The 286,966-nt window shown below is 41.2% G+C and overlaps 18 protein-coding genes across 20 annotated transcripts in view; 10 read left to right on the forward strand and 8 right to left on the reverse strand.

The window, feature by feature from the left end:
• Positions 1–448, forward strand: part of tbata (thymus, brain and testes associated) — a 7,483-nt gene extending 7,035 nt beyond the window's left edge. Inside the window, exon 8 of the mRNA XM_073489161.1 lies at positions 357–448. Within this exon, the coding sequence (XP_073345262.1) occupies positions 357–448 (92 nt within the window). The remainder of the gene's footprint in view (positions 1–356) is intronic.
• A 13,244-nt stretch (positions 449–13,692) lies between these two features.
• star2 (steroidogenic acute regulatory protein 2) lies at positions 13,693–19,045 on the forward strand. The gene is made up of 7 exons (XM_073490089.1): positions 13,693–13,756; positions 13,853–13,960; positions 14,053–14,189; positions 14,320–14,478; positions 15,445–15,629; positions 17,205–17,298; positions 18,941–19,045. Exons 1-7 carry the CDS (start codon positions 13,693–13,695, stop codon positions 19,043–19,045), a joined length of 852 nt encoding a protein of 283 aa, XP_073346190.1.
• A 563-nt stretch (positions 19,046–19,608) lies between these two features.
• On the reverse strand, positions 19,609–64,785 carry adamts14 (ADAM metallopeptidase with thrombospondin type 1 motif, 14). The gene is made up of 22 exons (XM_073489695.1): positions 64,664–64,785; positions 63,768–64,222; positions 51,898–52,054; positions 46,804–47,000; positions 41,309–41,392; positions 38,731–38,887; positions 36,492–36,597; positions 32,651–32,794; positions 32,340–32,472; positions 31,144–31,257; positions 30,848–30,996; positions 29,398–29,570; positions 29,128–29,261; positions 27,287–27,410; positions 26,968–27,048; positions 25,772–25,935; positions 25,519–25,684; positions 24,554–24,686; positions 24,196–24,403; positions 23,855–23,984; positions 22,512–22,619; positions 19,609–22,417 (listed from the first exon to the last, which is right to left on the reverse strand). Exons 1-22 carry the CDS (start codon positions 64,740–64,742, stop codon positions 21,846–21,848), a joined length of 3,768 nt encoding a protein of 1,255 aa, XP_073345796.1. The 5' UTR covers positions 64,743–64,785; the 3' UTR covers positions 19,609–21,845.
• Positions 64,786–71,359: 6,574 nt separating this feature from the next.
• Positions 71,360–127,510, reverse strand: pald1a (phosphatase domain containing paladin 1a). 2 transcript variants are annotated; one of them, XM_073489693.1, is made up of 20 exons: positions 123,095–123,413; positions 114,700–114,897; positions 114,395–114,497; positions 112,767–112,946; positions 112,022–112,186; positions 111,748–111,908; positions 110,269–110,344; positions 108,475–108,629; positions 108,256–108,355; positions 107,727–107,831; positions 107,102–107,197; positions 106,890–107,024; positions 106,532–106,648; positions 106,046–106,225; positions 105,767–105,964; positions 105,278–105,418; positions 105,051–105,122; positions 101,408–101,548; positions 83,859–84,014; positions 71,360–73,673 (listed from the first exon to the last, which is right to left on the reverse strand). In XM_073489693.1, the coding sequence occupies exons 2-20, from the start codon at positions 114,882–114,884 to the stop codon at positions 73,524–73,526; spliced, it is 2,616 nt and encodes an 871-aa protein (XP_073345794.1). In that variant the 5' UTR covers positions 114,885–114,897; positions 123,095–123,413; the 3' UTR covers positions 71,360–73,523. The 2 variants fall into 2 exon arrangements, with proteins under 2 accessions (XP_073345794.1, XP_073345795.1); XM_073489694.1 differs by lacking the exon at positions 123,095–123,413 and adding an exon at positions 127,348–127,510 and having other exon boundaries at positions 71,658–73,673.
• Positions 127,511–129,586: 2,076 nt separating this feature from the next.
• On the forward strand, positions 129,587–133,389 carry ndr2 (nodal-related 2). The gene is made up of 3 exons (XM_073490222.1): positions 129,587–129,857; positions 131,529–132,307; positions 132,953–133,389. Exons 1-3 carry the CDS (start codon positions 129,587–129,589, stop codon positions 133,103–133,105), a joined length of 1,203 nt encoding a protein of 400 aa, XP_073346323.1. The 3' UTR covers positions 133,106–133,389.
• Positions 133,390–135,111: 1,722 nt separating this feature from the next.
• lrrc20 (leucine rich repeat containing 20) lies at positions 135,112–137,853 on the forward strand. Of its 2 annotated transcripts, none has more exons than XM_073489841.1 (5): positions 135,112–135,396; positions 136,570–136,658; positions 136,882–137,031; positions 137,136–137,303; positions 137,395–137,853. In XM_073489841.1, exons 2-5 carry the CDS (start codon positions 136,589–136,591, stop codon positions 137,529–137,531), a joined length of 525 nt encoding a protein of 174 aa, XP_073345942.1. In that variant the 5' UTR covers positions 135,112–135,396; positions 136,570–136,588; the 3' UTR covers positions 137,532–137,853. The 2 variants fall into 2 exon arrangements, with proteins under 2 accessions (XP_073345942.1, XP_073345941.1); XM_073489840.1 differs by having other exon boundaries at positions 135,112–135,263.
• Positions 137,854–142,753: 4,900 nt separating this feature from the next.
• On the forward strand, positions 142,754–147,636 carry ppa1a (inorganic pyrophosphatase 1a). The gene is made up of 11 exons (XM_073489957.1): positions 142,754–142,905; positions 143,106–143,170; positions 143,832–143,885; positions 144,690–144,809; positions 144,895–144,981; positions 145,059–145,185; positions 145,294–145,421; positions 146,034–146,119; positions 146,421–146,490; positions 147,211–147,250; positions 147,346–147,636. The coding sequence occupies exons 1-11, from the start codon at positions 142,845–142,847 to the stop codon at positions 147,372–147,374; spliced, it is 867 nt and encodes a 288-aa protein (XP_073346058.1). The 5' UTR covers positions 142,754–142,844; the 3' UTR covers positions 147,375–147,636.
• Positions 147,637–149,734: 2,098 nt separating this feature from the next.
• sar1aa (secretion associated, Ras related GTPase 1Aa) lies at positions 149,735–154,199 on the forward strand. Its single transcript, XM_073489671.1, has 6 exons — positions 149,735–149,802; positions 149,926–150,045; positions 150,197–150,262; positions 151,073–151,176; positions 151,280–151,411; positions 151,516–154,199. The coding sequence occupies exons 1-6, from the start codon at positions 149,745–149,747 to the stop codon at positions 151,630–151,632; spliced, it is 597 nt and encodes a 198-aa protein (XP_073345772.1). The 5' UTR covers positions 149,735–149,744; the 3' UTR covers positions 151,633–154,199.
• Positions 154,200–162,320: 8,121 nt separating this feature from the next.
• On the reverse strand, positions 162,321–182,937 carry LOC141015880 (testican-2-like). Its single transcript, XM_073490098.1, has 9 exons — positions 182,893–182,937; positions 174,109–174,223; positions 170,027–170,135; positions 169,422–169,530; positions 168,653–168,772; positions 168,309–168,527; positions 164,502–164,564; positions 163,472–163,609; positions 162,321–162,466 (listed from the first exon to the last, which is right to left on the reverse strand). The coding sequence occupies exons 1-9, from the start codon at positions 182,906–182,908 to the stop codon at positions 162,321–162,323; spliced, it is 1,035 nt and encodes a 344-aa protein (XP_073346199.1). The 5' UTR covers positions 182,909–182,937.
• Positions 182,938–210,229: 27,292 nt separating this feature from the next.
• On the reverse strand, positions 210,230–223,820 carry ascc1 (activating signal cointegrator 1 complex subunit 1). The gene is made up of 10 exons (XM_073489413.1): positions 223,496–223,820; positions 223,248–223,350; positions 223,053–223,150; positions 222,798–222,976; positions 222,568–222,701; positions 221,690–221,809; positions 221,459–221,583; positions 220,808–220,881; positions 218,326–218,470; positions 210,230–210,506 (listed from the first exon to the last, which is right to left on the reverse strand). The coding sequence occupies exons 1-9, from the start codon at positions 223,608–223,610 to the stop codon at positions 218,354–218,356; spliced, it is 1,065 nt and encodes a 354-aa protein (XP_073345514.1). The 5' UTR covers positions 223,611–223,820; the 3' UTR covers positions 210,230–210,506; positions 218,326–218,353.
• A 107-nt stretch (positions 223,821–223,927) lies between these two features.
• anapc16 (anaphase promoting complex subunit 16) lies at positions 223,928–228,042 on the forward strand. Its single transcript, XM_073489414.1, has 4 exons — positions 223,928–224,034; positions 224,322–224,475; positions 227,202–227,276; positions 227,372–228,042. Exons 2-4 carry the CDS (start codon positions 224,334–224,336, stop codon positions 227,479–227,481), a joined length of 327 nt encoding a protein of 108 aa, XP_073345515.1. The 5' UTR covers positions 223,928–224,034; positions 224,322–224,333; the 3' UTR covers positions 227,482–228,042.
• A 1,538-nt stretch (positions 228,043–229,580) lies between these two features.
• On the forward strand, positions 229,581–231,373 carry ddit4 (DNA-damage-inducible transcript 4). The gene is made up of 3 exons (XM_073489469.1): positions 229,581–229,691; positions 229,920–230,142; positions 230,235–231,373. Exons 2-3 carry the CDS (start codon positions 229,956–229,958, stop codon positions 230,732–230,734), a joined length of 687 nt encoding a protein of 228 aa, XP_073345570.1. The 5' UTR covers positions 229,581–229,691; positions 229,920–229,955; the 3' UTR covers positions 230,735–231,373.
• A 959-nt stretch (positions 231,374–232,332) lies between these two features.
• Positions 232,333–239,362, reverse strand: dnajb12b (DnaJ heat shock protein family (Hsp40) member B12b). Its single transcript, XM_073489698.1, has 9 exons — positions 239,175–239,362; positions 236,000–236,177; positions 235,769–235,914; positions 235,485–235,658; positions 235,311–235,381; positions 234,331–234,440; positions 233,682–233,854; positions 233,385–233,526; positions 232,333–233,281 (listed from the first exon to the last, which is right to left on the reverse strand). The coding sequence occupies exons 1-8, from the start codon at positions 239,305–239,307 to the stop codon at positions 233,405–233,407; spliced, it is 1,107 nt and encodes a 368-aa protein (XP_073345799.1). The 5' UTR covers positions 239,308–239,362; the 3' UTR covers positions 232,333–233,281; positions 233,385–233,404.
• Positions 239,363–241,284: 1,922 nt separating this feature from the next.
• On the forward strand, positions 241,285–249,397 carry scd (stearoyl-CoA desaturase (delta-9-desaturase)). The gene is made up of 6 exons (XM_073489981.1): positions 241,285–241,431; positions 241,722–241,982; positions 244,027–244,157; positions 244,277–244,482; positions 245,827–246,059; positions 247,021–249,397. The coding sequence occupies exons 2-6, from the start codon at positions 241,745–241,747 to the stop codon at positions 247,218–247,220; spliced, it is 1,008 nt and encodes a 335-aa protein (XP_073346082.1). The 5' UTR covers positions 241,285–241,431; positions 241,722–241,744; the 3' UTR covers positions 247,221–249,397.
• A 6,326-nt stretch (positions 249,398–255,723) lies between these two features.
• On the reverse strand, positions 255,724–268,840 carry sec31b (SEC31 homolog B, COPII coat complex component). The gene is made up of 25 exons (XM_073489121.1): positions 268,743–268,840; positions 267,776–268,016; positions 267,258–267,453; positions 267,076–267,171; positions 266,446–266,586; positions 265,244–265,386; positions 265,057–265,156; positions 264,811–264,972; positions 264,045–264,197; positions 263,728–263,958; positions 263,559–263,633; positions 263,383–263,475; positions 263,179–263,287; positions 262,907–263,085; positions 262,695–262,821; positions 262,360–262,505; positions 261,844–262,017; positions 261,251–261,397; positions 260,959–261,139; positions 260,470–260,868; positions 259,602–259,660; positions 258,750–258,875; positions 258,532–258,651; positions 258,335–258,406; positions 255,724–257,128 (listed from the first exon to the last, which is right to left on the reverse strand). Exons 2-25 carry the CDS (start codon positions 267,976–267,978, stop codon positions 256,949–256,951), a joined length of 3,612 nt encoding a protein of 1,203 aa, XP_073345222.1. The 5' UTR covers positions 267,979–268,016; positions 268,743–268,840; the 3' UTR covers positions 255,724–256,948.
• A 247-nt stretch (positions 268,841–269,087) lies between these two features.
• On the reverse strand, positions 269,088–272,628 carry ndufb8 (NADH:ubiquinone oxidoreductase subunit B8). Its single transcript, XM_073489122.1, has 5 exons — positions 272,496–272,628; positions 272,137–272,263; positions 271,870–271,969; positions 270,707–270,862; positions 269,088–269,247 (listed from the first exon to the last, which is right to left on the reverse strand). The coding sequence occupies exons 1-5, from the start codon at positions 272,626–272,628 to the stop codon at positions 269,155–269,157; spliced, it is 609 nt and encodes a 202-aa protein (XP_073345223.1). The 3' UTR covers positions 269,088–269,154.
• Positions 272,629–273,455: 827 nt separating this feature from the next.
• On the reverse strand, positions 273,456–276,012 carry gpx9 (glutathione peroxidase 9). The gene is made up of 5 exons (XM_073489881.1): positions 275,881–276,012; positions 275,663–275,756; positions 273,896–274,026; positions 273,646–273,776; positions 273,456–273,561 (listed from the first exon to the last, which is right to left on the reverse strand). The coding sequence occupies exons 1-5, from the start codon at positions 276,010–276,012 to the stop codon at positions 273,504–273,506; spliced, it is 546 nt and encodes a 181-aa protein (XP_073345982.1). The 3' UTR covers positions 273,456–273,503.
• Positions 276,013–277,078: 1,066 nt separating this feature from the next.
• fbxl15 (F-box and leucine-rich repeat protein 15) lies at positions 277,079–280,926 on the forward strand. The gene is made up of 5 exons (XM_073489546.1): positions 277,079–277,199; positions 277,522–277,681; positions 278,614–279,116; positions 279,225–279,451; positions 279,615–280,926. The coding sequence occupies exons 1-4, from the start codon at positions 277,174–277,176 to the stop codon at positions 279,412–279,414; spliced, it is 879 nt and encodes a 292-aa protein (XP_073345647.1). The 5' UTR covers positions 277,079–277,173; the 3' UTR covers positions 279,415–279,451; positions 279,615–280,926.
• Positions 280,927–286,966: the final 6,040 nt, after the last annotated feature.

Consider the following 286,966-nt stretch of genomic DNA (forward strand, 5'->3'; position numbering starts at 1 on the left):
AGGCGGCAGACTAATATGTGATAACAGCAGATAGAAAAAGGATTACAAAGAAAATACATAAAGGAAACTCTTTATGTATTACCTCTTTGGAAGAAATACTCATATAGTAGGAAAGTAGGAAATTTATCGATCTTCAAATTATCTGTAACAAGCAGGTGGCTGAAAAGAGCTGTTTTCACAACAGGTGACAGACAGAGCTAGCCAGTGCATTCAGAATGAACACTTCTGAAAACGTATGTAACAACTTTTATTGTCAGCTTATTCTATAGAACCGAACAGATGGACCTGTGGCAAATGTACAGTACAGTGATTACTGGCTTTGTACTGTTTGAGTCTGACTCTATATTCTTTTGCAGAGAGGATCGGAGATGCAGAGGTCCTTGAAGTCCACGTGGAAGCTCAGGATCATATGCAAGATCCTCCCCCTCGGCACACAGAGAGCGTGTAGAGTTCCCAAATTTTCATCATCATATTTGCTTAATAGATGTTTCTTAGTAACAAAATCCAAATGAATGAGAGCACTTCTCCAGATTTCATTTGCACTAGGGTTAGGGGTTACATAATTGTAGGCCTATATCACTTTTCTGGAGGATCATGTTTTCAGATTGAGTAAACCAGAGTGGTAAGTTTAACAAGTGTATCCTGTTGTTTGAAGGGACATTAAACTTCGATTATAACTATAAATGTTCATGTGGTTTACTGCATACAGTCGGCCTAATTAGGGTACTGATGTGTGCCAAATATAATTTTAAAACTAAAAAATGCTAATATTAATGTTTTTTCCATCATACTATGTGGTTCTGGGGGTGGCAGTGTTGATCTGTCCACCATTTCGGTCCAGATTGAAATATCTGTACAAACATTTATGGGATTAAGTTTTCTGACATTTTCTCAGTGCCAACATGAAGCTGACATTTGTGGTTTGCTGTGAAGGGTCTTGACAGCTATCGGACAGATTGCCATGAATTTTCCTTTTTCCCCGAACTTTTAATTCATCCAATACATACTTTGGTCAAACTGCAGAATGACTAACATCCTCTTCAGTCCTGGCTTTAGTGCTAACAAGCAAATGTCATCATGCTAACAAGCTAAACTAAGATCGCAATAAACATTATACCGGCTTAACATCAGCATTTTCATTGTTTCCATTAACTCTTCTCCAGTACAGCATGGTTTTTCATTGTTACTATGTTAGCAGGTAGCTAACAGCCTCAGTCTTGTTTTAAAACAATACATGGTGACTTTGTTTCCTCATATAAAGGCTTTTTATTTCTCAAATGATGCTAACAAGAAAGTAGGTGACTCTTGGGTGTAGTCTGACTCATCAGACTACACCCAAGAGTCACCTACTTTCTTGTTAGCATCAGCACCAGATGTGGACTGTTGATATAAGCCTGCCATTGGACACCTGGGATTTAGCGCATGGCACAATGAGAACTGGATGCAGTGTCAGAGGTGGCGCCCCATTCATATGAAAGCTGTGGTGCATGAAGTCAAAACAGTTCGACGTCCCGGGTATTAAATCAGAGTGTGCGCACTAGTGACCGCCATCTGGGCCAGCTTACTTCTGGTTTAGCCCCTGGCTAGCGTTAAAAGAGATAAAATGATGTGACTGTGCTGCTCTTCAATACTTTTCAAATGTTATCGGATCGAATGAATCAAATTATGACAGTGAAACAAGTCATTTTGCAGGTCTACACTATAAAAAAAAGGTATTCACCATTTTACAGCAGCTTCTTTTACAATGTAAGCTTATGGAAAAAATTGAGCCAGTGTAATGTTGTAATTACCTGGTTTGGCTTCTTTGTCATATTGGCTTCAAAGCCCTGCGCTTGCACCGACCTGGTCGCTAATTGTACAAATGTACACAAGCTAGCAGCTGTTACCTTTTCTATTGGAGGATTTAGTGGTGTCACTGCCAGGGCTTACCCAACGTGCAAAACAAGTCACCCACAACACTATTTACGAGGGTTGCTGCATCCTGGGTTTAGCGCCTCCCAAGATGATTTTGATTGGTTAAAAGAAATACAGACAAACCATTCTGAATGAATTAAGTCTCATCTCTGATGCCAACTGGTGTTCTGGTGGTATAGCAAACTTGCTAACTGCATAACTCACCAGCAGACCAGACAAGCCTCTTTCCCTTGAGAAGAGTTTATGACAAAAGTGATGAAAGGTATACTTACATGGATATAAGAACAGTGTCAACCAGAGGAATTCATAGAAAATGCAAGACCCATGTTAGCATCATCTTAGTTCTATTTCTTTCTCTCGTCACTATCCCCCTCTTTCTCTGTAAAGGTTAGAAACCTACATAACCTAACCTAGCCTAACCTAGGTACATACACACATTGCACATCAGGTTGGATTTGGCAAAATGTTATCATGATCAAGCTGACCTAATCGCACAGTAGCAGACTGAATGAAATGTCACAATATCACAGATCATTTGCAAAAATGGCTCAGACTGTCATGCAGTGTAAATGCCAACAAAAAACACTATCAGTCCAAACTGTCATAATATGAAACAATTTTAAATCCAGTGATTGTAGAAAATAATGAGTGTTGTGATGGGACTGACTTGAGAAAATGGATTTTGAAGATGGTGACATTCAACTTGGGCTGCTGACATTTTTCAAAAGTCAGGTGTGAAGGCAGATGAGTGCATGGCAGAGCAAACAGGTGAAGAGAAGTGAAGTCTGTGACACCAAGATGGGCAAGAAGGCTGGAGAGTTAAATCTTAATTTAATACTGATTCCTTAATATGATCAACATGTAACAAGCAAAGTTCATCCCCCAGGCATTCAACCAGCCTTTTTTCATCCACTTACCTCGATCCCCTTCCTGTCATTTTCAAACATTCGATCAATTCAAATAAAACTACCTTTAAGCTTTCTACCTTTATACGATGCCGTGGTCTTTGTTAATTATGTTACTGGCAGCATTAAAAACTCTCCTCTTCTCTGGGTGCCCTTTTTCCAATAATGTTTGAAAATAGGCCCTCAAGCTTCGTGTTATCTCTGGCTCAGAATTGCCCATTTATACTCAAGAGAATTACGTGGTCTTTATAATGACAGAATAATGTAACGTCTCTATAATGTCACTGGTGCAGTTCTAACCAAGATCACGTCATTCCTCTCCTCTGCAGAATTAGAAAAGGTCATTCATGCTTATCTCTTCCAGACTCTACTGTTTCAATGCAATTTATTCTGGAATTAGCAAATGTAATACCTAATATGATTTTAACACGTACATTGAGAAGTGATCACATTGTCACCCTGCCCTTTGCTGGTTACCTCAGAGATTTGGAATTGATTGAAAGATTTTGATGCTTGGATTCTTGAATGGAGCCATTCTTGAATGTCTGGGCCTTTGCCTACATCTTTGATTTACCAACCCCCTATGAGCCCGATGGCTGCTGGAGATCCTCAGACAGGGCACTAATGGTTCCAAAATCTTGACTCATGACCGTGGTTACCGAGGTTTACTCATGACACCGGATCTCAGTGTTATGAAAAGGCAGAGTAAATCATGTGGTTGTTCAAATAAAGTAGGTAGGCTTCGCTCCTCCCACATTCCTGGTGAATTTGACGCAAAACCGTAGCGTGTTCTCCATCGAGTGTCCGTTCACTCTTGTTTTACCTTGGTTTCTATCATTCTCCCTCTTCGCCTTCTTTGCCTCCTTCATTGGAGGGTCCTATTTCTTTTGCAGCGTAGTTTCCACAGTTATTACAGTTGTTCCACCGTTACCTGTGGACAGCGACAGGGAAAACAATGTCTCTTTCTGTTTTGGTTGCGCAATGAAAGATGTACTTCCTTTGTGCTATAATTCAGCCTGGTGGTTTATAGGGAACAAATCTATATGCGCATGGTGTCATCTTCCTACAGCCATTCTGTCGACAGCCTACTGACAGTTAATCTGACGGTATTTGTTATTTATATTTTTTTTTCCCTGTTCATATCTGAAGTTCTGGGCCTTGTTTGCTTTTACTTTATGTTTTAATTACAAGGCACTGACTTTGTTTTTGAAAGGTGCTGTATAAAATAAAGTTATTCTAATTATTGTTGACGAAGTTGTCAGTCATCCAGGTCATGGTAATTCTAAGTGCTGTATCGTAGGCAACTGGACTTGTTTTCCAATTATTATTCTAATTATTATGCTCTTTAGTGGGGCAGACAATTAAGTGCGATTTAAACCCTGAATTGGCTGCTTCCAAATAATAGCGGGAGTTTGAGGGGGGTCACAACGTCTGATTAGTTGTCAGCATGATCAAAAATCTGGCGTTGGACAGATGGATTAGATCGCTGGCTGTCTTATGGTTTTAGCATTTCCCACCTGGCTATCAAAATATTTGTGGTAAACTGTAGTGAGCTTGTTTAAATATTATTGAAGTATTATTTTACATATTAAGGCTTAGAGGTCTTGAATTAAACTGCTGTGGAATGAAGCTGAACAATCAGAACAAACGCTTTTTTATTTCTTTTTCAACATTTTTTAGGACACAGATGTCTTCATTTGATTTGTCAATGGACAAAACTGACCAGTGGTTCCTCAAGTTCAGTGTGAGTGCCCACGTCCTGGTCTGTCAATTGATCCATACAGTGTGAGCATAAATGTTGCAGGGGTCAGCCAGTGCAGAAAGGCTGAGACAGCAGCTTACACAGCATATAAGTTGTGTGCATTGTGTCAGTTCATGGCAGCCATTTGCTGCTATGGAGAGAGAAAAAAAAATCAGAGAACATGAAGAGACAGAAGCTACTTCGCAGCCTTTTCTATGACCACATGCACATTCACAGGGAGGAGATGAAAGTTTTCAAGGACACAGCCCTGAGCTGAAAGTTGTACAGACTGAAAGTACAACCCACTGAAATTCAGCTGGAGACTTCCTGTCACAAGGCTGCATCAAAAGAAAGTTGTCACGTTGTCACTGGCCTCCATGTTAGTACCTGGCAAGGTGACCCGCTTTCTTACCTGCTTTCATCATCATCCCCAGAAAAAAACAACATATCTAATTCAGGATATTATTCATTCTGACTTTTAAAAAAAAAGTTTCAAAGTTGTCTGGATGGAGTGTGATGACGTGACACCAGTTTAAAACAGAAAGGCAATGTTGTCTACTGGCATTAGGAAAATGAGTCAATTGCCTATTTCTAGGTGGTTTACCCACATTTAAAAAAACCTGCATATACAGGCTATTTTTTTTTTTTGGGTGAAAAATGTAAGTATTTAAAACTGCAATAGCTGATATTTTGGTTGTCAAGACACAAATAATTTACATATCACCATATAAGTTGATTTTAGTTGGTATTTACAGCTCCAGCTGTAACAGAGCAACATACTTCTTTCATTTGGAGTTGTGCTTCTGGCCACCTGGTTGAATGTCAGTCCACTATTGACTTTTGGCTCTGTTTTTGCTAAATCCTGAAGGGAATATTTGGTGGTCTAGCTGCTGTGCCACTGTGTTCGCTATCTGATCGCTAACCATCTGCTATTTGGTAATGGGCAAGTGTAACGTGGGTTTTTAGGAGCTTTTTTGCTGAAAACAGCTGCCTGGTGTGGCTGAAAATGATGCTATGAAAGTGGCAAGTTGACCAAAACAGTGAAATTGTAGGCTAATGGGCTAAACAATGAGCTGCAACTAGTTATAGAGCCACGTAAAGGCAAGGAGAACTGACGATTTCTCTGTAGGGTCATAACAACAAGCTGAAACCTCTCACCTTGTCTTCAAATTATTATTTGATACTTGGAGTTCTTCTGTCACTAAGTGCCCAAAAAAGCCAATTAATATTCTGCTTTTACAGTAGTGTTTTTTTTCAAATTAATTGGTTTTGGAGATTAAGCACCACCCCACACAAATTTAATGCTCACAGTCAAATGCCAAAGCACTCTCTTCTGCCCCTGGGCTGAAGAGAATTTGCGTATTTTATAAATACTTCAGACATAATCATCCTTTTACAGACCTGGAGCAAATAACATCAGCCCACACACAACCACTCTGAATAGTAACAGAATAATTGTGCCTTCACAATGAAATAAACAAACATGGGAGAATCGCTGTAAAGCTCTGCAAGCCAAGGGCAGCCAGGTGATAAATCACCTTTCATTGTTTCCTTGTTATGCAACCATTTATTATAGCTGCTACAATGTTTCCTCATCATATTTACAATATAATATCAGGAATAACTGCATTACGAGAACATGCTGTTTCTTTATTCCCATTTCTTCTATGTGGATGGTCTCTGAGCACAGCCATGAAATGCATTATTAAGACCCCTTTTACAAAAAAAGTCTACTGGGGGCTTTAAAGAGTCAGCCGACGCTGAGCTGCAGCTATGACATATCTTTGCATGCTAATCCTGAAGTTAGCATCACCGTGGTTCCCCTCGACAAAAAGCCGATGAGAGTTTGTTGGTACTTACACATTTCATGCATCATGATAAACTTCACTAATGAACACCACCTTCATGGTTTTTGAAGCGTAAATGAATCGCCAGGATTAAAAAGCTAACGTCAGGCTATAAAGGGAACTACATGGCGGTCGTATGATTTCAACATCGCTACCACTAAGCGTCTTACTACATTATCCTTTACATACTTATATAAACACTATAAGTTGATCAATATACAAGTTGGAAAGTTAGAGTCAGAAAAGTTTGCTGCTAAAGTTTGCCACGCTGTTATCGTCGCGACTTGACACATGTGGGGTGTCTTATGCTAGTGTAGAACAAAACATGAAAATCTTCTTAAGCTTGTGTTAACCACAGTTATTATTTCAGGCATCTAACTGACAACCCATTAAAAAAAAACACTGGAACGATAGACCCAGAAATACAAAAATGCTCATTTCTGGGTTTCCTGCAGCGTTCTGTTGTCATAATTCAGAAATTCTTTGATCACTGAAAAGACAAAAATAATTGCACAATGCAGGCTTGTTTGAAGGGGAGAAAGGGGTCGTTATGTTACCGTTGCATACATGTTAGGCACCCGAGCCCCAGAGAGCTCAACTCAGCAGGGTTAAACTGGTAATGGAAAAGCCAATCAGTGTGGCAACATGAGCTTGTGAAAATAGCCACAGATCATCACAACCCACTATTTTTCCATTGGACAGGCATAGAGCTAACAGCAAAACTTCAGGAACCATAAAGGAAAAAAGTTTTTGGTGCTGACAGCATATTGAGCAAAACTGGTAAAATACAGTCAAAGAAGTGCCAGTGAGCCATTTCATCCTCAATACAGGTTATTTCCCGAGAGCTGGAATGAAGGCATCATTATCTCCAGACACAGTCAAGAAGGGCTAATTCCCCAAAAATGACAGGAATATTTTTAAAATGGCCAAGCTCTACTGCTGCTTAATCAACTCATATCGGTTTTATTTATATTGGCTTAAATTACACTTTTGTCAAAGAGGACTTTATAGTCTCTGCACCCTCTACCGTACTCTCGGTTTAGAAAAGAAAAAAATATACATTTCCTAGAACTACCTGATATAGCAGGCTAGCAGCAGGCTAGCAGACTAAGGTCTGGACCCAGGCAATTCCTTGAAGATTTAAAACACCAAATGTAAATTAGGTTTATGCCTTAGCAATGACCATAAACGAACACAAAGTGATGCTGTTGGTAAAACCTATACTGACTGTGAAGTTTAAACATGACAGAAGTAACTTTAAAAGGATGTGCAGCGAAGCAAGGCTGTTATCTCAGCCCCCTGTAGTTCAGTAAAGAAACCTGCTCAGAAATTGGGAAAACATAACTAACCCTAAAGACAGCCGACATGTGAAGCCCGAACTTCTTACAAAAGCCTAAGCTGTTATCGTAAACCCAAAGCAAACAGATGTGCAGTATTTGCTACTATTATATAGTAGTCTAGACTGAGAAAAAACATGACAAGATCAAGTCTGTCAACACAGACAGACCTGCTGCCCAGAGAGGAAAGACTGTGTTCACTCTGGAGACATCGAAGCATTTCTTTCCACACCCAGACTGTGACTGGTGCCCAACTATAGCTGGTCAAACCCTCTCTGTGCCTTTAGTGTTTATAATTGCTGTTATTGAGGTTATTCTGCACTTATTTTTGTAAATGTATCAGAAGCTTTTTAAGCATTGGTTTTTCTTTGGATATTCGCAAGTAACACAAGAATTAATAGTACTTAAGTAATGGACATATACAGTATATGTAAATAAAAGTGTACAAGTAGAGGAACACAGAAAAAGGTCAAATGAGTGTCTTCTAGACCGCTTAAAAAAAAGAAGGGATGGCAAACTGCAGTCTGACTCTTAGCATTCATTCTCGTTTCTATTACATATCAGCCAGAATGCAGATTGATTGATCAGTGAACACTGTCGTCTGAAGTGACAATGATAAAACGGTGCAAAAAGCTTCAAAGCGTCACAAAATGAGTCCCAAATTGACCAGACCAATCACAAGGGGACACAAATCAACCACAAACAGATGCTAAATGAGCATAGATAAATGCAAAACCCCTAAGAGACTTCGAATGACCACAAAAAGATGCATACTGCCTACAAAGAATCAAATTGACCACGGAGAGTCGCAAAATGACTATAGAGGGACCAAAGCAACCACAAAGCAAATGAAAAATAGGAAATAGGGACACAAAACGACATTGAAAAGATGCTAAAGGACCCCAGCGAACCCAACCACAAAGAGGCAGCTAATGGCTGGAAACAGAATATGATTGCAAACAGAATAAAAAGGTATAAAGAGTAGAAAAAAACACCCACAAATAGACAGAAAATTACCACAAATAGACAGAAAATGTCTACAAAGAGACAAAATAACTACACTGAGACATTGACCTGTTTTCTTTCCCTGTTGTGTTTTTCCCTACCTCCCCCCCTCACCTGATCCTTCCTAGTGTGTGCTTGAGGGCTTGGTGTAATAATGATCCTCCCCTTTCTTCAGTGCCAGATTGTTCCGTGTCGTCCGGTGACTAGGCTACTGATTATTCCATGTTTTTTGAGTGTTTTTGCCTGGCTTACGTGCAGATACCTCATCCGCGTCTCTGCTCAGTAATCAGCTCAACTGCCTTCACCTACTCACCTGTGATTCCTGCTTCTCTCTGGAAACAAAGTGAAATCACTCCACTTTGGCTCAACCTGTTCATCTGCCTGCCCTCGTCAGGTTCCCTTTTGTGAAAATAAACCTTTTACCTAACACCTGTCTTCGTGTCAGGCAGAAAATGACTGCAGACAGAAAACTACACAAAAGAGACACAAAACAAATATAAAGTGGGAGTAAATTACCACAAACAGACAGAAAATGACCACCAAAAGATACAGAAAAACCACCTAGAGGAATTAAATGACCAGACAACAACTACAAGGGGAACCGAAAATGACTATAAATTAAATAGCCACAGCTTGCTTTATCTGCTGTTATTCAACACCGTGTTTAAATCCACATCAGGGTTGCTCCTCAATGGTCTTTTAAAACTGCCCACTTGACCTCTCAGGTCAGCACTGATCCATTGTAGCTCCCAGAATTAATTCAAAGCATGAAGAAGATTGGTTTGGATACTACGCTGCGGAAGATCTGTGATGTTTCTTTGCTCCTGTTCCTTTAAAATCAGTGTTATTTGCTTTTAATCACACGTTATGCTGTTTTTTTTGTCTTTGCCTTAACCTTTGTGTTGTTTATATTCAAGTCTGAAACTTAATTAATTTCCTGTATTTTATTCTGTCTTTTCCTTATGAGTGTGTTACAGTATGTAAATCACTTTGAACGACAAGTACAATACAAGACAAGCTTCCTCGAATAGTCACAGTTGGTGCATTCAAGTCATGTAACACTTGACCAGCACTTCATTTGCTTAATCGATTTTAATTTTCAACACAGTTTAATTCAACTTGATGGCCAGCACTTGATCACACTCATTTAGGGAATCATTAGCATGTTCATGCCAATGATGCAGCTTTAGAGGCCTCAGAGACGACTCCTTGCAATCCACAAGCGAGTCCTTGCTTTTGCCTCTTCCCTTGTGGCATGAATGCAGTTTGAGTTCAGCTGGCCCGGTCAGCAGGTGAAGTTCAGCATTCACGTCATGAATCCTTCTCACAAGGACACCTGTTTGCTCTGGGCGATAAGAGGCAGCTGTCTCCTGCTGCTCTATCAGCAACGCTTCTGCAAGGCAGCATTGAGAAGAGAAGGCAGCACTGGGCCCTCTACCAAGTATTTATTACAGATATGAGAGTACCCCCCCTTCACACACACAGTTCGCAGTAATGCCTCATATCACTGGAGGAGAACGACGTGGAGCTCCTCCAGAGCGAGAGGGTGGAGCTGAAAGCAGATCTGTTTTTTCCTTTCCTGCTATATCTATTTTGAAAAAGAAGTGTTGATGATGAATCGAGGAGTCTCTAAGCCTGGGGAATGAAGCTGCTCCGTAGTCGGGTGTTGAACACTAACATAGAGGAGGTTTGATTGACAATCCGAACTCTCTTGGGTCTGCTTGTGAGAAAGTCCAACATACAGTTGCAGATTGTTGTAGTCAAGCCTCAAGAGAGTGTTTTCCAATCAGCTTCATGGGTGAGGTTGTGTTGAATGCTGAGCTGAAGTCAACAAACAGCATTCTGATGTAGCTGTTCTTATTCTCCAGGTGCGTGAAGACTGAGTGAAGGGCAGTAGATATGGCATCCTCTGTGGATCTGTTAGTTAGTGGCTGGAATCGTATGTGACAAAGAAGTGGTAACTAAACTACCATTAAAGGAGTTGAATGAATGAACAAGTGAATTTGAATGAATCAAGTCATAAACTATTATTGTGTACTGAAGTTACCACTGCTCATCAGACCCAAGGGAATGTGTTCAGAAGTGGATCACATATGCTGAAGAGTCTCTTTTTATCGCTGATTTTGTAGGACCGACTTTGAATGAACTTGTGGTATATATATATATGTATATATATATATGTGTATGTGTATGTATATGTATATATGTATATATATGTATGTTTTATGACACCACTTACCACTTGGGTCCTCACCTTTTTACCACAAATTGTAACACATTGTTTTCTAATGATAAGCATTTGTTTCCTTTATTCGTACACAAATTGTTTAAAATCTGCATGTAGCTTAAAACAGAGGTGCATATGGAAGGCTAATGATTAGGTAGAATCCAAGTGTTTAAATGTGGAATTAAAGCAATCAACCTCACTACATTTCCTTTTGAAGATTGAACATTTGGATTGATGCTTACTGTTGTTGTCTTCAAATCCCAGTTGATTCTGGAGTATGCTGTCTGGATGTTTCCTGGCTGTGGTCAATCACTGTCCAGAGGAACGTCAGACTGGACCCCTGCAGAGAAAAACCTCTCCAGTGATATCCCCAGTGTGCTCATCCATGTCTGTTTTGACAGTTTCCTGGCTCCCCTCCCGTGGCAGTAATAGTATGCCTGGCATGCAGCAGTCATTTTATGGTGTCACTTTTTTCTTTTCTTTTCTTGAAATTTCACGTAGAGTTCTTTCTTCTGCACTTATAGCTTTAATTGCAGTGGTAGTGTCTTGCCATTCTTTGCTTTTCTGGATCAGTGATCCTACAGCTCGACCATGAAAGAGATTTTCATTCTGTAAAGTTTCTCTTTATGCTGAAAGGTTATTTTGTCTTTGCTGCCCTTAGGTGGCATTTCCTTCCCTTATTTCTTTTCTTCTTTTGTTGAGTTAAATATTGTTGTTTTCTGGCTTGCATGTGGCACTGAAGTCTGCTGCTTTTATGTTATAACTGGTGCGTTTCCTTAGCAATTTACCATGCACAGGCACCTGTTCAAGATCAAATGAAATTAATCAACTTAAGACTGGTGGCTAAGAACAGACTTGGCTGTCGGCGCACATTTCACAAATCCCACAGTGGATTTTCTAACTGTTTTGAGCACTGCAAGATCAAAACATTATTCCACAATGATTGTGGATTTACAGTATAAATCAGAATCAGGCAAAGCATTATAAATCTGCATACAAATAATGCAACTTTTGACTTTCAAATTGCAAGCAGAAGGTCTACACCGAACTCCCATTTTTTATGCAGGTGGTACTCTAATCCTTCCCAGTAAGTTCTGTGGAAAACAGACGTGTCCAAATAGGATGCATTGAACAAAAAGGTGACTTGGTACAAAGAGCGAGAAAGTCCAAGTAGGGTTTAGTTTGGGGTTGATGGATGGGGTAAACAATTACATGTCTTTGTCTTAAGATGTCTGAGGCACTCGAGAGGTTGATGAGTTGGAAAGCCTTTAATATCTCATGGCTGTTGAATAATACCAACAGTAAAAACATGGCATGGGCATGTTTTAACTCATCACTCTGCTGAGTGCATCAGACTTATCCAACACTTCTGAACTAGTAGGATCCCAAAGTCAGTGTTTGCTTGTTGAAATGTTAAAACGCTGATAATACAGCTGTTTGTTTTTTTCGAAAACCTAGATAAGTAGATTTGTTGCATAAACCTACACAAACTGCAACATGTGGTAACTGGCCAATGATTTCTCGGAGCCATTCATGCATATCACTGCTGACCAAACATTCCTGGTTGGCCCCGCGGGAGCAGGGAGAAGGATTTTGCACCTTACAGAAGGAAAGGGAAGCAATCCATGCAGCATTGCATAATTAACCTCCACCTGCTTTCCCCTTACCACCTTCTTATTCCCTCTCTGTATGATATATGTAGGCATAATGACCTAAGTCTGTAACACATCCGACAGTTGATTAGCATTCGTCCTACTTGATGTGCAGAGATTTCTTTTGCTCATGCAGAGAAACCCCATGATTATCATTCAGATGACGTCATGTCATAATGAGGATAATTACTGTAGATGATTTATAGAACCATATTGATGTTTTTTTCCCTGTTCATTTATCCACATCCAGTGTTTGATTACACCCATGTAAAGCAGTGAAGTGCATTTGCATCTTTTCACATTATCCACAGCTGGCTCATCAGTGTGACTGACAGTCGACCTTACAGAGCGGCTCGAGTCTTCGCCGTCTTTCAGGGTGACATGTCAGGGCTCTGTAGTAGTGGTCCCTGGCAACTGGAGCGAAGAGCTTGTAGTAAAGACTGACACGTCAAATTACATCCGCCAACAAGTTGTAACCTCTTTATTTTGCCCATTTTAAGTTTATTGACTATTTATTTTTGTATTCTTTTATGAATCGGTGCACATGATTTAGTATTTCAGGCTCTCGGACTGTCTTCCTGTGAAAAATTTGATTTTTTAAAAATTTGATTTTAAAAATGGTATTTTTCTTTTTTTTATTTGAAGGCACAAATGATTAATTGAGGTTTAATTAAGTAAATGTGCACCTTTTTTTATTTGAAAGCACAAATTATTAATTTGTGTCCAAGGTTGACATGTTTTAGTTAGCAGCATACCACTAAACCTGGAGCTTACATTACCCACAATGCAACTTGAGTGACATCACTGGAGGCAATTAATCAGATTACATGCAGTTTCCCAAATTTCTCAACAATTGGGATTAATTATCAAACATCTTGCAGTAAGATTTTCCCCTCTGTGTTGCATCCGATGCTGTGTCTTAGTCACATGTGGCCTTCAGGACTGAATTTAGAAGAGGCCCTATCTTCTTCTCTGCCCTTATCTCGGCGGGTTGTCCTTCACAGGCCGTATAAAGACCAGAGACGCGCTCTGGTACTTTGCTGTCACTGCTAGAGACAGACACCATGCTGCCTGCTGTTGTAAAGCTCTGCTGTGGAATCTCCTACCCCCATCTGAGGAGTGTGGCAGGTAAACACTCGAGAAGACGATTCTCTGTTCTATTTTCCCACAAATGCTGCGATCCTGGTAAGACTGAGCTTTTTCTCTCCTCTTTCAATCACGCAGGCCTTCAACGCACAGCTGTGGCAGTAATAGGCCAGGAGATAACACACCTGCAGAGATGGGGACTGATCCAACATCATATGAGAGCACATGCTGGATTAAAGTGTGATGGTAAAAAAAAAAAACATATTTTTTTTGGTTTCATGACATTTTTTTTTTATAAAGCATAGCTGTTGAAGATTACAAAGAAGAATCTTTTACAGAGGCCAAAACTGAAGATTTAAAGTCGGCACCATCGAAGGAAGACCAGCTGTTCTTTGTACAACAAGGCCGAGAGGCGATGAGGAAGGCTCTCAGTATGTTAGAGGACGAGGAAGGTTGGAAGGTCGAGGTCACAGAGGTAACATCCGCTTGATTTAAGTGCATCCATCCAGACTCTGCTGATTAGAGTGCCTTGTATCCTTACGATCTGCCTAAGTGACCATTATGATTATACACATCTGCCGATTTTTTTTTACTTGCCCTCTCAGAGTGACGGGGATGTTATCTGTAGCAAAGTGCTGCCGGGGGCCAGGAAGGTCTTCAGGCTGGAGGCGGTCCTGGATGCCAGCGTTGACGAGCTGTACGACATCCTGTTCGTCAGAGTGGAGGAGATGCACCAGTGGAACCCGAGCATACAGCATATCAAAGTGATAATTGCATATGTTGCTATTATGTTGCTCTTTTCAAAGCGCTGCGTCTGTGCTCCATTAGCTGTTAAATCCATTATGCTTGAGAGAGTGCCCAAATTAATGAAACTCAATACCACATTTTTTACTGCCATCTCGCACTGAGGCAGATTGAAACAAAAGTTAGCTAGTCATTGAGTGAAGGTGGAAAGACAGGGACAGGGAAGAGGAAAGGCAAATCAGACTTAAAGAGAGGGAGAAAGAAAGGGATGAAATGGAAACAAAAGTTGCTTTATTTATTACTTATATTATGTTTTTTTTCTATTTGAAATGTTAGAAAATGTGTATTTTTTAGCTTAAAAAAGTACAGTATCTCATGAGCCTTTGCCAAAAAGCTATGATAAATAAGTCATTGCATCAATTAACATACTTTTAGCTTTCTATCATCTCCAAACATGTGATCTGGAGAACTTCCTCTAGATGGAGGGTGCATTGATAATTACTGGAAGCGTGCATCTACGAGAGGCTGATCTTCTGACGTTACTGGGCTTTAATGTTAGCTAGCATCGGCCTCTCGTCCACGAGCACGTGATACAGTTGACAGGTGTGGGTCAGTAGAGAGAAAATAGTTCCTACATAAAACTGCTCACAATAAGGTCTGCGTATTAACCAGGTCATGATTTCTTGAAAGAAACATTGCTGTTGAGTTTTGAGCAACACAAGCCGAGTGCCATCTAGTTCTTTTATAACCAAGAGAAGGCAGACATCTCCACGGCTGATACCTCCAAAACTCAGCAACTCACATCAAAAACAAATAAAAAATCAAGATGGATAAAAAGCACTGCAGGTAAATGGAAAAATATGGATTTCTGATTTTGGGGTGAACTGTATCTTTTTTAAGGGTTCTTTTTACCTTCTGAGGATCTAGTTGCATTTCAGGAATCCACGTACAAACTAAATGTTATACTTGTGTCTCTTCTGTTTTAGGTTCTGAAGCAGGTCGGACCTGAAACAATGGTCACTCATGAGGCTTCAGCCGAGACAGCAGGAAATCTGATTGGCCAGAGGGATTTCCTGAGTGTCAGACACAGTTGCAAACAAAAGTCCAGGGTTTATCTCGGAGGAGCAGCGATTCAGCTGGAGTCCTTCCCACCTCAAACAGGCTTTGTGAGGTAGGATTGTAATTCAATCCAGCAGTAATAGTTATGTCTTTATACATATTCACATTTTTATCTAACTTTCTCACATATACAGCGCCTGAGTACATTCTCAGCCGTCTAGGTGATAAGATGCCAGAACAAAATGGAAAATAACATTGACTCTACAGTGATGAATTCAGGGCAGTGTAATGGTTTGACATTTTAATTTATTCTGACAGTCTGTGATTATATGCTCAGCAGCACCAGCTGATATCAGTGGCCTTAAAACATCTGCAGTCACAACTCGTTTGAAATAAAAATGTTTCCCTAGTCGGACTTCAAATGAAATTGAAGGATGCGAAGATGGACGAATAGCCATTACATTCAGAGTGCTACTTAGCTGAGTAAATGTTAATTCCAATAAACAAGACTACATCCATCCTAGCAGCTCTGTAAGGACGTATCACTGTAGAAACAGGCAAATGAAATGCACTCTGAATTAAAAGCTCTCAGGGACACTCTCACGTTGTTATCTGCATGGCCTCATCTTAATATGTGCCGATCAGAGGAGAGTTGGACAACACTGTCTAATAGGTGTGGTACAAAGCATATTCTATGAAAAAGGCAAAAATAACTAGAAAAGTCACGACAAGTATTAAACAGGCACATATTGAATCCAACACACCAGAAGTTGAGTCAAATAAATATTATAAATAACAGAAATCATCCAGAAAAAAGCTTCATATTAAGGTCATTTTAATAGGTGTAGGTTATAATGCACTTATTAGATAATGATTAATATGGATAGGTTGTAATAAAAGCATCATAAACACGTTTATTGTTAAGTTATGAGTTATAACAAACGTGTTTACAGTTTATAGACACCTTAAGGATGTCAATAAAAGCTTTATGAGTTTCTGATTTTTGTTTATAACAGCTTTGCAAACACATTTATTGAGTTTAACTAACATACCTATGTCAGTGTTGAACCTTTAATAAGCTTTTTTGTTGCTTTATTAAGATTATTATATTGTAGCAGTCAACTATTATAAACATTTAGCTGTTTTTTGCAGTTAACGGATCTGAATCTATAACAATGCCTTAATAACTAGGACTAATATATAATATATATAATGTACTGTCAATGTACCTTTGCTAAGGACCTCATGGTGAAAGGAAGGATTATGCAAAGAATTCAACACAAACTCTTGGAAACAAAAATTTCAAACTAAGAAAGCGTAGGTTGGGTCTGAGGTGAATAGCTGTGCCTTTCAATTGCAAACAAAGAAAAATCTTTGTACCGGAGTCCTTCAGTGAGGCTTTCTGAGACAGTTTCACTGGTTTGGATTTTACACTTTTATTTGGTCTATGTATCTGCAGTCTTGACTTTTGTGTGTGAGGTACAAATGTTTTATTAGAAGGTTGTTAAAGAAACTTGAAGAATGTGAGGACAGAGGAATGGCCATTATATTAAAAGTGATTCTTGGCTGAGTAAACCAATAAAGACAGAGCATACAGCTCCATCCAGTAGTTGTTGAGACCAACAGACAATCAGAGTCAAGCACACAATCCATAATACACCTTTGTAATGTGTTTGTATGCTTACAGAGCCGAGGACGGACCGACCTGCATCGTCATTCAGCCTCTGGACGAGGACACAAGCAAAAGCCGCTTCACATGGCTTCTCAATATGGACGTAAAGGTAAATCCATATGCGCTGTGTTTTCCATTCTGTAAAGGATAATAGTAAAAGCATCTGCACACTCCCTTTTGTACAATACTCAAATTAATATTGCACAAAAGGGAGCATGCAGATGCTTTTCCTATCACTGCACATTGTTGAGCTCCAGCATTTCCACAAGGTTTTTGATCCGATGACCTTCTCAGGATGGACATTTTCTGCTGCGTGCAATAGATAAACAACTCATACACAAAAACAGTACCGCAAACAACTCGTATATATTTCAGTAAAGCATTATGCAACAATGATGTGCAGGTTTCAGTCTGAGGTAAGCATTGGGGAATTGTTACTACAGAAATGCCTCCAAACATTTCAGCTCTGTATCTGCTGCTGTAAAAATCATATTCTCCCAGGATTAACAGAGCAGAAGCCAGCACACACAATTCAAAAAGTGGTAGCTACAAATAAAAAGATAAAGTTGAGCACGTTCACAGGCTGGGGTTGGCCGAGGGCAGCACAATCGATCGAGAGCAGCCTCGCAAGTGAGGAATGAAGGAAGGGCTGGTGGTTTACACTAGATAAACCTGCAGGTGTGTGGAGCCAGATACAGCCATTGTTTTGCCGATTCAAGTGGTAGTGATTGAATGTGCGAGCAGCACCATGTGGACGGAGCTAGATTTAATTACTTGATATACAGTTTATAATTTATTTGATTGGTTTCAACTTTCAGCCAAGAGTTGATCCTGTCAGAGTTGTCACGAGATGATTAATGAGGTATTGTGAAATCTTTGAAGCCTCAGTAAACAGTTATTTAAAGTTCACTCTCTGAAGGGTTAGAGGGGAAATGGCTTGTTTGAAAAGGCGTAGTGCAGGCCAATAACAAGGACTCACAGGCCAAGGAAGGGTAAGAACTGCTGGTTTGTTGTATCTAAAAGCTTGTCACATGTTGTCTGAGGTGAAATCTTCATCTGACAAGTAAGTGGTAACTCCAGCTGTGAGATAAATCTAAGAGCCATCTAAGAGAGATACCTCTCTGCCTCTGAATGAAAACGTGTGCCGTATAAGCTCCTTTAAGTTTGAAAAATTAAAAACTGATGATGTCATAGTGATGTCATCATAAATGTTTTAACAGAAATCCCTCATTACAAACTGAAGGTGTGGGGCTTGAAAGATGTGAGCTTGGTACTGTAGGCGGGGAGGTTCTAATGAAGGACTCTATCAAGCTGCATTATGGGAAATGTAGGATCCGGCATTTTTGAGACTTCTAGGAGATAAAAATCAGGATATCTCAGCTACTACTGCTTCGATTTTGACCATCTGGGTTTTGATCTGTCTTTTTTGAGTTCCCTAACTTTATAGAAGTTTAATGCAGAATTAATGGAGTACCACTCTTACTTAAACTCCATTTACTTGGCTGTGTTTGCCGCTTTCAACTGCAGCAACTGCATGGTCTCCCAGTTCACTCAGGTTTTTGTCATTGTTGTCATGCCAGTAAAGCCTTTTGAGTTGAATTAAACTGAATTGACAACTGAGAAAACGCCACCAGAAATGGTATAATTGATGAAAATAATAATGCAGACAAATCCTCTCATACTTACATGCATATTTTCTGGTTTACCAGGACTAACCAAAAGGTTTATCAAAGAGTTGTTGCTGTTTTCAGGGCTGGCTGCCAAAGTCCATTGTGAATCAGGCTTTTCCCCGAGCACAGCTGGATTTCACCAGACACCTCCGCAGACGTCTCACCGCGAGCGCCACCCTGGGCTGATTGAGCCTCTGTGGCACCCACATCCCAGCAGCACCCTGTCATCGCTCCCTGGGGAGAGACTGGGAGAAGGAGGCACGGTGACAGCCTGGCTACTCAAATGAACGCTGCCCTTTCAGCGAAGGCAGAAACGCGGACTGGAGGAGATGTCAGCAGCCCCAGTGCCAGCCTGGCAGAAGGAAGCTGGCTTATAATAGGAATATAATGTCAACCTGTGTCACTCAAACCTCATTAAGATTTCCTGATTAGGAGTCATCGCTTGTATGTTGACACACGATTGCGTATGACTGGACAAAATGAATAAAGAGCTTGTTAAAGTGCCTCGTTCGCCCGATTCTTTTTTCATCCATCACATTGTAAACATATTTTGAATTCCTCATGAGTAGCAACACTACATAACTGACTTAAGGACACTTGATTACAGCAGCGTTAACAAATCCCATACATGCCAAAAAATGGAAGTAAGATAAAGCTCAAATCTAAATGAACAAAAGCAAACAGAGGCTAGAGATGGAAGTGAAATGACAAAAATCTCAGTTCTTTCAAATGTGTTTTACTTTGTTCTCCATACCACTTAAAAATTCAATAAATATTAACATTTAAAGCTTTCATTCACGTACGTATATACAAGAACTATACAATAAACATAATGATGTTATGAACTGCAATGCAGGAATGGTGTAACAGCATGACCAACCACAGTCTGTAGACTTACAGCATCGCCTGTATTTTCCAATTGCAACATACTTTCCGTTCTACTCCTGGTTGTTAATTTCTTTCTCATAACTTGAAATTTACACTATATACATTATTATCTGAAAAATATATCAGTTACAAAAAAAAAATAACATAGTTGAGTTTTTTCTTCAATCGTTTTGTTTTTAAAGCATAAGTGACTGACTTCCACAAAGGCAGACGAAAGGAGTGCTACAGTGGGGTTGGCTTACAAACAGTCATGATTTTTTTTTTTTTTTTTTTACCAGCGAGGACGATCACCAGTACGTTGGGTTTGGGGAACAAGAAAACAAAAAAAAAGAGCACCGGGGACAGAGAAGCCGAGAAGCTCCCTGCCAGGAGTGATGGCTGTGGAGTCTGGAGTGTGCCACTGGAATAACTGTAGACTTCTAATCAATTAGATACATACGTTAACTAATCATATTGACTTTTAAATGACGAATAATAAAAACACTTGATTGGATTGATACCAGTTTCGTGCATTGATGATGTAAAAAGATGGATGGCAGCTCCCCAAAACTAAGGCCAAAAGATGTTGATCGCCCCCTGGTGGCTGGCTGCACTACCGGTCATAACCCGGCTCCATCCCTGTTATCAGATGGGACACGGGCCAAACTAAAGACTCAAAGTACATGTCAATAAAGTTTGTCCCAAAGATAGTTTTTGCCATCTTAGATAGTTCTTATGATGCTGATGTGTTTTAAAGAGTTAATTTTTCTGAGAAGTTTGGTTGTAATTAGTAATTTGACGCCAAATTAAAGGGGGCGTAACCTCGTGATTGACAGCTGTGCCCTTTTGTCGGGCAGTGACGACACTGTGATGAAAGATGGCTGCGCCCGTGTATGTGATATTTTGGCTTCATTTTAGGAGGAAGTGGAGACGCGTCGTCCATCTTTATAAGCAGTTAATACTCTCATGCCTGTATTCTAAACATGGCGCTAGAGTTACGAGGTGATTAGCTTAGCTTAGCATAAAGACGGGATGCAGTGGGAAACCTCGCCTGGCTCCATTCAAGGTAAATTAATAAGTCTATCAACACCTCTAAATACTGCAAAGAAAAAGTTTCTAACAGGTTGGCTTTTGTCACCGACTGTATATATGAATATGAAGCTGGATTTAGGAGGTGATTAGCTTAGCGTAACTGCAGGGGGAAACACTGCGGGGCTCTGTTAACACTGTTAATACTGAAAAGAAAAGTTTTTTTGGGGGGGGCTGTAGATATTTCTAGATTTACTTTTTTGTCCTGTAACGAAACCAAAAACTTGTTGTTTCTGTAGTATATTTGAATTAAACAAACAAAATACAACATGCTATAAGTGAACTTTTTAAGCGCTATTACTAGGCACATTTATAGCAGGGTTTCTAGTCTTTCTGCTAAGCTAAGAGCCTGCTAGCTGGCTCTAGCTCCGTAGTTGATGTACAGATATGAGAGTGGCATCAAACTAATTTCTGTTTTATATTCTATTAAATTGACTTTGTTATTCAATGCATCATTAAAACGTCTTATATAATTATATTCTTATATTAACGTAGCATTTCAATAAGTGATCATAAGTGAACACTGGCAGAGTCTATAACTATTCTGGTGGCACGCTCTAGTTTCCATAGCTGACACGTGCACCTCCAAAGCCATGGCCTTTGACCTCTCCTCACATGTTCACAATACAAGTTCAATAGTAGTTCTAATGCACTTGAAAAAAACAGGCTTACACAACTGTACACAGATAAAAACATGAATGTAGCAATGCAGTCATCACATTTTGAACACATCTTGTAGTCGTTTTTAGTTTACAGCACCTGACAACTTTTTTTTTTTTCTTCCGTTTCGTACTCGAAGCACAGAGGGCAGAGCGACGCTGCACACAGATCACTCCGGAGTTTTGATGAGGTAACCATCTCTGGTCTGGTCTAAGTTCACTGGCATGGAAACAAAAAACCTTTGTAAAAAAAAAAAAAAAAGAAAGAAAAACATCTGCAGCAAGACTGCGAGTCTCTCAGATGCTGCAAAAGGTGAGTTGATGTATGAGACCGTCTCACTGAGCAGCACGTTCACAACATCGCTCACTGTTCATTTCGGAGCTGACAGGGTTCTGTGACTCGAGTCCCTCTCGGATCCTAAATCGTCCCTTCTTGACCTGGCAGCGACTTGGCCTAAAGTGCTGTTTGGACTGTGCTCTTTAGAGGCACCTCCACTGGAGTCTGCTGTGGGCTGTGGCGGCCCTGGAGGTAGAAGAGGCCCCGGGTCTGAGTCTCCCTTCCCAGCTGTGAGGAAGGAGTCGCTGGTGGGACCCTGGGGCGGAGCAGCACCCGTTGATGGCGAGGCTTCAGCAGCAGCAGCAGCAGCCGTGGTTGGCACCGGGGCGGTGGAGCGCAGTCGTCTGCCGATGGCTTTAGTGGTTTGCTGCGGGCTCTGGGTCGTAGCGGGTAGATGAGGCTTGGGTGATGCGGGGTGAGAAGGAGCGGAGGGGTCTGGTTCAACAGAGGCCACAGGGGTGCTCTGGAGGTCGGGATCATGTGTGCCAAGGCTTTCCTTCTTGTTGCAAGACTCACAACAAAGCTTATTATATCCAGGGATGGAACAGTAACGGGCAAGGACCTCCATTTGACAGAAAATCGATTTATCCCCCAGACATGGTTCATCTGGAAATAACAGACAGGAATATATCAATAAGTGGAAGGTTTAAAAAACACTTCTGTGGATGATGTATTTCTGAAACAGACCATATTGACCTACTTGAAGAGATTTTGTGGACAGGGTTGTCAGCAGCCCTTTGGTGTATGGCGTCATCTTTTATCGTGGAGTTGTCCATCGTTTCAATGGTGAGAGAAGACACTGGCTGTCCTGCAGGGGAAGACAAAATTAGGCTGGAAAACAGACATTAAACAGCAGCCACAACACCCAAGAAAAGCTCTTGACAACCTCTTGCTACTGTAAGAAAACAGAGCCGAGTTGTTTGAAACCTGTAATAAAGCTCAGTGTTATTTACAGAAACGCGGGGCACAACCTGGGCTGTTTCTTCTAGTCTCTGACAGGAAGAAAAAGTCCAGACAGTGTTCTCTCACTGCCTGTGAAGCGTGACGGACAAAAATAGGAGGCTTTCGCCCCTTTGAAGAGGAAGCGAGAACAGAAAAGCTGCAAGAGAGCATCGGAGCAGAAATGTTTATGACAGAGAGGCTGAAATATCTTTGAGTTTAGATGTCGTCCTTTAGTTATTCAGAAGTTTCTGAATTAAAAGTCATATGGATAAACTTTTTTATTTTTAACTACAGTGCAAAATAAAAGTAGCTCTGTTTGTCGGGTCCAAAATGATTTTTTTGTTTATCTCCGTGTAAGAAATCTGACAGCAGTTTTTTTGCTCCAATACTATACAGTGTTGGTATCACGTGGTATCTTCACCGTGCACAGAGTGGCAGCCACTTGAGGGGGCAGGTGACTCGAACAACAGTGGTGTTGTGACGTGAATGCAATGGTAGGAGGGAGATGGGATGCTACATTTAGTGGCTGAATGTTATCAATAACACTTTTAAGGTTTTTATTTCGAGCAAACCAGTGTCGCTGATGTTGAAACAGACTAAACAAAGACAAGACTAAAGACAGTTTTGGTAAGAAGAGAAAAGTTTAGAGATAGAGTTTTAAAAGTAACGTTCCTGATGAAAAACCTCTCCAATTAGGGCCAGTTGCACCTGTTTTTCACATGAGACGTAAGCAAGTTGACTCTTTTCACTATGGACAAGACGGATTAATTTAGCATTTCCAGCTGCAGGTAATGTAACAGTCTGTTCATCTTACCGAGGCAATTATCGTGGAAAAAAATCACATGTGTGCTTCTGACTCAGAAAAACATCATGTACTATGTGAAGCATCCTTATTTAGCCGTGCCTATATCTGCAGAGGATTGAGAGTAATTAGCAGGATGCAGCTGACATTAACCGCCCACATGTTCTGCAAAAGAAACTGTTTGTGCCAGTTCTTTACAGTCAGTCTTACTGCATCATGAAAGAAAGGCAGTGAATGTATCTGTTAAGCTGTTGAATATTGTGAACATCGTTCCATTATAACATGCAGGCGGATCTCACCTGGACATGGACTCAGCTTGCAGATGAGGACCGTCTCCGGCTTCTCGCCCTCACATTCTCCGATGGTGTTGTCGCTGGCTTTGCAGACCACCTGTCTCTGCTGAATCCCTTCGTCACAGGTCACCGAACACTGAAATACACAGAAACACACACGTTAAAGCTACAGGAAACGTGATCACTTATTTATTTATGAAGTCACACCTCTTGACACCGTCAGGGTCGACCACATACAACAGTTCAATACTGATACATACGTCCAGACAGGTCATTTGTGTTTGAGAATAGTGCCCTGACAGGATACTTAAGAACAGCTGGTGCAGCTGGCCGTCCTCCTCGCTCACCTGAGACCACGCCCCTGTCCTCCACTGGGCGGGGCACACGGTGTGGTTACAGGCTCTCCTCATCTCGGGACGATCCTCGGTGCAGTGTTTGCTGTGGACGGGCCTGTTGGTGCCGTTGTGGAGCGCCTGCATGCACTGCACCACTCTGCTCTGGTAGCCAAGTTTTCCACAAGTCTTACTGCAGGGAGTCCACTCTTCCAACACCCACCTGTCAGCAGAGCACACTCTTTGAAAAGGTTTTCTTGTCACACAGCAAGACATTTGTTTTTCTCCACTGGAGGCAAAGCTATCACCACCACTTTTACTTATACTGCAGAAATATAAAAGTACAACTGTACCATAGTTTGAGTTCACTTACGTGGGCTGGCTGCACTCTTGAACGTTGCAACGTTTCCGGATGGGTTTGGGCTTTTTGCTGGTTTCACAAAAGTTACGATGGACCAAACGGCTGTCGCTCTTCCTCCTGCATCCATATTTTGTGTACTGTATGCCTGAAGGGTGGCAAAAAGTTCACATCATTAATCTTTCATCAAGGTTACACAGACATATAGCAAAGTAAAATACACAAATGTTTTCAACTTTAAATTTAATCACCAGGGTCATCTTTATTCAGTAATCAATTCATTGATTAGTTAACAATCAATGCGTTATTCCCTGAGAAATTAACAAAAATGTCAAAAGATTCTGGTATCCGTCCCTTTACCCGGATCTGCACGAAAAGTTAATAGGGTTTCTTTTGGGCCGAGACCCATCCTCCATCCAAATTTCGTGGAAATCCGTTCAGTAGTATTTGTGTAATCCAGCCCACAAACCAACAAACCAACAGACAGACAAGGGTGAAAACAGAACCACCTTGGTGGAGGTAAAAAAAAAAAAAAAAAAGCTAGTTTTCGGAAGCCCTGAGATCCAAATAAGTTTGAAAAGAAGTTATTTAAAAGTAACATAGCTGATAAGCTAAAAAGTTTTAGCAGGCACCCCATCTGAAGTCGGTGCACAAGCTCAACTGCGTATCTAGGGATGAAAATAACGAATTTTCAAATCTAGAGACTCGGATGACCCTGGATGAGCCGTATGGAGCCATTTTATTTTTCTCCTTCAGTTGTTTTTTTTATGTTTTAAAACAAGTCTGCATCTACTTTAATTGTTAACGACATGCTGCAACGCTGTTTTGCTGCGAAGCTCAGGAAATGTTTTATGGACTACAAAACTTGAACACTCTCCATCCCTCTTTCCATGAGGGTGACCGAATTGTCATTTTTGCGTGAGTTTATCCTTTAACTGAAGCTCTAAACTGCTTATTTATTTAAAAATACACTCACTGACCTCCCCCACAAGGTTTGGAGCACTGAGACCAGCTCTTCAGTGCCCACTCATAGGTGTCAAGTTCAGCCAGAAGGACATTGTTGTTGGTGATTAGCGGTAAAAGGTCTTCATGTATGATATACTTGTATGTCAAGCTGATCTTTGCATCTTCTTCCATGGGAATGACCTGCGACGAGGTGAAGAAAGCTTATTAGACAATAAAACTAAAAATAAATATAAAAACGTAAAAGATGAAGGATGTAGTCGCACTCACCAGCACGACGATGCCTTCATGTAGAGGGCCGCTTGTTTTTAGCGTCTCCTTCTCGCCATCTATTGAATACTCCCATTGTAAGCCATTTTCGATGAAGGTCTTTGATTCGGCGTCTTCGCTCTTCGCATTCAGTATGAAGTTTCCAGTAACTTGATTCTTCACAGCTGTCAGTGATGAGGACAAGAAAAAAAAAAAAAAAAAAGGTTTCTGAGCAAGTGTGGTGGGAAAGAATGTCATTCATTCATTAAAAATCTCGAAACTTGAACAGAAACTTCCCCGCTGCCAAACAACTCTGAGATTTTCCTTTAAGCGGAGAGCGTGTCAGTATGTATTTTGAGATGTTTGGTGCTGTGGTAAGCCAACAGTCATTTCTCCAAGTTGTGTGTCATCTCTTCTTCCCATGAGCTAATAAAAGCCAGAGAGGACAGGGAGGAAAGAGGAGAGGGAGGGTGAGCCTGTCTTATCCACGCCAGTCACAGCACAGAGAGACACTGCGGGCTGCAAGACGTGAGCATGTAACACCTCCCCACACCTGAAGACATTTCAGAGCTCTGGTCGCATTACTTCTCGCGAATGCGTCGCATTTAAGGATAAAGCCTTCATCAGCGCACCCACACAGTGACAAGTAGCTCAAATTGAAAAGTCATTAGCGCTCCAGTGTTGCTCAAATGAAAAACAACAAACTTCCTTTCACATCAGCACCTGTTATGTGACTCATCAGCTGCGCTGCAGAAATAATAAAGTCGAAAGTCATTTTAAATCTCAGTCTAAATCCGAAGTCAAGTTACTCAAAGATGCAGCAGTCTCGTGTCTTTATAAAGAAAAAGTAAAAGGTATCAGTGCCTGTCTTATTATGATATTATTGGCCGATTTGTCGAACTAACCTGTGAAGTCTGACCGTTAATCAAATTTGTAGGTTACACTTGGAAACGCTGCGAATACATTTTTTCAATCCTGGATGAAATGAAGCAAAAGCTGTTTTTGAGCTTGGTGACACTCTGCTCTGGTCTGTGCCAGTCAGTGCAGTTAAACAGCTGGTCTTACAAGGCAAACAACAGCAGGCACAAACAAGAAAGCTGTAACATTTGGAAAAACACTGCTCCTGTGTTTCGAATTAAATCCACAAACCAATTCTGTAACTGAGCATCTGTTGTATCGTGCGTTTCCGTAGGTGGGAAAGGATGTGAGACACTCACCAATTATATGAGGGGAAGTTTCGTTCTCCTCGATAACGATGTGTCGGGCTCCTATTGGGATGTCGAACATTTTCAGCAGTCCTAATGAGACAAGGAGACATGGCACGGTTCAGCTTGGTGCCTTGGACAGCAGGCATCTGTTCTGATCTGTGATAGCAGCTAATTATGTGCTAACATTGTAACAGAAAGTTTGGTCCAAGAGAAGATTGGGTCAGACAGATGATTGGGAACATGTGGTTAAGGTCTCTGGGTAAATGATTTTGAGCTTTATATAATAACTCATGTGAAGCAGAGCCGCTGAGCTGTGGTCGATATTTACCGTTCTTTTTGGGGGTCTTGGTGAGCGTCAGCTTCACGGTGCGACAGTGCGAGTTGTCCCCCTCGCACACTCCACATTTGTCCTCCTGTTTGTAAGAGCCGACTTCTTTGTCGCAGCCGACATGCTGCGAGGGGGAAAGAGCGAAGACAGTCAGTCAAATCAGCATGACTTTTACACAGACTCCGATGACTCCTCTGGGAAAATGATGCCATGAGAACACACTGCAGGCGTCTGGCTCAGAGCCTGATGGTGATGCATAATGGAAACACACCCAGACAAAACGGGAGAGCAGCCAAAACACTGAGCAGCTGGTCTGCAACAATAAAAGTCCCAACGTTTTACGTCCCAGGTGAGCATTGAGATGTCAGTAAGTGTTTGTGCTGTGCATGACATTTATTTACAGATTATTCATCAAATAACTGCGTAGCGAGGACACGGTTTACATCATCAAAATACACTCTAGTAAAGGTTAAAGCACCGTTGGAGTGAAATTGATGTAAAATCTGCAGTGAGATATTTAATATTCACCTCAAAATGTCTTTTGCGTGTTATGACTTCACTTGGATGTTTTGACCTTCACTGTGCAGAGTGATAAATGCGCAGAGTTTGACGCTCGAAGGCTGTTTTCATATCGAACTTACGTTCATTACATCCATTTTGCACGCCTAATGTTTACGTACATTTACATGAAACTCTCACGTTCGTACTTGTGCTTGTGATATTTTTGTCTTTTGCACCATTCTGTGTGGTTTATTCGTGTCCTGCTGCTGTGAGTTTTCCCCTCAGGATTAAAGTGTGTATTATAGGTAAAATATGCTGTGCAAATGTCCCCCATTGGTCATATATGTGAAAGGTGAGAGTGTATATAATCTTATCATCATCATTACTTACTACTATTGCTATTTTTGTCTTTGTCTCATTTCTATCGATCATTCGATCGCTGTTTTCCTTCTGCTTATGACTCTCGAGCTGTTGCAACAATAGAAAAATCTTATCTAATCCATTTTGCTCACACACTGTCTCGCTGTGCCCTTTAGGGAGCTCCAGTGTTTCATTTCCACAATCGTCAAGTGGTGGGAATTATTAAAGCGTGACACGTCAACGACTCTGATTGACAGCCAGTGTGAAGGAGGATAGCGAGGAGGGAGAACTGATCGCTTTATTGGCCAGAGAAGTTCAGTTTTTAAGTCTGTGACCTGCGTGTGTTGCTGCTTTTACGTGCACAAAGTTTGAAATGAATTCTTGAACCATTTAGTTCATAAATCCTTAATGAGTTACATTTATTTGGCATTATTAGATAAAAATAAACACATACAGAGTGATTAGATAATTAGTGTTATAACGGCAGTTTTGAACAGATATGAATCCTTAGGTGCGCCTTGACATTTAGGCTTGTTTTAAAAGTTTTAAAACCACTGCCTGCCTGCTCAATTTATATCTATTCAATTTATAAAATATTCTTTTTTTCTCTTTTAGCATGAAAGTTTAAAAAACATACATCAAAGTTACTAAATTACTAAATATTTGCCCAATTTACTTAAATAGAAATAAGCAATAATAAACTACATAACAGCAGCAACATAAAAAAGAAAGTAGACCATCCAAAAGTTTGTGTTTATGTGACTTTATGTGTGTTTGTGTGTGTAATACTAATGAGTTCAACTTTTGCAATTAAAAAATATTTGCTTATTTACAGATTCTGGGTTATTTAATGAAGGAGAAACGGTCGGTGTAATTTAAAGAAAGTTTTTCAGTGTCATCAGAGACAAGTAATTATTTTTAATGTCCCAAAACATGCCAAAGTTTGTGTTTGTGTGCATGTAGTCTTAGTAGAAACGTACCAGACACTCTCCACGAGCGCACACGCTGAAGGGCTCCGAGTAGCTGCAGCGGGTCCCATCATGCATCACTTGGTTCATAAACACCACCTCTCCTGTTTCCTTTGACTTGCAGCTCAGCTCGCACTTACGACCCTCTGCAAACGCAAAAAACACACACGCGCGTCTCGTATCTTCAGGATCCAATAAACAGATCAGCCTCCTGCAAATATCATCTTCCCACTTCAGAGCTTAACTTTGAGCCCACTTTGCTTTAGCTCTTCACAGACTTACCATCTGGGTGCTCGTACGGCAGCCAGGTGTGCTTGATGTTTTTGTGGTATTTGTTGCTCCTCTGGACGCACTGCTGAGCGCGGAAGTCCTCGTACGGGCCAGCGCACTCCTCTGTGTTGCACATCTGGTAGTCAAAAGTGGAGCCGGGGCAGTCTCGGCCCCCGTAGGCAGGCCTGAGGGGTGACAATAACAAAATGATGCTTTTCAAGACATCGTGATATTCACAAAGATCCAAAGGAAACATGAACCTCCTTCATTCAAAGTATTGATGGGAACAAATAATATGTGCACTAAACTCTGCACTAAACTTATTAGAGAAAGTCCTGTAATAACCTTTTAAGTACGATAAGATTTTTCAATAGACTATTTAATCCGTAAACATGTTACTAATCCCGATCGGATCCTTATAGACTAGATGGATCATTTCACTTAAGTTGTCTCAGTAAGGAGGCTTTTATTTTGAAGGTGTTTTAAGCAGCTGATTTTGTAGGTGTGGAGTTACTTCAGCAGTTACCTAACTTGGCACAGTGGGCCTTTGTCACAGCAGACGTTTTGAAGAAAAGCAGAGGTATAATTAATGAACTTAAAGAAGACTCTGTCCTTTTCGGGGCTGAAACTAGCGAAAGTTCAAAATGCGATGACGAATTGTGTCAAATTCAGCTTGACAAAGAGAAAAGCTCCATGTGTGTCAAAGACTCGACATTTGTTTTTAATGTTTTGCAGCCGTGTTGCAGCTCCTTTATTTCTCTGTCGCACTGTATCTGCTTCACAGTGTGCCCACAGACTTTTTAGAGTGTATTTAAGTTTGTCAGCTGTGTCCCAATTCCCAACCACAGGCTAACTGTATGCAGTAAGTATTTAGTTTACTGTTTGACGTACTTTTTTCTTTTCAAAAAATGTCCTACTTGTTTGTTGTACGTGCCGATGATAAAGACATTTCCAAACACAGTGCATCAGTGTTTCTATTGGTAAACTGTGCACATCTGCAGGGTCAGTGTTTATACTGAAACAGGAAACACGCGCTTAACATGACCGTATCTTAAGACAAGTCCAAGTGTCGGCTGAGAGGCCGCTTAAACAACCTGGTGCCTGCTGATCACAGTAGACTGAGAAAGCCAAACTGGATTACAACTATGTTTTGTATTTCTCTTCATTAACATTTAAAATGGACCGTTTGTGCCTGAATACTCCCAATACACAATAGCTCAGAATTCGGACGGGCCCTTAAATGAAGATAAATGCTTCATTATATCATGTTTGGGTAACATAGTAGCTCAGGCTCTTTACTCTTTAAAGCCAAGTTTTCATCAAACTTAATCAAAAACAGTGCTGGCCCTGCTCTCCAGCTCCGCACTCACACTTTGACAGTACGTCATCATCTGCTGGATGAACACACACAACATATAAACGGCCTGGCAGCTGAGAGTTTCCCCGCTGCTGCAGCACTCACGGAGGGTTGTTGCACTGTCTGTTGCGGGAGCGGACTCCACCTCCGCACGTTCTGGAGCAGGTGCCGAACTTCGACCAGGAGCCCCAACTCCCGTCGTGGCCCTGAGGCTGCTGGCTGGATCTCCAGATGCAGTGGCCCTTGAAGCACCACTAAAATCAGGACAAAGACAGGAAGAAATGTCAACGAAGCCCAGACTAAAGACAGTGACATTTGAAAACACCCTGATTATCTCTTACTTCCTATCATCAGAGAGCTCCACTTTGTTATTACCGCCCAGAGTTTGAGACATTTCCTACCTTTCCTGGTGCGCACTCCGTCCCGTCCACCGGAGGACCTTTTTTGGTTTTACAAAAGTACTGGTTGTCGGGATGGCTGCACCACAGTTGCTTGCAAGGGTCGTAGGTCCGAAACTAAATAAGGAAACAGCAATTAAGAAAATGAAGGCAAGTAAACAAATGCCTTCATTTAGCCTTTTTATACCGGAGGCAAAAAATCCACCCTCACAGTACACCACGTTCACACTCAACCAGTTGTGTTTTTTGTGTTATCATGTGTTTATTTATTCTGTATGTGTGCTGCATTGTCGTATCAAGGGGGCAACGTGTGAGATATGGCCAGAATTCAAAGGTAGCTCCAAAAATATAGGGGGAAGCATATCACAAGAGTAACTACCAACTGCTGCTCACTGCTGTACTCTTAGCTAGTTAGCTCAGTTAGCTGTGGAGCTAGTGTCTGGACACAAGACCAGGACTGAACACAGCCTCTAAAAGTGGTATAAAGAGACAGGTCAGGCCAGGCTAGCTGGTTAGCATGCTAATTTGAGTGGACATCCCTGCCATATGTGCCGACCTTGACATCTCCAAAATAAAACAGGAAGGATTGCAGTGAAATGCAACAGCATTTTTTAAATTTTTTACATTTTATTCTCATATAAGAGCGTAGAACAATTCGCCCTCTAGCATAAACTAAATCTGGGACATGAAGTAACACTAATCACTTTTCAGTCATTCATTGATTTTTTTGACCCTGCCCTTTAGAGAGTCTGTGCACATGTGCCAGCCCCTCGATGGGGATTGACGTGAGGCGACTCCTGTGACTCACAGAAAAATTGATGCGGCGGATTTTACAGCCCGTTTTCTCTAAAACTTTACATCAGAAAAAAGAATTCTTCTCTCCAGGGTGTCTAAAATGTGTTATTTGTTTAAATATTCTCTCTTCTCTGTATTTCTCTGTCTGTCTCTCACTGACTGAGGAGGACGAGGCGCAACAGTACAGCAGACTACACGCTGTACCGCGCCAGAAACAGGTAGTGATGACAATTCATTTTTTGGATGCTTTAAACTAAAGTTCTGGCCATATCTTACACTTTGCACCTTTGACAGCTTTTCCAATCATGTAAGAAACTATCAAGGAGGCCTCAGTATTACTGCTGACTCAAAGGGATGAATGAATCAATCAATACTTTGGCGATTAAATGGTGCAAGGGACTTACAGCAGTGCACATTTTATAACCGACACCAAAATCGAAGCGGCACTGCTCGTCCATTGAATAATTTATCCCAGGGAGCTCGGGAAGCTTGGGCCACTTGTGCTCAAAGGGATCATCCAGCAGGCAGTCATAGGAGCTAAAAATAAGACGAGAATGATAGAGTCATAAATGTGAAGATCTGGATAACAGACACGATAGGAGAACATTTAAAAAAAAAAAAGAAATCAATAACGCATTGAGCTGCTCCACACATAAGCTGCACAGCATCAAACCAATATGGTGCGAGCAGATGACCTGCGATAAACACAACATACTGGATGTATCGATTGAGCTCCTGCTTGCTGCAACGTGACCAGTGATAGCGATGGAAAGCTGCTTGGACGAGCGGCGCCATGATGCTGCCCATACTGGTCTCATCCGCACAGCGATTCCCCTGGCCGTCGTGCTCCATGCCGAGCCTGATGGGGAAAAATGTGGTTTACAAAAAAGGTGGTTTACTGGACAGGAAATGCAAATCATGGAGGAAAACGATGACCAGCAGAGTCACAGCATTTTTCCCTGTTAGGTTAAAGGAGTGCTGATTGAAATGTGTCCGTGGAGCTTCAGCTTCTTCAGCTGCTCGTGTTTAGACAGCAATAAATGCCGATGCATTGATACGTTTGGTATATTTCACAAGATACAGTTACTACACCAGATGTTTTCTTTCACGAAAAATACTTTTAGGCTCTTTGTGATGTTGATTTTCAAAGAAAAACGTAACTTAAATTCATAATAATAATAATAAATACATAATTCTTCCCATTGATGGGTAGATTGATACCTATGGTAAAACAGACTGCAGTCAAACATGAGACGAACATGAGACTGTAGATAGATGTGTGTGTGTTTTCTTTTTAATGCTCACAAAATAAATGTATCTTTTGAATTAAACCCAAAAGTAAACACCAGGAACACCTTTCAGAGAGGTGGATGAAATAAAATGTCACTGAGTTAGAGAGACAAGTGGAACGAGAGGATGAGGAGGGGGGGGCAGGATTCTGGTGTCCTAAGGAGCTTCATTTGCCATGTCTTTGTCCTGAAATAAAAAGAAATGTTGTCCGAAGGGGGATTAGGATGTGATGTGAGCTCTCTATTAGCGCTGAGGCTTCACCCACTGACAGCTCTGTCACCAGAACCACTCCAAACACAAAGACATTTCCATTCACATTCAGGTAGAGCTTGTATCACCACATCTCATCAGGCACTGGCAAAGCCTTGAATCTTACTAGCCATTACGGCGGTGGGTCGGTATTTGTGAATTGTTTGAATATTGAAAAGAAAAACCCGCAGGGACACATTTCAGCTGTTCACAGAGACTGATTAAATGCATCCTCGATAAGAAAGTGACATGAGCTAAAAGAAGAGGAGAGGAGGCAGGACTTGGGCCCTCTGTGGTGCCGCTGACGTCTTTCTTTTCTTTGTACTGACAGCGAACCGACACGCTGTCTGGAGGGGGAGACAGGAGGATATCTGGTAACACGCACCAATAGTCTCCCAGTGAGATCTGATAAGACGTAAAGTTTCTGGTTTTGATCTAATGAGCAGTTCAAGCCTATTAGAGATATTTAGTGATGGCTCAGAAATGAATCATTAGGATACAACCTGCCACTTGACAACCCAATCCATCTATTTTGTATTATTGGGAACAGTGAATTAAAACGACTCGAACATCTATACAGACAAGAGTGGAGACATTAACTGTGATAAGTGCTGATCTCCAATCAGTTCTTGAACCACGTGAAATAGCTGGCGCTTTAGTAAGCTCACATGCCAGTTTTTAGCTGTGTTTGCCTTTGACGCAAATGTCAGTATGAAAGAGGATCATTAAAGTCATTTAGAAGAAGAAGAAGAAAAGAAGAAGAAAAAGAAGAAGAGGAAGAAGAAGAAATGGAAACGAAGAAGAAGACTAAGAAGAAGAAAAAGAAGAAGAAGAAGAAGAAGAAGAAGAAGAAGAAGAAGAAGACAACAAAATTGCAAATTTGACTTTAGACTTTTTCCCTTTAGGTGTGAATAAACTACAGCATATTAACTTAAATTATAAAAATGTGAAATTCAGCCATGCAAAGCATGTCATCATCGATTGTCGTTGTCGGCTGAAAAAAATCAATTTTGTGGGTTCGAATCCTTGTTGAGCCAGACCCTCTTATCTTAAGTTTGTGCTGAGATTATGCAAAAGAAGAAGAAGACATTATTTGTATTCATTCATCGCATTTCACATATTTTTCCATTGAAGCAAGTCTGATCTCAAGTACTTTGATCTAAAAAAACAAGCATTTTCTAATTATTTCAAACCTTTGAACACCCAATGAAGCTTTTTATTATTATTTCCACACTCAATCAACTTCATTATCTTGCCGCATGGACAGATAATTGGACTAGTCAAGTCGTATCCAGTCTCTATCTTGGGGACAGCATAATAACTATAATATATCCATCTAACTCTTATTCTCCCTTTGCCTCTTTGTGGTCATGAAAGGTTTAAGCAAAAGGCTAAGAAGTGGTGATTGCCAGTCTATCACAGAGCTGAAACCTGTGAACATATTCACACCTACTGAAGATATACAGATCTTATTTCACCTGCCAGTGTTTGAACTGAAGAAACCAGAGGAAACCCACGCAGACACCAGGACACAGACTGGACCCAGCTGGTCACGGCTGGCTGTAACCACGGGTCTGAGTCAGTACGCTAATTAAAAGTTTCTGCTTTTTAGTTTTAGAAAAACTTGCAAAAGCTCTGGCAGATGATATTCTGGGAAGCTGGGCTGTGATTCTGTGAAAGGACAGTGAGGACATCATAGTTAGTATTCACTTTTTAAGAAGTTTTTCTGTTTCTTACTGCAAGAGGACGCTGTTTCACTGATGACAATGTGGAGTGAAGGAAGAAGGGGGCAAATATGAAGATGCAAAAAAGCTGCTGATTGTATTTCTTTCCCATTTTCACCTTTTAATCTGCTTTATTTGGGTTTTTTTATCAAATGGTGGAGAAACTGAAGGCAGCAAGAGGTCTAAAACGCTGAGCTGCTGTACAAGCACCATTACAGAGTTGGTGTCATCCAGTTCTGTGAATGTGACGCTTTCGATCAATGAGTCAGCCATGCTTATTGACCAGGTCTCTCAGCGTGACGATCGCAGCGTGGAGTCTGCCACATTTCCCCAGTGAGCAGATGAAGAGGTGACCTGTTCGTCTGTTCTTTTGTGTGATGTGACAGCCAGTCAAGCCTGTCTGAACAGTTTTTTTTTTTAAATGTTCATGCCAGAGTGGGGGCACAGGTCAAACACGTTTCTTCATGAACCTTTAAAAGGTCCATTAGAGAGAAAGCTGGTGTGAACTGGACCAGGAGTTATTGATGATAACTCTCTTTATGACCGAATGTTAAATGGAAGGTGGGTGCGAATTCACAGACGGAGTGGATACAAGCCACTAGAAAGTATCTTAATACTTTTACTTCACTTAAAGAAATTAAAGAAACTTAAAGAATTATTCTACATGATGCATGTATCAATTACATTATATAATGCAAAGGCAGAATTGTATGTCTCTCTCCCACCCAAAATTTTGCAGAAAGCGGAGCAGTATTCAAAATATTGTTTCAGTAATACTTTTTAAATAAAGCCCAATATATCGGTCAGTGATATAATTGGCTGATACTGGACTGTCGCAGATACATCACTATTGGTGTGTTTGTTGTTCCACATGTGACGACATGACTTTTTTAGTTTTTTGTTTAGTTTATTGTTACCTGTAAAATATCCTGCATCTTGTGTTTTGTCCTCACCATTTACATAAACAAGGGGGCACGGTGTACCTGATAAAGTGGACAGTGAGTATATATGCGTATATATGACACAGCATATACAATACATTGACAAACACATGTGGTATTTATATATATGGTATTGATCAGTGTATTTACTCAGTTGTTTTCCCCACAAAGAGCTGACTAAGCACGTGCTGATGCAACCAGATGCTTTGTTTTGTTAAGACAACAGACTGCCGTTAAAGCGCCCTGCCTTTAATTACAGGCTACAGTTACCGTGCAAAACTATCGGCCTAATTGGATGCGGTAAGATCCTGTGAGACTCTGCTGGTGCTTTCATCGTCATGCCATTACTCACACATGGCCGGTTTCATGAGCAACCACAAAGGCGGAGGAGAAGCCGTCCTCATGGTTCAGAGTGCAGCTCCTCAGTGGGTGGCACATCCCTGTCACTGGAGCGTAACCTGGGCAACAGAAAAGACCACACAGCCCTAATAATCAAGTACCAGGATGAAGGTCGGGGTATTCTCACAAAGCGCCGGTGATCAAGGTGGAAAATGAGCTCTTGATGTGACATCATTGAACTCTGAAGGCTATACTTACATACTACAATATGATGTGATTGCAGTGATTTGTGAATGCCTGCTTCTATTCTAGTGGTCGCCTTGGAGCTGTGACGAAACCCATGTGTCCATATGGATGTACTGGTTTTGATCTGATGCAGTAGGTTGTTTATATGCAGTAACACTCAATAATAAGAACAAAACATCAAGGTGAACTAGAAGGGCCTGACAATGCTTGTGCAATGCATGAAAATTAAAGGAACACTGAAGGTTAACGCAGTGTGAGCCATTCACACTGAAGCCTTTATCTCAAATGAAAAACACCTTTCAGACACCTCAATTAACGCTCACAGCAGATAAAACAGAAGCAAGTAGAGGCGATCTTAAGGGGCCAGAAGCTCCTTTGTGACAGATTGTATAGAACATCTCCTAAAGAAAGGTACCAAGGTAAACTGAAAGCCTGTGATCTTTACCCAGCAGCAACATTTCACACAGTTCATCAAACTTTTAAGCAAAGCACAAACATGAAACATGACTCGATCAAGAGGTGTGCAGCGATTCAGCTTAGCGCGTTTGATTTAGGTTCAGAAGCACGCTGGGTTTTTTTCCGGCCTTCTTTTTGGCGGCTTTTCAGACAAATTTTTCATGCTCTCTGACCGTCCGAAGACCTTTTTTTGGCATGCAGGTAAAAAGCAGAAAATGCAGCAGACAGACAGCCGGTGACGACAGGTTATTTTGGTGGTGTTGAAAAGGAGAAACATCTGCAGAAAGTTATTTCAGTCATAGCTAAAAAGTAATAATTTGAATTCAGTTTTTGATCCAGATGGTTGATGGTTTCGATTAATAGATGACAACAAAATGGACACATTTAGCGCTGCGAGTGAAACATGAAGCAGTTGTGGAGCACGACCCCTTTATCTGAGAGGCAGATAAAAGGGAATGCAGGCTACATTCCCATGAAGAGGTCATTGGGAGCTTTGCACATTGAAGCGAAAAGGTGCAGCAGCAGCAGCAGCAGCAGCAGCAGCAGCAGCTTGGGTCAAAAAAATCAGTTTCTGGAACTGCTGGTGTCACGAGAGAGGAGAGAGGGGGTCTCTGTCATCTGGTGGTGAACTCAAACATGGGAAATCAGCCAGGAGAGCAGATCAGAAACACTTACAGTGTAAACACGTGTGTGCACATCTGCAGCTACTCCAGAAAATGTGTGGATTATTCTTCTATTTATCCCACAGTCCAATATCTGTGTTTGGATACAGAATCTACCATCTCACAGCTAAACTTTGGCAAGGGAGTGCGATGTCTCCGTGTGACCCTGAGACACAGCACCCGGTCCAGCACAACACAGAGCAAGGTGCCTTAGAAACCAGGGCTTGTTTTGAACACAACAGAACGGCAGCTATGGCAACATCCGGAGGTGTGACAAGCAAACCAGGTAGCCTCGGGGTCGTCCTCTAAACATGACACTTGTGCTTTAAAAAGTTAAAAATACACACAGTGCAAAAGTTTTGAACTTGTGCACAGAGGATGTTTGTTCACTCTGGGTGCAGATTCTCTGGCGGTTAGGCTGCTCGCTTCAAATTTTGTTTTTGAAGGGCTGAAAAGAAGAAATACAGCGTGAGGCAAATGCTAGATAATTGCAAACATGTGTTATTAAGATTGAGGACTTCCTACTTATATTTGTGAGTGAAGTTAAAAAAAACACTGTTAAAAAACAAGTTAGTTTACATAAATGACAACCTCACAAACATTTCTGTTTTTTCTCTACATGCCAAAAACCTTCTTCAATCTCAATTTTTCATTTCCAGGGTGGCGTCAATGTCAAGTCAGCAAGGTTTCGGAAAGCTGCTCAGTAATTATTTCCCTGCTAGGTCGCTGTGGGGCACAACTGGGTTCGCGACCTCAGCTGCAGCCTCCGCTTTTAAAGTTTCCGTCGACCTTACCTGGGCGAGACTTGAAGCCAACCCCCTTTTTGTGAATGGAAGCAGATACCAGCACTCAGTCTGCACAGGCCTCGATCGAGAGAAAATACAGTACCTTGCATACCTGCGGGACCAAAATCTTGCCTTGTGAGGAAGATGGCGTGGTCGTGGTACTCGGCGTGGTCGGGGTCGCGCCGCTGCTGCGTGTTGGCCCACCGACACACCTGCTCCAGGCTGCGGGATGGGTTGCCACGCTCGATCAGGCTTATAGACTGCAGAAACACAACGACGGGGGAGGTTATGTCACTCAAACTGTGAACAGAAATGTAATTGCTCACCTTTTCAGTTTACTCCAGGGGGCGCCGCACTTGTTTAATACAATGAAAGACTTTATAGTGGTTTTGAAACGTTTAGATGAATTGTCTGAAACTGTCTGAGCGGTAGAAACCATATTTGACAAATCCAATGCCAGCCTTCTGGATTATAGGTATTAGTTTACTGAAGAAATGTAGTGAAAGCTTTTGAACAAATGCCTCTATAAATAGTAGTAGTAGTAGTAGTAGTAGAATAATTTTTTTTTATTGTAGTCCGTAATTGACATTGTACAGTTTGATAGCCATCATCACCTTAAAGTCAACTTTTTTTTTGCCAGAATTGATACTTAAGAATATTCAATATCAGATACTTCCAGGCATTTACTCAAGTACTATTCATATGGGTCACGCTCACTTTTACCAAAGTAAAATCTCATATCTTTACTTTTAATCCAGTATGACGTTTGGGTACTTTTTACAACACTGCAAATTTCAGTTTGAATCACACTTGATGGAAATTTGTGCGTGCATGAATCCAATTCCAAAAAGACTTAGAGAGCGGATTTCTTCCTCCTCTGCTTAATGTGTCGTCAGCAGGACCTGATTATCATTGTGAACATAAGAAAAAACAGCCCTGTGTGTGTTTTCTCAAGCTGGCACCGAGCGTCGCAAAATGATTTACCATCGATTTCCAATTGGAAACTGTTGTTGGAAACTGAAACAGCGTGACAAGTATAAAGAAGCAATTTCTCCTGTTTAGTCTCCCGTGTTATGAAAATCCATCCGGCTCAACAACAAAACTCAGTGACGGGTGAAACGGCGCCGTAATTGACAGCAATAAATGAAAAGACTCTCAGAGGAGCTGGTGAAACATGTCGTCTTTCATCTCTGACTGAACGGCCCGGTCACACATTCGACAAGTTCAAGCTCATCTAATTGGTACTGTGCAGACATACTCTCAAGTATTGTCAGTCGAACGGCAACATCAGTCAGGTATTTAAATTAACAGGCAGGAAAATAATTCTTGCGTCCGACGCCATGTGCCATTATGACCTCATACGTCACTACTACACGTTCTGCAGCCAAATCATAAAAGGTGACATCGCCTGAGTAACAACGTGTGAATAGAAAAACAAATTCATCATACATACAGAACAACAGAAATGCAAATAGTGTAGATTTAGTTTTTCTCCTCACACCTCACTCTCTACTGTATGTCCCTTATGTAAGTTCTCATGTAATATGGGTTATTTAAACAAGCATCTGCCTCTGAATGTTTAATTACGGTGATAAATGTCAGATGGCGTTATTTCTACTGCGTGCATATGATTTCCCCGATGCATGATCAGAATGTCGGCCCCTGCTGACAGAGCTAATGAGCAGCAGGCAGCACTGAGCAGTGTGATTATCAATCACTGTAATGATCTAACTTCATTTGGCTGAGTCAAGATTTTAATCAGAATCGTCTCTGGTATTAGACCTGATTTCATCTTTTGTTTGTTTTACAGTGTGCCCGTCAATCAAACAGTGAATGCAGCGCTGAGTGGACCCAAGTCATCGTCAAATCGCACGCTGCTGAGGGCCGCTCGACAGCCAGGGGAATGCCAGATGCATTAAAAAAGGTGATCTCTCCCTAATGAGATACATTATACTTCAAACTGTGGCACCCCACTTAGCACTCTGTCGTCAGTTTTGCACGTGAAGGGGTTTGTGGTCAAGTTTGGCAATAAAACAACTTGAAGCGTCTAGTAAGACTTTCAAAATAAAGCGTGCTGACATATTGTGACATATTATGACTTTTGGTTGCCAGGCGGTCCCGGTTTGGTTCGGCTTAGGCACTAAGACATCTTGGTTTGGTTGAGAAAAATATCCTGCTTTGTGTTAAAATGATGTTCAGGCACATCACTTGCGTAACTTAGATTAACTGACTGATGTAACCTAACTCAGACACAAATCCTCATCGACATTTGGTCACACGTGGGATGCCAACCGCAGTCTCCTTGGGAAAAATCCTGCGCATGACAGACCGAACCACCCTCTGACTCAGACCTTTCCTGCTCTTTATACTACTACTGCTTCCAGAGATGACGCTGGATGGGTAGCTCCAGCGTCACACTTAGAAAGCACATGGCAAAATGAATCTGCCTTTCTGTTATTTCTTTCTATTATTTTTTTATTCAGATGGTGGCAAACTCCGTCCTCGTTCTCCTTCCAAACATAATGTTATATATACTAAATCGCTTCCTGTAGGCAAGATGTATCATATACTGTTGCATTTTGAGCAATTTATATGAAAATATGTCTGTTTTCTAACATGTCTTTGAAAATATACTCCCATATATAGATATATAGACAATAACAATCTGTGACATAGCTCACCTGTCGGTACCCAACCATTATCATGCGAACGAGGACGATGTTGATGTTGGTTCCCAGAGATTCATCGTGGTAGATTTCATCAACCTGAAAGGAAGTTACAGAGCGGCACCTGTCATTGACATGAACGATGACATGAACGCAACGCATATGATGAAGGTGATTGAGAAGGTCTCACAATATTGAGGCTGCAGATCACGCACAGGCCAATAACACAAACAAGGGCATGGCTGAGCGTTTGTACGAACACACTGCAGTCAGTCTGAGGTGAGCGAATGCATGGCTTCAGATCAAGTCAAATACCGTACCTGAAGTAAGCGAGAGCAGATACAAAAGAAAATAAGAGATGTTCTTGCGTTCATCTCTAGTTCCCAGAGGTGGTGACTGGCATCAAAATGAAAGGAATTTAAAGTGCAGCTTGACTCTCAGAGGTCTATTATCTAACTTCACTTGTGTGAAGCTTTATACCGAGAGTATTCAAAGGCAAAGAGAAGAAGATGTAAGAGGTCTAACAGTTTATCTCGGGTTGGAGCTGTGCTGCTTGCATCTTTGAAGTGAAGGAAAGTGCTGTTTGTTTGTGCTGCTGAGAGGTGTATGAAGTCTTTACACTTTCAATCTGAAGCAAGTCGCAAACATTTGTTTAAAACCGTTTAAAGTGATCGGTACAAGATGACACGATCACGCTGGTGTGTTGCTGCTTCCTCAGATTCTGTTTCTGAGGTACAGCAGCAGGCCGTCGAAAAATGTGGGAGTTTTGTTTGTTTTTTCATCTCTTACAACAAGCCGGGAATCGTGATGAAATATGCTGTTAAGATGTTGGCAGACATCCAATCAAACCAACGCTGTTATGCAAAAAAAAAAGCCTGACCCAGAAATGTGTATCGACTGCTATTTGGCTTTATAATAATGCCTCGGTATGCGGATGCTTAACCCAGGGCCGAGCTAGGACCCCATTCAGTCCAATTTCCACTTTATTTTCACCGAACGGTCTCTAAACTCCTCCAGGGAGCCATAAAGTCAATCAGCTGCTTCACTTTGCAGGTGATAAATACAGCTCAGAGGAAAATAAGAGGGGAATATTCCTTTTCCCATAAATCAATAAGCCCTTAAGTTTGGACATGTTGGTTATGGGTTGTAATTAACGACGCACCAAACAAACAGGGCGACTCTGGATTGGTAAACATGGAGTCATTTCGCTTCACAAAGTGCCCTCACATTTCTCCACGTGACTTCTGGACTTGAGAGGAAACATGTGTTTTACAACACTTTTAAGGCACGTGGGTGCGACAGACTCATAAAACTTAACTTCAAGTTGTGTTACACAAGCTTAGGAAATAATTCACGAAACATCTGTGCTTAATTTATCGCCATCTACATCATTTGTTCTATTGAGATTGTTATGGAGAAGTAACACTCATCGGCTCAGCCACAATTTCAAACTAAATTAACAATCGCAGGGTCAATTAGAATTGCACAGTGGAAGAGCGACAGTGTGTCGGGTGGAGGTAAGCGCCATTCATTTCTCCTATAGACAACATTCAGTGGCTCACAGACAATCAGAGAGCTTCAGTTCAGCTTCGGGAAACTAATAATACAATATGGAGCTTAAATTATTCAATTTTAAGCTGCTGCTGCTGCCACAGTTTCTCTGTTCTGTGGCTCACGGTTAGCACTATTGAAACTGGATCACAGAATATCAGCTGAACATACTGTGAACTGAGAGATACCAGTTTACAGAAGTAATTTGTAAGATATGGCCAGATTTCAAAGGTAACTCCAGATCTATAGGAGGCAGCAGAACTGTTAAGTGCCGCTCACTATACTCTTTGCTGTAGCTATCTTTGGCTGTGGAGCTAGTTGCCTTTTTGGATGAATGGAGTTTGCCTGGACCGCGACCTTGGATCATGAAGTAGGAGTCACCACAGGCAACGGGGATCTTAGTTCAGTCATGGTGTATGATTGTATTTTTATGTTTAGTGAGGAAAATAGGTGGAAAAACATTCCTTTCTTGACATTTTGCGATTTTATTTTGCCTACGTATTAGACTAAGTAGCGAACTCGCCGCTCGCCCACATCTCTGAGCTGAAACTATGGGGGCTATCAGACTAAGTGGTACTAAGTGGTATCACGGGACAGGACGGGCCTGTGCTAGCTGGTTAGCATGTTTACTTCGGTAGACATCTCTGCAACACGGCACATAGACGTCTTTGACGTAACGTCAACACATTCAGCTTTACAAATAAAATTGAAAGCACTCAGCTTCACCAAGGCTGTGAGCAGCTTCATTTTCTTTCTCTCTTTGTGCTGAAGTTTCAAGAAAACTTTGTCTTTTGTTTTCTTGGTTTGAGATGAGACGTGAGAGCTAAAGCGCTAAGCATCCACATTCAGTTTTGAAAATGTGGAGCTTTCATATAGTGGAGAGTGATGTTTGTCCAATGCCAAAACCAGAGGCATCAGTATTTGTTCTTGTGCAGGCTCATAAAAGACAGAAATGCTCACAAGGTTTCAGATGTGGTAAACAGAAAAACAGAAGAGCTACTCTTTGCTAAAACACCAACAAGTGTGTGTCACTCAGCTTTCTCTGGGTACAAATTATGACCCGTGCACAACAAAAGCTCTGTCACTGAAGAAAGGTATCTTGGCTTAAGTCCAAATTTGCTCTGGGACGCAGGGTTACACCCAAGGCATTTAAGCAAATATTCCATTCACAGAAGCCTATTCAGGTCAATAAATGCTTTAAAGAACACTCAAGTGACCCCGAAGTTCTCCCAGATTTGTTACGAGCTCAAATTCCTAGACTGGTCCATACTGACCTATATACGTGTGTTTATGTTGGAACTGAAACAGAAAAGCTGCTGAAAATGAGGACAGAACCAAAAAATGGCATCATAGAAGTTCCATGACGACTTTTGTGAACACTGAAGTTGCATATTTTTTTTGACAGGTCAAAACATTTCGGCGAGTCCCGCTGAGGGATGGGCCAACCTCACGTTTACTGGGATAATGACAAAGCCAGGAGGAGGGGCTGGAGTCGTACTGTTGCGGCTGAAAATGAGAGTAGCAGCTGTGGTCTGCAGGCGCTAGGTGTCCCTGGCTTGTGTACAGCATCACATCGACGTGGACAAAACCTGGTCCGCGCTCAAACAACACAGCCATTGTGCGGCAGGCACCTCGGCAGTCACCTTGGCTTCGCGCAGACAGGATGTCCAGTAATCAATCCCTCAGGGAGAGTTTCTCCAGGTGGTACTACACATTCTGCAGCCACGGAGCAGGGATTCAGAGGGATTTGAGTGGGCAGAGCTCTTTCAGACACAGCAAGCCTATGGCTTACGAGTGGAACTAAAGACTTTAGACCCTCATTTGTTTAAACTGCACCTTTCTTTCTGGAAGTTGCACATTTTCTTATGTCAAATTTCACTTAGCATGACTGCGAATGTATGAATCTTAAGAAGAAAGAAAACTCATAACTCAGTCGATTTTGTCCCTTACAACTTCCACAAATTCTCTTCTCCTGCCAGTGACCTGAAATACTCATAAGTGCTTATCAAAGAGCAGTAGACACCGAGGACTGACAGTTACAGCGCGCACTCTTGTAGGCACTTCACAGTTTAATCAGCCGAGGTCATTAAAATTAGACATTTCGCTCTGCTGAAGACATTTGTGGACGGAATGTGAATATAATATCCTAATTAAATAAACACATCATCATGTAAGCACAGCTTGGCAGCGCGAGCGGACTTCTGGCGCTGCTTTCCACGGCTGCCCCGCTCAGCTCCCACTCAACTTTCTAATTGGTCTTGTGCAGCTAATCAGACCACCATGCAGGGTCCAAATGGTAACTGTTACAGAGTGAAACCAGCACCCTGTGAAAATCTGACTTGGGGGATTTGGGCCCAGTAAGCAGATTATGGTGGTAGGAGCTGGTGGAACCCGTAATGAATGAGCTGAGAGTTTCCTTTTTTTTCTCCCTCTCGCTCTCATCAGTAATCCATAAACAGCTAGAGAGAGGGGGGGAGGTCTGGGAAGAAGTGCGGCGAGGTCTGATATTAGAGAGGGCATGGAGGAAAAAATAACAGTTGGATAAAAGCAGAGAAAGATCATCAAACTCAGCAGTGTATTCTAGTCAACAAAGGATATTTGTGGAGCTGCAGCTATTACGTAATTATTTGGCAACTATTTTAATAATAAAGTGATATTCTTTGGTTTTGGGATGTGGGTCAAACAAACAGACACAAGCAATTTCAAGTTGTCATTTTTGACTTATTCCCAGTAAACAGAAATCTGCATGTGAATGCAGAAACTGTGGGCAAGAGATAAAGGGGACAAAATGTTGGTATCAAAGGCCTTCTGGTTTCCATTTGCAGAGAGAGTAGTATTGACTAATCACATTTTAGCAGGATTGCAGTCTCTGACAGCGATTAAGCTGCTATTTAGTGTTTTTTGGATTTATCTGCATTCATATGTAAATATCTGTTTGCAAAGATAAGCCGAAATGCTGTCTGGACATCTGAAGTCACTAATCTGACTGTAAACAATGATTTGCACACAGAAGATGAAGTCGAGGTCCAAATATCCGTTATCAGAGGCGGAAGAAGTACTAGTAATAGTAGTAGGACAGAACCACAGTGTAGAAATACTCTGTTAGAAGTAAATTCACACATTTTTACTTAAAGGTGCAGTATGTAAGAATTGGCCACCTGTTGAATTCATATTTTAAACAAAAAGGGGGCAGCATATCATAGAGCAACTTCTTACTGCTGCTGACTGTGGCTGCCATTAGCTAGTTAGCTCAGTTAGCCATGCAGCTAGCAGCCCAGACTGGGAGCTCGGAGCAGCGGGGAAGTGTTGCTGTTTACACCGCTAGGAAAAGGAGCTTTGGACCGAGACGGGCCGTGGCTAGCTGGTTAGCATGCTAACTTCGGCCCACATCTCTGCAACACAATACGCAGACATCATAACGTCAGGGCTGATAATTTTAGTTAAGTTATGAATGTTTTCCAGTAAAATTCGTCCTTATTGCACCTTTAAGTAAAAGTACAAAAGTATTAGCATCAAATTATACTAAAACTGAAAGTACAAATTTTGCAGAATGGTGCATTTCATTTATATATCCGTTGATATCCGTTGGCTACAGCGGAAACATTGGCCATTGCCTCTATAAGCCAAATCATCGTCAGACAATAGCCAGTGGGATCCAAGACTGCCTTCTATTCGTCACTATTTATTGATATCTAAAATACAACTTCATTACATTTTATTGACAAATATTTAATCTATAAATCAAGAAAATGATCAGTACATTAATCAAGAATTAAAATAATGGTTCAGTGCAGCTCTCTCTCTCTCTCTCTCTCTCTCTATATATATATATATATATATATATATATATATATATACATATATATATCATGTTGGGATAAACAAACAAACAAACAAACATAAACATAAACAAGCAGCAGGTGGCGAACATTTCACTGAAAAACCCAAACAGGACTTACTATGTTCATGAGCGTGAGAACATAATTCTGCACATGCTCTTTGCCGTGGAAGCGCACCACCGAGTCGTCCACAGCCAGCAGCACCTCGATGTTGTAGTCGTCTTTCTTGGCGTGCCTCCTCTTGCGCTCGGACTCAGACAGTTTATGTTCGACAAGATCCAGAGCCGCAGGGAGGTTCGCGATCCCGAAGTCTGCAACTGCAAAACACAGCCAGAACATTAACAAGTCAGTGAATGGACTGCTGGGAATCTGATGATACTTCTTCTCTTGTTTCAGCCGCTGTGAAGTGTAATTCAGTATGTCTGTGTCAAAACCGACAACAAAATATCTCAGGATGCTCAGGAGCAATCCTGAAAGGCCTGTGCACCCTAGTCAAAATATTCCTCTTAAATAAATGGTTGGCCCACTGAGTCCGGAGTGTATTTCCTCTCTGCTCCACATTCCACCAAACTATAATATGTGCATTCAGAGCACGAATCCTAGCTGAGTCATGCCAACTCCAAACAACATATGAAAGCACTCCAGCTATGTTCTGCCATATTCCTGTACGCTATGTTGTCTATCTATGGCTGTGTTTGTCAGAGCTGAAACACTTATTGAAAGATATAAATTGCGTGATATTCTATTCTATAGATTCAGGCAATGGCAGAGACTGTGAGATGGAAAAGGTCTCTTGAGAAAATAGAGTGTCGTCTGAGACATGCTCTTGATAAACTGGAAATTGAAATGCAATCATGTGTGAAAACAACACAGAGGCATGAATAGAAAGGTCTCAGAGAGTGTCATCGCTTTCAAGAGTGCACAACAATAGAAAATGTTTGTTTTTGGAGTCATTTCTAATCTACATCTGGATCTGCATTAAAAAAAGAGCACTGTAAGGACATTAGCCAATTATATTTAGCAGTCAGTTGAAAATGGCATGCAATCGATGACAAGATTCTGATGTTCTGCTATGTAAACGACCAACATACAAAAATACCTATACAGGAGGTTATAAAATGTCTGACTGAAATTGCCTTGCTCAAACATTCATGGCATGTTTTGCTTGAAGCTATGAATTATTGCAATCTTTTGTAGAGGCAGTGATTAAAGCCTGTCTGATATAAATGGAGACATGTAACATTTTCTCATGCATTCAAGAAAATCCCTTCGGCACAAAGCTGCAAAATGGAAATAAGGGATAAATACAGTGCTCTGTAAACATTCAAACAACAAGCTCCAGATCAATCTACTGATACGCAATTCATTTAAAATGCATAACAAACAGATAACAGATAAAGGCATGGAAGATGACAACTGCAAAAATCAAATTAACTGTTTGCAGTAGCTGTAAAACTTGGTGGTAAGGTTATTCTAGAGTCTACTGTTGATGTTGACTGATATATTCGGTGGCCGATAAAAGCCCATCACAGACATCGGTATTGGCTTATAGCAGGTTTGACACCGTAGTCTATTAGGTGGTTGGGCATACACCAGTTACATTACTTGTCCACCGCCCAACCGTTGTTTTGCCTTTTTAAAAATGAATTCTTAGTTGTAGAACCGGCGCTACGATCACAAACTGCAGCAGACGTCTACTCAGAGCAGCAGGAGTCACACTTTTACGAAACGAGAGTAAGAACTGTTGACTGACAAGACGACAGCGGAGGGTTTGTTGTCAAGGCGAAAAAGCAAAAGCATCTATTTGGCAATATTTTGGATTTAAACACAATGCTAACTAGAGAACCTGATAACGTCAATGAGGGAAAAGGAGTTGGGCACCTCACTGAGAAGTTGTAGGTGTGCAGACTGCAAACTGATCTGCTGTCAACAAATGTAGAAAATGACCACGGTTTGCTCTGAAGGCACATTTTCAATGAATGACAGCAGTGCAAATCTCACTGAACACATTGTATTTTCCTGCGACCAGCCAACTTCAAAATAAGAGTCAACTTGTTAACCGGTTAAATGCTTTTAATGTGGGAACATTTTGTCACCGCAGACACCCTAGCATACTTGTTGCCCGATATGCATCGATATGAAAACTTTCTCTTTGGGAGAATAAAATGCAGAAAAAGATGCAAAATATGTAAAATATCAATAACGACCTCTGTTACATATCTTTTGTGTTTGATAACCACATTTGAAGGATCATTTCCAAAAATGCGTGTATTTCTGGTGATATATTGATGATGGATCTTTTTCAGTCAGGCTCTAGTCTGTTCACTGTTGTGGAAAAAGCCTCATCACCTGTTGTAAGCCTTTATTGGGATGCTGGCTTTGGGCCGGAGGGAGATAAAGGCACAAAAACCAGAAGTAACACTGTTAGACCACAAATGCAGGACAGTAACGCTGCTCCCCTTCAAATAACATCTTTCCAATGCGAGTCGACAATTGAGGTATTACATCAGTAATGGAAAAAGGTTAACAACAACACGGCTACACCATTCTAATGCAAAGGTGATCCCACATCTTACATCACTACACAAAAGAAAGCATCCTGTTCAAAAATGAACAAAACCCATTTCACGAGGGCGGTGAAAACAAAAAATAAGAAGGCTTGGAAAATGTGAATGGACGACTTGATTAGAATTGTTGTGGAGGTTGTGGAGTAAAATGAAAAGACTCACTCAACAGTTTTACAGGCACTGGGAAATGGAGTGAATCAGTGGGTGATTCTTCCACCAGATGCTCAAGCTATTGTTGTAGCAAAGGAAGAAGGAATAGAAGAGGAATTCATGATGGAGGTGGGTCGGTTGACTCCGAAGGGAAGGTCACTCCTCTCTCCTCCTCCTCACCTACTCCCCCACCTTCCCCTGTCCCCAGTACTACCGCTTGAGCCCAGCATTCCTCACTTTACCAGCTGGTTTTAGGGAGCACTGCCTCTGCTGTTGAGCGTAATAAATACAGAGGAGTGATAGGAGTTTAAAAAGCTGCAGAGTCCTAGCACCATACAAAAAGCTACAGGGTGAAGTGAAGATATTTTGTGCGTATATACCCAAACAGCTGGTTTCCATTCATATCAGTTCAGTATGTAAATACATGAGCAGGCTCTGGTTGTGTTGAAATAGCAGCTACCTCTAAATTAGGGCTAATTATAAGTAACAGTCAAAATGTGTCTGTAGAAACTGTCAAGTCCTAAAAGCTGCTGTTGTTAATAATCTTGTTTACTTTTTCCTTGAATCGATAGTACCTACCTGAATTTTATGTTTATTTTTTTGCTAAATTTAGGCAAAGTTCACATACTGCTGCTTGTGTTGTGAAAACATTAAACATTTGTGTAGTTTGCCTTTTGTTTACGCTGCAAAAACTTGCATATTGCCACAACTCAGACACATAAAGCAACATCAGCATTCATTTGGAGTTACGTTTCTGGCCATCTGTTGGATTTAAGCCCAATATTAATTCTCCTTTTAGCTCTGTTTTTGGTCTCCACCAGCCCCCGAGAAAGATATCTAGTTCTTGAGCTGCTAAATACTCCACTATGTTCACCAGCTAGTTGCTAACTATATCTGTGTATAATATTGTTGTATGATGGCCGAGTAGCATACAGTAGGTTTATCAGCGCTTAGTGGAAAACAGTAAAGTTGTGGACCTGTAAAACCAAATCAAGGAGCTAAAAGACGTAAAAATGCCTTTTAGATTTCAGAGTTATAAGAGCGACCTCTTTCACATTAAACATCGTACTTCGATCCAATGAAAAATATTGATTAGTGCAGTTTTAAGTGCCAGTATTCCTCTGGTGCTGCCATTTTTCATTGACAGTTCAGAAAGACTTGTCTTATGGATGTTGCTGAGACCCTGAACATCTACCGAATGAATGAAGAAATGTTTAGTACAGATGTGTGTACATGCAAGGATTGTGACCGCTTTATAGCTTGCAAGAATGTTCTTGCCACATTGTGCTAGTATAATATTTTAAGGGTTGTTATGTTGTCCTCATAAAACAGTTTCATACAGTTGTAGTAAAACTATATTTAAAGTTATAGCCACCAAAGAAAATCCTGCCTATTTATTCATTTATTGTAGCTGTTTGTTTGTTTGGGATAGTGCACAGCTTCTTAGCTGTGCCGGAGTTAAATTTAAAATAAGTGGCGCTGCAACACTCTCTGATATATAAGTTGTCATTGAACTCCAAAGATTTGTCGCTCTAACAGAGAGGGCTGATTGGCCAAACTCAGAGAATTGGTGCTGTATTAAACACTCACCTCTGTAGGTCATCCAAAGCTGTCCTCGCTTTATCTGAGCACAGTGTTTTGAACTCTTCTCGGGGACAGGGTACAGATCATTGATCACTTTGTACAATAAATTAGCATCAGCAATTGGCATGGGACAATGTGCACAATTTCATGTCACGATTATCCTGTCCAACATGATTGCCATTTAGGATGTGATTTTAGTTTCAGTGTGTTTTCTAGTTTTTTTGTGGTGTGTTTTGCCCTTTTTCCAGTCTCCTGTTCAGTGACTGTTCAGTCATTGTTGAGTCATCTGCTTAGTGTCTCCGTTCCTGCTGTTGTTGCTCTTGCCATTCCTGCTATTGAGACTCTCAATTCACAGCAGACGCCATTATGTCTTTACACTGTATATGAGCTTCTATGCCCGCCCTAGAGCCTACAACAGCTAGTGAGTGATAGTGTAGATGAGAGACCCACGCTGTCTTCTTTCACCTCTCTCCTGAGCCACTCACACGCCAGCCTCCAGGTGACTGATGCATCATGTAGCCAATGAGATTTCAAATCCAGCAATATATAGTTTATTACATTTTTCTAAGGCCTAAACTTGGAAATATTGCATATTGCTCTGTTTTAGGATAATTGTATATACATTTCTAACTAAATACACACTAAATGCTGTGACATAAAGAAAATACATGCATGAGTTGTAATAAAAACAGCAGAACCACTTGTACTTTAAATACAGTTGAACCACTGCAGGTCTTACAGTACTGTATTCTACTTTACTATCATACAGTCCTTGCTGTTATGAACCTCCTGTGTGCACTTACTCACACGTGCACACCCACGCACCCACACACAGTCAAAACACACACACACACACAACCGCACACAGTGCTTTATGTTTCCACTGACATCACTGCTGCTGCTCCTCGCCTACCTTCATTGTGGAGGTCCTCCCTCCGCTGGCCCGTCTCCCGTTTGATGGCTGACCTGCGGTACACCACGTGGACACGCCCCTTCACTTCCACGTCCTGCTGGCCTTTCTCGAGGGGCTCGATGAAAAACTCCCCATTATCAGTCCGGATCAGACCTGCCTGGAAAAAAAGAGGGTTTCAAATTAGTGCATCCCTCCTACTTCAAAGGATTGGTAATTCAACTGGAGCCAGTAATTATAGTGTGCCGGATCAATTGGGAGATTTAGAGAAGGGCTGGATGTGGGGAATGACGCAGGTAGACACAACTTGGGATCCTTCACCAAGATGTTTTGAGTGCCAACACGATTTCACACTGAACGGGTAGCAATGTCTCAATTCAGCCGCACATTTCCATCTGCTTCATGTCTTCAAAGAAAACCTCTCTGCGGGATATAACCTCCAATACGGGGACGTAGAATTCAAAGCCTGTGGACTTTCTTAATTTACCTTCTTTCAACCTTTCTGGTGTGCGCCAGATACTGTAAGATAACATTAATCATTTTCATCAGTCGGTCATCTTCAAAAAGGTTGTTCATGCTTAAATCTGTTCTCAGCTTGATTATCATACTGCACAGACAGGGCTGCCTCCACCATCTCCAATCATACAAAATGCTGCTGCTTGACTCATCCGACAAATAGCTATGACCACATCCCCCCCGTGCTTGCCTTCCTGCGTTTGCGTCTCATTAGCTTTAAAATTGATTTAAAAATTGTATTACTTATACCTTTAAAGTCTACAATAGACTTGCTCTTGAATGCATTTATATTCACATTACTGACGTGATATCTACCCTTGTGACCACTGAGATCTGCAGATGGAGCCTGCTGGTTGTCCCAGGTCACAGGGACCTGGGTCCTGTTATTTATTCATATTCTTGTATTTTGTATTGTTCACTTTTTATACCTTGTATTTTCCTTGTTAGACAGGCGTTCAGAATGGAAGGCAAAGACAAAAGAATTTCATTGTGCAGGGTTATTGGTTTTAACTGAGCATAGGACAATGAACGCTTTCCAAGCCGCAATCTTGTTGCTTTCGTTTTAAGATAAAACAATTGAATGATATCGGGAGGAAATCAACAATCTTGCAGAGTGGTGCAAAGAGGACGATCGACTGCTCAACGTCAACAAAACCAAGGAGCTGATTGTAGATTTTAGCGAAATCTGAGGCAAAGACACCCCTCTCTACTTCAGTGGAGCTGAGGTGGAGCAGATGAACAGTTAAAGGTTCCTTACCATCACTGAGAACATATACTTTCTACTGCATCTATTTGATACTTCAGTTACTAGTTACTTTGCAGATTTCATGCTACATCAGAGCCAAAGTTGGCAATCAGAGCAGGTAACTGGACAGCTAGTACAGTTTTTACATGCTTTTCTGCTGTACTTTTGATACCTAAGTACATTAATTGCCGGATCATTACTTCAGTATATTCAATATCAGATACTTTGTACAATTCATGTGGGTGACTTTCACTTTTCCCCAAAGTAATATTTTATAGTTTCTCTCAGTGCTGGACTATTAAAACTATGTCAGGGCCACTCAGTTTCAAAATGTTCTCACAGACATTTTTGGCATTTGCTTTCTGTCTGCATATTTGCTGATAACTAAATGTCTGTGTAACATATTTGTGGCCCACACAGTTGATTACCTCAACACAACATCAGCCAAGTTTCCTTATAAACCTAATGAGTGATGTTGCCCTGCAAACCGACAGTACTGTTGGTCTTTGCTCAGTGAACCTACCAGAAAAAAGGGACACCTCAACCATGGGTTAGCTGTTGCTGCGGCAAGGCAATAAATCTGAGCTAAGATGAGCTATCAAACGCATATCGCCTAATCGCCATTCTTTCTTCGTCTGTCAAACAGCAGACAATCAAAGTTAGCGACTAGCTGGTGAATATAGTGGCACATTTAGCAGCTTAAGAGCCAGATATTTCCCCCAGGATTAGGTGGAGACCAAAAACAGAGCTAAAAACAATAGATTCACAAGGCTGTGGTTACTTCAATGTGTTTAAAGCTTGTTTCTGTTGCTCCGAGTTTGCCGAATAAAGTTGTAAGTGCATCAAACCTTGAATTTGAAGTCCGAGCACTGGACTCTATTGTTCACTGAGTCTTACAAACCTCTCTGCGTTGTCTGCTGTGTCAGTTAAAGGTCATGTACCCCACCGAGCTGTGAGTAAACAAAGGGGAGTTCTACGATGTGCAATCGATCAGTCAAAGGGCATTTCGTGCAAAGCTTCTACTTCCATCCATGATGCTTTGTTGGGTTATGGGAGGATAGCGAATATCTCAGCTCACGCTCGGCAAGAAGAATTCACATTCACACAAGCACAAAGAAAGTTTTTAAAAGTGTTTGTTAAAAATGTGGTTATGAGGCTTATTGGCGGACGAATGGTGTGACAGTGTTCAAATCCACCCAGAGAACATTGTCTCCTCATGTTTCCTGTCCCACTCTGCCATGAGCTGTGTCTAATAAAGCCAAAACAAAAACAAGAAACACACATTTCCTGTCATCACCGGTGGATCCAGAGGTGATAATTGAGTGGCTTTGAAAGTACCAACGTGTCATTTTTAATTAGGTGAGTAAATATCACAGCAATTTGACCTCAGTGAGGCAAAAGCAATGATCCATCCTGTAGTAATGAACAGGTTTGAAGTCGACGCATTGCTGTCTTGTTTCTATTAAACTTAATAAGCACAAAATGCTTTCTGAACACACTGCACAGTGCAAATGACATTTCTCATATTCCTACTCCCTACCAAGAAAAAAGAAATCCATCCAGCCTATCATTATACTCATGAAGAAGGCACACCAACAAGATTCTGGCAAGAATGTGTGTATTTACAGCTGCAAAAAGAAATCTAAATACAGTGCAGCAAAGAGAAAATTGTGCCTAAAAAAAAAAAAAAAAAACCCTCAGGACTCGGGAGTAACAACACAAACGCTGTGAACTGAAGGTTGGACATGTGACAGTAAGGGCAAAGAGGAGTGAAGGAATCTGTCCAGCCCCCTGACCAGGAAATGCCAAGTAAGACATGCTCGAATACTTCCTCTGTGGTCTCTTATTTCAGCAGTGGGTGGAAAGTGAAGCCGGGTCTGTGAGGGGAGAGAGCAGCAGCATCTGGAAGGGCCCAGAGAGGAACCAAATGTAAACATGTGTACGCTGCGTGGTGAAGTCTGGGGCTAAAAGGCTGTAGGTTTGCTGTCAAGTGAGGAGGGGATATTAGATTATTGGATTTTCATCGTTTCTGCCTTAATTTCTGTGTTATTAATGGCTTCATCCCAGTGAAATTTACATTTAGATTAAGTAGCTAATTAAGACCTGACAGCGATGATGTATCAGCTTCTATAACGTTAAAAATTAATTACTGTGTCAGGAACGCTGCCTTAGCGCTCATTTAGAGCTGAAACAATAGAGATTAACGGTAAATTAACAGAAAATGTTTCATTAATGTACATTAATCAAGGAAGGTGTCCAAATGCTGCCTTTATCTGTTTAACATCACTGTAAATTGAATATCCTTGGCTTTTAGACTGTTGGTTTGGCAACAAAAGCATTTTGACGATGTCACCTTAATTTCATAAATTAAATAATTTGTCCCCTGAGGCCCTTTTTTATCCATACTCATTAGCCGTAGCTGTAATGTAACCCTCGATTAGAAGTGGATGTATTAGCGAGAGTGGTGTCAAGAAAACGCTGCTTTAGCATAACAACGGTTTGCGTATCCGCAGTCCTGCATCTTCCAGAGTGAACGAGCTAGCTGTCCGTCAGCTGTAGCCTTTGTGGTGTGTTCAAGTGCAGAGACAAAGTCGGCCCGCGTCGCCACTAGTTCTTTCACTGTGGGCACGTTAGCATGCTAATGTCAACATCTAGCTCAGAGCGCCTCACAGAGCCGACAGCATGGCTACAGACTCGTGTTATAGAGCTTCTCTCATTTGGATAGTGACAGCCGGTCACTTGGAAGCACCCAAACCTAAACAATAACTGTAAAACAGTTCAACTTGGGGATAAACCTGGAGACATGTTACCTCGTCTCTGGAGGAAATTGCACCCTTGAGGTGGCTTGAATCTCCTCTCGGACTCAAAGCCAAAATCTCACTTTTGTTTTGGATCTTCTCATCACAATGACCTGAGTGTGTTCTCTGAGCCAAAGCCATTAGTGAGATTTTTTGCTTTTGCCGCATTTATAGTTCTCCAGATGTCACACTGTGATAATTAAAAACAGACAAATTAGCTTTTCTAAGCTAAGAGCAGTTGTGATCATGGTGGTTATCGGGTTAGTCCACATGATGTGACTGAAATCATAGCGAGAGCTGAAAAAGCTCAGTGGAGGCCACAAATTATATCGGCGTTTCCTGCCTCTGCACTTAACAGCGCCCTGAAGTCGAGGCAATGAGGCATCCAGCGGTGTCACACCTTAAAAGAAAAGGCAAATACAACTAAAGCTTAAGCTCACCAGTGCACTAAATTCCACACGTCGGTAAGAGCAACTTTGAAGGTGGACATTTACTGTATGTAATTTCAGGGAGACTTCTTTCTGCTCTCCAAACTAGCAGTTGGGAGTCTGTCACCTGCTTAGTGCAGCACAAGAACGGAGGCAGAGAACAAATGAGCTGAATTTGAGCTGAATTATAAATAGACTGATACTTGATGTCTGGGGCTGATGCCAACACCAAGATCAGGAAGTACAAAATCCTGATATCAATATATTGGCGGATATACACACATTTTTCTGCATTGACCCCACAAATTTGTTTATCAAACTTTTGTTTCAAAGATATGACTTGTTTGTATTATGACATCCATGCACTGAAACAGTAAACCTTACTGGGAATTTACTAATTTTGAATAACCTTAAGCATCTTTTCCTGGATTATAATTCCCCAAAAAGTTGTAATATTGAAAAACATATGCGCAAATACTAATATTTCTGTGATAGGAGACTATCGGCTGATAATATGTGCCAAGCGATATTGGTCCCGCTCTAATTATTACATTTATTATTTCAGATTTATGAGCAGGTATTTATTTCAAACTGCATACTGCCCCAGCAATCTCCATCAGTAATGTAGGGCAGCCTGTGTAGCCTGAGAGGCGAGACTCAGGGCAAATAAAGACTACAAACAACGCGCCTAACCTGCTTGTTGCTTTATGTGCATGGTATAGATTGAGGGCATCTCAGATAAATATCATTATGAAATCCGATGGCTGTAAAATTCAGAGAGACTTGAGCACGAAAACTAATGTGAGAAAACATGTCTTCTCCGGCACAGTGGAAATTACACCCTTGCTTTCAGAGATGACAGGTTCTTACAACACACTCCGCATGAATAGAGAAGTGGCAGACAGACAGTGTCACGATACACCACTGTTATTAAACTGTTGTGACACACATCAAACCTGACAGTCTTTTGAGGCAAGAGGCATCTCCTAACGTGCGCAACTCAAAAACACAATCTAAAAACGGAACGAGTGCCACGGGCGACGGATGCTCGTGCTGCAACGTGCAAGAAAATCAAAGTCCGGCTGTCACTCCGGGAGCGCAACCTGTAATTTGTGGTAGATTGATTAGAAACATGCCATTTCGCTCACAGGCACGCTCTTTTGTTGATCCACAAATGAGTGACAGAGACGGAGAGAGCAAAAAGGTAATCCAGTGTCGAGCACTGAGATCAAAGTGTGCACAGTTACCGTCGCAAGGTCATTTGGTTTACTGTGTGAATTTTACTCACAAAATCTATAACATATCTGATCTATATATCGAGGTAGAAATGACACTTCAGACTTAATATTCATAACCTACTGACAGAAACGGACATGTCAGTGATTTTTGCCTCTGAGGTTAAACCAGGAGGATCAATAAGCCGGAGAGTAAATCATGGCTGAGTGGTGCCGGTCTCAGCGGAGTCGCCGGGTTTGAGATGATCGTGTGAGACAGCTTGTGGGAGCAGAGGATTATACGTAATTCCTTTTTTATCAGCTTTCACATCTCACTGTGCAAAGGCCACAAAAGGCAAGCATAGCCGGTGATCAAGACAGGGATTTTAAAGAGAAAACTGGGCACATAATCACAGCACTCATCTGCATAGGACTGACATCAAAGAGGAGACAAATTATACTAATTTAACCATTAAGAGGAGCACTTCATTTAAGTGGGAGATTAGCTGCAATCAGCCGCTAATTGGTTTTCATAACATAGCTAGAATTAATAGCAGTAATCGTAGTTTGGTGGTAGAAGAAGAAGTGTTCGTAGCAATAGTAGTAACACTAGCAGCATCAAAGTGAGTAGTTGTAATAGTGGGAGTGGTACTAGTAACAGACTGTAGTAGTAGTCATAGCAGTTTTAGCAGTACTTTTAAGAGAAGAAAGAAGGACTGTAGTATTATTATTACTAGTAGTAGTGGAAAAAGAAGTAGTGTTAGTAGTGGCAGTAGCAGTATTATGGTAACAGGAGTAGAGGTCGTAGCGAGTGTAGTAGTAGTAAAGGATGAAGAAGTACTATATGTGTAGTAGTAGTAGAAATAGTAGTAGAAGAAGAGGTTGGTGTAGTAATGTAAGTCGTAGTACTACCTAAGGTAAGTCCTTACACTACCTAGCGGTAGTGTAAGTCTATTATGTAGTATCACAAGTATTAATAATAATTATTGCAGCAGTATTAGTAGTAGCAGAGGAGGTAGTTGTAGTAGTACCAAAGGTAAGAAGAAGAATCATGAAAATAATTACTTGAGAATTTTTCTATTCCGTTATGTATTGATGTGATTTTTTGTATCGATGTGATCACAAATCATGATGTGATTTGTGATGTGTGTGTGTGTGTGTGTTTGAATGTGCACACGTTTAGACAGCCATGCTGTAGCTTGCTGCAAATAGGCTGCAGATTAGACTGAGAGCAAATAAATCACATCATTGGCCGGGATGTCGAGCCTCTACTGATGGAGCTCTTAATTTAGTGCTGTTACCTCCGTGCCAGCGGAGTACTGGAACACAGGAGGATACTGGATCGGCCCTGTACAGAACTCCTGCAAACATTCATGAATAGAACAATTTATGCAAGCATTTTCCATCTCCAATGGATGGAAAACTGCACACCCTCCCCGACCCCACCCCCCCAAAAATGCCGGCTGACTGTTGCTAGGTGGCTCTCTCTCTTTTTAACTGATGGGACACAGAAATAGCGCTCTTCCGACTGCGGTTATCCGGCACTCGTGTTTCCATCACACATGTAATTCAATCAGCCCGTCATCTGCGCTAATTCCCGACACATGAGCAGCGCCGGTATAATCATAGCCATCACTCATCGCTCCACAACAATAGTTCATGCACGTCTGGAGCGCCCAGCTGTTGCCATCTCGCAAGAGTTACAGTCGGTGTGGGAGATAACTCAGACGCTGACATGTGGGTCAATCACACATAAATTATATTGAAATGAAACTGAAAGTGCAGGTCTGTTTTAGAACAGCATTTCATTCACTTTCTTCACAACCCTCAGCTGACCGTCTAGTAGTGCTGCGAAGCCAAATATATCCCAAAGATATCAGATTCATTTGCAGCTTTAGTGTATGCATGTCTTATCTGTCATGAGCTAGGAATGCCATAAATCCTGCGCCTCCGGGTTGATGGCAGGAGGACAAGTTAATGTAATCTGTAGCGGGTGATGTCACGCCACGCTGTTAGGGAGACCTCCCTGTGTGTGTGGCCTCACTGCAGAGGACACTCCGATAGCAAAGCTTATCTTGAGAATTCAGTCGTATTGAAGTGGTTAGAAGCTGTGACGACTGCTGGTGTGTTCTCAAGTCTTTCCAGGAATGCTATAGGAATAAAAAACAAAATATATCTCATATATATCTGCTCAAATACAGCATGTGTCTGTTCTCCCTTACACCTACACTTTAAGATGGAGTGCTGGTAGCATTTAAGGGCGTACGATGCAGTGCATCTCAGAGATATGGCCCACATGCGGTGACCCAAGTGCCTGATTCATGTTCTTACTCCTTTCAGACTGGATCCTTTCATCAGACATGATCTCGTCCGTGTACTTCGACATCAAGTAGACACTTTAGACTAAATAATTTGCCTCCGAGCGGTCGGCGCACTTTCAAACGCTTCCCGACGCCCCCTGCATGCACGGACAGGTCTTTGTTTATGTTGGCTTTGATGCAAGGAAACGCATGGACAATTATCCTGAGAGTCAACCAAAATTGACAGTGAAGGACAAGGCTTTCGGCTCTCTCTGGGTTTAAAAGCAGTTGCTTTACCATTCACGGATGCGACACAACCCATTATGTTGAGTTTTATGTTTACATGAACGCATGCAAGACATACACATAACAATCTTAACCATATATCTACCATCCATCCAACAAGAAGGGATCGAACGCCACTTTAAGACCAAATAAAGTCTCCTCTTCTTCCGCTGGTGTTTCTGACAAGCTGGAATATGACACTGAAGTCTCTGTACATATCATATGCTAAATTGTACTAGCTAGTAAAGCTGTCATCAAAGTTGACGAAGATGTCATCATTTTAAAAAAAAGTCACATTTCGATGTTGACATGTTGACGCTATTTACAGGTCGGAAACTGGTAATTACGGTAACTCTGACACGCCATAAACACGTATGCCCTTTTACCACAAAAGTGGCGTCAAAGCCTCATGGGAGCTGTAGTTGTTGAGTTATAACAAAATTACAGGTCTTATCATGTAGGCCAGGCCAATTATGAGTAACAAGGTGCTGAATGTTTACTGTCACATCTAAGCTTTTCATGATCAATATGAAAGAAACAGCAGAACAAAAGGACAGAAGACAACAGAACAGGCGAGAGGACAACAGAAGCTAGAAGAACGGAAGATAGCAAAACAAAACCTGGTAGAACGGAAGCAAAACAAACAGAAACCATACAAAAGCTACGAGAAGAGATGCAAACACTGCAGAAGATGGCAGAACAAAAAAACAGACAATAGAACGGAAGCTAGAAATCAGAAACGAGCACAACACGAGACACTCGTTAGATTTATGCTCTCTGCAGCTCTTCATAACTTTATTGCTTTGTTTAAAATCAAATAACACTGTGATAAAGACTGCCACCGTTGGCGTGCTCGGGCCCCGAAACAAACAATGCCTTTCATACCCAATGTGTAGCACTGTGCTGCATAGTGCCGCTGTGTCACTGTTAGCCTTGGGTCACTGAAGGGCACACACAGTCGCCTTTCAGGAAATTACTTTGTGATTAGGAGAACACAGCACGGCATTGTCCACACGCTTGCATCAAGAGAGAAGAAATAACTCTGCGACATCTTCAGCACGGTTTGTCGTATTAATACAGAAAAACTATGAGAACGAGAAAATGCATTGCGATGGTGACAATGTAGGAGTTAAGACACGTGGATTGTTTCTTTGTGTTGTGCTGATGCAACACAGAAAGATGAACTTTCCTAACAAACACATCGTGAAAAGCAGGGAGAATAAATTGCTGGCTTGTGAAAATTCAAGCCAAATCAGAGGTTTTCTCTGTTGAGGAGTCAGATTGTGATAATTTAGAAAAATGATTCACAACGGGGTGTGTGTGTGTGTGTTTGTGTCTCATTTAGAGGGTGTCAAAAGTTCAGCTCAGAAGGCTATCCTCTGACTAAGAACAGCTCGGGAGTAGCTTTGCTCTGGTCAACCAAATGTCAAATGAGTGTCTGAAAATTAACCCTAACTTGCTTGACCGCAAACACCCATTAGTGGCTCTGCTCACCTCCAGTCACTCTGTCGCATAACAATGCAGTTGATGACCCCAGATGACTGTGTCAGAGCAGAGAGATGAACAGATTGGTGGTACTGGAGGAGACAAACAGGTCTGCTGGGATTGTGGCCCTTGAGTAGATTTTTTTTACCTTGATAGACCTCAAATACCATCAGTGAAAGCACGCCAAGACTTGGGATGCTTAAAACAGCTGTCTAAAGAGATATTCCACCCCAAATGCGTCTCTTTAGATTCAAACACAACTCAGTAAGTGTAGATGGCTGTTAAATGTTTGTAGTTTGCTTGGATTTAACTCGTAAGTGGACAATCAGACTTTCTGTCCCCCCATTTCCAGGTGTTTTGGTTAGAAAATGTGATGTCTGAGCCAGGTACTACCGTCATAGAACGTTGCCAGTGATGTCCTAAGGCGGGCTTTGCGGCAGGTAGCGTAACAAATGTGTTGCACAGCAGGAACAACCGCGCATGTATTAATGAACTATATCAAATGATTGATCGCAGAATGTTTTGTTTTCTTTTGTGATTTTATTTTGCTTGCAACGGCAAAGAATGACCCGCAGACACCAATTTTTTTTATTCTATCTATGAACCATTCCTGCACCTTCAGGCTTATAAAGCGAAAATTATGCAAAAACAGCCCAAACTCTGTTGGAGTACGCGGAGTCTCCTCATGACCTCCACAAAAAAGTGTTTTCTGTTTAACCAGAGTCAGCACCACTGTGTCTATCTGTATGCTCATATGTTCCAATCACTCATATTTTGGCAAAATAAACTGCAACACAGGGTTTCCATTTTGGATCCAATTCCAGGTTGGCAAAACACTTTGAATGCTACACTCCAAGGTCCAACAGAGTTGTCTCCTCACAGCTGGTTCCTGATGCGCTAAATTTGTCAATTAGCTGTTGAAGATAGTGGAGCAGCTGGCAGCTAAAGAGCATAATTTTTTTCTTAAGTGTTGGTGCGGACAAAGAACAGAGTCAAAGAGAGAAAATTAATATTGAAACTGCTGTGGCACATATGCCAGGTGGGCAGGAGACGGGTCTCACTATAAACTTGGTCCCCCCCCCGATGGGTGTGTGTTTTTTCAGGACGTAGCAGTGCACGCTTCTTTCACAAGCTTCATGACCTTCTCTGAGGGCGTGTTGTTTTTCAATAATTTGTGTATTTTACCTCATTTATGTGCATGGAAGGTGATATTCTGCCTTGTCAAACAGTTTGGGCAGTTTTATGGAAAGTTTTCTGCCGAGAAGCCTCAAAGAAGTCAGGTGATAAGGTATGAAGATGGACCAAGACTACGTTCACATCAAGTTGTGTTCGTTGAATGTGTTTTTAGACTTTTTTAAACTATTCTTTTCAGGTATTTAAAAGAATATTTCAGTTTTCAGTTGCGGTTTGGTTAGGTTTAGGCAACAAAACTTCTTGGTTAAGTTTAGGAAAAGATCATGGTTTGGATTAAAGAAAATAAGTCAACACGCACTTTTGATTTCACGTGGGACACGGACAGCAATGATCACAAAAATAAAACTCATCTCTGAAGTTAGAAGCAATGAGACACCCAATGTGAGCCGACGAGAAGGCGCATCAGGCACGACACACTCAAGGCACCATCCCCAGGTGACATACCAAGTTTTGTGTGTGTTTTTTGTTGTGCTGGATTCAAATGTAGTATCCCAACCCTACTGCTCCATCCTCTATTCTCATGCTCAACCATTTGACCTTGGTCAGACCCGCTCGATTCTCGTCCAACTGGCTGCCTGACAAACCCCTGATCAACGGAAGAGCAGTATCCTGACACTCAAACTGCTGCATGTGCCTGCTCGGGATGAGAGGAATACTTTGGCAAAAATATGAGGGTTTGGAAGATACGGAGCATACAGATGGAAAGCGTAGAAATCGTGATGCAGAAGTGGTTGTTTCATCTATGTCTTATGTAAGAATTTGATGCACGTGCAAGTTCAGGCCAGAAAATGTGTGAAATGGCCATTGTAAAGGAAAAAACACATGCCAACCCATGAGCCTCCAAAATCTTTTCCCTCGGCTAAATCCCTCCATCACACTAATATTTCAAGCATGCATTGGCGACTTACCAGTCCGTCACAGTTGCTGATAGCCACAGAGGCCTCCGGCATGTCACTCACATCTCCAGTGAAAACACAGTCCCCGTGGATACGCTCCTTGGCCTTTTCCACAAAGTCCTCCTGCCATTCCACAAAAGCCCCCGGGGCCACCAGCCTCCTGTTGGCCCTCAGGCGGAGGTGCAGCTCTTTCCCAAACACGGTGACATTGAAAAACAAGTGCTGAGCCGAGGCAGGGGTGACCGAGGGCATCTCGGGGGCACCGCGGGCCACCCTTCTTCTGCTGCCAAAGGTTGAGGAGGCATCAGCAGCGGCGGAGGGACCAGCAGCAGGAGCAGCACCACCACCACCACCACCACCTTTACTTCCACTTCCAGCAGAGACCACGTGAGAAATGTACCGGCCATGGGAGTCTGTGCTGAATGGCACGATAAGACCATATTCACTTAACTTTCCAGAGAGTTTTTCTGATGGGACAGATAGTGTCAAGTGAGAATCACATTCACAGAGCTGTGGCAAGTTCCAGTGGAAAAAGATTATGAAGGAGAGTGAGCTGAACTATTGAAAAGACTGTATCAACTTCACTTTATTTCATGCATATTATTATATAAAGCATAAAGAGATGACTCAGAATGTCTTTAAGGCATTTATTTGTAAAGATACTGTGGACATGAAGGGAAATCCAGCAGCTCAACAGTCTGTATTGACTTTATCCTGGCTGTCAAGACACATTATTGATTATTTCAGGTCAACATACTGACATTATGTTGACTTATAAATAAAAACAGGCTATATTTTTTTTATTATTATTATCATTACTTCCCCACATTTGAGCTTTAAAGTGCATTTCTTTACACGTTGCAGAAGCAAAGAGAAGAAAAAAAAGGGAAAATAAATGGATAACTCACCATGTGTTTCTGCAGCGAAAATATGATCCAAAAATACTTGACTGAGTGAAAAGCACATCAATAAATACATACAATCCATAGCGAGGGCTTTTAGTGTGAGAGCTGCCACTTCAGCGCTGAGTTTTCCTTTCTGTTGTAAACTTTTGCACAGAGTCCTTCCTCCTGAAAAAAAAGAAGAAAGGAAAAAAAAGAAAAAGAAACGCACAAATGCAGGAGAAAAGTCCTCAGAGCTGAGCTCCAGCGAAGCAGCCGGGCATTTCTGAGCGTTTCCCCCTCTTAGACGCCAAACTGACGGATATTCACAAGTTGTTTCCAATCTTTTGGCCTGTGCTGAACTGCATAGACCAAGACTGCCCCATCCATTTAGGGAGCCAAGAGAGGGGGATATCTGGGGTGCTGATGACGACAACTCCCCCGGTAAAGAACCGGGACGGTTTGAAGAGGTAGCCCACTTTTTTTTTTCTTCTTCTTCTTCTTCTTCTTCCTTTCCTTCCTCAGATGACTTTTTTTAAAAAGGCAGGAGAGCGAGTTTACGCACGCCTACGCTGAGGGAAAAAAAAAAAAAAAGTCGGAAGAGTTCAGATAAAGTGTGCGGAGACAGAGTGTCCCGGTGGTGAAACATCTGCCGTCCAGTCGTGCACCATTACGCACCAATGGTTCGGCTGCGGGACTCTCAACTGCTCAACTTGAAGCCACTGCCAGCCAACAGTGGGAGCGCCTTCTCCCCACTAGACAACCACATATTTAGTCAAGCGATTTTTTTTTTCTTCTCAACTCAAAGAAGAAACTGTTATATCATCATATCCTGCAAAGAAAAATTTAAAAAAAATGAATGCCCACCTCCACTGTTAATATTCAGTCTTCAAATCCGTTTTTTTTTCTTTTCTTGCTCAAACAGGGTGAAAAACTCTTCCAGATGCGAGGTGAATAACGTGTACATGTTTACATAAGGTCACAAACACATGCCAGTGATAACATGGTGATAAATCAGGGAGGCAGGGGTCAGAAAGTCCCGATGCACATGTCAGAAGAAAAGGAGGGACTCAAAGGCATCACACACGCATTGTAGATTACAGAAACACACGGCAACGATTCTCAATCAAAACTTCAAATGAGTACAGAAATATGTGAATATTAAAGGTGCAGTATGTAAGAATTCATACTTAAAACAAATAGGGGGCAGGGGTTCATTCCTGTGAAAATGGCTCGACTTCCCGGCGATAAAAATACCTGGATCTTCCGTGTTGTGCGGCCCAAAGAGCGCACAGGAGACTTCCGCCGACCGAGCCGGCTAACTTCTGGTTAACTTGAATGAGGATAAAATAATGTAATCATGTGGCCCTTCTAGACTTTCCAAATTTTATTGGACCTAACGGCTCAAATTATGACAGTCAAGCGAGTCATTTCGCAGGGGTTGTGACGATCAAAAAAATGTATCCACCAGCCGCTTCTTTCACAATGTAAGCTTATGGGAAAAAGTATATTTGGGCCCCAGTGCATCAATGACGATGTAATTACATAGTTTGGCCAATATGAAAACTGTATTCAAAGCCTGGCGCTCTTCCTGGGGGCTTGACTGGGGCCCAAAAATACTTTTTCCCATAAGATTATGTTGTAAAAGAAGCGACTGTAAAACGTTGGATAGATTTTTTTGAGCCTCACAACCCCCACGAAATGACTGGTTTCAATATCATAATTTGAGGAATTCAAGCCAAAAAAAGTTTGGAAAGTCTATAAGAGACGCACAATTAAATCATTTAGGCTTTATTCAAGTCAACCGAGCTCTATAACGGAAGTTAGCCAGCTCAACGCTGAAGATCCAGGTAATTTTATAGCCGGGAAGTCGAGCCATTTTGGTTTTATGCGCCACTGAGCAACTTAATGCTGGCTCCGCCTCCAACACTGTATCCAGGTGCTAATGTAAACTCTTGGGCCTAGCTAGTTAGCATGCTAACTTCAGAGGATATCTCTGCAACACAATACGCAGACGTCTTCGACATAACGTCATTACTGTTATTTCTTAACATTCTGTTGATAATTTTAGTTAATTGTTGAATGTTTCTTACATAACGCACCTTTAAGAACTTAGAAACAGGAAACTAAAGAGAAAAGATAAAGAGACACGTCTACCATCCTGGATGAAAGTAAAAGATAATAGGAAAATTCAGCCAAAGCTAATATCAGTTTTCAGCAATTGAAAATAGATAAATGAAAGTTTATATCTGCCAAAGTTTCAGTGTTTTTGGTACAAACTGTCTTCTTTATGTTACTTACTGTCTGTGGAGACATTTCACACTAAAAACACTGACTTTAAATACCTCTGACGTTGAAATTATGCTTTCTATCTCCTCAGGACAGGAGGAACTCTTACAGCGACCAGAAACTGTGTCAATGAACTGTTGTTTTAAAGGTGCACTATGTAGTTTTGGAGAAGACATTTTCATCAGAAGAGGAAGATCTTCATTGACTTATCTCGTATGCCTAAACAGACTGAATAAACAAACTCTTTTTGTTTTCATGACTGAATAAACAAACTGACCTTAAAGGACAACACAGTTTCATACTGTATTACTTTGTTTATATGTGGCGGACCCTGCCACCTTTCCTTCAAACAGTGTTCTGGATCTTATTTTCCTCTGAGAACAGCTCGTTTATCCAGTTATGGAGAAGATAAATTTCCTCATTAATATTGTAAATTATTTAATATAAATATTAAAATTCTGAGTTTGAAGTGCTTCTCCAAAACTACGTAGTGCCCCTTTAAGACAGACTTGGAAACCTATCTATAAGGAGACAAATAAAGTGCATTTAAAGGTAATGTCAATGAAGCCTATCATCATGAAAGCATGTCTGCTACGTCCGTTGCATTCTAGCATCAACAAGGCACATCTTGCATTATCCAATTTGATGACCTCATGCCGTTTGTATCTCAGGTTTTCATAATCTGGCCTAATCCTGCAGATGTCACTGTGAGCATGTGTTCCCTTTGCAGCGGGGGGAACAAACCCAACACCATCGTGAGAGGCTTAGAAGGTGTGAAAACTGTACAGTAGATTTCATCAGTGGAATGACAGCCTGTTAAAACTCTGGGTGACTGCTCAAGCAACAAGGATTTTTTTCCTTTTTTCTTTTCTGGCCCCGGCTCACCCTGCACCCTGGAGTCCAGACTTTTAGTCAGACATGACCACGCAGAGACTGAACCAACAACTCTGGAATCCTTCTCAGAGGAAGAGAAGGGGGTTGGGTTTGATCTTCAGGTACTTTCTGAGGGGAAAAAAGGTGTCTAGACTGGACGTTCTTTTCCCTCCGCAGTTCCTCGAGTGTGTCTGGGCCGACCTCCCCCCACGATACTCGCGCTCTGTGGCTAATTGGCTCCATGCTCCCAGGATGGTCGATGTAGAGCAGGTGTGGGTTTTTACGTAGTCGTCCCCCAAGGGCGGCTGTGAGAGGATTGGATGGTGATGCAGAGTTTGTGCATTAATAAGCGATGGAAACTAACCACAGCATTAAGAGATGGAAACCATTAACTGCCTTGTAAGAAGTTTTATGCTCTTTTTCCATCCATACTGCTTCGAGTGTTTTCTCTTTTTTTTGTTTTTTCTCTCGTTTGTGTCTAAAAGCCAGGATGGCATTCCACAATATAGCATAGTATTCAATTAGAAACCTTGTTTTTTCCCCTTCTGAGATGAATAGCTCCACTCACAGTCTGTGGTTTAGTCCACACACCAGAACAATTTTCTACTACAGTGCTCGCATTAGAACACTCTGTCCTCCACTATAAACACTCGAAATGATTAAAGTCTCCGTTCTTTCTCCCTCTCGGAGACATGTTTCACAGTCGAACATCAAAATTTCTGTATACATACATTTGAAAAAGGACAAAACTCTGAGGGTGGAGCTGCAAAGAATCGTCGCGCTCCCCTTTGTGTTTCCACCAGAGACGTTACAGTACAGCGTGTGGAGCAAGCGGATGCCTCAGTGTGTGCTGTAATGTGGTCTAGCCATGCCAGCGTGCTGAGAAAATATGTGACTTTTCATCTCCGAGATGCAGCGAGATGCAAAGCAGCTGCTAGTCTGCCCGGCAGCTTGAGGGAAGAGCAGCGTCTGCTATTGCCAAGTTACAAACCAGCGACTTGGAGAAGTTGTTATTATGCTCCTCTAACCCTTGTGGATGGAGGGATTTGGGACTGAGAGGCTCGCAATGAACGCTGAGTTATGACCCGGGTCAGCCTCGATCAGTTTTTCACTTGACCTTTCTTAAGAAAATGTGATTAGCCTGTAATGAGTGTGGGAGTCTTTTCTGTAGCTGCAGCAGCACTCCGTCATGTTTCTATATTTGGGTAAAAGGTTACTTTCTCCAAAGAGGTTTATGTTTCATGGCCTGTTTGGTTTGTCGTATCTCAAAAAATACAGTTTCCAATTAAATTTAGTGGAAATTTTGGGGAAATAGTCGTTCGCTTTGTTGCAGACAGATTGAGATGATCTTTCCCGTCAGTCCTTGGTTTCAAGACCGATGCATCTGATTTTCTGCCATTGTGTTTTTTTCACTTTTCCGACACTTTTAGCCAATTTTCATCGAATTTTGTGCAGAGAAGCAACTTCTTGAGTTGGGGCTACAAAAATGACATGACTGTGTGTCTCTTATTGGCTACCAACCTCTGAAATAATCTGCCATTACTCAATTACAGATACATAGAGATTTAATTGAAGACATCCATGCGCCACGTAATCGCCAGAATAGATGTTTGGTACATTTCTGCAAAGCCGCATATAAAAAACAAGAGCCAGTTGGTTATGGTTGGGGAAACATCACAGTTTGGCTTATATGCCTCTTTCGGTCACCACAGACATGGACGGAGATAGCCCAGCTTGCTGTGAAAAAATATCCAGTTTGGGTCTTGAGTCTCATCCCCGACTCGTCAAATACTGCTGCTTTGGGATTGTAGGTCGGGTCGGATGCCATCTCAGAGCATCAGCATTTGACGAGTTGGGAATAAGACTAAAAAATCAACCATTTTACCAATTGGACACTGCCTCACTTTGAGCTCTGTGTTGGAAGTATTTCTACTTCTAAGATGCTGCCATCGGTCGCTCCGCTTTAGGACGTTGTCATCTTGTTATGTATTTTAGGTCCGGCCCGGCTCACGAGATAATAAACCACTTAAACATTAAATAAGAAAAACCCTAATCGATGGGATATATTTCAAAAGATCGAATGGAGGAAAGCAAAGAGCATTTAAGAGCTCTCCATCAAGTCAGTCAGTATTTTTTCATCCTGCCACGGGAGACTTTTCATTACCTTGCTCAGTGGAGTGTGTAATACCGGGCCTATCAGGGATTGTGTGTTATTGCCCAGAGTAAATAAGGGCCTGGACATTTATTTGCTGATACATATTTGAGAACATCCCTTTAAAGATTTTCATAGTGTTGTTATTGATCAAATCCCTGCGAGGGGCCAGGAACACGCGTCTCCGAGGTGTTTGTGATGCTGCCTTTATCCACACAAGAACAATCAAAGAGGAACGCCGGTGCACCCATGCACCCCTCGCGCCGGCACCGTGCCTCCTCTCCTGAACAGCTCTCTCATCTGCAGAGGGAAGCTTTTCACATGAAGTTCATTACATCCCCTCTCGCCGCTCACCTCTCAAAGCCGCTCTTTGTCCGCCGTAATCTCGGGATCCTTCAGAACCGCTAGCTTGAGTTTCACATTGGGGAGTATCTCAATGAGTCTGGAAGGGATTTCAAAGGCAAGGGGCCGCTATATCATCCAAGCATGGTCTTCATGTCCTGGGCTTATCTTGACCCGGAGTCAAGTTGGCCACATGCTGCAACTGAATAGCCCCTCTCCATATCCGAATGTTGTTTTAACCAATTTGTCCCTGTTGGTAGAGTCAAGAGAATTTTTACAAAACTGACACCGTGCTCTGTTAAAAGTGTGTTTATCTCCCAAACACGGGGATGATGCAGAAAAGGAAACAAAGTGTGACGAACTATAAAAGGAGCGTTTCAAATCTGAACCACTTGGTTTCCATTTACAATAATCCAGGATAGGCTGTGGTGTGATAAAATCCTAACAACTTCCGTGCTCCCAAAGATAAGCCTGCTATGCACTTACAAGACGGGAAGTGATCTGGGATATCAGCCTTTCAAAGCAGGCCAGCAAAGCCAAGTGAGCTTCACTGATGTGCCGGCCGGTGCCTTTTAATCCCCACACAGCCCTCCATTCTTGAGAGAGTGACCATATTTTTTTCTTTTAATTAAGACCTTACCTGTCCACATCAAAAGGCGACTCAGATTAGTCTTTTGATCTGCCTAAGCTCTTTATTACTGTATATGGAATATGTTAAGATTTCAGCCCAAACAATGAATCATCTGTTTTGTGTAAATGTATGCCGCCCGATGCTTCATAACCTCCTCTGCTCTCCGAGGCTGGCATTGACACAAGACAAAGAGGCCATCCGGATATACGAGCGGAGTCTTAGCGGTGCGTATCTGGAGCAAAAGATGATGCCGAGATAAGGAGGAAAAAAGACAGGAAGCCGAGGAGGGAAGAGACAATTATTTGGCTCCGCTGCGCAGCGTTGTTTTATTGAAAATCCTCCCACACTTTTAAAACCCAAATCCTTGACACAGATGGATCGGCTTGAGAAAAGTCCACAATAAAATGATACAAAAAGCAAAACACAGACAGTTAAATCTTTTTGAATTTTTTATTTTAGCCCCCAAAGAAGAAATAAGCGGCACACACAGTGGATAAAGGGTAATGCATCGCCTCTATGAAGAAAGGCTGTTTAAAAAACAAAAACGTTAAATTAAAATCATAGCTAAGACATTAGGGTGTTATTGTGCACATGTACTGGTGTTATCAAGTCACACGAAGATGGGTTTTTACAAATTATCATCAGAACCTTTTTGCTCAACTTGTCTGAATCGATTATATGCAGTACACAGACACTGAGAAAGACAAATGATTAAAAAAAAAAACATAATGACAGGCATCTGGAGGAGGGATTTTTTTTTCTGGCTTATCTTTCTGGTTTTAAGGCAGGATTCATGGTTTTTAAAGCACACTTCGAGTTACTGTACAACTGAAAGCATATTGGCAAATTAAAGATGAACAAAATAATCAAACAAAGAAGTGATAAGACGTTTAAAGAAATACTGTAGAGTAAAAAGCTATTCTGGATGTGTAGGTACACTAAACAATAATCCACCAAGTGGTTAAAAGGTACATTTATCCTTCACTTTACAGGTCTAAGCTAACCAGACCTCTGTAGCCCGCTCGTCGTCTCTGCTTTAGGCTAGTAAATCGAGGCTACATTAGCCGCTGCTAGCATAACACAGCTGAATCTCCAACCAAAACTGTCTGCTGCCAAGTTGCATTGTGGGGAATATAGGCGCCAGGGTTTAAAAGCTAACCATACCTCTGTAGCATTGCCCGTCATCTCTACTTGAGGCTAGCACATCGAGGCTACATTAGCCACTGCTAGCATAACACGCCCAAATCTCGAATCAAAATGTGTGTTGATGTGTATTTTAGAATTAATTTATTGCTTTCCTATCATATTGTGAAACACTATTAAACTGTTATGTTGGCTGGGAAGTGGTTGAATGCTAACGTTAGCTGTTGTCTAACAGAAGCTACTTTTAGCTTCCCACCCCGAATGTGATGTCAGAACAACATGGCCGCTGTGTTAGTAAGGTCAACTGGCTGACTATTTCAGTCTGTATTCTCTTTCAGTCTGCCGTTTCTACAGAAAACACAACAACGTCCGAGCTAGCATCCTACCCGCTGAAAATGGCAAGTCACCCTAACCTATTCGCTAACAAGACGAACGTAAACAAACTAGCAGCTTTTACCTTTTCTTTTGCCACTTTTAATGCAAGGGCTCGCCTCCCACGTGCAAAAACAATTTCCCGCTTTTTACCCCCTTTCGCAGTAGGATAATGGGCGCAGTCGGACCAGGATGTGATGTGACAATTTCGATTTTAAGAAGAAGAAAAAGTATGCAATATCGTTCAAACGTTAACAAATAAAAGGACACATTAACAGCTTTTAAAGTAAAACCAAACTAGCATAAAAACTGACATGCTGTACTGTTAGTACCTGTATCATGAGCCATGTAAATAAATGTAAAAAAGAAACGGGTACAACAGATTACTGCCGTTATACTGAAGCAAAAGAAAGCATCTCCTCTCCAAAACATCCTCTCTGACCAGCTTTAGAAAGACATTAACATTTAAATAAAAACAGCTTTCATATGTACACAAGGAATCTTCTTAAAAAAAAGTTTAAAAAAGCAAGTCGGATAAACGCAAAGCCACTGATGACAGCTGTGCCCGCAAGAGAAAGAAAAAAGGGCTCAAGGAAAATATCAGGTCACACGACAGCAAACAGTTGTGACATACAGCCATAATTGTTGGCTGACACCACAGTGGAATTTGCTTCTCTCCTCAACAACAACACTTAACTCCCATCTTATTCTAACAGAAGTTTTAAAAGCTTGTCTCGTCTTCAAAAAGTGAGAACGTAAGACAGTTGATTCTGAAAAAAGTAACATAAATATTAGTACATTGAAATTCTATGTTCTACAATTGATAAAAAAAAAAAATATGCAAAGGCACAAATATCAACTTCTAATATAGGAGCAACATTCTGCTAAGGCTCGACAATGAAACACAACAAAAGGCCAACATCGCCAGTGGGTTAGAAAAAAAAGAAGAAGAAGCAGTAACACAAACAATAGATGAAGTGATGCATAATACAGGGGTAAATATAGAAGGCGTAACAACGTTAATGTAAATGTCTTTTATTCTGAAAAGCACAGTACTGGTGTGGTGCGTTCACAGTGATCCTCTCTCAGATGAACTCCCCTCGGAAAGGAAGTGACTGAATGTTTTGCCGTTGCCAGCGGCAGCGCAGCCTGGCCAGCGGCGTGTCCCTCGGGTTTTCAAACTCGGAGAAGCCCAGCTGGTTGAGGATGTCATAAACTCCGGCTCTGGCAGCCACCTACCACAGAAACACACGAAATGTTAATGAAGAGGCAACACGGCGAGCCAGGCATTTTTTTATTTGTCCGTCATGACCACACAAACGCTTGACCGCCACTTTTTTAGAGTTCAAACATGTTATCCGACGGTTTTTCTTCATGTGCAGCTGTGACATTGGAATAAAAAGGTATCTACTGTGGGTTTGGAAACAACAGGAAGTGGTAGAAGAAGTATTCAGATCCTTCACTTGAGTAAAAACATAAACACCACAATGTAAAAATAATACATTACAAGCAAAATCCACAGAATATAAAGTTTAGTCAAAGGGCCACTTCACTGATTTTTGTTTAGTCTTCACAAAAGCTACTGCTCAGACTTTTCAATAATGTCTTCCCTAATGATGCCAGGGTGATTTCATCTGGGACGACAGGTAGTGTGCATTACAAACTGGAGCTGTTGAGTTTAGGAAGACAAGTAAAAGTCAGAATATGTCGGGCTCTGCCCCTTCGATTTGGATAATTCTTAAAAAGAAAATGTAAGGGTAGGAGTGCTTCCTGGACTCAAATTGACTTTGTTAGAGGTGGTCTTTGGATACGGATCCAAGTAGACATAAAAATTAAAAGAAAACTCCAAGAAAATGGCTTTTTTTGTCACAGCATGGTCATGCTAGACCTTATAAATGAGTTAAAGACGTGACAGTAAAGGCATTTTAATATTTAAAAATTTCCTAGTAATTTTGGGATAATCATTTCAATGTATCTTTTGTAAGTCCCCAAACTTGCAATTTGCTCACCATAAAAATGATTGACAGATTAATGCAGATAGAGGGGTAGTCTTCCCTTTATCTGCATTAATCCGTCAATCATTTTTAGGGTTAAAGAGTGAAAAATGCCCCACGCAAGATCTCAGTGCAAACACGTTGTGAATCCGAACCTTTTAGAAGCTGGGAGTCTGACCTTTATAAGTGACTTCATCGATTAGACTCTTGCTTAAATGGTCGCCAATTAATTTTCAGTCACGACTTTGTCTCGACGCTGCTCATTACGCAGAATTTGCCCTTTCAGAAAGGAATATTATGTATATTCAATTTTTCTCCCCAGGGTGGCGAAATCATGGTTCTGACTCCGGCTCTGAGGGTGAGAACAGCTAAAGTGGGTCATGCCTTTGTCATCCTGGGAAAAAAAAGCTATAGTGGGTTGAGTTGACGTTGTTTTTTATCTAAAAATGTAAAAAAGATGTAAATAAATGTTGCGTATGTGTGTGTGTAAAATGTTGAACAGCTGGACGGGTTGCAGAATGGGTCATCTACTAATCACAGGAGTGGCGATGGCGGATTGCTCTCTGGCTCTTGAGCAAACCTCAATTGTTCCAGATGGCCAGCCCGTGTCCTTGCATTGTCACTCGTTACATATGCGTGTGAATGAATGGGTGAATAATGATAAAGCATAATGAGTGCTTTGGATAAAAACACTTTTCCCACTGAGGAACATCTATAAAGAGCTTCCTCTAAAGTGTTTACAATGAATATGCAGTGGACTACGCATACACCGACGACTCGTCCTTAAGCATAGTAATGGGACAACGCCATGGCAACGGTATATGTTATTCAGTTTCTCTGAGTCATTACTGAATGAATGAGTGCAGCCAGGACCACTTTGACAATTCCCACGAGACAGAGTTCAATGTCCATGTTAGGTCACGCTGACTCATGATCTGCCGCGGCTGTCGAGCACCATAGGACTGATGGGAGGCACCACGGACAACCAGAAACATCTGGCCGTAAAGCCAAACAACACAAACAAATAGAAATAAACCCAGCGGACGACGACTTAAAGATTGAATACCCCATTAGAGGTGCCACAGCTTGGCCAGTTTACTCTGCGGGAGAAGCTCCAAGGAAGCGTCGAGTAACCAAAGTCTGATCTTAAAAAGGATTTCTGATCATTTTGGGCAGCTTTAAACTCTCAGTTTGCAATCTAAACACAGCACAGTTGACCCACAAGCTGTTTGCATGTTTCTAAGACACTGCAGGAGATCAAGGAAAAAACTCAATCGAGGCAACGTGGCCGCAAACATTTCACCTCTCCCTCCTAAGGCAGTCAAGAAGTCTGCAGATTCAGAGTGAAAGAACGCTGGAATGAAAAAAGGGCACCGATTGTGGATGCATACTTGAAATTATAAAAAAAAAAAAAATCAAAGAATGCGAGTGCGGTTATGTTCTCGAGGCTGTGAGGTAATCCTGTATGAGGTGCTGCTTAAAAATGCCCTGTCAGGTTGAGTGCTGAGGAGGACACAATGGAACAATGAACAGGAATAATAGTATCAAGATATCCCTTTCACTTACAATGATTATAGCTTTGCTGGCCAGCTTTGTGAAGAAATAAACACAAGGCACCGCAGAGTGTGGTCTAGATTACCAACTTGCTGACCGGGCAAAATCAAATCTCACAATAGATATCATGTAACGCTAAAACTTTTGCTTTTTTTTTTTGAGTCGACGCTGGTTCAAACCCTTTCCTCAGCCCTGCGAGCCGTCTCTCCAAGAACCCGTGACCGTGCGGCTTCCCATCTTAATCTCGCTTTTTATGGCGAACACAAGCAGTGATGGATCTTTCAGTACATTCATGTTTGTGTCTGATGCGTTCCTGGACGCCGGCCAGGCGGACTGCCAGTGTGTGAGCTCGTTGGTGGGAACAAATGAGTGGGTGCAGCTGAGCCGTTAGTCAGCGGATGGGACTCCCAAGAGAAACTGTGGGTTTGAGCTGTTAACCAGGACACTTAACCTGACTCATGTTCTCCACAGAGCAGCTGTCTAAATAGGCGATGAGTAGAAAATCTGAAACAGCAAAAAAGTTGTGTTTCGAAAGGCCCATCTCGAGGGTTTCAAGACCTCCTAAAAAGAGGATGATGGGTGACGGCATGCGGTGAACACTCCACCAAACATCTATCTTTTGTGTATCAAATCCTCGGAAAAGTCTGCTCCCTCACAACAGACGCCAGCTGCAGTCAGGTTGGATTTATTAGCAGTCACAGTCGAATGGGTTTTAATGCTGACACAGACGTGGCAGAGAAAGGGGCATCAAAACTTCCAAAGAAACCACTCCTGCAAGAAAATTCGCTTCTCGTGAATCCATCCATATATTCAGTATGTTCCCATCACAAAGATTCTCCACCACAGAGGTCAATGCACCACGTGCGTGACTTAGTGTTGCCACCTTGAAGCTCAGAAGCTCTGCTGAACGTTTTTCAGTGATTTTCTGGTTGAATGATATCACGTACTGACCATCTGGATCAACAGTATGTATGAATGCTCTGTTTCCAGATATAGGTGCCGGAAAATAACATGCACAATGTCGTCCGTTACCTTATGTGTCGTTTATCCTCCTCTGGTTCAGTTATAGTGCAAGGAGGCTGCAATGCTGAAGGTTCGAGTGCCAAAGAAACACCATTTTGTTACCATAAGCTATTCCCTTTTAGTCTACTGTGCTTGTTTCTTGCTCTGATTTGCTCTGATTTAAAAGAGCAACATATAGTTTTGACGATATGACTTCTTTGTATTGTGTTGCAGAGAAATCTACTGAAATTAGCATGTTAACCAGCTAGCCTGGTCCAGTCCCGTTCATAAGCTCCTGTGCTCGCGATGTAAACACAAACACTCCCCTGGGGGCTCCGAGCTCACAGTCGGGACAGCTAGATGCACGACTAACCGAGCTAACTAGCTGTTGGCAGGTATGGTTAGCTACAGTTAGCAGCTACTCTGGTGACACGCTGCCCTCTGTTTGTTTTCAGGTTTTAATTTCGACAGTTGGGCGAAACTTACTTAAAAAAGGAATGTAACACAACTCATTTAAATGCATCTTCACTTTTATAATGTGAAACTTCAATGAATATAAAGTTGTCATGGCTCTACAGGGTGCTGCTGATGTGGAAAGACCAGCTAAAGACAACAGCATGAGATGTACAACAGCATCAAAGTAAAGAAAAAAATAAATAAAATCAAAGCAGATCTGATCTTCGGTGGTAAATCGCTGCATCTTGCCCCACTGTGTTTGTATAATGTGCCCTTGAAGTTGTTTGTGCGTGGTGACGGACTTTCTGGGTGACACCATGCAAAGCTGGTCTTTCATGCCGCATTGAACAGATCTCAAACGCCAATACTCATTAGGCGCCTGGAGCGACTGGAGAGAAACGAGGGAGCGGGGAGGAGGCGCTGGTCTTTCCCACAGTCGGCTATCTCAAAGGGTGCACATACCGGGCCCGTGCAGGGGGACAGGGAGGCCTCTGTGCCACACATCAAAACAGCTGGAGTGACTGATAGGGTACCTCTCCTGCAGGCATCCGTGGTATGCACTGTACACAAGTCCTGCCATTGTGTGAAGGGCCGTGTTTTGGATTAGCAAACATGGATTTCAATTCCAATAACTCCTCTGATGTTTCTGCTCTGATCTCACTATACGACCACATGGCAACACGGGGTAATGAGGCTAGGGATAATATTTATCCAATATGCACACAATGTTGCAGTAATGTGGCATTTATTTCCTGCACTACGATAGATACACTGCTTTGAATGTGTCCCGCTGCCTCCTGCATCGTTACACGCTAGTCAGCATCTTTGATCCTGCAGTGAAACGAGACGAAACACATTTCTGTGTTCAAATTATCCGACTGAACAGAAGCATCGAGGCCAGACAAACCAGAGGCTAACTATCAGCTGGACGAGGCTGCTGCTCTGCACTACTGGGAACAGTGTGCTCCTGCTTTCAGTCGCTGTACAATATCAAATTAATCGACGCGCACACACACACACACACACATGCAGGACGGACTGTACCGCTCAGATCTGGCAGGTTGTGTAACCACAGCTTCAAATGCACAACCAGGGATGGCGATGACCCCCGACTGCCGCCCCCGGCCTTCGCAGTTTGTCATTAATGATCCTGCCACGGTCACTGGTGATAGGCTAATGATTGCGCCTCTGGGTTGGTTGGTCGGGTCAGACCGGTTGGGCTGCTGCCAGATTCTGATGCAAGTGGGCCACTAAACTCATCACAATACTGATGGTGGAGGGGGGGAACGTATTATATGTCACCAAGACTTTCCTGCACTATATTTGTGTTTGACTATTATTTTTAGAGATTCTTCTTATTTTCTCTTATACGTTATTTGGGAACACAGTCAAATCAGTATTAACTAGTTGAACTCTAAATTTTGCACATCTGAAAGGTTTCGTTATGCAGCGCCACAAGCTTTGCACTATTTTTCGAGGAACATTTTGTGTGCCGACTTTCTCGTCAGACTGCGTTAAGTGGATGTAGAAATGATTTGCATTCATCGATTTGTTTTATAAAATGTCAGAAAGTGTTGATAAATGTTGATCAGTACGTCCCACAACCCAAAGATGTTACGGCCACAGAGGAGTTTTATCTTTTACATTCAGTTGCATTTCGAAAACAACCGAGAAAGACGCCGCTCGCTGCAAAAACTGTGCTCCGTCTGACCAGAACTGTTGGCCTCACTGTACTCCAGATGTTTTCCTGGGCTGAAAACTAAACTGAAAAAGGTGGGGACACTGTCATTTTGTAGGCAGCAACATGAAGAAAAAAAACATACCCAACAACACCGGGCATGAATAAAAGAAAATATGGCTCCTGTCGAAAGAAGATATGTTTTTTGTTTGACGGACAGGACAATATTCAAATATTCACAAGCATTTACTTGGTTGAAAAACCCTCTCTGATTCTTTTGAAGAGCTTGCAGGGGAGTACATTAATGAAGAATAGACACAAATTAGGATTTTATGACCGCTCTAAAGGTAGGGAGTTGCCACCTTTTTCCCCAAATCTGAATGAATTATTCATTGGTTGTTATGGTTTCAGTTAAATGAACTGAACGACCGATCTAACCATGTGTAGCAAGTCCATAGTGCTGAAAGTTAAAACATTTATATCGTTAGGCTCCTCTTAACAAGCTTAAACAAGTTGCCAGTGGGACTTAATTTGGGGTGGTAATGCATTAATGGTGATTATATTACCGGAAATCCTTTTAGAAAGACATTTTATTACTGCTTAAACTAATGTATCACTGTTAAGCCTCACTTTTGACAAGTAATCGATTAATCATTGCAGCTCTCCATGAGATTAGGATAACAATTAAACACTGAAGGCAAATATGTGAAGAGAACAGCAAAGACAACACTCACATAATCCATGAGGACAGAAAACATTTGGATGTTTGAATATCTAAGTTCTTTCTGTCAGTCCTTCACTGGCGTAAAACATGAATCAGAATAACGATCTCTGTAAAATAACACCTAATCCAGACCACAGCGTGAGACAGACTGGTTGCCTCAGCAGCCGTCTCACCCTCACCGAGTCACGCTGGTTCAAATCAAATTCTAGCTGCTGCAGGTACGTGTTAACTTCCAGTTCACCTCGAATAAGTAGTTTAAATGCGTTTATAAAATCTTTTGTGCTCAACAGTTTTGCGTTCGTGCTCCGCACTTTGCAGACATTTTCTGTGATTTAAAGCTGTTCTTTCTATTCAATCCAAACAAACCACTGCTGCTCAAAATGAGTATACTTGTGAAGAATAAAACAGAAATGCACAGGAGAATTGAAGAGACATTAATGGATGACTTTCCTCTGACATTTTGGCAGTGTGCACTTCCATTATGTTCACCCTGACGCCTTCCTCTCTGTTTTATGTTCACAGCAGGTTTCTGCTTTTTCATTCGTGCCACGTAGCCGCGACATCGTAGGTCTGAATCAAAGCCAGGGACCCGCCACCTCACCTCTCTATCACACACACACACACACACTACGGTCACACTGTCAATGACGTGCTGTAAATGTTTGCAAAACAAATATGTAAGCAGGAGAGGAAAAAAAAGGAGGTTCAGTTTGTTAGCTACAGTCGGTGTTCATCTCCGACCAGAAGTAGGACAGTAATGTGACATTGATGAGCTCTTCACAGGAGTTTCAGCCAGCAGTGACGAAGCATCCCCAACACTGCACTCTGTGGCTGATGTTGGTGAGCATCTGTTAGCAACTGGTTGAGGGACATAGTGGAGCATTCAAGGGTGAAGAGTCAGAGTTGGTAGAGACCAAACCAGAGCTAAAAGAGTAGCTAGGAAACATGACTCCTTCATAGCTGCTACGTTCAAGATATCAACTGTAAAGATGATGATATGTCATCATCTTTCTACTGCAAAACCTCTGTTGCAAAAAAGTTATTGCTAGGGATGAACTGATGTCTCGGCCAAACATTGGTATCGGACACGCTCTGTCCAACCCCTGGAGACCACAGCCATCACGTTCTCCACGACTCTGGCAACGTGGTTTGGTTCCCAAAGAACAAAGACAACAAGTCGCAATTTGCAAGATATTCCAGTGGCATTTGCTCACCTGATTGCCTCGGTGAGAGCACTGAGACGTCTGTTGACCGCGGTGTTAAAACAACAAAGACCGCATGATTAGAGGCTGTAAGTTGCATGGCGACTTCGCTGGATCCCAGATATGAGGAGCGCGACTTTAAAGTGGATTTTTAACAACGCCGCGGGCAGCACTTCACGCACAACTGATCGCAACTGTCAGAGAGAGAGCTGATCACTCTGCATGACATGTTTGAGGTGATTCTGGAGGGAAACGAAATACAGGGCATCACAGCAACCTCAATACTTTCTTTTATATTTCATTGCTTTTCCGATCTTTTACAATTAATTCCATGAATTAAAGTTGCACAAAAACATTGATTTTGTTGGGCTTTGTACTGAAAATCTCTCCTCATTGAGTAGGTAGTTGCACAGAATGATGAAATGGCAGTTCTTTTTAAAAAAACAATCATTTTCATGGGAAAGAAGGTTATATTACAGGTTGTTTTAGAAATCTAAACGGCTGAAGGACTTTCAAACAGTTCAGTTATTCTTTATAAACAAGGTAAGAGCTGAATATTTATGATTTCTGATAAAGGTATGCGACTGGCTTCATAAATTGCACTATGTGACCTTGTTTTAGTTGCTATGAACACAGAGAAAGACAGAAAGGGACAAAGGGGCTACACCAAGACGATAAAGTACTGAAATATCCGATAGTGACAAGTGTATTCTGCTGCCTACTTCACCGTCGAGCGTTCCTGCTCCGTGTGTGCATGCCTGTATTTTCTCATGGCATAACTGGGCCATTAGAGTCACTCTGATGCACCACATATATTCGCTATTCATAACAGGAAGAATATGACCTGATTGACCGCGTTTATTTCTGTGACAATTGTTTGCACAGCTATTGTTCGAGTCTATTTTGGAATTCCGCGTTTTTTCTTTGCGTTTATCCCACCTCAATAAAGGACAAAGAAGGAAGAGATTTCAATTCAGTGATTTTTTTCAAACATTCCAGGCTTTCCAGGCCGGGTTTCTCCAGGACGCCTGCTCGCCAATAAGAATAGCAGGCCGAGGTCCAAATTATGACCAAAGCTTGTTTGTTAGCTTCGTAGCATAAGTTCTGGATACTCCAACAGAACCTTTAGATGTTGCTTTAAGAGGTTTTAACAGGTCTGGTTTAAGAGGTTTTGCTCAGTGCTAAAGTTGGGATAACACCTTTTAATTAAAAACAAATGCACTGGATGCAAATGAAACCATTTAATGCAGATTCATCATTTGTTTACTTACTCTGCGCACTGCGGCTTCAACTGATCACGCTGAATGTGGTTTGTCAACCTGCCAAACTGCTTATTTTTTACCACCATGTGAGTTTAACCTATTGCAACATACATTTTAATTGCAGTGTGTGTGTGTCTGTGTCAGTGCGTGTGTGTGTCGGGTACCACTTACAGACTACTCATTTGTTTGGAATGCACATAAATTCTCGACTTTACTGTAGAGGGCACAGCTGGCCAAACGATTAATGTACCAACAAAAACAAAGAGCCGAGACGTTATGAAGTTCCGTGTGTGAGGAACCAGGCCACAATAGAACCAGAACCAGCTTGTAAATTCCTTCAGGAAAACCCAGATGAAACTCTGGTAACCAGTTTACAATGTGCACAAACTGAGTGTAAAAAAAAAAGAAAAAAAGAAAAGTGGTCGACACTCGCAGCATCGTAGGAGATTTCAGATTCGTTCCCCAACCAGGATTTTAATGACAAGTGCACAGCAGCGAATGACAAAGTGCAAATTATTCTCAGAGGCCACCAGCAGCTACTCCTTGCCCTTTTCTAGTGCCTGATGGCAAAGCCTGACGTATTCAAAAGTCGGGACATTATTTTATCCCCGAGGAATTGTTCTGATTGATTAATACTCGCAGCAGTTTATTTCCACAACCATTTTCTGGAGTTTGAGAAGAAAGAATACGAAAGATGGAACAATCACCACTTCTTGAGACTTCGGCCCACTAAGAAAAGGGCAAATTTCGTTGAAAATTCATACAACCAACAGACAATCAACCACGATTAAATTAAGCAAGTGTAACATTTTTACACGTTTGTTCATAATTTATATGATTATACTGTATGTCAGCCCAGTAGCCACAAAACCAGTTGTCCCAAAACAAGAGAATAACATCTCATAACATAGAACATATTCCAGATGAAAGAGCAGAATGTAAAACATCTTTAAAACTAAAAGCAGAATGAATGAATATTACAACAGTATTTATTCTTATTTTGTGGTTAGTCAAAATGTGTCTCAAGTTTTTGTCAACACCGTTAGATATTTATGAAAAGGCAATAAAACCAGGTGGTTAACTATATTCCTGAGGACCCCTTTTCGTCCTCCATGTTTGTTAAATGCACACAAGGTCAAACAAAGTTACTGCCTGCAAAACATCTGTCGCCTTTTTCATAGGTCAACTGACTACTTTGCCTGATATTCATGGGTGTTTAGAGCGTGGGCAGAGGAGACTGTTGGAAAGTTGCAGTTACTCTGCACAGACCCAACCTGCAGAGGTGGTTTAGTTTGCACAGCTTGTCTGATATTTTCCTAAGGGCAGTTCAGTACCAACAGGAATAAAATAGCCAAGGAGCTTACACTATGTTTTCACCTGTGTTTGTTTTCTTTGTTTGTTGGTTTGTCAGCAGGATTACATTGCAAACTACTGAACGGATTTCCATGTAACTTGGATGGAGGATGGGTCTCGACCCAGAATAGACCCCTTTAACTTTTGCTGCGGATCCGGAAAAAGTGAGATAGACATGTGGCGGAGATCATGTACCTGTTCCATCCACAGAGTGAAGGAGCGCTGCCAGGAGTTTTTCTTCTCTAGATGCAGGTATGTGTTGAAGAGGATGAGGTACATGTAGCGCTCCAGGTACTGCAGGCTCCTCAGCAGCAGCTGCTGACACTCCTTCTCCGTCTTGCCACTTTTGATCTGTGAAAAGAGGAGCAACAACAACAGAGGTCAGTAGCTAATAGATTCACAAGCATCAAAAACCGAGGCAGTTTGTCTCTCTTGTACCGTAACCATTTAAATGTCCCTAATTGCCTCCTGCCTGTTAGCTCTGTTTGCATGATGTCGCACTCAGAGAGCAGACTTTCACCAAACATGATCAAGAGGGACCATTAGCCTATTTTTCTTCCATTCAATGTAAGTGTAGTAATTTGCAGGAAAATCACAAAAATGCTTTTCTAGGGTCCAAACCTCAAACAAATCTATTGTTCAGTGACCCACTCGCCACCAAATCTCACTGATATTTGTGGATACTGCTGATAAAATAGCATGCAAACTGGTCCTGAACAACCACACACCAAAGGAAAGTGACGGATAAAAATCCGCAAACAGCAAATTCACACAGAAAAGAGAAATAAAATGCGCCAACACCATTCATGTTGAGCGTACAGTGGTCGAGGACATGTGTGGCGAACTTGGACGATCAATGAGATTAGGCATGTGTCGAGCTTATGTAACATCCTCATTCCTGCGCTGTGTTTCTCCTATATCCCCTCGAACCTCCCACCCCTGCCTGCATGGACATTATTTCCGCTTAGCGCCAACATAATATTGTTTATCTTAGTCTCCCTCAGGCCACCAGCTCAACCAACAGAGGGTCTGTGTCCTCGTAAGTGCAGGCACAGCAGCAAACACATATTGTGAGTCCACATCAACAGCTATGAATAATAAATAGGCAATACACAGTAAAAAAAAAAAACAAGGCTGAGGAAGAGAAAGCTCTCAGCAACAAGTTCATGGTGTTACACTCTTTGCTTAGAAAGAGACATAATAAGATCATTAAAAAGGAGAAACCACAGTAATTTAGTCGATGAAACCTGTCGTAATACCATGCTCAGTATGAAAATGGGATAAGAGCTCATGTTTCAGCCTGAAGAGACGCTGGAGATTTATTTACGATTAACCCCAACTATTCTACACAAGAAATCAACTGTGTAGATTTCAAATATGGCCATTTATACGCAGCAGTATTAACAGATTACCGTATTTAACGTCCTCTTTTGACTTCGGTTTCCAAACTTCACATAACATCGCTGACTAAAGGACGATCCTTAGTGCAATATAGTGTTTTAATGGTGCAAATGTAGAAATTCATCGGCTATTTCAAGTCTGGCTGAAACCTGCAGGCCATTTCAAATTTGAGCGAAAAGATCGTAGTTTACATTTTGGATTGTGATTGCCATTATTTTCACCCACGCTTACTAAAAAGCTACATAAATAAGCAGAGATGGGTTATACTAAGTCACCTTGTACGAAGTGTATCCTGCTTTTTCATGCCTGTACTTACCTTGACACAGAAAACACAACCATCTGCCAGCCTAGGCTTGAAAGCCCTCCCGGTACCTTGTCATTTATACAGCGTGGGTGATCATAGTTATGTGACAGCAACGACAAAGCGAAGTAAGAAACTTTCTCCACAGGTAGACCATCCTCTCGTATCGTATACTTTTATCTTCTCTCCCCTTTTGTCTTTGAAGAAAAACCCCACGGGCAGAAAGCAGTTTTGACATTTGGAAGGAGCTCAGCTGGTAAGCCATGTACAAAAACGTCACCCACGCTTCACCCTAGCATTTGCGAGAGTTGTTTACTCCCTGTGCTTCCAAATACCCTTAACCTCTACTGCTTTATCAATAAACACCATAGTTACATGGTGGTGGCATGATAATTACAAAATGATTCGAATTTTCATGGCAAAGCCCTATGTTCAGAAGCAACAAAACAGTGCAATTATCCAAAGTATGAGATGCTCCTATAATTCCCTTGATTGTTATTCCAGAGGCAAGATAATAGTACTCTCACAGGACTATGCACCGTTCACAGAGGGGTGAGAGGTAAAAGTGCCAGTCGACCGTACACTGTAGAAAGTAACCTAGCAAAGCAGAAGTTAGCAAAGAAGCAACTCTGCAACAGCACCCTTACATGCCATGTCTGACAAAGTAAGGGTGATAATTGGGTTGCTCTTCAATTATAGGCTCTGAGGAGCTCAGTGCAAAAAGGCTTTCATAACTGTGACGAGTCGGTGTCATGATGTTTTTCCTCTTAATAACGTTCTTTTATTCTTTTTTCCTGGTAGCTAAGAGCCTTGAGGACTTCCAGGTGTCAAGTGAAAAGGTCTGCCAACCAGCTGTATGAGTGTGTCGCTAAGTGTGAGGTGCGTGCTGGACTGGATAATATGTCAATTGGTGTTAAGAGAAAGTAACAAGAAGGGACGAGGTGTAGTGTAGCTCCACGAACTGTCAGCAGTTCTTCAACCGCTAATGAGCGTTTGTATGCTTGTGGTCTGTGTGTCCTCACAAAAGCCGATATAGGTTATAAGAGGCTATAAAGTTTCTCATAACTCGACAACTCAAAAAATGGAGTGATTTTTCAATGGAGTCTGGGGACTTCCTCCACAGGCCTCACAGAAGTAGTCTATACTGGTTACGGTTTACTGTATTTTGTAAAATTTGACATGTTTACCGTCAATAAAATGTCTTTGTTCACAGATTTACCCTGAATGTGGTCCGAGTGATTGGATCTCAAATGCGTCCTCGATGAGTGTTGGGTGCATTCACATCTGTATTCAGAGCCGTATACCACTCAGGACTCAGCACTCATCTACTGTAGCTAAAGCCTCAAAAAACACTTGAATCAGAGCAGTCAAAACAGTCCTTTTTGATGGATTAAACAGAGAAAACAGCTTATCTGCACACAGCTAGCAGCATTTTAGGGAAGTATATTAAAGACATTGTGGGGGCTGCACAGAGAATAATGAAAGTTTACCATAGTGGTGGGCTAGCACTCAGGGTAATTTGAAAAATGTGCACTGTGCACCATAATACAGTCATTCCAGAGCTGAATGACGCAATAGAGAGAGAAGGGGAATGAGTAGGGTTTCCTGTTCATTCCCAAACAGCCGTGGTCGGATCCCAGTTTTCCAAGCATCTGCAGCAGAGCGGAGGAGAAACTACACCTAGGCAAACAGTAGATATGCTGTCTGTTGCTTATCAAGTCCCCCAGAACACAGAGGAAGAAAGAAAGCACACACAGATGTCACTTTCTCCAATCTCTCTCAGTCCACGCTGACCACAGTGGCAAGAGCAGGTGAACACTGGTGAACCCGATTACCCTGTGCGCCCTGCTACCCCAGGGGGCTTTTCAGCATTTCATCTCGTAGCCTGAAAATCCACAGTGCCAAAGCCTGCCAGCTATCTGCGCACAAGCCAGGGCCAAATACCGATCTCATAACACACACATATGTAGAAACACACATGTTCTCAGATCAGTTTGCAGAGATTACATAAATCACACCTCTACAATGTGCAGAACCTTAATTCTGTGGCTGCCATCTGTCTGTCTGTCTGCATCAACCGAGCCATGTGTGTGGTTGAGTGGACTCTGGTGCACTCTCAGAAATCCCTTCAGAAAACAATGTTGGGGAAGATGTGGTGAAGAACCAGTAAATGTCTTCCATTCCATGTAAAAGAGACAGCCTTGAAGGGCTTTGGGTTTGCATGGATTACATTTTTTAAGTTCTGGGAAAACCCTGTACTGTACTGATAATCATACTCAGCTATTTGCTGAGTCAAGTCAAGAATGTATTACTTGCTATACATGATAAAAAAAATATATATTTCTAATTCCAAAAGGTGAAGCAATTTCATAATCTTTCAAAGATAAAGGAGAAAATGTTCTGCTGAGATGGCGAAACAGAAAAGAGGGGGAAAAAAAGTTGGAAGTACAGTATCCTCTCATCCCGTCTGGTCAGACCAAAAGAATCGACCGGTCAGTCCTCGTTCGCTATCAAAGGTGAAGCCGTAAGTCAGCCGACCGCTGAGGTGTGATGATGAACGTCCTCGGCTCTGCTAGGTCCCGGGTGGGATGGGAGGCCGGCCAAACACAGACCGCATACCATTGTCGAGAGAGTCTAGGAATGCTGGTTGGCCGAGCAGAGCTTTAAGCGAGGACAATGTGGAAGTGAGCGGTTAGGAAGGTGAAGGCCGAGCTACCACTAATGAGAAGTGACAGCTTTCTGTTAAATGTATGACTGGGAAACCTTCATCTCCTACTCCTCAGTACAAGCAGCACAGATTAGAAACATGGGCCTGAGTGGAGGTATACGCTCTACTGAATGCCATTCTAGCTATTTTATTTCTTACCGACTTTGTGCTAACTTATGTAATCAAACTAGTTTTCTTGTTTGGAAGTAAGAAAAAGCAAAGAGAAAGAAAAAAAAGTGTAAAGAGAGGACAAGAGATGCTTTTCCTGACGCTAATGCACCTCACATAAAGACACTTTGCAGACATAGTGTACAACGATTCAGAAAATCAGTTCGAAACTGATGGAAATGTGCCTGCTGAGGAGCAGACGCTTTGTGTCCATAACACGGTTAAGTGGATGCAAGGACAATGCAGTCTCGAATAGTCATTTGAGACCATATGATTCACAGAGTGGTCTCCCTTGTCAACAAACAAAGGCAAAATTACCTCAGGCAATGAAAACTTTACTTCTATGTAACAATCTCTCTATCATCTCCCTTTACAAAGGGAATGTACTTGGGAGCAACAGCATAAATGCCCTCGATACCTGCGAGTGATTCAAGACCGCCCCGGGCAACCATTTCAGTCTGTCCTTTAATTCAAACACGTCAGAAAGTTCACAATAATCCCAGGATAAACGTCACAGCCTGCGGCCCGCAGGTGTAGGTGTATTAAAGATAAACACCACCAACTTATGAGACACACTGCCTGACCCGTGCCTGTGTCTTGTGTAAACAGGCGCGTCTCGAGGTTTTGGTATAAAAGGGTTCCACATGTTCGGCAGTCCAACATGTGGTCCTCGATGTAAAAGGGATAACGGGTCGATCTGAAAATCTCATGTCGTCAGAAAGCGCTCAGCATTCGTACAAAAAGTTTTACGGGCTGAAATCACAGCGACGATGTGACCCCCCCACCCCCACCCCAGCCCTCTCCTTCCACACACATACTAACAGAGATGTTAGTCAGTCCTTAGCTGGTGAGTGCTATTGATTTATCATCACAGTGTTTGAGGGCACTAGCAACTTTTGTCTAATTTCATCTCCCGCAGTGAATCACTCAGCAGTGTTGTCCATGTGTGTGAAAGGCATTGACAGCACTGACATCTCTCTCAGAGGCCAGTTTATCAATTCGACTTTGAGACTCTCGCACTAAAAGCTGTGATAAAAACATCAGACAGCACAGAAAAGCGAATAGACGTCCAAGAGTGGAGGATTGGGAAAGCAATTGCTGGGTATCAGCTGTTTTTTTGACCCCTGACATTTGCCTGGAAGGCCCAATTCAGCTGGTTTATTATGCGGTGAGTGCCCAGTTGGCAATAATCTTCTGTTGGGATGGCCTATTGCCTCAAGTTGTAGTGGTGTGTCAGGCAGCATTGGCACTGATCTGCTCTTACTGGCAGCCATTCAGCCAGCTGAGCATGTTGAATCAGCAGCAGAGGCAGCCACTAAAAGACAGCCCTCTTATTGGTCATTCAGTTAAGTAAATTAGGAGATGAAGTCGCCAAATGGTATGAAAACAGTCAGCGAGTTTGTGGTCTTTCCTCACAGCTGGGACTTGAAAGCTTGTTTTCTGTTTCTGGTTAAAGATACAGCCACCTCAAGAAACACTGAGAGTGTTGTTTACTCTGTTCACTCTTCGCTTGAGTTTCCTCCTCTTTACTTTCTAATATGGGAAGATTTCGCAGCTTCAAGAGGACACTGATGATTGACGTCAGGGGTTATTTTGTAGCAGGAAACAACGTGTGGGTGTATGAGAACATAAAATGTCAATGGAAATCATCTGAAGAGGATCTGGCTCGGTAAAAAAGAGAACATTGAGCTTTGTACTATAAACTTTATTCCCACAGTTTAATCCCTCAATGATGGCAGACAACCGTGTAAAGGTCTCCGGGCTCATGTGGGCGAGGACTGAACTGAGAAGTGCACATTATGGAGACGTCCGTCTGCTTGACATATGGGGCCAATTACCAGCTGATGGGGTTGCTGAGGTAAAAAGGCCAATCCATATTGGCCCTTCCCACCCAGGTTTGCACAAGCAGCCATTCATGAGATTCTGCGAGAACACCTCCCACCCAAATCCTAAACCAAACCCCAACCTGCCTGGAGTGGACAGGCAGCCTACACATGGCTCCGTGACTCAATCAACAGACAACTCAAAGTCAAGTATACGTGCTGATGTTCAGGTGGGTTCATTACAAACCAGCACCCAACTGCAAATCTTTAGACTTCTTTCCATTCAAGCCGACAGACGCCATATCTAAACTTTATGACATGAGTGACATTTAAAGATATATGTGAACATTTCTGCATTAAAATGACTAAAAACGTACAATTTAAAATCTCAAATGCTCACATGCATTTCTCTGGCCTTTGCTCTGACCTGACCACGTCGGCTCATAACTAAAAAGAGGTTAACGGTTATTACAATTCCCATTCTTGGACGGCTAAAACTCTACAATTTCAAACACGGCTAAACTTTAATCCGTCCGAGCTGCGATGTTAAAGCTAACTTACATCTGGGTGGTAACATTCATTACCCCTGCGCCCGCTTTACCAGTCTTTAAAACATCCATTGGTCTTGAAACGCACCAAAAGACACGTTGGGGTATCGACACAGCTGCTGAAGGGGTAAAACATATTTTTAAAAGCCTTTCATTTCAACTTCAGAGCTCATTTTCAGCATCAGGCTTTCACAGCAGGCAATTTTAATAACTTTACTGCTATTTTTGTGCTCTCTTGTGAATGCCATACAATACTGGTGCTAAATTATAGCATGTCAAAATGAAAAATATGATTGTGCTCTACATTAGGCATCCTCTCTATTGAAACTATTGGCACATTTTTTGAGCAGCACTATCCAGCAATGTGGTAAGGCAAAAAAAATAGTTTTCCCAATGTTTGGAATGGAGCCTCATCGAACCTTCACTCTGTTGGTTAACGCTCCATCTACGCTCTAAGTGAAAGCTCCTATCATCATTATTTCTTTTCTATCCTGTCTACTTTTTAAAAGCTATATGTATTTTAACTTATGTAGAAGTCTGTGTAAAGCAGTCTAACTTTCATTAGAAAGGTATAATATTATTATTAGTGGGTAATAAAGTTGCATGAAGCCAACGAGCTCATGTATGTGATGTTTTTGGGGTTTTTTCCCCTCAAAACCCGACCATCCACCCATCCAGTCTGCCGCCTGCCAGCTTGGCCAGTAGCAGAGCAATCCAAGTTATACATCATCTGGCTTCAAGCTGCAGAACTGATCTTTATGGATCAAGATGGTGCCCAAAACTCCTTCTTTAAAAAAAAAAAAAAAAAGGAGCGCAGAGGCCATGTAGCAGCCAGTCAGAGGAGGGGAAGGAGATGCCTTTATGTTAATGGTTTCTACAGATTCCAATCCTCTGTCTGTCTTTTTCCAGTCGCTCAGCCACACTACGCTGATTAAATCATGAAGTGGAGGTTGAGGTGGATTTTAGGGGCGAGCTGTGTCAATCTGTGTAAAGAGATCTGCCATCAAACAATCTATCCATCTAGCCAAGGGCATGAAAATTAATGCGAGGAGTTCAGATATTTTCTCATGACGTTACAAGAAAAGGTCTTGCGGGTTATGATCTCTATCAGAATAGATTCAACCTCACTTTAATATCCAAACTGAATACTTAACCGAACTGTCTAACACAGAAAAGTCTAAAAAAATAACCCTACTGAAGGAATGTACTGTAAAATCAATCGTCAATAAGCATTTGACGAGAAAGAGCCAATTTCTCAGAAGAAGAACAAGCCGAGATGCATCACGTGTCTGGAGAGCAGAGATTACAAAAGCCACAGGAGGAGACAGGGCTCATCAACTTAGCCTACACAGAGACTGGAATATCTGCCCACAGTAACCGCACGCATTATGGTACATTCTGTACGTGCACATGCCTGGCAAGGGAGCTCATGTCGACTCCCACTGTGAATCAATCATTTACGGGGCTATCAAAATATCTTGCGCATGCAAACCCAACACTGGGGCATTAAAAATGGTATGTCTGCGAGCTACAGCTCATCAGACATTCAATGCTCAAAACCCCACTGGAGTTCTTCGAATCAAATTTCTACCGAATGATGTTTGTGTCGCTGCTGGCGGTTAATAGAAAGCAAATGTATTGATGGTCGGCTTTTATCCTCTGAGGAGGCCGCAAAGCTGCTGCGAAGATGATGATGTTTGTTAGCCACAGTGCTGCCAAGAAAGCTGGAGCAGACATTTAGAGATCCCCGGTGGATACGACCTTAAGAATTGGATGGTTCCACTTAGCACCCACAAACAGGCAAACGTTTTCAATTAACACGAACACGTTAGCCTCTACGCTGATATCTGTATAGTGAGCTTACAACCGCACAGCTATGTTCACGTCACACGAGATGTGTTTGAATCACAAAACACAGACGGCAAAGAGTTGGCGGCAAATCAAAGGTCTGGAACCACGATGCTTTTGCGCCACCCTACAGTTTTTGCCCCGATTGCGATACAGATTTTGTCTCCATTTTTCAGGATAAAACATTCCTTTTCCAGTTGTCTAATGGTTATTATATACACGTGTGGCTGTTGCTGTGCCTAAAGGCTTGATTACTTTTTCTGTCCTCACTGAGGATGAGTCACACAAACAGCAACACCTGTTCACGTCAATCTCTGTACGTAATGCTTTCAAGCCGTTATTATATTCACAAAGAATGTATTTTTGACCTCAATTTACCGCCAGCACATATAAAATCTTTGCCATAATGATTACCTCGAGAAACAGAATGCAGGAAGAAAGCATTTTGCGTCCCACTCTGGGAAAGAAAAACATGTTGGACAAGGCAGATCTGAATGTTCCTCGCTGACTGTGTGAGCCGTTGGCACATCGGGAGTAGTTATGGCGTCGTTAACACGGGATTCATCTGTTGCTCAACTGTCCTCACGTATGAAACATGGCTTCCCTCGCTGGGGCCATCGCAAAAGTGCAATTCCTGGAGTGACTCCACCAAGTCACGACTTCTGCATTTCCCACATGGTTGGCATTTGAGTGACTTCCTCACTGGGATTGTGTTCCCAGTAGGTATTTGTTCAGTGACAGTAGCTAGCTAGTGTGAAAGCTTAGACAAAAAAAAAAAAAAAGAAGGTGGGCCTTTTCCTGGTGAAATGATTTGGGGCTTTGCAGGATCCGTCAGATACCATGACCACAGCTACTGGGGGCATGTTTAAACACTCATGCATGGTTTTGGAGGTAGTTATTCCTGGTCTGTGGGCCTGGGGCAATGACAGGTTTAGTGTGTGGGGGCAGGAAATGGCAACCCTTCTGTGCCGGGCTCAGCGAGGTCTGAAGCGCTGTCCTGGGGCCTTGTGGTTGAGACGGGGGTGGGGGACATGAGGGAGGTCAGGGCAAAGGGCAGGCCAGGGCAGTTCAGTTATTCAGGGGACAGACTGAGAAAAACATAACGATTTCTGAAGTGGTCAGCATGTAGGGAGTGAGGCAGAGCACGAGAGCTCGATCCCTCGCAGGGAACATCTGAAATAAAACACACAGTACTATGATGACTGCAGAGGCCTTTGGCAGTGGCTGCGGCATCACAAATCCAAAAGTAAAACAGAGATTTGAAGCAAAGGCCAGTGAGTGATTTTTGATTCATGCAGTCACATACAGTAGCTGCTTGTTACATTGCAACTTGGCAATAGAAATCCATGTGTGTGAGCCTCTACATAAGCATGTTTGAAAGGTTTCTTCAGGACACTGTTGTGCAGAAAGGCTACTTTTCAGAGTTGTATTGTGGACTGTAATTTAATGCAAAACGAAGGTCTCGCTCAATGTTTTTTTATGAAGGTATTTACTGAAATTCACAAGCGATGGACACCAGGACACATTTATTTAAGAATCAGGTTTGAGAGGCAGAGAAATACTCCTAGAATAAATAACTGTCATCGAAAAATTATCTAAGAAAACAATTGAATCGAGTGCTTGTTTCAGTTTTTCCTTGGCATTTCAATATCCATTTTCATTTATACATTTACATTGCAACAGCTTAGCGTTTTATAGTCAGTTTAGCTGCTTTTTAGCAAAAGTTAGTTTCACATTAAAGCAAGACTGTTGTCACCGTCGCTAAACAACTGTAACCACGAGTGAAACGGGGGAACAGTGAATGATGAAACCTGGTAGTGAAGTCAAGAAGGCAGCAAACTGAATCAGTAATGTATGTTACAAAGCAATATCTTTGTTAAGTTTGTGAACACGAGCTAGAATTAGCCACCATGAGCTAGCCTACGGGTCATTTGAGACAAAGTAAAGCTGTAGCTGCGAATGGCCTGACCAATCGGTAGGTCGGTTTCATGTCGAAGTATCCTTGGGCAAGATACTGAGCCCCAAATTGCCTCCATCGGTGTATGCGTGGGTACGTATGGTTATCGCTCCTGGTGAGCAGGTGGCGCCTTTCATGGTCACCTGCGTGTGAATGGGTGAATGCTGACTTGTGTTGTAAAGCGAGGTTGTGAGTGGTCGCTAAGACTCGAAAGGCGCCATGTAGGTACGTCCATTTACTATTTTCAACTGAGCAACAAAGATTTTTCCTTTTCATTTCTAGTGAATTGTTTCTGTTTTATCGAGTATGCTAACAAGGCAGTAATTGCAAAAAATGGCTCCCTAGAATCAAAAGACGACCTGCAGCTTTTTTTTTTCCGGCTCATTAGTTTTATTCGTAAACACAAGAAAAGCACTGGTTTAAATCTGGCTCATAATACTGCCCAGTGTGGAGTGGCAGCTGAATAAGAATTGGCTTTTCATAACAGAAGCATTTCTTTCTTTTCTAAAGGGATTGGTAGACCAAAGCAGGATAAAAACAATATTGAATTTTGACCGGAAAAACAACAAGTGGTGAGAGCTAGAAACCCAGCGGGCTTCCATGCAGCTTTATGCTGGATGTGAAACTCGGTAACCGAAACTCATGCAGCTTCACAACAACAGAGAAAATTACCTACATGAAACAAAGTATTGAGAATTAGATGCTGTTCCTGCAGCAAATAATAATTTTATTGAAAGAATACTTTGATCTATTTCTGGTTTATTGGGATTTCCAGTTATGACTAAGTCAGAGACCAAAAGTACGTAGTTCACAGGTGTCATTCTGTTGAGAATAACATTTTAAGTCAGGGTTAGTGACACAACACTTCAAATTTCAAACGAAAGTTGGTGGAAAAGGCTTGAACAGGTGGTCTGAACTCTGAATGTGATTAGAATTTATGGGTTTTTAAGTGATTTTCACTGATTAGCAGCTCGACATAAAGAAACGCGCCAATCAGTGAAATCACCTGGTGCGGCATCGAAAAACAGCCCACCCTGGAATCATTCCACGCAGGGAGTATGATTAGTCCGCTGACAGAAGAATAGAAACGGATCATTTAAATTTTTCTTTGCATAAACTCTCTGGTATCAGAAAGTCAGAAGAATCTGGTTACATTTAGTTTTTGTTTCGTGGTATCTGCTGCAAATGTTCAACAAGACACAAAGAGCATCGATGATGACACCGTTTTAAGTCAATTCTCACGGATCACGTCATATTAGACATCAGCGCGCGCATTAGGTGTATTAGAAAGATCATCTGAAGTCATTTACAGCTGTGGAAAGTACACTTAAAATAACTGAGCTCCTGAATAGCAGCTGACTCGTAGCAGCTGCCTGCAACAACCCCCCCGACATACAACTACTCTCTGCACTAAAAGGTGCACAGAGAGACGGTGTTATGCACGTCCAAATACCTCAGCTGGTTGCACCTGCTCAGATGGGTTCAGTCATTTTTGCAGACAGCCGCAGCAAACGTTGCTATTGGCATTGGCATGTGAGAGGCTGGAAATTGTGAATAAAAACAACAACCCCGGGCTCTCCCACTCTGCTCCCTCACACTCTGTGCTGGATCTAAATAAGAGGCTCTTTTCAGGAGCTGTGAGTCAACACACACTTCAGGCGAGGAGAAGAACAACCTGTCTCTGGTTCAGGTGGGGGATCGTTTTTCCTGCCAATATTTCCTTTGGCCGTCATCGACCCCACCTTGTAATTGGCCCACTTGTGTCAAGTGGTCGTCCTAATTGAGAAGAAAACAGTTGAAACAAAAGACCCTCCAGCCAGAGGAGTACTGAAGATAGCTGAGATTAACATACAAAGCTGCAAAAAAACGAGTCCCAAATAGGATAACGAGGTTCGTTAACCTTACAGCATGGCTGCCTGTAGCTTTCCCACCGCAACACTTTCTCATTTTCTTTCTTTTTAATCCCCTGCGCTTTTTTCTTAGTAAAATTAATCTGGCTGTCGGTGCTGCGGTGGTCCCCTCAACCACCCTAAACACGGAGCGCTTGGCCCCACTTCTTCCTCCCCCCCGTCTTCTCTCCGAAAGACGTCCACTACCTTTCCTTGAGGAAACCTGCTCGCAGCATTCTCCCCTTTCTGAAAATATTTTTCCACTGCCCCGTCCAAACCATGAGGGCCTTTCTTTGGACACACACACACACACACACTCACATGGTTTGCCGCTCATTCACTCTCACTCTGTGCGTTTCTCACCACCTGAGTGAAAAAGCTTTTAATTTTTAAAAATGAGATTGCCCAGCAAAAAGGATCAGAAGTAAGGTTTCTTAACTCTGCTCTCTTTGTTTTGAAAAGACTCTTGACACTCTAGGTGGAAGCCAGCGAGCTTCAATGATCATATTCTCTGTGCACTCAGTGTGAAGCCCTGGTCAAGGTAAATCTGACAAGGCTAGACAATCCCCAGCCTGGTGGTCCAAAGGGGAACACTACACATGCTAAAGCTAACAGATGTACTGGACAGACAGAGAAATATGATACAACCAGAGACATTATAAGAAAGAGACAGACTGGCTGCGTGACACAAATCCTGCCCCTTCCCCCCCAGAAGCAAATCATAGCAGCTGAACCAAGAAAGATATCAGCCAATGTCGTCGTTGCACTGGCACGCCGCGGCACGGCACTCTGTATTGAGCCATAAAAGAAGTCGTGAAACCATGCACATGCACAGTAGAAGTATAATCTGTGGGAAAACGCTACTTTATCCCTTATTTTGGGGAAAAGTCACCAAACTTTTTAAGTGTTTTTTTAATCAGATTTGACTGGTGATTCAATGCAGGCAGATTTTATGCCAAGTTGACCATTAAAAGTAAAGCTCTGGCTCTAATAATAGATATATGATGATATCGTGTAATTAATCCAGCGCCCCTTAAACAGTTTCTGTTTCTTTCTGTTCTCGTCTTGTTACAGTAGGTGGCGGTGATGCGCCTTAACACAACGGTTGTCGACCGCCATACAAAGGAAAAAGAAGAAGAAAAAGCTGCAGGAAATGTTAGCTAGGTGGTGTGTGGCATGGAGATATCTGATGACAGACATTGCCTCATTTGAATCGCTAATGGAAAGAATTAATAAATACCAAGGAGAAGTTTTATGACGTCTGGTCTAATTTTTGAAAGAAACATATGGAATGGAAAGATTTCTCCTGTCTTAGGAAAATGTGCTACTTTATCCTCTACTACTGTCCACGGCGTCCCAACTCTTAGTTTTGTTTTATTTTTATCGCATTAAAATATAAACTGTGGGAAATTAGATATCCCGGTAAGAAAAAAAGCCACGTTAATGACAAAACAAACAATCAGTTGTGTAGGAAGAGATGTTGGTGCGTCAGATCGTAAACATTAGATTTCCTGCTCAGCTCTAAATCATTTCATATCTAATAAATTCAGTCTGTGTGTCAGATGGTGAATCACACACCTGTAAACACACACAGCTCCACAAAGAGAGGGAGCAATATCAAAGTAAACAGCCGGTGTGCAGATCGCTCGAGGCAATTTTCTTCCCGACGGTGGAAAGAAAAACCCTTGTAGCTGATTCCTGAGGAGGAGGAGGAGGAGGAGGAGGAGGAGAGGAAGTAACCTCTCCACCACGGCGGACCTGATGTCGGAGGATGCATCTGCAATGCGAGGTCGCGCTCGGTCGACAGTCGGCATTTACAGGCCCTTTAAGAAGAACTCACCGCTGCAGCCTCCTCAAAAAAAAAAACCCACCAACCCCCTACCTCAATTCCACCCATTCCCAGGCCCCTCTGGGAGCTGGCGGACGGTTCGGGTCCCAGTGTAAATATATTTTTTCTCTATCAAAGACACATTTTCCGACCACTGTCAAAGGGGAGGAGGGTGCTTTAGAGGGCTACGAGAGGAGCGGGGGAGAGAGAGAGAGAAAGTGTGGGGGTGAAATTTTTCCCCTATTCTTTCCCCCCTTTTCTCCCCCCTCTCTCTCGTCTGCTGCTGCCTGCCGGGTTCTAGTAACATCTGGCACTGTTTATCACCTGGCCTGCTGGTTCAGGCAGGAAGGGAAAGGCTGAAAGGGGGACAGAGTGCCAACCTGAGGTCTGCTATAGCAGGGTTAAAAGATCATTTTGATTTCGTACAATCTGGGTCCTATTTCTGGAGTTTTAGGCATCATTTCTATTGGTTGTGATAGCATTTGATGACAACCAGGGGAATTGCGAGGAAGGGTTTTTATTTATTTATCTTTTTTTTCCACTTTTAAAGTGTGTTTACTACTGCATATGTTAAAAAAGTAGTATAAAGCCTTTTGTGGCTGCGTGTAATCCAGTGATGTCACTCAGTGGCTGATGTAGGCGCCAGGTTTTTCTAGCATTGCTCTCCTAAATATCAACCTTTTTTATTTCACACATTCTTCTTCCTTTTCAAACCCTGGCGCCTACATTACACACAATGCAATTTAGCCACTGAGTGACATCACTTGGAGGCAATTTATCAGAGTGCGTGCAGCTTCCTCTGGAGCCACAAAAGGCACAATCATTAAGTGTAAACACACTAAAATTGGTGGCGTTACCCTTTAGACAAACAGGTTCTGTTCACGGTTGGCGTTACTCACCTCGCATCCTTCTAATGTCTAACAAATGAAAAAAATATGCATTTCCTTCCACATAAAACATTTGCAAAACTGATTTTTAAGTGTCTTTACACTTGCGGTCTTCTTCACCATCTTTGTTGAAGCACTGCTGCGCTACCTTGCATCCGCCAAATGTCAATCAACAGCAAAGCTTGAAGCTGGCACCGGGAATGTGTGAATATGGCAGCCCACTGGTAAAAAACATTGTTGTAAAACACCACAGGGTCCAAAGTCATCACTACCAAGAGAGAAAAAGTCCAAAACTACCAAAGTTCGAGCCAAATTTATCCTTTTGAATTCTGGGTAAGTTTGAGGTCAGTGCAGTTTTACCTAATATACAAATATGTGAAAAATATATGTCTAAAACTTCAGTTTCTGCTTGTACAAATTACCTAATTGAAATTGAAAGTGAGCCTTTTCCTGGAGCCGGGCATCAGAAAGTGACAGACTGAGAGAGAATATAGGCGAAAGACAAGGTTCACGGGACAATGAGGCCCATTGATACGGTGGAGACAGGACCGGGTGCCTCCAGCGCGCTGACGGTGCACAGAGGCACAATGATTACAGTCTGCATTACAAATGGCTAAAACAGAGCCGAGCTGTGGCCCTGCAGAGGCCACAGCATCAGGAGAGACCTGGTCCAGAAACAGCACTAAAAGCTTGTTTTGTATTTTGTTCTCTTTTTGTATTGTTGAATGTAAAATTACTTTTATTTTTATCCTTTTTTCCACAATGCAAAGATTAGAAATACTACCTTGTATGTTTCTTCTTACCTGCATTTCCTCCCAGAATATTCAATATAGGGAATCAGGAAGAAAATGTAGCTCGTCAGTGGACTTGACATTAAAATACACCCAATGTATGTGTCAAACAAAGCAGCTGCTTTATATAACTGACGTTATAAGCTATTTCACACTACTCGGGCCATAGACAGCACAAGTGCGCCCTTGTGCATTGCACAGCAGGCCCACTAAATAAAACTTCAAGAGGTCAAGCCTGAAAAATCCCACCAGTAATCATTTATTTCCCTGCCTTTTCTCCTGCTCTGCTCTTTTCCCTCTTAGACCCGAAGGAATTCCATTGAGTTTTACAGATAAGTTATGTTGCACAACAATCGTTTTCCACGCTCTGCAGCTCGTGCTCACACAGAGCTCTGGATCGCTCTCATTCATGTCCGAGCCGCAGCTGTGGAGGACGTCTAAACAAGTGCTCGACGCCATCTATGGGGGCTCGTGCGAAACTGCACCCGAGTCCTTAATAACATGCTGATTGTGTCTCAGCATGAAGAGCACAGATTCATAAATAATTGGGTTTGATTTACCCTCGAGGAGAAGACGTTGCCAGGAACTTCAGAGGACGGTTTGATGATTCTTTGCTTTGGAACACAACTGTTTGTCCTTAATATGAAATATATAATCAACACAAAAGTGGAACACTCGTCTGGACTTTCAGTTCCCATTGATTGGGCACACTTGTATTTGTAGTCCTCAATGACATCATGCATTCCCTGACATGGCCTGACAAAGTAACAAAGTGCTTTAAAAGACTGAAATAGGATTAAAACAAATGGACAGGGTCTAATAAAGACAAGCAATTAAAGGTGCAGTGCGTAGGATTTAGGGGCATTTAAAGGGATCTATAGGAAGAAATTGAATATACTATCCACATCTATGTCTTCATCACTGTATAATCATCTGAAACTATGAATCTTGTGTATTTGTTACCTTAGAATGAGGGTTTTATACCTACAGAGGAAGCACATCCTCTTCCACAGAGTGGTTTTTCGCGTTTTTAGCGCCCACCATTCATATAGGTTGAGATGAAGGGCATTTTCTTCTTATTATTTCCTTTTTGGCTTTTTTCATGGTTTCATTTAACAGTAAAGCTGTAGAGAGACAGGAGACAGGGGGGATGACATGCAGCAAAGGGCCACAGGTCAGATTCGAACCCTACAGCGAGGACAAATCCTCTGTACGTGCGGTGCATGCTCCACCAACTGAGCTACCCGGTCGCCCCCGAAGGGTATTTTCTTTACTTAACACTACTATTTGCCACTAAATCTTTAACACTGCAGCCTTGAAAAATCGAAAAAAATGCTAAAACCACCAACAATTCTTGGCTAGTTGGCAATAATTCTACATTAACCGCCCAAAAAAGTCTTGATCCTCAAAACAAGCTCCTCATGAAGACCAGAATGTTCGAAAACGTTGCACTCAAAACTGATCCTCACAGAGATAGAAGTACAAGAACACACACACACACACACACACACACACACCTCCAACTATTTATGCTCTTCTTGGATTTCCTGTATTTTAAGCACCAGGTAATGAATACTACAGGGATGTGTGCTGTACCTGTCTGTACGTGGAGATGATGACCTCTCTCAGGTGGTAGTGCATGGGGGTCATGGTCTCGCTGACAGAGTCCAGGGCCATGTCCACCTCCCTCTTCATCCTGTGGCCGTCGGGGAGCAGACGCACCAGCTGCATGACGACCTGCGCACCGCAAAGCAACATCGACACTCGTTATCCGGGACAGCCCAAAGTTTCAAGAATGTTTCAAAAGTTGTTTCAAGGACACAACACCTCCCTCCTGACACAGCTTTATGTTATTTAGTGCCGCACCTGCAGTAGAAATAGACTCAAGTGCAGCAATGTAATTGAAGTAAAAGTTAAAAAACTCTGATTTTTTTTTTTAAACCTACAATTTCTGTTTGTTTTTCTTCTTCTGCCTAGTGGCTGAAAATAAAAAAATAACAAGTTATGGTTTGTTATGTGCAATGAATGTCCATCATCATAATGCCATACGTTATCTTATACTTTTCCACCATTATAAAAAAAATATATACACACAAATCCAATGAGACTGATTAAAACAAACCAGGCGAACTCATTCTTGTGAGGTCTGTCGATAAGAGAATTTGTGCGCGTGTGTCCTGACCTAATTTAAACATCGGCGCGAATGTGTGTCAGCATGTTCGTTTCCAGCGTCGGCCTCGCACAGACGGGGAATGTTTCCATCAGCATCTAGTTTAATAAACCTCACTGGTGACCCCCCGCAGATTGTTTACTTACAACACCAATGATGTCACCGATAGGAAGAAGAAGCAGGAGGCCGAGAGGGAGGAAGCCCAAAGAGCCGGATCAGAGGACAGAACAGGCCTGCAGGCAAAAAACCCTGTTTTCTCATTCACAGTGTGTGTGTCAGATCAGCAGCATCAGCATGCAGCCTGACCACTGACACACAATCTGTGTCAGGTTTCATAAAACCTTTACACTTTCCTGTGTTCTGCTGACAGCTGCAACGGACACGACTTCACGCATCAACTAAATCTGGTTGTTTTGGGGAAGAGATTGTAATCAGAAGAGAAAGATCGTATGCCATCGATCATGGCTGGATAAACTGAATAAAAAAACTGACATTATTTTCCTCTGGGAACAGCTTGTTTATTCATTCATTATTATTACCTCATTAATATTGTAAATATTCAAATTTGAGTTTCTTCTCCAAAACTACACAGTGCCCCTTTAAGAAAATCACAAAAAGCCAGTTTCACGGTTCAGGTCAGAGATCAAAATTCAAGCAATTTCTTGAAGCTTCAAGCATACGCAAAGAATGAAGGAAAAGAAATGTATTCAAGGCTTTTTTATGAGTTTAACTCAAGTTGATCAACTCCTGTTTTTGGCCACTTGAGGGCAGCAGAAACAAGTGTGACTATTTAGGAAAATGTTCAAGTTGGGGAATGTTTCTGGGACATGTAAAACCGAAGGAATGCAGAGTTATGTACCTTGTGTCTCTGGTAGTGATAGAAATTCAACCAAGATGTAACTGATAACAAGCAAAAAGGCAATGACAAGACTGCTCACCCTACTATTGATCAGTGACTGTAAGAGAGCTTTATATTAAGAAACCTATCAGCTCAGAGCGAGAGAAAATGTTTTTGCCGGTAAATGGAAGAAACGGATGATTTATGAGACTGTGGAAAACGGATGTATACATTTTAAGACAATGGAGTTGTACACTTCCTTTTCAGATAAGGGAAGCTTGTAACTGTTCTGTTTTTGTTCCTTGTTTATTTTATATTTGATCCGATCAGATTCTTTCCATCTCTCTGGTTGTAAAAATGATAATCTAACATACACAATGCTCTGTGCGCTCAAACAAAGGCTTAATTCATGTTAAAGCTTAAAAAAGATAAAGAAAAAGAAAAAAAAGTTCATTTTTTTGTCTGTTTTTCTGTCTCTACCTCTTCCTGAGGGAAATATCTGGCTCCTTAACGGCTAAATGCTCCAGTATGTTTACCAGCTCATCGCTAAGTTTGTCTTTATCTGCTGTTTGGGCTGAGCAGGTAGTGTACAGCAGGTTTTTAAGAGCTTTTTCACTGAAAACAACTGCCTGCTGTGGCAGAAAACAATGCTATATCGGTGAAAATGAACCCAAGACAGTGAAGTTGCAGGTCAGCTAAAGAACAAACTAGACTTTTAACCAGATCTATAAAACGCAAATATTTATCACAATGCTTCAAACACCTACGCACTGATAATCAGACACTACGTCACACCTCGAGTTTCTATATCACACCAGGAAACCGCACCAGTTGCTCCATCCCTCAATGCTTTGGACCTCACAGCCACAGCAAACGCCGCCTATTTTGGCAGATAAGCCAGCGGAGGTGGCGACATCACACATCCTTCACAGGCTGAATTGGAGGCAGACAAGGTTTCTGTGGCGACCACTCTGTGTATCCCAGAAACTGCCGCTGTGATTGGCACGCCGCATTGTGTGCCTGCGGAGTGCGGCCTCTCTCTGTGTGTCCATGTTTACTGTGCCGAGGACACGGCCAGCAGGTCCCAACCGCTGACTCATTGTCACAACTCTGAATCAAGAAAAACCACCCAGAGCAGAGGGAGAAAGGCTTTGGCTTCAAGTCTTTGTTTGGGTGAAGCTTTCAATCACAGGTGCAGACAGCGGGGGTTTAGAATAAAAAGCTATAAAAGGGCTGTTTTAAAATACAGTTTTTCTTCCCCTAATGAAATCTGTAAAAGCTGCTTGTCTAAGGAGAATGTGCACAAAAAGTTGCATTTCACGTTTGCAGCGGTGCCACCTACAGAAATTCAAGCTCACCAGAGAGGTCACAGTGTAAATGCAACACAGCCACACAACAGCAATGACAAGTCAAAACTAAAGGAGGTCATTAGCATCCACCCAAACCATTCCTTTTTCATAAGTTGGACTGCAGCGACAAGATGCAGCCTTGTTACATGCGTTTAGAGACTTTTTTCAAAAAACCCCCCACACACACACACACACACACACACACACACACACACACACACACACACACTGCTGACGCTCTTAATTATCTGCTGATGGGGAGCGACCACAGATTGTGTCTGATATGAACGCTGTGATGGAAACTGAACATAACACTGACAGAAGAGACAGAACTAAAAAAGGAAATCCGCCCAGTCCTGCAGCACAACAACTAATGATTACAATCAGTGTTGACTAATCATTTTATCTATAAAATGCCAGAAAACACTGAAAAAGGCTCCGTTTAATATCCCACAGTAAAAAAAGACATCTTAAAATGTCTGACCGACCCACCATAACCCAAATATATTCACTGCACTGTCATGTATGACAAAGAAAAGTATCAAATCTTCACTTCAATTCAAAGCAAACAGCAAATATTTGGCATTTTTTGCTTCAAACGCGACAATGAAGATGTTTCTGCTGCCAAAATAGCCAATAATCCTGTTAACTGACAGATATTTATCAACATTGCAGCTATAAACCCTTGTCAATAGTTATTTGTAAAGCGTACAGAGAGAATTTGTTATCACGTGTTAAAAAGCTGGAGAAGGCGTCTGTTTTTAAATGTAATAATAATAATAATACATTTTATTTGTACAGCGCTTTTAAAAACTCTCAAAGACACTTTACAAGAATAGAATACATACAAGAATACATAAAATCAAGTGCAAATGTACCCACCTCAAATTCTCCTTTTGTGTACTTGGCGTCCGGAACGCTCACGATCTCGTCGTCTGCAAACTCTGGGAAACCCTGCGGGTAAAGGACACCGGATTACGCGTTTATATTTTGGATGATGGAAACATTGCAGCCACATGCGATCGCTCTTAAATACACTCTTAATTTGAAGTGTATTAAAATACTGGGGGCCTTAATGAATGTGTAGGAAACTCGAGGAGGCGTCTTACGTTGAAGTGCCAGAGAGTCAGAATGGAGACAACCATGGCGGTCGTCGTCCTGCCTTTGCCGTTAGAGCAGTTGAAAACGAAGGCTGAGCGAGAGTCTTCGGCCAGGGCGCTCTTCATGGCCTCCAACAGCTTATCAAACTCCTGAGAGCAAACGCACACAAACTCAACCTTAAGATCTCTGTATTTGAGAAGTGTTTAAGTGTGTCATTAGGAAGTATAACAACATATAAGTCTGATATTTATTCACAAATTACGCAGAATCTGAGAAGAAAGTCAATAAATTCTCATGGGAATCCAGAAAATTAATGAATAAGAATGAAAAATGTGATCAAATATGAGTGGATGTGGATGTGGTTGTGGTGAATAGCTCGGTAGGACCACTGGAGGGAGCACAAGGCTCATTCATCGTCACCTCATCATCACAATGAGAAACCAAAAGCACCCTGTGAGCTCTTTCTGCACGTTTTGTGAGTACATCCACATCTTTACCTCCTCCCTGGGCGCACAGCAGTCAGACAGAGGGATGCGTTTGTAGACGAGGCCCTGGTGGGAGCTCTTGTGCTGGTTGAAGATCTCCTGCACGGTCAGGCAGCTTTTAAACATCTTCATCTGTTTCTCCTGCTCCAGCGTCACCTCCAGCCACTTCTGAGCTTGCAGGATCTCCTCCTTCAAAGACGTCTCCAGTTTCTGCAGAGACATCGGAGCAATTTCACTTCACCTGCGCGAAAGCTAGACCAAAAATCCTAAAGCTTCTGATGGTAAACCTACCTCTATTAGCTGCGGGTCAGACGATGGGACGGGAATGTGCTGGTCCAGGCACGACGGCTCCCTCGGCGTAAAAATCTGGCCGTTCCCTTCCAGCACCAGCTCCTCCTGCAAGTTGACCCACAACACGTGGCTGTGCTTCCTCTTCTCGTCTGTCAGGTGGGCTAAAACTGCACCGGTCGCCTGCACACAAGAAAGTTTACGATTAGACGGAAAGGAAGTGGAAGTCCGGCTCGAGCATCCTGAGGTGGGCGTGCGAGTGTCCGCCAAATCATCATGAGTCACTTCTCTGAGTCTATTTGTACTCTTGTGAATATTCATGAGTGCAAGGATGCACAATGTGCGAATGAAACGAGAATGAGATCTCCTGTTTCTAGTGTCTTTAGATAAAAGCAGGAGTAAGACAATAAATAATCCCCTTTTCAATCCTTCATGATGATGTTTAGGATTTAAAGTAAAGATGAGAGAATATGAGGGAATCTGCTGCACCTCTGACGTCGGCTGAGCCACTCCGTATATCGGCATCTTGGGCACTCGTCTGAAGTTGACCGCCTTCATCTCCTTCACTGTGCTGAGAACGTCCAGAGCCAAGCACTCGTCGGCAACCTGAGCAGACATGCACATTACGCAAAACATATAAAGAGCGCAGATGATTGCGTAACTGTGTGGGAAGACGATAAGAGATTTGAGATGTGGCGAGTTTATCAGTAATACAAAAACCATGTTTTGAAAACCATGCGTGAACACTGAGAATGCAACTATATCTTGCACGATGAGGGTTTGGTTTCACATTGCAGCCAAAGATCAGAATTGAGATGACGACAGCGACAATCTTCTGTTTCCTCACCAGGACGCGAGCTCCTCTGGTGACCAGCTCGGCCGGGGCCGACAGCTCCGACAGGTCCATGCGGGCCAGCAACCTGTACAGCCACGCGTGGCAGCACATCCACTGGCTGAAGTTGGACACGAAGGCAAGAGGATACTGCAAAAAAGCAACATATAGGTTACAAGATCATTATATATCAATAAAGAAATGTGTATTTAAGGAAGAAACGTTACCTGTTCGTGAAGGTATGCATTAAATACAATCAAGTAGAAGTAGCGCTCCAAGCTCTGCATGGTTCTGTTGAGAAAGTAGTCTTTGGTACTGCTTCCCTAAAAAACAAAGGAAAGCTTCACTATCTGCTCACAGCAGCAGCTCATACTGCTTAACTCGAACATTTACAGACTCTTGAAGCCTTTATCATCACGTCTAAACACTTTATTCATCTACCAGCTGTTCATGTTAACTTTTACTGTAAGTTTTGATCATGATTATTTTAATTTTTGCTCATTTCTACACCAGAAGACATGAAACAAATATGACGATGGGCTGCATGAGTGATTGTGAAATTAAAGAAAGTAACAGAGGAAGAGACGCAACGCCAGATCATGTTGAAAGTCAAGCGTTTGTCAAGGGGTTATTTTCCAGGATTATGACTGTCCAATGTTTCCCATTAGTCAAGCCCTCAATCAGCTCAAGGGCTCATCGCCATCCTTAGATTTCTATCTTACTCTCGCTTTATTTAGCCGAAACATAAACTGAGTAGCGGAGGCTGTTAGAAATCAAGCGTCATCAAGGAATCAGCTTTAAAAGAGGAATTACAGGTTGTCGTCAGCGCTGCCAAAAAGGGTCATCACTAACCTGAATTTGATAATCTTCTCCGATCCCTTCCAGCTTACTCTTGTTCTCGTATATTGCTTCTTTTATGTTGTGCATTTCTGAACACAGGGCGATCGCCTGGTCAACCTGTCAGGTAAAAAAAGACATTTTTACATGTTTTTAACGGCATCAAGTCCTTGAATTAAATAATATAAGTTGAAGAAATGTGTGAAGACACATAAAAATGCTAATTTCTTTCGAAGAATAATAAGAATGTAACTTATTTTCCCCCAAAACTCTTCTCCGTCTCTACACATCCAATACTTCCTGTTTCAAAAGTTAAATTTCCAGACACAAGATGTCTCCTAATTCACTGAGAAGTCCATTTTAAATTCATGTGCGTGTGGCTCAAGTTTCCACATCACTCTTGTGTAAGTTGCGCATTGAACCACAATTGGTTGCCACAGATGTTGTGATGTCACACATGTTGTGTCTTACATTAAGATTTAAGATAAAGGGGGACTTGCTGGTTAACTGGTTAACCTGGTAGGTTAGCGTGGCTCTGCTTTACCTCCTCCATGACCTGTGGCCCATTAGGCAGCTTGTTGATCAGAGACTGGATGACCTGGAACACAGGTTTGGGCTCAGGAGCTGCTGCTGCCTCCTCCACTCTGCAAAACAAGGCAAACCAGCTCAGGTTCCCTTTTATCTGGCATCAGAAAAAGGCTGGAAGAAACCAATTTCTGTGCTGCGTCATTGAACATGATGAAATTTTAAATTGAGTTCTTACTGAGGCTCTGGTTGGGAATCTCCCCTCAGACGATTCATGACCAGTGTGCCCAGGATCATGGCTAGGTTGGTGCGGCCGACGCCCACCTGGCAGCTGAAGAGGAGAGCAGGCAGCCGGCGGGACGCGTCGTGGCCCCGAGACAAGCTGGTGCTTTCCTGGAAAACAGGCAAAATACAGAGGAGACTCTCAGAGATGACCGGTGTTATGTCTGTAATGACATGTCGTTATCGTATCACCAGCGCTAAAGACGGAAATGTTCCCAGGCAAGTGTTGGTTTGTTCATGAAAAGTAAGTTTTTAAAAAATCTGGTTTCTAAAGTCATTTAGCAAAAGTATTCAGAGATATGGAAACTGTGTTTTTAAATGCTACTTGCTCCTCACTTCTCTTTACCGTAGCCGTCTACGACTGTAGCTACTAGCTGTTGTTATCGAGTTAGCTCAGTTAGCTGTGCAGGCAGTTGTCCTATCTAAGCTGACTCAACTTGAATTCAGAGGGAACACAGTTGTATTGTTCTGTTTGATAAGAAAAACCGGTGTAAGACTATTTCCTGTCTTGACATTATGTATGTTTATTTTGTTTATTTTTTAATAAGCTAATAGAGGATGCGAAACGTTGCAGACTAGCCATTCTCTTTATCAGGAGATGAGCTAACTGTGGTCTTAAAAGGAGTAATATGTAAGAATTGGCCACCTGTTGAAGGACGCTCATAAGATCGTAGGTAACCGCTGTAGCTGTAGCTACTAGCTGCGGTTAGCTAGTTAGCTGTGCTGCTAGTGGCATTATTAGCTGACACCAGTCTGAAATAAAAAAGGCAATTAAGCTTATCTGGGTTCAGTTAGGGAGAGAAACTTGAATTCAGAAGGTAAATGTTGTATTTTTCTGTTTAATAAGGAAAATAGGTAGAGGAATATTTCTTGTCTTGACATTTTGTGAGTTAATTTTCTTAATTTATCAGATGAAAAAAAGCTAAGAGAGCTTCTGAAATGACATCTCCCAGCTGAAACTATTCGACTAGGACCGAGCTAGCTGGTTAGCATGCTAACTTCACGAGATATCTCTGCAGCACAACACATATACTGTACATCTTTGACACAATGTCAAAAATGTTATTTCTTCACATTATGCTGATAATTAATTAAGTTTTGAATGTTTTTAACCAAAATTCTTTACATTTTTATGACATATTGCACCTTTAAATCATGTTTAAATCACAGAAGAGGGATGTAAGGGGAATATCCTGTAAGTTATTAATGCAATAAAAAATATGAAGATCTGCCATGCCTGAAAGAAAAGCTCAACAAGGACAATGCCTTAAGTGAGAATTAAAAAAGGAAAGATTGAAAGAGAGACTGCAGCTCCAATCCAAACACTGTTTAAAAAAAAAGCGAGCCACTTTCCAACCACAGGGAACTGGACCGGCTGCTGCAAGTCACTCCAAAAAAGGGCAAAACGAGACGAAAAAGAACATCCTGTGTGAGTGAAGGGCAGGACGGAAACCAGACAGAGCGGATGACCGAAGAGCGGACATAAAATAAGGAAAGACTGCAGGTTTTCTGCCATTTTTATAACCATCACACTTATTAGTGATGGATTAGACACATTCAAACTGCTGCATGTGGATGAGAAAAAGCAACCATGACCTTCTCACTACCTCAGTGAGACAGTCCAGACGCTCTCCAACATATTCCAGACATTAATAACTTTAATAACACATCAAAACAAGAGGAGCAAAACCAAAAAGGGCTATCTGATTGGTGGACTGTTCCCATGATTGACGTTTTCACGTGAGCTTACCCTGAGTATGTTAACAAACGCGTCAAAGTCTTCTTCCATTGGTGCTCCCTCCATTGGCAGTGGTAATCTGTAGTACCTGCAACACAACAGATCGTTACCCGGAGATGAACCCGCGCCTGTGTTGTGTCAATATTGCCCTTATGTAGGTCATAATAACACGCTGCACATACACATCTGACCTAAAGTAAGACTCTACAGCTGAGCTCCCTCACGTAGTGTTTACTAATCTCACAGAGATATTTCGCCTCCTTCAACAAGGGATGATGGTAGGGATGAAAATGTTGGGGTCATTAACCAGAGTTTCTGCAGGTTGCAAGCTAACTTTAGGACTTTTTAAGACCATAAGCCTAACCCTAACCTGAGTGGTGAGTGGGTCGCACCGGGGCCAGACCGCGATAATACTTCGGATGCAAATACAGAACATCTGCAGAAACAATTTTAACTTACTACTTCTGGAAGTTGCTATTTTTTGGATGAGCGGAGACACCACGTATGTCTCTGCAGCATTGCGGCCGCACTGGACAAAGGTCTGGCTGGGGGGCGGGGGGGGCAAAAAAACATTCTGGCTCGTTTGTATTTCTTTAAACAAATCATTATCATCTTTGCGGCGGCACTAAACCCAGGATACAGTTACAGGGGAGACTTGTTTAGCACATGTTGGGGCGAACCCCTGCCATTAAAATGGTTAAATCCCCACAAAAGAAAATCTACCAGCTGCTAGCTTGTTTAGTTTGTATTGTTAGCAACCAGCTGAGGGGAACTTGCCAATTTTCAGTGTGGTTGCTAGCACAGATAGTGTTGTTGTTGTTGTTTACCGTGGCGATGGGGAGTGAACACACAGGTAGAGGAAGGCAGAACCCACATCCCACCACAGTAGCTGGGTGTGCTCCACTAGATTAGTGGTTAGTGCTTCCATGCTGGCTTCATTTTAAGTTAATGCAACTTCATAAAAGTGCCATCAACTTCATAATGCAATCAATTTTTAAACGTGTTAAATATCCCAATATGACATTTTAAGGCCTAAAACTTGATTTATTGGATTTTCATGGACCTGCAGAAACCTTGATTAATGTTCCCCTTAATCCACCAACTGCAATTTTCATCATCATCATCATCGCATCACATACAAACTATGACTATAATAAAACATCCTGCTGCTTTATTTGGACTATAAAACTGCAGTAAAGTCAGAGAGGAGGCCACAGCGCTCTCCTCTGGGAATAATAAATTCTCTTGCCCTGGAAATGTTGTGAGCGGCTCACATCGTCTCATTAAAGCCGACTCTGTTGATCTGATTGCAAACAGGAAGCAGCGATCTGTAGTTTTTACGCCTCCCTCCCTTTCTTCCTTAAAAGCGGGGCAACCGGCCTTTGCGCAAACAAGCGCCACTATTTATAACTCGCCCTGTATATTCTTCTGCAGGCAGCCGCACGTGCGAGCTGAGGAGCTAAGGGCTAATAAAGGGACAATGTAAACAACCTGTAGGCCGGCATGGTGAACATGGGCCTCTTATAGACCTCTTCGGTCACATGGATGTCCTCCTCGCACGTGATGGAGATCTTCTGCGGCTCGTCTTTGAAGAACTCGATGTCGTTGTAGACGTAGAAGACGTTTTCGTTGAGCTTGGCGAAGTCGTGGAGCTGTGGAGGAAGGAAGAGGGGAGCCTTTTAATATGGCTGTGAAATACATATTGCGCCAAAAACCCTCCTTTGTCACACGCAGATGCTGACTAAGTGTTCAGTGTGTTCATCACCTCCTTCCTGACTGTGAGCTCCAGGCCCTCCACCAGCTCCTCCTTCTCCAGGCCGTGGAGGTTCTCATGGAGGTTTTCCTTCCTCCTCGGGGTGTACGGGACAAAGTCGTCATCCTTGTGCAGGAAAACCACCGGCTCCTCTCTCACACAGAAGAATATCACCTCCTGTTTGCAAGACAAGCGTCAAATAATAGCTTTTCTAAAGTACAGAATAACTTTGAGGATGTTTTACTTTTTTTAAAGGATGACGATGACAAGAGACATTCAAAGCTTCATTGGAAAACCTCACAAGGAGCTTGAAATGTACAAAACTGACATTCGATGCAGCCTTAAGTAAATGGCTGCTGCCTTCCAAGAGCAACTGGAAACAATCTGTTGTCATATAACATGCAGCACATGAGTAAGGAGTTTAGAGAGGCCTGATGTATAATTTTGTCAATTTCTTTTCAATTACGGTCAGTTTCTAGCTGCTGTAAGCACAGAGATTTATTTTCCACTGGTCCACACGACCACAACTTTCTGTTTGCTTAGTTCTACAATTCAGCCACAGCCTCCGCTGAGCACTTGACTCCTCAAATATTTACTGACAACACGGCTAGAAAGAGGCCAGGCAGAGCACACAGGCAGCGACACGGGGAGATTAAGGGCATAAAATCTACAGGTCAACATATACACAAGTTATGTGAGCTCATTGTGTGTAAATTCTGCCTGTATAAATGTGTAAATACAAGAAAATAACAGTGACCTCGTGTCCTTGCGCCTGGAGCCTCTGGAGGACCTGTCTGAAGCCGTTCAGGCTCGGCTGACCCATCCCGTACAGCGGGTAGGACCCCTTGACTTGGCGGAAGTTGGGCGCTCCATAGCTGCCCGTGGTATTGAGGACATCTGCCTTGCTGTACACATCCTGGACCATGAAGAACTCCCCCTGGAAAGCAATGCCACAAACTGATTTCATCCGAGAGCATGAACCGAACACATTTCTCCAGCTTCCACTCGAGCAGGCATTAGCATTTGCAAATTAAAGTATATTTTTCAAGTATTAAAGTTTTAAACACCAAAACAAATGGTTAACGAATTGAAAAATGTTTAAATCTCTACTTCTTCTTCCCGTTTCTGTTGGCAGTTAACAAAACTGACACAGTCTGGTTACTCTGTTGTCTCAACAGGTTAAATCTCTGCTCTGCCACCTGCAAATCTCCAAGATTACTTTGACTGCGTTTTAATAAACAGCATGTCAGAATTTATAAACATATTTCACAGTTTCCGTGTCAAGTATAAAGTAACGGCGGTGACAATCAATTCCTGCATCGCTGCATGTTAACTGTCAGATCACTGACAACTAGAACAGGGCTTCAGCTAACAGTTATTTATGTTATTGTTTAATCTGCCAATCATCTTCTCGATTAATTGGTTAGTTTTCTGGTTCAGAAAAAGCCAAAGATGACATCCTAAAATGTGAAAAATGTTCAGTTTTACAATCCAGTAACAATCGACTGATCTGGATCGATCAATCAATGATGAAAACATCCATCCATATCATCATTTTCAAGATGTGCCTTTATTCTTTAAATTCCCCAGACAAACGGAGCATCTCACCAGCAGTCCGCTAACTCGTTGCTCTCACTACGGCACCGCTAGCTGCTCTGTTTCAACAATGTTAGGCTGAAAAAGTTTAAATAGTGAATGCATTTTGTTAAGCTATGGGTAGAGGAAAAGTCTGCTAGCCTCTAGGCTAATTTATGCAATGGTGAAGGCCAGAAGCTCAAGCTAATAAGGGTGTCTTTGCTGCTTACAAGTTCTTCATGTTGGGATTTTTAAGTGGGCAAATGCAGAAAGATAAGTGGTGGCAGCATTTTCTGTAATCGATTGTGTTAAATGGGCAGATGATATCTTCTCATATCAATCGCAGGCGACTGAATTGAAATCGTATCGTAAAAGACATTGTAATATCTGCAAATATCACATCATTGTCCAAAGAAGTAATATAACGTATTGTGATACCCCCCGAGTTTGTCAGTTCCCACGCTCATTTCATCAACATTTCGCATCAACTTTTTTGAATGTTTCCGCTTTCACAAAACTACTGACCTATCTCTACATGTGAGCAGAGGCTGTGGGTTAAGACTGATAAAATACTGCGAGCCTGAACAGACACAGCAGAGGTGACAGAGCAGATCAAAGCCCTGATAGGAGGGTGACAACAATCCGGTTTCAATGGAGGCCTCAGATCATAAAACAGCGCATGACAATGTTCCTGTGCCACTCGGCAATTTGGACATGTGATGTGAAAAAAAAGAAAAGAAATCAGGCTTAAAGACAGGTGAGACCATTCAACGTCTTTCAACAGCGCAGCTTAAGAAGTTTGCCCCTAACCTGCACCAGGTAGTGCTCGGGCATGGTGTCCGATATCCGACCGACTTTGTAGTTCGTCTTGAGGATGTCATCGTGAATCTGAAATTCCTGTCTGCAATTATACCTGTAAAACAAGAGCACAACAGCAGGTCTGGGTGGTAAACAGAGGTCAATTCAATTATCAGCTACTATTTGCCCGGCCTGGATTGACAAATGAGATGATAACGGGGGCAAACACTTCGGCTGGGAGGGGGGGGGATGTCACCACAGTGATCAAAGAGGATTAACACCCAATTGTGAGAACGCGGATTCGGGGAGGGACTTACGTGATGACGACAGGTGCGACTTTGTTGGTGATAATGGACTTGGCCTTGTTGTTGTGGATGTTGACTGTCTGAAAGGGGCTCATGCTAAGAGACTGCCTGCTGTCGGCCATCCCGTTGACATGGACACTCTCAAGTGGCGACGCTACGGAAACAGGCTGTGGCGCGGCACTGGCAGTTGTACCCATGCTCCACAAGCAGCTGTGAATGACATCGCAGCGGACTCAGAAACAGGAAGCAAACACACTCACACACATAACACACACTGTGGTAACACAGGGAGTATATTTGAGGAGCGACAGCACCTACAGGCATACCAAACGTGTGAAAAGCTATTCAGTTGTCTCACACTTCCACACTGAAGTGAAAAATGTTGTTTTACTGATTTTATATAAAGAACACATGAATGCATTTTCAGGTAACATACAGATTTATGGCAATGTCAGTCTCTATCTCAGGCCCCCCCCCAAAGTGGCGTTATAAGGATTTAAAGTAACATAAAAAATGACTATAATGTTTTTGCTGTTTGATTTTTGTGGTAAAAATGATCTTTAAATGTGTAAGGTCACTAGTTATCAATTATTTTTTATAGTTGGAGCATGACAGGCAGAGTGACACTTTCCGCAGGAAGTTAAATAGTTAAAGGAACAGGGATAGTACCATTCTGCATCTGAACAATACAATACAATACAATACAATACAATACAATACAATAGGTGCTTGCTTTTATCCAGTGACCAACCATTGACCTCTTCATGCAAAACCCTCCTTAAGCACCACATGGGTCAAAATCGAATCGTATTAATTTCCTGTTATTTTAGGGTTAAAAAAAGTTCAATTATTTGTCATTTTACAACGACATGGTTGTAAAGTGAAACTGAGTAGGGATGCTAACTTTAACCTTATGTTTACATATCATGTACAGTTATATTTCACGAGATATTATACATTTTTTAAATGTAAAACTATTGTAAAACCAAAGAACGGCGGGAAGGAATAACAGCACAACATTCCCCCTAGCCAGCAGCCATTTAGCTTAGCTTAGCATAAAGAAAAAATAATTCAAATGATCAACAAAATATGAAGAATTAACAATTTTGACGTAATGCAAAAGACATCTGTGTATTCTGTTGCTAGGATATTTATTGAAGTTTGCATGCTAACCAGCTAGCCTATAGCCATTTTAAACCTGAAGAGTGTATAAAGCTCTCCCAGTCTGGGCAGAGCCATCAAATACAACCACTAGCTGCACGGTTAGCTGAGCTTACTAGCTAGCGACAGCTACAGTTAGCAGCAGTTAACGGCTATGTTTTGAGCATGATTTCGACAGGTGGCTAATTCTTACAAATGTACCTTTAAACCCGATATGAAGCATTAATCAGTGAGCTTATGGGGTGCTGTAAGATAGTTAGCTTTGGACAGAGCCAGGCTTGCTCTTTCCCCCCATTTCCAGTCTCTGTGCTAAGCTAAGCTAACTGGCTGCCGCTAACTGTTGCTTCATATTAAAACACACAGACAATAAACCGATGCCAATAAACTAATAAGTGCATTTCCCCAAACGTAAGAGTTGTATTTTTAATGTGGGTTCTTCAGAGCCTTATCATTCGTACAAATGTTTATTTTATCTAGCAGCTGAATCTAAAACCTGTAAATATGATTAACTATTGTGTCAAACTGCTCCAGCTGGTATTTCTGATATACTACATGAGATAAAACAGAACAGATGCAACCTGTTAGATGCCTCTGTATGTGCCAAACAAGCAGTTAAGGCTGTGTGATAAATCAGTTTTATTCAGTTTTGTGACTCTTCAGAACATGCAGAGGTTCAGCCAGTGACTCATGAAATCCCCCTTTACAAAACATTAATTACACATCTCAACGATTTAATCAGACAGTGTTTATATTTTAATCGTACCACTTGATACGGAGCACTCAGACCCCCACACGAGCCAGCCACAGGTTTCAACCAACCCTCCTCCGCTCTGAATAAACAGTGAGCTTTGCAGGGAGCTCTGCAGATAAACAAACGAGCCTTCCGACAAGCCACACTGCTTCTCGGCATCACTTCATAGCATGTAGCTGCTCAGGAAGCTACAGCGCCAGAGAAACACACATAAACCCTTAGACAATACACAGAAAAAGCGTAGTACGTCACCCGACACAAACTCATACTGTAACACCGGAGCAGCCGAGCGTAGACCAAAAGCAATCAATCCAACATCAAAAATCTACTTGATGGGACACAGCTGAGGGGTACGGCAGGGTTGACTCTTGCCGCCAGAGCTCAAAGCACCTCTGTGTGATCTCCAGCTCTGAACAGAGCCGACTCTCATTGTGCAGAGAGGATCTGTGGAGAGAGAAGTGCCGGTGAGTCACCCCCTTTCTCCTCTTTGTTGCATCTGGAGGTGAGTGGGCAGGTCAACCTTGTACTCCGAGACCTTTTGATTCAGTAGGGAGTCTCTCTTCACACAAGCACAACAGGGAAGACGACATATTGATTTTTTTCCTTTCTTTTTTTTATTACTTTGTCTGCTGGCATGGCTAAAAGAGATACACTCTGAAATGTTCTCCAGCTTGACTTGAATAACTGTACGGTTTTAGGAAATATGCTGTGAAGTAACTGCGGAGTAAAAAAGAGGCAGAATCTTTTCCTAAGTTCCATAAAAGGAAGCTAAGTTTTCAAGAATACTGCGCTCCCGCTGCCCAGATCTATTTGAGTCCTCACCACACACCAAAAGCATCTCTGTCACCATCATTTTGTGACTACCACAAGAAAAACAACAAAAAGCCTTCCACACTGCAAAAATCCACTAAAAATCTGGCATCTTACGTGTGAGATGAGGAGCGATCTGTGCCTCGAGATCCTTTTCTTTGCTGCTTGTTTTCCGCCATGGTCCAAAAGGAGTGTGAGAACTTGGCATCACATCCAAAAAGAAAATCTTCCCTCTTTTTAGATGCCCTTGCCCACCCCCAGTCGGTGGGAAACACCCCTCGCGGGAGCTCAAAGTGCCCGGCTGCTTGGCATCGGGCAAAGAAAAACTTGAGGAGTGTTCAAACGGCGTCCTCCTCGTACTATCTCCTGTGTGATGTGAGGGAGTAGCTTCATGCAGGAGACTCGAGTCTCTACGGAGGGGACCGGGGGAAGTAGTGGTACATCTGGCAGCCAGATGGCCAAAGTTCAGCTCCCTTTCACAGGGACAGGCTGCGCACAAAGACGACACAGTTGGCTCTCGTACTGTACAGCGAGCATACGAAGGAACATGCTGGAATGATAACCGAGTCGAAATGTATCGAAATCATTTATCGGGCAAAAAATGCCAAATATGTGTCGGTTACAGCTTCTCATATGTGAGGATGGTCTGCTTCTCTGTGTGTTAACCGATTATTTCATATTTTTGGTTTTGGGCCAGGAGTCGACCGATATGGCTTTTTCCAGGGCTGATACCAAAACCAATTATTAGAAATCAAGAAGTCTGAAAACCGATATCTGGGACCGATATTCATAAAAACTCTTCTTCCTCTCTTCCTACATATACATTTCAGGTACTTTACATGAGTATTTCCATTTTCTGCTACTTTATACTTCCTCTTCCTCTCACATTTGATACATTTAGTTACTAGTTACTTTGCATATTCAGATTATTAAGGCTATTAATTGTGACGTGTTACCAATCAGTTAGTCTTGGACGAGACATTGTGTGAGAGGATGCTGCATCAGAGCCAAATGAGGACATCATTTTATCAGCAATCTGATTAAAAATTACCGACACCAATAATCGGAAAATGCTGAATATCGGCCCAGATAATCGGTCTACCCCTATTTTGGACCGTTGGTCAGACATAAAGACGTCAACTTGAGCTCTGGGAACTTTTCTTGGTATTACACAGACTAAACAAAAGATACTATCTTTCTGTATCTCAATGTTGCACATTACTATTGGTATTGCTCAAGTTTCAAGATCAATATTTCATGTCAATATCAGGAGCTGAGTGCATCAGGACAAGGTTCCCACACCTTCTTAAACATCAAATTCAAGAACTTTTCAAAAGGTAGTTCAGTCCCTATTCCCCTCAAAATCAAGAACCCAACGCAGCATAGTTTGAGACACTGATCAAGGATAATTACTATGAGAACAGGATTTTTTAAATTGAAAAATAGCAGGATTAACAGAAGCTCACCGAAAATAAGAAAAAAAACAGAATGACACCTTGGACAATATCCTCAAAACTGGTGTTTCATTGATGTGCCATGGGCTTAATACTGCTGACAAACCAATCCACCAACCAACCAGCAGACACACGCAAATAAATAACCTCCTCGGCCGAGGCACAAAATGTATTCAGTCAAGCCCTTTCCATGTCCCATGTCTATTTCTGTCAGTTGGGTGCCATTAGACCAAACCAGCAGAAGAGGGTACGACGAGATGACAATGAAAAGCGCCAGTCAAATCTCAAAACCGTTCCCTTGAGTTCATCCATGATGAATGTGGAAAAACTGATGGAGATATTCAAATCTGTTCCGTGTATTAATACTCATCGTTCCATGCATTTTCCATCTCCCCAGTGGAGCAGGAACTTCAGTAGATTTATCGATACAATAACTTTTCCACCAAACTTTGTTGAGACATTCGAGTCCTTTTTCAGATTTCTAATGTTTCCACTCAGATATAAAACAGGTGAATGGAAAGGACCCAACTGTCTACTCCTTATTTAAGACATCTATGGCATGCCTGTTCTGGAAGAGGGATCCATCATCGTTGCTCTTCCTGAAGTTTCTTCTTTTTTCCCCATTAAATTAGTACGTTTAGGGACTTTTTACTGATCCAAACCACGGGTCTAATGATAGAGGGTGTTGTCTGCTGTACAGATTGTAAAGCCTCTTGAAGCCCTTTGAGACAAATTTAGACCCGACCTGAAATACTCTAACTATAAGGCCAGGAACCTGTCTGTCTGTTTGTTATTCACATATTTCGAGAACCATTCATCTGATATACATCACAGGTGGCAGGTTTGTGGTTGGATGCACGAGGAAGTGCAGTGTCAAATTTCATTCATGTTAATACATAAATACATAAACAGTGAATACACAGTGTGCAGCAGCAGCAGCAGCAGCAGCAGCAGCGGTGTGGCTTCACTGCTCCGCAGACTCAGGCTGGGCTGATCCCTCTCACGTGATCTCACGGGGAAGCAGCCGTAAACAAAAAGGAGATTAGCGAGGCGCAACAACTTGCAGCGAGAAAAGATTTTAAGTTTCTGTCAACACTAGCATGCCGGCTAACGTTAGCCTCAAGGGCTTGGATGTTAATCAGCTGCTCCTGGGTGCCTCTCCCATTGCTTGTTTTGGCCCCCGCTCAGAAAGAAACCATTCAATCATCCAGATTTGACATTGCAATTATCAAACATGTTTGATATTATCGGGGCGGCCCCGGTGAGTCTTGGAGCAGTTCAGGAGGCTTAAGACTGGATCTGTAAACCCCTCACATTACCAGATAATATGTGCCAGACTGCATGTAGCCCTGCAGTAGCAGCAGTAAAAAAATAAACAACTGCAGCCTGAGTGTCATGTCTTCTGCTTTAGTGAAAAAGCAACAATAAGTTTAGTACGAAACATAATAGATATGAGATGTCTTCTGCGTGTCCTTGACTTCCTATTTGGACTCAAAACAGAGCTTACAGTCTGTGCATTCCTCACAGTAAAGAGCATTTACGTAGCAAACCCTTTTCAATCTCTGCCACTTTAAGGACATTTAATCAGTAGGTTTCCTTTGCCCACCACCACAGTCATGCATGATAATATGCACGTCCCTCTACGAGGCTCAGTCGAAGGCTATAAAACACTCTGACAGCAGATTCTCCCCTTATCCTCACAAGAACTTCCTACATCTTAACCGATGTGATGTTGTTATTTGTGAAACGTGTTAAATGACCTAACTGACGCTTCCTGACTTCGGCCGCACAGTCCTGCAAAGGAAACGTGACATCATTAACGCTGCAGCTTGCTCCCTGAAACTAGACCATCATAAACCCTGCTCTGTCTTACCTTACAATCTGTCACCTCTGCTGCGAGACCATGGCGCGCACACACACACACACACACACATACACACTTTGATGACGGAAGTTCAAACTAGACACAACCTCAGCCACACTGATTTCAGCCTGGGCAGGCCTGGTGTAGCAGGCGGGCAGCTGGGGCGGAGGCCTGAGTAGAAATAGCCCTCAGTCATAAACATCCTCCTGGAGATCCAATCAAGGCAACTCATCAGAGAGGCTGTTTATCCCACATGTCAGCCAGAGCAGTGAGCGGCCAATAAAATGACAAGACAAACTCGGATGTCCTTTGCAGCAATACATAAAGACCAGACAAAGATGAGATGATCTTGAGTTCACCTTTTGTGTGTTTCTACACTGGCCAGCCAGGTCGTGAAGCAGCTGGTTGGGCACTAATATTTAAATCCACCGATTGCACAGTAAGAATAAGACCATGGAAACTGGAGCCTCCTGCCAGCCTACCAGCATTGCTCCATTCAGGGCCGCCCCATTTAAATTCAGCCGGTGTCCCAACTTTGCTGTAGCAACGTCTTCAGACAAAAGGGTCTGAGCGCAGACAGGAAGGAGCGTGCAGCTGCAGGATGCATCTGTTGGTGGCCCCGAGGAAGGATGCAGAGCGCTCTTCATTCACAAGAGATGCAAGGGGTTCAAGGGAGATGGGTATCACTTCGTAACGCTTTGGGAGATCTTTCAACACGGCTTCCCATATCAAGATGGAGAAGGGAGCCGCGAGCGTCGCGCAAAAAACACAAAACAAGTCAAAGTTCAATGCTACTTGCTTACTTGGCAGCGTCGCTCATCCTATTCAAGGATCCTGGGCATTTCTGGTCTCCAAGGAAGCCACTCGTTCAGTCTGCCAATGTTATGTTTGAAAGACTGCTGGCTGCACAAAACCACATAATGAAAGGCGGCGTAATATGAATGCATCACTTCAGAAGCAGCGCCACATATATGTGCCTCAGATTTCATTTAATTCGGTGTAATGAAATCAGAGCCGTATGTGTAACAATGCTACCCACGCTCTCCCAATCATCACAGGATACCGGACCACCAAACCATTCATCGCGACCCAGTCACACACACCCCCCCCCAGGCAGAGGAAGCGTGTGCACACCTTGACAGGAAACGCTTAGTTGTACTCTCTGAAACTTCCTCCCTGCAGCTGTACACATATTTCACCAATGAGGTGAAGGGTTACATACAGGCGTGATTCCACAGGACATTGCTAGTTCCTGAGCTAAATATCAGTGGTGCTCGGAAATGAGCTCAGCGCTTCCTCTGCAGAAAATCTTTTTTGTTTTTCCTCCTCCCCTGAACCGTTCCAAAGACCTCATTGTGTGAGTTTGTGTCAGCTTTACAGCTCCGATGTTTGTTTTCGTCCAAAACAAATCGCCCGGCAGCAGCCTGGACAGAAAGAGACTGTGGCAAAGAGGAAGCCATGCATCGATGCATTGTTCAAGGATGCAATTTTCCAAAATCTGATCGAACTATAGACAGATAGTGCAGATAAACAGACTGAGCGCACAGTTTTTTTTTCTTCCAGTTAAAGCAACGAATCTATGGGGACAAAACAAACCATGTTACAGCAATGAATAAGACATAAATCACATGAGTAACCTTTAGCCTTCCACATTCCTGCTTTCATCACAGCTTGACGCTGAGCTGCTAAAAAGGGTGTGCAAATCTATTTTTTGAACCCTGCCTGTAATTTATTTCACTTCAAGATGGCAATTTTATCCCCCTATGATTTCCAGGCTGCAGTAATTTGCCTTTCCTTTTTTTTTTTCTACAAACCCAAGCGTCTCACCACAATATTCTGTCGGCACCGTCAGGGTGGCTGACAGCAGTTTTTATTTGTCAAACCCCTGGGAGAACGTCTCCAACGGACCAATTTGTTAGCATGTTTGGTTTCGCTCGCCACTCAGACTGAAACGGTAAACTTGTGCGTCAGTATGCAAACACATCCTGACTGACTTTGCAGCTGCATTTTTCTAAGTTGGCGTGGGAAGCCAGAATCCTGTCAAACAGGCACTGGTCCTCCTGTTAATGGAATGAGAGCTGATAAACACTTCAGAGGAGAGAGCAGGCATCACATGCCAGGAAGAATGTAATCCATGTAGCTATGTGGACATCAGACATGACTGGTGTTGGAGAAGAATGTGTAGCTTTTATATTCCACGATAAATCAAGATCATTCTTAGTTTGAGACGTTTAGATAGTTTGGTTTTAAATCAGAAATAAAAAAAATCACACATATTTCCTTTTGGGTCACACCGATGACATTTTCTAGCGACCACAAGCTTGCAACAGGACGCAGGTATCATAACGCAAAGTACCACAACAATACCTGACATTCAGCTGATCAGTCCTCCATCCGAGAGGTGCTCAAGTCTCTAAGGAACGCAATGAAAAAAACAAAAAAACAGACAACAGGCGGTTAAAAATAACCAAAATGACAGCTCTCCCGACAGGCAGCGGCACCGGTCTCAGTCAGACATCCTCTCTGGCATCTCTCTCTCAATGATCTGTGAGGCAATCTGTCTCTGCCTGCTGATCACACTACTGCAGACGGCGGTGGCGGTCTTGCATCATTAAGGCGTCCTTATAAAGCGAGTCAATGAATGTGTCCTTTAGTGAGGACAGATCCCAGACAGGCACTCAGCAGGGCAGGCAGGCAGGAGGAGGGAGGAGGAGGCGGAGGAGGAGGGAGGTGAGGGACACAGCTCTACCGTCAGGGTGCTCCTTTTTGCTGTTACTTTTTTGCATGCATCCCCTGTACATGAGGTGCAGGGCTGCTCGCGCATGCTGGCGTTTGTGTGGATGTGTAAAGAGGATGTGGGGGCGGACCCAGAGAGGCTTACTCATCATTCGCTCCACTATCCAATCACTACCGGAGCCTCCTGGCAGCACGATGCCTCCCACACATGGCAGACCTTTTAACAAGTGTGTCAAAGGCAGAAAATAAACCTTCACTTATTAAACCAATCAAGCCGTTCACCCCTCACCAACGTGATGCAATGTAATGTGGACCTGCCAGGGAGGCTGGCGATCGGTGACAACTGCACACAGATGACATCACATAAGCCTAATTCACTACGATGCTGTAATCACTCTGCTCATTAGTGGTTAACACATGCCATGTTGAGGGCAAACAGGCTTACAGCTGGGCAAATACTTAGATTTAAGCTTCAGCTGCGAGGGGGTGTGTGCTCTGCCTCTTGTAGTCGTAACCCTGAGGTCAGACCATCTCGAGTGTCCTGTTTCGTGCTGCAGGCTGTATGAAGCAAGAACAAAAGCCAGCAGAATACCTGACTTCGACTGTGACTCCGACGACATCAAGCCTATCTTGCCCGTGAGAAAATTCTCTCACAGGAGAGTGTCACAAGATGTTGTCTAATTTCAGCTTATTTGCAAAAGTGGCGAGCAGGATTTCGAGATATGGATGTAAAATCTACTGCTGCCACACCTGTTCCTTCCTTCCTGCAGCAGCGCGAGCCGAGACTCTGATGTTTCTCACAACACAATGTGAAACAAGACCCTCCCGTGGCTTCGAAAAACCTCAGGACGGGAATGAATCAATCAAGAGAGTGAGCAATCACGAATCATATAAATCAGAGCCAAATATCGAGAAGCAAGTAGTTGTCCAGTAGCAGCGATGGAATGTAATAAAGTACATTTACTCAAGTACAATACGATTTTGAGGGACTATTTTCTGTTACATTAAACTTCCACTTCACAAGTTACTTTTGGTACTTAGGTACAGAGACTTTTACTCAAGTATTATTCGTATGAATGACTTTCACTTCGACCAAAGTAATACTTTAACACCCTATCTTTACTTTTACTCATGTATGACTCTTGGGTACACTTTACATCACTGTCTAGTAGAGGTAGGGCTGCAACTAATGTGTATTTCCATTGATGATTAATCTGTCGCTTATTTTCTCATTAATAGATAAGTTGTTTGGTCTATAAAATACTGGAAAATGGTGAAAAACGTCAAGATGACGTCCTCAAATGTCTTGTTTTGTCCACAACCCAAAGATATCCAGTTTACCGTTGTAAAGGAGTGAAGAAACCAGAAAATTTTCACATTTAAGAAGCTTTAACAATCAGAGAATTTTGACTTTTTTGATATAAAAGATTATCAAAATAGTTGAGAATGAATTTAAAAGTTGACTGATTAATCGTTGCAGCTCTACTAGTAGTCGTCACTGAAATTTAAGGGAAATAAGGCACCAAAAAAGCTGTTAAATGACACATTCGGTTTCTCTGACAAGTTAATTTCCGTCGATTTGAAGTGTGTGGTTGTTCCTTCCTCTCTCTCACATTCCTGATGGGAGGGAAGAAAAAAAAAAAAGGAGCGTACAGCTAATATCACCTGTCTTGTCCAAACACTTTCTCAGGTCTGGTGTCTGTCTTAGTCAGAGATAGTGGAGGGAAATATTTCACCTGGGACAAAGTTCAGCTCCTCGGAGTGTGAAGACATTATTGGAAAGTCAGTGTTTTTCCATTCAAGCTGTATCAAAAACAAATGACAGCAAGATGACCCAAAGGGGCACGTTTTAAGGGATATTAAATATTCTTGAGTTCTTTAATGTACTCGAGTCCAGTGATCAAATATGACACCTTGTGGTAAAAATAATCCATTGCACTGAGGCGTGTACACAAGGTTCCCAGGCACTGAGACACAGATGTTCATTATCTTACGACAGCTTTATCAAACAGGTGTTTATACAATAATCTGGCACAACGTTACGGATACCAGGGCGTAAGGAAAGAGGGGTGGTGTTCAGCGTACAGACTGTAAAGCCTCCTGTGTCACTGAATAATGATTCTGGGCTATATGAATAAACTTGACAACACTATTTTAAAGGCTGCGCCAATTAAATCAAAGCAAAAAGACTCAAATTTATAAAGAAAATCAACCATTTCTGCGTTTTTAGGGGGTTAAACATGCCTAAATAATCCCCAAACCTAACTGGACCCATGTTTTGAGTTCCTATAACTCATAAATACTTCATAATAAAGCAACATTTCACAAGTTAAGCCTGGGAGGAGCAACGTTTCTGATCTCTTATCAAGAATAAACAGCTCAATCATTTATGATCCGGGCGTCCATTGATGGAGGAGTTTCACGCTCTCGCTCTTGATTAATTGTGATGTCCGGCGGTTTGATCTGCGCTCTCGCTTGTCAGCAGCCAGTTTCTGTCTCACTTCTCCCCCCGGGGATGTAAAGGTAAAGTGATATGAGCGATATGAGGAGACTGATCCCAGCTGCACGGGTTAAAAAAAAAAATAAATCTAACAAAAGGGCCGGGACTGCAAAACATCAAAGCATAACATCATGTGCTTTGTCTTACTGACTCTGTGCACATAATTAACATTAGACCTAATGGGAAGAATGAACATGTCTCGGTACATTTCATGAAGGTTGATCACGACAAGATTAAGTGTTGTATGTTTTAGTAAGATATTTGCATTTTTTATATATATATGTTGGCTATAACATTGTATAATTCAGCATGGAAGGTCATTTTTTTGATTTTTGGAAACAATAAGTGTGACAAAAGAAGTTTAAGCCTCCACTAACTAGCTTTTCAGAGCTTTCAATCCCATCTCTCAGTCTTCTTTAGTGAGGAAGCGAGTCAATGGATCTCTAAGTTGAAATGATTTTGTGTTCACTAGGACAAATCTAACAGTATATGAAAAATACATTAAAGTCAGTGAACTGCTTGCAGAGTTGTGCACAAATGTTCTCCGAAAGTGCTGAAATGTGCCTTTGATAATGTCCTACATCAGTAGGCTTCCACACACCGAGGGGCACGCCAAAGTTTCAAGGTACACTTGTATTCATATCTCTATAACACGTGTTATCTTATCACTCTGTACATGTTCAAATGATCTATTAATGCCAGATAAAGTCTGCCAAACATGGGGCTCCCTGGAAGGCTTTTTAGGATAGTATTAATTAGGAAATTAAAGGGGCAGAAACACAGAAATATTAATTTTTCCATAACTGAAGCTGTTCTTAGAGATAAATAAGGTCCCGAGACTCACTGTTTGAAGCTAGGAAGGTGGCAGGGTCCGCCACATATAAACAAAGTAAAACTGTGTTGTCCTTCAAGGTCAGTTTGTTTATTCAGTCATGAAAACAAAGAGTGTTTGTTCCCCAAAACTACATACAGCACCTTTAATGCGTTCACAGCACTGATACAAGCCTCGTAAATCATAAACTCATTTGTTACTTGCCTTACAGTTGCATTTTCACAACTTTGGCTGATAATGAGCACAATCTGCAGGACAGGTCATAGTTGATCACTGACTAGATGCACAATACAGTGCAGGCATGGAGAGTGTGTGTGGGGGGGGGGGGTTGGGGGATGCCAAGCACATGTGTGCCCCATCAAGCACACAAATACCTCACATCATGATGAAAATATCTTTTCCTCGGCTGCAAATACTCACAATGCACAATCAATAAAGGGCATCAAATGCTGTTAAAGAGCGCTATCATCCAAACACGACACGCGACTGTGCACTTTTTTCAGTCTGCCGTGGCTCGTTCAACAACAGCCCGTAAACTTTAAAGCTACTCACCATTTCAGCACACGGCGGGTGAAGAAAACATGATTTCAACCCGAGAAAACATGTTTTCACAGCTCGGTGTGTCCTCTGCTGGGTGTGTGGGCTGAGGAGGAGGATGTGCGCCGCTTTCTCTTCACAGCGCTGGAAAAAACGTCCATTGATGTTTTTTTTTGTTTTTTTTGCTCCTTTCTCGGGAAATTTACGAGGAAAAGGATTTCGCTATGTGAATAAAGACGGAGAGCGCATGCGCAGTCTGCGGTCATCCTCGGATGCTCTGCGCTGGTCTCTCTCTCTCTCTCTCTCCAATTATTCTCATCTAAACCTGAATTAAAACATTCATTATTCAGCTTTGTGACACTGTGGGCCGATGTGTTTTATCTTAACATGCAAATATCAGTTGTCCAACACTTACAACTGTATAAATATTATAGGAATATTCGCATTATAGGAGTGATAATGCCATAAAAGTATGGTTAAGTTGCTTAAACTTCAGAAAATTGGCCATAAGAAGCTACAAAACTCTATATGATCAGTGTTTGCAGTGTTGTAAAATGTAGCCAGAAGTCCTGCTTGAGTAAAAGTAAAGATTTACTTTGGCAAAAGTGAAAAATAGTCAAATATTACTTGAGTAAAAGTCTTAAAGTATGCCAATCTGATGTTAAATGTAAAAGTGTAGGCAAAATATACACAGTGATGGATGTAACTAAGTACATTTACTCAAGTACTCTACTTAAGTACACTTTATTTATTTATTTATATTTCCATTTACTTTATACTTGTACTCTACATTTTACAGGCAGGTATTGTGCTCTCTTTACTAACTACATCTTTATTTGATAACTTTAGTTACTTGTTACTTTGCAGATTACATGAAGCTTCAGAGCCAGATTTATGTTTATTGATCTGACCTGGAATCAGATTAAAAAACACACACACATTGATTCTGATCATTAGAAAAATGCTAAATATCAGATCCAATAATCATCCAGGCTGATAATCAGTCGACATGTAGTAAGTAATATATGTAAATATATGTATAATTCATTTTTACTTGTACTTTTGATACTTAAGTACATTTAATATCATATATCTCAAGACTTTTACTCAAGCACTATTTGTATTAGTGGAAGTTTAAAGTGTCAAAAAAAAGCAGAATACTCAAATTAAGTACAAGAACTTCAAAATTGAACTTAAGTACTGTATTTGAGTAAATGTACTTAGTTACATTTAATCATTGGGTGAGTTAAAATATGAAAAAGAGAGATGAGATGTAATACTTGTAATGTAATACTCTGATGCCCAAAGCAACTTTCAACCTTCAAAGTAACTAGTAACTAAAGTCATTACATAAATACTCAAATAAAGTACAAGTACTTAAAAATGTAACTTAAGCACTGTATTTGAGTAAATGTACTTAGTTACATGTAATCACTGGGTGTATGCATATTATAAGTGAACCTTAGTGGAGTCAAAATATGAAAAAGAGAGATAAGATCACCGAGTTGAAGTTTAAAGTATCAAAAAGGGGAAATACTCCAAATTTAACCAACTGTACTTAAGTAAATGTACTTAGTTACATCCAGTGTGTGCATATTAAAGGAAGAGAACATTGGGAAAATAAAACATGATAAAGAGATAAGCTGACTGCTTCCTGTTTCTACATGTCTGAGCTCAATACTGACTTTTTATTGAGCTTATCTCATGTCGTGTTGCTCCTCTTGTTATCTCAGACTGCATCTTTTTATCTCAATATCCTTGTGCAAAGCCCTGAATGCAAACAAAGCTACACGACAGATGTTTAAAACAGAAGATGGACTGCACATGAGGGCCACACTGTGCTGTAAATGTTAGACAGCAGAACATGTCAGCCCCGTGTTGTGCTGTTAATGTTTGTGATGTTTCATTAGTCATAAGCACAGCAGCCCAATCGTCCAGACTGCATCACACTATGGGAAAGCCTAACAATTAGTGTAAGACAAATAGCTGGAACAATTAATCCAAGGATGGGAGGATGGGAGGGGGGGGGGGAATCAGGCTGCAAGGGAGAGAGAGAGAAAAAAAGCGCTCCTTGTAAACACGCACCCAGGCGCCTCATTACCACCTGAATGGATGATGAGCTGTCAGGTAACAAGTCTTGAGGACGCATGTCAATTTCCTTTAATGTTCTCAGCTACTTGTTAAACATGAAAGGGGGTGGGTGAGAGTATATAAGACACCCCTAATCTCCCGGTAGAGGAATTTGTCATTAAACATGCGCTCATTGGGACTGCTGGCCGTCGCGCTGCACGCATCCCTGCTCGCCCTGCTGCAGGCGCAGGGGATCCACAAGACCAGCAGGGATGGAGTGTACATGCGGTCGCTGCAGAGGTTCTCCCTGCTGGACCGAACCTCTTCGTACCACCTGCCCACCTACATGATGCATCTCTACAGGAACTTCAAGTCGAACTTTTCCAGGCCTTTGGATACTTTGGAGCGGGACGCAGCGAGGCAGGCGGACACGGTGAAGAGCGTGGTGGCCAAAGGTGAGATTTGGAGCAAAAGGGAGGAAATGAGTGTATTTTTTTTTTTGATAGCTACTCTATCTTTTAAAGGAGCCTCTGAAATGTTAAGCTGTTTTCCTGTCAAAAAAAAAACTGCGTCCCAGACGACCTCAGAGGGTCTGAATCCACATCCCCATCGCAAGGGGAGGCGAATAACCATGCAGGGATCAGCGTGTGAAAAGGGGCCGCAGGGTTTTTCTGTCTAATTCTCAAAGCAAACCTCTTTTTTTCTTCTTCTTCTTCTTTTCCTTAAATAGCTGATGTTGATTAGATACCTCGCCAGACGTCCCCCCCTCCCCTCCCCTCCCCTCCAACACTCCCCCCCCCCCTATACAAATCTCTTGTTAGTTCAAATCAACAACTTCCCTCAGTTCTTCCTTCACACTTGGCTTGATTAGATTAGAGCTCGGGATTTAATGGCACAAGCAATCCACGCAGAGAAAAACAGGCCTCCCTGCTGCTGCTGCTCCTGGAGCTGGAGCTGACTCCACATCGCTGCTAGGTGTTAGAGTTATTACCTATTTGTTTGACTGAGGATATGCAGAAGCCAGGAGAGGCAGGGACGTGTTAAATGATTGGTTTCGGGCCTCGGTGTTTGCTTTGAGTGGATTAATAGGTTTGCACTTTTGATCAACGGTCTGCACTTAATAGGCCAATGCACTGGACAATACAGAAGCTGAAATGTTTAAGATGCTTTAATCCTTTAAATGAATCTGAGCCACACCTGTTCATTGAATCACAATGAGCTGCCTCTTACAGCTGTGGGCGCAGCACATGTTGTCCTACTGGAACAATGACTGGATGGTTTTGTTTTTAATACATCTGTGATTAATACGAGCATTAATCACGAGGTCAGAGCAGAAGGAATTATATTTTGCATTTTATTTACGTCGACCTTCAAAGTAACTAGTGACTAAAGTCATTGCATGAATGTAGTGGGGTAAAAAGTACAATATTTGCATCTTAAATGAAGTTGAGTGTGGAAAAAAAGGAAATAAAGTACAAGTACTTCAAAATTGAACTTAAGTACTGTATTTGAGTACATGTACTTAGTTACATTTAATCCTTTAAATTAATTGGAGCCACACCTGTCCAATGAATCACAATGAGCTGCCTCTTACAGCTGTGGGCGCAGCACATGTTGTCCTACTGGAACAATGACTGGATTGTTTTTTTTTTAATACATCTGTGATTAATACGAGCATTAATCATGAGGTCAGAGCAGAAGTTATCAAAAGGAATTATATTTTGCATTTATTATTGCTCCTGCAGCCGACTTTGCAAAACAAAAGAGGCGGTAAGCCATACGAATAACATAAACCTTGATTGTAATTAATATACACAACTAAAAATAAGTTAGGGATATGTTTTATATGTGTTTGTAGTGCTATTATTAATACTTATATAGTCATATCAATAATAACATGCATATATTATACCTATTAACTAACACTTTTCATAACAAAACATGTTGCCTCTCACATTTTCTCTCAACAACAGGTGGGTTTTGTTTCCCTTGAAAAGCTCACTGGTGTCTTGTCATATCAGCTACACACAAGTTTGACATTTATCCTGATTTTAGCATAATGTCCACTAATGATAAGCTGTCTGACTCAATGTGTTTCGCTAATCTCTCTCTTGTCACTACATCAGGTTTGACGTACAGACACAGGCGCTGGATTGCGACCTTTGACCTCTACGCCCTGCTGGCCGACAAACGGATCCAGGCAGCGGAGCTGAGAATCAGGCTTCCTCGGACACGGAGTGCTTCCAACATCACCGTGGAGGTCTATCACCAGCACGGCCAGGCGTGCCATACGCACAAGAGCTGCCAGGAACAGCAGCTGGTGGGGCTGCTCACTGAATCATCACTGGTCACTTCATCGCTGAGCTGGAAAGTGTTCAACATGACAACTCCTCTCTTGAGCTGGCTCCGGCAAAAATCAACAGCGAGAAATCGACACAAAAGAGTGTCAAGAAGAAGGAAAGTGGTAAAGACAAAGAGGGGCCTGTCGCTTCCTGATCAGCCTGTCTATTTGGCGAGAAGAGAGCAGGACGCGAGTGACCGGGCCTTGTTGGTCGTCTTCTCACACACTGGCTCTGATGAAAACTCAAAGGCCAGAGCGAGCTTACTCCACACAGCTGAACAATCCAAGTTCTTGTCCCCCGCCGAAATCAAAAAGGCCCGCTGGCCCAAGAGGCGCAGGAGCAAACGGGGCCAGCGAGAACAAACAGTGAGAAGCCTGCAGGCGCCCAAGAGAGGGAGTGAAAAATCTCTCTGCCGCAGAGTCGACCTGCATGTGGACTTTAATCAAATCGGCTGGGGGTCCTGGATCGTCTTTCCTAAAAGATATAACGCCTACCGCTGTGAGGGTTCCTGCCCCGGCCCCCTGGGAGAAGACCTAAATCCAACAAATCATGCGTACATGCAGGTGAGTGGTGCAGATGATCTATCCCTCTATATATCGATGATGCTGTTATTGTGTATATCCGCCTTTTAGGACACAAAATGTTGGATAATGGACACACAAAAAACATCCTTACAATCACTACAGCATAGACTTCGAGATGAGGGAACTGGAAGTGCAAAAATGCTAACTCATTTCTGGGTTTAAGACTCATTTCTGCGGCACTCCATTAGTAATTTCACTGGTTTTGCTGTTTGGAAGGTCACATTTACAGTAATTCATACAGTAATTGAATGCAACACAACAGTTGACAGTCCAGGAAGAAGAAAATAATCTTTCAACAAAAGATATGCAACTGTAACTGTAACAATCGCTGGCTGCAACTTCACACATGAGGATTTGATGCTTTTCATCACCTTGGGCTGTGGGAAATGAAAGTTTTATTCAAATAATTTCAGAAAAAAGGATTAACTAAGAATAAAAAAGCAGGAAATATTGATGGGTGCAGCCACATAAAAGAGATTAGCTGCTTACCGAAAAACGACCAGCATAAAGGCCAATAAGTGAACTGAAAATAAGCATTTCTCTCTCTTCATTTACATAAAGTGAGTATTTTCAAACTGGAATTATTGATCTAAATCCTCTGCTCTGTTTTTCTTTCTTCTCCAGAGTTTACTGAAACATTACCACCCCGACCGAGTGGCGGCGCCCTGCTGTGCCCCGACCAAAATGAGCCCGCTGAGCATGCTGTACTACGAGAGCGGGGAGATGCTCCTCCGACATCACGAAGACATGATCGTGGATGAATGTGGCTGCCAGTGACGGCCCTGAAGCAACCGATTTCTGAAAAAACAAAAGAAAACACTTAGCCAGACGTTTAAAAAAAAAGCTCTTTGATATTTGTCAGTGTGCACTGTGAGATTGTAGCTGATCTATGTGCAGAGACAGGTTTGTAGTTCGTGATGTGAGCTTTGGTTTGTAGGGAGAACATTGTTGTTTTCAAGATGTGCTGAAATACAACAAGCATCCAGCCGATTCCAGCTGTTTGTACAACTTTATTCCCCTTATCAATTTCATCAATGTAAACATGAAGTGGCAATGTTGTTGAATATTCCAGCACTGTTTTTATTGTACGCCACCATTTTATGTAACTGAATTAATGTATATTTATTGTAAATATTAAAAAGAATTGTATTTATGTACATTTTACACATCGGTTGTATATTTTGTTATGTTTTATTGTGTGAATCTTAGTTTTTTGGCGTGTGAACATGAAGAAAAGGTACCGATCGGAAGCTGGCGTTGAAAGCTTGACTGCTGACCATTTGATTGAATATTTCCTGAGTATTTAATTTTGAACAGCTCTTGCTGGACTGTCAGAAAACAATAGAAACACAACATACTTGCACACATATCCACAAAACACAATACATGCCATGGCTCAGATCGCTGGCATGTGAGATACAAAAGTACCGACGCCCCAAAACAGGTGGACTTTTCTAGTTTTAGAGCATTTCAGTCATCCAGCGGTGAGTCATAGCCAAATTCCCCCCCCGCAATCAAAACGAAGCATAATAGTAGAGGGCATATCCAGCAAATACTGTAAACTGACAGTTAGTTTTAACAATGGTAAACTAAGTTCTATTCTTCTGAAGCCACAGAGCTCATTGTATTCAAATCCTTTGAAAATACACTGACTAACCAGGAATCTGCCAGAGTCATGACCGTTACACTGGTCAAACTGGGAATAGTTGACCGGCACTCAGAGGTAAGACAACATTTAACTTTCTCAGGTGATTATTTATATGGAAAAAGGTCTAAATTCAAAATATATTTAAGTTAGGGCTGGGCAATATATCAATATTATACTGTTACCATGATATGTATCATTTTAGATTTTTGTGATATGGCATAACTGTCTTCTCCTGGTTTTAAAGGCTGCTACAGTAAAGTTATGTGATTTTATTATCTTACCAGACTACTCTACTTTACCCACTTACTCATTACATCCACATTATAGGTTATTTGGCTATTTATTTAAAATCTCATGGTGTTAATATTTTGTTAAAACTATTGTGACATTTGATATTGTCGCCCAGTCCGAGCGTTTATGAAGTGCTTTTGAGGATATGTCAATATATCTGGAGATATATGTCATGTATATATAGCCTAACATTTAGCAATATAATTTTAAGGCTGAAATTTAAGCTAAAAGGAGGACAAGAATCGCCATGAAAACTGTCTAAATATTCTGATTAAATGTTAAAATATTTAAAAAAAGCAGGATTCACATATGAATTTTGAACGTGCTGACAAAATTAACATGATATTGAACATATCATTAACCAAATATCGGCTGAATTAAATTATTAATTTAGTAATAATTAGTATTACCACTACATGTCTGAAGCTACTTAAAGGGGCACTATGTAGTTTTTGGGAAGAAATGTTAATCAGAAGAGAAAGATTTTTTTTTTCATGCCTAAACAAACTAAATAAACAAACTCTCTTTGTTTTCATGACTGAATAAACCGAATAAACCAACTGACCTTAAAGGACAACACAATTTCACACTGTTTTACTTTGTTTATATGTGGCGGACCCTGCCACCTTGCCTTCAAACAGTGTTCTGGGGACCTTATTTTCCTCTGGGAACAGCTTGTTTATTCAGTTATGGAAAAAAATAAATATCTCTGACTTATTAACATTGTAAATATCAAAATTATGAGTTTGTATTTCCTCTCCAAAACTACATAGTGCCCCTTTAATTCGAGCTAACATCGTCTGCACGTTGAGCGCGCAGCACTGACGCTCCTGAGTCAGCTAGTTCATCTGAGAAGCTGTTTGCTAGCAGCCTAAGTTAGCATGTGCCTTAGTTACCAATAGTGGCTGAGCAACAACGACTTTTACAAAGTGTGTTTAACGTGACTGTGTGAGGTTTTACCAGTGGGTCTTTTGTAATGACTAGCGACACAGCCAGGTGAATTGCCCTCCGCGTGGCTAAAAATACACACTCACCAAATTTGACTGTGGTTGAGCCGCTGTTGCTAACGTTAGCCGACTGACAGCTGCCAGGCTGTGTAACAGTAGCTGTTAGCTAGCTTCTAGTTTGGGTAAGTGGCTTCTTAAGCGTGGTTTTAATTGAGTTTTAAAGTTGATAATGGCTCAACAGGCTGCGTTTGAATGAGAGTATTGTATTGTCTTGTATTGACATACCTCACAGTAGCTGCTCTTCTGTGTCTGTCTAACATTTAGTACAAGTGTCAACTAACACAGGCAAATATACAGCTGGTACACAAGTGTTTTCATGTTTGGGAGACTTTCTAACTTGCCTTTATTACATGCATGTCTGCATTGGCTGTCAGATTTACATTTTTCATTCATTTTTCAGATAATTAACTTGTATTAAAGTATTACAGACAGGCGAAAGAAGATCTATTCAAGTATGAGTAGCAAAACCACAGTGGAAAAATTAGGGATCGACCGATATATGGCTTTTTCAGGGCTGATATCGATTATCAGAAATCAAGGAGACTGAAAACTGATATTTGGGGCCGACAAAAAAAATCACAGACACCGGTAACTGGAAAATGCTGAATATCAGCCCTGATAATCCTACCCCTAATAAAAATACTATACCAGTAAAAGTCCTGCATCCTAAATCTTATTGAGGTCGAGTATTAGCATCGGCATTATAAGAGTGAGAGTAAAAGCACTCAATATGTGTAACACTTTATAATAACTAATAATAAAAGGTCAATTTATTGTTAATTAACCTTAGTTAGGAGCTTATCTTTTCTGATAACTATTAATTTTATGTTGTCAAGAAATGGAGTGATGGTATAAAGTCACATAAATGGATATACTCAAGTAAAGTTGACTTAATGCTCTTAATTACATTTCACCAGTAGAGTATATAATAATATGTTCATCTCATCTAGCACCTTTAAAAACTCATAAAGACACGTTTTATTCATTTCATCATCTCTAGCGTTATGTGTCACCCTTCAAAATGAGTACTGAGATGAAGGCATGTAATAGGGCATTTTATGAAATAACAGAAAATATTGACAGGGAATATGACTTGTTGCTTGTTGTTGTTAACAGGATCCTATTACCCTCACAGCTAGGTGAACAGAACCAGTGTTAAATGGACCAATTGCATGTAGCTGCACATTTTAATAATATAATCTCATTGTTAGTTACTGTAACTGTTTTTCTGCTGTTATACATTTAATGTAAAAATGAAAGTATATGTAAGTGTGATGTTGTACGACCTCCCTCAGGATCAGTGACCACAGAAAAATGGCTGAAGCAGTCGCAAATGTGGCCCGGAGGATTAATGCCACCGTAGAGGAGGAGAAGGACAGTTTGGGTAAGACTCCATTTTCGTTTTATCTCTCACTCGCTCCATCTGCAGTGTCCCAGCATGTGTTTGAAGGGCCCTGATTTAATATTCTGGTTGATGCTATTTCAGATGTCGCCAGCAGGTGGTGACAGAGGCTTAAATAACCATAACTTTGAATCTTAATTATCTATGATGGCTCCTGTTACAGTAATGCTTATTTATTTGATAATGATGTTCTTCTTCTTTGCAGATCTGTCCAACTGCAAGCTCATATCCTTCCCAGATGGTGTGTTCAAGGTCCTGCGGAGTGTCTCAGACAACATCCGCATTATCACGTTGGCTGACAATGAGATGAAGGCCCTTTCCAGCAAGTTCTTCTCAACCTTCACTCAGCTGAGAGGTAGTAAATTATGCACGTAATTCATGGACTCAGTCTTCAAGAGAACATTGTGTTGATACATGCTGTTGATCTGACTAACGTCGTGACTCCTCAATTTACTCCAGAACTGGACCTGCGAGGCAATGTCCTCACCAAACTGCCTAACACCGTGGCAGAAATGGAGCATCTGACCTGCATCAATCTGGCTAATAACAGCTTCTCCATCTTTCCTGATAAGCTGACTGAAATAGCCACACTGGAGAGGATTAACCTGGAGGGAAATAGCATCACCGGTAATCATAATTTATTTAAGCAAAGGGTTTTGTATTCTTACGTGGCTTGATTTGAGCTAACATTTGCTCCTTATTCTTATTTTTCTTATAGAAATACCAGTGGAGAAGCTGTCTGCAATGCCTGCTCTGAAGTGGATAAACGTGAAGTTAAACCCTCTGGACTCAAACACTCTGTCTGCTCTGCAATCGCCACACAATTTTGACATCGTGTCCAGCACAGAGTCCTAAAAATAAGTCACCCAGTGACCCACCTATAGACTGCATGCTGTGTGCCTTTCGGTTGGATGCTTCTGTGTGCCTGGGGAATGAGGAAACGTGATACTTGAAGATATTGAACTGATCATGATATCAGAGTGGGTTTACAAGAGACAAAAAAACAAAGGTGTGGAGATGGCGTCCTCCTTGATTGAATTACCAAAAGCTTAAAAATGATGTTTGGAGATTAAATCAGTCCGTTTTTAAGTGCCATTTTTAGAAACATGTTTTTTGGACTTATTTATTATTTTTGATAGAATAAAAAAGGTTTTTCAATTAAAAATTATACACTGGAGGCTGTGTAGTCTTGTGTCATGATTTTCATTGCTGAGTCGATGTTAAGAGAATTTTGTTTTGGTTTACAGAAATGTACCCTGAAGTAAGGTTCAGCTACACTGTTTTATTTAGTGCTTATTTTCATTTTCATTTAGTCTGAGGAGGATTTTCATGAATAGGTGATTATTCAGGGTGTCTGCAGGTAAGTAATTTCATTTGAACCAATATTTTTTCTAATGTCATAGCAAAATCTTTACACCTTGAACCTAATACTGCCTTTATACTTGATACTTACACAAAAAACCTACCTCTGCACAGTACCACATATATATATACCACATACCTTAATACTTACCTGCAATGCTGGAATAAGAAAAAGGTAATTTGTCCAAAAATCCGTCTTGAATTTGGTATAAAATAGCCTGATAGCCATAGGCATCCTGTTATTGTTGTTAATATAAAAATGTAATAGAATAGTCAATATTTGATTACGTTTTCTAAATATCTTGTTTTGTCTGACCAACAGTCCAGAAGCCCTGATCTATTTACAGTAGCATAAAACAGAAACTATTCACAATTGAGAAGCTTAAATCAGGGAATGTTTGTATTCTGGGACAGTTAATTGGCTTTTAAACACTGGGTGGTTAATTACTTCAGCCCTTGTTTCATTATAAAGTCACTAAGGTTCACTTTCTCAATCATTGAATACAATCATGGTTGTATAAATATAGATGGTAATAGTGTGAACTGGGATACAGATCATAGCCAGTAAAGGAACTGTGTGTAAAATAATTTAGTCCGGGACAGATACTGTAAACACCGCTCCAACCCTCCATCTGTAACAGAGGCTTCAGAGACTCTGCAGAGAGTATTTTGCTCGGGCTTTTCAAGAATTCTTTAAATAGCATCACTGCTGAGTCTGGATCAACCATAAGCTGATGTTTGGGCTCACTGTCTGGTATAGTTGTGGCATATCGACACAGAAGAGCAAGAGGAGGGAGGCGGCACTATGATATGTGTTTTTTATATCCATTTTCGGTGTAAAACGTTTTATATAATGCCTGGTGTACGCAAAGGTAGGATGCCAGACTCTTAAAATCAAAGTATTTAGCAAAGAGGCGGGCTTACAGCCTCATGACTCCTCTGCTGACCACTCTGTGACCTTTTATTCTGCGACTGCCCTCTTACTCACTGCGTATTGATTATATACAGTAGAGGGAAGCTTTTATTGTGTACAGTTGTAGATATTTGGCTCTCTGTAGGCAACAAGCATTTTAATTATGTTCACAGTTGGAGGCATTTTTCTTCCAAATTATCAGCTAGCTGTTAGTCATTTAGCAGGTGCTGTGTAAACATCTATTCAAGCGTCAATTTCAACTTAATTGCACCATGTTGTGAGGCCATTGTTGCGTTTCAATTACTTAATTATTAAATAACCCAGCAACATCATTAATAACTTATATATAAATACACCATATAATTTTATAAAAATGTGCAAAAGCATAAAAATGGTACGGTCAATTAATCACTACCATGATGTACTGTAGCTCTGGTAAATGTACCATTAAAACTACATCTCGCTATAATGATGTCAAAGCTAAATGAGCTTCTATATTAATTAATCATTCACATTTATACAAAGTGCAGAATCACCATGCAGCAGGGGCGGGCTGGGGTTGAAATTCAGCCCGGGAGCTTGGTTTGGAGAGGCCTTTTATCCGATCGCACGAAGGGCACAAGTAGAACCGTAATTTAATTTAAACACAAATACTTTATTTTCAACCAACAAAACTACTGTGTGTGTGTGTGAAAAAATACCTGTTCAATATACTGTACAAACTGCTGCTCCTCCTTTCTCTCTCTCTCCCTCCCTCCCTCTTCTCCTCCTCTTCTTTCTCCTCTCCCTGTTTAATCCTCCTTTTTCTACTCCTCTTCCTCTTCTTTCTCCTCCCCCTCTTCTTTCTCCTCCTCTTCATCTTCTTTCTCCTCTCCCTGTTAAATCATCCTCTTTCTCCCCCTCCTCTTCTTTCTCCTCCTCCTCCTCTTCTTTCTCCTCTCCCTGTTTAATCCTCCTTTTTCTCCTCCTCCTCTTCTTTCTCCTCTCTCTGTGTAATCCTCCTTTTTCTACTCCTCCTCTTCTTTCTCCTCTCCCTGTTTAATCCTCCTTTTTCTACTCCTTCTCCTCCTCTTCTTTCTCCTCCCCCTCTTCTTTCTCCTCCTCTTCATCTTCTTTCTCCTCTCCCTGTTAAATCATCCTCTTTCTCCCCCTCCTCTTCTTTCTCCTCCTCCTCCTCTTCTTTCTCCTCTCCCTGTTTAATCCTCCTTTTTCTCCTCCTCCTCTTCTTTCTCCTCTCTCTGTGTAATCCTCCTTTTTCTACTCCTCCTCTTCTTTCTCCTCTCCCTGTTTAATCCTCCTCTTTCTCCTCCTCCCCCTCTTCTTTCTCCTCCTCTTCATCTTCTTTCTCCTCTCCCTGTTAAATCCTCCTCTTTCTCCCCATCCTCTTCTTTCTCCTCCTCCTCCTCTTCTTTCTCCTCTCCCTGTTTAATCCTCCTTTTTCTCCTCCTCCTCTTCTTTCTCCTCTCCCTGTGTAATCCTCCTTTTTCTACTCCTCCTCCTCCTCTTCTTTCTCCTCTCCCTATTTAATCCTCCTCTTTCTCCTCCTCCTCCTCTTCGTCCTCTTCCTCCTTCTCCTCCTCCTCCTTCTCCTCCTCCTCCTTCTCCTGTCCCTCCTCATCTGTCCCTCTCTCCTCCTCACTCTCATGACTGGCATTATCTGTGTCTAACATTAACAGCAACAATGATAACATTTATAGTACTTTTGCAAATAATTCAGTGTTAGAACACAAACAAAATCTAAAATTCAATTTAAGAAAAGTGCTGCGCGCGCGCACACACACACACACACACACACATGCAGAAACGTAACAGGAAATATAGCCGTATTATATTATATATATATTTATAATTTTAAATTATATCTTTAAAACAGAATGTTATTTATTTATTTATTTAGTATTGCAATGAATTTTAGTGTTTTATGGTCAGTTGGTAGCCTATGGATTTTATTTTTAATTGACAAAGCAAATTAATGATTTATTTATTGTGTAACTTTACTGATAGCTCTGTCTGTGTCCTGAAACACAAACACTATATTGTCTGGGATGATGGCGCGGTGTAGACGGTGCTTGTTAACCTGCTGTGGCCGTGCTGCTCGGACCCGTGTCGTCATCACCGGCCTGGCCGACCTTGGTCCCACCACGACGGAACATATCAGTTAATTTCGCGCATTTTGCTGCGTCTTCTATCAACTTTCTTTTCTTTTTCATCCTCACTTTCTCTGCTCCACCCATCTCTTTCTCTGGCTTCTTTCTTTTCATCATCGCGATCCTGCCCCTCTTCCTTCCTTCCTTTTTTGTTTTTTTAACAGGAAAACAGCCGTTCTTCTGACTGAGCGGCTGAGCCAATCACATGTCAATAGGAACAAGGATCAGCTCAAATTGAGAGGGGGGGCCGCTCGTATCCCCCCTTAAAATGCAAGATATTAGAGTGACCCAGTCTGGCGTTCCAATCTGCCACCTACAAGGGCTGTAAGGGCAGGCTGCCTGTTTAATCGCGGGCCGCGGCCCCGTTTTACATTAAAAAAAAAAAAAAAAAAAAAAAAATCTGACCACCGGCCGGTTCGGCCCAGAACAGACCGGCCGTTCGGGAATCCTCCCGAACCTCCCTGTGGCCACCCCGCCCCTGCCATGCAGCATAGTCTCAATACAATTAAAAAGGACACATACAGTAGGACAAAACATAAATTTAGCAAATAAAACAGTTGAAATAAAACTACATAAGCTACACTGTGTCACCTTATTTGAAATGATTGCTTTCATTGCAGTTATACGCTTTACTTTAACATAAATAACTTAAAACATTGAAGGTTAACAGATAGGTTTAGAAAAGGTACTAGGTTACACTATTATTCAGCATTTGTACCACAGCAAGGGCCATAAAATGCCATCCATGACCCTCAAAATACAAGTGATGGATCTGAGACACAAAAGATAAGTCACTATTTTAGCAGTAGCAGTATTTTCATCATGTCGTCACACATAAAACAATAATTATAAACAGTATAGACATAAACAAAGTTAACAGTCTGTGTTTTTATGCCTTCAGATGTGTAACCCTCAAAAAATAGCTTTGTAGACCATTATTTTGAAAACCAAAAGTGGATTACTCAATTTTATATTTTGCTTTTTTAGCTTACAAACACCTCTCAGGTCATATTTGCTCTCCTTCATTTTAAAAAAAACTTCTGTACACTGTCTGGGCGTGATTTTATTCTGAATATTATTTCACAATAAAACATTACATTTCATAACATGTGGATTTAGAAACAGTGTTTTTTTTTTTGTGAGCATAACAATCAATCCTGTTAATAATGTTCAGAGATAATGTTGCTAAAAATAGGCCCATAAGTATGTTATCAAATAGTTAGAGTGAAACTCGAGAGGCAAGAAGTCACGACACCGGCACGCCACCTAATCCGTCTCGCTAATTGGTTTACAGCTAACACCAGTCAGCTCCATCTGTTTTTGTCTGAAAAGAGCTCTCCAGAGCCACAGCTTACAGCAGGGAAATGGAAAAACAAATCACTTCACACGCTAAGAAGGCACTAGAAACTTCACATAAGACCTATGGAGAGGTGGTAATCAGAAAAAATCAGCTGGTGTTTACTATTCTGATCATCTCTGACAGGTTTATTTACACTTGTTAGCAGCAGATGCCAATCATGTAACCATGCATGAAACCCAGCATGGCTCTGTCATCTGGCTGCCATACTGTCCATACAGCAGGGCCTATTGTCACATACAGGAAGCTGTCAGCTCTTTAACCCTCGGCTTAAGCAGTGCGCATGCATGCTGCCTCTGTCTCAATGACTGCCTGTCAGTCAAGAGCTTCTTAGTCCTCCTGAAACAGTGCTCAGACCACCGAGGAAGAGTCCGACAGCAACAACAGACATGAGCTTCAGCGTCGAGGAGAGGGGCAGGCCGAACACACAGGACTACAGGCTGTTTTTCAGTAAGCACAGCTGCTCTGATGGACTAGTTTGTGTGTGTTAGTGGGGGGATGTTCCCTCTTTGGATTGTGCATAGTGTGATAGTTGCTTTATTAACTTCCTATGTAGCAACAACTACTGTAACGGCTGTGAGGACAAGTGACCCTGGAGCTTCGTGGATAGATCCTCTCATAGAGTTTAATGTTATTTGTCCTTTTCATAGAAAACTCCGCAGGCAAGTACGTCTCTCCTTTCCACGACATCCCCGTCTACGCAAATGAAGCAGAGGTGAGCTTCATGTGTCACAGATAATACTGCAGATTGTTTATACCCGTAAAACAATGAGAGAAAACATGTTTAGACCTACTTAGACCAATCTGCTACCTTTAAAATGTAAAAATGCCTTCATATATATGAGTTTTTAAATATGATTATGTATATAAATGTATATAAATGAATTGTAGTTTCAAAAGTATTAACTATGTCCTCCAGGGGATCAAAATGAGTCGACAGTATCGAGAAAATCAATAATTTGTACTTTATTTCCTAACTGTTGTTGCTATTTTAGCCTTAAGATAGAGTCTACTCTACACTGTAGTGCCAATTTGTCTGCAGTAGTGAACAGATGCTTTTCCATGTACCACCTGGGGGCCATAGTCAGTGTGCTACCTTCACTGACTTTACTTAGCACCGCAACACTACAACAACTACAACTAAAACCTTTGGAGAGGAAAAAAGGTTCATCACAGGTCCAAGAGTCCATTATTTGCCTGTTATAGGTCATATGTAAAAATACTTTGCCTGTTACAGCTCCCAATTATAGAAGTTTGAGCTTTGTCTTTCTGCCTATAATCACTGTCATGCATTTTAGGGGGATGGGTTCCTAAAACAGGAACATAAATGTATCCTTGGTGTAACAAAGCTGTATTAACTGCTGATCATCTTGCAGAATATTTTCCACGCCGTTGTTGAGGTTCCAAGATGGACGAATGCAAAGATGGAGGTATGCTTTCATATTTTTTTTCTATTCATTTATTACATCAATGCATATTCCCTTCTGATACTCTCGCTCCAGGTGTATGTGAATACGATGTCCACTTTTTTAGTAAAAGCATGAAACTTAGTACACTGGGGCCTTGAACATTTTCAGAATTTTGCATCATACCTCCTGAACCAAACATGATCACACTAAAAAGGTGATGTCTGGTCAAGGATCACGATGATCTTACACAAAGCTTCATAAACTGTTTTGGTGAAGAGTTAATGGTGAATTCAGTGACATTGTGAGAAGGAAATCACACAATCAGATATCCAAGGCTGGACTTTATGATATCGTGTCTGATGCATTCATGTTTTGTAAAGCTTTAAAAGCTTAATCCGTCTGTTTATTAACCCTGACAATACAGTGACTATAAAGAGCAGAACATAAATACGACCATGGCAACTTAGCTTCGAAAGATTTTATTCTATTCTTTACGCTCCTCCACTTTTTTGCATTTGCAATGTCCCTGGCATCCTTTCTTACAGCCAACTTAAGAGCTCAAGGAAGGACTGGCTTACCTGTGGAAGAGCTGACTACAGTGTTCTCCAATCAAAGTGCCACCTCAAGTGCTTGTCCCCACCAGTGTCCTCCTTGGCACACTAATCTTTCACAATCCTTGTTTGGCTGAATTTGCAACGAGTTTCATGGTTTTATTAAAAAGTGAAGAAATCATTAGATATATTTTCCCAGTCCACATAGTGGGTCAGTGACACCTTCTGTTTGTAGTAAGTTGTTGTAACTGTGTTTTGACCGTCTGTTTCTCAGATTGCCACCAAAGATCCCCTCAACCCGCTGAAACAAGACCTAAAGAAGGGGAATCTTCGTTACGTAGCGAACGTGTTCCCTCACAAAGGCTACATCTGGAATTATGGAGCTATTCCACAGGCAAGTCCCACTCCGACAATATTCAGATAACAGGAAACGAGAATGTTTTTCTGCTCTACCCAACATGTGCTGTCTCTTCTCACAGACATGGGAGGACCCCAACCACAAGGACAGCGACACAGGATGCTGCGGAGACAATGATCCTATTGATATATGTGATATTGGAAATAAGGTGATGGAACATCTCTGAGGAGCTTTGAAGAGACAGATTTGATTCAGCTCTTTCTAAACGGTGCCTTTGATTCTCAGGTGTGCTCTCGAGGAGAAATAATCAAAGTAAAGGTGTTGGGAACTCTGGCTCTGATCGATGAGGGTGAAACAGACTGGAAGGTCATTGTGATCAATACCGAAGACCCTGAAGCTGCCGACTTTAACGGTACGAATAACCTGCAATAGAATCTGCTGGTACCGCTGGAAAACATGTCACCAGTTGGACAAATTATTCTGAATTTCATTGTTCTTCTTTGTTGTTGATGTGCTGCAGATATCGATGATGTCAGACGACTTAAGCCTGGATACCTGGAGGCGACTTTTGATTGGTTCAAAAGATATAAAGTCCCAGATGGGAAGCCTGAAAACCAGTTTGCTTTCGATGGAGAGTTCAAGGGCAGGGTACGCTTTTTAAACTCGTATCTACAGTATCTGTGTTCCTTATTAAAAATGTCAGACTACTGATATATGACTGTTTTTATTCTATCTATTTCTGAGCAGTTCTATCAAATTAATGCACAACTGACAAATTGAAACATAATAAAACATTTTTAGAGGGATAATGAGACGAAACATTTTCTTAGATTGCTTCATCTTTTTATGTTAAAGGCGCAACATGTAAGATTTTGCCACCTGTTGAATCCAGACTCCAAACCAACAGGGGGCAGTATACCACCAGAGCAACCGCTAACTGCTGCAATAGCTAGTTAGCTCAGTTAGCTGTGCAGCTAGTGGGCGTAGACTGGGAGCTCGGAGCAGTGTTGATGTTTACACCGCTAGCTCAAGAGCTTTGGACTGTGACAGGCCTGGGCTAGCTAGTTAGCATGCTAACTTCAGTAAATATCTTTGCAACAACACATAGGTGCCATAAACTGTCAATTCTTCACATTCTGTCGATAACTTTAGTCAATTTTTTGATGTTTTTAACTTACATAGTGCATCTTTAAGCATATTTACTCTTTTCAAAAGCCTATATTAAGATAAAGAAATTAAATATATATGTATGTCTTGCAGGACTTTGCCATTAAAACAGTCAAGAGCACCCATGAGTTCTGGAAGGCACTGATTTCTAAGAAGACTGATGCTGGGGAGTTAAACTGGTGAGTTCAACTCAGAATATGAGACGAATGCTTTTAATGTTTTTTCCTGCCAGAACATCCTTGAGATAATTATCAGGCAGTGAGTGAAAGTCGACAGAGCGCTGACAGCAGAGTGTGAATCCGCTTAGTTAATGGACTGTTAAATAACCTTCTTACCGCACTTGAAGTGGTGGCATTCTGAATATATGCCTTTCTAGGTCCCCTTAATGTTTTTCTTGGTTAAGAGGCGCTTATAGGGAGAAAATATTGTTTGAAAGCTGAAGTTGTTTCTTTTTATCTTTCTCTCTCTTTCTTGACTCAGCATGAACACCAGTGTGTCAGATAGTCCGTTCTGCTGCTCAGCTGGAGATGCAGAGACTGTTGTCAAGTCTGTAAGTCTGTTTTATTTTGAAATTCAGCAACTTAAAAGACCATCCATAAAGGGACAGTACACCCCCACATCGAAAATCCATATTTTGCCTCTTACCTGTAGTGCTATTTATCCCTCTTGACTGTTTTGCTGTGTGCCAAGTTTTGGAGATGTTGGCTGTGGAGAGATCTGCCTCCTCTTGAATATAATGAAACTAGATGGCACTCGAAAAAACTCAACAGCAATGTCTCTTTCCAGGAATCATGACCCAGTTACTCAAGATAATCCTCAGACCTTGTTGTGAACAGTTCAGTGCAGGAACTATTTTCTTTCTTACAAACCACATCCGTACAGAATCATTCTCCTACTCGTGGATGAAAGGCTTGTGCTCGTGACAGCGCAGGATGTACACAGTAACGGCTTCTGTCTTGGTTAAGCTTTAACGTTAGCTAGTTTAGTGGACTGATGCTGCGTTCATGTGCTCCTCGGATGGTCCCAAACTGCTCATAAAGAGTTATGTGGATTATCTTGATTAACTGGGTCATGATTTCTAGAAAGAGACATCGCTTTTGAGTTTTCTAAATTTATTTATGGCTTTCAACAGCAAACAGATCCCCAACATATGTCACCTACGACACAATTTCTCACAGCATTTTATGAGTCCATAGTATCGAGGCTACACAGTTATTCCTCGTGACCTCCACTGCATTTGTTTAACAGATGATTTCGTTGACTCTTACAGGCCAGTGCTTTTGGAGCTGAAGATCCCATTCCAAGTTCAGGTGAGTGTTTGCACATTTATTTGGTTTATTAAAGCTACAATATGGTTGTGCTCTATGGAAATCACATATTTCTTTATTTTTGTATTTTCTTTCAGTTGACAAATGGTTCTATTATGAAAAGTAAGAAGGAAATCCCGGGCAGAAACCTTCACTCCTCCCATCACTTCTGTCTTTCTTCATCTGATTTAGGTCACATTGCTTTTGCTTCCATCATAGGCTGCTGCTATTTAGGCCTCATGGTTCCTAATATAGAGTCATTTCATTTATCTTCTGATCTTTACATTTGGCTCATATTGTGTTTTACTGTCCTGTTGATACTGTGTGATTTTGTTTCTGCAATCACTTTGTTGAAGCTAATGTGGTCCCAAATAAAGAATGAAGAATGCTTCTTTTTTCACTTCTTCTTGGATGTCTGATGCTGCTATTGTCAAAACTGCCCGCCAATAATTTCAAGCCTGACAGAACATTATAATAAACCACCGTAAATCCCAGGGTTGTGTATAGTATTCATTTTATTGCCACTCGCTCACATAGACTTGAGCTTACAGTATAGATCTATAGCGGGTGATGGTGTCCTGATGGGAAAAGACAGACAGAGATCACACACACACACAATGCTTTACAATGCTCCACCCAATGATTCATGTGGCCATACAACAAATTGCACTACTGCCTGCGGGCTAATAAATGGGGTATTTAGTGTTCCTAAAATATAACAGCTACTTAACAGTGCAAATAACTGGTTATTAAAGTCTTTGGCTGTAAGTGGATAAGCCCCCGGGGTTTTTTTCTGCAGGCTGCAATTAAACAATAAGCTTCGATAAGCACTATATCCTTTATAATGTTGTTAGAAACCATAATTACAACACCTAAAAAGTGTTCTCATGCAGCCAGTAAGATGAGACCATTACCTGTTTTCCTTATGTTCACCTGATTACAGATTTCCTCATCACGATTGACAGTCTTTGTAATTTACTACCCATTATTTGTTCTAAATGTGCTTAAAAATAATGCAGTTCAACACTAGAATAAAGGTTTCAAAGAATTTTGAGAAAATAAGCTTCACCATTTCAAGCACATTTACAGATATGGGCTTACTTGTAGTCCACTTTGGTAGATATTTCCCGTTTTAATTCATTTTTATTGCCATACAGGATTAAAGAGAGAATACGCAGCCTAATTTCATCATGTAGAAAGCATCTCACCATAGGAGTATGTGAAGGAAAAGGAAATTGAGGAAGAGGTAAGAGTTCCTACAACCATGTTCGGTCACGCATACACTGTATAATAAAACATTACATTCAGATGTATATCTCAACCATGTCATGGCTTTTAGTTTTATAGATTTTATTTTATTTATTTATATAAATATCCATATTAAGGAGAGAAGATGTTCCTGTATCTCGACATGAGGGCGCTACTGCAGCAACATGGCTGCCAAACGCCCAATTGTAAACCACGAAGAAGAAGAAACCGGAACTCGACTGACTGTTTCCAAGGAGACCACCGATACTACTTAGCGCTGGGCTGCTGGTCAGTACCGAGGGGTAAGTCAGCTAACGCTAAAGTTAGCAAATCATTTAGATGTAAATATATAATAAAACCATATTGCGCTGTTTTCGTGTTACTAACGAGCTTTCGCGCTGTCGCTAGACCAGTTAGCTTCGGCCTGACGCACGTGAGATCAGACTCTAGAAAGTGCCAGAGGTTTAACGTTAGCTAACATGCTAATGCTAACTAGCTATAAAGCGTTTTCTACCATTAAGCAGAGGCACACTGAAACAAGCTCAATACCTACAGACACATGGCTACATATGCTTGTACTGTAATATTGGCGTTTGTAATTGTCTTTTTTTCCCCTTTCAATAAAAAGGAGCGCTGTTAAATGAGAATTTAGCTAGCTAATTGTTAACTGTTATACCTAATAAATCATAGCATCGGACTTTCAGCTGGATTTATTATGACAGCCAGAAACGGTGATAGTTAAAGCAGGTCTACTTACGCACTAATTAAGTCCATGAAGTTCAGCTTGCTGAACATAAGGTAACGTTACTGCAAGGCACCTGCTACACGCGTGGGTGGAGCTGTATTGTTGCGTCAGGGATATTAAAACACCTGAATGATCTAATGCAGTGTAATTATGCGCCCTTCCACAGGTGGAAAAAAACAGTGAGCCTACCTGATCCCTGAAACCAGATCATCTAACATTCTTGTCATTTAATATTATTAATTACACAACAGGTTTTCCTGCCATGACAAGCCAAAATGTAACATAGTACTTTTACCTGAGGTCGTCAGGTACAGGTCTGATTTCAGTCCCCAGAGTCAAAACTAAACATGGAGAAGCATCGTTCAGTCATCAATATTTAGATATTTTTAGACAATACATCTCACAATATAATGTGATCCAATACAAGATCACAAATAATGCCAACTGTGTGCAGTATGTGCTATTAATCTGACCTCTTTCTCGTTTCAGTCAAAGACCGTCAAGATGTCATTTTTATTTGACTGGATCTACAGGGGGTTTAGTAGTGTTTTACAGTTCTTAGGTAAGTACTTTCTTCAGTTTTGCAATATCTAAAAGTGTTGGAAAAGTATTTAAATGATCTATTTAAAATGTACAAATGACATTTTTGCGGGTGATTTCTGACACGTGAAATATTTTCTTCCAGGTCTGTACAAAAAGTCTGGGAAGCTGGTTTTCCTGGGCCTGGACAACGCTGGTAAAACAACACTCCTACACATGTTGAAAGATGACCGACTCGGCCAACACGTGCCGACGCTTCATCCAAGTAAGGAGAGATTCAGACAGCGATGTGTCATACTACATAAGGTGGCATGTTACCTGATATTATCATGTAGGCAAATTATTGTGATAGTTTTGCATCTTGAGTTACTGTGTCATTTCCAGCCTTGTTGAATGTAATCTTCTTCTTTTCAAAGCTTCTGAAGAGCTGACAATCGGTGGGATGACATTCACTACATTTGATCTGGGAGGACATGTACAAGGTGAGATCTCTCTCCATTTATGCCACACTATGTAAATGAGGCAGTTGTCAGTGTTTTCTGCTGCCTAAACAGATTGTAGTGATACAAATATGTTAAAACTGTTGTCGATTGTCAGTTGAAAAGCAGAAAATGATAATAATAATTTTGTTAACTTGCTCCCTGTTGCCTTACTGTCAGAAATCTTTTGACCAATTGTCAGTTGACTAATCACAATTCTCATTGCTGCCACATGGTGTCTCTGTAGCCCCCACAGCTCTGATGTGTCATTTAAATCAGCTGCTGAAGCTAAAATAGTGAGCACATTTGAACTGACATTCAAAGGTGGAGAGTTCCTGTATACAGAGGTTGTGACAGAAAGAAGAGTCTCTACATCTAGATTATGATAAGGTGGTTTATGTTCATTTTTAGTGATTATCACAGCATGTAAATCTCATGGTAAAATGGTGAATTTGTCTTTTGTCTTGTGGAGTCAATTCAGTATCCTGTAAGTAAAGGTACAGCTCCTGACAGTGCCCCCTGCCTGATTAGACCTTTTCCAAGACTGTGTGGGCAGTACATGTGTTCCCGAAGATAGTTCCAACCAACTTCAACCTGACTAGAGGTCTAATTCGCCGAAGTAGTTGAAAACATTTACTAAAACTCAATCATATAGCCACCATACCACTATATGATGATGATTGTAGGCAGAAACAGTAAGGATACAGTGACATTTTCACCAGTTTCGTGTTAAACCTGCTGTATTACAAGCTGAGAAGGTAATTCACCATTCAATAAATTGCTGTGAGGACAAACTGTTCTTTTCTTTGATAGCTCGTCGAGTGTGGAAGAACTACCTGCCGGCTGTGAATGGAGTTGTTTTTCTTGTAGACTGTGCAGATCACGAAAGACTCATAGAATCCAAGACTGAACTCGATGTAAGATTAAACATCACTGTTTCAAGCTATATCCACCACGCAGCACTGGCTGCTGCCTCTTAACAGCAGATTGATGATGATTGTACTGCTCTTGTATATCTAGGCTCTCCTAGGAGATGAGACTATAGTCAATGTACCCGTGTTGGTGTTGGGTAATAAAATCGACCGTCCTGAGGCCATCAGTGAAGGAGGACTGAGAGGAGCTTTTGCTCTTGATGGTCAAGTTACTGGAAAGGTAGGCGCGTGGTTTTAATTCACAGAAATTATAAAATCTCACTCCCTCTATGCGTGGATACACTGATTGTCATCGTCCTCATTAATTCGTATTGTTCTTGACAGGGAAATGTCTCTTTGAAGGAGCTGAACGCCCGACCGCTGGAGATTTTCATGTGCAGCGTGTTGAAAAAACAAGGCTATGGGGAAGGTTTCAGATGGTTATCACAGTACATTGACTGACATGAGGCTTAACCAGAAGGGATTTCCTTGACACATTTTCATGAAGCATGACAAAGACCTTGTCTCTTTGCCAGTGTCAATCAGCCCCAATTTCAAACAGTATTATTATTAAGAGCATATTAAGAGCATATTCTTTTTAATACTTAAAGCAATTATTCAGGATTTAAAGGTTTCTATGCAAACTTTTAAAAGTGGTTCATGGTGAACTGTCCTTCGTGTGTTATTAGTGTGAGTGTTAACTGAGTTGTAACAAAAGAAGTCATACATTATGCAAGAATGTAGATATGTACACGTCAGTGTTGCTTTATTTGGTGATTGTGGTGGGTAGTTTACTGCTTGTCTGACATCAGATTAAGATGGCCAAGTTTAGATTTCAAAATTAGACGAACAAGTAAACAGAATATTAATTTTAGTTCATTTAATCCTATGCTATGCAGCCACTGCCTTCAAAGCATATAGCCAAAGATGTATGCTAATGACTTTGGGATTAGCAGGGAGAGATTTGGACTTCAACAAAAGATATTTTTCATGTGGAGCACTGAGCCAAAATAACGTCAAATCCCCTTTAGAAACCAAAAAAAGCAGAAAAGACAGCACGTCCCACAAATAAATCCAAAGATGATGAAGTAAACAGAGTCAAATTGAACACTGATGAGTGCGCTCTGACGAGGGTGCTTCTCAAATTCAATGTCTGATTGGCTTGTTTATTTTTCTATCTTTTCTTCAAAACACTGATCAGCCTCAACATTTAAAAGGACTAAAAGGTAGTGAATAATATTGATCATCTTGTTACATTGGCAGCTGTCAAGGGGTGGAGTATATTAGGCAGCAAGTGAACAGTCAGCTTTTGAAGTTGATATGTTTGAACCAGGAAAAATGGGCAAGTATAAGGACCTGAGCGACTTTGACGGGAGCCAATTTTTGAAGGCTAGATAACTGGGTCAGGACAGGTCCAAAACGGCCAGTCTGGCGTAGATTGATTCAGTGGTTAGTACCACTAAAATGGTACACAGCAAAAATTGTTCAGAAATGGTTTTAGGAACATGACAAAGAGTTCAAGGTGTTGACTTGGCCTCTAATTTTCCAAGATCTCAATCTAATTGAGCATCTGTGTGATGTATTGGAACAACAAGTCAGATCCATCAAGGCCCCACCTTGCAACAAAGTTCTGGATCTGGGTTGGTAGTAGTGCAGAACACAGAACATAGGGCAGAACACACTACGTTAGCTCTGGGTTTTAAAAATGGCAGTCATAAGCGGTTTTAGTTGGTCCTTGGCCATGATAACCCCGCTCCAAGCCCCTGACATAAGCGATTCTTTGTTCTAGACCAGCAAAGTGATTGTGCGGCTCTGGAACCAGTTTTCCTGGCAGAGAGCTAGTTCACTGGCTATCGAAACGCAAAGAACTGCTTCCAGAGTTGGCACTGCCTCCGAACTAGCACCTGAATGGTCTAAAAGGGATATTAGAAGAGTTAAAGGTTCTGCTGCTAACATCTTGGTGCCAGATACCACAGGACACCTTTAGAGGCCTTGTGGAGTCCATGCCTTGAGGCATCACAGCTGTTTTGGCAGCAAGAGGGGAACCTACACAATATTAGGCAGGTCCTTTTTAATGTTACGGCTGATCGATGTATGTTGGCCCACAGCGATGTTACACAATGCGCTGAAGGAAACTAATTTGAGGTGTCTTAGTCGGACCAAAATAAGTCTTTATTATCTTTGACTTTGGGGTGAGCTCAAAGATAAAATGTTGATACAGAACCTTTACGACTTCCAATGGCTGCTCTTGCTTAATTATGTCATGAAGGCTGTAATAATGCATTGCCCTTAAAATGTCAGTATGCAATAAAGTAGAATAATCAACTGCACCGTAGCAGAGACAATCTTACTCCACTGTATTCGAGAGTAAGAAGGAAAAAATCTAGCTCTGAGCCATTAATGAATTAATTAGTAATTTTTTTTTTGTTATTTATTACTTTATAGCAATATGAGGGCACATATTCAGCATGTAAGCTGTGCAACAGGGTTAAAGTCCTGCATGTGATTTACTTTTTGACTATCTGAAAAGATATGAGAGTGAACCTGCAAACATTAATATGCTAACCTGTAATTTTCTATTATTTTCTCAATCTGGATACTAAAGTATTTTTGTTGTTTGACTTGTCTCCTGCATCCCGTGTTTACAGTCTAACAGTTTGAGTGTTTTATTTATTAATATTTGCAGGGATATTTGTGACTGAGATGAAAAGATACAGTTGAAACAGATTTTATACAGCAAATCGTGAGTGTTTACTCAGATATAGCATGCATGTAAACAAACCGCTTTTCCTTTGAACAGTGTTTTGACCCAGTTGCTGAGTCCTGTAAATTATGTATAATACAGATGTAAATGTTTGTACAGTAGCTGCCCTTTAGCTGACACTTAAAGCACTGGAGTTATTTATAACTGACTTTAACTTGAATAATTATCTGTGCAATTAGTTTCACCTGAAAATGACAACATCCACACATAAAGATAGATCTATGTATGTAATGAGTGGTTCATGTGTAATAAAGACTAAACTGATCATGTGTCATTTTGATTTTTAACTTCAATTAAAGTCTTTTCACACACTTGTATTCCTTGTTCTGTTTATTAAAGCAACCAGCATGTATCCCTTCAGGGGAAACGTCTGAAGTGTCACCTCTACTTGTCATGTTACATCATTCCCTCTACATCTGCTTTAGTCCTTATGGAATAAAAATATAGTATGAGTGACACCAGAGAGGAGAGATAGTACAAGATAAACCTGTTTCCTGGTGTTGGAAGTAAACAAAACTAAGGTCCTCCTTCTGTTGTGGTTGGAGGAGCCTTGTCCTCTAGTGACACAATCTGTTGTGGCGTCCCCCAGAGCTCAAATCTCGGGTTACTTATTATTCTCTCTTTAACACTAAGTGTCTATAAAAATTCAGAAAACTCTACCTCCTGTTGCCATTATAATGATAACAAATAAGGTTGGAATACAACTACAAAATATATGTAATATGGTAATTAAAGTCTAAGGTGGTAAATACTTGTAAACACTGTATGTTAAGAGGCTTATCTATCGACTAATGTGAAGCCAGACAGCTGTAATCTTGGAGTAATTTTTGATTCAGGACTGCAATTAGACAAGTGGTGCAATTATGTTTTGTTTTGACACATCACTGACATTTTCTTTTCATTCTCAGACGTGGAGAAATTCGTAGATGCTTTTATCTCCAGGCTTAATTATTGTGAAATGCCTTGTTGTAATATCAGCCAACTGCAGCAAATTGCTGTGTGCTGCCTCGAGGCTTTTGTGACCACATTACCCTAATCCTTGCAGCCTTTCACTGTCTGCCTGGCAGTGTTGGAAATCGTTTGACTTGAAAATATCTCGACATCTGCGGGATGGATTGGCAGGAAATTTCGCACTAATTGTAGCCAGCTGATTGTGATAATCACCTGACCTTTCCTCTAGGGCTGGCCACCATGAGGTTGCCATTTGTGTTTTTAATAGTTGTTGGATGAATTGTCAGGAAATTTGGTTCACACGTTCTCCTCAGGATGAATCTTCAATTTGTTGTTGAGCATGGTAAAACATGGTTAGCATACAGATTTAAGCTGATTTTATGACACTAGCACTGCTGTAGTCTTTTATTATTTTATATACCATAATCAAGAGCATTTATTTGGTGTAACATTATAAGTATTGATCCATTTACATTGTTTTGGAGTCCTGGTACTTGAGTTTTTCCATTTTGGAAGACTTTCTAGTTTTCCTCCACTACATTTAAGAGGGAACCTTTGCACTTTTTGCTCCACTATTGATAAAATAGGGCTGCTATTTTTTCTGTTTGGTGATTTTTTTCTCGGACCTGGCCTTGTTTCTGCTCAATTACATGTTAATTACACGTATGTCTACTGTGTATTTCTGTTGTGTATTTCTACTGTGTATTTCTGTTGTGTATTTCTATTGTGTATTTCTACTGTGTGCTGTGTATTTCTACTGTGCATTTCTACTGTGTATTTCTGTTGTGTATTTCTACTGTGTATTTCTGTTGTGTATTTCTATTGTGTATTTCTACTGTGTGCTGTGCATTTCTACTGTGTATTTCTGTTGTGTATTTCTACTATGTGCTGTGTATTTCTACTGTGTATTTCTGTTGTGTATTTCTACTGTGTACTTCTACTGTGTGCTGTGCATTTCTACTGTGCATTTCTACTGTGTATTTCTACTGTGTGCTGTGCATTTCTACTGTGTATTTCTACTGTGTACTGTGTATCTCAACTGTGTATTTCTACTGTGTACTGTGTATTTCTACTGTGTTTTTCTACTGTGCATTTCTACTGTGTATTTCTACTATGTATGTCTACTGCTTATTTCCACTGTGTTCTTTGTATTTCTACTGTGTGCTGTGTATTTCTGCTGTGTACTGTGTTTTTCTACCGTGTACTGTGTATCTCTACTGTGTATCTCTACTGTGTATTTCTACTGTGTACTGTGTATCTCTACTGTGTATTTCTACTGTGTACTGTGCATCTCTACTGTGTATTTCTACTGTGTACTGTGTATCTCTACTGTGTATTTCCATTGTGTATGTCTACTGTGTACTGTGTTTCTCTACTGTGTATTTCTATTGTGTATTTCTACTGTGTACTGTGTATCTCTACTGTGTATTTCTACTGTGTACTGTGTATTTCTACTGTGTATGTCTACTGCTTATTTCCACTGTGTTCTTTGTATTTCTACTGTGTGCTGTGTATTTCTACTGTGTTTTTCTGCTGTATATTTCTACTGTGTATTTCTACTGTGTGATGTGTAATTTCTACTGTGTGGGGTGTATTTCTGCTGTGTATTTCTACTGTGTATTTCTACTGTGTGATGTGTATTTCTACTGTCTATTTCTACTGTGTGATGTGTAATTTCTACTGTGTGGGGTGCATTTCTACTGTGTGCTGTGCATTTCTACTGTGTATTTCTACTGTGTATTTCTACTGTGCATTTCTACTGTGTGCTGTGTATCTCTACTGTGTATTTCTACTGTGTACTGTGTATCTCAACTGTGTATTTCTACTGTGTACTGTGTATCTCTACTGTGTATTTCTATTGTGTATTTCTACTGTGTGCTGTGCATTTCTACTGTGCATTTCTACTGTGTATTTCTGTTGTGTATTTCTACTATGTGCTGTGCATTTCTACTGTGTATTTCTACTGTGTGCTGTGCATTTCTACTATGCATTTCTACTGTGTATTTCTGTTGTGTATTTCTACTGTGTATTTCTACTGTGTATTTCTGTTGTGTATTTCTACTGTGTACTGTGTATCTCTACTGTGTATTTCTACTGTGTACTGTGCATCTCTACTGTGTATTTCTACTGTGTACTGTGTATCTCTACTGTGTATTTCCATTGTGTATGTCTACTGTGTACTGTGTTTCTCTACTGTGTATTTCTATTGTGTATTTCTACTGTGTACTGTGTATCTCTACTGTGTATTTCTACTGTGTACTGTGTATCTCTACTGTGTATTTCTACTGTGTACTGTGCATCTCTACTGTGTATTTCTACTGTGTACTGTGTATCTCTACTGTGTATTTCCATTGTGTATGTCTACTGTGTACTGTGTTTCTCTACTGTGTATTTCTATTGTGTATTTCTACTGTGTACTGTGTATCTCTACTGTGTATTTCTACTGTGTACTGTGTATTTCTACTGTGTATGTCTACTGCTTATTTCCACTGTGTTCTTTGTATTTCTACTGTGTGCTGTGTATTTCTACTGTGTTTTTCTGCTGTATATTTCTACTGTGTATTTCTACTGTGTGATGTGTAATTTCTACTGTGTGGGGTGTATTTCTGCTGTGTATTTCTACTGTGTATTTCTACTGTGTGATGTGTATTTCTACTGTCTATTTCTACTGTGTGATGTGTAATTTCTACTGTGTGGGGTGCATTTCTACTGTGTGCTGTGCATTTCTACTGTGTATTTCTACTGTGTATTTCTACTGTGCATTTCTACTGTGTGCTGTGTATCTCTACTGTGTATTTCTACTGTGTACTGTGTATCTCAACTGTGTATTTCTACTGTGTACTGTGTATCTCTACTGTGTATTTCTATTGTGTATTTCTACTGTGTGCTGTGCATTTCTACTGTGCATTTCTACTGTGTATTTCTGTTGTGTATTTCTACTGTGTGCTGTGCATTTCTACTATGCATTTCTACTGTGTATTTCTGTTGTGTATTTCTACTGTGTATTTCTGTTGTGTATTTCTACTGTGTATTTCTACTGTGTGCTGTGCATTTCTACTATGCATTTCTACTGTGTATTTCTGTTGTGTATTTCTACTGTGTATTTCTACTGTGTATTTCTGTTGTGTATTTCTACTGTGTGCTGTGCATTTCTATTGTGTATTTCTACTGTGTATTTCTACTGTGTACTGTGTATCTCTAATGTTTATTTCTACTGTGTACTGTGTATCTCAACTGTGTATTTGTACTGTGTATCTCTACTGTGTATTTCTATTGTGTATGTCTACTGTGTACTGTGTTTCTCTACTGTGTATTTCTATTGTGTATTTCTACTGTGTACTGTGTATCTCTACTGTGTATCTCTACTGCGTATTTCTACTGTGTATTTCTTCTGTGTACTGTGTATCTCTACTGTGTATTTCTACTGTGTACTGTGTATTTCTACTGTGTTTTTCTACTGTGCATTTCTACTGTGTATTTCTACTATGTATGTCTACTGCTTATTTCCACTGTGTTCTTTGTATTTCTACTGTGTGCTGTGTTTTTCTGCTGTATATTTCTACTGTGTATTTCTACTGTGTGATGTGTAATTTCTACTGTGTGGGGTGTATTTCTGCTGTGTATTTCTACTGTGTATTTCTACAGTGTGATGTGTATTTCTACTGTCTATTTCTACTGTGTGATGTGTATTTCTACTGTGTATTTCTACTGTGTGATGTGTATTTCTACTGTCTATTTCTACTGTGTGATGTGTAATTTCTACTGTGTATTTCTGCTGTGTATTTCTACTGTGTGCTGTGTATTTCTGCTGTGTATTTCTACACTGTAAAAAATGTCAGTGAAATTAACAGTGCAGTTCTGTTAAATCATGACATTAAAAAACTGTAAATAGAGAAACAATGAAGCAGTGTGTAATTTACAGTCATATTTTGTAAAATACTAAACCAAACACAGCTGTTAATTTTAAAGTAATTATATGTAAAAAGAATCATGTTACAGCATTTGGTACCTTATCTAAAATGTAACACAAGACTTAAAGGATAAGTTCACCTGAAAATGGATATTTTGTCATTATCTTCTCACCCTCATACTGATGGAAGTCAGTTCCTGGAAAATTCAGAGCAAAACAGCACTGCAGAATTTTCCTAAACAACTGAATAGGTGTATATGTTTTAAAATATATATCTATAAACAACTGAAAGCAAACACAAAATGGCTCCATAGTTTGTCTCCAGAAGCACTGATTTGAAAAGACCTTATTTAAACCCCCTTTTAAGCTGAAAGCACGCACCCCATCTCAACTGGAGGCACAAGCTTAATTGGGTGTCGAGAGTATAAATAACGTCTCTTTAAATTGGCTTCAGGAGAGTCGAATTACACCACATTAGCTGTAAGGAGCCATTTTATTTTTCCTCTCAGTTGTTTTTTGTAAAACATATCCCCATCTGCTTCAGTTAACAAGGACAATGCTGCAGTGCTGTTTTGCTGTGAAGCTCCAGAAATGTTTTATGGACTACGAAGCTTCACCGTATTAAAGAAAACTGGTACGGATCCAGTCACTGCAGATTTTTATCATCCATACGCCCTATGACAGTGTTGTCTTTTACATTGTGGTCAATTAGTGTGATGCCATTTGGGCTGTAATTTGTTCTTCTAGCATGAGGTGGCAGCTGAGCACCAAAATATCCCCATGCAGCAAATATCCCCCTCTGCTTTTGACTCAACTCGGAGGAGAGACTCTGGAGCTTGATCAACTTCCTCATTTTTTAATTCCACTGCGGGCCCAATGACTGTAGATGATGATGAAATTGTGTTTAGTTAATGCCTTGTTAAACATAATCAGATGTAATTGCGGTAGTTACAGGCTTTAGCTGTAATAAGCTTTAGTAATCAGTGCTTCACACACCAGGTGGGGGACCCAAAGGTCATGAGAAAGTAGTTCTGCGCTCCAAAATATTCACATTTATGCATCCAGCTTGTGTTTGATAAGCGAAAATGCTGCGTGTAAGGTTGGCTGGGGTGCTGGTCCGTTTATGCTCAAAAGCTGTTTTTACCGCACAAGCTAAATTTAAAAAATATGGATCTCCTGAGGTAAAAAAGCTGAGCGCTGCAGTCTGTGATACATATCCTCTCCTGACCACCTTCCCACAGTGAAGACAATCAACCTGCCTTTATCTTGTGAATTCATTTAATTTCCCCACAGGCACCCAAAGCCCACTGTTCCTTTTCTTTATCTGGCAAGATCATTACAACAAAACCTCATTGTTAAATATAGAGGACGATATAGATATGACTCAGTGGCACTGTAGCAACAAAACGGATCATTTTTTAAACTTGTTCCAACAGATTACAGTCAACATACAGTTTTGGCTCCAGTGCCTTTATTAGTAAAGTGCTCAGCCTAGAAGTACATTCTTATTTACTAACATGCAATACTAAAAACAACCAAATGTCTGGCCTACCGATAGCATGAATGAAAGACATGGCAACGATATTCTCATAGAAAAAAATTACAATGTGAATTCAAGTATACACACAGAACTTCAAGTAATGCACACATTTTTTCCATATAAACACAAAATACAGATTTTTTTTTTTTTCAAGTTGCAAACTCAGAATAAAACATAGTTGTGGCACATTCTTTGACATGATTTCAGAGTTAGCAGAACAGAGCGACTAGTGGTTTTCTACTGTAGGTGCAGTTTGGGGTCATTAAAGTACATTCTACAGGTTTTCAATAAAAGTAATCCAACTGGAAATGTAGGTCCTGTATAAGTGGATCCATCCTGTGGTTCACCTTTTAATCACAAAGGTTGCTCGAAACCGAAGCGACCTGAAATCTGCCTCACAGATCATTTACACTGGATTTATGTACAGAATCGGTTTGGGAATACATAACCACATTGCACTGACCTGCTTTAGAGGAATACTTTGACATTTTGGGGAAAAAAACGCTCACAGTATTTGCTAGAAGATGCTCGGATTAGCTTAGCTCAAAGCTGCAATGACTGATTTGTTTGGCCACTAGGGGGCAGTGGAAATCAAACATAACATTGACGTATCATCACTTTTAAGGGTGATATGGTGAACGTGTTAGCAAACATTTACACAGTAGACATTGAGTAGCATTAGCATCCATTGTGAGTTGTTTCTGGCCACCTGAAGAATTTAAGTCCAATGTTCACTGTCTTTTCGCTCTGTTTTTGGTCTCCACCATCTCCTGAGGGAAAAATCGGGCACTTTAGCTGCTAAATGCTCCACTATGTTCACCAGCTAGCCGCTAACTCTGTCGTTCTGCTGTTTGTTTAAAGCTAGCATGTCTCCGTCTAGACGTATCTAAAATCCACCCAGTGCCTCCTCTAAAGCTCACTGACAAACACGTCATCCTGTTTGTTTAATCTCTGCAGAAATTGTAAAAGTGACAGTTTTAATGAACCATTTCTTTATGGATGTTCTCACAATGTGGTTTTTGTGCAAACGAAACCAGTTGTTCAATAATGAGCTTTGGACTGATTTGTACCTTGCACAGAGGAAACTGTTTCCAGTGTTTATGCTAGGCTAAGCTATCCCTCTCCAAGCTCTAGCTTCTGTTTAAAGGTGCAATATGTAAGAATTTTAGTTTAAAACATTAAAAAAACGGTGAGGCTGCTGAGCCCAGAACCAGCTTGGGTTCTGGTACCCATTCCTGTGTCGCTACCCGTTAGCAAACCCTGAAAACCTCCTCCTTCCAGCAGTCCAAAGCTCCTATGCTAATGGTGCAAACAACACCAGCACTCACCCGGTAATCCCACTCCGGGCAGAGCCAGCCAGTAGGATCGCTAGCTGCACTGCTAACTGAGCTAACTAGCTAATGGCAGCCACTGTTAGCAGATAATAGCTGTCCCCTCTTTGTTTGGAGAATTAATCTGACAGGTGACAATTTCTTACATATTGCACCTTTAATAAGAGAGTGATGAAACTCCCTGCGAGAAAGCAAACAAACTTATTTCCCAAAATGTCAAACTAATCCCTAAAAATTCAAATCTCCGGTCATTCCAGTGGGACGGCGGCTCTAATACTCAAGCAATTGTTCACACAATACAAAATTATGGGTAATCTCTATATGCATAGATGGCGGTCGGACAAGATTGGAATTCTGATGGACTTTAGCTACCTATGGCGCAGTAGTCAGTGGGTCCTGCTTTCCAGGACGGCAAAACAAAAAGCTCCGTTGCTCAAAAAACAGAGAGGAGAATGAAGCAATTACACATATCTAAGACAAAAACTGGTCGTTGTCTCATCCCCAGGACCAGCACCACATATCCCACCAGGATGATACACAATTCCATGCCTCCCGAGTCCGATACCAAAATCTTTTGCTGCAAGGAGAGAGCCATCTTTGTAGATTTTCAGGCCAGCAGCTGTGACTCGGCTCTCCGCGTGGTGTCAGACAGTTCTACCAGATGTATCCGCCATCGTCTGCCTCGCCCTCCTCCTCCTCTTCCTCTTCTGCTTCCTCTCCGTTGTCCTCTGTCTCCTTCTCCTCTTCATCCTCCCATCCCACTCCACTGCCAAAATCTCCAGAATATCCCGCCACTTCATCTGGAACCAGATATTAAACACATGAGGATTGAATTTGTATCGATAGCGAAACAATTAGCTTGTTGATTAGCTGACTGACGGATAATGATCCAATAAAAATGCCAAACACTAGCTTGTTCTTAGCGACACGATATTTGAGTCCAAAAAACATTTAAAATGTTCTAAAACAAGTGAAAAAAAACTGCAAATGTATTAAAGGGCCAGTTCACACAAAACTGAAATATTACCTGTGGTGCTAGTTATTCATTTAGATTGTTTTGGTAGGAGTAGCCGAGTTTTGGAGGTATCTGCTAAACTATATGGTGCTATGACACAGCGCAGAGGGATGTGTGCATCTACTCATGGACGAGAAGCTCGTGCCCATGACATGTAAACATCAATGGCGTCCACCTCGGCTGAGCTGTGACCATAGTTAGCTAGCCTCTCGTCCATAAGTAGACGTATGTTTCCTTCCGTGCGGTGATACAGTTGACCGTGTAGTTCAGTAGAAAGAAAATAGTTCCTAAATCAAACTGCTCACAACGAGGACTGTGGATTATCTCAACTGACCGGGTCACGGTTTCTGTAAAGAGACATTGCTGTTGAGTTTTTCAAATGTAATTTTTCCTTTAGAAATATCACGACCTGTTGCATTGTTTTGAGAAAAAAAAGTGTGTGTGTTTTCTAACATGAAAGAAATAAGGCAGCTCTGGGATTTAAAGCAGCATTATGTATGTAACGCTGTGATCCTACCCTCCCACTGAAGTTACATAGTGCATAAACAAGTGATGGGAGTGCGGAGTGGCTGAGACAGAGACACCATTCACCCTATTACAAGACACTGAACCATCAAAATGATATTGCAGCTGTTATTTTAAGGTCAAAAAGTTACATAATGTTGCTTTAAAGTCAAGAAAACAAGAATAATATCGTTTCACAAGAACATTTTAATGACGAGAAGAAGATTTTCCTGCTGTGTCGAGTGCAAGAAATTCCTTTTGCCAAATGCCCCCTTCCTCCTCTTACCGCAATCTGGGTTGCCATGGATTCTGGTGCCCATCATCTCTCCGCCATGCTGGTCGACGCACCAGCACTCCCCTCGGCTCTGGTCGCACTGAACTTTCCTGTAGTAGCCGTCCTCGTCGCAGCTGGGGATGTACATCCCTGCGAGCATGTGCACATGATTATTAGTTGTTAAATATTTATACCCTCAGCACGCTGCCTCACGCTGCTGAGTGCTGCACAAACGAGGATGCCAGCGTGCCTTAGTGAACCTGTGATAAGACCATCAGTCAGGATAGAGAGGCTGAAAGACATTTTGGCAGAAAACGCCACAGAGACAGAAGAAAATAGCTGTTTTGTTTTACACACTCATGCATATGCTGCTGGATGTGATTTCACACGGTATGACGATGAAGTGTGTTTCTTTGTGCTGTGACAGTGGCATGTAAAAACGTAGTGACAGCCTCGGTGACAGAGCTCCAGTGTTTCGTCCTCCCTGAGGACACTCTTGTCAAACCCAGAGCGAAGTTCTCTAACAAGCAGTGAGTTCCCCCCCCACCACCACTACCCAGCCGTCACCACCACCTCCAAACTAGAGGAAGCACAAGCAATGAGACAAGAGGGCTTCAGGGATGGAAGAACAAGATCTTTGTGTTTGGAGCATGCTGGGTAGAAACTGTGGCATGGGGTTTCACAGAGAGCCAAACAGGCGCATTAGCCTTGCTCTTTCCCAAAGCCAGCGCTGCCCTCTAATCCCCCCCCCCCACCATCGCCTGATTAGGGCCTAATCCTAGCCGTGTGCTTGTGATCTCTTAAATGAGCCTCCTCCAGCCTCTTGCCTGCTGCACCGGGCTCCTCGTTACGTAAGAGCACCCAGGAGACCCGGTGCGAGCGCGGGGGCACACGCCAGCTAGACGGTGCAGTTCACGGCTAACTACGCAGCCTTGAAATGATCTAAACTGGTGATTTCATGTCGAGAAAAGGTGTCGAGTGTAGAAACCTTCAATCAAACACGTCCCGAACTTCACAGCGCTCTTTTGATAAATGCATTTACCGGGCTTCTTCTTGGCCGCCTCCTGCACTTGGATCCTCTCCAGCTCAGCGAGGCACGGCGGCTCTGAGAGGATCAAAGAAAGAAAAGTGATGACAGACAATGCCTAAAAACTGCTCTGCCCAAACTTTGTCTCAATCAATGCTCTTCATAATTACACTCTTTTTTTTTTTGGGCGGTATTGATTTGTTTAAGAAGTCTTAGATTTCATTCCCTCAGAGACCGATCGATTTTGGAGAGCTTAGGTGAAAGAACATATGGATGCAGTCTGAGAATGACAAGGAAGTGCACCTCTGGAACAGATAGAAATAGCAACAAAGAGGAGAGAGACAGCTCGTATTGACCCCCGAGGCGATAAATCTTCCCCAAGTATTTGTAGATGTTCACAAAAATGTTTCTCACTGCATTTCTATTTCCCACAAACCTGGATGACACACATGTAGGGTGACGTCACGTTTTCAGATCGTTATCGGAACACTTCAGCATGAAGCAGTTTATAAATATCACCAGCTAGTGATGAAAAATTGATTAGGGAGCCGGTGTAATCTATTGCACGCAGGTTAAATGCCCGATCAATGAGATAATCGGCGCGCAAATGAGGTTACCGCCATGAATATCCTGTATTTGTTTAGTAAAGGTCAAACGGTGCGAATGTGCGCTGCTGAGTGGTGATAACATCCGTGGAGACACCTGATCGTTTCACATTATACAACATGATAACCACACGTGAAATGTCAGGAACATGGCCTTCAAAAAGGGAGGCTTCGTTCCTCAATGAATAATTCAAGCACACCGGGGGGTGTTTCAGATTCACTCTGTGATCATGTTGCCTGATATCTCTCATGTCGTCATGTAACTCTGGTAATCTGCTTTCAACTTCCGTGCAGCCAACAAATGAAACATTTAATTCCATTCCTCGAAAACGAGAACTTTGATCTCGACGGAGCGCTGCAGGAATGAGAGCCACGTTTGCGTTCTTGCACTTCCAGGTCCCTCCGTCTCGATGTCAGTGGGTTTTGTTTAAAAGCCTGAAATAAGGTGTCTGGATTAACAAAAGCTTAAAGGATTATTTCACCCTAAAATGAAAATGCAGTCATCATCTTCTCACCCACGTGCTGATGGAAAGTCAGGTGAAGTTTTGTCGTCCACAAAATATTTCTGGAGCTTCGCAGCAAGAGTGTTGCAGCATTCTCCTAAACAACTGAAACAGATGGGGACTTGTTTTAAATCCTAAAAAAAAATGGCTCCATACAGTTCGTCTGGCGTAATCCAGGTCTCTGGAAGCCCCAAAGACATCTAGTAACACATGATTTGCGTCCTCGACACACAGTCCAGCGTGAGAGACCTCTTTAGACATGGTGCGCGCTAACATTTTTAGCTCAGCAGCTACAGAGAAGATTTCAGCTTTAGTAAGGGTGTAAATAACAACTTTTCAAATCAATCCGTGATCTCGGCACTTCTGGAGACTTGGATTACACCAGACGAAATGTATGGAGCCATTTTAGTTTTTTTTATCTGTTGTTCTTTTATGTTTTAAAACAAGTCTCCATCTACTTCAGTTGCTGCGGAGAGTGCTGCAACGCTGTTTTGCTGCAAAGCTCCAGAAAAGTTTTGTGGACTAGGAATATTCACCTGACTTTCCACCGACATGAGGGTGAGTAGATAATGACAGAATTTTCATTTTTGGGTGAACTTATCCTTTAAGAGATTTTCACGTTTTTGTTCTATAACATAAATCAGGTCATTAAACACCCCACTTGTGAGTTTTCAAAGCTTTTTTTACATGTCTTTAAAAAGGTTGTCGCTAACTGGCAAAGTGGTGTTCAATTATTAAGATTCTCTTACTGAACAAAACGTAACAGTATCTGAAACTTTTATTTGCCATGGAGACCAAAAAGTTTTTTTTTTGTTCAGGGACAAAAAGCCTTTGGAGTTGGCCTACAAAATTCATTATCCTGGCAGCACTCTATTGAAGTCCTTCATCAAAAATAATAACACTAAACCACAAACCAGACCTTAAACCATATTTGAATATTTAATGATATTTAAAACATCTACGGCACAAAGATGTGGGGATATTGTTTGACCTCATTAAAGCTCAGAAAGCACTAATATAGAGGGTATACACCTAATATTAACATATACTATCTACAATTGTGCACTCACACGTAAAAACAAACAACAAAATTGTGTGTAAATTGGTAGAAGCTGATGTGCAATCAACAAATAGATGAAGAGCTTCTACTCCACAGCATGAGACAGTCGCATCTACGTGGCTGCATGTGGCACCGAGAGGGGAAAAAAACAATTGTTTTTCTGTTGAATCTGGACGCCCACGTGATCGACGATGAGAGAGACACCAGGAGGGGGTTGATTGAAGGGAACAGTCTGCCTGATCAGGACACAATGATGCTCTGTTTCTGCACTTCTGTGCTGACCAGGGACTGTCCGAAGGGAACACCATGTTCAAGTGTAGTTCATGGATGTACCTGGTATCAGGTGGTGGAGGACGCTCACGGGCGGACCAAATAAACCCCAAGCATGCAGGGAGGGTGAGCTGGGAACGCCTGGCTAAGGGCTCTGTGAGCAGCTGGTTTATCTGATATCTGTTATCTGACATCATAATTAATGTCAGATAAGCATTAATCATTATGTCAGATTATAAAAGACAGACAGAGTCCGCCTATTAGTAAGTCGTTTTGGCTGAACAGGATAAGTATAAGACTCTAGATATCTAAGGAATATATTGCTATGGTAGTTTGTTTTCAGTTGTCAGTTTGCATTTTCTGCAGCACGGTGGAGAGATAAAACTCAGCAATGAGGACATGAAGATGGACTTAAAATTCGCCAGAAAGTGATTCTGGCAAACCGTCAGATGACTTAGATAATAGAGGTCGTGCCCAGATTGTTCTCAGCAGGGGAGAAGAACTGCTGATCTTGTCTGGGAATATTGTCGGACCCAGATAAGCCGTGAAAAATAGATGAACGGACAGAAAATTTAAGCGTAGGTTCGTGCAAAATGCCGAAGGTTAAAGAGAGGAGAAGCAGAGAAACCTGAATGTGCTTTGAAGTTGTCGATTAGGCCGACAAGTCCTGTTTTAAAATAACAGCCTCTAGGGTGGGGGAATAGTTTGACATTTTTAAAAAAGTACATGTTCTCAATTTCTTAAAGGGAGTTTGATGAAAATATTGAAACTACCTTCACACCTGTGTGCCAAAATAAGAGCAGGAGAAGAAGAAGAAACAGGGAAACAGCTAGTCTGGCTTTGACAACCAGCTCCTATAGACTTTTAACACAATGTATGAGAAATGTAAGAATGACTGTGTGTGTTTTACGGAGCTGTGAAGTGCTGTAACTATTTAGCACTAGTGGCTGATTGAGAGAACAGAAGCAAATTAAAACAAGTAGCAATTTATGTCGCATTTTGTAAATTAATTCATGCCTCCATTTATTTTTGACGTTACTTTTGGTGTATTTAATGGCATAATTTATTAACTGAGTCGTTTTATTTATTCGTTTTTTTATTAATTTAGATTTTGGCAGTTTGGGTACAAATACAGTTTATGTGTTTTTCAACGTCTACAGACCAAAAACAGTTTGGTAATTAGGTTTCAAAGATACTCATTTGTTTATCCCCTTTCACAGCAGCCACAGCAGCTTTTTTTGGATCTCACTAGTGGCGAGGAGGTTGGAATAAAGTGACGTCACTGCATATCCTCTATTTCCCAGTGATGTAACCTTGCTATTACTGCACCCATTTAGAGATGTGACTCAGAATAGACTAGTGGAGTGGAGATCCCTTCACTCACTTTCTCTCCAGAAGCAGAGGCACCACTCCGCCGTGGAGACCTTCCCGTCCTTGTAGCTGTCGCAGGAGTTGAAGAAGGGTCGGATGCAGACCTCGTACTTGTCCAGGTTGATAGCAGCCAGCTCAGCCTGGTCCAGATACAGGTCGCTGTTGGTGTCCAGCCTTGAGAACATCCAGCCGATGGAGTCCTTGCAGCTGGCCACGAGGCTCTTGTCCAGCGCTGTCAGACAGAATTTGCTTACTTTACTTTAGTTTCTTTCTGTTTGTACAACTTTTCTTTGCATAGACGACTGAGTTGTAAGTTTGGTAGCAAAAGACAAAAAAGCCGCTTTGTGAGTCCCTGACCTGAAGCGGTGCCAGCGCCGAGCTTGCCAGAGTTATTCTGCTTCGCGTTTCCATGAAGGAGTTGGAACCAGTCTCTCAGGCGGTCGCCCAGGTCTGCCAGGTCCTGGCCGGTGCAGCTCTCTGAGGGAGCAAGAGACGAAGAATCAAAGGATTCAGACACTTAACAGCAATCTGACAAACTCTCTCTCAAAAGACATGCACGGACTGCTTCATACTGATGTACAGATAGCTGAATGAACGGTTTCCCCTCTGGTTTGGTGGATTTCCATGCTGTCATTTAGAAGTGTACAAACTGCTAATCAAAGAAAACATCATTTCGCAATCAACCCCACTGCAGCAAATTGCTGTTTCTCCGATAGAAATCCACTTTTCCGTTTCAGGCTAAGCGCTAATTCCAGAAAAACAGGAGTAACATTTCATCCTTTTGATCAATTGGCATTTTCACGTGCCCGAGAGCACGGACAATCAATAGTGTTTGGCTGCAATGATAGATAGTGTACACTCTCAATAATTAATTACCACATGATTGAAGGAGCAGTTTAACCACATGGGGGATATTTGGCTAACAGTAATCTCTGAAATTGGTGAGTATTGATCCCCGAAGCACTGGGTTGATTGGATCTGTGAGAAAATTGGAAGTTTGCTTTGTGTTTCTTCTGTTTTTTGAAACCTTGACTCATAAAAGGGATGACAGCGATGCAGATAAGGGAGGCGTGAATCCCAAAATTAGGATGCACAAACACAGGGAGGCGGTGAGGAGGGAACTTGCCGCGTTTTGTGTCGGTATTTGTGATGGAGGCCGTGGCACACGGGCAGAAGCCGGTGCACATGATGTTCAGGTCTTTGCCCGTGAGGCAGGCCTGCTGCTCCAGCTTACACTGTAAGGAGAGAGAGAGATGCGGTTAAAATATTTATGGGGGTGACCGCAGGAAAAAAGAGATTGCTCATTCAGATGAGACAGTGCACTTAGAGAAAGGCAGCAAGAATGAGCTGTCATTTTCCGCTGCCTTCTCATGCAAGGTCAGAATTAAAAAGTGTACATAAATCAATAAAGAGTCCTGGCAGCGGCCGTCGCACGGTGATGCCACTCAAAACCACGTCAGTCATTAATCATGCGGCCGCGTTGAGCCGATGCACTTGTCCTCCCGCGAGCAGTGATGAACTGTGCTGCCCTGCTGCGCCCACGTATATATGTCAGCGCAGCAGGAAACAGCACTTGACTGGACTCCTCTCATTATTTAAAACGATGACACGGCCACTTTCCATTTCTTTTCAGGGATTTTATGGCTGCTGAATTCAGTGATAAAGCGGAGGGAAAATTATCTAAGCGAGCGCTCTGGAAAAGAGATGCCGGTGCAGAATATTTTCTGTTACCTCGGAGGCGTAGTTGTGTCCGTCAGAGCCACAGACAGGTGAGGAGGCGGTGACAGGACAAGGCTTGCAGCTGCTGTCGTGGGCCTCCGGCTGGCCTGACTGTTTGACCCTGAACATGGGAGGGAAACAAGTTAAAATCCAGAAAAATCCAGAATAATCACTCATTCAGGTACATCTACCTTGATTGGTATCTTACCACACAGACAGTTTTATTTTCCTAGGTTTTAAGGACATCTGATTATTCTGATTAATAACTGTTTATCCACCTTTTATTGCTGTTTACTTTACATTGCCATTCATATTCTGTTTTTGTGTTAACTGCTCTCATACCTAATTTTTCGTCTTTTTATACCCTTCGTTGCGTGCGCTTGTAAAATGGGGAGTGACGTTTAACATCTTCAATCTTCAGTCTGTCAAATGACTTTCATTTCATTTCATCATCATTCATAGTGGTCGAATGAACACCAGGACAGCAGATCACCTTTTCAGACACCATCTTGACACCACACTTACCTCGGTCTCATTTCTCTTGCAGCCAATAAACAAACACGAGGCCTTGCACCGCAGCACTTAACATGCTTTTAGTTGCTTGCTTTTTTTTGAGGGGTGCATTACCACTTCTCCAATCTAGCTCTTGTCCCTGTCAAGTTTGAATGCACTTACTGTAAGTTGCTTCAGACAAAAGTATCCACAAATGAGTGTGATGTAATGGGGACGGACGTGTCTTTGGGGAAGACCGAAATCTTTTGAAATGTGCGAGCGCCATTTGCTTTTCGCCGTGGCGGGGCGGAAGCAGAAACCTCGGAGGAGTTTCTCTCCGATCGTGGGTAAATAAAAACAAAATTGACTGCATTGCTTAGTATTTGGATGCACTACTTCATAAAAACCCCCCTCTTGCTTGCTTTGCTCTCACACGGTGATTGACTTCATGTTCAGTGAGCACAAGCATTAGGCTCTGCACTTCTGAGGCTGCTACTTAATGACGCTCGGATGGTTTAGTGTGCTTGCGTTCGTGCTTATTACCCATTATTCGACACAGTCTCTCTCATCTCTGGAGTGACTCTGTAAATGAAGCACTTTATTGAAAAAGATAAATGCCTGTCGCAGCAGATAGACTTTGCAGGTAGCAATAATTCACTCCATTAATTCTTTTCAGACTGCAACCCTGCTCATTTGTTTTTCAGTCAGTGAGGAATGAATGTGAATTGATAAATACCTTTCAGAGAGGTCTTTGTGAAGGGAGGAGCATTTGAAATACTATAAACCCCAGAGTTTAATGTTTTAAATAGCCAAAATATATTATATTTTCAATATGCTTTTGTTGTCATGGTTTCAAGCTCGTCTTCTTTCTTCTCTGCTTCAATTTCCACTGATTAGTTTCTAAAACTGACCTATTATTGACTAAAGGGTTCAAGTGCAAGGCTAAGCTCGCTGTCGGGTCTATTTTAAAAATGGTATGCTATGATCATGCTATGATCGAAAAAATGAGAAAAAAAAGAGATTACGAGATGTTTTACGGTCCTTTCTTTATAAAAAGCTTAAAACAATCGCTGCTAGTTTGCTTATGTCTCCGTAGCTAACTAGCTAGCCAGCCAACGTTGTATTGTTATTGCTGATTTGTGCATGACAGTCCATCATTTTGACATATTTCAATGCAGCGTCGTAATGTTTGTTTTCTTTTGTTTACCTGCCCAGGGACAACAGATGCAAATTAGCTGATGGCTTAACTCAGGTGCTATCTCCATCAGATAAATGGAGAATGGCATTGTAATTATACAAGGAGGATTGCCACAGTAACACAAGAAGTAACCACATCTGAGGACGGCACATAACATAGTTAGTTCCTTAAAGCAAGGCCATGCAATGCAATGCAAAAATTCATATGCCCTTGCTCACCAATACACTGACTGTTTTGCTGCTTCATCCTGACTTGGCCTGGTATGACCAGTAGCTTATGGCAGCTAATAAAGCTTGTTGTTGTGTAAGTGTCATCACTGAGTCAGTTCACTGCCTCTTCTCCTCTTGTGCTACTGCTAAGGCTACACTAGGTTTTACAATCATCTCAGAAACTTTTTCAGACCGTATATCATGTCTCAATGTTCCAGGCTTCTCGATGTCTGTCTGTCCTTCCTGCCTGTTTTCCTGTCTGCCATTTAGATTTAGCCTTCACTGACTTTAGACCAAATGACGACAGTTTTACATCATTTGGTTTTTCTCCTGAGTCATGCACTGATGTATCATGGGGCGCAATTCAGAGACATTACAGTTGTCTGGCAAAGGAATCGTGTTTCTGGCCACCTGATGAGTATATGTCCAATATTCACTCTACATAAGCTCTGTTTTTGGTCTCTACAAACTCATTAGAGAACTTTCAATTTGATAATCATCTGTGGATTTGTCACCTGAGCACCAACTTTCACACATGTCAAGATGCAAACATAATGTGTAGGTTTTTATGTTCCTTTTAGCTGCGTCTGTATATTTGTGTAGTTATACTCTGAAAATCATCCTTTCCTGTCTCGCTGAGCTGATAACACTGTCCACTTTCATTAGTTTGCATCTGATTTGATGAGTTTCAGTCTGGCTTAACTACATAAATGTATGAGTTCACAAACTGATGATCCATGTAGTTTTAAGTAATTAAACTAAGTAATAGTGGCTTCATTATTAATTAGAACTGAGCCACGAGAGTTCATGATACATCATGCATTAGTTGGGATCATGATGAGTCATGTATTAGTTAAGCATTAATTAATCATGAGATATGTGCCCTTGACATTAAGTGTAAGCCATTAAAGTAGCATCTCTTTCTCCTGTGTCTGATGCGAGCATAATTGTTTTGACTTAAGGTGTAGTCAAGGACGGTCTGTGGAAGTAAATAACGGCCATAAAAATTTTAATCTTATAAGAGATTAAATAATTTAAAATGTATGTAAATAATACCTGATTTTGACATTTAATCACTGCTGGCTTATTAATGTTGCAATTTACTTTATGTACCATCTATCTGAATTTATGTCGTCTAAATTGATTCATGTTAAGTTGTGCCGTTTCAAAGACTTATTGCAGGTTTATATATTTTTTTAAGTTTCTCAAGTTCAGATAGAAAATTCAAGTTTTCTAAAAATCTAATAAACTTGATCACATCAGCCTAAGCTTTACTTTTTAGTGCTAATTGGTCAATGTTGGCATGCTAACACGCTGAGATGAAAAGGTAAACATTACACTTTCTCATGTTTAGGTGGAGTATTTTCATAAAGTACTCAGTAGTTAATAAACATCAAAATAAAGTATTTAGTTGCTGAGAAAACAAAATCTATATTTTTTTCTTATGTTCATCATGACCTATTATTTGATCTGTCTTCTACATCTAATTCTGATTACATCATATTTAATTGTTTTAAAGTTTGTTTCTTTAAAGAGTTGACAGATGAGCGATTTTTAAAAAATCATGCAATCCTCAAGTTGTATTTTGTGGTTTAACCTATTAACCTATTAAGATGTCTTTATATATTTAGTGTCACTGTAAAATTTATGCAAAACCTTTTTTTATGAATGATATGCTCTCATACAATATGATCCAGTCCCTGTCTAAAAGGTTATATTGATACAGTAAGACTTTTATGTGGACAAATCAATTTTAAAAAACATTTTCACATCACCTTTTCTCTAAGATAGAGCAAGACTGAACTTAAAAATAGTGTCACAAGATGAAACAGACATTTAAAAAGAAAAATTTCAGTCATAACTCAATTCTGTGCTTTGGATTTGTAGGGCAGAGCTGTCTGTGTCCAGTTTTACCCCTTTAAATCCACACAGTTAATTAGTCACTGCTCAGCATGAGTGTTCCAGCTGAAATTACGTCACTCCGCCTGACTCATGACACTCTCTGGCCTTGTTACTGAGTTTTAATCAATAGCTCTCCAACCATACACTGAAAGCCTTTCAACTGACACACATCTAACAGCTGTTGACACCAACGCCGCAGAAATGTCTGCAGAGATCGTCTTAACAGCATCAACGTGTCCCGCAAACACAAAAACAACTCTCCCTCCGACTGCCGCGCCGAAACCTCCACCTACCTGTGCTCCAGTTTCTTGCGATTGACACACATGGCCCTCTGGTAGCCCTGAGCGACGCACACCTTATGGCGGCTGCACTTCACATTCTGGCACGGGTCCTTGGTGGTGTCCACGGCTGCACACACAAAGACAGCAACACATGAGGATCCAGAGGTGTCAATCACAGCTGAGGCTGCTTTCATTCTCCATGTTCGTCACCTCCAGGAGAAAAATATAGAGCTTCCGGCTGCTTTTTTCTTTTATATGTTTTTTGACAAGGAGCATGTGTTCCCCAGATTGATGGCAAGTACCACTCAAAAAAAACATAAAACCCCTATTTTATGTGCTGTATAATCATGTTCTGTGTATTTACATGGTCTAAAATCATCTCCCATCCTCACAAACTATCTTTTACACACGCACATGCCATAAAAATCATGAAATGTGTAATGAAAAATATTCTCGCAGTGTGCACAAATGAGCCCATTGATTTTATAGTCAGCACTGCTGAAAACATGGACGCCTAGCTGTCATTAGCGAGGCAGCCCATCGTCAATAGTACTGCCTGCAGTCTCCAACGTCTGTCTCTGATTGCGAGAAACCCTGACAGCACTGATTGAGCATCTCTTTCTCTCGGCTTGTCACATCTCACTTCCCCCATGTCAACTTATCACTGTCTCTCCCCGTCTTGCCTTTTTTCTCTCTCGCACACAAACACACACACTCCATCTTTGTCTCCCACGTTCCCTTTCTTTCTCCCCCCCCCCCTCTCCTCCCCCCTCAGTACCTCACTCTATCTTTGGAGAGTTGAACTGTTCAATGCCAGCCTCTCTTCCGCTGATAGACTGAGATGGAAATAGCACCGCGTCCTCCACCTGCCTCAGCCCGTGGTCAATGCCATCCGAAACTGGATGTCACATTGTCCCAGTCCATTTGCCGCCTTGCCGGAGAGGCCTCGGAAAACTCACAGGCTCACAGATGAATTTGAGAGTTGAGTGGCAAGTCGGCGGTCGCTGTGAGAAATTTAAGCTGTGAAGTCCTGAGTCAGCTCCGAGCAGCTGCTTTGTAGTCAACACGGTCAACAGACGAGGTGGCTGGCAGCCAGATCCCTGCAAATCCCGGGACTAGGTGATACTCTGGTGCTACAGCAGGGAAGTATGAGGGAACAGTTGACTTTTATGGATGACATGACAACTCAGAGGGAATCCAAAAATACTGGAAGGAGGCTGTGAGCCTGTGGAGCTTTTTGTTCTATACGATCAGGTATTTTGAGACTAGGCTGGCGACTGGAGTTTATGAAGAGCCGAAGTCCTGATCCACTTCCGAGCTAGCTTGTTATTTACAAGCCTTTGTTCCACAACGCATTTTTATCGTGGAGGTTGAGAATAGTCCCATTCAACCAAGCTTCTAAGACACCTACCTGCCCTGTATACCCCACGCTGCGATTCACCACTATTTTTACAGCAAAACTGGCACATATATGCAGGTTTAAGTAAACCTGCTAAATATAGGCAATTGACTCTTTTCCCACTTCTGTTTTTCTCCTGGTGTGTCCTGTTCAACGTCATGAACGTGGCGGAAAAATAAGAAAACATAAAAAGAAGCATGGAGGCCAGTGACAATACTGTATAACGGTGGGTACTTTTTTTATTTTCTACCTCAGTTTCTTTTTTATCAATCGAAACGCCGACTGAACGGCACTGCTATAAAGGTGCAATATGTAAAGTGGCCACCTGTCCAATTAATACTCCAAACATATCACCAGGATAAAGGTTGATTCATGGTTGCATGTAGGCTCTACGCAAAGTTCACTCTCTCTAGCCCAGAGATGAAGAGCAACGGCCGGCCGGTCAGGAGGGACTGCAACAGCCGAAGAGGTCAGTATGTTTACTGGGGGAACTACAAGTCAGAACACACCCAAAAAGAAAAATTAGGTTGTCCACCTGGTTTTGATGTTTCCATCACTACCTGCAGTGGAGGCGATAATTATCTGTGACTACTGCGGAGTCATTTGACTGCCAATTGTACCTTTTCCCCTTGTAGGCAAATGCCAGATGTTAGTGGGTTTTTTGTCCAATGTGAAAAAAGGATAATGCACTATGCAAACCTTGAAAAATCAAAAAATTGGAAAGACCTTCACTGGTAAAATTTCACATTTTGAGAACGTTTCCAATACCTACGCAAAAAAAATCTAACGAATCATGAACACAAACATCACACAAAAAAGTATTTCCACATACACAACGATGGGAATGTGAGAGCTGTCTACAGCTTTTGATATTTTTTTAAATAAAATTTTGAGCTATAGAAGCTGAAATGTAATGCTTTTTAAAAGTATCCTCTATCCCCAAGTGTTACTCTCTTATGCTTTTTCTATAAAAAGCTAAAGACCAAAAATGTAATTGCATCCTACGTTATATGAGCTCTGAATCCTAACAGCTCACCTGAGAAGAGGAGCAGAGCAGGGCAGCCTCTGTAGTGTGGTGGAAATATTGGATTTAAATGTTGGTTTTGCCCTGAAGCAACTACTTTATCATTCAGGGCAGACAGAAGATGTCTGTGGGATCAAAATACCTTTGAAGACACAAAAAGCAGCTGGATAACAGGTAGAGAAAATAACATTTTGATGTTCCTCTGAAGGGTCCAGAGTTTTGAGGTCACACGAGGCTGAGTGTCTCGAAACCTTGTTTAAAGAGTTCATTTCAGTTTAAAAGGAAAATTATTTATTTATGAAGATCCTGGAATTTCTCAAATCATAGCTGCACTGGCCTCTATGGGTTGAAAGTTTCGAGTTTCGGCTGGATGTGGTTATGCACGTTGTACTATATGGTACCACGCTACATCACTGCTGCACAGCAGGGTTGCCAAGTCTGCTTATAAGCAATCTTGGGCTTGTTGTTCTGCAAAGTCGCTCACAAATATTGGTAGCTGCGACCCTCTAATAAAGCGAAAAAGCTTCACAACACAAACACGGGTGATATTGCAAAGAAAAATAGTGTGATTTATGGAAGTTTTATTTTTGAACTACTTAGCTTATATTGCCTGGCATGAAATACAGCACGTTCCCATCATGCAGACCTAATCTTCTGCCGGTGTATATAGATCTTGCAACACTGCTGCACAGGGTGTGGAAAAAGCATGTTAACTCCTCTAGTTGGGCTGAGCAGGATTATTAGACTGAGTGCAGGTCGATTGTCTGTTGAATTTCTGCTCTTACATGAACAGAACTTGTTTTTCAGGTACAGATGAAGAATAAACACTCGTATACATTTTCAGTTATGAACATAACCGATTCAGAGGACTGTTCAGGTTTGGCAGAGGTTTATCTTTTGAGTGCTTTCTCCTTCTATTAAGGTTTTGTTTTACATTAGTTTGTCAGAAAAGGCTGAAACATGAAAATGGATTTGCAGACACAACACGAGCAGAAAAGTTCATCTTCGCAGACCCAAAGATCAAAGAAACCCTGAACCGTAAGGAAAAATCCCTTAAGCAAGGAGGTTCATGAAACAGAAGCTAACTCCAAAAAAGAGCAGGACCTCAACTGTATTTACAAATAAGCAGCTCCAGAGATACTTCACCCATATCAAAGGCAATAACTAGAAAATAGCCATAAATGAAAGAAAAATAATATCAGCGAGACAGGACTGGTATTATTGTAACTGATTTCCATTTGTCCAAATTCCACTTGTCAGGAAGGAAGAAACTCATAAATATACAAGACGATGCTGGATTCTGACAGAGCTGAAATAAAACCTGAAAGTTGTTCCATATGAAATATTTTGCGACTACTTGACTTTTATTCACTTCATCTGTTCCAGCAGGTATTCATCTCTGTCATGATTTAACCCCAGCGGCTGAGCAATATCCAGACTGCAGCGCTGATGGTACATTTGCCTGCTATTTCTCTTTTGATTTAAGACATAAAACCTCTTAAAAATCACCCCAGACTGTCACCATACATATCATTTTGACTTTTTCTTTACGATAAAGAAAGTAAAGACCTCTCATATTTTCTGTATGCCTCGATGGATCACATCAGTTCTCTACAGTGAAGGTTTTCCTCAGGATTTCTTCCGGTTTGTCATGTTGGCGGTTGCTATCAGACGTTTAACATTTCATTTCTTTAACAAAAAGGCTCCAGTCATGGACCATAAACCTTTATGGAAACTGTATGGGTTTTTTTTTTAGTGGTGTAATATACCTCAAACTATTCCCACTTTCTTCTGTGCCATTTTATTATTTTTAGGCCACTGAGCAGTGGCTGTACCTGCTGTCCACTTGCACAGAAACGACAGCTACAGACTGTGCAGTGAGCCGTGCACAGCACAGACTGAATGTATGAGGAAGAATCAAATAAAACCAGAAAGCACTCAGAGAGCACACGCAGGTACCTAGGCTGTACAATCCTCTTTATGTGTTGGGCTTAATAATAGAAAATGTGGGTCTGAAATGTGCTCATAGTGAGATAAAATCACACATTACATGCATAGCTGATGGTGGCCATGATTTCCTGAGAATATTTTATTCCCATCCAGAAATATCATGGTTTTACAGAAGGGTGAATATCATTCATTGCTGTGGATGAATTGAGCAGCATTTCAAATGAATCAGACTCATGACCCATGGCTTACCGCTATTGCTGCAGCTCCACCAGTGAAATGTCATCAAGTTTTGCAGGATTGTTGATACTGTACAGTCGGTGCACATGCCATCTACTTTGGTTTTCATTGCACGATAAATTTTTTGTGGTTTATGTCAGAAAAGGCCATGCCCACAAGAAATTTGGCATTCAACAACAGAAAAACTGGAACAGAAAAAAGACCAACAAATAATGTTCTTCAATAGCGATTTTGATAGCGAGGTCATCAAATAAATAAAACTTAAGGTTTGTTTATGTTGTAACTTTATGTCTCTCCTTATTAAAGTTTTCTATTTCTCTCCTTTTAAAACACTGTGGTTATGCTCTGGTTAGGTTTAGGCACAAAAACGACTTGGTTAGGGTTAGGAAAAGATACGTTTTGGCTTAAAATACCTGTTTTGGTCGCCACAAACACAGCTAGAAATTGTCCCTACATATCCAGTGGTGTCATTCTAAGAGATGTTGAAACACAGTCTTGAACTGTGGTCACTGGCTTGGCAGCCTTCTCGCCTATACCTCCACCACCATCCCGTCCACCCCACGATGTGACAGTCGGCTCGTGACACGTTTTGTAGACTTGTTCGGTTAGTCACTACGAGCCCTTAGACATGGTCATTTGATCCGTTGTTCAAATAAAAAGGTTGATGATAGCTGCTTTAAAGTAAGTTAAAGAATTCAAGAAACACTAAAAATATACATTTACATACAGCCACCTGTGAGTGCAGCTGGATTTGCATTACCCACTGTAAATAATCATGTTAATTGGTGTAACCTTTCACTGAATAATATATTTTTTAATAATGTTAACACACACCATCGCTCTGCTGTATGTTCCCATAGAAACAAAGCTTGGTGCTTCCAGTATAGTTTCAGCTGTGCTTCTCGCTCATTGCTTCCCATGTTCAGCACCTTCAAGTCTGCCTCCGAGCTACATCTTAAAACGAAGACACATCGCTCACACGGTATTCTTATACGACTCCTACATGCTGAAAATGAAAACCAAACACAAGATTTAATTTGCATTAAAGATCAAGAGTGTTTGCCACATCCCCTGCTTGAGAATCGAGACTCCGGCGCTGATAGAGCCGGTATGTGTACGAGCCGTTATGGGTTTTAAATCCTCCTGTAATCATGTCAGCAAGAGCGTCGGGACTGCTCTGAGCCTGCGACCAATCTCTCTGAGGTTATCATTATTATTATTATTATCCAGTACATAAAAGAACATGACTGCTTTTCTCATCCTCGATCGGCTCCCTCCCTGTTGTCTGTGCTCACATTTGAAGCCTTCCATCAAAGGTCTTCATCACCCATTTGTTTTACATTCAAACTGCCAGAGCGTGCTTTTAATAAAGTCCTTTAGAGGTTCAAGACGAAAAGAGAAAAAAAGGAAAGTGTGCTATGGACCTGTAAAGAAATCTTAGTGCCCGTCTGCATCTGAAAAGACTTAACTCTGATAAATATTAAAAGGATGAGCGAGACAAGCCTGTTTGACAGCTTTAAGTGAATTAGCTTCAACTGGATTTGCAATTACTGTCTTCCTAGAAGACTCTTTTTGGATTTAATTGGTGGTCGCTGTGTTAAAGCAGCCTGCAGCTTTTATTCAACTCCAATGAAATGATAATATTATTTACATCTGATGAGAGAGGATGCAACACATTATGCCTGAATAATATCTTGCAGTTGTTGTACAAATGGAAGCATAATCACACCATTATTAAAATTTTTCTCAAGGCACAAGAGACGTTTCACCTTTCAGCTAAAACAAAGGATGTCAAGGTCAAATGTGGCAGAGAAGTCGGAGCAGCAGGCACCTCATTGTTTTGAAATGGCCTTCAAACACGGAGACGACTCCGCAGAGCCGAGCTGACGTCTCTATCAGCTCACTTTAAAAAGCACTGAGGATGTCTGAAATCTCCTTTCAGGTCTTTTGTTCTATCCGGGGATCGCAGGTACACCATGTCGGCGTTTCCGCTGTCTTGTTGAATTTGCGATGAAGAGGACCCTGATCAATTAGGTCTGCAGAATTGGTCCCGGTGGGAGCTGGGACTGGGATGAAATCAATGGTATTCAAATGAACATCGCCCACACTACAGCAAGCGAGGCGTTTTCTTGAGACTACATTAGTTATTCCCCCTGTTGTAAGAACAGATGACTGGGATAACGTCTGGAGACGCTTCTCCTCACATCTTTCCTCTTTGATGCGAGGCTTTCATGTGAGGCTGTGTGGGCGTGGCGCTACACTCGACCTCCCACACTCACCTCGCAGCAGGGACACGCTGCTAACCCCGAGGGCCTGCACAATTGGCTACAACACGTATGAAGTAGCACCTCTCATAACCTGAATCGTGAAGTGATTCAGACTTTATTACACGATCCAGCGCAGAAGGTTTAGCATTTTACTCACTCCATCCACAGTTCAGTGAAACCAGCGCTTCAGGTCAGTGTGATTCCTCTGTTGCAACAAGCGCAGGTTCAACTGAACGGCAGCCAAACAGGATCGACTATAGATTTGCTTTAAAATACCAGTGGTCCACATGGATGCTGTATCTGGTTTCTAATTTCTATTACCTCTAAATTTTCTCTTTTAGTATCAGTTCATTTCTTGATATTCTTAAAAATGTAGGGTTTTTGGTGGCTTCTGGTGATTTAAAGGTTAAATATGTGAGATTTTGAACATTAATACAGCAGCAAAAAATGATTTACTGTGAAAACATACATAAAGTGGAGCAGCCCAGTCACCAGGATGGTGGTGGAGTTTCAGGCAAGAAGGCTGCGAAGTCAGTGACCACTGCGTTTCAACATTTGTAAGCATGACACCGCTGGATTTTTTTAGAGAGATCTTCTGACATCTCCAGCCGTGTTCGTGGTGACTAAGCCAAAACATGACCTTTTCCTAACCCTAACCAAGTGGTTTTTGTACCTAACCTAACCAGAGCATAAACACAGTGTTTTGACAAGGGAAAAATTTTAAAATGTAACCTTAAGAAGCGTAAAGTTGTAGCATATCTGTGGTTTGCAGAAAAGTACACTGCCAACATTTACTTTGGCGAATGGGTTGAAAACAGTAAAGTTGTAGCAAAACAATGAGCTGAAAGATGCTACAGGGCTCCGTAGAGCTGAGGGACACTGCATGGTCGTGTGATAAACCATCTATCACCGGTTAATTTCAGCCAATCAGATCAACAGTTGGAGAACGCTACCAGTGGGGCCAGTTTGTAAATCAAACTCTTGTCAAAGCCTTTGAGAAAAGCCTTCGGTTCTGATTTGACAGATGCTAGCAGCATCCATGCTGACCTCAAGAGGTGCCGCCATTGTTGTTTTGAAACAAAACAGTCGCTTATCCTGCTGGATTGTCACAACAAAACAACGTCCATAGCTGGCTGGTCGCTGGTTGTTCCTCAGCCGACACTAATTGGGTAAATACCTGTGAGTTTGGACACAAAGCTTGAAGCCTGGCAAAATGGATTTGCGAATGCAGCTTCATCACATGGTAAAGAGGTGTGCACTCTCTAAAGGCTTTATAAAATAATTTCTCTCTTGCATACAATGACCATTTGACTGAAATAACACAGAACCGTTCACAGTTTTCACATCTATTCCTCCTTCACAGCTGATTTTCTAAAAGTGAGATGTTTTTTTTCCCTTACGAGAAACAGACCCCATGGAGGTAAATGGAGCCTGGTGGGAGTTCTGACTTGAGCCCTCAGCAACAAAGGCAATTATAGCAGGCTTTTCAAACTAATGGATCTAACTGAAGGCTCTGCCTCTCTCCCTTTCTGTATCACAACCGCGTTCTCACCCTCCACAGGCTCTGACACCCTGGACCAGCGCTCACCTCGTGCTGGATGACCTCAGACAACTGCTGCAATTAAGAGAAGCCAGCACTTCAATAATGTGCACTGCACTATTTTATTGTCTGGAGCAGATGTAAAAGGCCGACAGCACTTAGCATTGATTATGCTCGAAGAATCTAAAATACAGCAGATTTTTTTCCTCCGCAGTGGAACTGGTCGTTTAAGTAAAGCCATTTAAATATTGAAAGTCTTTGCAAACTGCCTCTGCATATAGCACACACTGACACACTCAGGCTATAAGTGGGAGACGCTTCAAATAAAACCACACAGACACAGAAAAATCTTTTCTAATCAATCAAAATAATTTCTTACTTTCATCAGAGCCCATGTTCTCTTCTGTGTTTTTGATGTAGTCATCCTGGAAAGAAAACATATTTGCATTAATGGATTCAATAATTCATGTTAAGTAACACGATGGAGGAAGTATGTTCTTGGCCTCACGCGTAATGAAAATTCAGAAGAGCATAAATAATGAAGGAAGTTAACAGACATGCAAAATGACAGAATCTCTGCAGCATGCTATGAATAGCAATTTCAATGTGAGTATTCATTGAGCAATGCAAATATATTCAGCACTTATGTTGAAAAGATGGGTTTCAAGAGAGCAGGTGAGAAAAAATCATAACACATTTTTTTTCAGTCCACGTTAAATCAATTTTAGTTGACTGATTACTGATTTTTAATCACAACTAGGCATATTAATGATGAATCAATTAATCGCCTTAAGAATTGAACCACAAAAAATCAAAGATGGGCATACAAAGTGATTGTATTGTCTTTAAATCATTTAGTAGCCTCAATGGATTTTTTTGTTGTTGAGTGACCACAGATGGGAGCTCTGCAATTACAATGAAGGTATGATTTTGAAATATTAGATCGATCAAATCAGTGGTTAAAACAGTTTTCTAATGTAAAAAACATCCAGAAATTACATATATTATTAATAATTTAATGATTATCGATTGTTAAGGCTGCCGACTATCAATTGAAGAAATTGCTTAAAATTTGCATCCCCAACAACACATTTCAACTCATTGATTTATCTCTTTATTTTGCTCTTTTAGTTAAAATAAATAAAACAAACTAGACACTGAAATGTAACCAAGTGCTAACACAGCCAGGAAAATAAAGAATCTTTATCAAAAAAGAGATTATATTTCCACCTGGCATGTTATTTATTGTTATCCCCGCAAAACTTCGCTCTTTTGCTGATGACACTTAATTATACTTTCCGAAAATGATTTTAAGTGGCGTATGGATACAAATTTCTGTCAGAATAGTCACATACCAACCTGGTTTATTGCTTGCTATTATGCATAGTCTCAAGTTCATAATTTTATTTTATGTTACTACTAGAACAGGTTTACATGCTTTCATGCTCAAAAACACTCAGTTTTCTCATGTCTCTTTAAGGTCGCCCCTCCTGAAGCCCCAGTCTGCTCTGATTGGTCAGCTCACACACGCCTGAGCCAGCACTGCTCACCCTGTGTCCAGTCGACTCTTTTGTGTTTTCAGCTTCCAGTTAGCTTCACTTCTACCATGAATATAGGCATAAATTATGCAAATGTGTGACACGGTGACTTACGAGGCGTTTTTCGGAGCAGTGTTTTCTGTGGGAGAGAGGAGCTTTCGTTGTCGCGGACTTTGGGCTTTTTAACTTTCAAGACCTTTTACATGCACAAAAACCTATATAACACACTGAAGGACAGGAAAAAAAGGAAAAAAGCATAATAGGTCTCCTTTAAAAAAAACCAAAGTCTAAATTGTGGAGCCATTCTTGAAGATGAGATCATATAAGGCTTGTTTACTACCTGTGACTTGATAACAGTCGTTAACATTTAAGTACGCGGCTACACATCAGATCTGTCTGTCCTCATATGAGTCAGTGAGCAGTCTGAGATCATCCAGCTTGGACCCTTCTGGCTGTTTCCCCCTGAAGGATTTGTTCTGGAGGTGACTTTGCCTCTGAGGGCCTGTAGGCTCAGTGTGAATGCCCTGAGGAGATCAGGCTGGCTGACTCAGATAATAACTAGAAAGACATGTGTACTACAAGGCCTCCTTTAAATATCTTTGTAGTGTCTAAAGGATTTTCTGAGTTTTTTTTCTTAGAGAGAATATTTTTATCAGTCTGATGGGTTTACGTCAAATATTTAGCTTACCATGGCACAAAAACTGAGAACAGGGAAGCAGCTAACCTGAAAACAACTGTAAAACCTACAGTTTGTCTTGGATGGAGCCCAAGACAAGCTGTAGGTTTTACAGTTTTGTATGGATTGAACAAAAAAGATATAAGGTGTTAGATTGTGAGTCTTGGAGGCCCTGGTATGCTGATTTTATTAACTCTGTGAAGAGCCTGGGTAACTGATTCCCCCATCTCTAGTCCAGTTATGCTAAGCAAAGCTAAGCAGCTGTTGGCTCTGTCTTCATATTTGGCAAAAAGACATGAGATAGGTATTACTTTATGGGTTGAGAAAATGTTCCTATCTGCAAAATAATAAGTAACTATTTTAAAACCTTCTGAATTATTGGGAATTTCCACTGTCACAAAGCTGAAAACAGGGCAGTTTTTCTTGACTCATAAAAAGTTGATGTTTTAGGCCGTGATCAAACCGAGACTTGTTGCTACAACCGCTTCAAAGATGCCTTGGAAAAGTGTGTCGGGCAAAACAGCTTGATGCGCCATATTGCAACTTCTTAAATTCACTAGAAAAACAGAGAACAATGGTTTTGCCGGTGACACATCTCAGTGTGATAGGTCGGTTTAAGATACATGAGACGGAATAGAGTGCCACAGGAATGAGTTAGCATTTTTGCACTTCCAGTTCACTCACTGTCAAATGTCTTCATCACAGCGCTGAGCTGCACTTAGCTGCTCACTTGTCCCTCTTCACAGAACAACTTTAGTTGCAAACTAATCTAACTCTAACTTTACAAATCAATGAAAGTTTGAACATCTACGACTTTGTGACAAATGAGCTAGCTGATGAGGGCCGTGTGAGTCGACAACAAAATCCACAACGACCGAGTAAGTGGACCGTGTGTTGAGACGTTTTGTCAAGGTCAAGAACAAACTGCCCAATCACCTCCTCTTTTGACAAGCGCTATAAAAACCCCATGATTATTTCATTCTTTTCATATTATTGCCTCTAACATAAAGTAAACAGCACAAGGCAAGACTCCATGAGAGCTTAAATGTATCTCATAAAAGGACTTGGACTATCTTAGCTCCTGCGCTGTTGCGGAGGGAATATTTGCAAACTAACTCCGGTTTTTAGATTGGGTCCCTGGCGGCGTTGTGCTGGAGTGATAATAAAAATTCAACGTCCCCCCTGCTGTATCCATTCTGACCCATTTCTCTCTCTGTGTGTCAGGACAGAGAGGATCAACTATAAAGCGGTTACTACTCGGCACGAGGCCCAGAGAGGACCCTGAGGATCAGGTCTGTGCAGTTTAGCTCGGTCTTACTCTGCTCAGGGGACACAAAGACTGAGCGCTCAAGTCAAGCTGAACAAGTACAGCCGACGGCATCTTAAATATTGAGCACAGGGTGAGGAGTTAAGGGGAGAGTTTTTGTGTGTATGCTTGTTTTTACCGGAGCGAATTGATCGCTTTTGAGCCTAAAAAGATACTTCTACTTATTTTTTCGAGGAAGCAGTTCGCATTCGTCTCTAGATGTCCTTTGTTTTCCAGCTCAAAGACATATTTCTAGACAGTGACGTTTTGTATTATTTTGTCCTTTAGCCAAGATGAGCACTTACTCACCGGGCAGCCGACACCTCCAAGCCTGAAAGAGACGTCAACAGAAAAAGACAGACAGATTTACAAAAGAGACACTAACCTCGACTTCCTGTGGCAATGACAAGCAGCAGCAGGGGAGAAAGAAAGAAAGAAAGAGAAAGCCATTGTTAAAAGTGATAAAAAAAAAAACACTTTGCAGTTTTCATTTTGCCTCCATTCAGCATGCAAACAGTGTGTGTTGGTTTATTACAGTTGTGGCGGCAGTTAAACTGTCAGCCCTTAATGCACGCTGATTGCGAATACATGCCTCAGTCTCGCTCCTCTCGGGGGACAACATAAGACATTCACAGAGGATTATGAGCGCCTATTAACCGAGGATGATCCGCTGCCACTTCTATGAGCTGGCAGGGGTCCTGATCACTGAGGGCTCATTCTCTGGCTGTGTTTACAAGCGAGCGCCAAGCGCCAGCCTCCTCCTGCCAGCTCAGAAGTTGTGGATAAGCCACGACGGCCTTGAGGAGAAATACAAGCAAATTGTTGGGAATCTTGGGCAGATGTGATTTAGATGTTTTTTATAGTTGCGGCAGACGCGCGGAGCACATTTACTAAGCGTAGCACTGACAACACAGACAGATATAGCTCCTGTAAAGTACAACCTTGAGTTAACAGGGGAGTGACTGCTTTCCTTTCATTCTATTTCACCGTCTTGGCGCCGGTCCAAGGGCATTACACATCAATACCCACCACAGCCGCTCTCCCTGTGTGTTTCATCATTCAATGCTCCGGTGTGTTGGAAAGAAATATAGCACTGCATGGTTTATTTCAGCAACTCAACCCAGTAAATAAACCTAATTCCCATACACACACACACACACACACACACACAAGCAGCAGCCACACCTTTCTACTTAATATATCACGATGAACAATTTACAGGCCCCACAAGGACGAGCCAAAAAAGCAGTGGCACTAAAAGCCGAGCTGCAGCAGGACTCTAGATTTCACCTCAGAGACTGTTTTCTTGGAGGTAAATGTTTTCTCCGCAGCAGTGAAAACGTCCGACTGCTACATATACGAGAGGCAATATCACAGTCAGGGAAACACTAAAAGAGCAGAAGTACGTCAAATGAAATCTAAACACCTTCTTCTCTCCAGATTTGCATCTTTACACGGCATTTTAAAGGTTATACCGTGGCTGTACGATAAACTTTCAGGGTGACACGGCAGAGTTAAAATATCGCTGAGCCCTTAAATCAGCTGCAAATTCTGCTTCTGCATAAAATCCCACGAAACAACGGCCCTCGTCATCGGTGTTACGCGCATGTCACGCGTCAGACGTGATGATTGCTTAATTAATTTATTCGCAGCACTTCTGCAATTACCCCGGCTCAGAGTGCTGCAGGGGGGCGATGGGAGCCTTGCAGCGTGTCCTAAAGGCTGGAGTGCTTATCTTCTCCCAACAGCAGTGTGACAGCAAGGACACCAGACTGAGGCTGCATTTTAGTCCTTCACCAAGGTTGAGAGCTAATGCTATCCCACTGAATCCCAGCCAGCAAGCCCAGACAAGAGGGAGGAACAGGGGAGGGAGGAGGGGAAAGATCAGGGAGCAAGGGGGTATGATATTCATGGTGGAGGTCCCCTGAGTTATGTGATTCATATCACACACACCACCTCTTCTGCCATTTGTCAACAAGGCTGTAATGCAGCCGGTGTAAAACAGAGCCGGGAGGCTAATGGAGCTTGACTATCCAGATGCTGCGACTGCTCCTCCCGGACCGCTCGCTGGTATTAGGCTGACAGCGTTTGGCCGCAAGCCTGACTGCGCTGCTCGGCGTTAACGTCTATGTCACCTCGCCCGAGCCTCGTCTGCCGGTGACATAAATACCACGGATAACCCTGAACCAGCCAACCCCGACGTCACACACACGCACCCGCGCACACATCAGTCCTGCGCGCTGACACCGGGATGTTCATACACATCGCAGCTCTGCATGACAACCCAAGAGGCAAGGTGAACTTTTGACTCTTAAACCATTACGCTACATGATGTTGGAGTATGTGAGCCAGCTTGTAAAGCTCCAATCCAGTACTCAGTATTGGTTTAGCACAAACACTGGAATGGATACCAGATAAAAGGTGGCCTAGTGGTCTACGCATCCTTATCTGACCTGGATTACATTCGATGACGATGATTTTAAAATTGAGCATTTGATAATATCTGTGTTAGGGATCCATGACATGGCTAAGGTTAAGAAAATTCTGTCAGGTAGGCCTACCAAGATCCACTACTACAATACTCTGTAACATCTCTGGTTAGAAAACATCCAGGAACCTTTGTTGTCTCTTCATCTCCGCATATTTCTTTAGTGAATGCTCAAAATTAAGCAAAAATGTTAAGTCCAATATGAATTGTCTAACAAATGTGTTGTAAAGCCATACTTTGTGCGAAACAAAGCAGCATCAAGCCACACGAGTGACCCAGATGCCCTCATCATGTCGGCCGCATGGTCATTTTTTACGTTAAAGCCGAAAAACTGCCAATCCGCGGTCTTTAAATGTCACCAAATCAGTGCTTTAAGCTTCAACAGAAACCACGAACGTGATAAACTTGCGGAGGCATGATGCAAACTGTACCAGCAACAAGTGCAGAGAAGAAACAACAAAGATTTTTAAAAGGTGTGAAGTGGGAGCAACTCCTCCACAATGAAGTGAAAACAATAGGCTGAGAGAATCATAAATGGATTTATTTTAATGGATGACCAAACATTCTCAGTCCTGATCCTGAATCTGACTCAGCTACCTAATTATTATGGCTTTAGCTTTTCAATAAAAGCTAGTAGTGCATGAGGGATCAGACTTAAATTGGCATTGCAAAGATTACTTTTCGATAGCACACAGGCTCGGTTAATTAATCGTAAAATGGCGAGCACACACACAGACATGGATTCACCTTCACCTTCGGTCTTAATGGTGAGATCCCGGCTGTGACAGGTCGAAGATATATTTCTGTAATTTCAAACAGTCTTTTCAGCAGCCACAGGACTTTCATCATTAAGCTGGAGGAGCATTTACAATTTCATGAGTTATTCTCTCAAAATTCCTCCCTCAGTAGGCGGCCGCCCCCTCCGATGTCTTGTTTAAAACAGGGCAGATGGCATGGAAAATATGTTGTATCTGATAGACAAATGAAAACACGTTAATGATACTCTTGAATATTTTACCAAAAGAAAAAGGAGTTCAGAATAATTTTGGAGGTCATGGAGACGCAGCGTGCGTTATAGTGATGTTGTCAGATTGATTTATTTATGACAGTTTGGCAGAGCTCCGGAAAAAAGCAAATCTATGTGCATCTTTGAATATTTGGGGTTCATAAAGTCAAGTCTCCTCAGTTTTTTGGCCTTCAAGTGTGAAGTCGAGTCGATTCTTGAGGCATTTAAGTCTCAAGTAAGTGGAGTCTCACAGCAGATCTGCATTTGAAAACAGACTTTTCATCTCTGAATTGGTGGTCTCAACATCTGACCAGGCAACTTAGAAAATTCAGCTGATGTTTCAAGCCTAAAGATACGTCGATATGATATGTTCTGACTCATTTTAAACATGTTATGAATCTTCACTTTTGGGGGTTTAAGTGTCTTAAAATATAATAAATTTTTTTTTTTAGACTCCTAGTCTCGGCAAACGGGTGATTACGGCTCATGAACGGCTTAGCAGAAGACGAAAAACGAGTGCTGCATTAGTAATAGCAGCAACTCAGTGTTGTTTAAATGGTATCTGAAGATGTGGTATCGAGCCTTTTGTGATGTTTACATGTGCGTAACCTCTGCTTTCATGTTAGAGGTCAAGTGCAATTCACAGACGACGCCCTGCATCCTTGACACATCTGAAGCTGAATACAAACTAAGCTCTAAAAAAAAAAAAGACAGTTTCCACATCCAAAGAGATGATTTTAAGAAAAAAAAAAAACTCAAGTAGAAATGTCGAAGAGAAGCTTATGGGCTCTGGGTGTTTGAGCTGAGAGGCGTCGGAGCACGACCTGACTTCAGCTCGCCGGAGAAACGCTCGCCGGGTAAAAGAAATGTCACAGTGGAAATCTGCATCTCCTCGCCCTGCTGCAATGATCCATCACGTGCGTGCAGCCCGCTCGCTCCGTCACTGCAGCTCATCTGTCCCTGTAATGTGACAGGACGGGTACAGTCTGAGTCCTGAAGGATACTCACACTCGCAATCTTAAATCTTAACAGACACACACACACACACACACACACACAGAAAATGTGCTGGGAATGGAGGGAAACATTGGAAATCAAACCGAGGTGGATGTCAAAGAATAAACACGTCTATACACACACAACCATGTGCACACAGTATTATATATCAGATAATGATCAGAGTCATCTACAGCTGATACGATGATAAGCTCCTCTCTGACCGCAGAACATCATATTTCCTAATCGAATTCGGAAAGATCATACCTATTTGTTGATTGAGTCTTCATCTGCAGCCACTGTAACTGTATCCAATGCTCCACTGAACAGGTAACCCCACCTTGAAGAAATAATTCGATATTTTGGGAAATACGCTCATTTGCTTTCCGGTGACAAGATGATATGTCCGTATATTACTGTAGCTGGTTAGCTTAGCTTAGCACAAAGATTGGAAAAACAGGATAAACAGCTAGCCTGGGTCTATCCATACCTGTAAGCTAAGTTGAGCTAACAGGCTACTAGCTCTCGCCTCATATTATCATATAGATGTGGTAGCTATCAATCCTCTCATCTAACTCTCAGCATATGTCCAAGAATGACGACCTACAGACTATTTTCACACGGCAGCCATTTTCCTCTGACGTCATGCTCAGTGTGGGAAGCTCAAATACAGCTCAAAACTTGTATAAACGCAGGCAATCTGACACACTTTTATCATTTCACTGCTTCCTGATTTATCAGCAACTGAAAAGATTATGGAGAGTGAAAATCTGGAGGGACGTCGGGCCGCATTTCAAGGTGAAGCAACATATTTGATAACCCATTAGCTAACGTTAGCATTCAACCACTTCCAAGCTGACGTGACCGTCTAGTGTGTTTCACTTCCAGGCTTAAATGAATGTGAGCAAGATGCTTGTTGGTACTTTTGAATAAAATTTACACATTTCTTATTGCATTGTTTAACATCATCAAACGAAAGTGACTGCACGCTAACGTCAGCTAACATGTTATCAAATATGTTGAAACACGGCCCGATTTCGCTGTATATTGTCTTTTCAGATGCTGACGTGACGTCAGAGGAAAATGGCCGCCATGTGAATAGGGTCTATTCCTTTGAAATCAGCACACATTTCGATTAAGTTTGGTGGAAAGTTGTTTTTTTTTTGGTGTGGATCTGGATCCAATAGCACCAACAAGCGTATTATGTTTATCATGAAATTTCAATTGACTTTTGTTTGGTTTTTGTTTCGTTTTGCATGTTTATTTATCGCAGTCAGATTCCTTGTACAGTATATGACCACAAAGCCTACTTCGCCAGTTAAAACTGATTCTGCCTCTGACTTCTGGATGAGCCCAATAAAAGAAACATTACAAGCCATTTTCCAAAAATTGGCTCCTAAACTTTTACGACAAATTCCACATAAACTACTTTGTCTATCGAACCAGCACATGAACGCATTTAAATGGCCATAACCTGGTAATCGTGTACAAAGCCCTGATATTCTTAGACAGGCTGTATTCTCTGAAAACCGTGGCTGCGATGCATGTTCATGTATAGCTGTATTTATTTTGATGCAGATCTAAACCAGATGCAGATGTCTAGACGGATTTCCAAACAGTTCCAACAACAAAGCGTTAATACTGTCTTCAATAAATGTTGCTGAACTCCGGCTCACACAGACACACATATTTCAAGAGCTTTCTGCTTTTCAAATGGAAGCCGTCTTCTCTCTCGGGGTAATAACTGTGCCCTTCATCCTCTGCAATATTCCTTATTGATATTCTGAAGAGGATATTTGCAGTGAAGACATCACTAAAGCAGCAGGATATGAGTTGGAGGTTAAATGATGATCGGGACATTTTGAATTTCATCCAGTTGTCATTTATCCAGCTTTATGAAGTCATTTACCCTGGCACTGACTGGATAAACACAGGCTGACGGATGGACTGGTGAGCCGGGTCATGTCAGTAATGAACGGAGACCTGCGAGAGGCTTTCCTCAGCTGATTGCTCCGCTCTGGGCCGGGTCTATGTCATCCTATCAGATCACTGAGGTGTGTCTGCCTCTCTGACTGGCAGGGCATTGTCAGCCCGTCATTCCCCCCGCCCGTCATTTGCACAGTAATGTGCTTTACTTGATTAATGTCACCGAATTAGCTACGTCTCCCTGCCTACTTTAAATCGCTGCAAAGGGCACACAGGCGGAGGTAGTCGTGAATCTACATTCCACCCTCTGTGTCTCTGTAGTTACCAGGGAGCAGCGGGAGTGCATCTCGCCTTTGCCGTGTCATTATGGCGCCCCCGATTCAGCATGCTGGGCCCTGAGTGGTGGAGGTAATGTCTCGCTCTGTTTGTACCCCACCGTCTTTGAAAACGACGGAGAAATGGGAGAGACACTAATGGCGCAGACCCACCACAGATTGAACCACTTAGAAATGCATTAGAGTGTTCCAAAATGACGCTGTGTGTCTTTCGGCCTGAACCCACTGGCTTTAGAGTGGCAAAACATTGCATTTTCACTCGAACATCAAGGCAGGAAACACACAGAAAACGGCTAAGGACATATTTTCACATCTCCTTTTGAATTCCACACACCAACTCAAAGAAACAATTCCTCAGTTTACTCTCATCGAAGCGTGACAGCGCCAAGATTCCTCCACCGTATTCGCTCTGACGTGATCAGTGATTGTATTACACAGCGTCTGAGGTGATTACATGCCGTGTATGTGAAAGACACATGAGATTTTTCATCATACTCTTGTAGATAAAATAAGAAGCCCACAGAGAAAAATGGGGGGTGTCTAGATTGCAACAAAACACCAGAGCATTATGGGATTAAGTCGCAGACCGGCAACACGGAGCTGGATCAAATTGATCATCCGAGCCGGAGCGCTCGGGGGCATGCAGGCGAAGGACACATGTTGTTTCACAAGGTAAGACGCCTGCCTGCAATGCAGTACAGTACGGAGCACAATCTGCAGCCATCTCTGCACGCTGAAGGGCACGTCTTGCTCAACTGTCAAGCGTGCATCCATCTGAGACATTTGCACTGTGCTGAAATGCAGAAATAATCAGGCTGACTGGAGAGTGTGGCTCCTTCTTAAGAATGCAGATGATTTAACTAACTGGCAATGACACTTTCTGTCAAGTCAGAGGCTGTTTTATGTGTAGTTAACATAAAAGAAGCTCTTTTCAACAGTCTTAAAACATTAAGACCTTCTGACAAGCGCCTTTTTCTACTGAGCTGCAGCCCCTCGGCTAATAAGTGCACATTTCAGGAAGTTGCATCACAGAAATGAACCTTTTCCGTTCTCAGGAGCCTTTTAGCGCTGGTCTCCGAATCGCTGATGAAGTGGCACATCAAACGGTGGCCGGGCTCACTTCTCCGTGGCAGACTCCGTAGTTGAATCACGGCATTGCATGCTCCGAGAGATGCAGTAATTGGAGAGGAGGAGGACGGTGCAGATGCAGAAAAAATGGATTCTGTTGGACCTCGCTGCTGAGCCAAGCAGAACCCTGGAGTCTCTGCAGCATCTTATCGCTCCCTCCCCCCCATTTGCAAAACAAAGAGGCAGAAAGAAAGAAGAGGCGAGCCTTCAGGTTGAGCTCCAAACAGATGCCCCAGGGAGCTCGCAGCTTATGCAGGGCCGTCTTTACTGTGCTGAGCCACGCTGCTTCTGCATACAATAGTAGCAGAGCCAAATACAAAAAAAACACATAATGAGACAAGCTAAAGCATGTGGCTCCACGGAAACAAAAATACCTGATGCCACTGTGCTATTTTCACTTTGTAGTAGCTAGACTCATCAGTATTGATCTGCAAACACAAAAAAGTATCAGCATACATAAATAGATGAATGGGCTTAAATCTTGTTTGGTGTTGGCATACTTATCTACTGCAGGAAACTTAAATCAATATTGAATACGGTGGAGGCTGAGAAAATAAATTCTACTCCAATAGACTCGAAACAAACTGACTTCAGTGCCCTGCAGAAAAGAAAAACAAAACTACAAGCTCTGCAGGTTTTACGACTGGAAATACAAACTATCTTCATGATGACAGAGTTGTGATTAATTGGGAGGTCCTCAGCGACATTTTGAGAGCAGATTCAAGTTTGCTTCTTTTCATGAACCCCTATTTTAACGTATGTAAAACATTAAGAAACAGTAATTCAATCACGTTTGTTTCTGCTAATCTGATTTTGTGTCCTGACTTGCTTTCATCCTAATCATTATCATTTTTATTGGTACAAATACATCAGTTCTTCACATCATGTTTTCACTGGCTGAAGAAACACTTTCTTTAGTCCGTGGAGTACTAATCCACATTCTCTCTGATTGTTTATTCATATTTGCTACTGCTTAGTACAAGGTTATGTTAAGCATAGTCGAGGGAGGAGAGTAAATAAAGCTGCAGTCTCTTTAAAAATGACTCTGATTGAGTCATTTTAGGGCTGCAACTGATGAGTATTTTCAATGTCGATTAATCTGCGGCACATGTTCTCGAATGATCAATAAGTTGTTTGGTTTGAAGATGTCAGAAAATTATGAAAAATGTTGAAATCCCAAAGCCCAAGATGACGTCTGCAAATGTCTTGTTTCGTCCACAACCCAAAGATATTCAGTTTACGGTCATAAAGGAGTGAAGAAACCAGAAAATATTCCTATTTGAAGAAGCTGGAATCAGATCATGTTATCTTTTTTTTCTATAAAACATCACTCAAACTGATAAATCTATGATCAAAACAGTCGGTGATTAACTTAACAGTTGAGAAATAATCAATTAATGATGTCCTGAAAGACACAAAACTTGATATAAAGTAAAAACATATATATAACCAGCAGTCAGTGGACACCGGACCTGTCAAACAAGTCAACAAGTCATTTATTCATTCAGCAGAAACCAATGGATTAGGAGTGAGACTCACGGACAGGGCCGGGAAGTCAGGAAGTTGGGAGGTGGACTGACACACTGTTGGTTTTAGTCTTGGCATTTGTTTAAAATAAGAAGAAACACTAAAAATAATGTAAGTCTTTGTTCTTTAACTGGACAGATCTGCAGTATCCAAAAAAACCTGTGTAAAGATAGTTGTTGTACTGAGCAGCTGTGTAACCGCTGTACTGTTCTGTCAGCATGTGTGTTCAGCAAACCTTCCAAAAATTATGATTACAATATCATCTTCCCACCATGTATCTGTGCCTGTGATTATTATCGTATTTGCTCTTTCCAAAAATTTCAACAGCTACGCCTGCTGTTTAAATTAATTAGACTCCATTGACAGGTCCATTTAAGCGCCGCGGCTCTTTTTTTTACAACTGTCAGACACACGAGTTCAGGAACAAGCAGCATGGTTAAGGGAAGATAATGATGATAACCATCCCAGTTGAGATACCGCAGGGATCGGCGTGAGACAGCTCACAGGGAGTAGCTAAGTTAAATATGCTAGCTGGCTGATTACATTTAATTCCCCCCGTCTGCCACGGCAATGAGAACAAATTGGGTTGTTGTGGCTGCTGATAATGCTAATCTCCCGCGGTGGCGGCGGGATATTACAGTAAAACAGGGAGCAACATTGAGATGTCACGTTATGGCTTTAGGAGGGACTACATCACGCATAAATGAGATTCTGTCGAGTTCTTTCAACTGAGAAAAAAGCTATTAGTGCTTCAGCTCGGCGTCCTATCCCTTCTATACGATTCGCTTGATTAAGGTCATTTCAATATGACTTTGTAGGGTGTATCCATTACCGTGCCAACTCGACAAATTAACAGTCTCTCTCCCACACGGACAAACACATGCATTTGCCACAAGCCACACATACTAAATACAGCTTGTGCACATAAGATCACAGTCCCTTCCATGCAAGCATGTCCTTGACACCTCCTTCTTGCTGTGACAGTTAATGCAGAGAGGAGCCCTCCCGGCTCGTCCATATGCAGCTTCGGGGACGTTCGAGCCAAAGACGAGCAGTCACCCGGCATCTCGTTCAAAATCAAACAGACAGAAGACAGTAAAAGAAGAGGATTGTCCCCAGGCAAGAGCATGTCCTTTAAGTTTCTGTAGCTGCCTGGCCTAATTGTACAGTGCTTGCCCTGCTGTTTCAACAGTGAGTGATTTGTGGCCTAGAGCAAAGAATCTATCAATGCCAGGTTGAACCTGAGCACCTCACATTATTACACCGTTTGTACCTGAACATAAGCGGTACGGCTGTGTTTGTTTAGCGCAGCTCACAATGATGGCGGCCCCAAACACACATCTATCAGAAACCGCCTGAAGCAGACCTGAATATATTCAGGGCAGCATCTTTCTGCAGCCTAAATATATTTCCACCTGGCTAATCTATGCACAACGGTGTTTGCAAGGGTTTTTTAATAATTTCCAGTCAAATAACAGGTCCCATGACTACGCCCGTGCTGGAGAGTGATTTGAGCAGGTGAAGCCCGTTCTAAAGTGTTTACCCAGCGAAGGGTAAACTGAGGTTTGTGCCTCGTGTCTGCGAGAGATAACAATAAAGGTCATCGCAGATAAACAGATAGGGATGTCGTTGTTGTCGAGTGGCAGATGAATTTCCAGGTGACAATAAATACAGGTGGATTTCTTATCATCGGGTTCCTTGTATCTGTAATGAAATATATCATATTTTATCTTATCCAGAAAAAAGAAAAAGAAGCCTCAGCCCGGTCAGTTATCTCTTCCCAAACCTGAAATGATCTGAATCACATCAAACATATCAGCTCAGATACAACAAGGTTAACGTTAGAAGTGAAACAGACCAGACAGCCGGGTTTATTGCCAAAAGGGTTCAGATTGAAACAAATGGTCCAAATATGAAGAGCCTGTTACAACACACATCAAATGCTGTATTTTACGATTTAAACTTGATGTGTTTTATTAATATGAACATTTGTCTCTGTTGTCGTCTTTTTGGGCCAGCCTTTCATTTTAGTTTTATCTTTACTTTTGCTGCATTTTATGTTCCTACTCTTGGTTTTTAGCAGTATGGCTTCAAGGATGCTAATGTTGTTCATGTCAGGTAAGTAAGTATCTCAACACCTACTGAATCAATTGCCATAAAATTTTGTTTTGTTCATGGTTGTCATTGTGAGCATATCGCTGAATGATGAACGCCGACATGTTAGCAATGTAAGTTTCTGCAAACAACAGATATGTTGAAATATTTTCTATTTCTTTATGTCACAACTTTATGTCCTTTAGGTCCAATCTTCTATCTGATGTTGTGACAATGCTGTGCTCATGATCTGGTTAGGTTTAGGCACAAAAAACACTTCGTTAGGAACCGGAAAGAATCATGTTTCCACTTAAAATACATGTTTTTGTTACCATAAAACATGTCTGGAAATTATCCTGAGGTCTCATCAAAAATATCCAGAGGTGTCACCCTTACAAATGTTGAAACTAGTCTCAAAGTGCAGTCACTGGCTTGGCAGCCTTCTCTAATGTGACTCCACCACCTCTCGATATGAAAGTCAGGTCATAAACATGTAATGTTTATGTTATGTAAGGCCTATCATAGAAATGACAATATGGCATGTGGCCTATGACAAATGTGACCTCACAGAGCTGCTGGCATGGCTGTAGAGTCTTTTGTTTTGTATTTCTTTTACTTTTATGCAGAGATATGCAACTGTTACCATCTAGATTATTTAGTTTCTTGTCCTCATTGACCAGGTAATTTACCGACCACACCAACAGAACCACAAGGAGAACCTGTAAACGAAACAAAACGCCAAAGTTCTACCAGTTTCTGTTATCGACTCATAGCAAGCGATCACATAGATTGTGTTTGTTTGCTAAAAAGCTCGATCATTGATTGGGTGTCAGGTGTGACACCGTGCCCGCTTTGAATGAAGACAGACACACGAGCAGAGTGGCAGCATTTATCGCTCTGCCTGCAGCAAAGCATAGAGGAGCTTCGCGAGTACAGAGACGACTCTGAGGCAGATGCCACTATAAATAATGCATGAACAATAGAGCCAGAAGAAGAACCTTGCAACAGCTAATTATTCAGCCCGACATTTCAGGAACTTACAGAGAAGTTAACGGCTAAAAAAGATGGAATTCAGGCCATGGTTGCTACTGGTGCTCCATGGTGAAACACATTAATATACATACACATACTGACCTCTCACAACAAGTAGGCTTTGCTTGTGGAAAAACTCTTCCTGCTGTTCCAGGCAGTCACAGAGCTTCTATCAGTGTGTTTTTTTTGTGTGTGTGCCTTTTTTTCTTTGCAAAGCGTAAATTGCTTTCCGACGTGTACAGCTTTTCCACAGGAGCAACAACACAAAACAGCCTCTCCACTCAATTAGGAGTCACCCACGCTTGTGTTGGGAAGCCAACAGGATCTCCTTTTCTTCTGTCTCCACTGTGAATCGTATCTGAGCAGTCCAAAACACTCGCTGCAAATCTCCCTGACATTCACCTCCAGTGAAAGACAGGCGTCGTAATGACAAGAAAAGGACGAGAAAACATCTCTTTACACCACTTCTGCCATTTTGATCTCATTAGTGTGCAACGAGAAGCTTTTCGACACAGTTGACTTGATAGCTTGATCTTCAGATCCGCGCAGCAGAGGAAATACAGATAACTATTAGCTCATTTAACTGTTATAGTTTCTCCCATCTTCATTTCCCTCGCCCCCACTGCCATTCACTTTTAATTGGAAAAAGGCCTCATTATCATATTTTCTACAATTTGCACACTGTCCTCTTGATCTAATTTTTCTAATTTTTCATATCCGTAATTACACTGGCTGTTAGCGCTGCAGCATAAATCCTGTGGGAGGCTAATAAATGGCTGAGGTTGATGACAGGAGCAGAAAAACCCACAGCTGGCGGCGTGTCTTTGAGCTAAGTAAAGGAGCTCAGTGTCACTTAGGATGCAACAGCATCATGTTCAGCAGAAAAACAGAGCGAACCCTGGTCCAGCATTTATCTAAGAGCTCTCACAGAGGAGCTGTGTTGATGAAGGATCAGTGACCGGGCCATTGCCATCGTCTCAATCACAGCAGAGAGATAAATGACTCTTATCTACAGTTGGATGAAGAATCAGGTTGCTTATTAGAGCTTAAGTGGTTCATCCAACATGCTTGCTGCCCTTTTATATGTGCTCCATATGAAGTGCTTATGTGAAACTGTGGCTGAAGGGTGCATGGTATTGGAGGTGTTTCTGTTTTATATCATCTTAGATTGAGTGTTTGCTTTTTGGACTGTTTTTGGACAAAAAGTGCAATTTTAGGGCATCATCCTCGGCTTTAGGAACTTTTAATGGCCATTTTCCACTTTGTAGGCTCACTAAACATCCCAGTATTGTGCCAAAGCCGACCCACCGGCCCACAGCGTCACTGTCGTGTCCATGAAAACAACACAATCTCTTCTATGGCCAAGTTACTAATAACAAACATAATATGTCCAGTCACATTTTCAAAATAAAGGCTGAACCTCTACCACCTCTCATTGGGCCATTGAGTTACGTTCGTCCATTGTCCATTGTTGGCTGAACTGAAACAATACTGAGCACCCACAGCCGTGAAAGTGATCTGTGAGGCTGTACTGTAAGTATGCACAGCAGTGCTTTGAGCTAAGCGCTAACGTCAGCATGCTAACGTGCTCACGACGGCAGATGTCTCACCAGCTATTGGACGGATTGGATAAACGGATTGAACTCGGTACAGATAGAGAATTGTTTCTCTATTAGCGGCTTCATCACATAACCATGTTAGCATTCTGATATTAGCAGCACTGCTGCGCCCACGTAGGCTAAGTGAAGTCTCACAGAGACGCTAGCGTGGCCGTCGACTCTTGTTTACAATTTTTTAGCCGACATTTTGTAAGTTGAAACAATAAATAGATGAATCAATTAAGAAAATAATCATTAGTTACAACCCAGAAGCTTTCACAGTGCAGAAACATTAAAGGTTTTACTCCCGTTCCCTTTCTTTATATTCCTTCATGAATATTGAGGATATAGATTCAGGCACACTGAGAGGCCTGGGTAAAATATAAGGAACCACTCATAGTAATCTAATTAATGCATTTATCACTGTCCTAAATTAAACTAATTCATAAGCACCAATGAGGCTAATGACCACTCGTATTTTTGCCTCACTCTGTGCTAATCTTGACAACCAAACGACCCGAGGAGCCATTTACCTGAGAAAGATGTAGCAATTTTCTCTCATTAAATATGTAGCTGGCACTCGAGCAGGTGCAACCCTTAAAACAGCCCTCTGTGGTTGGCTGAAAGGCTGCGCAGCTACTTAATGACTTCCCTCTCTGCTTTGCTCTGCTCGGAGAGATGGGAGATTCTGGCCGTGAATGAACAGCACAGTATTGTCCACATGAGCCGCGGCCTAAGCTCCCACTGAGCGGATCCACCCAAAACGCACCAGAATGTAAAGTGGAACTTGACTTGCTAATTACAGCCGTCATTTGTCGACATCTGTAACCTGTTGGTTCGCTTTGCGTGGGTGAATTCTGCGCAGACGTGAGTCTACGTGCATTGGAAGATTTGATGTCTTGACATTTGCAGTGTGTCGTGATTACAGCTTCAACATTGATGCCAGTCATAATGGAGCTTGTATAACACGCTGTAACCTGCTGTGGATTATCCCAACACCTCCTGCCTCTGCAGCTGTTGGTGTTATTGTTCTTCCTTTCGACGCTTCCTCATTATGCCTCCATGCTGGATAATCATATGTGCACTGGTCCAATTTAAACACCAGTCAGATCAATCAAACCGCCATCGCTGCTTTATGGCACCCACATGGTGATTTTTTTATTTTTATTTAAATGCAGTATGAATATTCCTGCTCGCTGTTTTTTCACACCACCTGCTTGCCAAGACAGCTAGTAAACAAATACGACCCTTTCATATTTCATATGGTGCGGCTCACTGCGCGGCACAGCAAAGAATTCAATAGGACGAGCAGAACCGAGCCAGCTCGGCTGTCTGTCTCTCTCTACAGTGTTTCCTCCTGCGCTGTGGTTCAGTATCGCCTTGATGAGATTTACATGAGGAGGCGGAATGAAGCAAGGGGCACAGACACAACACAAACCTTTCCCATGCGATCCCATCAAAACCAGCTTGACTGACAATAAACCAAAACAAAAGCGCTAACCACTCATGATCATGCTGAGTAGCTACCTCTTCTTTCAAACCAAAAACAAAATAGCTAGTCCAGAACTACAAAACAACATCATTTTTTACACCTTCAAAGTTAAACATATTTGGAAATATCTACTTTATTTACCTAGCTCTGCAGTTAAGAGGCGGTTAGCTAGTGATGAAAAGGTCACCAGTACCTATAAAAACACAACATTTTCTGTTTGTGTATGGATTAAAGAAATAACGTGTGTTAATAAGCTTTAGAGATACTGATAGCGATCTTTTTGAACTTGGTAGGGCACAAACCTTTCCCATGCTAACCCACTAGCTACTCATGATGGTATTGCGCACCACCTTTTTCAAACCGAAGGCAAATGCTAAAATAAAATAGCCAAAAAACTGAAATGAGTCCAGATACAGGCACATATTTTACACCTTAAAGATTCAACATTTTGGGAAATATACTCTCGATCTTGTCATCGTTAGGACTAGCTAGCACTACAGCCAGGAAGCAGTTAGCTTGGTGACGGAAAAGGCCGTTAGTCACCAAGAAATATGTAGCTAGTTACAGCATGTCACTCCCTGTAAAAACACTGTTTGTGTATGGATTAAACAAATAAGATATGTGTTGATTAGCTTTAGAGATGCTGACAGGCTAGCTGTTTGCCCTGCTTCCAGTCTTTAGGCCGAGCTAATCGTCTGCTACCTCTCTAGCGTATATTTAGCTTACGGATATGAGAGCAGTATCGATCCTCTTATCTAACTCTTGGCAAGAAAGCAACTTTGCAAAATTTCCAAAATGTTGAAATAATTCTTTAACATAGAAATAAATAGACATCCCAATCAGAAAATTAAACTAAGTTAAAAGGTTAAATAGAGCCCGACTCGATTTGTGTTTCTGTTTTTATGTCCAAAACCTACTTTTTCTTTGCACTACTCTACTTCAGTCCCATTTGTACCTCTCTCCTTAAAGCTTTAACATGCCGCTGCAGTATCTTCCCTTTAATTATGTATTTACTGTAGCCTACTGAATAGCAATTAATACCCTTTGGGTCTCTACTACACACATTCACACTGTAGATATAAAAAGTATCCACCCCCAACCGTGACTTTTTAATCTTTTATGGTTTTATAAATTTTAATCACAGCAGATTAATTCAACTTTAATGAAACTGATCAACAGATTTGTTTTCACATTGACATTTAAGAGACTTTCTCTAATGATAAGTTGCAGAGGAGCCTAATTAATCCGCTGGGATTCAGAGTTGTACAACAATAAATCAAGAAAAAGTCAGAGGGGTGGATATCTCTTCCAGACACCAGTGGCGAAATGATTAGCCAATTAATCAGTTTGTCAATCAAGGAATCTAATTTCAACATTTGCATTCAGTCACTTGGCAGTTTGATTCAAGGCAAACACAAGGAACGATCCGAGCCACAGTAGATGAAGGAGAAGCGTCACATATGAGATGAAGTTCTACTTTCCTCCGTTTTATATCATGTACATTTATCTTTTTACTTCTGGACTGACAGAACATTTCAGGATGTCACCTTGACATCTTGAGGACAACCCTCACTGTTCCTCCCCTCTGTCACTCAACCACTGATCCAATCAGACAGGTGAAGCAAAAACCGGCAAAGATAATATGACAGCACAAATTCGCAGTTCAATTACAAATTCTCCAACAAGCCTTCCGGGCCCTCAGGCGCTCCAGGGCAGTAGGACACATGCATGCCACCGAGCATGGCCCAAATTAATGCAGCTGAGATCTGGCCGACATTGATAAGACTTTCCGTGTGAGGTGACATTTCTCAGCAATGAGATCAAACGACTGTCCGGTTGGCGAGGTAGAGGGCTTGGACGTGAGCTAACGGACTCCTCCTCAGAGATCCTCCACGTACTTATTCAGGCCATGTGTTCTGTCTTTTGGTACCAGGGAGGTGTCACCGCCGCACCAATGAGCTACCTGACGCCTTAACCATATCCACTGCCTTCCCATCGCCCACACATCCCCTGTTTGCTATAACAAAATACAGCTCAACAGCACCACGAATACAAGCGTCCGGAATGACCATAAAGTTGAATTCTCAAAAACAATTTCAACAACATTATAGCCTTTGTGAGGGTAGAAGTTATTGCAGGGCTGCTGTGTAAAAACTGTATTAGATTTAGCTTGGTAATAACCTGGCAACTGAGTGTATACTGGTGCACACAGTTGAGGTATTGAGCGAGAAAAAGTTGGACTCAACTCATCTTCAACCTCGCTGTCCCAGCAGGGAAATTTGTCTTGAAGACAGTTAAATAACAGAACCAAAAAATATCTAAATCATATGCTGAAATGCTCCAAACAAGCTCACATAAAAAAATATAATTAGTGACAGCATAGTAAAATACCTGGTGTGCATCCAGCCATCATTATCCAACACACTCCTAAACAGTTTAAACAAGATCTCCAGTGTAACGCACCAACATTAAATCGAAGACTGATGGTCAGCAGACTCATCCTCAGCATTTGATCCTCAACAGTTTGGTGACTTGAGAGGCTTAACCTATCAGTTATACTCTCTACCTTCTGTTTGTATCTGGCCTTTGTGGGCATTGGTGAAAATTCATGAATCTCGTGGACATAAGCGGACTTTGACATTTGCGCTAGAGGTGAGGGCAACTATTTCTGAACTGACGTGAGTACACACAGTCCAACTATCGCCTGGCGTGTTGTGCATACAGTAAGAGAAGACGGTAGTGCCAAGTTTGCCATAAGGCCAAACAACAGGGCATGAAATTGGTCTCTGACCCTCACTTTGTAGTCTATCAGACATCAGGGTATTTGTCTTTCATACATGAGTGCACACAACTGAAGCGCAATCAGAAAAAGTAAAGCCTGCTCAAAGGGCACTCGCACCTAACATTGCACGTCACGGCGTGCCGTGTCACATGACCCCTCAAAAACGAATTTGTTACAAAACCAAACATATCTGGTATCCAGATTTATTTCTTACAGTCATTTTCTATTTTATTGGATAACTATACGTATATAGAAGAAATATTTGGGGGTGACAGCGAGCGGATAATGGAGCAGGTCCTGCGTGTTAACTCCTTTACGTTCTGATTTGGACACAAGTAAAACCACAGTGTCGGATATGGAACAGGGCCTCATACAACATAACGTCTCCAGGACACCGTGCACACACTTGAGAGAAATGCGGAGAGTCAATGTAGTGACATATTTCAGCCGCTATACCACGGGCAACAGCCCCCGCCGTGCCTCCCCACAAACTCCGCCTTTGCTTGTGGCAATATTGGATCTTGCATAGGCTACACTTGATTTATGAGCTTGATTAACCAAAAACAGACTTCCATCTGGTCATTAATGGTGTTTTAATTGTTCCCGTCACAATATTTGATCAATATCCTCCAACCTTTGCCTTTTTCCTGGACTAGAGGGGCTGGCTGGTTGGTCCAACTTCATAAAAATGTCATTATTGGATCAAGATTATATTCATTTAATTCATTCTGTCTAGTCTAGTACTATGAAATAGCAGAACGTGTACAATTCCCAACGATATTCAGTTTGCTATCGTGTCTGACAAAGAAAATGAGCGAATGCCCAATTTTGAGAATCATAAACTAGAAAAATTGATGCAGAAATTTGCAGGAGATTCAAATTCATTGTCCATTTTCTAGTGAGCAGTCCTCGAAATAAACAAAGCTGTCACTTCACAGCCCAGAAATGTCTGGACAGCAGATCCACACGGGTTGAAAGAAATGTTTGTTCCCTTTCTACTTGATGTTTTTGATCCGGGGGAACACACTTGTGATGTCTCGCTGTGTGGCTTTCTCTGGAAGCCTCCTGAAACTGTGAGCCGCACATTTTGTGTGCAATATGGCAGATCAATGGGTATTGATCAGTGAATACAGACACTGTTATATCACAGAAGGAGCTGGGAGACTGACTCTCACATAAGAGGGTCCATAGATAAAAGTGTCAATTTAAGCTCGCCATGTCAGCAGCTCAAAGGGGGCTGCCAGTGAGTGAGAAAAAAAAGTTAATGCTGATGAATTAATCATTTCACGAGGCACAATATTTGATCATTTTTTCCTTTTGAAGTATTTCTTCTGCACAAACTGCTCACACTGCGTGCGTCTGCGCTCCGGAGCGACAGTTCACTGTGCGCAAAAATCACCTGAGCGCAAACCCCGCGTTACCTCCACAGACAGCCCAGCACCTCCAGATGAGACAACGACACATAATCGCACTTAAAAAAACACCACTCACGTCTCTGAAGCGATTCCAGTGTTTAATCTTCCGGCTGTACTGGGAGATGGTTGACAGCCATTGCTCATCTTCCATGAAATTCCCGGCTTTCCCTGCCTCTTTGCCACTTTTCACGTCCACCTGGAGCGAGAAGCCCACCAGCAGGGAGAGGCAGGCGGCGATCCGCACAGCGAACATGTTGCTCAGGCAGTTTTTTTTTTTTTTGGTCTGGGATGTATCTCCTGTCCTCCTGCCAAGGATCCTCATACAAGACTGCTGCTGCTTGCTGCTGCTGCTGCTGCTGACTGAATGGAAATGAGAGAGAGGGAGGAGAAAGCGAGAGAGAGGAGGGAGGGATGGGAGGGAGGGAGGGAGGGAGAAGTTAAAGGAGAGATGAGATCCCGCACTAATCATTTATTTCTGCTTACTTGGTTTCATTATTTCAGTGTCTTTTCTGGGCTTTTTCCCCCTGTTTGTAAGCAACCCACACACACTCAGAAAAATCCTGATAAGTCACACTGCAAATGAATCACACAAGTGGAACAGATGTTTATTGCTGTGCTGATGATCAATCAGATTTTATTTATGTATTTCAATGCTTTTGGAAACAAGCCAGTGTCTGTCTAATATCTATGCCAAGAAGGCTCTGCAGATGAGTGAGTCAATTAAACAATTAAGTTGGGAAGAAATGTGAGAAATAGCTGCAGTAAAGATAATACCATGAAGAAGGGGGTGCTCAAACTGGGCTCCGTGGTTTGCTGAGGGCCACTGAGGGACTGCTAAGTGGCCTCGGGGAAAATGAGAGTGAAATTTAGCTCAGAACGAGCTCTTAATTTGTTCATTAAACACGGAGAGTGACTCAGATCAGTCGTCTCTGTAAGATTTAATTTGAATGTTATTAAAGGATAAGTTCACCCCAAATTCAGTCTTTATCCAGGCTGATGCAAAAGTTTTGTAGTCCGCTAAACATTTCTGGAGCTTCGCAGCAAAAAAAGGATTGCAGCGTTCTCCTGCACAGCTGAAGTTGATGGAGACTTGTTTTAAAATGTAAAAAAAAAAACAACAGAAAAGAAAAACAAAATGGCTCCACACAGCTCCAGAAGGCCCGAGATGCAAAATTCATTTGAAAAGACGTTATTCACACCACTTCATCTGAAGTGGGTGCACAACGCGATCGCACATCGAGGGTGTAAATAGCATCTTTTCAATTCAATTTGGGATCTCGGGGCTTCCGGAGACTTGGATTACAATGGATGAGCTGTGTGGAGCCATTTTCTGTTTTGTTCAGGTTGTTTTTCTATGTTTTAAGACAAGTCCCCATCTACTTCAGTTGTTTAGGAGAATGCTGCAATGTTTTGTGAACTAATGAGTAACTAATTGGGTAACTACAGCATATTATGTGTCACTTATTTGGAAGGTACACAAAAAGCGTAACTAATGATTAAGTAATAAGTAATTAATGAGGCAGGTCAGTATGTTGATTCACAGATATTTATGAACTAATCATTACCTAATGATTCAGTAATATCTTATCTCCCAGTATGTTCTCTAGTAACTCATCATTATCTACTACAGTATATAGTCCTGAAAACACAGTACTCATTAACGATTTATTAACTATCAAGTTGTTCCTGATTCATTCCTCACTCGCTCCTCAGTAACTACTCACTTTTTTTTTGTGTGTGTGTTTATTGTGAAGTGTTACCGGCAATAACAATCAATACAGGATTGCACAAAGAGATTGTACAAATATCTAAATTAGAATAAAATAAAACATAAAAAATGGCAGAAAAGTATATAAAAGTTGCACTTATAAATATATAGTTATATATACTTATATATAATACTTGTACAATATGTGCAGTCACACAGTTCCCTGTAAATCAGCGTGACATAAGCCTATTAGATATCAAAACTTTGATTCCTTCCCTCAAATTTAAAGCCATCTTTCACGGGTTTGAGCACTAATGTAAGAATGTCTCTATGTGATTGAAGATGTATATTTGAGCTGCTGCCGTGATGCCACTTTTTCAATACAATAATCCGTGACCTACAGAGTTCTGCTGTACCTGCACATCATTCTTAGTCGGCCCACGTTACTCCAGCTGCTCCCTAAACTCTCCCTGCCCTCCCTCCGCTCTCCATTTCATCCCCATGAAGATAAACATAATCCAGCGCTCTGCTCAGACTCATTGGAGTTTAAGGTTACCAATATTCGCCGAGCTTGAGTAGCCAGGGGCAGGATCACATTCCTAGGATGCTGCTTAGCTGGCCGAACTGCCCTCTGACACTGGCATCAAAACAGTTGATGTGGCAGATGCAGCCTTTCCCTGAGTGTGCAGAGCTCCAGAAGTGGGGGAGCAAGGGCAGCAGGAGAAATGTCCCGCAGCGTCAGCCAGCTGTGCACGTCAACAGTACCCCGTGCTGGACATGATGTGTTAATCAAGAGGTCGTCATCAGTCATGTCGGGTTGCTGCAGATTGATGTTCTCACAGCTGAACTGGGTCGCTCAGAAGCATTTAAAAGACTGTGTTCTGCTGCGCACCATTAGTTTTTAAAGATTGTTTAAAGATGATTTTGGAAAGCCTGTCTCTGGCCTGTGGCAGAGGAAGAATCCTGTGGGAGTCCTGCAGGTTCAAGAGCAGTAACGGCAAATTGAAAACATGTTGATGAAAGCTTTGAGTGCGTTTCCTCTTAACAGGGGTACGTTTTAAGGATGAGAAGACTCAAAGAATCCTTTCATTTTAATTGCATATCTGAAGTTGCAGCACAGTGACCAGGAGCCCCGAAGGACTAGTCATCACTGCAAACCATTTTTATACCAGAGTACATGTGGTACAAGCAGCAGCATGTTTGTGCCTCACTGATCAGTTTGAATTGCTCAGTCAGAAATCAAAGTCTCTTTCTCGCTCTAATCTTTAAATACAGCAGTGACAACCTCATATCAGTTACAGAGTGACCGTTTGTGCCTCTCAGTCACGATGACAGCGGTGAATAACCCGAAGATGCCATGAAATGAAACACCTCAGATCATCGTGTTAGCATTCAGCTGCAGGACTCATGCTCCTCCGAGGCTTTCACAGCCCATCTGTGGCTGAGAGTCATAAGATGTTACTGAATGCTAAAATAGTCATTTTTGTATTTGTTAAAATGAAGAGAAAATAGTCTCAGCTTTTTATCAGCTTATATCAGAGGGTGTGTGGGGGATTGGTGGTGAGTGCTCTCAAAAAATGTAAAAATGAAAAATCTACAACTTATGGGTGTATTTATTTACAACTTTTTGGTTGATGCACCCTTCCTCAGGTGCATCACTATCTACTGTGTACAGTGCACAGATACTAGATGACAGTCATTGATCCAGAACCTCTTTTCTTGTAATACATAGACAATGGGAGGAGCCCTACATGATCTATCTTTTCTAATCCTGTTTGAATCTTTTGATACAGCAGATTTATTGAAAAAGGTGATTCTCCTATTCATGAAACCACAAAAACACTGTATTATTTTACAGTTAATGTCTGTAAAATAGTTTTTGTATGAAGATGACTTGCTCAATTTTAATCCCACGTACGAAGCTCTGATAGGTCTACTGTTTCTCCAGCAGTCAGAGGGCACCACAACATAACTTGACTCATTGAACAAATCAGAAATGTGAAATCAGGCTAGATTTAAAGGCACAACTTCATCATCCAGTTCTTCTCAGTTTCTCAGTTTTACGGCTTTTAACAGAACTTCCACTTAAGTGTGTACAAGCATGTCGTGATATGATAGCCCCCCGATGAACGCTTGAGGAATAATGTTTGACTTGATTTGACTGACACTTACAAACATCCGAGACAACACAGTGATGTGAAGCCTCTTATATTCCAACATGGAAGCAGCTTGACGCAACTTGTTTAACATCGTCCTCTACACATCAGAGTCACGCTGTGGAAGAGCGCCTTTAATTGTAAAGAGATTAACTGATGTCATCAGTTCCTCCTGCTACTCTCTTGGCAGATGTTGATAAAAACTTATCTCTCCTGTTCACCAAGCGTACTCAGTTTACACAAAAGGAGTGGCGGGGAGGAAAGCTTCATTTGAATAACATCAGACAACGCTACAAGCAGCAACATTTGAGGGGTTTCTTATCTGTAAATATTTGCGGTCTTCAAATTAAACACGGCACATCCCTTTTCTGTCTTACACATAGCTTAAAAAGGCCCAACACGAGCTTTGCGTCTTATCAAGGCCGCACATATTCTCACATGATGTAACAACTCCGTAAGGGTCGCCTCAGGAGTTCCTGCTTCACAACAATTAATTGCAACAGGCCAAGGATGGATGCTTCACACATTTATTTATTCCTGCCAGATTTACACAGAGTGTTAAAATGCAGCACCTCCTGCCACCGTGAAGGAAAACAGAACCTGAACAGATGTTTGTTTTCCAACTGATTTCGACAAAAGATTCGGTAAAGAGTCAACAGTGCTTTGTTGTGAGTCCATTCATGTTCACCATCTGATGGAAACTTGTTTCCCCGAAGTGCTTCACTGTCAACCGAGAGTTTCCTTCATTGGAGGGAACACTTTCCATCCTGCGGCCACGTCCATCGATGACCTGCAACACAAAATCAGCTATCAATATTTGTACTTTACATCACCCTGAGGCTGCAATTAGTGATTCATTTCATCTACACTTTCTCCGTTGATTAAAGTTCCTACTTAAAAGAAAAGTAGATTTTTGAGTCTCGTTCCCAACTCGTCAAAAACAAGTGACGTTTCCTTTTTTTAAAGGTTCCTTGGTTATCCTAGCTTGTCCTAGCTTATCAATTGTGAAGATTTGATGCTTGTCTTTATTATTTATGATAGAAAATAAAGAGTGTTTGGGTTAAGGACTGTCTGTTGGATGAAAGAAACAATTAAAAGAGCATTTTTTCTCAATTTTTCTCTTCTTATGATGTCATTTAAAGTGCCAGCTTGTCCATTAAAAGTATAAAATCTTGGTGACACAACAAACACAATAACAACAAACTCTGATACAGTATTTCTTCTCAAGCAGCCACCTCTGATGCTTGTTTGTGAGGCAGTTACAGCCTGTGATAGGTGCTGTCACTGTAAAGTGCACATGGAGAAAAAAAATGGGAAGCCTGAAAGTAAGTTCCTGGATAGGAGAACCATCAAAAGAAGTTATTTTAGAAGTTGAGGGGAGAATAAACCACATCGGGAGGCATTTAATAAGTAATCTCGAGTGACTTACAGCTGTAAGTGGAGCTGCTATAAACGCGTATAGATCTAATTCAATTGGACTCAAACTGGGTCACACAGCTATTAAAAGTGCAAAGTTAGTTGAGAGCAGTCTTGACAGCAGTTTGCTTTTGCCAGGAAAGAGCTGGTTGCTGCTGTTTTGCACTGCGGGCAGCTGCAGCAGGGGTGGAAGAGAGTGCAGCACCTTTTTCAATTAAATGTACACAATAGACAGAAGCGGGCTACGACTCTGAACTCCTGACATGCTCAGTCTCACCGGATGGTTTATTTTTAGTCTGCACATTATGAAGCTTACGCCTATACTATAAATGACAAATCCCCATCAGTTTCACTCTACATCCTCCCAATAAGGAACAGCATTAAGTGCTGCTGGAGTGGATGGATAAAACATTTGAAAAGAAGTCAGAAGGAGGATTTGTTCAAGAATTTATAGCTTCTGAAACTCAACTTCAGTGTGAACCTTCTGAGCAGAGGCAAAAATATCACCATGTGAGATCATTAATGCCTTAAAGCTGCACAAATCACATTTTTTATATAAACAATGCATTGAAAATTAACTGTGGCATGAAAGATGTTGCTTGTAGTTACAAATACACAGACGTAATACCTGATTAACCAGTTCTAGCATCTCTCAGTTGTTGTTTTAGTTTTACGGCCCCAAACCTTTCTGTTCTGGTTCACTTTCCTATATCATCAGGGCCATTTCAAGCTACAAGAGGAAAATGTTTTCACCTACAAAGCTTAAAATAAACCCACCTGCTCAACACCAAACAGCCAACAGACACAGATAGCAGACAAGCTGTTGAACATAGCGCAACATTTAGCAGCTACAGATTCACATATTTCCCTCAAGAGTTGATGGAGGCCAAAAACAGAGCTGAAACGAATGCCAATGTTACTCCTTGTCTGCTGTATGTGTCAACTATCTGCTGACACATTTGTCAAAACAACTTTGCGAGATGATAAAATGTCAGTGTTGTGTTTACAGCTTGTTCTGATGTCCCTAAGCAGACAAAAAGGAAGCAAGCATGCATCACCACTGAGCTAATTACTGAAACAGCTCAGCCAATTACGACACCATTCATATTTACATTTCAGACTATCACGAGCACAAGCCTCTTGTCGGTTTAGATTTTGAGGTGAATGCTGTCATCCTACCTCTATAGCCCTCAAGTCGGCATTGCTATATAGACTCCTTTTATGTCACGGTGTCATGTAAACAGCTTATTGAGCGGAAATGCCCAACATTTCCTCCTTCCAGCATCTCAAATTTGATGATTTTTTTTGCTTTTCTGCCTTGCATCATTTGTATAAAAGTGAGAATCTTTTGGGTTTTGGACTGTTGCCATGGGTTCTGCTTAACTGCTAACGGCAAGTTATTTTATACAACCCTGATTCCCAAAAAGTTTGGACACAGAATGTCAGAATGTCAGAAGTCATTTGCAGACGAACTGTGTTCCCGCGTCCATGTAAGAATATCCTCAATAAAGTCATGTGTTTCACAAAGTGGTGAGCCTCGCCCCATCCTCACTCCTGATCGACTGAGCCTATTGAGGATACCCCTTTCATACCCAATCATGTTACTATCACCTGTTTCCGATAAACCTGTTTACCTGTCTTTCCCAGTCTTTTGTTGCCCCATGTCAATGTCATCAAATTCAGAATAAGCATTTATTTACAAATACAAAAGTTGATGAAGTTGAGCAAATATGTTGTTTTTGTACTGTTTTCAGTTAAGGATGTGTCAAAAAGGACTAGAGAATCAACTAATTCTGTTTTATTAATGGTTTACACAGCATCCCAACTGTTTTTGAATCAGGCTTTTAGATTAAACAACAACATTTTTTTAAAAAGTATAGAAATTAATCAATAATAAAAGTGTGCTACGGCCCCAAAGTGTACAAAAAGTCAACAGCAGCTCTGGATGACTACCTGCTGTTCAAACACACTCAGCTTTGCGCCTCTCCTCCCTGTGTGAAAGCCTCCAGCAGTAAACAGACGTGGACAGCTGCAGGCAGCCTCCAGACTCAGCACTTTGAATGATAAAGAGCTGCTGCAGGGATCACCTGCCTTCTCGCTGGAGACACAGATTAGGCATTTCAAATACCCTTGCCTTGGCTGTCCGTCAAGGCCGCTCATGCCCATTAGTGACAGAGTGATTAGCGTGAAATTCAAACGGTGCTGACACTCAAACTGGAGAGTCACATCCAACATGAGAGAAAAATCAAAGAAAGGTGCGCGGTCACATTTCACCGCTAACAACATCCACTTTAAAGGATTCGTCTGCTTCGTCGAGATCGTTTACAGATCACCTTTGTAACTCTGATCAATCAAAAGACCTTCATAAATACATTCGAAGGATTCAAGCTTGTTAAGGAGAAAACATGACACCAGGAGTATGACTCTATGTATTGAAATGTCATCTCCCTCGCTGTCAAGTTCATCCTTTCAGATAATTGGATTTGATTTAAAATATTCGCCGCCTCGCTCTGTTAAATGAACCTGATCAACATTCGTGCTTTAGGGCACACGCAGTTAGAAAGAAAAAAACGTGACCTTAAAAAGTAATTAAGCGCTTAATCGATTTCATGTGTATTAGCGGTTACTCCGAGCATGCAAATCAAACATATCTACTGTATTAAAAAGGTCATGTCGGACCAAACATCGTCTTTTTTCCCCCCAGCAGATGTAAACGCCGGCTCCTGCTGAATGAAAACTTAATTTCTAATTACGCTATGAAAAATTGCGCAGTGCGGTTCTGAATATCAAAACCCAAAATGTGCTGAAAGGTTTGACAGTGATCAAGTAAGACCCATTTCAAACAGCTATTGCATAAAAAAAAGGCAACTTTGAAAACTGGCATGAAATTAAAAATGCAAATTGGATTGAAGTCTAAACAATACTTTGGTTGAGATAACACAAGCCTTCAGTTACCCAACATGATATGAATTCTCATTACTGAAAGGTTCATTGTGAGTTTTTAAGAGTGTTATGGGGTCATCTTCGCAATTGCTTTGCTTTCACTTCATTTAAATTCACAGCTTTTTCCTTTCTACACAGGAACGAAAAGTAAATGAAACAGAAAATAAGTTTTAATCAGCTGTTTAATCAGCTTGTTTTTTAGTGGGTGTCACATCCGCGCCATCTAAACATACAGCTTCTGTGTGACTCATCCGTGCATAAAAAAAACAAGCACATGCCTTTCACACATTCCTGCAAAGACAACTTAACTGTTTAACATTTTAATTAAAACCCAGCTCCTGTGTCTCCTCAGATCTTCAGAAATAAGGATGCAGATCCGCAGAGGAAACCAGGTCCGCGGCAACACACACACACAGGTCTCATTTATCCAGCTCATTGAAAGGGACACATGCTAGTCTCAAAAATCTCAAGGGTCATGTTGGAAGTTCCCACAGCAGGAAGCACAGAGCTGACTAATTAGGGTGAGAGATGTGGCAGGGACAGGAAAAAAAAAAGGAAAAAAAAAAAAAAAGCAAGCTCACCCACACAGAAGTGCACAGCAACATGATTTTGTCAAGAGTCGATCCAAATCATTACCCGTACCGTGGGTAAATGCGGGAGTCAAACAAACACTGTATGTAGCCTGTTTCCACCTGATGATTTGAATGTGACAAAATGATCATCATATGCCAAACAAATGCTGACTCCAGCTTGTCAAATGTCAGAATCTTTAATTTTTCTATGTTTTATAACTTTATAGATTAAATATGTTTGGCTTTGGGTCCGTCAGTCGGACAAAACAAGTGACTAAAGACGTCAACTTGGGTTCTGCTACTATTTATCATTGATAAGGAATATGTAGACTTTCAGAAATTATATTTATGCAGTATATATGTATGAACTGTAGATGTAAGCAGTTATAAGCCTTTTAACAAACAGAATGAATGACGATAATATAGTATAACACAGCTATAACCATCTAAAATATAACTTTAAAACAGAAGTAATAATCGTCAAAAAATATAGTACTATAGTGAACACTTAAAGTGGCTTCGAGGAACTTTCAATTTTTGTTGATTTGGCGCATTTGTTTTGTATGCAAGTGACAGAGAGACCACAGGATGTATCGCAATGAGGTAACATTTATACGTGATTTTATATGTGATCTGACACGAGCATAGGCATTAATAATAACTATATAAAAATAGCAGTCTTTTCGCTGATGGTCTCGTTTGCTGTTACACGTCATTTATTATCATCAGAGGAAACATGAGACCGGTTCACAAAAACACTTAAAAGTTCCTCGTATTCACTTTAAAATATCCTTATAGCTCATTACAACAATTTTTTTTCAAGATCAATCGATTAATCATTTACTTTGCTCATCACAATTTTCCTCAGCCCAAAGTGACATCTTCACATTGCTTCTTTTGTCCAAACAACAGCCCAGAAAGCAAATGTTTGATTATCAATTAGTAAATATTTGCCGATTTATTTTCTTTCAATCCAATAGCAGCCCTTCTTTGTAAAGTGCTTAAAAATACTAAATTGATTGTTCAGTTATTCAAGAAAATAATCCACTAATTAACTGATACTAGAAAATAATCATTACTTGTATCCCTGGACCAGTATATTCCTGATCTACGCAACAAAACACACACATGGCCGTTTAAACAAACATGTAGTCACAACATCTTATTTTGAAACACTGTCAAATTAAAATGTCACTGGTGTGTGAGTGTGTCTGTGGATGACGTATGTTCCTTCACATGTGTTTTCAGTACCATCATTACTGAGGACATCTGCCCAACGCATCCTTAATCATGTCCCTGCCAAAGGAAAACAAGGATACACAGTCTCAATGAATTTCATTAACTTGCAAATGATCTTATCTCGTTCGCCCTCCTTGTGTGCTTATGTGCAATACTATTGGCATCTCCCAGAATCCTCACTGCATCTGTTACCTGAAAGGATGTGTACTCCTGACCCACTAACAAGCATGCTCTCAGGAGACAGGGAGTGGCTAATTAGGCTTCTTTCCTGGGTCTGAAAAGACATATTTTATGCCAAGACAGTGTCACAGTCAGTGCATGGACGGTTTGGCTGGCTGTTTCCTGATGACAAAATTTGCATGTCCCTGTCTAATGGCGTCTGTTGACATGGCTCCAGGAGAACGGGGGTGGGGGGGAGTCACGCCACTGCTGAAATGGGAGGGTGGACAGCACGGGACGGCAGAGCTGACAAACAAAAAGCGCCCTCAGTTTTCATCAGTGTAACTTTTGGCCGCTCTGCTCTGATCGCCTTCCTGCATGCCAAGCAGACAGCATCAGCAGCTGAGGGGAGGGCTGAAAAAAAAATGGCAAAAACAAGTGTCCAGGCTCTGTGTCCGGTGTCTGTATTCACGGACGCACTCAACAGACGGGAGTGGGAACAAGGTTGTGGTTCGTGTGGGAAGGGCACTGATAAAAAAAAAAAAAAAGATGGAAAAAAACCCAGACTGGTGTAATAAATCATGTCAGTGACGCATTAACACATTCATGAGGCAGTGAGATGAAAGGAAATGGATAATACTTGTTTTTGACTTCAAGTAGTGAGAGAATGAGAACAGATCAGGGTGAAATTCAACTGAAGCGATGTGCCAGCCATGAAAGTCTTTATTATTTGGACTTGTAAATTCCACATTTGCTTAATCATTAAATGTTTAAGTCTCACAATCTGCTAGTTAAAGTCTGAGTTTCTCAAAATAGAGCAGCCGGGGCCAGCTGAAGAACGGTGTCAAAACTCAGATCAGCTATTTTAGCTATAATAGTTGAGGGGTGAGACTGTGCAGGAAGATTTCTTCAATTATTCAGAACATGCCATTAATGCCGACTTCCTGTACGACCGGACTGAATGTATATGAGATGTGTCGACTTGGATAAAAAGAAATGTGACGGTCATTCAAGGGGCAAGATCCACCAAGATTGACTTCATCAACAAAACACACGTGGCGTCTCACTTTTTACTTGATGTAGTGTTTGTGTTATGAAACGTTCTGTCACAACTTTGTAGCTGTCATTTTCATTTCCATTCAGCTGATTTCTGCTTGACAGAAGTCTTTGCATGTATGAGCCAACTCCTCCCGTCTGTTTTTAAGTGCGCTAATCTGTTAAATCAGCTGCTGTGGGTCCTCAGCAGATACTTGAGAAGTTTAGAGACTTGCCATCCATGTTTTGATGAGCAGAGGCACTGGGACGAATTTATAGCAGAAGTCACAAATACCAGCTCAGATATATCGATTTCAAGCAATAGTCTGACACAACAAGAGTCCGTTGGATAATTAATAACAATACAGCACATTATTATATTAAATGATCACATATATGGTTTGTGAATTCTTAATAATGACCATCAAATAAATGTAGTGGAGTAAAATGTACTGTATTTTCCTCTGAAACGTACAAGAATAGAAATATAAAGTCACAAATTATATCAAATGTAAATACTCAAGTAAAAGTATCTCAAAAATGTACTTATACTAGTAAATGTAATTTGTAATATTTTGCCACTGTGTTCAACAAAATGTCACTTATAAAATATTTAAGACATCTCTGAAGACCTGTGACCTACTCTTATCTGACTTTGTATCTGCAACAACCCAATTTCACACACAAACGCCGTCATCTCCTCCTCCACAAGAACAGTCTACTGACAAGGTAATTGTGTTCAACTCTGATTTCCATCAAAATAAAATCTTTCTATTGAAAAAAACAAAACAAATCTTAAACCATTCTATTTTCAAAGTCAAGACAAATGTATTTAGCTGTGAACATGGAGGGTTTTGAAGTCTTTCATGTTTTCTTTTGATTTCCTGTTCCATTAAAACGTATCCCTTTTCACTTATTTTGATGTTGTTTGACTCGGATTCCCTGAAGAGAACCAATTGTCTGGAGACTGAAGCATAAAAACGTAACTACCTAGAGCATTTCAAAGTGATTTTGCATGCCATGTTTCACCTTTTGATTGAGCTTTGGTCTGAAATTTCAATCATTCTTCACTCTGATCATTTTATTTTTCCGCATATACTGCTCCCAAGGGGCTTTGGTAAACAAAGAATTTTGCTCAGACACAGGCAGAACAAGTCAATTGCAATAAAACATAAAACCCTATGCTGCCACCTAGTGGACAACACTATCAAGACTGCTTCAATGAAAACTTAATTCACTGCCCACCTCAGAATATGCTCAGCCCTGTTGAAGCTCATGAGAAGTTGATGCTCCCTGCAGACGAGTAGTAGCCTGTGCAATCTGTCGAATACCTCTGGGACAGCAGCACGGTATTCAGCTCAAACTCTCCAAAACGATGAGCACGAAATATCTGTAATGAAATAAAAAACTTCAACAATGCAAAATTACTTCATTGTAGCTCATTTTGCATTACAATCAATTTATTTCCTAGTAACAAAGCAGTCGAACCACTCAGTGATTTAGAAAAGTCAGCGATCTGTTCAAGAAGTCAAGCCTACTAGGGAGAAAAGATGATGAGCTGTCACTCTCAAACATGGTGTTACTATGGTTACGGGCGACTGAGTATGTGGTAGGCACCTTTGTGTGACTTTCAGAGAAAAGAATATCAAGGATTTTTTTATTCAAAGATCTTCTCTGCACTCTGGCGCATTTCAGAGCTTTTTGTTTTGATCTGCGGTGTCAACTTGGTGTCACATTTCAAATGCCACTCACAGAGAAACTGCCTCTGAAAGATTTAATAGGCTCTTTCAAAAAAGCAATAAAAAAACTCTCCTCTTTGAGTTAAACAGGCATGTTCTTGTTTCCTAAATAACAGGCTTGATCAATAAACTCTCTGGCAGTGTTCTTTTAATCTTTCAACCAGCCAATAGATTTTAGCACCCTATATTTTTAGCACCGATAATAATACACGATTCTGACTTTTTATGTCAATGAAAATAAACTGTTAATGTGGAGGATTTAACTAGCTCATGATCGCTCCAATTAGACACCTAGAGTAAGTTACGTTTGTCTTACAGTTGTTACCAGAACCGTCTGAATTGTTGTTCATGTACAGCAGGTCTTCTCACATTCATATGCAATTTATATGTAATATAACGCTGCCTGTCACACACAAGGGTAAAAACAAAGCACACAATCAACCTTTTTTTACAGATGATATTGTGACTGGTCAACATAGGAAAAGCACCGGTGTAAATAATCCTTGATGACTACTTTTACATACACACTAGTTTTCCACTTTTATTTAGAATATGACAATATTCCAAATTTGATATGGGCTGTGTAAAAACAGCACATCCCATATAGATGTTCAGAATTGGGCCTTATTCCTAATTAGGGTTTCATGATATGTATATAATCATTTTGCGATTATTTTGACAGATATTGTGTTTGCAATACGATTCATAATTAGTGGGAATGATCATTTTTGTATCACAAATTTTATTTTAACTGTAAAAACTGTTAAAATCATGATGATGTGACATTCTTTGTGGTCTGTTCCAAACAAACATATTTATTTATATGTTGAGAACAAGATTTGTAGGTCAGGTAATCTCTGTACTTCACAATAATCATGTTTGAAGTTTGAATGATTTATATGTACATACATACATACATACATACATACATACATACATACATATATATAGATAGATAGATAGATAGATAGATATATATATATATACACACTGTAAATATATATATGAAAAAACATAGGGATTTTCAAGAGATAACCTGAAAAGTCAATCGAGGCTTTGCAGGTGATGTGATGTCACAATAGGCGGAAGTCACCATGGTTACAACCACTGAGTGGCAAAATTGTGAATATGTGCTGCAATCTTAACGTTCAGCTTAAATGGTGCGAAAACACACACAAATAAAAACATCTAAAATGTGAAAGAGCTGAGTTTATTTACTTGCTTTCCTTGACTGCGATGTGACTAATGCACATGCACACACTGCGATGTCGATGCTCAAACAACATATTGTGCAGCACCAATATTCATTGTCTTTTTCAGAATGAGGGCAAAAAACTGAATTTTTTGTTAATGTCAAGTCAAAATGTAAAAAAAAAAACCCAAAAGAACAAATGGGGATGTTTGTGATTTAAAATGGAGCGATTGTAACTCATTTCTAAGGAGATCTGGTGGGTTATTGTCTAATTACATATGGCAGCTGGTCTGGGAACGAAATCATTTAATCATTAAGTACCAGCCTAAAATCAGTACACCTTTTATGACTGTTGGTAGCAGTGAGTCAGCCCCCTACATTAACCTGATTGTCCCCTGTACATGGTAGAGTGCTATCAGAGCGTTCCTCCCCAAAGACCTAAATCTCTCTATTTTAAGACCCATTAATTGGCAAGCTCTCACAATATCCTAATGGGACTCCAAATGCAGTGCAAGTGTCAACTACAGTTGACTATGCGTATTATGTTAAATGTGCAGTTTTACATCAGTTGTATGGTGCAATGTTGCTGCAGGAGCTTTAATAGAGTGATCAATATCTATTTCATCTCCCCATGCTGTATATTTTAGGTGTTTTCATTCAGCCTATACCTAAAAACTATTCCAATATCCTCATTTGTAATTGCCATCTGGTATTAACAGCAATCGATTATAGTGAGTCTGAGTGTTCATAAATCTACAGCAGTCCAAAGGGCATGCAGAAGTACATTTCCTCTAACCTTTAGTATGTTTCTGGCATCAAAAGCCTCTCTTTCGTTCATGGTTTGTCTTCCTTGGCCGCCCATGTCTTCAACTGGAAAAACACCAGAGCGTCAGAGACAGGCTTACAAATGTAACACAGAGTCATAAAATACAGATAGTTTATCTCCTGAACAAATAAACATGTTTACTGACTGCTACAGTAGGTGACAATTAAGGTCATTTAGATTGTGAAACAGGAAGAAGAAAGAAAAAAAACACTGATTTTTTAATAGGATTTGTCTACATGCTGGCAAACATTATCAGCAGTGACACAGCCCCTCCCTTGTGCTGTGCTGTTGGTCAGCTCAGTACAAATTTGAGAACTGGGGCTGGACTTTATCCATGGACAAAATGAATGCAGCCATTGTCAGAGTACTTGGAAAACACGCTGCTTGGTACACGTAAACAGATCGGTGGCCAAACAGAGAAGTAGCTGCCTGATGCCTACATTCAGGAATCTGTTGTTCTAATTGTTCAGCTCTGTCGTCACAGCAGCACGGGTCTACGCCAAAAGATAATGAGGGGACATTGATAAACAGGTCCAGGGAGGGAGCTAGCAATGTGATCAGAGCGGTTCACTAAGTTTGTTTTTACACAAACCACAGGCTGTGTGTGCATAATGTCTCTACCTGTGGAGTCCTTTCTGAACAGAGTGTTCATCACAGTGCCGTGCAGCTTCACCCTATCCCACTCTCTGACCATCAGCCCTGCAGAGACAAAGTGCTCCACCAGCCGGTCCGCAATCACCTGCAACCTTAAGAGCAGACATTTTACATTTATTGTGAAAAACAGATTACAGCAGAATAAGAACTTTTAAATTGTGATATGTTTTTAACAGGATTTGTAACTGATTCACTCACTTGTCAGATCCGTCTCTCATATTGACTTTGGCATACAAAACGTCCACCATGGCTGGGTCGTCATTCATGTACTCGATACCTTTCACCTCCAATGGCAGAGGTTTTCCCTCTGTGAGGTCCCTGATGACAGACAGCAAAACAACTGATTGCAGTGACTCACCTGGCAGATTGGGTTTATAATTTACGGTTGCCATTAGATTTTATCCAACTATTCCGATAATCAATTTTGTCAGTCATTTTTTTCAGCAAAATTGTCAAACATTTACTGGTTCCAGCTTTTTAAACGTGAGGATTTGCTGCTTGCCTTTCTCACTTATGACAGTAAATAATGAATTAGCTTTTCTATGTGTTCTGAGACACCAAATCTACACTAATCTGAACTTTAAAAAGAGGTACAATAACACAAATGTATTAGTTATCTTAGAAAAAGGCTGGTGTTTACTCAAAAAGGAGCAAACATTGTATTTGTCAGGGACTATTTTCTGCTGTGAATTTGATGTGCTAGTGAGTGTTCACAGCAGCAGGATGGTGTAAACGAGACTGTTAAAAAAACAAAACACACAGTGCCCATGTTCATATTAAAGAAGGAACATATTATCCAGTGCAACAGTCTGGCTCATTGATGTGTGTGATGTGTGGTGTTTGTCAATGGTCTTGGTTACACAAACAATACTTGTCAGTAGGATCAATTCTTTGTGGCTTTTCATGTGCTTTGAATAAGAAAAATATAAAATATCACTAGATTTGTCCTCTTAAGCAGTTATTTTACTTTGGTTTCCTGAAACCTTCTCTTCTTTTATCTCAAATAAAGAGTGTTTTTTAGTTAATCAGTTAAAAAATCTTATCGTATGACATAAAAACATTGTTTGGGGACATACCTGATCACGTTTTGACACTCTTGGAGGTGTTCACATGCTTTCCTCACTTCCATTTCATTTAACAGAGCCAAGGTGCCGATTGTCAGGTGAAGCTTTGCTGGGTTTTGAAAGATGCTCTCGTCCACTCCATGATCCTACACATCAGATTACAACAATTTGTGAGTACAGAATTTAACAACGACATAATGCCCATCATCATCACCATTCAGTTACATTTCCTTCCACAGTACCTGTGAACACTGCTCCAACACCTCGTCTTTAAATTTCAGGAATCCTTCTTGTATTTTGGGATCACTCAGAGGGAACGACAGGAAGTGCGTGAAAGGCTGCTTTTTCCGGAAACTCTCGACAAGAACCTCGACTCTCGTGACAGCAGATGACACTGCGGCTTTATGGGAACCTGTGATAACTGTCAGACAAAGGAAGAAAGTTTAGAGATTACACTTTTTTTCCCCAGAGTGCTCTCGGATGCTCTTAATCCTCACCAATCTGTCCTTCTACTCCTGGTTTTGGGATGCTGATATTCGTCTTTGTGTCAAACTCCAGACGTCTGCGCGTCTCTCCTTTCTTCCCAATGATGTACCTGAACCACAGACACACATTATACTTCTTACAAACAAAACCTCTCATGCTTTTAAAGTTAGGGAAGCTATAGATCAATCTAAACTCTCAAAACTCACTTGTAAAGAACACTTGGGACATCAATGGCACAGCGGTATCCTTTATCAGTCTGTTCAATGAAGTTGGTATCACAGGTTTCATCTTCTGCAAGGTCCTCACTCTCTAAACATGGTAAAAAACAAATATACAAACACATTTTTGGTTTCTTTTCTTCTCTTTTAAAATAAATTGTGGCTACAGCTTGGCAGCACTGTCTGTGACTTTATACAAATATTTGTACTGTCTTTTAAACACTGACAGGATTTACCTGGTGGTCCCATGTAAGAGAAATCTTCTTCCTCCTCATAATGTTCTTCCTTTATCATATTCCTTCGGTATATTCTTCCATTTATGTTGATAAGAGCTGGACGTAAAACCTCCATAATGTCACCTGGCTAACGTTAGCTTAACATAAGCTAAGATATCAACATATATACGTATCTGGGTAGCTCGCTAGCAATTTAGCTACTCAAAAAAGGTTTTTAAATGATTTAAGAAGCTCTCTTTAAACACTTATTCAGCCGACTAGTTGCTCACAACGTTTGCTACCAGCTAGTTAGTTGACGTTCACATACCGGTTTCCCTGTTTTACGACACTTCGGTGGATCTACAACCGGAAGTGGACGGTCACTATGCGGGAAACGAACGAGGCGCCCCATCCACATTAGTTTCACATCTGTTGTCAGGGTGCCGTCGCTTCTAACGTAAAGCGTTGTATCTGTCGTAAAGTACTGGCAAGACATCTAAACAAACAACAGAAGCAACTGCGCGGATTTAAAGTCTTTGTAGATTTACTGGACGCCAACGGTAGGTTTTGTTTTCGGAAAATGGTCGGTTATTGTCATGTTGTGTCTTGTAATATTAAAGTAGATAGTTGTTGCCTACATTGGCGTGAGCAGGACAGTTAGCTTTCTCGCTAGCCACCTTTGGCTAGTTGTAGCAGTTGAGCTATCAGAGTGTATCATTAAAGCTAGGAAAACTACTAACTGGCTATGATTAACTGTCTTTAGGACTACTAAAGCCGTGATACTGTATTAATGGGTCACAGATTTCAGTGGTGGCAGTTTTTGTGATTTCTCTGTGTGTTTGTGAAGTTTCTCAGGGCAATGGCTGCGTCTTCTTCATCCTCTTCTGCGGGAGGTGTGAGCGGCAGCTCGGTGACTGGCTCCGGGTTCAGTGCTTCAGAGCTCATCCCTCCCAGGAAAGTCTTGTACACATATCCCAAAGGAGCAGGTGAAATGATGGAAGGTAAGAGAAAACGCACAACTAAAGGCATCTGTCTTTAGCTGTCTCTCTCCTCCCAACAAGGACATGGAAATCATATTATGCAACTCACTCTACGCTAGGTTTATTTTTGGTTATTTGCATTGAGAAAACACTGGGCCAAAGAAGTTAGTCCAAGGCGTGTGCTCCTCATGCGGTCATTTTTACTGACATCTGCATTGAGGTTTACATCCAGATCACAGAGCTAAGCATTTGTTTTTCTGGAACACTGATTGAAAACGTCTGACAATTCTCATACTGGTTTTAAGACATTTTCAGATTCCCAAGATCATCTTCTATCCAGCTGGAACAAAACCATAATGATAATAAACAAATAAATAAAAAGAAAACAACATGTCAACAACATGTCTTTTAAGCTAGTACAGATGGCAGCCAGATGTGACATCTCCTATCTTCTCTTATAAAATGGATTACCAAAGTTAAAAGCTTTGTCATCAAGATAATTTATCTCTCAATCGATCTTATTTTCTGTTTTTCATGTGTAAGAATACATTTGTGTTTTTCTGCATCATACAAAATGTCACTTCTGGTTGGCTGCCATCTTTGTTTGTCTTGTGAAACAGTCACAACTAATTAAAAAACTAGTAAAGAATCTTTGTTATTGTTCAGCAGACAGTAGGGTTGGGCAATCTGCTGATTTTTAGTTCAGGGTGGATCTTTAAAGCATCTTCAATCTACTTTTCAGACTTTACAACAACTCCCATATGGCTCTCAAAAGTATACACAGAGAAAATGTAATTTTTTAACTCTTTGTCTGCTATTTCGAAATGTTCTGCCTTACCATACATCGCTTCACTACCTCTTCATATAGCAATTACAATGATCAGCCAAGGTATTAAAGATGCAATATATGTTGGGGAACAAAAGAAAGTATATGAAGATATGAGTCAAGGTTATGTTACTGCACAGCCTATTTCTGGCTTAAAGTGTTTTCAGAACCATATTTTATTGTTCTGTTTAGCTGTAATAAGAGAAGATTCTTATCTGGCTGCCATGAAGAAAACATACGCAACATGCAGGTACCGCGGTCCTGGCTTCCAAAACAAAGGAGAGAAAAGCTCAGATTACAACACACACAGAGGGAGTGTGACTTAATTCTCTGCTCAGGACGCCAGAACTTCCCTATATTGTCACAGCAAATGTTTTTTTGCTTCAATATTAATGTTCAACATCTCATATTTAACCCTTAAAAGGACTATCAGGTGAAGTAAATAACATTGATCATCCAGCAAACCTAGCATCCTGGCATTCATCTGTGGGGACGTGTCGGGACAAGTCCTATCCATGGAGGCTCCACCTTGCAACCCACAGGACTCCTAGGATCCGCCACCAACAACCTGGTTACAGACACCACAGGATACCCCATAAGTTCATCCGTCCATGATGATCAATATCTATATTAAAAGATGGTTTTCTTAAGTTGTGTACTTTATCATCAACAGGAACACAATAGAAAGTAACTACATTATGACCAGGATCTAGTTCAAATAGTACCGGTTGATAGTAACAATTTCTCCTTCCGCCTGTCATAGTCATATGCCAACTACGGCTGTATGCGTAAGGCGCCACTGACAGTTGGCTTTGATGATGGCTGATCGCAGACGCAGTTGAGTGCGGAGCTTTTTCAGTTCTCAGAACAGCAACAACACTGTTTGTTACTGTGACGCACTGTGGCAACACCACAAACCTTGATAAGCATCTGTGATTTAATTACTATACAGTCTATGATGAGGTTATGCAGTGAAAGGTGCTGCTAAGGTGCAAGTTATAGAGAGGGAGAGAGTGTAGCTATTGGCAACGTTTATCACCATCACTGACAGTTGGAAAGTGATTCACATTAGGCTAGCCTTCAGTTTGTGTGCTGATGTTTAAACAATGGGAGATCCCTGCATCCTGAAAACCACAGAATGCCATTTTATTAGGCTTTTGTACAAAGTATCAGTATCTTATTGGTAACGGCGATACCAGCCTGAGTTTTACATCACTTGTCTCCATGGATTGGACTTGTTCCTCTATGTCCCACAGATGTTCAACTGGATTGGGGTCTGGCAAGGCCAAATTGATACCTTGAGCATTTTACTGCTAGGGAGGGCACTGCCTTCGGGGGCTGCCATTGCCATGAGGGGTTGTACTTTGTCCACAAAGGTGTCTGGGTAGGTGGTGCATGTCCAGTGGCATCCATATGAATGCCAGGACTCAAGGTTTCTCTGCAGAACATTTCTTTGTAAAGGAGATGATCAATGTTAATCACTTCACCTATTAGTCTTTTAATGCTGTTACTGATTGGGGTAGGTATGTCAGGAAAAGGCCACCTGGCTCTGTACTCCTTTTTGTTGCCTAAAAATATCAAAATATACTTAATAATGTGGTTTGGTTGACTGCTGTATAAAAGCTCAAGGTATAAAGTGCCTCAAGGTTAGAAACGGCTAAAAAGTGATGAAAAGCACTGCAGCATTGCTGAAAGTCTCAGGCTGTTTCTCTGTTGTTTTCCAAAACTCTGAAGGGCTTTTTACATAATGCTGAACATTGCGTAATATTTAACCTGAAGTTCTCTCTCTGGAGAAGCTTGAAAGCTCCCTTTTTGACATTTTCTATTAGCTCAGAGTGCACACAGGCTTCAGGTCTGTCTTTTAAATAAAACAGAACATCACGAGTATTTAACCTCTTCTTCTCCTTTGTGTTTCTTTTAGACGGCTCTGACAGATTTTTATGTGAGTCTGTATTCAGCTACCAAGTTGCCTCCACACTCAAACAGGTTAAACACGGTAAGTCAGTAACTGCATTATGCAAAATCTGTTTGTTTTAGTTGATCCACGAAAAGCTGGAACCCTAATAACGTAACAACTCTGTGTTCTTCCAGATCAACAAGTGTCTCGAATGGAGAAACTTGCGAGTTTGGTGGAGGAGCTGGAAGCAGACGAGTGGCGGTACAAACCGATTGAACAGCTATTGGGATTTACACCGTCTTAAATAAAGAGATCCAGATGCCTTCGCTTAATAAATCAGCCAGAAGGAAGGAGATGGTTTATTTCAGTTCATAAATTATATTCCTTCTTAATGGTTTTATTCTATATCTTATGTGTGAAATATTATCTGGAGTTACTGAATGTGAGATGTGTTATTTTATCACTTTTATTACTGTATGAGCATGGTTTGCCTTTTTAAGAACAACTTGTTATATTACATTCAGCATACTATATCAAAACCCTCTCAACAAAAATATCCGTATCATAAGCTAATAAATAAACATTTTGTAATAGATTTTTGAACTGTATTAGGCTAAAGAAGTTGTTTTTTCAGTCCAATCTACGCTTAGCTTCAGCGTTAAGGGAAATAATATGTTTGGTAATGAATCCCTTGAAGTGAGGCATTGTGTTTCTACATGGCTGAACTGTATATACTTGTTTTGCACTTACAAATCTTAAAAAAAAACCTGCTGCCTGCTCAGTCTCTCCCCCTCTCCCTGCTCGCTCCAACAACACTTGGAGCAAAACAAAGAGGGCTTGTAAATAAAGTCATACTTGGACATTCTTTGGGTCAGTCGCTGTTTGTTTGCTTGGGGTTGTTTCATTCGTTTAACTCGCTTCAACGAGCTGATTCCTATAATGTCGAAGATGTGCAACAACAACTTCTTGGAGTTGTTTATGTTGCCACAACTTACATAACAGTCGTTGGAAATGTACATTTTTTTCTGTTGCTTGACTCTCACTTCTCTGCCGTGTTGACAGCAAGGAAATGGGCAGATCTTCATGTTTTCAAACAAAGGAGGGGTGGGAATGTACAGAATGTACTGTTCTGGGTTTAAATGTCTAAGGACAGCCCTGGACAGTACAAGACACACCTCTAGCTAGACTTTAAATGTCCTTGCAGGAGTGCCAAAGAGTTTTTTCACCACACACTTTCTTTCTAGGAAATCTCTGTACAAGTTGTTTGTTCATAGAATGATCAGCTATTTCCTTTCGTCAACATTTTTTCTATACGACAAAGCAACAAACACTTTTCTTCCCCCTGAAAACATCTCTGATGACAACTCGTAATTCATAACATCCCACTCAGAACATACTGTGCCTGCACGTGTTACTGTGTTTCAGTTCCTCCCTGATATAAAGTACAGTCCAGCCTACTCACGTGTAGCAGCACAGCGTATATCTGGCTGCTGTCCAACAACTTTTTTTTTGAGCAAACATTGAGTATGTCATGTACAGTATGGCCCTGCCAGACAGAAACACGGCAGCGGTTTCTGCTTTGCACCACAATATTTTGTTTTTTTCACAATTTCTTATGTTTTGCTTGTCTTTTAATTGTTCTCCCATGCAGTGATTTTTCATGCCTTTAAGCACTTTGACAGCATCTTAACATGTTTTGTGACTGTAATAAATGCTTTTGAGGTACAGTCAAATAGCAGTATGTCAGCTACCTTTTTTTGGTGCATTCCTTTTCCTCTGCAGATTTTCATTGTTTTTCTATTTGAGGGCAATCGTAGGAAGATGTGTCGCACGTTTCTATCTAACATTTATGAGCATTTAACCACGTACCCAGTGTTCTGTTATGCAGCCGATTATCCTGATAAGCTGATGTTTGCATCTCTGGCTGGCAGATGAAATATTCTGATGTAATGCTTCAGCAAAACAGGTGACGTAATGTGCACTGCAACACTCGGCCAGCTGAGGCCAGCCTGCATGGACTTGCTGGGCTTCTACAGTATGTGATCAATAATCTAGCTGCACATACAGCAGAGCAATTCATTTATGCTCATGAAATATATTAAACAAAGACTTATAATATGATCCTTGCAAGCCCAGACAAGTCCCTGTACATTTCCATAACACTAGGGTCTGCTATTCATCACCCCAACCCCCCTTCCTCCTCCTCCTCCTCCTCCTCCTCCTCCTCCTGCTGTTTGTCTTCCTTCTCTGCTGGCATGTTACCAGGCAAGATACAGCGCAGATGGCGTGCCTCTCTTTTTGATTGGCTGGCTGGAGAGGGCTGGGCGTGGCCTCGCAAGCCCCTATATAAACATTGTTGCAGGACAAACCGCAGAGCTTGGCAGCTGGCGATGAGAGAGGGGACGCGTCGGGGAGAGAAGTTAGCAGAGAGTTGTTATTGTAGACAATAACCCTTCAAAAAAACTGTCTTGAACGTCGACAGCGGACTTCAACGGCGTCGTTTTTGAAGACCTTGTAAGTGCGATGTCGCATTTTCTGTTTTTGCTCGCTTTTTTAGCTAATTTGAACAGTTAAAGAGCTGCTAGCTAACGTCAAACAAACAAAGGTCTTCTCGCTGCAAACTACTTAACAAGCTATATTTTAAATTCCTGATAATTATATTTAATTTAACTGTTGACTACTGTCTTTTATCTCGAGTTTGAGTGCTTATCTGCTGTTTTTTTTTTGTTTCCTCATAAACAGCTGACACTGTTGAATACTGCAAATAAAAGGACAGCCATGCCAGCTCTATCTCCTGCACCCACTGAAATCGCCAGCTTACCCCCCTCACCAGTGGACAGCAGTCCTAGGAGGCTGTCCTGGGGTAAACTGGTGCAAAGATTGACTGATTTCAGCACATCTCCCAGCACCAGCAGCATTGAGTCTGGGTCTAACAATGGCAGCAGGAGTGATCTCTCAGACTCAGGTAAGCAAAGCTGCAAACATCTTCATTAAAGGTGAATGGATGTTCCTCTTTATGCATTGTTCAAAGTGTAACCCATTGTCTCTCTTCAACAGGGTCAGATGTCTACGGTGACCTGTCTCCCTCTAATGATGACCTGTTTTATGATCCAATGGAGGAGACCATCCTCAAAGAAGTAGTGGACCTTATCGCACGAAGCCTGAGAGAAGCCAAAGACTCAGACTGCGCCTTACGATGCACAAAATTGCTCATCCCCGAGAAACTCCTGGAGCACATCGGACAGGAGCTCCTTCACCTGGCAGCTAGCGAGCCCTGTGGTTTGAGAGGGGCGCTCATTGACCTCTGTGTGGAGCAAGGGGCCGCCTGTGAGAGCATGGGAGAGCTATCTGTGGACCCCTACCTTGTCCCCACCTTTCAGCTGACCCTGGTGCTGAGGCTGGAGTCTGGTGGCCTGTGGCCTAAAATCCAAGGACTTTTTAGCACAAAGTCTCCTTCCACTCCTGTTGTGAGACAAGCTATTAAACTTAGCACTGGTTTCCGGGTTATCAAGAAGAAACTGTATTGTTCTGAAGAACTCCTCATTGAGGAATGTTAAGGAATGTAAGGGACTGTCTGTTTTATTGTCTGCATTTTTAAAATGCCCAGTTAAGCTCACAGAAGGGCCTTAGTACTATAACCACATGTATATGATGCCTTCTGAAGTGCAAGGATGGACTTTGTCATCATGTAGCCTATTGTTCCCACTTCAAGGGAGCTAAAGTTATGGTACCTGGAGCAGGTGTGGCTCCTCACTGACAGATTTTCAAATTAAAATGTGTAACCATGGTGATATATCTGGTAAATAGGCATTTTGCGAGTATTAAAGTGCGTACCTCAGTTTCTATTGAAACCACACAACGGCAGCTAGCTATATGGTTATAGTCATTTAAAACCATTGTGTTTTCTTTTTTATTCATGGCAGTTAATTGTAATTCACTCCAAGTGATGAATTGTACACCAAGCAAACCATTATGGACCTTTAGTGACTGCTCGAATTCAAGTTCAAAGGCCTACCACTGCTTGCATTGTGCAGTATATGTGCAAGCTGCGGCTAAGATTTCAAATGTAACTTGATCTTGCGTCTGTGTGGACCTATCCTGCTTTCAACTTTATTTATTTGACATTCAAATACCCATATCATTGCACTGTTTTTGTACTTTCATGATTTGCAAATAAATTATTTTTTCTAACAGTTCTCTTTTTCTGCCTTATTTCATGACACGAATATCTATTATGGGTAGTTTTACATCCAGAATCAGGTTTCCAATGGAAATCTAGGAAAATTAAGGACAAGAAAGCTTTTTAAAAAGTTAAGTATGAGATTTTGAACATTAATATAGCACGAAATAACCGATGGTACTTGTGTGTTGTAATCCAAGCTTCTGTTCTGTTTTGAACACCAGGAAGGCTGCACATGCATGTTAGTGCATGTGTTTCTGGAGGAAGTTGGTTGATAGTTCAAGGGTAAGTTCACCCAAAAATGAAAATTCAGTCATTATCTACTCACCCTATGTCGGTGGAAAGTCAGGTGGAGTTTTGTAGTCCACAAAAACATTTCTGGAGCTTTATAGCAAAACAACATTGTGACATTTTCCTAAAAAACTGAAGTAGATTGGGATTTTGCCATTCCCCAAAAGCACTGGTTTTTGATTACTTGGGAACGAGACAATCAACTATATTTCTCCAGAATTGCTTACTGCACCTTTAAATTACTGTATGAGGCAAAAATGGAAAAATGTGTTTGATTCTGCTAAATATACAATCACATGCCTTTTCTTTAACAAACCATACTAAAATATGATCCTGACATATTGTGATAAAGTTCAGATGACGGGCATATCATGCACAGTGACACGTTTCAAGACTTCAAGAGAAAATTTTGCAATAACAAAATCTGACAGCTCAAAACTTGAACTCAGAGGTGCAACATCTGCCGGAATCAGCTGAGAACATTTTGCGGTTAGAGAATGTGGCACAGCAGTTCCTGCTCTGCACATGCTGCACGTCACCTAAAAATGTGAACGTGCACAAAGCCATGTTTCCAGGCTCAGTCAGCCGGCTCACTGACTTCAATATGCCGAATGTGCTGACGGGGCTTTTGTCTTCACATTCTGTGCTTGTTCTGCTCGGAGCGTTGAGTCACGACCAACACGGTTTAAGCATCCATATTTATTTTCATCAGGGAGTAAAAACAAGGTGGAAAAAAGTGAGCAGGGTTGTACTGTTCTCTTAGTCTGATAATCCATTTTTAAATAAATAATACAAAAAATAAATAGCATACTATAAACTTAAAAAGTGTGACAAAGATTGCTTTTTCCCCAACAGATGATTTTCATCAGAGACATTATGCTCCAAAACTAGAACCTGTTAAAGTCCCACTTTGTGGGTAGGCACGTCTCTCATTCTCTTGGCTTTTATTGTGAAGTACCATTAAAGTTATACTATTGTATATATTTCTATCTTTAAGACAACTACAGGAGGCAAAGTGTAAAGGGACATTTCCTAATTGCTATCTCTCTCTCACACACACACACAGCAGAAGAAGAATCTCAGGTGTTCAAGTGTCTGACAAACCTTAGACATGAGTGTGTATTGATCAGAGGTTTCACATTATTCCTGCATAGTTTCAGAATGTGCATTAAAGTCAAAATCAGCAAATCCCCCTCAAATTTATCTCCTCCGCTGATCTGACAGCATAAAAACAAAGAGGAAGCATTCACTGTGATATCTAGTCGACTGCTACATAAATAACGTCCGTACAACTACATCTAACCTCACTGTGTTCTGCTTTCATACTGCATTCTCACAAAAAACGTGTCCTCTCTCATCTTAATGGCTCACATGGAGGTTTTCCAGACCTCTGTCTTGTCAGGAGGACAAGCTCTTTTAAAAGTGGCGTTTCCATTTCGAAAACATTATCGTTTATGACATTATATATTTTCATTTCACATACTTAAATTCCACAGAAACGGTTTCAGCCAGTTCGTGTGGTCAGCTTGATGCAGATTGGTGCTGGTTTGTTCGTGTTGCTTGTTGAGTCATCTTCCAGATTGCTAAAGCTCTTGTATTTACAGCCGATAATGTTTTGTGTTGACTCTGGAAACTTGGAGAAGAAGAAAGGAAAGAGACAACATTGTTTACTTTGTGAAATGAAATGAAACACGCAGATAATCACAACAAAATGTGTTCAGAATGAAGAAACTTGCTTTTAATTACGAAAGCAGCCTCAACCGTGTAATGAAGCTGTGATCTCGGACAGCTTGGCGCAGCTTGGTGTGCGGGCCCTCTGTGCTCTTTGGTACAGATCGTTGTCTCCAAAATAGCGAGCTCTGTAAAGCATGCCTTCCTCTGTAGGAAATAAAAGAAACATCTCATGAAAGATATATGAGGGGTAATACAAATCACAATGTCTATAATCATTTTCCCAGAACTGATAGATCATGGCAGAAACAACAGCCAATAAATAAATAAACAGGCAGGATTTGTTTCCCTGGCAAACATACTTTGTTGTTTCTCCTTCCAGCAATTATTGCGAAGGTTGGAAATATAATCATCCTCCACCGACCGCTCCAAATTCTTCAGATTCACTCCGTTGACCTCCTTGGAGAAATGCTCCCCCACATAATACGGCACCTTCAGGTTCTCAGTCAGCCTCTTCTGCGTGTAACCTGCTGACCTGCGTGGAGACAGGAGGACAAAGTGTTGGATGTCATATCACGTGATCGAACCCAGCATGAGGACGACAGATCCGGCACAGTCTGTCTCTGTAAACGTGGCTGATAATGGCACAGAGACGGGCCAGAAACTACAGAAGTGTATCTGGAACACAAAGGCAGACGGCGTGGAGAGAGGCCAGACACATGGAGTCTTGTAAACACAGAAGAGGTCTGTGATTATTTGGAATCAACTGAGGCAGCATCAAGATGTTCTTTTTAAATCAAACACATCAGGGTGAAAAGTCAACATAACTAAAGAAAATTAAATCTATTTTTGTGCTGGTTAATCCGTAATTCAGCGACATTTCAAACACGGTCATGAACTTGGGTTTTATGTAATCTTCAGTCTGAGGTCTATTGGAGTTTTGCAGAACAACAGTTAGTTTTGTTATTTAACATCCTTCCTGCAGGTGTTCAGAACAGGGATCACACTCACGGCCTGAAGCTGAGGCTGTAGGTGGGGCTGTTGACCATGATCTGACTGAGGGCGGACACAATAACCAGGATGAGGATGGGCATGACCTGCACGAACAGAGCGAGGCCTCCCTGCAAAGAAAACACTTCAGTGTCAAATACGACTGAATCAAAGGAGGCATACAAATAACATTTACAGATGTGTATCTGACATTGCAAAAAAACGTATGATAACCATATGAAAATCCTTAAAATTGCACCTATACCTCCCAGAATATATGAAGATGCAACAATTTTTTGCATTTCACAAATATAACTGCTGCACACAAGATGTCTCCAACTTCTGTTCTCAGTGTTAGTGCACTGGAGGCTTCAATTTTCCACATCACACTTGTGTATGCTGAATATTATGACCACAGTTGGCTTCCAGACTATTTATGATGTCAAAAATCGTGCTCCTAGATCCCATAGAGACTAAACTTTCAGCAATGAATGTGAAAACAGCCTTCTAGTCTCAAACAGTCGACTGTACAAACATGAAAGAACAACACATTTTTGACTGGATGGGAAGCATTGGTGCGTATGTTTATTGAGACTGGGTGTTGTGTTTGTATCATAATACTTATTTTAAAACTTGCCCCTAACAAATACCCCCCATATTATAATTAAAAACTAAAACTAATACTAAATCTAATAAAAACTAAACCCAAACTAAACATGTCTCAAACAAACTCAAACTCAATTAAACCCAGCAAACCCACTCTGGAAACTTAACTGAATTAAAAACACGATGATGATGAAAAATACACAACAATAATAAAATAACCACATTCCACTGACTGTATTTGCTTTGTTCTGAAACATTTGAAAGACACTTGAATATTGCTGAATGTACCTCAAAAGGTTAAATCACAGATAACTCAATGTCTCCCCCTGCTGTTCGACAATCACTTCACATTTCATGCACACCTGCATTTTGCAGGAGCTCCAATATTAACTTACATCTCGCTGGCGCTCCCTCCTCTCTCGCCTTGGGTAACGCATCCGCCCGTTAGTGTACACATTGGCATTGCCTGGATCAAAATAGCACATGTTAATTGACGGATCATGACGAGAGCATTACAATGAAAATGTCTCACGAGTTTGGAGTGAAAAACACAGAATGGTGACACGTACTTGTCGGGTAGCCTCCTCCAAAGAACATATTAAAGAGGTCTTCAGGTGAAATATCTGGCTCGAAGTTTCCATTATCTGGGCCGTGTGTTGACGGATGCCTCCTCTCCTCTCCACATTGATCGTACTGTCTTCTTTTATTAGCATTACTCAGAACAGCATATGCATTCCCAATAGCTGTTGTAAAAGAGAAATTATTAGGCTGAGCATCACAAAAAAGGGCTAAAAGAAACCTTTTGTAACCATATGTATTAATGAACTGATGGATAAAAGTTCATGCTGGTCACCTTTAAAAGCCTCTGTAGCACCAGGAGCATGATTCTTGTCTGGGTGGAACTTCAAAGCGAGTTTTCTATACGATCTTTTGAGTTCATCCTCAGAGGCGTCCGCCTGGACCCCGAGAATTTCATAGAAATCTTTACACTGTTTTATCCTGTGCAGAGAAGACATGATTCTCAGTGTCAGGAGTCAACTATGCCTTCCAGCCCACTTCTGATGTACATGATTATCAGCCTCACCTCTTCACAGCATCTAGCTGATCTGCTGTATAGGATTTTGAGGTCTCTGAAGGCTTTTCTTCAGGTCTGGTGTCCTCGTGGTTGGTCTGCCGCTGCCGAGGCCCCGACACCCCACTGAAGTCTGAGTGGCCGCTTTGTCTGGGTGTGAATCCATTCTTTGCTATTAGCTCCAGCAGAACTAGAAGAGATACAACAACAGTGATGTGAAAGACATTCAGACAAGCACTCATTATTACATTTCTAGATACCTGCAACAGCTACATAAGGGCATTAATACAATATTGTCAGAGTAGCAACCGTGGTGCCCTTTAGGAGTCTTATATTAATATCTACGATTTGTAGGCTCTACTTATTTGCCTGTGGTCTTACAGTTTGGATTTTAAGAGCACGCTCTAATTAAAATCAGAAAAATGTTCCAATGTAACCAATAGGGCTCCGGGATATTCATAAAAATCCAGAACACTGTCACACTATTCGAGACTAAATGCATAAATATCCCAATTTATTTATGTGATACAACAAGGAAAAGACAGAAAAAGACAGAAAGCTGAGAACTAACAGGAGCCTTTAAAATCCCCCCGAAATGCATTGAGCTACATCATAATATTGGTGTTTTAATTGTTGTATGTAAATTTAAAAGATTTAAGTAACTATTCTCAATGCCTGCATACACCAATATATCACAATACTGATGATACTTGATATCAACGGGACAATATATTAGGAACAACTGTTGGTGCGTTCAGGGGATATTTAGATCAGATTTAGATCAGATCTCAATTAATCGATTAGTTGTTTGGTCTATAAAATGTTAAAAAACTGTGAAAAATGTCCGTCACTGCCTCCCAAAGCCCAAGATGACGTCCTCAAATGTCTTGTTTTGTCCACAACCCAAAGATATTCACTTTACTGTCATAGAGGAGGCGAGAAAGCAGAAAATCTTTTTTTTTTTTTTTTAGTCGTAAAAGAAAACACTCTGATTAACCATTTATCAAAATAATTGGTGATTCATTTAACAGTTGGCCAATAATTGATTAATCTTAGCATTACTAATTGAGGTGTTCTCATATGTCTGCAAAAAAACAATAGATCCTTATCCATATATGGCATTATTTGTTGTTCCTCCAACTAAGCATGGCATCACTTCATATCAATCACCTCTCTGTAGGCGCGACAATGAACTGTTATCAGATGGACGGCCACGTTATGTGGAGAAACTATGGTTCCCAGCAGTTTGAGGTCACATGTTTGTGTATGTGTAATCTATACATGTCATTTATCTTCCTGTATAATACTTGTTGATTAATGCTGTTGATGAAAATGCTATCCTGCCTTATTGTAGGGAGACAATATATAAGTAAAGTGCTCAAATTGAAACTCATACATGTGGACAGCTAGTTAGAAGACAGCTCAACCAGTACTGTCAGAATTTCTTCTTTCTCGGCAGCAGGTAGGAGGAGACTTGATAAACTTATCAAGAAGGCCAGCTCCATCCTGGGATGCCCTCTTGACCCAGTGCAGGTGGTGGGAGAGAGCAGGATGATGGATAAGCTGTCATCGCTGCTGGTGAAGGAGTCCCACCCCCTGCAGGACACTATCACAGCACTGGGCAGCTCCTTCAGTGATAGACTGATACACCCCAAGTGTGTGAAGGAGAGGTATCGCAGGTCCTTCCTTCCTGCTGCTGTCAGACTGTATAACCAGCACTGCTCCCAGTAGACCTCACTGTGCACTGTGCAATAGAAATCTCTACACTTAACCCATTTCCCATTTTGGATTGCACTAACTGGGCAATTTTTCATACCCATATTTATTATTATTTATTAATAACAACACACTGCCACACTGTTCTAATTACACTGTTCATATTGTAAATATTATGTACATACGATGTATATACGGGCCTATTTCTATTCTTACCTTTTTATTTTATTGTTTATTTTTACTATTATTATAGTTTATTGTAATATTACTGTCCTTTGGCTGCTGTGACACAGAAATGTCCCCGTTTGCGGGACAAATAAAGGAATTCTGATTCTGATTCTTCCTTTTGACCAGAATACAAGTGACTTAGCCCTCACCATAATAACCATAACGTCCTATACAATAATCTGTAATATATAACACCTACAGGTTATATATTACAATACTGCTAACACACCACCTGTATGAGGGATACACAACATAAGCATACCCATGATCCAAGTTAATTGTGTATAATGGACGTTTTTCCAGGATGCACTTAGCTGATTGCAACTGCAGCAATTTCTTCTGATTGGTTGCAATGTAATGGATGTGTGTTTTATGCACATGCATTTGTGCAGAGTTTGTGGCACACCACATGTGGTGTTTCCCTGTTAAAAGTGTTTTTTTTTTTCAATATGGCAAGTTTTTCCTCACACGAATTGAGGGTCTAAGGACAGAGGATGTTGTTCACTGTACAGAATGTAACGCCCACTGAGGCAATGTGATTGTGATTTTGGACTATATCCATAAAACTGATTTGATTTGATTTACAAACTGTTTGCAGGGATGTCACAAGCCTTGTGAGTGTGCCGGCACAAAACAGATGCGACGGTGCAGAGATGAGGTTTGTCATATCATACTCTACTGTACCTGCTGTATGGGTACATGTGCATATATGCATGGATGCATGTATGAATAGACATGGTATCACATTAATATGCAGTGCATTGTGTTTCTTCCTTTTCTGTATTTTCTTTTGCTACCTAAAGTATATGTGGTTTATGATGCCTCTTGGTCCAGACCTGGGAGGGGTGGGTTTAGGTATTTGCTATGCAAGAATAATAAACTGAATGATAAAACATCATCCAGAAGTCTTGGCAATGACTTTCTAGCATTAGCTACATAATGGAAAAGCAGATGGTAAGTGTTATCTCTGACACCCTCCACACATCTGTTTTATGTGGAGCAGGTGTACAGAATATGTCTTAAACAACATTAGGAGCAGTTTAATGTGTCTTGACATGACAACATTATAACATACATTAGCTGGAATGATAAACCAGCTAGCTACTGTGCTAGCTATCACAGGCCCCGGCTACTTGCGCCGCAGAGCTCATCCGGGATGCAGGTGATGCTGCCGGTGATGCTGCTGCGTACCTCCCCAGCCGAAGCGCCCCCGACTTCGAACGGCTCGGCCATTTTAACTCACCCTTCGCTTTCTCTGTCGGGAAGAGTCTCTGCGCCTTCTCCAGGAACCGCTGCGCCTTCTCCGGCTGGTTGTTGGTTAACGCCGCGGTCGCGATGTCGATGCAGCGCTCCGCTTCGTCCCTGTTTACTTCCATCGCGGCGGCACAGCGGCAGCGGCTGACGGAACTGGACCAGAAGTAAATAAAGTCGCCGACTGATGATGTCATGAGGATGCTGCGAATAGAAATATCAACTGGTGGCACGAGTTTTATTAATGATGAATTTTTTATATATTTTTTTTGCTGCAGGTGTCCTGAGACTTGAACGTTTATGAAATAGGTTAGCCCCTGTTTGCACGTTATGAAGCCGGTGTTGTATCGAGCTCTGTTTCCTCGTCGAGATGTGCCTCCCCTGGTCCCGCCCCCGTCCGAAACGGCCCGAAGGGAGAAGGAAGCGCGCGTTCACAAAAAGCTCGCTCCCGAGCTGTTGTGCTCGTACCACAGAGGCACTGTGGAGAGAGCTAAGGTTCAAAACTGACTTTGTTTAGCGAGTTTTATCTGAAGATGTTGTATTGTAGAAGTGAAATCCAAATTTCATGACTGCCTAGTTATATTTTTAAACTGGGACAACAGCACATATGTTTGTGTTTTTATGTCTTTATTAACACAACCAATTACTGTTATTTCTATCAATAAAAAATACTATATTTGTCAGAGACTTTTCATTTATTATGCTCATTCATTTATAGGCTAAATATAAATTGCTATTTTATCATATTTGTCTTAAATCCAGAACAGTATCTGACAGTAATACTCCAAGCTGTCAGGATGCGTTCCCCCTGTTGTAAATGGTCAAATTTAATGATATCAGCCTGAAAATCACAGGACTTGTCTGTTGTGGGGACAGAAGTCAGCAGTATGAATTTGAAAGATGTGTGAGCCTCCTTTCCTATTGAACAGAGGGGGAACAATATCTGACAGTAATACTCCAAGCTGTCAGGATGCGCTTTACCTGCTATAATGGAGCTGGATTTAAGACAAATATGATAAAATAGCGATTTATATTTAGCCTATAAATGAATGAGCATAATAAATGAAAAGTCTCCCACAAATATAATATTTTTTATTGATAGAAATAACAGTAGTTGGTTGTGTTAATAAAGACATAAAAACACAAACACATGTGCTGTTGTCCCAGTTTAAAAATATAACTAGACAGTCATGAAATTTGGATTTCACTTCTACAACACAACATCTTCAGATAAAACTCGCTTAAAAAAGTCAGTTTTGAACCTCAGCTCTCTCCACAGTGCCTCTGTGGTACGAGCACAACAGCTCGGGGGCGAGCTTTTTGTGAACGCGCGCTTCCTTCGCCCTTCGGGCCCTTTCGGACGGGGGCGGGACCAGGGGAGACACATCTCGACGAGGAAACAGAGCTCGATGCAACACCGGCGAAGGCTCCCTGCGAGTGTGCTGCCTTGTTTTCTCCACTAGATGGAGACAAAGCGTCTGTTTTTAAATGTAGGCCATGGAGGTGAAACCTCACGGATGTGTTGAATTAAACCGTCTTTAATTTGTTGTCATGTGATCTGAAGTCTCATCTGTTTTACTGCGCAGTAAACAGCCTTTTTTTACATGATTGGATTAGAATTCAGCACACAAATAAAACATTAAAAAAAATATTCACAGTGGATAAAGCAAATTTGCTCTTATATTGCAGAAATATTTTTATTATTTTTATCTCATTTTTATTTATTTATTAAAACGATTCAGGGCTGATGACGTAACAGAGCTAGCATTTCTGTACTTCCCCTGTTGGGTGGGTGGGGGGGTCCTCCGTTTACAGTAAGTTTTCTTCCGCCCCCCCACCCTTAACTTTAGTTTTCACCCCAGATTTTAACACTTCCTCACCTTGCTCCACTCGTTTTTAATCCACGTGTGAATGGACGAATGAGCGCAGTCAATTCAATACATGTCTAGACAGCAGCAGCTGCTCTCCGCGGGGAGGTAAATATATGCTACATCTGGCAGGAGAATGAATAAAAGGTGAACAGCAGATAAACAGGCAGCCAATCAGAGGGCGAGGTTGAGGCGGCATCCGAACTCTGATTGGTCAGTGGCACCACGAGCTCCAGCTCTTATTGATTCGCTCGCTGCAGAGCTGACTATCACTCTCCCTTTTCTGGGTTACTGTAGTGTTTTTTTTTTGGGATAAGCGGACCCGCTTCATCTCCGTGTAACACCCCCTCAAAACCCCGTTTTCTACTCGTCTCGTCTTCGGTGAGTTATTTATCCGCTATGTTTTTTACTCCACAGGTGCGGCGCCGGCGTTAACACGGCGCAGCAAACGTCTTATGTCAGCTAGAAAACTCAGCATCATCGTTACATGACCATCCTCTTCCTCACCCAGCAGCGCCAGCTAGCTAAAGGTTGCTAAGCTAGCGGCGAGCACGAACAAATAATAATTACCGGTCAACGTGAGAAGGTGTGTTTGGCCTCCGTGACGTTTCCTCGACACGAAAACACCGAGACAAACCGAAAATTTTCTCTCGTTTTTCTTTGCCGCTCAGAGCATCACCGAACCGCTGCCACGATGACGGAGGCGGAGGCGTTGGAGAAGAAGCAGCACAAGTCCAGTAACCAAAATGGGGATGTTCTTCCAGAGGCCACCAGAGAAGACGTGTTTGATCACACGTACAAAGAGAAAGAGGGCCCAAAACCTGGCACGACAATCGTTTGGAAGAATGTCATATTGATGACTCTATTACATATAGGTGCCCTGTACGCCATCTCCCTCATCCCTTCCGCATCTCCTTTGACCTTGCTTTGGTGTAAGTAAAAAAAAAATCCTACCTGTTACTGCATGTCTGTTTTTATTTCTCTGTTAGTGGAATTACATACAGTGTTTTTACCTCAATCACATCTGTTATGTCAGCAGCCGGGCCCACTCTCTCACCACTGGTGCATGCATAAATTTGTGCATGATCCTCCCCAGTACCCTGGATGTTGTGGGATTAAAGCTCAGTCATACTGTATATCATAAAGAGATTTACTGTCACAGCATGCATCCTGGAGCTGCAAACTGCTCAGTGCATGCTTGTCAGGAAAATAACTTGTACTCCTCAACAGCAGAGGCCATGCCTTCCTGATTAAGTAACAGCGTCAGTATATCAGGGATGCAGACAAAGGAAGAGTGGCCGGTTAATTACATAAACTGCATGCTACTTTGGTACATTTTGTTCATTTGGATGAGTGTTTCTAATGAATGAAAACCACAGAGGTTGCACTTCTGCGTCTTACCACACATGCAATCACCTAATGGTTTTATCGGATGTTATATGATGTAATGACATCATCATATAACATGCCTCTGCTTCCTTTTCGGTTATCGTTGTGAAACAAGTAGGCCAGTATAAACCAACAAAACACTTCAAAATAACCATCATCATCGTCATCATCAAAAAAATATATAGTTAATGAGACTTTAGTTAATAGTCAGGTGATTCTTAAAAACGATGAAATGCTTTATATATTTTAATTAAGCAATTGTAAAAGTTTATAAACATCAGGTGCAACTATATAATGGCCGTCCGAATCATGTTTATAGATAAAGGACATAGTATTTTTTTAATCATGTATAAAGTATTGTAAGCATCAGTTGCAACTTTAAACGATAAAGGTACATTATGTACTTTTAAGGAAGAAGAAGAAAATTCCACCAGAAGAGAAAACCTTCATTGATTGAATTTCATGACTGAGTAAACTGAATAAACAAACTTCCTTTCACAGACAATTTCATACTGTTTAACTTTGTTTATATTCGGCGGACCCTGCCACCTTATTTTCCTCTGAGGACGGCTTGCTTATGAAGTTATGAAATAAAGATTTTCTGAGTTTGTATTATGACCTTATTGATATTGTAAATAATAAATTTCTGTGTTTGAATTTATTTTCCAAAACTATATAGTGCCCCTTTAAATAAAAAAATGCTTAATAAATGTTTTGTAAAGCATTTCATTGTTTGTTAACAGTGAGATAACTATTAACTGAAATTAGCTATACAGTTATCATTTACTAATGACAGTTATTATAAAGTGTTAACTAAACCAGTTCAATCAAAGGCAAATTTGAATGATATTTAAGAAATATTGTATAAGAGAGCTATTTTAATACATGTAATTGTAATGTGTATTTTCTACCTTTAATACAAATGAAAATGTCTGTTGAACATGAATAATTTATGCTTTTTGAAAAACTATTTTATGGTTTTAAGAGGATGCTCTCCCCGTCACTTACCCAGATATTATAACGTAACATAGAGTATTGTCTTGTGATAAATCACTTCTTGCAAGATAGTGTTTTCTGGCAGATTTCTGACAAATAATTTTAAGAATGTGCTACTTTGGTTCTTATGCAGCCGCCTATGTCTGTCTGTAGTCACCACAACACTTTACCACTGGTGACACGTCATGAGTAACAGCCTGTCAACACTGAATAATCAGAGTCTGAATCACCTGTTGCTGGATTATCTTCCCAGTACTTAGTCTTAGAAAAACTTTAATGTCCTCAGAGTGGCAACAAAACATATAGACACATTAAAAAAAACAAACAACAACAGCCTAAGATCATCTGTAGTCATCAATGTCATCACAGTCCAGGCAGGTATTTAAAGTACATGTCAACAATTGTCATAACAATGAATAGTTAGTATATTGCACATCCCTCATGTACCCATTTATTAAAATCCCCAGGTTCATGTAACACTGACAGTACAAATGTATGCATGTATGAGTTATTGCAATAAAGTGTTTATGATAGGAGGAGATGAGTAGAAAATGGTCTGACTAATTTGTTGATGCATTTTTCTCCCCACAGCCGTACTTTGTTTTTTGATAAGTGCTTTAGGAGTCACTGCAGGAGCTCATCGCCTGTGGAGTCACAGATCCTACAAGGCCTCATTACCTCTAAGGATCTTTCTCGGTGTTGCTAACTCCATGGCATTTCAGGTACCTAAAAATGACAGATCGGCACACTTGACGTCGAGATAATAGCAGTTTTCATTACTGTGTAAGTACCATGTTGTGTCGACAGTGTATGTAATCTCCGCATTTACTTGAACCCACAGAATGATATCTTTGAATGGGCTCGAGACCACAGGGTTCACCACAAATATTCAGAGACAGATGCTGACCCTCACAATGCCGTGCGGGGCTTCTTCTTTGCTCACATCGGCTGGCTGCTGGTGCGCAAACACCCCGACGTCATCGAGAAAGGCCGCAAGCTGGAGCTCACTGACCTGCTGTCTGACAAAGTTGTAATGTTTCAAAGGAAGTAAGTGGCCTCAGTCATTGGTTGATTTTACATCGTATGTTTCTAACTAACAGGAAGTAGGCTGTGGGTATAAGTCTGCCGTTCTATTTCAGTTGCCTGTCTCTTTCACATGCAAATATTCAACCCAAACAAGTTCAACCCTAACACTATTTGTCAAGGGCACTGTTGCTGCATCCTGGGCTTAGCGCCGCCCAAGACAATTGTGATTAGTGATTAGGAAATCGAACAAGCCACTGCTTTTGAGATTAACAGTGCGGTTCCATAAGTAACAAACTCATTCATATTCTGAATCGAGGATGGTGATTATTAGCCATCATGTCGTAACCACCCAGGAGCTATGAGATTGTGAAACGATGATATAAGCCACAAGTCTGTATGATATCAATCTCATTTTAGGAAAAACACATTTTACCCACATTCCTAAAGTGTATCAGCAATGTCACTGATTGGTAGCGCACCCATGAAAGTCATGTCGGCTAGAGAGTTACTGCTACCATGATTGGATCGTTTATGTAACATTTACCAGCGAGAAATCGTGATTTTTCTTTCTAAAATGCAGTTTCTTTTAGAGATGAGTGAGTGTCCAAAGGGGTGAAAATAACTACAAGTCAGGCCATGTGCTAGTGTTTGTGAGTTGGAAGCTTTTGGAAAGAGATTATCTGCAATTATTTAAGAGATGAGTAGTTCTTTACTCTTTGTATAATTATTAACAACTGTTTTGTAGTCCAGATTCATCTTATAGATGGTTGGCTTCGGTTCCAGGCTTAAAACTCTTCTGAAACATGAATGGAGTGAAAAAAAATGGAGCCATCCAAAAAATGGGCACTGAACCAGAATGATAACAAGGTTAGATGGAACAGCACTAAAACAAAGTGTCAGGATAGATCTGGCTGTGCAAGACTTCACTCTAACTGTTAAATATCAGCCTGGAAGGATTCAATCTTAGAAAAGGTTCACTTCACTCCTTTCACAGGTAGTGTGGGAAGTAAATGAACACAATTGTTTTTTATAACTTTATTTCTAGGAAGTGTATTAAATGCAAATGAAGAAAGAAAAAATAAACTCTTCCACACATTAAGATTTAGCCACACTGCTGCAGACTTGTGTCTACAGTGCAAGCTGTATGAGTCATTGTATTTAAACAAGATGACAGTTACCAACATGTTATTCATGTACGTCCAGATTGACTCACTGTTGGCTTCTGTGAGAACTGTGTCATGTGAAAGAAAGTGAAAGAGTGAACAATCAGGCGTCTTACATGTAGATAATTAGGTTAACATTCGTGTTGTACTGTGTAAACAGCTCCGTTCTTTCTGCTGTCTGCCCACTCTGTGCCCTCGACAGGTATTACAAGCCGTCTGTGCTGGTCATGTGCTTCTTCGTCCCCATGTCCGTGCCTTGGTACCTGTGGGGGGAGTCTCTGTGGGTGGCGTACTTCGTCCCGGCTCTGCTGAGGTACACCCTGGTGTTGAACGCCACCTGGCTGGTCAACAGCGCGGCTCACATGTGGGGAAACCGACCCTATGACAAGAACATCAACCCACGGGAGAACAAGTTTGTCACGTTCAGCGCCATAGGTATGAAAAATGTGCTGTCGTTTTAACAAAAGAAAAGATGAAGAGAGATTAAAACAGGAATGTTAGATAAACAGTCATGACACCTATAGTCGGGATGCCCTTAACTTTGTGCATGACTGCTCAGAATAGAAATGTTCACCTTTTGCCTACATTTGGCAGCACGGTGAGTTCAAGAGTAAGTTCAGTGCGTGTCAAAGAAGTTACGCCTAAACGAATCTGGCAGCTGATAGCAATGCTAGGAAAACAATATTAAATACTTGAAGTCTCTCCTGTAGTGGCATTTACACATTTGTATGCTTACTTCTGAATTTCAAAATGAACACATTCACATTCATCATGTAATCAGCCTTTCACGTCAGCAAAAATGTTCATTTCAGGCCGATGCAAATATCTCATTTTAAAAGCCTTTATCAGCCGATACCAATGATGTGGCGATTTTATGGTGCATCCCTAAATACAACCAGTGGTGTTTGTTCTGTTCGAATTGAGGTCACATTGACCGCTGCTGTAGGTCTCTGCATGGGTTACGAGAACTCACCTGTTGCACCATGATGAAGTGTAACGAGCCAACATATCAAGTAAACAGGGATCTTTACATATCAAGTCTAATCTTTGTTGGCGCCTGGCTTAACTTTCTGTCAAATGTCACTGACACCTGTCAACTAGTTTGCAAGATAAGTAACAAAACAAGACAACTGATTTAATCAGCATGAGCGAAAAAGGATCATTGCTTACGATCAGGGAGGTCATTTCTTCTTTTCTTCTGTGTTACTCGTTAGCCCTTAATCAGTCTAAATGTCCAGTAAACATCAGGAAGCATTGCAGAGTCTGATACATATCTTGTACTAGTGTTTTCCTCAGGTTACGGAAGACTGAGGTGGTAGGAAAAACCCTGACGTTCTATGTCTTGTTTCCTGGTTTTAGTATGATGTGTTGACAATGTGTTTCTTGTACCTTACAGGTGAGGGATTCCACAATTATCACCACTCTTTCCCCTATGACTATGCAACCAGCGAGTTTGGCTGCAAGATGAACCTTACCACTTGTTTCATCGACCTCATGTGCTGCTTGGGCCTGGCCAAGGACCGCAAGAGAGTGTCCCACGAGATGGTCCTGGCCCGAATACAGCGCACCGGAGACGGAAGCCACCGGAGTGGCTAAGATTGTTGAATTGTGGTCAGCTTCGAGGCAAAACAACCGAAAAGAAGAAGCTTCACAGTCCTTTGACAGCTCTACATCTTCTCATCCTCTGAGGATAAAAGTCAGCTTCATGAGGGCCTCAACCACATTTTGCTTGTTTTTGTGGTTTTTGTAGCTGTAACTTAACAAAAATTGTTCAAGATGGATAACAAACACACTTTGCTAAGCTCTTGGCCTCAGTTTCTATTGTTCAAGTCAGGCCAAGGTCTTGCAAAGATGTTTTAGATTTGAAGTAGATGCATTTTAAAAAAGTCAACTTCATTCTCCGCTGTTTTGCCACTTTGGTGTGCATTCTTCATGCAAAGTCATGTAGCCGATCATTTTTATGTAAGTATTACTCAATTATTAATCAAACTAGACAAGAAGTGGAGCACTGAAATAAGGAGTAACGTCGCAGCTGATAAGGTGACTGTTGCCTTTTATCGCAGTTTACAGCAAGTTTTTACAGTTCTGATATAAGTTCACTTTATGAGCGCTCAAAGATCTGAAAAAAGGGATAAGAGTTTGAAACATATTTTGTTCAGTTCAGTTCAGTTCAGTTCTGAACTGAACATATTTTGTTAAAAAAAAAAATAAGAAAAAGTTGCTTTAATGAAATATGGCACATGATGGAAGAGTGAGGGAACCCAGACCATCTTATAACCTGACTACCAGTACGCCAAAACTGTGCGGAAACCGAGTCATGCTGTGTGTTTTGCTGTGTGTAACCTGGTTTTCTTCTAACCAAACCAAATGTAGTTACACATACTGTATTTAGTGTGTGTTTAAGATTAGAGTTTTCTCAAGACAATATAAGGGACACATTTATCATGAATTTAAAACTGCCGTTCAATATTAACAGAAAATGATAAATGTAATTTTTAGAGCCCTGCAATGTTTAACTTTGATTGACTTTTTTGTGTTTTTACCGAATACATCACAGTGCCAAGAGCGTGCCAATCGTCGACATATTTATAACCATCTCAATGGTCCACTAGAGCACACTAAAGTCGATATCGCTTCTTCACTCATCGTGGAAGTTTTTTAAACATTGTGGCATCAGTGGCTTCGCTTCTTCTTGAGGTCTTATCCCAAACATGTCCTCCTTTTTCATTCCTGAAACATCTGCAGCAGAGAGATCTCATTGGTTGATGTAGCGTGCGACAGTGCAACAGTTCTGGTGTTACAAAACAACGTGCCACCCATGCATGATGATATTCTGTAGTAGGTGTCGTATTGAGGTGTTTCGTCGGCAGAACTGTGTCTATTTTTGTAATGTGCTGTGGAGCCGCATCGCTTTTGGATCATCAGAACTGTTGCCGTGGTGATTTCTGAGGCGGGGTCTGGTTTCCCTTTGATGTCCTACAAAGCTGATTGTCAATGCGGGAAATTCAGGTGCATCAGTGTTTATGTTCATCTTCAATTCTGGTGTGAGGAATGCTTATATTACCTTATTTATGTATTTATTTCTTTATTTTTGCCCTTATTGACTTAAAAATATTGCTGTAACCTGAACCGGTTTTTCTGCATTCCAAGATTTGACAGTCTCGTACAAAAAAATATATCAAATTTGAGCACCTGTTTGTTTTTTTCCCAAGAGTCAGGATACAACCTAATGCCTTATGACTTGCATCCATTCCTGATCTCCTTCACGTTTTGCCAGTTAAAACAAAAAGATTCAAAAGTACCACAAAACAAATCTGACCAAGGTCCATGTTTACAGGCTGAGGCACCAAGTGGAACATCGTTTTTATTCTGAAACCACATTTAATTTAGGCAAATGGTAGCATGACAACATTAAGGTACTGTAAATGCAAATAGAGGACAGAGGTTAATTTACTTGACGCCTGGTGCAAACGTTCAATCATGAGATTTAACTTGCAAACTATGTGCCCTGGTGGATGTGCCAACTAGTTTCAACCCATCACGGCAAACTTCCAAACAAAGTTGCTGTCATGAGTAATCTTAGAGCACTTAACATAACCCGACAATATATATCACAAGCCATGCAAACAACTCCTGCTGCCCAGAGCGCCGAAATCAACGCTAATGACGAAGAGGATCAAAAGGTTGTCACTCTGAATGATTACGTCAAATCTCAACTGTATTCTATTCTGAAATAAAGTTCACAATATTTTCAATACACTCGTAATTCCAAACAGTTGTTGCTCTTTCTTTTTTTGAATCCATTGTGTCTGCTTTCTCTGATATAAACCTGGTTAAAACAGCTAACAGCTACTATTTACGCTAGATTGTTATCTTTCCCAATAGAGCTCTTTTTAAAGGTTAACTTAAAGGAGACATGTTCATTTTGGGTGACTACTAGAATGGGTTTACATGATTTAATGCTCAAAAGACACATCAGTTTTCTAATATTCTCCAGTGCTGCAGATCTGTATTCCCCCTCTGTCTGAGACACTCTGTTTTTGCCCCCCTCCCGAATACCCAGTCTCCTCTGATTGGCCAACTCACACATGCCTGAGCCAGCGACACTAACAACAGAAGAACAGCTGTACTAAATCAACTCTTAGATGCTAAACTAGCCAGTAGGCATACATTTTGCGAATGTGTGACAGTTTTGGCTCCGGTTCCTGAAAAGCCCAGTCTGCTTTGATTGGTCAGCTCTCGTACTGTGTTTTCGTATCAGCTCTGCCGGTGTTTTTGCAACTATGGATGTACTTGGGGGGCGTGGCTGAGGGTGGTGACTGTATAGTTGTTACATCACAGCCTTACAGAAGTCCTGACGGCTCATTTGAAGGCACCGTTTATATAACATCTAGACATGCTTTACAATCAAGGAAATCTCACTTTCTTGCCTCTGGGACTGATTGTTGTACTGCGTGTCTGACAAGATCCCTCTTGTTAAACCAGAAACAGCTGCCATCGCTCTCGCCAAAGCCACCAGACTCCATTTGCAGAAACAGTAACTTCATCGTCGTTAAAAAAAAGACACATTTCATTCAAGCGGGACAGACACAAAATAAAACTCATTAAACTGTCAAAATATGTCCAAATAAACTCTAAATTGACTGTGTTAGATGTTACCCTAACCCTATAAATGTGTTTTTTTGTTATTGGATTCTGGTACAAATTTAAACACATTTCTACCTTCTGAACTTTGCTTGCGATTTCAGAGTTTTTAGTTTGGGTCTCTTAATGTGAGCTGTCATGGCCGGGCTGTCGGAAGTGAAACGGATGATCCTGCTGCTCCAGGCTCAGTACAGTCTAATAGCAGCAAATCACCTGCAGGAAGCATTTAATCTTGATTCTGCGGAGAATGAGGCCAAAGGCTGTCAGGGTGTTTTAAATGATGAACAGGGATGGATCCAGGTCTCATCATTACACAGTGTTTGGGAAGGAGCCTGCTCTTTTCCGGCTGAATTTGCCTCCAGGTACAGTGTTGGTAGGATATATCCTGGCTGGATATCTTAATGTCAGTGTTGGAAGACAAACTCAAACAGTTTACTGAAGTAAAAGCAGCAATAAAACAATGTAAAAACTCAACTAAAAGTAACAGTTCTGCAGTTAAAGTAAATATTTATTTGTTTTTGCCAAATTTGCTCAAGTAAATGACCTGATTATTTCTCCAACAGCTGACTTCTGTGTGCGGATGCAGTGAACAACAATGTGCAGTTCTCTGGTAATAATGCAACTGGGACTTGTCTGGGTGTTTGTTTCTGTTCCCTGGTGAGGTTTTGCCTTCTGCACTCTAAAAAACACCGGGTTAGAAATTGTGAGGTGTTCTAACCCGGTGTTATTTTTATATCCCTGTTGGTTTACTGGATCATAACAAGTCTAGTTTTCTACCTGTTGGTTCTGGGTAAAATTAACCCAATCTGTGTTAAACTGGGTCAATTTTAACCCTGCGTTTTTTAGTGTAGGTGGTAAAGGACTCAACACATCCCATCCGCTGCTGACATAAGTGTGCAAGTCAGATATATCCCAGCTAGTTAATACTGCAGTTCTGTGCTACTGCCTGCAGATGAAGGACTCACTCTGAATATGTGTTAAATGGTTTACACAGGACAGAGAGGAATGTAGGAGCAAAGTGCTGACCAGAGACCAGTTTATATTGCATCAGACTTTGTCAGGTCGAGGAGCACAGGGTTTGTGGAGGGCTTCCAAAAATGTCCTTTTTGTTGAGCTAAATGCAGAAACAATAAGCTGATTGTTCAGTTAGTTGATCTTGAAGTCATTTGTAAAGCGGAAAAAGCCTCAAAACATCTCAAAAGTGAGGATTTCCTTGGCTAGAAATCCAAATCAATAATGGAAATGATTGTTAATTACATTGATGGAAGAAGTACTCAGATCCTTTTCTTAGGTAAATGTAACTAAAGGTAAAGGTACTCCCAAAATGCAGAATGGCCTCTTATTCTTTTCTTTATAGTGGATTATTACTTATGTTTTACATGTTAGCAGGGTTTTAATAATGTAGCTGGTTGACTTAAAGGACATTTTAACAATAACATGTCATGTTTTATTGTTTTTTATTATTTTTTATATATAAATTGTCTTTTAACTATGTGGGTAATGAAGTGAAAAGTACATTATTACCCTCTCAAATACAGATAGACAGTAGCTGACATCTGAAATACTACAAGTAAAGTACTGCACCTCAAAACTTTGTAAATGTACTTAGTTGCAATCTGTCACACTGCTCACTTTATGTCAGTTGCGGTCGGTGGTGAAAGAGGTACTCAAACTGAAAGTAGCAATGTCACACATCACAAACTGTACTTAAAGGGTAATTCCACCCACTTCACACATCAAAGTGTGCTTAACGGTCTTGGGTAGAACTACTGCATGTGTGGAAAACAAAGTGTAAAGCCTTTTGTGGCTCCAGAGGAAGCTGCACGTGATCTGATAAACTGCTTCCCCTGATGTAACACAGTGGCTACATTGCATTGTGGGTAATGCAGGCACCAGTCTGGTGTAGCATAGCACACTGCTGGACTCATTATGGACAGTTAAAAAACAAATTATTCGAAACGATACAGCGGAACCAAAGATATCACCTTTTTTTATTCCACGCAGTGTTCTTCCTTTCTGAAACCTGGCGCCTACATTACCCACAATGCAACTTAGCCACTGAGTGACATCACTGGAGGCAATTTATCAGATTGTGCAGTTTCCTCTGGAGCCACAAATGGTTTTGGTACTCCCCAAGACCTGTAAACACACTTTAATGTGTAAAACTGGTGGTTACCCTTTAAGTAAAGGTGCAAGCGTAACAAAATACTTAAAGTACCAAAAGTATTCATGCAAGTATTGATGCAATGATGTGTAAGCATCACTTTGATGCTAATTTAACTACTTTATATGCGGCTGGGAAGCTAAATCTATAATAAACCATAGCTGTTGGATAAATAGTGGCGTAGAAAAGCAGTATTTTGAGATCATCAGACAAAACTCTTTTAACAATTTCGAAATCATGTGTCAAAACCAAAGACCGATGAGATTAAGTGTGCTGAATCGGTTCCCAATTTACATAGAGCTGCTTTTAACATCTGATTTAGATGATTTCACTTCCAGATTTCACTGATTTTATTTCCCTGTTACACAGTCTGCTGTTTATGTTCATATTTGAGATTACCACCGCAACGTCTTACTTTTTTGTGATTATGTTGCATGTAAAGCACTTTGTAACACTTTGTTTAAAGATGCTATATGAGCAAAGTTATATTATGAAGTGCACTTTGCTCCATCCAGCCACACTGCTCACTTTATTTCAGTCCTAGTCAGTGGTGAAACTCAAAGTAAAAGTAGCTGTACCATACTATAGTAAGTCTCAAAAGTAAAAGTAAGTGTCAAAATATACTCAAAATACCAAAAGTAAAAGTATTCACTATGCAGATTGTCACATTTTAGTTAATAACACATGTTCTGATTACAATTGCTGATGCATTCACGTGTTTGCACCACTTTAAAACATTAAGTGAAGTACTTTAATGAAGTGCAGTAGAAACACAAAGTGGAAATACTCATGTGAAGTACAACTTCTTGAGCAAACAGAAGGCGAGAACATGATGAAAGTCTCATGCAGGGTGAGTCCAGCATGACTCAGATCGTGTGATGTGCTTGTATTATATTAACATCACCCCAGACTGTCACTCTCGGAGGTTACTGCAGTTCAAACACCCCCAAAAACATCCACGCCACGCAGCTCACTCAGCGTCTGACTGCGAGCGACCAATCAGCGGCCAGTTCCTGACTTATGATCCTCCTGGACCAATGGCGGCCGGGCGAGGTGAACCACCTGTGCCAGCTTGTAAACTGCCACTTCACTGCTCCGGGACTCGGGCCGACGGTGAATGAAACCAATGAATTATTAAACTTTGGTGTTCAGTGTCCGAGGAAAAAGACGTGCAAACTTTGGTGCGTTCACGTGCAAATAGGGGAAAAGAGTTTCCCAGATGTAGAAAAAAAAAACTGATGAAGGTGCAGGCAGCGGCTCATTGTGCTGAGGCTGCACAGCGCCACTGGAGAGATGAGGCTACATGCATGACGTTGAACACAGAGCCACCTACTGTTCAACACGGAAACTGGAGGCAGAATAAGCATCAGGAGTAAAAAAAGTACTCAATGTTCCCTTTTAAAGCAGGAGTGTGTTTTCTGCGGCATTCACGTGTAGCAGAAATGTAATGTTAAGTTTAAAAGCAGAAAAACGATTCTGTTAAACTTGTTAATCATGTGTTTTATATGTGAAATCTCTAAAATAGCTGTCAAATGAAAAAACACTTGCTTTATATACTCTATGTAAACATTAATATGAAGATAATGACTAATTTCAGGCTGTAATTCCATTTTACACGCGTCAATGTGCCTTTAAACTCACTGGTGTACATGAAGTAATGTAATGAAGCAGAAAAAGTTTAAAATGACCATAAAATGTAAGTACAAGTACTTTAAATTTGTACTTTTTGTAACTGATAAAGATCAAGTATATGGTCTGTGTACTGGCAGACATGTGACTCGTTGTGTCATTTGGTCCAAGTGTCAAGCAAGTGAGTCATTTTTTTTAGAAGGCAGGTCAAATCCCAGTGATACTGGAATCTACTCAAGTACTTTACTTGAGTATAATTTTGAGGTGTACTTTACTTGAGTATTTTCTTTTTCTGCTACTTTATATTTCCCCTCCACTACTTTTGATAACTTTGCAGACTGCATGCTGCATCAGAGCCAAAGTAACACATTACTGATTACCAATAAGATTTTAAAAAACAACCACAAACAAACATTCTGACACTCGGAAATGCAGAATATCAGATGTGATAATCGTCAAGCCATATAGTATACAGTAGGCTAAGTGTAAGTATCTGTGTAATTAACTTTTATATGCACGTTTGACACTTAAGTACATTTAATATCAGATACTTTAAGACCTTTACTCTGGTACTATTCCTATGGGTGACTTTCACCTTTACCAAAGTAATATTTTAACATGATATCTTCATTTTTACTCAAGTATGACTCTTTTGGTAAGTCAAGCCGTAGAGCAGTCTCACCTTCAGTATCTGGTCTTTATAAAGAGAAAAGACAAGGTATTAGTACCTGTTTAATATTATTATGATGATATTATTGGCCGATTCGTCTACCAGGTTCAAAAAGTACGACAGTAAATTAAATTTTCATTATAATTCAATTAATTATAATTAAGTCAAGTCACAAGTCATTAAAACAGTGACTCATCTCGACTCCAGTCTGCATCTCTGCTTCCTGAATTGGCTCTTAATATCTCAAAGAAAAGATCATACAGCCTACAAGACAGAAAGAAAACCCACAAGAAATCCATGAAGTCACATGTAAAATGAAACCATGGGAATTTCTGAAAACACTTTATGAATTCATCATGTGAAATGAACCCAAACCACACGGACCCTTAACATGAAACCTGGGAACCAGTTTCTAAAGAGGCGCCTTTCAAAAAAATCTGTAACCAAAAGCTTTACTAATTAATAATTTAGTAATGCTTTTTAGTTACAAACCAGGTCTCAATGGGCCACATTCAACCCAGAAGCAACAAGTGGCACACCATAAATCTGATATATGACATAATATGTGAATTAGTCTACATACATACAGTGTATATGTCAATGTCTCATTTGCATTTGCTTAAAAATAGTCAAAGCCAAAAGAAAAAAAGGTTTTAAATGGGCTGAAAATGTCTGCTCTTCTGTACTTCCTGGTGCCAAAATGTGAACTAATTGAATTTCTTCTCACTTTCTAAGAAGTCAATTATTTTACATTTACAAATACTAATTAAGTCCATTATGATTAAGGGGTCAAAGGCTGCTTACTTTCCACAAAGTCCACAGCAAAAGTTTGTAGTTTAAGACAGAGCAAATGTCACTTTGTCATCTTATAAAAACCTGACATTTGCCCATTAATAGAGCCATTAGTTACAACCAATATATAACAGGTATATATATATATGTGACAAATTCATGAGTCAATACATTCAAAGAAAATAATCCCAAGTCTCACAACCTTTGAAATGAAATTTTATTTGAAAAAAGATACCGCAATGAGTAAAGTAAGCAACATGGATTGTATAAATATCTGTGCAACCAAAATGAGCACACGGAGGCACTTCACTGCCTTCTGCTGCCGTGATACACCAAACGCTCCAGCTTTACGTCCAGCTACAAAACCTCAGAATATCATGTTTTTCATTTGTCAGTTCATTTTTTTTTTCTCTTTATCATCGTCATTTTGATCTAATCTAAAACAATTACGATTTCTAAAAAAACAACAACAAAGTAATCAGGAGTTACAAAAGGAGAAGATGTAGCCGGGGTGGAAAGATGAGTGTCGGTTCACTCGCAGTTCAACATAAATTAATTTTTTGTCCATGAGCTGCCATGTGAACTCAGCAGTGAGGGAAGGGGTTAACGTGGGGAGACATGCACACTGATGCAAAAAACAAACAAAAGAAGAAGTAAGATTCAGTCATTCACGCAAGCGAACAGGAAGTAACAATATGCAACTAGGGCTAACAGAAAGGAGAATAAACTTTGACAATCGCCGTCTTCATCAGTGCTTTGGCCCAAAACCGCCTCATGGCACCGTTAACTAGACACAATCTGTTACAGCAGGTGAAGAGAACAATCAGTATTTATGTTACAGTCTTTACAAATGATGCTTGTTTTGAAATGATATAAAGAGTTCGTTTCTCTCTCGTACAAACTACACCGACAGTAGATACTAAGCGCAACCCAGACTTTATTATCACCCCTACAGTGGACGAAGGATTTGCAAGTCCCACGTGTTTTGTTTCTGCAGCTGGAGCGCTGCATGCATTCAATCAGTGTTTCCATGTTTATTTTGCTGAACTGAGAGGAAAAATATATGTGTGAGTGTGGACTATGAAGATGCACATACTTCTCCAAACATCGCCTTCATTCAAACTTTGCACCACTTGCTTCGTATTTTACACCGACTGTTGAATTTACACAGAATCACGACTTTCAGGATACATTCATCTTATCGCAAAATTACCACAGCAACATCGACAAAATCTACAAAATTCAACCTCGCTGCCCCGAATCAGCCGACTGCTCCAGGAGGGAGTGATGAAGACCACAATCTGCAATATAATCAGTACTTATTCTCATTATCAAAGCACGTCATCAGGTCAAAAAAAGAGAAATAAATACATATATAACAATATGATAACACTGATGTGTGGGCTCGTGGCGTCCCGCGGTAGGTTACACGGCCAGCTTGTTGGCGATAGTCATGACCACTTTAAGGATGGGCATGAAGGCGGAGATCTCGCTGAAGTTGCTGCTGCTGACCACCTGGGTGTGGACCTCCAGGCCCCGCTGGTAGTTCTGGCTCGCCACGCAGCGGCTGATCTCGTGGAGCCCGTTCAGGATGTTGTGAGAGAGCTACGAGATTGGCGAGGAAGAAATGTTACATGTTACTATGTGCCACCCTTTTACTCCCATATGTTACACATCTCACTTCTTTCTCCATATTTCATTTCAAACTTGTACATCCCATTTCAAAACTATCATAACAGCCTGTATATATTTTCTGGATTTCTTCTCTTTTTTATATATACATTATTATTCTTATTGGAGAAAATCCCATCACAAATTAATTGTGTGCTTGTCTACTAATAAAACAGATTCTGATTTTTGGGATATGAAATGGAGATTAACAAACTAACTTCAGTTTAACCTGAAGTTTCTTCTCACATTTAGGCACTTGATTGTGGCTAACTGGGCTGTTTGTCTTTACTTTCTCCAACTTTTAAAATCTTCTAAAAAGTAATTTTTTTCCATGACTTTGTGAACATACAACGTGATGATCGATCTATCACCCCCTGAAGTGACGAGACAGATTCAGGTCTTTCTCATCTAGTAATCGATGCAGTTACTCGATGATGGTTTAAACAATCGCCTCACTTGTTACATATGTGGCCTTTCATGTGTTCCACCACTTGTTCTCCCTGAAGCTTAATATTATATTTCTGAAGAATTTTATGGTTTCTTCTGACGTTAGCAGAGGCGCTCCTTATGTAACTCTTAAAAAAAAGGCTGCGGGAACGCTGAAATATGTGATTCACTGATTTTGTGCAGCATATTTTATAAGAATGGCGACGAAAGAGTTTTAAAGGCTTGTTTCATCAAAATCACACAAGAAAACATTTTCTCAGTTAGGTCTAATTGACCCTGTCATGCTGATAGGTATGTTTTTAGCTGACTGAGTTTTGAACCATCTGTCTCAGACACTTCTGCCACCCAAAATGGAGGTGGATGTTTGATTGTGATGCTCCAATAAACTCAGCTACAGCAACATGAGTTTGGTTGCTCAGTTTTTTCTAAATTCAAAAGGTCCTTTAAGTTTAAATTCATCACCACATGTGGGCACTGAGCAGAGAAGACTCCAGGTGGTAATAAATACAAGAATTTTAGAAGAAATGTGACATTATTTTCATTGTGATTAAGATAAGAGGTGCATTTTTATATAAACATCCTGCCTAAAGCACTTTGAACTTCACCACAGGGCTAAAAACAGCTTTTACAGTCTATCTAATGTTTTTGCAGCATGATGGTACCCTGTTTGATAATAATTTCATAATTTCTTACCGACTGCTCTCTCAGCTTGTCGTACAGGAATCCCAAACGTTTGGCTGCATCATCAAGCTTCCTTTTTGTTTGCTGAGGAGGAAACATTTGTGGTTACTTTCTATTCAATAAAGGCCAAATTTTTCCCTTTTTATCCCCCACCAGTTAATACAAGCTTTATTACATGCAGCCACACGCACACACACAACAACACTTACTGGGTCTCTTGCTGCTAGCTGGCAGCGCTGCACCAGGCTGTCAAAGGTGGATTTGAGGACCATGTGTTCAGCTGGGATTTCTTTCTGCTCCACCCTCTCTGCTGGCAGCTGCTGGAGGAGCTGAGGGGAAACAAGGAAAACACAAATACAAGGTGTTTACATTTGTTGTGTGCGTTGCTGTTGAGAATTCAGACAACATCCCCTTGTCGCATACCAACCTGCACGCTGGGCTCCTGGGGGGCTCCAGGAGGGACTTGGGCATGGTCGTGGGGCTGAGGGGCCTCCACGGGGAATCCCATTACAGGGGCTGTGATGGGGGCTGGTGGGGTATAGTTGTCAGGGACCTGCGTTCACACAACAGGAAGACACATCCATAACAACACGGTTAGATTCGACATATCATTCAAGGTTGTTTGTTGAATTTTTTTTGCCACTTGAAGATATATTTAGCTAGTTGCCAACTTCTGCTTTTTGGTGTTGAACAGGCGGAGGGTTTGTTTGCTGACAACATCCGCCCTCTGCTGCTGGAAATTAAGTTAATGAGAAGCGAACCTTAATTCTCTGAGGGTTTGTCACTAAGCACAACACCTTACATATTAGATGTAGTATTCTTGTTTTTCATACAATATTTATCAGTGGAGCTTGAAAAATGTATGATACACTAAATTATTGAACTGAGCTCTTAATGGGCAGTACTTTTACACACATGTATACCACATATCTTAGAGCAGTGAATCCCAAGTAGTCAAAGTCGAAACCCAAGGGTACTTCTGCAGTTACCAGAGGGTAAGTGGAAAGATTGAGTATTTCAAGCCGTTTTAAATGATTAAGAAAATCCACATAGTTGTGTTTAGGAGACAAATTAAAACACATAGAAAAACGAACTGTTTTTTGGCTGATCATTTATATGATTATTTCCATGAATACTAGTCAGCATGTAAAAAAAAAATCCTGGTATAGTACAGTTTGATTTGACCTGAGGTACATTTGCAAGCACATTATTTTAATTTAGCACAGACTGGACAAAATTTCTAGACCTAAAATTTTGATAGCGATAAAAACAGGAGTACCTTCTTCTTCCTGGGTCCACCTCGCACTGCTGGTGGGTCATTCCAGCCTTCCTGGGGTCCTAAATTCAGAAGAAGAAAGAGAAGGAATTAGCAAGAAACTAACATCATTTGTATTCCTGTAGTAACACTCAAGCAGACAAAGATTGTCTTAACGAGACAATCTCTTGAAGCAAAGGTTAGTCTATGTGGCAAAAATAAAGTGGAAACATGTCATCAAGCCATAAATCACAGCAGTTTCAGCAGATGTGGCAAAATCTTCAGGCAGCATCCTCATCATCACTCAACAGCAAAAATACACCAGTGCTGGATGATTAAAAGCATCTCATAGCTGTTTTGAGCTCAAACATGTAAAATGTTTTATTTAAATCTTAATTTGCTCCATCAATGTGGGAAGCGTACGTTCTATTTAAAAGGGGCGGACATTTTATAATCCTTAATAAAAAGCCTGCAAACCATGGTTTTGTCAACATACAAACAAACAAATCAGCTCTCTACATTTACCTAAAGCATATAGCAGCACAGGCAAACACCACCAAAAACACACTGAGTGACCAGAACAATATAGAAACTCTCATATAAGGGATGTTTTACTGCATTTAATTATATTGTACAGATGTTTTCGGGTCACTTGAGTGTGTGTTTCAATGCATATCCAACCCTAACATCTGTCACCTTCGAGGTCACACTGGGAATTCAGCCAGGGAAAGTATCCTGCAAGTCAAATGAGGTGGACAGCTGAAGAGTACTCAGTAACCATTAGCAACAGATTCCAGCTAACATGGAGATCTGTCATTATCGACGAACACTTAAAAAATGTGTGAAAAAGCAAAAAACGTGATGACTTTTTGACCACAAAGTGACCATTTACCTGTGGGAGGAGGAGCAACAGCAGGGGCCGGGAACGGCTTCACAGCAGGAGCACCGGGGCCTCCCTGCGGATACCCTGCCCCAATAGGAGCATAGGGACCAGATGCCATGGGGGGTGCAGGACCCTGGCTGTGGAAGCCCCCTGGGTACATGGGAACCGGGGCTCCGGGTTGGGAGCTGGGTGGCATGGGGCCTGAGGGTAAAGAGGTAGACGGCATGAAGCTTGTCGGCGGCACCCCGGGGCTGGGCATAGGGGGCATCCCTCCAGGGGTCGAAGACGAAGGCTGTAGAGGAGGTCCTGATAAGTTAGCAGCTGACATAGAAGGACCTGGAGGAGGGAAGGCTGAGGGTCCGCCAAGGGGCATCGGCTGAGGCTGGAATGGCTGATGAGGAAGGAAACCTGGGAAAGGAAATGGGGCATTGAATCGACCATCGACCATCTAATTACATCAGCCTGAAATTAGCAGCATACAAATAATCTACGTCAAACCTGGAGCCGGAGCAGGATGTTGGGGGTAGGAAGGCCTCATGGCAGGGCGGGTCGCGCTGGGCGGCAGACCATGAGAAGAAGGTGGAAGACCAGGCCTGATGTTGGTGGGAGCAGGTTGTGGAGTAAAAACCGATGGCAAAGGAGGCTGCTGCTGGGCAGGAGCGGAAGGCTGGTATTGACTCTAAGGTTTGAAAAAAAAAACCATAACATTGTGTTTATCAGAAGAGCTCAAACATCCATAACACCACAGGAAGATAATCTCACTAAATAAATAAATGAAATAGATTTATACCATGACTTGTGCTTTTGGTGCAGCAGCAGCAGGAGCGGGCTTGGCTGTGGACGCGTTGGCTCTGTTGAAGGAGTTTGGAGGCTGCTGTCCGACAGAAGCCTCTCCCTGAGCATGGAACAGCCTGTCTCTCAGCATCGTGATCCCAGGCTGCGTGGACACAAATGCAAACACAACAAAGTTAGTTATTATGGATGCAGCAATTAACTAGTTTCACTAAGCACCAGTAATTTTGAAATGATTTTGTTACAGTGAAGCTTTTTTCCCACTGAATGGGAGCATTCCTGAACACGAGGAGGTTGTTCAAGAAGACTAGAATCAAATCTGTAAAACTTTCTGAGAAAATGTCGCTGCTAAAGGTCCAACACCTTGATTTACTTTATTTTTTAATTATTAATGTGAACTGTGAACAATAAAACCTCTTAATTCAAAATGCTCATGTGATTTCATACAGCCATAGCGTTGTGAAATGAAATCACAAAATTATAATGGCGAAAGCTCAGACTATAATTGTATTCTGAGTATTCATTGCAGTCCAAATGGAGCAAACCTATTCATTTTGGGTTTTGTAGTTAGGTTACAGATGTGCTTCTTACTTGGTCTGTGTTTTCAGGCAGGTAGGTCATGGCAGTGGCCAGACTGCCCTCTGCAGCCAGTATGCCGGCGTAACAGGTCAGCTTCTCTGCCAGGATGGGGCTCTGGACCGCCACCTCGCTGTTGCGGAAGCGTTCGATTGACTTACGCAGCATCATTACTTTTTCCACCAGATCCTGAAAAAGAAAACATGTTGTGACTGCTATGCTCTTGCCTTTGGGCTACAACAGCAAATTGCATGTACAGCCCATAGAATTGTGTGCAAGTGAAAGTTATCCTCAAACTGTTACACCGGTTCTGCACGTCAGTACAAGCAACCATTCCTACCTCATCACATAAGACACATGAATCACTAATAAAAAAAACCCTGTTTTTCTCCAACTCTACTTCTTCTCTACTTTTTAATTTTCAGAATAATAAAAATAAGACTCCACACATATTTCACACTTGATTTTACGCTCCCAATTAATATGCTTGGTGCAACAGTTTGCAAAGACCAAACCTGACAAAGTTTATACCTCTAGACCGAGAGGGGTGGAGCTTTCTCTCTGCGAAGCCCAGCACTCTACAAGCTTCTCAATGTTCCCGGAGCAGATGTAACACAGACAGGCCTGCAGGCAGCGCTTCTCTGTCTTCTCATGCTCCAACCGGCCTCCCAGGGTATCTACCAACAACAATTACATAATGTGATGATCTTAAAGACAAAAGGAAAGCTAGAACTATACCAGGGGGTTTGCGTATCGACAGAAAGGTTATACAGCAAGTTAAACAAGTACTGAAATGGTACAGTTCTCCTAGAAGCAAGGCAAGTCACAGCATGATCGTCATGCAGCTACGCTTGAGAGAGACCTACCGCACAGACGGGCAAACTCTTCAGGGTGAGCATAGGTCAGCAGAGCAGCAAGAGCCTCCTTCCAATTGTCCAACTCGCAGCTTTGCACTATGTCCCTCCAGTTCTGGGTCACCACTGAGGATATGAGCTACAGTCGGGGACAAATTAAATTATTTTAACATGCTGCTTAAATCATTTCCCCATGAAAAACAAGGACTCAAACAGACTCCTACCATTGAAATGCTGTTCTTTTGCTTGCTCAGGTATTTTTGCTGGGTCTTCTTGAGCAGCTCTTCTCCTCCGCTGATAGACAGCAGGATGGCTTCAGCATAACGACCGTCATTCAGACACAGATCCACAGCTCCCTCAAAGTTACCCACTAGCAGCGCCTGGCTTATCAAACCATCGGTATCTTCAAAGGAAGGACACAAACTGTGGTTACGGACAAGATAACTAAACAGAGATAACATGTGTTTTAATCACATAATTAATTAAGGGATTTTACCACATGACACAGGGATCTGGAAGTTGGAGTTTTCCTGCGGAGTGTGACTAAAGAAGTCTGCTGGTGAAACAGAACCTGAGGTTCTAGCATCAGTTGCTTCTTCAGTCCTCTGGAAAAACAGCAAAAAGATAGTTCACACTAAGCATGGCCTGCAAAAACTTGATATGCAAAAAAGATTTAAGAATACATTTTTTGTGTGCAGACCTCAGTGGAGAGTCGCTGCATCTTCTCTGCCAGATCTTTGGCATCGACTCCGTGTCCGTTGTGCTGAAAACTCTTCCCCAGACATTTTGAAATCTGGGCAAACAAAATATTTCATCAGCTAAGACAGGATATGAGTCACAGGTACTTATATGTGACAGATACCAACTTGCAGCTACCTTTTTCTCCAAGTCATCTTTGCTGAAACCCAAAAGCCTAAGGAATTTAATACGAGCTTCATCCTCAAAGTTCACCTATAGACAGAGAAAGAGAATTAGCTAAAAATAAAACAACACCACACTGACAGAAGACTTGATGTTGTGTTTAAACATGGATGTGAGACCCCACCAGAAGGAACTTCCATATGTCCTGCTCAGCGTCTGACTTGGCGTTCTGAATCTTGGCCTGGCAGTAGTTGTTGAAGGAGCCCGACTGCAGCGCCGCCTGCAGCTCCCTGGAGCGCTGGAGGAACTCTGTCTCTGTGGAAACCTGGCTCACAAAGACTTGTCTGGGGACAGGCTGAGGGCTCTGCACTGGAGCCAGCTTGGGATTCTCAAAGGTTATCAGCTTTCCACCAAACTGGGGAAAAAAACACAACAACAAATGAGTCATAAAGGAAATGATTCACTTTTTCCATTAACATGCCTATAGAATATTTCACTTACAGCAAAGGAGGCCCCCACCGGCCTGCGCACCCACTTCGGAGGCTTCTTCAGAGGAGGGACTATGGTGTCCTGCAATGTAGACTGAGGAACTTGCAGGGGTGGCAGCACCTGCCCTGTACCGAAGGGGTCCATGTTATCAAACGAGGAGGAGATCTGTTAAATAGAAATGTTAAATGTTAAAACAACGAAACTCTTTTGAGGAGAGCTCAAACAATTAGTCAATTTATCAACAGAAAATTTATCTGCAACCATCTTGATAATTGATTAAGCAAAAATGTAAAATTTTTACTGGTTCTAGCTTCTCAAATGTAAATATGTTAAGGTTTTTCTTAGTCTTACATTATATTTAACTGGTTAACTTTGAGTTTTGGACCATTATGCAGTCAAAGAAAGAAATTAAAATATGTTGATTTGGGCTTTGTGACACTGTGAGGGACATTTAAGCTATTTTTCACATTTTACAGACCAAGCGATAAATCACTAAATTGAGAAAATAATTAAAAAAAAATTAAAAAAAAAAAAAAAATGATGAAAACAATCACTAATTGTAGCTGTACTTCAGACAATTATCTCTAAATTTCCAGGCAGCCAAATAGCTATCTTTCAAATTCAGAGTTATATACTGCACATTTGTCAATGACAGTTGCTCATTACTTGATGTCGATCCATTCACACCAGCACCATCTTGTGGACAAACGATGCAGCTCAGCACTCAGCCTTTGGGATTAAACGAATCGCATAGGAACAGCTTCCATAGGACAGTTACCTTATCGGCTGTGCTTTGCTGCTGAGCCTTCAAGCTCCCTCCCATCACAGAGTAGACGGTGATTCTCCCATCAAATGAGGCGGCTGAGAGCAGGGCTGGATTCCTGGGGCACCACTGGACATCAAAGCACCACTGGTTCGTTGTTGGAAGCTCGTAGATTACCTAAAATGAAGGATTGCATTAGATCATTCTAATGAGGCGAGGTTATTCAGGGATAACAGAGAAGCAGACAGTATTGTCACATACCTCTGAAGTGTTTGGATTCCAGCAGAGGATCCTGTTGTCTTTAGCACTACTCAGCAGGAGCTCAGGGTCAGCCTGGCTCCAGGAGATGGACAGAATTCCCCTGAAAGAAAACACCAACAGATGGGAACATACAGTATATTCTGCAAAAAAAAATCCAAGCACGACACTCAAACTGTCAAAGCCTCACCTTGTGTGGTTCTCAAGTACTTTAAGGGGTGATGTGGCAAAACGGAGGTCCCACATCTGGATGACTGGCAGTCGGTCATCCTCGGAGGCCAACACCAACTGAGTGGCCACCTCAGGGTGCCAGAGCATTCCTGAGCAGTGCATCTGAAAATACACAACAGATGAGACTTTCTACAGGGTGCAACATTTTTCAACTTGCTGTTAAATTATTATTAGAGAGGCTTTAAAAAGTTCGTCAACATTGATGTTGCCCGTTAAGATTCGAATCATCATTCAAAAAGCTCCCCAGACGAATCTTATTTTGTCAGTTTTTCTGCTGCGTCATTGTTCAAAGAGCAACCCAGGATAACAGCTTGGCAGGCTTTCAACTTCCACAAGCTGAGTCCTGCTTCATAATCTAACCTAAATACAAAACTTAAGGTAATGGATATATAGGGATGATAGAAACTAAGAGTGGCGTGACGTTTTTCTCTTCAGATGCCCTCAGCTCTGGTGTTAAATGCTAGTGAAGTTGCCTGAACTGCAAGCTGTAACCATCAAAGGTGACCTGAAATTTGGCTGACAGGGATATCAGGAGGCAGGAAAGAGAGACGCTGCATGGTGTGTCAAGATATTGTTACTGAACTCTCTTTTAATTTCAATCACTGTGCGGAAATGTGGTGTTTGAAGTCAGATGTCTGAAAGATGAAAGCTGTTACAGGGGTTGAGTGTTGGACGGCTGCTCTGCAGGTGCACTGGACTGTACTGGAACTGGACGGCAGAATTATAGTCGAGTATTTATCAAAACAAATTAAGTATAAATGAGAGAAACAGGTGCAGCCCTATGCCAAAATTCTATTGGCAAGATTCACAATTATTGCACCTTTTTGATAATTTGATTTTTACGTGTTTGTCTAGTAATTTAATGGCAAGCCAAAAAACAGGAGTTAGAGGGTATGCCAATCATCCTGTTTGATACAGAGCCATTGTTTTGCTGTAATTTGACTGGCTGACGAACAAACTCTCATATGATTGCAGCTCAGTGGACAACTTGTCAGAACAGAAAAAGCCTTTGAATAACTGCTAAGCAAATGTTCATTAATCTGAAAATATTGCTGAAGTGTGGTGGACGAGCCTTATTGATTGATTCGTGAAACACAGAAGTGCAGTGCTTTGGAAGACGGTAACTTTAGACTTGCTGTGTTTTGTATTGAAGCCACTTACCCTGTTGCTGTGGTCACTGATCTTGATGATGGGCTCGTTCTTTCTCAGGTCCCACACAACTGCTTTCCCACTGGGGTTGGCAGAGGCCAGGATGTGCTGAACCTGCCTGTTCCAGGACACGACACTGATGTCTTCAGCAGGCTGAAAGAAGAGACAAAGGCTGTTACTGTTAAAACAAACCTTACTGTGTGTCTGAGACAAACAGATCACTGATATTCAGATGTTAATACTACAAAGGCTGTGCCGTGCAAACATTGTTGCTACCCATTTAAATGACCTTTAAGAGAAAGCTGCTGATAGAGATACAGGATCAATATATGCAGTAAAGTTCAATTGTTTTTATAAAGAAGAAAATGAAATGTCCATGTAACAAGGCATCAATAACTACAATCTAAAGGTAAGGAGGAAACCATAAACAAAACTTTCTTGTGGCTTTCAGTCTTAATTCACTGACATGAAACTAGAAACGAGCAGAAAGAAGGAGAAAGCTGCCTGTTGGGGATTGTGGTTTCTATTTTGGGTTCAGACTCAAACAGTAAATGGGGCAGGATCAAAACAAGAAATCGGCTAATCCCTCATAACAGATGTGTGAAATCCATTAAAGCTACCATCTCTCATTCAGACACCCACCTGTGTCTTTGCTCCTGGAGTCATCGGACTGCTGAAGTTGTTCAGATCCCAGATATATATCTCTGAATCATTTGCTCCTGATGCAAGGAGATTACTCTGAGGAAAATTTGACAAAGATTAACAAGAAAAGCCTTTTGTTTGAACTTTCTGTAAGGACAATAGATTTTAATTCAGACATTTACCTGAAAAGGGTTGAAATCGAGTGCTCGAATAGGTCCGGTGTGTTTGTCAGACTCTCCCACTATGGCATCAGCTCCGGCGCTCATTATGACCTCTGGGTTATATACAGTCAATGTGCCATTTTCACTCCCACCAACCAGTCTCCCTCCAGTACCATCTGCTCCCATTCCAAAATTCACCCATACGATACTGTGCAACCTATGGAAGAAGAAAAGTATAGAGAATAATTAGCATAGCCTCTTTTCTACGATGCAAACTTTAAACAAGTTTGACAAAATGCAGATTTAAGTGCGTGAAGTGTTGTGATGATACCCAACAGAAATATTCTGTGTATCGGGATGAGGAATTAATCCTGATTACAACGAGAATATTGGAGGTTTCTCATGTTTACAGGCCCTATTTCTGTGGTATTTGGCAATACTGAGACAATCGCTAACCATCCTGTACAAAAATACAGCAGTAATAAATCAGAGGAAAAAGCCAAGTCACTTCCACTTCCATCTTTTATTCTATAAATTACCTGTTTGTTGTGGGTAATGACCCTTTGAGCTGCATTTCCAGTGAGGGGTCAGAAAAATCCACCTCAAATATCTCCAGGGCAGCTGTGGTGTTGAAGGAGGCATCAAGCTGTTGTGCTGATGTTCCTAAGGCCAGGTGGATGGGATGGTGTCCGGCAGGACTCCACGCCTGGTGGGCAGTCCTCTGGATCTCCTTCAGCCTCATTTTTTTCTCTGCTAATTCCAAGTCCTGGACAGACGAACCTACTCCACGAAATCAGAGACAATAACCATCTTTATATAGCAATGGTTGTGGATTAACAATTATTGTTGAGTGAGTTAGTGTGATGCACAAATCTGTGAACACAAATCAAATATTCCTACTATCAAACTTGGCTCCAACAGGGTGACACCCTTACTGACATTATGCATCCGACTATTTCCTGAAACTGCTAGCTAACTGTTCGAGCACACATCCAGCTTCCACCCGTGTTACAAAATGTTATGTTGTACTAACTTTACGGGTTATATACATCGTAGTGATTTTAATGTAGTTGCCGGTTATGTTGTTTACATAAAATTGTCCCCAAGCCACTTACAACTAAATTTAACGCAGGCTAACCTGATATGCAGTTAGCTAACGTTAGCATTTCGCAATAACGTCTCCAAAGATGTTTCACAGACTTACTGTTAGCTATGTATAGTTAATATGACATTGTATACAGAATATCCGACTGCAGTCATTACTTAATTAACACTGGAATGGTATTAAAGGGGCAGATAATCTCTCATGCATGCCAATACATAGGTGAGATGTCATATCAACGCTTCATCTAGCCGATAGCCGTTCCAGTACATAACCGGAGCCGCTAGCAAACAAGCTAACAGCCACCACCCATGTCACCATATTTCAACACAAATGAGAAGCACTGCATATCAGACACTTTCAAGACAGACAGAAAACATAATATGGGTTTAAAAGCAACTCACGTCAACTGTCTATATCACAGCCTGACCGTCCGCACAAACTGGAGCGCTACTTATCAGCCAAGCTAGCAGCTTAGCCGCAGGCAGACTCCGACCAAAGTGCTTTGCCGTGTTGTCACTACGCTACGGTAGCCGACAAGGACATTTCTCATCAGGTAGTGTCCTGAGGTAACCCCGCGCTCCTCGTTGACCCAAAAATATTTGTCTACTGTATAACTTGCATTCATAACGATGAATCCAATAATATTCATATGTCTCTTGTCACTTGTTGGTCAAAATGCTAATCTTTAATCTGTATGTGGCGAGTTGAAATTCTTTCTATACAAAAAACAAGAACACAACAAGGAATGTAATTGTTAACATCTTTATTCTTGACAGAAATATATATACACAGGTAGAATGAGTTTTAAGTCATTTAGATTTCATAGTTTTTGACTTCTTCTGGTTGTTTTTCCGGATCTCCTCCTTTCTCCAGGTACAGGTTGTTGTAGGGATACTGTTTAGGTGCCTGGAAGAGAGAAAATGCTTTATTGAAAATGTATATATTAACAAATAAAAAAGGGACACAAGAAGTGACAATAAAACACGAATATGTTTTCATTGAACTACTTTACGTTAAAACAGTCTTGATCACAACATTGCAACTGCATGATTAAGAGTACAAGTGTTGTCGAAAATACCAATATATGAATACATAGTGATTCTGGATATTTCAAACAGTTTCAGTACTCATTTTCTGCGGTGTCAATACAGCAGTGCCAGCTGCGCTTTCTCACACTTCCACATTATTTTTACAGGCCTAATCTAAAGAGAACAACCAAAAGTGTGATATTTACTGTTTACTACAGTCTGTCTAATGTGAGAGAAAAGTCGTATCTTGTTATATTAATAAGAATCTAAAATTGGGTCAATTTTTCCAAGCGGCATTGAAAATGGAAACATTCTGATAGTATTCAAGGTATTGAATCAAACTCGAAAGTCCAGTATCAGTGAAATGCAGTGGTTAGAAAATTGAGGATGTATTAAAGAGTAGAGACAGTAAACAGGGTATTTAATTTCAGTTCATGTAAAAGAGTCAAGGTTACCAGTTGGAAATAATTCTACTGTACATTATGTCTACTGGCTTCTCTCTTTGGGAATCAATATCTTATCTTGCCATCTTTAACAGTTGTTCTGGGTGTCTCAGTTTACAAGTTAGCCAGATAACTTTAAAATGTTACATGCAAATATGTTCTGAAAGTCTGAATACCAATTTATTCAAATAATTTGGCATTCAAATTTTGTTTGTTTGTTACTCAAATGAGTATCCAGCATAGAGGGGAATTTGTAATCCTCACGTCTAGTAAACTTTTCAATGCTATATCCAATGTCAAATATGTTTTGTATAACGGGTTGGGCAGTCAGCCCAAACTGACAGGAAATACAACATAACTTTGCACTGTTATCCTTTATTTTATTTTTTTTATTATCCTAACATGCATAATGTAATTACACAAGTCTCTGTGCGCCTTTAAAATGTAACCACTATTGTATATACTTTACAGTTCATCATGAATTTAGTAACAGTTACGTCCTACAGTATATGTCAAGTTAAGTCAAACTAAAAAGGCAATTTCAGCAACTTTTACTCTGACTAGTTGGTAAGGAATAACTCTGAATTTAAAATGTTAATAAACCCGTATGCACAGAGGGAATAAAGCACAGATTAAGATCAAGAAAAGGAGAAAAACATTATCTAAAGTTTTTCATTTTATTTTTAGTTTTTTTTGCTGTATTTGTTATTTGACACTGTTGGAAGTGGGTGAAAACCATATTAAGAAAAGAAAGTTCTTTACTGATAAGCCACAGCAGTGAGCCAAGGTAAGGCATCATCTCCCTTTTAAAACTATGCATTAACTGATCAGGTCATTTCACATCAAAATAGTATGTTTTACCAAAAATAAATCCAAGCATTGGTCTGTACTTACAACAGGTTGGTAAGATTTGAATTCCTCCCCAATGTAGAACATAAACAGCATGAACCCGATGAAACCAAACAACTGTTTGCACATTGTGCCCCAGGCAACAGGGCTGGGAGATGTATCCACACGGTTCCTGATGTACATGTCAAAATTCCAGTGCATCTACAAACAGACATAACAATCAGTGATTAACAATCAGTCTCAAACTGTAACAACAATTAATGTTGTCTTTAAAGTGAACTGGTGATTGTACAGAGACACTGCCCTAAGCAGAGAAAGAAGTGCCACTGAGCAATCAAGCTGATCTAAATATCCAAAAGAAAGAGTGTTTATGCAGAGGATGATGGAATATGTTTTATGTTATTATCACTAGAAATGCCAATATCTAAAACTAAAATGTTGCTTTCCAAAAAAAACAAAAAAACGTAACAAGATATATACTGAGTAGGACTTTGTTTCCACATTGTTGTAAACATATTTGGTATTTCTCGGGACTATTTAATAAAAGCACTTTGTTGCACTGATAATACACAGATGGCAGCTTCACTCATGACTCAGTTCCTACAGGGCTCTCACGTGTTCATGCAAGGGTCAAGTACAGCTATTGATTTGTCGGTGAGTGAAAATGTCGAAATGAGCAATACTAAAATAAGCTCATGTCGAAAATCACATTGCATGTTGCAAAACTGGTGTAACCAAACCCCTGTACTGTAATTTTCTGGTACCTATCGCCTTACATATACACCAATACTGACATATACATGACATGCTCATATCAGCAAATATCAGCTTGGCCTAAGGTTGTAAAAACGATTGATACTTTTCCGAGACCATGCGCTTGAAAAGATACAGTAGCCACATTTGTAAAACAAAACGTGAAAAAAAGACAGATCCAAAATCAGATTTTCCACCTAAGGCTGCACAGATACCATACAAATGTTCAGTGAGTGTACCAGCATTGTGTGCAGGTTATTAATATTATAAAAACAAAGAAAGTACTATTCTATTATGTGTGCCTAGAACCTTTATTACTTTTTGCAGTGGTATCAAGAGGAGAAAATGTCAGTATTTTAACATCCTTAGCCTAGCCAATATATAACTAAATGTGTACACCTGATCACAAAAATAGATATTTCCAGCTACAGGAAATAAAGTGTTTAGTATCTTACCGGCTCTCCCCAGTTCCTCCTCAGGTCAGGGTGGTCCCACTTGTACCAGGGGTCCCTCTCATGCTGAGATCTGTCTGCTAGTTTCGGATAATCACCAAAGCTACAAACACACAACGATGAGATACAGCTATTAATCACTCGTGTGCAGACTTTGTTACTGGTGGTTCACATAACAATGCATGACTTGAACAGGACTTCAATATCCGCAGAGAGAAAATGATAGTTAAAACGACCATGAACGACAGGCTTATGTAAAATGAAGCTCACCCCTCGCCTTTGTCGGGATATGGTTCATAGTCCTCAACCCTCAAGTTGTACTTCTTCGCAGCAGCTGCCATCTCCTCGGGGGTCTTCGGGACTGGTCCAAGTACAGTATCCTTTGACGAACCAGAGGCTGAAACACCAACAATTGCACATGTGAATAAAACAAGTCTAAACTATAAAGCTCACAGGCGAACAGTGTTATTATGTCCGCCTTCACCCTCATTCAGAATAGCCGTCGCTAGCGTAAGCTAGCGTTAGCATGTCAAGGTTACGTCCATTCGAGGCTTTTAACTTTAAATTCTCCAATGCATTTTAAGAGCAATTCATCAAACAGTATGACTAAAATCTACGACACTACTGACCTGCTCTAAATCCCGACAAAAGGGCTGAAATGCCAGAACCTTTCCCTTTAGAAAGGGCTTGGGCCCACCGTCGGAAGCCAACACCAGCCATGTTTACTGGCCGCTGCTGTCTGACAGACGGAGAAGTACGCATGCGCACGTTTGGAAGTATGGGTCGGCGTAAGGATCAACTCAAATCCATACAAAACATTTACTGCAAAGAGTTTTTTTAAATGGCTATGAAACAGTCTTAATTTAACACGACTGCCTTTATATGACCTACACAAGCAAATGAGACCATCAGTGAGAAGATTGGCTATTTCTATGTAGTTATTATGGTTATTCTAATGATTTATCTGGGTCAATAGTCGTAAAATTAGTGTGCTGAGTGTGCCGAGGATGATTTTTAGGGTCGCACAGGAAGCATGCAGCACTATAAGTTTATATTGTTTCATCATCATCCTATTAAAGTTTTTAATCGCACATACCCACAAATAGATTCATTACCTCATCGCCAACATCTGTGTTTAAAAAGAAGTATTCAAAATACAGTGCTTTTCTCTTTCACCCACTTTCAAAACAAATATAAGCACTAGCCATATCAGGATCTTTATCCACAAGGCATTGCTGCTGGTGCCGCTTTTGTCCGCAGGGGCCACCAGAATCAACACAAAATCAAATTTCCTTCTTTGTAGCTGCTTTAACAAGGCTGTAAACAACTCCTGACCCAATCAATCTATTAGTAATAGAGTGATATCAGGAGTGACAACAAAAGCAACCAAACAATTAGTGCATTTATTTCATAGTGTTTTATATATTTTTATTTAACTTTGAGTAGTAGACACCATCACAATAGAGAAAAATGTGACATGACAAGTCCTCCAGTGGCTGAAGTGGAACTTGCTCTCAGAGTGAATGCACCGAAGCCCTGAGGCCTGTTCCTCTTCCCATCAGATCCAGCTCAGGTGCACAAGTGCATTTACTGGGCGGTCGTCAATCTGCCACTGGTGACAAATTGAGGAAAATCCATCAGACAAGTTCTGCTATGTCCTTCTCCACAGTTGCAATGGGGCAGTGAAGTTCATACCTGCAGTAAAGGGAAAATATTAGAGCCACTATAACAGTCACAAAGATCTGATTGGGTTTCTAACTTGAGGTTTGGGGTCTTTACCTTCTGAAGGGCATGCCATCTGCAGTGATTAAGAACTTCTCAAAATTCCAGCGGATGTCATTGACTTTGATTGGTGACCAGTAGAATTTCTTTATGTCTCCAATAACAGGGTTCACAAATGGCAAAGATTCCTGTGGCGAACCAGAAATGACAGTGTATCGGGGAGGGTTTTCAGGGCAGAACAGCCGCAGCACTCACAGAAAATGTCATCCCAATATTTAAATTATGTAAATAATACACGAAATGATACCTTTAGATAGGTGAAAAGAGGCTCTTCGTTTAATCCATTCACCTCAACCTTGCCATAGACAGGAAACTTTGGCACGAACCCCCCACCAGGTCTCACGTACTTAAGAATATTGAGGGTCTCATGATTCACCTCTGAAAAAAATAAAAGCAGAAAGAGTTGTATGCTTGTGAGTCTTCAAAATAACTTCAACAAATGTTTACCACGTATCCTGAGCATGTACAAACAAAGTGTGTTTCTGGCTGTGGTGGAGGAAGAAGTATCAAATATCAAGACTTTATGCAAAATACTCGATTGGAAGTACATGTTATGCATTGAAAACTATGTTTAAGAAAAAGTACAGAGGTCTTTGCAGAAAAGCTGTTGGTAAGTTAGAAAAGTAAGAGTACTCATTCTGCAGAAAACGATTTATATTTGTTACATGAATAGAGTTGTGCTGTAAAAATGCATATTGAGCATTTTACTGTTGTAGCCAATCAAAGTGGAGCTACTTTCAACTTATTTATATACAGTTAAGTAGTTTCGATCAGCGGTTCCGAAATGATTCAAAAATCTGTGTATTTACTTCAATCAAGCTCAACCTTAAACAAAACACTAGATTTTAAATATGCAAACTTATACTTGGTACAGAAAGTCACTCATGACTTAGCTCCATTACAAGTTGTGGATTAATCTATGAGAGGAGATACTATTCTGCACTATTCTGTTATGGAAGAGTGCCTTTAGTCAGTCAGCCTGGTCTGTCTGAGGTTCAAGAGAGTGGAATATAATTTCAGATCACATTAGACAACTTAACACCTATAGATCCTTTAGTAACCAACTGAAACAATGGATGATTGATACATGTCAGCCCTAAACTCGCTTGCTCTGTGTCTTCTGCTTGTTTGCAATGTCATTCTAAATGTACTGTACACATGTCACGACAGGTTTGAATGTTCCTAATGTCTTATTTGTCTTTTTCAAATCTTTAAACTGCCATCCTGTGTTATTTTGCTTTGTGCCTTGTTCTGTTTTGTGCCCAGTTTTGTTCTGCCTGTTTTGTTTTTCTCTTTGCTTTGTTGTATTTGAGGAAGCCTTTTTAAGACCTTGGCTGTAGGACTGCACCTGAACAATAACCCTATTCTAGCATTTTCACTCATGTATCACGGTGTCTTTTATCAATGTGCACTGTCCCTTTTTAAGTAAACTTAACTTTAAAGGTGCAATATGTAAACATTTTAGAGAAAACATTAAAAAGTCACCTAAAGTAATCAACATAATGTGTTGTTCTGACGTTGTGAGTTAGCATGCCAACCAGCTAGCCCTGTCCCGTCCTGGCCCAAAGCTCTTGTGCAAACAATGTCTACACCAATGCTAACCCAACTTCTCTGTACTCTCAGTCCGGACAACTAGCTGCATGGCTAACTGAGCTAACTAGCTAACCGAAGCCATAGTAAGCAGTAGTTAGCAGTTGCTCTAGAGATATGCTGCCCCCTGTTTGTTTGGAGTATGAATTTCGACAGGTGGCCCATTCTTACATATTGCACCTTTAACATCTGGAATGGGACAGTGGGCCACAACCAGACATTGCTTTTTTGTCAGAGGTTACCACACTATAAAGCTTTGAAATTATCCAAAAATTTGTAGTAGTACCTCAATATTTCAGTACTTGAGTAAATGTACACAGTTATTTTCCACCACAGATGCAGATTATAGTATCATTTTGTACAGTATACTACCAGGTCAATAATCTCTGATTTATGCCACATTCACGAGCGTCAGTGTACCTACCAGGTGACTGAAGACCAAACTGGTTGCAGGAGAATCCTAAAACAGTGAAGTTGAGGTCGCCGAACATTTCCATCAGTGCATTCAGTCGGTGGTACTGAGGGGAAAAGGACACCAAATCAAATGCCTTAAATAAAAAATGACAGCGCAGATTTTGTGAGACGTAATGATGAGATAATGTGACGTGACTGTAATCAGTCGGTGCTCGGGCAGATTATTACCTCCTCTATTGTTGACCCTCAGAAGGTGGCAACGTTGATGATGAGAAGCACCTTACCACTGTAGTTACTGAGCGGAACCAGCTGTCCATCCAGGGTCTCAGCAGAGAAATCATAGATTGATTTACACGCCATGCTTGTACTTTAGCTTGTATATGGGATTGTAGTCAGTCAGGAGTGAGTGTTCGCCCCGGCTATCCTGTTGGCTCATCTCATTCACTGAAACATAACTCATGGGTCAGCAATTGTTCAGCATGACTGACTTCATTGTTCTCCTGGGCAGAGGTGAGCTGGCAGGTTGGTCATTTGTTCGACACATGTATATCAGGAAAAGAGGCTGCTAATATGGTGACAGCCAATCAGCATTAGGAAATCAAATTATCAAAATTAAGATATATGGATCTGCAGAATCCATAGAGTGAAATTCAGGAATTTTTACGCTGACTTTCTTTTTTTTGTTTGTGACAACAGTTGTAAGGCTATGGTTATGAGGTAATTATATAGAGTTTGGCTGCACAGTGCTTTGTTTACCAACACAACACTTCTGACCTGTTTTTTATCTGCACAGGTTAATTATTAGCCAGTTATTTTGGTGAATATTCTGCTAAAATTGTTTTAAATAAAGGAAATTATAAATATGAACGTTAAAACAACCAATGCTCACAAATACACGAATAAAATAGTGTAGGAGGTCTCTATAAAACATTTATAATATTAATTTTTAAAAAAACAAATTGCTTGTACGTGATCTTTGACGGAAACCCGGAAAATTACAACTGATGCGTTCAGTTGTCCCTCGTAAACGCCCCAATAGGTGACAATATCAGATATAGGTCATCTAAATGCGACACAACGACGTCTCTGACATTTGAGTAACACACTCTTGGCTGCAAACGACAGCAAATTCGCTTCCTAAACGGATGTTGGTTGTTGTTTTAGTAAACAAGACCATTATCGCAGAGTTGAGCTACTCTCTACTTTACAAACAGAATAAAATGGATGAAATTGACTCAAAGGCAGCGATAATGGTTTATATATGTGTGTCTATCACATTTATCATTAATTCTCGGCCCTCCTTTTCCCTTATAGTCATATTTGTGAAATGCACAACGTTGCTGAACAGCCCGTGCTCCATTTCGATTTGAATTGAGCTTCTTCCGACAGCACCTGAAGGCACCATTAGGTTTGGGTTACACCTCAAACGCCTGCAAGATGCTACAGAAAAATACGTTATTTTGGCTTCTTTGTGACCAACAACGCGTCCTTAAAAACCCTGTATAACATACCCGACTCATTATGGATGAAGAGGATAAGACACGAACGTAAGTGCCTCTGAAAAAACGAGTTTTGTTGTTAAAAAGCAGCTGGATCGCTACCCCCCGGCTGGCTAGCTTGTCGGCTAACAGCGATAGCTTCCTAGTACCAAGTCCCTGATGAGATGATCAGATGGTTGTTGCTGCTCTCATTTATTTATGGCAGCTGACTCGGGTTTAATTATATATCACAGCGATGAGCCTAGTGTAACATTATCCACCATCAATGTAATATGTCTGTCATGATTGTATTTCATATATGGTTGTTTCCGTGAACGCTGCGTGCAGTATCAAAGTTCAGCTGTGAAACAAGGTTTGCTTTCCTCAGCAGATGTCAGCTCTTGGACCTGCCCTGGGAGGATGTGCTTGTTCCACATATTTTGTGCCATTTGCCGCTGCAACACCTCGTCAGCCTGCAGAGGGTGAGCAAGCAGTTTCACGGCCTCATCCAGGTGTATCTGGCCAACTGCAGGACGTTTGACCTGTCCTCGGTAAGTCCTGATGAGTCCAACCTTTAAAGGACAAGCACACCCAAAAGTGAGAATCCAGTCTTTGTACGCTCGTCCCCATGTCGATGGAGAGTCGGGTAAAGTTTTGTTCGTCCACAAAACATTTGTGGGCGTTTTCCTGACAGTTGAAGTAGATGGGCCAAAGCCAACGCCCAACCGTGCCCTTTTAATTCAATCAAGCCTAATCCAATATCAAATGAAACACATTTAAATCTACTAGATTGAATTGCACTCACTCATAGATAACAGCCACGCCTGATTTTTTTCATCAACATCCACGTACTATTCCCTGAGAAATTTACAAGATGTCTAAATGTCTCACAGTGGATTGATCCCTTTTCCGTACCAAAAGTAACAGGGTCTTTTATGGGCCGAGACCCATCCTCCATCCAAGTTTCATGGATATCGGTTCAGTGGTTTTTGCGTTACCCCGCTCACAAATCAACCATACAAATGGACAAAGGCGAAAACATAACCTCCTTGATGCCAGAAACAACTAAAAAACACATCAAATGTCTCGTCCAGCGTAATCCAAGTCCCTGGAAGCCCCAGGATCCCAAATTGAATTGAAAAGACGTTATTTACGCCCTTCTTAAAGCTGAAATCTTCACTGTAGCAGCTAAGCTAAAAGTGTTAGCATGCACACCCTGTCAGAAGTGGGTGTCAAGGGTCTGTATGGAGACGTTTTGTGTTTTTTTTCGGTTGTTTTTTTTTTACGTTTTAAAATAAGTCCTCATTTACTTCAGTTTTTTAGGAGAATGCTGCAACAGTTTTGCTTTGAAGCTCCAAAAACGTTTTGTGGACTTCTGGATTTTCATTTTGGGCGAACTGTTCCTTTATTCGCCTTTACTTGAATACTGAAAGTTATTGTCTAAAGGTATGGTCCGCTAACTGCTCTGTTGTGATATTCACAGATTGGACCATCCATTCCCAAGGAGGCATTTTGCTCCATGTTAAAGGACAACAAAGTTCTCCACAGCCTCTCACTTCAGAACTGTTCCGACTGGGTGACAGACAAGGAGCTGCTGCCAGTGATCGGCCAGAACCAGCATCTGCAGAGAGTGGACATGAGCGGCTGTGCTTGTCTCACCCGCCACTCCCTGGTGGCCGTGTCCTTGAGCTGCACGCACCTCCACCACCTCGGCCTGGCGCACTGTGAGTGGGTGGACAGCCTGTCCCTGCGCAGCCTGGCTGACCACTGCGGGGGGCTGCAGTCGATCGACCTCACTGCCTGCCGCCAACTCAAGGACGACGCCATCTGCTACCTGGCCAAGAAGTGCTTGAAGTTGAGGTCTCTATCGTTGGCAGTCAACGCCAACGTCACCGATGAGTCGGTGGAGGAGGTGGCCAAGAACTGCAGGGGTCTGGAGCAGCTGGACCTGACAGGTTGCCTGCGGGTCAGGAACCAGTCTATCAGGTATATCATGTCTTATTGTCAAGCATAATCCAGCTAACTTTGTGCCATCCCCACTGCCTCGCTTCTTGTGCACCCATCCATAAGATCCTCTCCATGCTGTGCTCACAGGACTCTCGCAGAGTACTGCCCGAAGCTGCAGTCCCTGAAGGTGAATCATTGTCACAATGTGACAGAGTCAAGCCTGGATCCTCTACGGAAGCGCAATGTAGTGATAGATGTTGAGCCGCCTTTGCAGAGGGCTCTGGTGCTTCTTCAGGATGTGCTGGGGTTTGCTCCCTTTATCAATCTGCAGATATAGCCAAAGGGCCATCTATCTGTCCAACAAGAGCTCACAGGTATGTAATATGAGCAGTATATCTACTTTATGAGCTTCTGACACTTTTATATCCAGCAATGTCTGTCAAATATCCAAACAGGCCTAGAACTCAGCCTTAATAGTCTATTTGGAGCAGATAATGGTGATGACAGTCAATCAATTGTAATCAACATTTGTTACAGGTGTCTTCATCAAGGCGGTCACTCTCAAGGACACGTGTGTCGGGACAATCCAAGAAGACCGGGATGTGCTGCACGACGTGGAGGAGTAAACTCACTGGAATGTGAACGACGCACATTTGTGTTGGAACTGAAAATGATGCCACATTTAAGCGACCGAAGAAAGCCATGAACTTTTTGAGAATTGTTGCCTCATGTCCAAAAGATGTCACTGCACCAGGGTTACAATGGTATGAGATTTTCACAGTATGAGAACTGTTTCAGAAGATTTCTCGCCAAACTGTATTATACAATTATTATAATAACTATTATCCGTTACAGTGACCCTGAATGTATCAAAACAGAAGGGTTTCTGGGTCGAACAAACACTTTCTTAGAATTTCATAAACTATTCTGTCCCGACAGACATGAAACTTGATATAAACTTGGAATATTGTTCTTTTAATTAACGATAATACGGTAGAACTAAATATCATAGATAAGCAAATGTACACAGTATGATAATCGTCAACTTTCATATCACGGTTTACCATACACAGTATATCGCTGTAACTCTACACTGCACTACCTGGTAATCATTCAGTGTCGTAATAATGTGGCTTTGTAAAAAGGAAAAAAAAAGCAATTCTTACCAAAGTACGGTCTATCGTTTTGTTGGTTTTTAAACAAAAATACACAATTTACTTTGTGTGTATTATGATATTTTAAGAAACATTTATCTTATGTTTCATTTGGAAACATTACAAAAAAATGTTTGAGTTTAATTAAACATTTCATTTTGCATGTACTGTTTATGTGTGTGTGCAAGCGTAAAGGATCAACTCAATTGCACAGAAACATTTTCTTACTTGTTTTTTATTTTCTCCACTACTGAGACTTCCGCTGCCACCACAAGACAATGAAGGTGAATGCAGTTTTGTTCGCGTGTCTTCCAGAAACAAAGTCCTGTCTCCTCAGGACAATCCACAGACCTCACTGTCGACACTTCTTCAAACTGCTGACCGGCTTTGTTGCTCACAGTAGTTGTTACACGGAAAGATCTGCATGGCCAGCAGCAGATTAGTGGGAGAATGTTTATATATAATATTTGTGACGTGGGTGAAGCAACCCTTTAATTCATATTGTTAATAAATCCACTCTTGTATAGCCGAGTTTTTGTCTGAATTAAGTTTAGGAACGTATTATGACCGTTTCCCATCAAAACCCTTGAAATGAGTTTTGTAAAACGCACCTGTGTTGAACTGCTGTTGCTCATTAATACAGTATATGAACTGTTCAAGAAATATTAAATTGTAAAATACAACACCATCAGAAATGACTATTGTCACTTTTTAACTACATGAAAAGGCACAAATCTGCTGTGATATAATTTAGTGCTACATATATAAATTAGAGCTGCAACGATTTATTGATTAGTGGTCAAATATTGAATCAATTGCCAAATGTTTTGATAATCGAGTGATTTCTACAGAAAAAAAGTCAAAATTCTCAACCCAGCATACCAGCTTCTCAAATGTGATTATTGCTGGTTTCTTGACTCCTCTATGATGGTAAACTGAATATCTTTGGGTTGCAGACAAAACAAGACATTTTTCACAATTTTTTTGACATTTTATAGACCAAACAGTCAAAAGTTGAAAGTACTGATCCGAAACAACGGTGCTGTAAAAACTACCCCAAAGTCATATTTGAGTAAAAGTAAAGATAATGTGCCAAAATGTTACTTTGGTAAAAGTGAAAGTCATCCATTCAAACAGCACTTAGGTTAAAGTCTTAAACTATCTGATATAAATTTACTTAAGTCTCAAAAGTACAAAAAAAAGTACACTTTACATTTATTTACATGTATGAGGTCACGATACCAAACTTTCACTACATGAAAAAATTCACTGTCTTGAATTTGTTATCTTTGCCAAACAAATCGACGATAAAGATATTATCGCAACAACATCTATATAAAATCTGAATAAAAAATGGTATTCCTCAAATTCATACACTCAAAGTACAAGTGTAGGGAGGTGGAGAGAGTCTGTAGCCATAACTGTTCAAAACATTATTTTAAAAAGCATACAAAAAACAAATGACCTGATAAACAAGAGATCCACAAAGATTATTAACACAATTTCTATATTTCCTTTTTTAATATCACAATTCTTATCAATATCTATATATTGCTACACCTTTACATGCATAGATGCAGCAACCAATCTAAAAAGTAACTAAAGTTATCAAATAAATGTAGTAGAGTTAAAAGTACAATATTTGCCTCCGAAATGTAGGAGTGGAAGTATTAAGCTGCAGAAAATGGAAACACTCAAAGAAAGTACAAGTAGCTCAAATTTATAAATAAATAAACCTTTTAACCTTTTTTAAAAAAAAATTGTTCTTGAACATAGTAGTCGAGTAAATGTAGGCTGCTTAGTTACATTCTGCAAATTCTAATCTGTGTACATTGTTAGAAGTTATTGAAATAGTATTTACTTGATGACTATAACCAAGGACACTAAGTACAGTATGAGTATTGAGTATGTCCATTTCCGGCTACATTATTCTTCCATTCCACTATATTCTGGAGGCAAATATTGTACTTTTGACTCCACTACATGTATTTGATAGCTATGGTTACAAGTCACATTACAGATTGAATGCTGCATCAGAGCCAAAGCAGCGTAGTCGTAGGCAAACGGATTAAAACAAGAACAATATTTCCAATAATCAGAAAAACGCTGAATATCAGATCCAATAATTACATTTAGTACATTTATAAATACTTAAGTACATTTAATATCAGACACTTTTAGACTTTTACTCGCATACTATTTGTATGGATGACATTCACTTTTACCAAAGTAATATTTTAGCGCAATATTTGTACTTTTACTCAAGTCAAGACTGTAAAAAAATACAGTAAGTACAGAGGTTTTAGGCAAATTAAGGGGCAGTGTTGGTCTTTTCCAACTACTCTTGACAGATTTAATTTATAGTAAAAATGTTCAAAATAATGACCCAGGTCTACTTTTTCTTCGAGTTTCTTTAATAATGAAAATGAGCATAATGTGAGTCCTAACCTTCAGTGAATAGCAGAATTCCTCTAATTCCTCTAATTCCCCGGATTGTCAAGCATAAGAGGGTATTGTCAAAGCTTAAAAGATGAGGTTCAGATGAGGTTTTCGTGACTCAAAGTTACACAAGGTGGCAGCAGTGAGTCAGGATATTTATCTGTTTTGATTCTGTTGTTTGAGATTGTGCATGACTTTTAACCTACAGCACATTCAGGAGCCACAGTGATAGTCTACAGTGTTAAATGTGTCAGGATATAGTGTCAGGTGTAAGTACAAAGACCGAGAATGTCTAAGATTAACAGAAGGATGATGTTTGGCTGATGAGACAGATGTGAAAACAAACATCAGCTTTATGATCTTGTTATCACTTGATGCAGTGAATGCACAATAAGAATTAATGCTTCCCCTCGTCGCTACAGCTGCGTGTTAAAAAAACCCCTTTCTTTCAGTTTCCTCTGGTGGTCCGATTGGCAGACTATATTGTAACTTGTCTCTGTGACAACACAACAGGTCTATTTTCCACTTGATGGCATGGTTTACCCCATCTGCTGCGTGCTGTCCACACGCTGAATGTGCACCAACTGAGAGTTGTGTTTGGAGGGCTTCAGGGATCGACCAGCATCCTTCTGTTAGCTGTGCTCATCATCATATTGTACCGCTGTGCCTCCGAGGAGACATCGCAGTGTCATTAGTTATAAAGTAAATCTTGAAATTTCAATTTGTAAGGCATATGATGCAGCAGATACCCATGTTTACCCGAGTTTAGCGAGAAGAATTAAATAGTGATGACTGGCTGGCATCACCTTCCTCATCATATACTCTTGTTATACTCTCTTGTTCTTGTGTCATGCTGCACGGAAAGGGAATTTTTCTGTGAGGCACAAACTGAAACTGATTAATAAGGAAAGAAATCATACAGGAATCAACTAATCTTTTCTCATCAGCCTAACATAAATATGCAAGTTTTATTTACTTCAAGTTAATTCAACTTAAAATCTTTAGTTTTTATTCTCAGACCACTTCAGATCATGTAAACATGAGCTCTTCTAACTTGACATCTTTCCACTGAATTCCACTGAGCCCCTTTAGGGTTATTGAACATGTTTTTTTCTCCAATGCAGCTAAAAATTGGTTTCAAGAAGAAAAGAAAAGACTTTGAACTAATTATTTAATCTAAATTAAGTCAACTCAGATATTTAGGGCAGCAGTTTAAATGCACAGTATGTAATTTCTGCCACTAGGGGTGTCTTAATCAAAACAAAAGAGCTTGGGATCATTGGAGTTGTTGTCTTCTCTGTGTGTCTATGTGACTCAAGCAGAAATGTTGAACATTTTATTCACGTTAAGTTTAGTTTGTTCGCCGTCCTCACCCTCCCACTCTCTTCCAGGGAACATAGTGACAGACGGACACATTAAACGCACTACGTGTAAAGTACGTATACAATTATGGATTTCTCTGGATTTAAACGTTGCTGTAAACGTTTTGGATCACGTAAGTACACAACTCATCAGAATATACATCTACATATAATTTTTTTAACTTACATTTTTAACTTTAAATGAATTTACAGTATAAATAACATCTTCAGTGCTCAGTGGCTTACAGTGGCCCGCGCTTGTTGCTGCTCAGCAGTCAGCGGGTTAAAACATTTCAGACTACATTCATCATGTAGGACCTCAATTAGCATTGATCTGCAGGGGGGGAAAGAAACATCGCAGCGTTATTATATACCATGGAGCAATTTCTATTCCAGTGATCGAGTGTATGGGGGGATTCCTCAAACATAGCCGGCCTAACATATTTTGTCTTCCTGTCAATAATCTAGCACTTGTCTAAATTATTGATCAATAGCAACTGATCATTTTATACCTAGGCACAGCAGTGAGGGTGGTCCATTTTATTCAGTATGCAGCTTTAGCCCCCGGCAGCGTGTAATATACTGCACTTATTAAAACTAAGAATAAATCTGAGTTTAATCTCTGGCTGCTTTTAAAGTCCTCTCTGTCAGAGTAACTTACTGATGTTCTTCAGAGGCTCCTGTTGTGGCTGCCGGTTAACAGCTAGTCCCTCTAAAAACAGGCATTTTTTCTCAGCAGACAACTGGACATGATATTGTAGAAATTTCACAGGTTTACCTAATAATATTAACATTAAGTTGTCCCTGTAAGGGACTGTATAAAAGTTTGTGGAGTGGGGGAAGGGACTGAATACTTTATTTAATTTTATAAAAAGCAAGTCCCCAAAACCAGTCAGGCTGTGTTCCAAATCCCTGTTTCTGTAAGTAAGTACTGTTGCAATTGTCACTGCGCCTTCAACTTTGATCCTCTTGATCAGACCTTAGCACTACATTTAAAGTAAAAAATTGATAAATACATCAATAAAAAAACTGACCCCTGCTAGCAAAAATAAAAAGCACAATTCCCCCTCCAGTTTTCCTGACCCTCCCTCCACTTCTAATAAGTTTTGCACAGTCCCAAAGCCATCACTGTGACAGTGAGCCAGCATGCACAACGCCAGGACCCTGAAACTGAAGCAGCTAAATGGAATTCAGCCATCATTAACTGAATTATTTACACCTGTGGTTTTCCTGCTGTGACATGTCAAAATGTCCGCTGTGAAAAAGGCCTATTACGGCTGTCATGTTGTCATCTATTGTCTAGACTTGGAGCTGTTACCATCTGTTGATTTAAGGAATTACTTTCATTCTTACAAATTAGTTTGCACCATTTTTTTAAAAAATTTGAAGTCAGCAACAAAATGTCATGTGAAATACTAATTATTGAATACACCATGAATTAATAAGCATATAAGTCACCAAAAACAGTCAAAATGAAACAAAAACAAAAGTCCCTCTCCTTATTAAAGTTTAAAATAGTTAAGCGTCAGTGTCACACACTCGTTTCTCATAGTAAACAAAATAAAAGAGAAAACTATTTTACGCGTTTACCTGTCTAAAAAATATCATCATGTCAAACACAGAGACTCATCGACTCACTAGTCCGTCTTTACAGGCCGACTTTAGTTACAAACCATTCTTACTTTAACTTTACAACTTGTACATTGAATTTACAGGAAACGTGTAAAGTAATTGTGTCGTGAGACGCTCGGCGGAGGTGACGTTTAAGTCGTGCGGCCACAACGTAGTCTGTCTATAGCCTAACATAAGCATTTCACTTATAAAGATTTAATTTATGCTTCGAAAACCACAAAGTGGAGTTCATCTGTGAAGATTCACCTGCTGAAAAAAATGTGTAAGTATCCAAAATCCAATTCAAAAATCCCATAGATTTTTTGTTTAGGGAACCAGGGTGATGCTAACTTCCGTGTTGGCCTACAAACGCCATCCCTGCACCACTCTACGCAATGCTTTTTTTAAAATTTGCACTTTTAAATGGATGTCGACCTTATATCTACAGGTCAAATGCAATTTGTCTTCTGTCACAAAGCATCACAGTCACACACGAGACTTTAATGTCAATTTTACTGAAGTCAACCCGTAAATAATATCATATTTTAATTCGGAAAACCAAGAGAAATAAATATACTTGGAAGTGATTGTCAGGCAACATTAACCAACTGAATAATAAAGTAAGAATCATCAAATCATTTTTTAAGTTATTTATATGAATGCAAGATATTATTTTCATCTTCAAAATAAAAAATACAGATTATGCTCAAGAAAATAATCAAAAATTGGTTTATGCCACTTTTCAGCTTCCTGTTAATTAAATGAAGTTCATACAAGATTGAAGGGGAGAATTACTGTAGCTGTTCAGATGGGCCCAAACCTGTGTCAGAGATTTTGTTCATTTTCATATTTTTAATTAACAGACTTTCTCTCCCGTCTTCCATCAGTGAGTGAGTCTTTCTTTCATTTATTTGATGTAGTTTATCTCCGCCAACCATTCATATACAACCTTATTGGATCCTGCGACTTAGGGATCCATCTTTTGGCCACCAGAGAAGCATAACTAATGACAACATTAAAGTGGCTTTGTGAGCGTGGCCATCAAAATGTCGATCGACCAAGCAAGAAATAATGTTTTAAAATCAGCATGAATAAACATGTGTGTTTAGAATCTGGTGAACTGAACCTGTGAGGGGCCCGATTTAGAGAGATTTTAAAGGAGTCGATGAACTTTTGGGAGATGAACCTCTTCAGGGTTCATACATGTGTGTCATTGAAGACTATTATGTGGAGATTCAGGCCGAGCACTGTTGTGTTTAAAGCCTCTGAGTGGAGTGACTGACGATGCCACACAAGACGTCTTCAAGCCGACGTCGAATTGAAG

This window comes from Pagrus major, chromosome 20 (genome assembly GCF_040436345.1).
Source record: "Pagrus major chromosome 20, Pma_NU_1.0".
Lineage (NCBI taxonomy): Eukaryota > Metazoa > Chordata > Actinopteri > Spariformes > Sparidae > Pagrus > Pagrus major.

Excerpts from the sequence above, each read along its gene's own strand:
- ddit4 (XM_073489469.1), top strand. The coding sequence starts at position 229,956 with ATGCCAGCTCTATCTCCTGCACCCACTGAAATCGCCAGCTTACCCCCC. Across the intron at positions 230,143-230,234 it reads GAGTGATCTCTCAGACTCAG|GGTCAGATGTCTACGGTGAC; the intron begins GTAAGCAAAGCT and ends TCTCTTCAACAG.
- anapc16 (XM_073489414.1), top strand. The coding sequence starts at position 224,334 with ATGGCTGCGTCTTCTTCATCCTCTTCTGCGGGAGGTGTGAGCGGCAGC. Across the intron at positions 224,476-227,201 it reads AGCAGGTGAAATGATGGAAG|ACGGCTCTGACAGATTTTTA; the intron begins GTAAGAGAAAAC and ends TGTTTCTTTTAG. Across the intron at positions 227,277-227,371 it reads ACTCAAACAGGTTAAACACG|ATCAACAAGTGTCTCGAATG; the intron begins GTAAGTCAGTAA and ends GTGTTCTTCCAG.
- star2 (XM_073490089.1), top strand. The coding sequence starts at position 13,693 with ATGCTGCCTGCTGTTGTAAAGCTCTGCTGTGGAATCTCCTACCCCCAT. Across the intron at positions 14,479-15,444 it reads CGAGCATACAGCATATCAAA|GTTCTGAAGCAGGTCGGACC; the intron begins GTGATAATTGCA and ends CTTCTGTTTTAG. Across the intron at positions 15,630-17,204 it reads CCTCAAACAGGCTTTGTGAG|AGCCGAGGACGGACCGACCT; the intron begins GTAGGATTGTAA and ends GTATGCTTACAG.
- pald1a (XM_073489693.1), bottom strand. The coding sequence starts at position 114,884 with ATGGGTACAACTGCCAGTGCCGCGCCACAGCCTGTTTCCGTAGCGTCG. Across the intron at positions 114,498-114,699 it reads GTCGCACCTGTCGTCATCAC|GTATAATTGCAGACAGGAAT; the intron begins GTAAGTCCCTCC and ends CTTGTTTTACAG. Across the intron at positions 106,226-106,531 it reads TGGCTCAGCCGACGTCAGAG|GCGACCGGTGCAGTTTTAGC; the intron begins GTGCAGCAGATT and ends TCTTGTGTGCAG.
- ppa1a (XM_073489957.1), top strand. The coding sequence starts at position 142,845 with ATGAGCTTCAGCGTCGAGGAGAGGGGCAGGCCGAACACACAGGACTAC. Across the intron at positions 144,810-144,894 it reads ATTATGGAGCTATTCCACAG|ACATGGGAGGACCCCAACCA; the intron begins GCAAGTCCCACT and ends CTCTTCTCACAG. Across the intron at positions 147,251-147,345 it reads AGATCCCATTCCAAGTTCAG|TTGACAAATGGTTCTATTAT; the intron begins GTGAGTGTTTGC and ends ATTTTCTTTCAG.
- sar1aa (XM_073489671.1), top strand. The coding sequence starts at position 149,745 with ATGTCATTTTTATTTGACTGGATCTACAGGGGGTTTAGTAGTGTTTTA. Across the intron at positions 150,046-150,196 it reads CGTGCCGACGCTTCATCCAA|CTTCTGAAGAGCTGACAATC; the intron begins GTAAGGAGAGAT and ends TTCTTTTCAAAG. Across the intron at positions 150,263-151,072 it reads TCTGGGAGGACATGTACAAG|CTCGTCGAGTGTGGAAGAAC; the intron begins GTGAGATCTCTC and ends TTTCTTTGATAG.
- adamts14 (XM_073489695.1), bottom strand. The coding sequence starts at position 64,742 with ATGGATTGTATGTATTTATTGATGTGCTTTTCACTCAGTCAAGTATTT. Across the intron at positions 52,055-63,767 it reads TCAGCAACTGTGACGGACTG|GCAGGTCTGATCCGGACTGA; the intron begins GTAAGTCGCCAA and ends CTTTTTTTCCAG. Across the intron at positions 41,393-46,803 it reads TTCTCACGCTCATGAACATA|GTTGATGAAATCTACCACGA; the intron begins GTAAGTCCTGTT and ends ACTTCCTTTCAG.
- LOC141015880 (XM_073490098.1), bottom strand. Across the intron at positions 169,531-170,026 it reads GACACAACTACGCCTCCGAG|TGTAAGCTGGAGCAGCAGGC; the intron begins GTAACAGAAAAT and ends CTCTCCTTACAG. Across the intron at positions 163,610-164,501 it reads GGCGGCCAAGAAGAAGCCCG|GGATGTACATCCCCAGCTGC; the intron begins GTAAATGCATTT and ends ACATGCTCGCAG.
- dnajb12b (XM_073489698.1), bottom strand. The coding sequence starts at position 239,307 with ATGGAAGTAAACAGGGACGAAGCGGAGCGCTGCATCGACATCGCGACC. Across the intron at positions 235,915-235,999 it reads CAGCTAGATGCTGTGAAGAG|GATAAAACAGTGTAAAGATT; the intron begins GTGAGGCTGATA and ends TTCTCTGCACAG. Across the intron at positions 235,382-235,484 it reads TGGAGGAGGCTACCCGACAA|GCAATGCCAATGTGTACACT; the intron begins GTACGTGTCACC and ends ATTTTGATCCAG.
- ascc1 (XM_073489413.1), bottom strand. The coding sequence starts at position 223,610 with ATGGAGGTTTTACGTCCAGCTCTTATCAACATAAATGGAAGAATATAC. Across the intron at positions 222,977-223,052 it reads AGGAGTAGAAGGACAGATTG|TTATCACAGGTTCCCATAAA; the intron begins GTGAGGATTAAG and ends TTTGTCTGACAG. Across the intron at positions 218,471-220,807 it reads ATGCCAGAAACATACTAAAG|ATATTTCGTGCTCATCGTTT; the intron begins GTTAGAGGAAAT and ends ATTTCATTACAG.
- fbxl15 (XM_073489546.1), top strand. The coding sequence starts at position 277,174 with ATGGATGAAGAGGATAAGACACGAAC. Across the intron at positions 277,682-278,613 it reads GGACGTTTGACCTGTCCTCG|ATTGGACCATCCATTCCCAA; the intron begins GTAAGTCCTGAT and ends TGATATTCACAG. Across the intron at positions 279,117-279,224 it reads GTCAGGAACCAGTCTATCAG|GACTCTCGCAGAGTACTGCC; the intron begins GTATATCATGTC and ends CTGTGCTCACAG.
- lrrc20 (XM_073489840.1), top strand. The coding sequence starts at position 135,244 with ATGACTAGCGACACAGCCAG. Across the intron at positions 135,264-136,569 it reads ATGACTAGCGACACAGCCAG|GATCAGTGACCACAGAAAAA; the intron begins GTGAATTGCCCT and ends GACCTCCCTCAG. Across the intron at positions 137,304-137,394 it reads GGAGGGAAATAGCATCACCG|AAATACCAGTGGAGAAGCTG; the intron begins GTAATCATAATT and ends TTTTTCTTATAG.
- scd (XM_073489981.1), top strand. The coding sequence starts at position 241,745 with ATGACGGAGGCGGAGGCGTTGGAGAAGAAGCAGCACAAGTCCAGTAAC. Across the intron at positions 244,158-244,276 it reads CTAACTCCATGGCATTTCAG|AATGATATCTTTGAATGGGC; the intron begins GTACCTAAAAAT and ends TTGAACCCACAG. Across the intron at positions 246,060-247,020 it reads TGTCACGTTCAGCGCCATAG|GTGAGGGATTCCACAATTAT; the intron begins GTATGAAAAATG and ends TGTACCTTACAG.
- ndr2 (XM_073490222.1), top strand. The coding sequence starts at position 129,587 with ATGCGCTCATTGGGACTGCTGGCCGTCGCGCTGCACGCATCCCTGCTC. Across the intron at positions 129,858-131,528 it reads GAAGAGCGTGGTGGCCAAAG|GTTTGACGTACAGACACAGG; the intron begins GTGAGATTTGGA and ends TCACTACATCAG. Across the intron at positions 132,308-132,952 it reads CAAATCATGCGTACATGCAG|AGTTTACTGAAACATTACCA; the intron begins GTGAGTGGTGCA and ends TTTCTTCTCCAG.
- sec31b (XM_073489121.1), bottom strand. The coding sequence starts at position 267,978 with ATGAGGCTGAAGGAGATCCAGAGGACTGCCCACCAGGCGTGGAGTCCT. Across the intron at positions 264,198-264,810 it reads AGCAAAGCACAGCCGATAAG|ATCTCCTCCTCGTTTGATAA; the intron begins GTAACTGTCCTA and ends TCTATTTAACAG. Across the intron at positions 261,398-261,843 it reads TGCCTGAAAACACAGACCAA|CCTGGGATCACGATGCTGAG; the intron begins GTAAGAAGCACA and ends GTGTCCACGCAG.
- ndufb8 (XM_073489122.1), bottom strand. The coding sequence starts at position 272,628 with ATGCGTACTTCTCCGTCTGTCAGACAGCAGCGGCCAGTAAACATGGCT. Across the intron at positions 272,264-272,495 it reads TTTGTCGGGATTTAGAGCAG|CCTCTGGTTCGTCAAAGGAT; the intron begins GTCAGTAGTGTC and ends TTGGTGTTTCAG. Across the intron at positions 270,863-271,869 it reads GGAGGAACTGGGGAGAGCCG|ATGCACTGGAATTTTGACAT; the intron begins GTAAGATACTAA and ends GTCTGTTTGTAG.